Below are 261,768 nucleotides of genomic sequence, written 5' to 3' on the forward strand. Positions count from 1 at the left end.
AGATCATGCCCCAATTCTAAATAACGTCTGTGAATCTACTTCAGCCAGGAGGGTATCCCATTGGAGATTAAATGATCACCTTTTTCTAAGGCCCCCAAAAAATCAATCTAAGTTTCAGGACCGCCTGAAGGACTATTTCCAATTAAATGGGGGATCTATATCCTCGCAGTCAACCCTATGGGAGGCACATAAATCAGTTATGAGACGTAAAGAGCTTACCGACCAGCTTACGAAGCTGAAACAGGAAATGCTTGCACATCCCTCCATTCCAAGCTAAAATCTCTTGTAACTGTGAGGGGTAGGCTGAGGGACTTGGGAATTCAGAAAGTGGAGAAATTGTTGGTTTACACTAAACATAGGTATTATGAAAAAGGTAACAAAGCTCACTCTATTACAGCCGCAACTTAGAAACCGTACATCAGTCTACCCCCATGGCCATTAGAGATACACAAGGGCACTTGACATATTACCCTCAGAAACATGCAGACGCTTTTAAATACCATTATGCCAAATTCTATTCACTACCATCAGCCCTTCCGTCAGATGCAGAAACGAGGGATCGCCTAATCAATGAATACCTGACAGCTCGGTCATTGCCAAAATTAAATACAGAAGCCCTAAATACACTTAATAGTCCGATTACCGTTGAAGAATTGACCTCCACGATTAAAGAACTCCCGAATGGAAAAGCGCCAGGACCAGACGGTTTTTCATATCTGCATTATAAAGCATTCCAAAATACACTTATCCCTTATATGCAGATCGTATTTAAGTCTTTCTTAAACGGCGTGCCAATTCTCCCCTCAATATTACGATCTCGTATAATGGTGATCCCAAAACCTGGAAAAGACCCCACTGATTGCGCAAGCTATCGTCCAATATCACTACTTAATGCGGACTTACAAATATTTGCGAGAATATTGGCCACTAGATTGTCTGTGTTACTCCTCCAGCTAATACATGGAGAACAGGTAGGTTTTATATTAGGCAGGCAGGCGATAATACTAGACGGACGATAAACCTTATAGATGTATTGAATCGTCAGAAAGAGGAAGGCCTGCTTCTTAGCCTAGACGCACAGAAGGCATTCGATAGACTGGGTTGGCCTTTTCTGTTCACCACCCTTAAAATATTTGATATCTAAGGACCTTTTCTGCAGGCTGTTTGCGCTTTGTATAGGAACCCCAAAGCTTTGGTAAAACTCCCTCATGCTTTGTCCGTAGCCTTCCCCATACACAACGGATCCAGGCAGGGGTGTCCTCTCTCCCTCTTATTATTTGTTTCATGTATAGAACCTCTAGCTGCGCAAATTAGGGAGAATCCAGATGTGCAGGGGTTTCGGATAGGGGGACAAGAGTACAAGCTGTCACTTTTTGCTGACGACGTCCTCTTGACAGTGCGAAATCCTCTAATATCCCTTCCCAATAACCATGCCATCTTAACTGAATGTGGTAATCTATTGGGTTATAAAGTCAATTCTACAAAAACAGAGGCCCTACCGTTAAACTTAAAGCAACCTGCTCTCTCAGCCTTACAGTCGACTTATGCATATGCTTGGAAAAAATACCATTAAAATACTTGGTGATACATTTAACTGACTCCTATAAAACACTGTACATGTACAATTTCCCTTCTTTCTTTGAGGATCTTAGAAAGACATTAGCTAAATGGGACAGGCTCCACCTATCTTTCTTTGGGAGGATGGCCTCTGTCAAGATGACTATTTTGCCATGGTTTTTGTACTTAGTGGAGACACTTCCCATACCGATCCCTCGATTGGTGATCCGGAGATTCCAGAGATGGCTAAATGAATTTGTCTGCGCATATAAACGTCATCGAATCGCACAGTCAGTGCTGTTAGCCTCCAGAAAGATGGGTTGCCTGGCTTTTCCAGAAATGTGGAAGTACTATATAGCCGCACATTTAAGGCGTACCTAGTCCGGCTTTTTGTCGGTAGGTAAATGGATGGAAGTGGAGCGGACCTGGCTGGCCCCTGTTCATTCTGCAGCTTTGTTGTGGTCTCCTTGGGCACTCCTGTTGGGACCTATGGCATTGACCAGACATATTTGGCGAACGGCTACAAAATCCTTTCCGCGCATTTCAGCCAATTCCCCATTAATGCCCTTTTTATATACCCCAGCTTTGAAGCATAGTACTGAAAATAGGGTGGATGCTCCATGGGCCCAAGTACAGTTTGTTTTTTTTTGCTAAATAGATAAAACAGATCCTTTCACACATACGATCTTACCCTTCTCAGCATTGCGGGAGAGCTTTGGAATTCTAAGGAGGCTTTTTATACATACACACGACTGTGTCACCTGGCCATATCCATGATTAAATCCACGTTTTCCAAACCCACCCCGTTCGAGGGCATATGTAGGGTAGGGGCTTCAACGAAGGGGCTAATCTCATGCTTATATAATATGTTAAACTCGCACGTAGTGATACAACACTCATATGACAAAATGGGAGACATTTTTGGAAAGAGTAATACCGAGACTGATGTGGCAGGCCATCTGGAACCGAACAATAAAGACGTCTATTTGCACCACACGAAAGGAAAACCAATATAAGATTTTAATGCATTGGTACCATACCCCGGAGGTGCTTAGTAAGCTTTTCGCTAACACATCAGACCAATGTATGAGGTGTGCAAGGAATAAAGGATCTCACACTCATATCTTCTGGGATTGTGAGGTTCTTGCTCCCTTCTGTAGAGGGGTGGAGAAATTAATACATGAGGTTTTAGGGTTTGAGGTGGTTCTAGACCAGACCTGGGCAAGGGGCGGCCCGCGGGCCACATCCGGCCCGCCTACTCTTTGTGAGCGGCCCGCCTGGTTCAGGACAACCTTGCTGGCCGGTCACTGATGAGGGCAATCTGACCTGTTGTCCGGAGCACCAGACTCCAGAAGGCCTGTGGTCAGATTGCCCTCATCACACGCTGCGTGCTGGTCAGGGAAGAGAGGACAGATCCTGCAGCGCCGCACAGTGTAGGCAGCGCGTGTGTCATTTGAAAAGTTCACGCCCGGCAAGAGATGAAGCTGCAGCGGCGGGAGCCCGTACGGAGAGAAGCAGAGGCGGGGGCACGTACGGAGAGAAGCAGCAGTGGGGGCTCCTAAGAAAATAGCATCGGCGCAGCCTGGGCATGTAAAAGAGAAGCCGCTCAGCAGGGGGGCACGTACGGAGGTGCCTGAGGAGGGAACAATAAGAAGAGTGATGAGTGGTTACTAGTAACCTACGGGGACAATGGGGGGCGGACGGGGGGCAAGGGGGGTAACTTGACAAATATTTGGGGTGTAGTATATGGAAATGTAGTTTTACAGGTGTGGTATATGGGGGGGTGTAGTATATAGTGGTGTAGTTTTATAGGGGTGTAGTATAATACAGGTGTAGTTTTATAGGGGTGTAGTATAATACAGGTGTATATAGGGGTGTAGTATAATACAGGTGTATATAGGGGTGTAGTATAATACAGGTGTAGTATATAGGGGTGTAGTATAATACAGGTGTAGTATATAGGGGTGTAGTATAATACAAGTGTAGTATATAGGGGTGTAGTATAATACAAGTGTAGTATATAGGGGTGTAGTATAATAAAAGTGTAGTATATAGGGGTGTAGTGATGTAGGTTATCACAGGTGTAGTATATAGTAATGTAGTGCTGCAGTTTATTACAGGTGTAGTATATATTGATGTATTATATTACAGGTGTATACAGGGGTGTAGTGATGTAGTATATAGTGGTATAGTATATAGAGTTGTAGTTTATTACAGGTGTAGTGTATATGTAAGCAAGGATGGTTGACCTTAGGGAGATCAACATCCACCACTGCGGAGACACCATCACGTGTTTCTCAACGCAGTGATTCTAGAGCAATGCCCCCTGGGAAATATTCAAAGCAAGAAGGCCTGCGGAGACACCATCACATGTTTCTCAACGCTGGCAGGAAACTAGCCAGGTGTTTCACCGGGAAGGAACAACCACGGGAAGGGCAGTCTCCAGTCAAGGAGACCACCTATGCCAAACATGGTATCCATCCACAGACAGCCGTTTCGGGGTATTTGCCCCTCATCAGTGTGGAGTAGGAATCTGGCTAGTGGGACATTGCCTAGTAAAGAAGGGAATTTTGTTTACTTACCGTAAATTCCTTTTCTTCTAGCTCCAATTGGGAGACCCAGACAGTGGGTGTATAGCTACTGCCTCTGGAGGCCGCACAAAGAACTACACTTAAAAGTGTAAGGCCCCTCCCCTTCTGGCTATACACCCTCCCGTAGGAGTACGGATTCCTCAGTTTTAGTACCAAAGCAAGGAGGAGGAAAGCCAATAACAGTTTCAAAAACAAATTCAATCCGATAACAAGATCGGAGAACTTAAGAAACAACATGAACAACATGTGCACCCGAAAAAACGAAACCCTAAGAACAAATAGGGCGGGTGCTGGGTCTCCCAATTGGAGCTAGAAGAAAAGGAATTTACGGTAAGTAAACAAAATTCCCTTCTTCTTTTTCGCTCCTAATTGGGAGACCCAGACAGTGGGACGTCCAAAAGCAGTCCCTGGGTGGGTAAAAAGATACCACATGAACGGGCTGTCAGACAGCCCTTTCCTACAGGTGGGCCACCGCCGCCTGAAGGACCTGTCTACCTAGGCTGGCATCTGCCGAAGCGTAGGTATGCACTTGATAGTGTTTGGTAAACGTGTGCAGACTCGACCAGGTAGCCGCCTGGCACACCTGCTGAGCCGTAGCCTGATGCCGCAATGCCCAGGACGCACCAACGGCTCTGGTAGAATGGGCCTTCAGTCCAGATGGAATCGGAAGCCCAGCAGAACGGTATGTGTGAAGAATTGGTTCCTTGATCCACCGCGCCAGGGTGGATTTGGAAGCTTGCGATCCCTTATGCTGACCAGCGACTAGGACAAAGAGCGCATCAGAACGGCGTAGAGACGCCGTGCGAGAAATGTAAATCCTGAGTGCTCTCACCAGGTCCAACAGATGTAAACCTTTTTCAAATTGGTGAACTGGATGCGGACACAAAGATGGCAAAGTGATATCCTGATTGAGATGAAAGGAAGAAACCACCTTGGGAGAAAACTCTGGAATTGGACGCAGTACTACCTTGTCTTGGTGAAACACCAGGAAGGGAGATTTGCAAGATAACGCCGCTAGCTCGGACACTCTTCGAAGAGACGTGACCGCCACAAGAAAAACTACTTTTTGTGAAAGCCGAGAAAGGGAAACCTCTTTCAAAGGCTCGAAAGGCGGCTTCTGGAGAGCAATGAGAACCTTGTTCAGATCCCAGGGTTCCAATGGCCGTCTGTAAGGAGGAACGATATGACAAACTCCTTGGAGAAACGTGCGTACTTTAGAAAGTCGTGCCAAGCGCTTCTGAAAGAATACGGATAGCGCGGAGACTTGACCCTTAAGAGAGCTAAGCGACAAACCTTTTTCCAACCCAGACTGCAGGAAGGAAAGAAAAATTGGCAATGCAAATGGCCAGGGAGAAAACCCTTGAGCCAAGCACCAAGCTAAGAATATCTTCCACGTCCTGTGATAGATCTTAGCTGAGGATGGTTTTCTAGCCTGTCTCATTGTGGCAACAACTTCATGAGATAAACCGGAGGCCGCTAGGATCCAGGACTCAATGGCCACACAGTCAGGTTCAGGGCCGCAGAATTCAGATGGAAAAACGGCCCTTGAGACAGCAAATCTGGACGGTCTGGTAGTGCCCACGGTTGGCCTACCGTGAGATGCCACAGATCCGGGTACCACGACCTTCTTGGCCAGTCTGGAGCGACGAGAATGGCTCGATGGCAGTCGGACCTGATTTTCCGGAGAACTCTGGGTAACAATGCTAGAGGTGGGAACACATAGGGGAGTCGGAATTGCGACCAATCCTGAACCAAGGCGTCTGCCGCCAGCGCTCGGTGATCGTGAGACCGTGCCATGAAAACTGGGACCTTGTTGTTGTGCCGTGACGCCATCAGATCGACGTCCGGCGTCCCCCAGCGGCAACAGATCTGCTGAAACACGTCCGGGTGAAGGGACCATTCTCCTGCGTCCATGCCCTGGCGACTGAGAAAGTCTGCTTCCCAGTTTACCACGCCTGGGATGTGAACTGCGGATATGGTGGACGCTTTGCTTTCCACCCACGTCAAAATCCGCCGGACTTCCTGAAAGGCTTGGCGACTGCGTGTTCCCCCTTGGTGGTTGATGTACGCCACCGCCGTGGAATTGTCCGACTGAATCCGAATCTGCTTGCCTTCCAGCCATTGTTGGAAGGCTCGCAGAGCAAGGTAGATTGCTCTGATTTCCAGAACATTGATCTGCAGGGTGGACTCTTCCTGAGTCCACGTCCCCTGAGCCCTGTGGTGGAGAAACACCGCTCCCCACCCTGATAGGCTCGCATCCGTCGTGACCACTGCCCAGGACGGAGGAAGGAACGACTTTCCCTGTGACAATGAGGTGGGGAGAAGCCACCAACGCAGAGAGTCCTTGGCAGTCTGAGAGAGGGAGACAGTCCTGTCGAGGGACGTCGACTTCCCGTCCCATTGGCGGAGAATGTCCCATTGTAGAGGGCGCAGATGAAACTGCGCGAACGGGACCGCCTCCATTGCTGCTACCATCTTTCCTAGGAAATGCATGAGGCGCCTCAGTGAGTGCGACTGGCTCTGAAGGAGAGATTGCACTCCTGTCCTTAGCGAACACTGCTTGTCCAGTGGAAGCTTCACTATCGCTGAGAGAGTATGAAACTCCATGCCAAGATAAGTCAGAGATTGGGTCGGGATGAGATGCGACTTTGGAAAGTTGATAATCCACCCGAAACTCTGGAGAGTGTCTAGTGCCACCTTCAGACTGTGTTGGCATGCCTCTTGAGAGGGTGCCTTTATAAGCAGGTCGTCTAGATACGGGATGACCGAGTGACCCTGCAAGTGCAGAACAGCTACTACTGCCGCCATGACCTTGGTGAAGACCCGGGGGGCTGTTGCCAGACCGAAAGGTAACGCTACGAACTGCAGGTGTTCGTCGTGTATGACGAAGCGTAGGAAACGCTGATGCTCTGGCGCAATCGGCACGTGGAGATACGCATCTTTGATATCTATTGATGCTAGAAAATCTCCTTGAGACATTGAGGCTATGACGGAGCGTAGGGATTCCATCCGGAACCTCCTGACTTTTACGTGTCTGTTGAGCAACTTTAGATCCAGGACGGGTCGATACGATCCGTCCTTTTTTGGGACTACAAACAGATTGGAGTAAAAACCGTGACCTTGTTCCTGAAGAGGGACGGAGGTCACCACTCCTTCCGCCTTTAGAGCGGCCACCGCCTGCAACAGAGCATCGGCTCGGTCTGGTGGTGGAGAAGTTGTGAAGAAACGAGTTGGCGGACGAGAACTGAACTCTATCCTGTACCCGTGAGACAGAATATCCCTCACCCAACGGTCTTTGACGCGTGACAGCCAAATGTCGCCAAAGTGGGAAAGCCTCCCACCGACCGAGGGTGTGGGAATCGGAGACTGCAAGTCAGGAGGACGCCGTCTTGGCAACGGTTCCTCCGGCTGTCCTTTTTGGGCGTGACTGAGACCTCCAAGGATCTGAGCGTCTCTGGTCTTTTTGAGTCTTTTTTGACGAGGCGAATTGGGACCTGCCCGGTCCTCGAAAGGACCGATAACCAGACTGACCCTTCCTCTGTTGGGGTTTGTTTTGTCTGTGTTGCGGTAAGGATGAGTCCTTACCCTTGGAGTGTTTGATGATTTCATCCAAACGCTCTCCAAACAATCGGTCACGAGAAAAAGGCAAATTGGTTAAGCACTTCTTGGAATGAGAATCTGCCTTCCAAGTCTCAACCACAGGGCCCTACGCAAAACAACGGAGTTGGCTGACGCCACTGCCGTGCGGCTTGTAGCGTCAAGAACAGCATTAATCGCGTACGACGCGAATGCCGACATTTGCGAGGTCAATGGTGCTACCTGCGGGGCAAATGCACGTGTGACTGAGTCGACTTGCACAAGCCCGGCTGAGATAGCTTGGAGTGCCCATACGGCAGCAAAAGATGGCGCTAACGACGCTCCAATCGCTTCATAGATGGATTTCAGCCAGAGCTCCATCTGCCTGTCAGTGGCATCTTTAAGTGCCGCTCCATCTTCAACTGCAACCAAGGATCTAGCTGCAAGCCTGGAAATTGGAGGATCCACTTTTGGACACTGGGTCCAACCCTTGACCACCTCAGGGGGAAAAGGATAGCGTGTATCTTTAAGCCGTTTAGAAAAACGCCTTTCCGGATAAGCGTGGGGTTTCTGGATTGCGTCTCTAAAGTCAGCGTGGTCCAGAAAAGTGCTTAATGTACGCTTAGGATATCTGAAATGGATTTTCTCGTGCTGCGAAGCTGACTCCTCTACAGGAGGAGCTGGTGGGGAAATATTTAACATCTTATTGATGGACGCTATAAGATCATTAACTATGGCGTCACCATCTGGTGTATCTAGATTGAGAGCGGTCCCAGGATCAGAATCCTGATCAGTGACGTCCGCTTCATCACCCATAGATTCATCTCGCTGGGATCCTGACCATTGAGATGAATGTGAAGGCCCCTCATAGCGAGCCCGCTTAGGTTGCCTGGGGCCATCGTCCGAGTCAGAGTCTTCACCCTGAGGTGTATGTGCCCGTCCCGGAGCTTGGAGGTAATTCAGCTGAGGGGGACCAGGGGGCAATGATTGCACAGTGTCCGTGGCCTGAAGTACAGGCCTAGCTCGCAATGCGTCAAGAATTTGTGACATAGTGAGAGACATTCTGTCAGCAAAAGCTGTAAACTCAGTTCCTGTCACCTGGACAGCATTCACAGGTGGTACACCCTGGGTCACGTCCAGCAGAGGTCCCGACTGTGCAAGCGCCGCAGGGGCCGAGCACTGCACACAATGGGGGTCAGTGGAGCCTGCCGGTAGAAAAGTCCCACATGCGGTACAGGAAGCATATAATGTCTGTGCCTTGGCACCCTTGCGTTTTGCGGACGACATGCTGTTGGCTCTCTGCAATGTGAGAGAGTCTATAGCCAAAGGGCGACTAGCGCTATGCAGTACAAAGTATTTGCAGGAACAAAATACTAAGATTACTACTGGCACAAGAGGGGGTGAGCCCAAAGGGCTGCTTACCGCCCGCTGAATAGCGGGTAAGAGGCGCAGAATTCCTTGTCTGGGTCTCCCCGGCTCCCCTCTGCAGCTCAGCGTGTCAGCAGGAATGGCTGCCGGCGTCTGTGGAGAGGGGCGGTCCGTGGGAGTTCCCAAACAAAAGTGCGGGAAACAGTGTCCCCTCTGTGCCTATTGTGAGGGCTGGAGTATGTAAAAACGACTCCAGCCCTCAGCGCTGATGCACTGACCAGCGTCCCGCCCCTCTCCTGACTGGCAGGTCCGGGGGCGGGAACGAACGGAAATAGGCCGCAAAAGCCGGGGACTCGAGTTATCAGCGCGGCCGCCGTAAAAGCGCGGCCCGCGCTGAAGTCCCCGGCGCACCACAAGTGACAGCCGCGCCGCAGTCCCAGCGGCCGGCGCGACCTTTTCCCAAAAGTGTGCCTGCTTCAGCGAAGCTGAATGAGGCTATGGCACAAGCGCCGCAGCGCTGATGTCCCCGGCGCACTACAACACCCAGCATGCTGCGGTGTGAGCGCGAAATGCACGGGGACACAGAGTACCTTGAGGAAGCAGGGCCATGTCCCTGATGTACTCCGCTCCATCCAGCATCTTCTCCAGGGGCTGTAGATGGAGCACGGTCTCAGTGCCTGGAGACCAGTAAATCCCACTTCACCCAGAGCCCTGTAAAAAGGGATGGGGAAGGAATCAGCATGTGGGCTCCAGCCGCCGTACCCGCAATGGGTACCTCAACCTTACAAACACCTCCGACATACAGTGGGGTGAGAAGGGAGCATGCTGGGAGCCCTGTATGGGCCCTCTTTTCTTCCATCCGACATAGTCAGCAGCTGCTGCTGACTAAAAACAATGGAGCTATGCGTGCGTGTCTGACCTCCTTCGCACAAAGCTAAAACTGAGGAATCCGTACTCCTACGGGAGGGTGTATAGCCAGAAGGGGAGGGGCCTTACACTTTTAAGTGTAGTTCTTTGTGCGGCCTCCAGAGGCAGTAGCTATACACCCACTGTCTGGGTCTCCCAATTAGGAGCGAAAAAGAAAGACTATGTAAGCAAGGATGGTTGACCTTAGGGAGATCAACATCCACCACTGCGGAGACACCATCACGTGTTTCTCAACGCAGTGATTCTAGAGCAATGCCCCCTGGGAAATATTCAAAGCAAGAAGGCCTGCGGAGACACCATCACATGTTTCTCAACGCTGGCAGGTGTAGTGTATAGGGATAAATATTACAGGTGTAGTATGTGGCGGGTGTAGTGATGTAGTATATGGGGATTGTGTGTGTATGTATGTATACATTGTGTGTATGTGTATATATATTATATACACACACAGTATATATATATATATATATATATATATATATATATATATATATATATATATATATATATATATATATATAAATAATGCGTGTTTGTGTGTACATATACATATATATTTGTAGAACAGAGTTAATTATATTAGTCCGGCCCTCTAAAACCATCCCAATTTCTCATGCGGCCCCATGGGAAAATTGCCCACCCCTGCTCTAGATCCATTTAGCAACCTTCTCAAAGTCCCGCCTTTAGGGACCTCAAAAAACTCAGCCAGGTTGCTCCTCCACATACGGAATTCGGCAAAGTGTTTGATAGCCTTATTTTGGGGGAAAAAACTTCCTCCCACACCCAAGGATTTGGAGTTATGGATACAGGAAACAAAACGGATGGAATACCTTACTGTTTTTTTAAACAATCGGCTGGAAACGTTTCAACAAATATGGACGCCATGGGATCTTTTTATGGACAGTAGCAATTAGTCGTTATATCAAAAGATGCGCATACTTTAGTGATTCATACAGATACCTCATGCAGCGCAAATGCTGACAGTCTTCTCCTGCCTTTCCCGTTCCCTTCTTTCCCTGTCTTCCCCGAAATCGAAAATACTGTCTATCTATGCAATTTTTTTTTTATGTTTACCTGAAAATCCTGTTAATAAAGAGTTAAAAAACAAAACAAAAAAACACCAAACCACCAGCTCAAGAAGCAAAAAAGTAAGCCATCACTGAGTCCCAGATCCTGACAAATGAGAATGTTACAGGTCTCGGAAATGGAGACAGACAAAAGAACTAATTTTAACAAAGTTTTGATTTTTTTTTTCACCACTTAGATAAAAGCAAAACTATAATAATACCAAAGAAGAAGAATACGACCGCACCAACTGTGATTTTTCATCCGGTGAATCTTTATTCCATTTTAACGGTGTGCGATGCAGGCGGGTGGAGGAGACCTGGATGCAGCCCCTCGCTGCGAGGGGCTGCATCCAGGTCTCCTCCACCCGCCTGCGTCGCACACCGTTAAAATGGAATAAAGATTCACCGGATGAAAAATCACAGTTGGTGCGGTCGTATTCTTCTTCTTTGGTATTATTGGGACTGACTGTTCCTGTGCCGACCTGCACACTGAACCGGTTTCCTGACCTGACAGCTGGATCGTGTTATCCTAGTGAGGAATGAGCCTATGGTGCGGTATGAGTGCATGTGTAGTGCAGGACTTTGCTCTTTTCTGATGTTTAAAAGCAAAACTATACATGTTTGCTATGTACGAACTCGTACTGACCTGGGGAATCCTAGTGCCAGGTCAGTTTTAAAATACAGTGAACAGGGTAAAAAAAAAACAACGCAAATAGTGCAATTGCATTTTTTGTTGCAATTTCACCGCACTTGGAATTTTTTTCCCGTTTTCCTGTACAATGTAGGGTAGAATGAATGGTGTAATTCAAAAATACAACTAGCCGCGCAAAAAAACAAACCCTCATATGGCTATATTGACAGAAAAATAAAAAAAAGTTATGGCTCTTGGAAGAAGGGGAGGGAAAAAACGAAAAATAGAAAATCGCACGGGGAGAAGGGGTTAATTTCCTCCATATCCCACATACGCAGCGTGAGTGGTCCTCGTTTCTAACAAAAAAGCAATCCTTCCTAGCTTTCCAGTACCTTTCTTGATAAATCTGATTAAGTGCCACTTGCTTAAAAAGAAATTTAGTTAATTATAAAAAATGTCTTAGTTCCCCTAATTCTGTTGCTTTTTATCTGTTTTGTTCTGTATCACTCCATCACAGAGATATTCACCTTTGTGTCAGAGATCCCAAAGGAAATGGTGATATAGTGTACGGCAAACCAGCAACCAACCAAAGCTATAACTTATCCCTAACTGAAATGATTACTGCACAGGCCTAAAAAAAATCTTAGCCAAATATAAGAGTTTACAAATACACATTGTAGGGCCAAGTCTATCAGAAGCAATTGCTGAACTTGCATAATGCACCCTCGGCTGGCAAGAAGCAACTCGTAGCAGCTATTGCTGGCTCATATATGGCGTCTTTGGGATCTGCAGCTACTAACAGGTGGAGCTCATTGCGTTGTCTTCTGTCTGTATGTAATCTCATCTGCGGGGGGAGATGGTGCTGGATGTCCCTTATGTTCAGCACTGGGTGGAAGCATTGGGCTACCAAATGTAAGACAGAAATTCGCATTGTCAGAAACAAAGTTCTAATTACCATGGCAGACGGATGTGACCAGTTCTGTAAAGAGAGATCAGGTTCTGGCACCTCTGTGCGCCATATACATTAAGGCGTCATTGCTAATGGTCTCAGCAAACAATGTCTAAAAAGAAGTTCCGAATGCTCACTGTCCGGATGAATGTTACTTATATGTGTTGATCTTGTACCAATAAACAACTTAAATGTTATTCAGCAAGGCATTGTGAGGAAGTGTACATGTAGTTACCAAAAGTATCCACTCAGATTCCAGGTCTCATTTTTAAAGGCTTTTGGAAATTATATTGTTTATTAAGCATTTTAAACTCTATTAGCTGTCCTTAAAGGGAATCTGTCACCGGGTTTTTGCCACCTTATCTAAGTGCAGCATAATATTTTGTCATTTATTTTATTTCTTTGGCTTTCTATAACAATTGGCCTTTACCTGACTTAAAATCAATGTTTATGGCAGTATCTTTGCTTTGTATTTTTCTTAAAAGGGAATCTGTCACAAGGTATTTGTAACAATCTGAGAGCATCATCAAGTAGGGACATAGACACGAATTCCAGCGTTGTATCACTTACTGAGTGGTTTGCTGCAGATTCACTATTTTATCAGCAGGAGATTATCACTTTAGGACTAGTAATCCTGCTGCTATGTAGGTCTCCATATTCATGAGCAACTATGCATTTCCCTGATTGGCAGTTGGCACCCTTGAAATTGTGCCACAAATGAAGTATTTCTCCCAGAAAATTATTGCAATTATGCAGATTTTGTTATACACATGCTAAAACCCAAACAAAAACCTGAGATAAAAGGCAAATTGGACATATTTTCACATAAAACCCCCAACATGGGCAGGACAAAATTGCGGTCACCTTTCTAAAATTGGGGGTAAACAACTACAAGTGCATATCAATAAATTAGAATATCATCAACAAGTTAATTTAAGTAATTAAATACAAAAAGGGAAACACATAATATAGAGTCATTTCAAATAGAGTGATCTCAAGTGTTAATTTCTGTGAGTGTTGGTGATTATGGCTTATAGTCAATGAAAACCCAAAAGTCATTTTCTCAGAAAACTAGAATAATTACCACAAAACACCTGCAAAGGCTTCCTAAGTGTTTAAAATGGTCCTTTAGTCTGGTTCAGCAGGCTACACAATCATGAGGAAGACTGCTGACTTGAGAGATGTCCAGAAAGCAGTCACTGACACTCCACAAGGAGGGTAAGCCACAAAAGGTCATTAATAAAGAAGCTGGCTATTCACAGAGTGCTGTATCCATGCATATTAATGGAATGTTGAGTGGAAGGAGAAGTGTGGTAGACAAAGGTGCACAAGCAACTGGGAAAACTGCAACCTTGATAGGATTGTTAAGAAAAGGCCATTCAAACCTTTGTGGGAGATTCACAAGGAGTGGACTGCTGCTGGAGTCAGTACTTCAAGAGCCCCACACACAGACGTATCCAGGACATGGGCTACAACTGTCACATTACTTCTGTCAAGCCACTCATGACCTATAGACAATGCCAGAAGCGTCTTACCTGGGCCAAGAAGAAAAAAACTGGACAGTTGCTCAGTGGCCCAAGGTGTTGTTTTCAGATGAAATTAAATGTTGCATTTCATTTGGGAATCAAAGTCCCAGAGTCTGGAGGAAGAGAGGAGAGGCCGCAATCCAAGCTGCAAGAGGTCTAGTGTGAAGTTTCCACAATCAGTGATGCTTTGGGGGAGCCATGTCATCTGGTGGTGTAGGTCCACTGTGTTTTATCAAGACCAAAGTCAGCGCAGCCGTCTACCAGGAAATTTTAGAGCACTTCATGTTTTCCTATGCCGACAAGCATTTTTGAGATGGACATTTCATTTTCCAGCAGGACTTGGCACCTGTCCACACTGCCAAAAGAACCAATACCTAGTTTAATAACCACAGTATCACTGTGGTTGATTGGCTAGCAAACTCGCCTGACCTAAACACCATTGAGAATCTATGGGGTATTGTCAAGAGGAAGATGAGACACCAAAAAGTTGAAGGCTGCTATCAAAGCAACCTGGGCTTCCATAGCACCTCAGCAGTGCCACAGGCTGACCGCCTCCATGCCACATTGATGCGGTAGTTCATTCAAAAGGAGCCCTGACCAAGTATTGAGTGCATTTACTGTATAGACTTTTCAGCAGGACAACATTTCTGCGTTTAACATCATTTTTTTAGTTGGTGTCTAATATAATATTCTAATTTTCTGAGATAATGACATTTGTGTTTTCATTGGCTGTAAGCCATAATCATTAACATAAATAAACACTTGAAATGGATCACTCTGTAATGACTAATATATGCATTTCACTTTTTGTATTGAATTACTGAACTAAATTACCCTTTTGATGATATTCTAATTTATTGAGATGCACTTGTATATTTCAAGCAGGTGTGGACAATATGAAAATCACACCTGAAACCAGCTAAAAAGGGGAGAAGTTGATGCAATCTTTGCATTGTGTGTCTCTATGTGCCACACTAAGCATAGAGAACAGAAATACCGAAATAGAAGAGATGTGGCTGAGGACTTGAGAACCAAAATAGTTGCAAAATTTCAACAATCTCCAGATATCTTGATGTTCTTTTGTCTATGGTGTACAACATTAAGATTACAAGCCATGCCACTCTAGCTAATCTACCTGGATGTGGACCACAGAGAGAAAAAAAAAAAAGGATGGTTGCAACGCAGGATAGTCCGGATTGTGGATATGCAGCCCCAATCAAGTTCCAAATAAATTCAAGCTGTCCTGCAGGCTAAGGGTGCATCTGTGTCAGTGTAAACTATTAATCATTTGAATTACATGAAATTTTATGGCAAGGGACCCAAGAGGACCCCACTGTGGACACAGACACAAAGTTAGACTGCAGTTTGCCAAAATGTAAGTTAAAATCCTTCTGGGAAAGCGTCTTGTGACAGAGGAGACCAAGATAGAGCTTTTTTGGTAAAGCACATCATGCTAATGTTTACGAAATACAGAAATATATTTAAAAAAAACCCCCAAAAAACAAAACAAAAAAAAACCCCCACAACAGTACCTACAGTCAAATATGGTGGAGGTTCAAAGTTGTTTTGCTGACTCTGGCACTGGGTGCCTTGATTGTGTGCACGGCTTCATGAAATCTGAAGATTACCAAAGGATTTTGGGTCACAGTGTAATGCCCAGTGTCAGAAAGCTGGGTTTGCATCCTAGGTCATGGGTCTTCCAGCAGGGCAAGGACCTCAAACATACTTTAAAGAGTGCCCAGGAATGGTTGGAAGCAAAGCACTGCAGAGTTCTGAAGTAGCCACAATAACTCCCGATCGAAATCCCATTTAACACCCATCGGCCATGTTTGTAAGTAAATATTACAGCAAGAGAATCCAGGGGTTTATTTTTTTTCACTATACAATGACCTGTCTAGTATTTTTTGTGCCGATTTTATATACAGAGTACAAATAAATAGTTGTTTATTATTTCATTTTGGATTTGGTAACGCATTCCAAAAATATAACTTTAGATCAAACACTATTTAGAATTTACAATCTAGAGAGGCATATTATTTTAAATCCTTCATCTGTAGAATCCAGTGTCACTTTTTGCAGCTTGTCCCGTACTCTCTTTTCTGAACATTAATCCTTTCTTGGCACCTTGGTGAATTTTAGAGTCCAGTTTCCCTGGGGAAAAAGAAAAAAAAATTACAATGTAGTATGAAAATAAATCCATGGCAAATGGTATGACAACACTTTTCGTTCTCTCTTTTGATTCTTCCCAAATGTACTTTAAGAGCAATATTCAGACAGGTTTCAGGTCTTAAGGCATTTCTTTCTTTTCTTTAGTTCTTGAATGTTGCTGTAAAACATAAATCTAGGCAGCTTGAATATAGTAGTAGTTTCTCATCACTAACGCTAAGGGTGGGCTTGACAAAAACGTACAGGTTTGCCAGAATTACGTATGACCTATGGATGTTTGTGGTGATTGCTCAGAGAGATGCATCAAAGGAGTATCTGGATGTTCAACTGTGTCATAAACTAGATAAACTTTTAGAAATGTTATTTGGTAAGGAGAAAAAAAGTCCAGACAGCAATTGCAAGTAAATTAAGTACAAAGCTTGAGACAAAGGATACCAGGAGACGAGATATGGAATACTCTAGGCATGCATGGCACACATAGCCATTTACAAGTTAGCCTTACATAGGCGATAGCTAGAACGCCTATTTGTCTGTCAGTAATCTCTCCCAACTCCACAGCTTAGCTGAGCATTTATGTGCTTACAGTGTGGAGAAGAGAAAGTCTGGCAGCATCTTTTCTGCTGGAGAACAAAGGGGTCTGGGGTATAAATTAAAAACGCCTGACCCTCATCGTTCCCGCCATCTGCCCGTGGTGGGAGAGTTGGAATGCCCTTTTACATATGAAATTTTCAGATGTAACCTTTTGTCGTGAATGTGAATGCGTCTTCGATTTGGTGAAGTCCATTAAAGGGATTGTCCACCACCTTCTCATTCACCATGTTTGCCCCTGGTAATATGAAAAAACAAACAAACAAAAAAAAATATAAAAAAACGCTTATACTCACCTCTGCGGATGGTGCAATTCCAGTGGTGCTGGTGCTTGTGCCCCAGCCAGCCCCGCACCCAATCACCACTAGTAATCAAGAGAAGGTGAGAGCTGCAGCTCGCCTCCCACTTCATGCTGATTACTCATACCTCTGAAGGCAGGAAGTGGTTGGCGCGGGGCTTAAGTGATTGACAACCCCAGATGAGCCCCAGGACAGAGTGCTGGCACCGCTGGAACGATGGCAACAGTAGAGGTGAGCGTTAGCTTTTCTTATTTTATCGGGAAGCAAAGATGGGGAATGAGAGGGGGTTGACTAAGTAGAGGAAAACCCCTTTAAGCTATTCCATGGCTTTTCATCAGAAAGATCTGCATGAAAATGAAAATAATGACTGTGCCGCAAATGTTAAGTGCTGTGAATGGATCATAGAATACCCAACTGATATGGATTACTGATGGAAGTGCAATGAGTATAATGAGACTCCTAAACTGGTGACCTTCTAATGAAAATTCTTCATCTGGAAAAAATAATGGTAAGAAGGTTTTGCAAGTCTTGTGGAGCCTTACCTTGATTTTGTCTGGAATGCACCATTTAAATGGTATATATTAATTAATTCATAAATTGGTCATTTTATTTCCAATTTTCTGATTTTGTTCTACATCTATACTGTACTGTGTACAGTGGCCAGTATATTTATAGGACTATGGAAATAGACAGCTCAGCAGTGCATACAGAGACAAGCTTTTGGTCAGTGAGACTCTTCTCTGCCAGCTGAATCACTAAGGCTAGATTAATAAATCAGTTTGTCACAGTCTGAGCACGGATCGTGATGTATGGTGCAGCCTTGGGTTTTCTGACCTCAGCTCAGCAGTGTCATAAGCATATAGGAGGCTGCTCAGTTCGGGTCAGGAGACCTGCAGTCGGTCCAAGCATCACGGTTCGTGTTCCGCCTGAGACATACTGATGTGTGACTCTGACCTAAGGGAAATATCACAAGTCCGGTAATACCGCCTGAGCCCTGTATTGAGCACAAAGTTCTGTTCCTTCTAACATAACCGGCAGGTACCAGGCAATATCGGGGTACTTACAGATCTTGTGCTGTCCTTTAATTGGGAACTTTATGAGCAGCTCTTGAGGGTTTGTACAAATAAAAACAAATGGAGAAGCAGATTCCTGGCTGAGAGAGGAATACTGTGGAAAAAAAACAATATTGACATGAAACACAATATACATGATTAGTGCAACATCCAAAAAATAAAAGTCAGATAAAAAAACATTGGGTTGAATATATTATAAAAAGCAAATACATTTTGCAGTAAAGATTTGGGTCTCAAGGTCTAGCATTTCGGAATGGAATATTAATTTGTAGATCATATAAAATATTGGGTGATGCTTAACCCCCCGTCTGTCAAAGCGAGTTTTAGCCTTTATGATAAAACATTGTCTTTTCAGAAGCAATAACTTTTATATTTTTCCAGTGAAATAGTCATATCAAGACCTGTTTTTGCTTTTTTCGGGATGAGCTGTATGTGCCAAAGCGATCACTTTGGGGTTGCATACAGCTTAAACTTTTATTAACTCTTTAAATGAAGGAATATAAACAGAACAGAAATTCTTTCATTTTTTTTTACATGTGAAATCTTATGCTATTTGACGTGCAGCACAAATAAAGTGTCAATTTTATTCTTTGGGTCTGTAGGATTATGGCAATGCAAAATTTCTATGGTTGTATTTATTTTTTTATTGCTTTTGTACAGTAAATATTTGGTGGCAAAAAAAAAATTAAAATTATTGATTTTGGTTCACCATATTCTAAGCTGTATCAGGGCTTAGGTTTTTTTTTGTGGTGCCCATTTTGTCGTACATGTGACTTTCTACATGCTTTGAAAGCATAAAAAAACAAAACAAAAAAAATCCTATATTTTTAAAAAAAAAAAAAAAAGACTATTCATTGTTATGTGTAATTTACCGTATTTTTCGCTTTATAAGATGCACTTTTGTTTTGATGGGCTGGGGGAGCGGGGCATATTATATCTGCCTGTGCTCCCTTTGATCGCACATGACACCCCCCCCCCCCGTGTTAGATATGACCCCATACTGCTGCCCATAGTAAAATAAAAAAAGCTTTACTTACCTCCAGCGCTGATCTCCCGGTCTCCTGCTGCTGCTGTCTGTGATCAGGCACGCAGAGATGATATTACTCTGCCGTGCCGATCACATGACCAGCAGCAAGAACCAGGAAGTGGAGAAAGCCGGAGCTCAACTGCAAGGAGGGAGACACGAGGAGGGACAGCACTGAGAAGGTAAGGAAAGAGTGTTTTATTTTATTATGGGCAGCAGTATGGGGGGCATATCTAACACAGGGAAGATGTGCCATCTATAGTGACCATGGGCAGCTGTATGGGGGCCATATCAAACACAGGGAAGATGTGCCATCTATAGTGGCCATGGGCAGCTGTATGGGGGCCATATCAAACACAGGGGAGATGTGCCATCTATAGTGGCCATGGGCAGCAGTATGGGGGCCATATCAAACACAGGGGAGGTGTGCCATCTATAGGGGCCATGGGCAGCACAGGGGGGCTATATTCATTATAAGGGGGCCAAATCCAGATTACGGGGTCTAATTTTAGGATGGGGGGCTATGAGGGACATATACCCTATATGATTTGTTAGACGGACATTGGCATTATAAAGATGGACCCCATTTAACATTAAAAAAAATTTCTCTTTTCCTTCACCAAATTTGGGGGTGCGTCTTATAATCAGGTGTTTCTTATAAAGCGAAAAATACGGTAAATGTTTATTCTGCGGATCCATCACAACCATACAAAAATGTATAAAAGGTTGTTTTGTTACTTATACACAGAAAGAAAAATTCACTTTAAAAAAAAAAAACATCAAAAACTATTTTGGTCAGCTGTATAAGGCTTTATTTTCTTTGCGGAACAACTTGTACTTTACTACTGGTACCATTTTTGGGCACATATAGATTTTTGATCACTTGTTAATTTTTTGGGGTACTATACATGAACAAAATACAAAATTGTGTTTAAATTTACATTTTTTGAAAGAATAAATCATATGTTACCTTTCTTCTGTGGGTTCATACAGAAGTTATACCTTCTTGTATTACCATTTTTTGCATAAGAATAATCACTTAAAAAAAATAACATAATATGCATCTATATATTTAATTTTTGGTCAACATAGTATGAGAGCCATAACTATTTTCCATTTTTTTTTTGTTCCCCGCTTAACCCCTTCAGCCCCCGGGCACTTTCCGTTTTTGCGTTTTTGTTTTTTGCTCACCTTCTTCAAAGAGGCGTAACTTTTTTATTTTTCCATTAATCTTGCCATATGAGGGCTTGTTTTTTGCGGGACGAGTTGTACTTTTAAATGAAACCATAAGTTTTACCATATAGTGTACTGGAAAACGGCAAAAAAATTCCAAGTGCGGAAAAATTGCAAAAAAAGTGGGATTGTACAATAGTTTTTGGGATATTTTATTCACCGTGTTCACTATATGGTAAAACTGATGTGTGGGTATGATGCCTCAGGTCGGTGCGAGTTTGTAGACACCAAACATGTATAGGTTTACTTGTATCTAAGGGGTTAAAAAAAATTCACAAGCTTGTCCAAAAAACGTGGCGCACGTTTTGCGCCATTTTCCAAAACCCGTAGCGTTCTCATTTTTCAGGATCTGAGGCTCAGTGATGGCTTATTTTTTGCGTCTCAACCTGACGTTCTTATTGGTACCATTTTTGCGCAGATGCTACGTTTTGATCGCCTGTTATTGCATTTTGCGCAAAATTTGCGGCGACCAAAAAACGTAATTTTGGCGTTTGGAATTTTTTTGCCGCTACGCCGTTTACTGATCAGATTCATTGATTTTATATTTTGATAGATCGGGCATTTCTGAACGTGGCGATACCAAATATGTGTGTATTTTTCTAACCCTTTAATTTTCAATGGGGTGAAAGGGGGGTGATTTGAACTTTTAGGTTTTTTTATTTTTTTTTTATTTTTTAAAACTTTTTTTTTTACTTTTTTTTTTATTTTACTAGTCCCCCTAGGGGGCTATTGCGATCAGCAATCCGATCGCTCTGCACTATCTGCAGATCTCAGCTACAGAGCTGAGAACTGCAGATTTGCTGCTTCACTTTCAATGCCGGCTGTATTCCGGCATTGAGAGGAAGTGACTCATGTTAGCTACAGGCATCATCACATGACCCTGTGCTACCATGGCAACCACCGAAAGTCACGTGATCATGTCACGTGACTTCCTGTGGGGGCGGGGTAAGTCACTGTCATGGCGGCGCCCACATACATATCGCTGCCAAGACTTTGGCAGCGAAATGTAAGGGGTTAATGGCCGCGGGTGGAAGCGATTCCACCCGCGGCTAGCAGGCACACATATCAGCTGTTGATAACAGCTGATATGTGCGCCGATCGCCGCCGCCGGCAGGGGGCGGGGCTTACCGGCACACGATCCATGACGTATCTAGTACGTCATGGGTCGTTAAGGGGTTAATTAACTGTAGTTTGTATTGGTATCATTTTGGGATACATGTGATGTTTTGATCACTTTTTGGCTGGTTGGAAATAATGATTTTAACTTGAAATAATAATTTTCTCCTTCACACTTTGCTTTCGTCACAGAATGCTCCTTTGCTGCAATTCCAGCTTTGCAGTCCTTTGGCATTCTAGCTGTTAGTTTTCTCAGGTAATCTGGAAATATTTCACCCAATGCTTCCAGAAGCCCCTTCCACAAGTTGGATTGGCTTGATGGGCACTTTTTGCGTACCATACGGTCAAGCTGCTCCCACAACAGCTCAATAGGGTTGAGATCTTGTGAATGGGCTGGCCACTCCATTACAGATAGATTACCAGCTGCCTTCTTCTTCCCTAAATAATTCATGCATAATTTGGAGGTGTGCTTTGGGTCATTGTTCTGTTGTAGGATGAAATTGGCTCCAAAAAAGCGCTGTCCACAGGGTATGGAATGGCGTTGCAAGATGTGATAGCCTTCCTTATTCAAAATCCTTTTTACCTTGTACAAATCTCCCACTTTACCAGCACCAGAGCAACCCCAGACCATCACATTACCTCCACCATGCTTCACAGATGACGTCAGGCACTCTTCCAGCATCTTTTCAGTTGTTCTGCATCTCACAAATGTTCTTCTGTGTGATCCAAACACCTCAAACTTTGATTTGTCTGTCCATAACACTTTTTTTTCCAATCTTCCTCTGTCCAATGTCTGTTCTTTTCCCCATATTAATCTTTTCCTTTTATTAGCCAGTCTCAGATATGGCTTTTTCTTTGCCACTCTGCCCTGAAGGCCAGCATCCCGGAGTCGCCTCTTCACTGTAAACGTTGACACTGGGGTTTTGCGTGTACTATTTAATAAAGCTGCCAGTTAAGGACCTGTGAGGCGTCGATTTCTCAAACTAAAGATGCTAATGTACTTGTCTTGTTGCTCAGTTGTGTAGCGGGGCCTCCCACTTTTCTTTCTACTCTGGTTAGAGCCTGTTTGTGCTCTCCTCTGATGGGAGTAGTACACACCGTTGTAAGAAATCTTCAGATCCTTGGCAATTTCACGCATGGAATATCCTTCATTTCTAAGAACAAGAATAGACTGTCGAGTATCACATGAAAGTTCTCTTTTTTCTGGCCATTTTGAGAGTTTAAATGGAACCAACAAATGTAATGCTCCAGATTCTAAACTAGCTCAAAGGAAGGTCAGTTTTATAGCTTCTCTAATCAGCAAAACTGTTGTTAGTTGTGCTAACAATTTCTGCACATCCATTAGCGTTCTAACGCAGTTAGCAAACACAATGTACTATTAGAACACTGGAGTGGTGGTTGTTGGAAATGGGCCTCTACACACCGTTGTAGATATTGCATTAAAACCAGACGTTTGCAGCTAGAATAGTCATTTACCACATTAACAATGTATAGAGTGTATTTGTTTAATTTAATGTTAGCTTCATTGAAAAAAAAAAAAAAAAAAGAGAATTTTGTTACTTACCGTAAATTCTTTTTCTTATAGTTCCGTATTGGGAGACCCAGACCATGGGTGTTTAGCTTCTGCCTCCGGAGGACACACAAAGTACTATACTTAAAAGTGTAGCTCCTCCCTCTGAGCTTATACACCCCCTGGTAGCCAGTCCTTGCCAGTTTAGTGCAAAAGCTGAAGGAGAATAGCCACCCACAAGTAGAACAGAGCAAGAGCCGGAACAACCGGAGACTCTGTCCACGACAACAGCCGGTGATAAACACACGGAACAAGAAAATTGCCAACAGGCAACAGGGAGGGAGCTGGGTCTCCCAATACGGAACTATAAGAAAAAGAATTTACGGTAAGTAACAAAATTCTCTTTTTCTTTCTCGTTCCTTTGGGAGACCCAGACCATGGGACGTTTCAAAGCTGTCCCTGGGTGGGAATAAACAGAAAAAACTAAGAAGTAGGCGGAGCCTAACTTCACAAGTGGGCGACAGCCGCCTGAAGGATGCGTCTGCCCAAGCTCGCATCTGCCGAAGCATGAGCATGCACTTGGTAGTGCTTCGAAAAGGTATGTAGGCTAGTCCAAGTGGCAGCCTGACAGACTTGTTGAGCCGTAGCCTGGTGCCTAAAAGCCCAAGAGGCACCGACAGCTCTGGTCGAGTGTGCCTTGATCCCCGACGGGGAGGCACCTGAGTACTCTGGTAGGCGTCCGAAATGGTTGATCTAATCCAACGGGCCAAGGTCGGCTTAGAAGCAGAGAGACCCTTGCGCCGCCCTGTGGTTAGCACAAAAAGAGAGGTGCACCGCCTAAGCGCAGCGGTGCGAGACACATAGATCCGGAGAGCACGCACCAGATCTAGAGTATGCAGCGCTTTCTCAAAGCGATGAACAGGGGCCGGACAGAAGGAAGGCAAGGAAATATCCTGGTTAAGGTGGAAGGGAGAGACCACCTTAGGAAGAAAGTCCGGGGTCGGACGGGAGAACTACCTTGTCTTGGTGAAAAACCAAAAAAGGTGACTCCGAGGAGAGCGCAGCCAAATCAGAGACTCTCCTGAGAGAAGTTATGGCAACTAGAAAGGCCACCTTTTGGGAAAGACGATACAAAGAAACCTCCCTAAGGGGCTCGAAAGGGGGTTTCTGCAATACTGTGAGGACCAAGTTAAGGTCCCAGGGATCCAAGGGCCGCCGATAAGGCGGAATGATGTGAGACGCACCTTGCATGAAGGTGCGGACCTGAGCCAGCCGGGCGAGACGCCGCTGGAACAGCACTGATAGAGCTGAGACTTGTCCCTTGAGAGAGTTGAGGGACAGTCCTAGCTGCAGACAGGACTGTAAAAAAGACAGAAGCGTCGGCAACGAGAATGGCCAAGGAGAATGGCCGGAAGAGCGACACCAGGACAGGAAAATTTTCCAAGTCCTGTGATAGATCTTGACGGAGGAAGACTTATGGGCCCGAGTCATAGTGGAGATGACTTCAGGAGGAATACCAGAAGCCGTCAAAATCCAGGACTCAAGAGCCACGCCGTCAATTTGAGTGCCGCAGAATTCGGGCGGAAAAACGGACCTTGCGAGAGCAGGTCTGGACGGTCCGGAAGATGCCACGGCATCTCCACGGACAGTTGGAGCAGGTCCGGATACCAAGCTCGCTTGGGCCAGTCCGGTGCAATGAGAATGACTCGACGGCCCTCCATTCTGATCTTGCGCAGGACTCTGGGCAAGAGAGCTAGAGGGGGAAACACGTAGGACAGACGAAACTGGGACCAGTCTTGAACCAGAGCGTCCGCGGCGAAGGCCTGAGGATCGTGGGAGCGAGCCACGTAAACCGGAACCTTGTTGTTGTGACGGGATGCCATTAGGTCCACGTCCGGAGTGCCCCACTTGCGGCAGATTGACTGAAACACTGCCGGGTGCAGGGACCACTCGCCACCGTCCACGGATTGACGGCTGAGATAATCTGCCTCCCAGTTTTCTACGCCAGGGATGTGGACTGCGGATATGGTGGACTTGGAGTCCTCCGCCCATTGAAGAATGCGTTGGACCTCCAACATTGCCAGGCGGCTGCGTGTCCCACCTTGGTGATTGATGTAGGCAACCGCTGTCGCGTTGTCTGACTGGACTCGAATGTGCCTGCCCGCCAACAGGTGGTGAAAGGCTAGGAGAGCTAGAAGCACAGCTCTGGTTTCCAGCACATTGATTGAAAGGGCTGACTCGGACGGAGTCCAAGTGCCCTGTGCTCTGTGGTGGAGATGTACCGCTCCCCAGCCGGATAGGCTGGCATCCGTGGTGAGAATCACCCAGGACGGAGTCAGGAAGGAGCGCCCTTAGGACAGGGAGAGGGGTCGAAGCCACCACTGAAGAGAGCTCCTGGTCCGTGGTGACAGAGCCACTAACCTCTGTAAGGAGGAAGGCCGCTTGTCCCAACAGCGGAGAATGTCCAGCTGCAGAGGACGCAGATGGAACTGGGCAAAGGGACCCGCCTCCATGGAGGCCACCATTTGACCCAGCACCTGCATCAGGCGCCTGAGGGAATAACTGCGGGGCCTCAGGAGAGAGCGCACCGCTAGCCGGAGAGACTGCTGTTTGATTAAGGGCAACTTCACAAGTGCCGGCAAAGTCTTGAACTGCATCCCTAGGTACGTGAGACTCTGGGTCGGAGTCAGAGTGGATTTGGGAAGATTGACAATCCACCCGAATTGGGCTAGGGTGGCGAGAGTGAGCGAAACACTCCGCTGACAGTCTGCGCTGGATGTACCCTTGACCAGAAGGTCGTCCAGATAAGGAAGCACTGCTAACCCCTGGAGGTGCAGGATCGCAAACACTGCCGCCATGACCTTGGTGAATACCCGAGGGGCCGTGGCTGACCCGAAGTGGAGAGCCACGAATTGGAAATGATCCTCTCCTATTGCAAAACGTAACCAACGCTGATGTGACACTGCGATTGGCACATGCAGATAGGCATCTCTGATGTCGATGGACGCAAGGAACTCCTCTTGGGTCATAAAGGCAATGACTGATCGCAGACACTCCATGCGAAAATGCCGCACCCGGACATGCTTGTTGAGAAGCTTGAGATCCAGGATGGGCCGGAAGGTACCGTCCTTTTCTGGAACTAGGAAGAGATTTGAGTAAAAACCTCTGAACCGTTCCCGAGCCGGAACTGGGACAATCACTCCGTTTGCCTGCAAGGACGCCACGGCCTGCGAGAAGGCGGCGGCCTTGGAGCAGGGGGGAGTTGAGAGAAAAAATCTGTTTGGAGGGCTGGAAGAGAATTCTATCCTGTAGCCGTGAGATATGATGTCTCTCACCCACTGATCGGAGACTTGCTTTAACCAAGCGTCGCCAAAGTGGGAGAGCCTGCCACCGACTAAGGACGTGGCTGGAGCGGGCCGAGAGTCATGAGGAAGCTGCCTTAGTGGCAGAACCTCCTGCGGTCTTCTGCGGACGCGCTTTTGGGCGCCAGTTGGATTTCTGATCCTTGGCTGAGTTAGCGGACGAGGCGGAAGGCTTAGAGGATGACCAGTTGGAGGAACGAAAGGAACGAAACCTCGATTGATTCCTACCCTGGGCGGGTTTCCTGGTCTTGGTTTGTGGCATGGAAGTACTCTTCCCGCCAGTAGCTTCTTTAATGATTTCATCCAGCTGTTCACCAAACAGCCGTGAACCAGCAAAAGGGAGCCCAGCAAGAAACTTCTTGGAAGAAGCATCTGCCTTCCACTCTCGAAGCCACAAAATCCTGCGGATAACAAGAGAATTAGCTGAAGCTACCGCAGTGCGGTGAGCAGCCTCTAGCATGGCAGACATGGCATAAGATGAAAAAGCTGAAGCCTGAGCAGTTAAGGTAACCATCTCAGGCATAGATTCCTTGGTGAGGGAATGCATCTCCTCTAGAGAAGCAGAGATGGCTTTGAGAGCCCACACTGCTGCAAAAGTCGGGGAAAACGCGGCCCCCGCAGCTTCATACACAGATTTGGCCAGAAGGTCAATCTGACGGTCAGTGGAATCCTTAAGTGAGGTGCCGTCAGCCACCGACACAACGGTCCGGGCTGATAGCCTAGACACCGGAGGGTCTACCTTTGGGGAGTGAGACCACTCCTTGACCACCTCAGGTGGAAATGGAAACCGGTCATCAGAACCACGCTTTGGAAAGCGTTTGTCAGGGCAGGCCCTGGGTTTGGTCACAGCGGTCTGAAAACTGGAGTGGTTAAAGAACACACTCTTCACTCTCTTAGGCGAGGTAAACTGATGTTTTTCTGCCAAAGAGAGTTGCTCCTCTGACACTGGCGGATTGAGATCCAGCACAGAATTAATAGAAGCAATCAAATCACTAAGATCTGAGTCACCCTCAGAGAAATCGATGGGATACATAGCCTCCGAGCCCCCAGTGAGGGCATCCTCCTCATCTAGAGAGTCAGCTCTTGAGACAGAGTCGTGGGATGGGGAGGGGGAGGAAACCCTGCGCCTTCTCTTAGAAGGACGGGGTCTGGAATCAGATGATGAATCCTCCGTGAGCTCCGATGGACGGAGGTCAGAGGATAGGAGTCCTCTGTCAAGAGTATTAGAGGCACCCTGTGAGGGAAACTGATGCATATTCATCAAAGTCCTGGACAAAAGTCCCATGGACTCAGCAAATGCCTGGGATATGGACCTAGAAAAGGACTCTACCCAGGCCGGGGGTTCAGTCACAGGTGCAGCAGCAGCCTGAGAGACCACTGGGGGTGAGACTCCAGGCTGTGGCACCGCCAAGTTAGAGCAGACATCACAATGTGGATAGGTGCTCGGCTCAGGCAGCAGGAGCTTACATGCATTGCATGCAGAATAAATCCTTGGAACATTGCTCCTTGTGTGAGACATGCTGCTGGAGTGGAGGCTTTGCAGAGAATGAACCCCAGGGAGAATATACAGAGGTCCACAACCGGAGACCGGCTGTGGCTTACCAGACCGCTGAGTGCGGTGTTGTGTGCCCTCCAGATCCCGAAGCCCGGTCCCCCAGTCGCAGCACCTCAGCAGAGATGCAGAATGCAGGATGTCCCAGAGCAGAGTGAACTCTGCCTGAGAAGAGGGCGTTCCTATAAAAGAGCGGGAACTGGAGGGCTATAGAGACCTGCAGGGAAGGAGGGACGTCCCAGCAGTGGGGAGTGTCCCTCCCCTGTGTAGAACGGCCGCCGGAGGAGGAGGAGCCGAACCTGTCCCTCTGCATGAGTGACATGCGAGGGCAGGAAAATGAAACTAGGCCTCCGGCGAAGCCGGGGCCTAAATTTAAGCGGCGAGGCCGACAAGCAGGCACCATCGGCGCGGTTCTCAGGCAAAAGCTAGAGAACCCGCCGGAAAAGTTAAAACAATCACATACAGCATACTCTCCCCTTACAATAAAGAACCGGGACCCCCAACATAAACGTCTCAGGTACTTAGCTGCTGAGACGCAGGGCCATGTCCCTGGGGATGAGTGCTCCGGTCCAACAGAATCCTCAAGGGGCTGTGGATGGAGACCGGACTCCTGCCAGGCATGGAGACCGTGCTGGCTCCCACTTCAAGCCAGAGCCCAGAAGGGATGGTGAAGGAGCGCGGCATGTAAGGCTGCAGCCTTGTAAATCAACCTTAACAACACCGCCGACACAGTGGGGTGAGAAGGGACATGCCGGGAGTCCAGACATGGACCCGCTTTTCTTCAAACTCTTTCCAAAAGTCAAACAAATCAGATGAGAATGCATGTGTGGATGTATGCCTCCTGACACAAAGCGATAAACTGGCTAGGACAGGCTACCAGGGGGTGTATAAGCTCAGAGGGAGGAGCTACACTTTTTGTGTCCTCCGGAGGCAGAATCTAAACACCCATGGTCTGGGTCTCCCAAAGGAACGATAAAGAAATGTGCTTTTCTTTAAAAAAGAAGGAAATATCTAAGTGACCCTAAATCTTTGAACTGTAGTGTAAAAAAAAATATATATTATATACACATTCATACATATGCACACACACAAACTTTTTTTCTTTAAAAGCGGTCCCATTCTCATCCAAAAAAAAAAAAAAGTGAGGATTGTGTCGTATGGGCCAATTCCTTGTGTATTTTGTACAAAATCCTCATTTTTCTATTGTATATTTTTCCATTTTTATGCTGGATGCAGTCCAGCCTTAATTATTGGTTGGGTGTATGGGGGTGTTGGTCCTGTGGGGTGCGTTTATATAGTGCTGGCCAGCCCGCCTTATCTAATAGTACGGCATCATCAACAGACTGTAATCCAGACACTGCATCACACGTACCCTTGTGACTGGCGCCCTGTACAAGCCTTATCTGTATGCATGTCTAATACTACTCAGCCAACCCCTCCATGAATTGGTAGGTTGTGAGTAGAGATGAGCAAACCTGAGGTTTGGTTTTGAACCAAAGACCAAATTTAAAAATCAAGGTTCGGGTACTTTACGTGAGAACATAACTCATGCAAGCATCGCAGTACTCCGGTACGCTTCGTGCTCAACCCTGTACGAGCCGCTTGCAGTGTTTTAACGGCGCACACTGGGGGTAACAACAGAAAAATTGAAAAAGCCCACCCCCCCATTCTCCCCAGAAGTATTCTGCTTATGGCTGAATGTACGTGAGCGGAGACTCAAACTGCCAACTAGTGACTTGATCCAGGGTTCGGGTCAAGCTCGTTTGCTGCCAGCAAACAACCTCCAAAGGTTCGCTCATCATTAGTTGTGAGTGGTTGTTTCATTAGTATTTTGCACATGTGCTAGCCCCACCTTTACCATGGGGGACTGCTGCACCCTGCTACTGCATTAGTAATCTGTCCGGGTTGTTTCTTTTTCTGTGATTTTTTCCTCCTTTTGAAAGCAAGCTGTTTTGTTGTCATACAGTCCGATCCGTGGACGACATGGTATAACTGCCATTTTATTCATTAAAATTCCTGTTGTTTGCCTGCATATGAGTCCATTGGGTGGGTGGTCCTGGTTACGGACATCTATGTCTGAATGCATGTCCACACAGGGAAAGGTGTCAGGTCACTAAAATAGTTCCACCTGACTCACATACATACAAACACCCGGGATTTCAATCAATAAAATTGCAATAAACTTAATGAACCCTTTCTCACAAAAATGAACGAAATATATAGAGAGTAGAGATGCACTCAATAAAATACAGGGAATCAACACTTATAAAATTAAGTGGTTATTTCCATCTTGACAACATTTTTTTTTTGTGCCTCCGGTTTGGCCTTAAACATTATACACCACAGCATAAGAAGTAGTAAGTAGCTCACCTGTTCCTTAAATTGCTCATTTGGTAGGCAGTCAACCACCTCCACACAGCCCAGCAGGCAGGAGGTTGGGTAATCCTTTGGAAATTTAACATCTATGAATATAAATAATGTAACAGTAAACATAAAAATTAACTTATGGTACAAAATCAAAATGATTTTTACACATAAAAAAAGTGCAAATAAGAAGAAAATAGAAATAAAAACAGTTTGAAGCCAAATGTAATGTAGATGTATTTAAATCGCCCACGCTGAATACAATGAAGAGGAAAATCAATTATTTAAAGAGGAATTTCAAATAAAGCTTAAAAAAAGTTACATGGATGAAAAGAAGGATTTTTGTGTACTCACCGTAAAATCTCTCTTCATTGGGGGACACAGGACCATGAGTGTATGCTGCTGTGACTAGGAGGCTGACACTAAGTGAACATAAAAAGAGTTAGCTCCTCCCTGGCAGTGTACACCCCGAGCCGGAGGCGGTACTATGCCAGTTTTGTGCAAAAGCAGTAGTAGGAGAGACCTGAACAACCATAACTAAACAATGTAATACACGAGAAAAATGTGTGGTGAAAAACACACCGTGCCTTATGGCACGTATATATATAATAGCCGGATGGAAACAAAGGTGACCCGCAAACAACATCGGGAAACATCCGGTAAATGAAGACCTCACAATCCAAACAGGGTGGGTGCTCTGTCCCCCAATGAAGACTCAGAGAAAGAGATTTTACGGTGAGTACACAAAAATCCTTCTTTCTCTATCGCTTTCATTGGGGGACACAGGACCATGGGACGTCCAAAAGCAGTCCCTGGGTGGGTACACAAGCCGTCCTACAGATCCAAAACGAAGCACAAATTCCATTGGAACGCTCTGTACACATGTTTACTACCTTTTTAGAGGTGTGCGACAGCCGTCTGCAACACCTTTCTCCCAAGGCAGGCATCTGCTGATGCCTGGGTGTGGACCTTGTAAAACCTGGTGAAGGTATGAAGACTGGACCACGTTGCGGCTTTGCAGACTTGCTCGGCTGAAGCCTGGTGTCTGATTGCCCAAGACGCCCCAAGTGCACGGGTGGAATGGGCTCTTACTCCTCTCGGAGGGAACTTGTCCCTGATTCGGTAGGACTCCGAAATGGCTGACCTGATCCATCTGGCAATGGTAGCCTTGGATGCCGGCATGCCCTTCTTGGGACCAGAAGGCAGGACGAACAGGTTGTCTGATTTGCGGAAAGGCGCAGTTCTTGAGACGTAAATCCTGAGCGCTCGTACTAAGTCCAGAGTGTGTAGTGACCTTTCCAAGGAGCGAGTGGGTGCCGGACAAAAAGATGGAAGCACGATATCCTCATTCAGGTGAAAAGGAGACACTACCTTCGGCAGGAACTCCGGAGACGGACGCAGGACAACCTTGTCCTGGTGAAAAACAAGAAAAGGTGAACGGCACGAAAGAGCTGCCAGTTCAGACGTTCTCCTGATTGAAGTGACCGCCACCAAAAAAATCACTTTCCAGGATAAGTGTGAGACTGAAGATTCTTTGAGTGGTTCAAATGGAGCCAGTTGGAGGGATCCTAAAACCAGATTGAGATCCCATGGTTCTAGCGGAGCCCGATAGGGCGGATTCAGATGAGCGACTCCTTGGATGAACGTCTTGACCTGCGGACGTGATGCTAGATTTCGTTGGAAAAGAACAGACAAAGCCGAAACCTGCCCCTTGATGGTTGCCAGCGAGAGACCCACTTGCAACCCTGCCGGAAGGAACGCTAGAAGCGTCGGTAGCGACAGAACTAGCGGGGAGAGATTTCCGTTGACCTCGCACCACTGAAAAAGGCCTTCCAGGTGCAGTAGTAGATCTTCGAAGATGAAAGCTTTCGAGCCCTAATCATAGTCACTCCTGGAGCAAATCCTGACTGGGCTAACAGCCAGGATTCAAGAGCCATGCCGTCAAATTGAGAACCCCTGAATTCTGATGGAAGAGCGGACCTTGAGACAGCAGGTCCGGCCGATCCGGAAGCCGCCATGGGGTGTCCGCGACGAGCTGTGCGAGTTCTGAGAACCATGCTCGCCTGGGCCATTCTGGGGCGATGAGAATCACCGGAATGCACTCTGCCTTGATTTTCTTGAGGACTCTTGGGATCAGTGGCAGAAAGATGAACGGTAGTCTGAAGTGATTCCACGGAAGAATGAGGGCGTCGACTCCTAGCGCCTGCTTGTCGTGGGAGCAAGATATGAACTGTGGGACTTGATTGTTGAACCGCGAGGCCATCAGGTCCACATCCGGAGTCCCCCATCTGTGGCAGATCTGTCCGAAAACGTCTCTGTTGAGAGACCATTTGCCCGACGCCAGACCTTGTCTGTGGAGATAGTCAGCCGCCCAATTTTCCACGCCGGGGATATGTACCGCGGAGATCCTGGAGTTGTGCGACTCTGTCCACTGTATGATCATCTTCACCTCTCTCATTGCCATGACGCTCCTCGTGCCGCCCTGGTGATTGATGTATGCCACCGCCGTGGCGTTGTCCGACTGTATTCTGATAGGAGACCCCTGTATAAGGCGCTGAAAAGCTTGCAGGGCTCGAAGGACCGCTCTGATCTCCAAAACGTTGATCGGGAATCGGCTTTCCCGGGAGGACCACTGTCCGTGAGCCGTGTGATGATGGAACACCGCTCCCCAGCCCAGAAGGCTGGCATCGGTGGTGACTGTCTGCCAGTATACCGGTACGAATGACATTCCTTTGGAGAGATTTAGGCTGTTGGTCCACCAGAGCAGAGAGCGGCGGACTTCCGGGGACAACTTTATCTTGCGATACAGGGTGAATAGCGACTTGTCCCAATTGTGCAGCAGAGATAGCTGAAGGGGACGAAGATGAAAGCGGGCGAACGGGACTGCCTCTATTGCCGCCACCATCCGACCTAGGGCCCTCATACCGAATCGTATGGACACCGCTCTGGAGCGGTGGAGGGTCTGGACATCTCTCTGGAGGGAGGCAATCATTTCCTGTGGAAGGGACACACGTCCTTGGATGGTATCGAACTCCATGCCGAGGAATGTGATCCGACGGGCCGGGGTCAGAGAGGACTTCTTCCGATTGATGATCCAACCGAGCCGGGACAGAGTATCGATGGTAACCTGGACACTTAGACGGCAGTCGTTGAAAGAGGACCCCTTGATCAGCAAGTCGTCCAGGTATGGAATCACCAGAACTCCTCTGGAGTGCAGGATCGACATGGCAGCAGCCATGACTTTCGTGAATACTCGGGGCGCAGACGCAAGGCCGAAAGGTAGGGCAGTAAACTGATAATGATCGTCTGCCACGGCAAAGCGCAGGAATTTCTGGTGTTGATGTGCAATCGGGATGTGCAGCTATGCATCCTGTATGTCCAGAGAGGCGAGGAATTCGCCAACCTCCATGGAGGCAATGACCGATCGGAGGGACTCCATGCGAAATTTTCTGGGTCTGACGTACCTGTTGAGGACCTTGAGGTCGAGAACGGGACGCACAGTGCCGTCCTTTTTGGGGACAACGAAGAGGTTTGAGTAGACTCCCCTGAACCGGTCAGAGTCTGGGACCGGCACCACAACCCCTGAGCGGCGAAGAGTTTCGATGGCGTGAAGAAAAGGGCGAGCTTGCGCGTCTGACTCGGGAGGATGGGAAAGGAAAAACCGACTTGGGGGCATTGACGAGAACTCTATCTTGTATCCCGAGACTAAAATTTCTCTGACCCAAGCGTCTGTGATCAAGGGCAGCCAGACGTGTTGGAAAAGAGACAGGCGCCCCCCCACCTGGTCCGCGCTGACGCGCGAAGACCACGAGTCATTTGGAGGAGTATCGCTGAGATCTAGATGCTGGTTTGGCTGGCTGGCGTGATCTAGGACGCCAGGACGGATTTGCTTTGAAGGACGGGTTCTTCCTGTTTCTCTGTGGGGATCTGTTCCTCCTAGGCTGTGTAGTGGAACTGAAGCTGCGAAAAGGACGAAAACCTGAGGTCGACTGGCGGCGCGGGATACGTCTTGGTCTCAGCTGGGGAAGGGAAGTGCTCTTTCCTCCCGTAGCCTCGGCGATGATCTGATCGAGCCTGTCCCCGAACAGTTGGCCTCCTGCAAATGGGAGGCCGGTAAGAGATTTCTTTGAAGCTGCGTCTGCATTCCAGGCTCTGAGCCAGACCGCCCGGCGGATTGCCACCGTGTTGCTGGCCGCTTGTGCTGCGCAGTTGGCAGACGCCAGAGATGCGTTAATGATATACTCACCTGCTAGGACAATCTGTGCCGCCATGTTGACGAGCTCGGGATCGCCATCCTGTGAGCGAAGGCCTCTGCGGAGGGTGTCGGCCCATGTCACCATGGCCTTCGCTACCCAGACGGCGGCGAAAGCCGGCGACAAGGCAGCGCCTGCTGCCTCGAAAGCCGAACGGGCGAATCTCTCAATGTTTCGGTCCGTGGCGTCACGGAGCGATGTCCCCTGTGGCAGAGATAGAACCGTATGCGAGGACAGGCGGGAGACCGGGGGGGGTCGACCACCGGTGAGCCTGCCCATTCCTTCCCAAGATCCTCGGGGAAGGGATAGTGTAAGTCAATCGACTTACCGTTGTTGAACGTCTTGCCCGGTTGCTGTCTGTGCTTGCGTAGGATCTCAGCGAATTCCGGATGATCGCAGAAAGACCTGTGGACACGCTTAACACGTTTGAAAGATACCTGTGAGCTCTGGCAGAGTCCGGCTGGAGCTTCAGCGTCTTATTCACTGCGTCGACCAGGCTGTCCACCATACGCCTGACATCAGCTGCCTGGTCCGAGTCCAGCAGTGAGGCTGCATCCGACTCTTCTCCGGAGAGATCAGATGGTCCCGGAGAGAAGTGGCGCTCGGGTCTTGGAGGGGAGAGAGACCTCTGGGAGGAATTGGAAGACGAGACCATGCGGGTTCGCTTCCGCGCTCCAGCAGCCAGGTCAGGGTCAGCACAACTGTCGTCCTGCGGCGGCTGGACCTGTGTGGCATGGCTGAGCGTAGGGAGCGACTGCAAAGCTTGCGCGATGGTCAGGGACGCCCTTGACAGAGAATCCACCGACTGGGAGAGAGAAGTCAGCCACTCCGGGGGAGGGAGCGCATTGGGGCCCGATGCGTCCTGTACTGCTGCAGTAGCGGCGTGGACGGGGGGGCTGGCGGCGTCTGGGGCAATCTGCGTGGGCTGCGGATCGGGAGTGCAAGCTGCGCAGAGGGAGGTAGCCTGGCCTTGGGAGAATTTTTCGTTGCAGGACGAGCACGCAAAATGCATTATGAAGGGGGCCTGTTTGGATCGGGACGACTTAGAGTTAGGCATGGCTGCTCAGGGCTCCTACTAGGGACACTAGGGAGGAGACAGGAGAAAATTGGAAGAAAAAAAACAAAAAAGTACAAAGTGTCGCTGGTCCTAATGAGGAGCAGCACTCACCCTGGCCTGTGTCCTTCCCGGGTCAGCAGGGGCCTCAGAGTAGCTGGAGGTAGCCGCAGAGAAAAGTTGCTGTTGCTCACCGGCCTGCCTGTGCTGAGGTGAGCCGTTGGTAAGAGAAAAACGCGCGCGTTTGCCTCTTTTTTTTTTTTTTTACTGCTGGAGGGGGCGTGTGGCCGATGAGGTGGCTTTCTCTGGGCAGAATATGCAAAGGGCGGGCCAGAGGGGGCGCGCGCGCAAACGGGGGGCGGAGCGCTCCGGCCCAAGTTAGGCCCGAACCCGGGGACTAAATTAATGAGCGGCGGCCGCCGGGAGCGCAGCGCTGGGTGCGGAACAGCTCTCACCTGCGTCCACGCGCGTCGCTCGGATCCATAAGTCCCCTCCACAATTGCTGCGGCCCCTGGTAAGTGTTGAGGCATCCGAGGGGCCGCGATGGAGACTGCGCAGCGCTCCTGCGCTGCAGTGCCAGAACCTCAGCCTGGGCCCAGGGTATCAGGTGAACGCTGGGGGAGGCCTGGTGACAAAAGAACCCCTTGATGTGAGCGCTCCTGCGCTGCTGGCCGCTTGTGACAGTCTGACATCCTCAGGGAATCCTCTTCACCTCCACCAGAAACACCCCATGGGACGGTACCATGGGGGGGGTCGACGGAGAGTGTGTGCCCTTAAATCAAATAATAATCTCGGTCCCCAATCAACCCCTGGGGTGGTACCATGGGGCCGGAGGGGGATAGGGCCTGGCGTCTCGAGCCCTCAGGCAACCCTGGCGCGAGAGTTCTCTCTGAAGCAGGGTCTTTAACCCTGCAGAAGAGACAAAAAACGTAGAACGATGAGAATGCTGAGCGGTGCCGTATAGCCCGAAAAAAACGGAAAAAACCGCAATAGCCTAGGCTGAGGTTGGCCCACAGAGATATGGGCCCACTTCAGCCTCCTACGACACTAAGCAAAAAACTGGCATAGTACCGCCTCCGGCTCGGGGTGTACACTGCCAGGGAGGAGCTAACTCTTTTTATGTTCACTTAGTGTCAGCCTCCTAGTCACAGCAGCATACACCCATGGTCCTGTGTCCCCCAATGAAAGCGATAGAGAAATTAGGCAGGCTTTTGAATTTTACACTGATAAGTGTGAATAAGCATTCTTAAAATGGTTTATATGGGTGTATTTATGCCTTTAATGGGTTGGTACAATTAGAGCTAGTATCTTTTTCAATTAGCACAGGTGAAATCATTAGTCGCCAACGTATAAAGGGCTGAAAGGAAGATTCGGACACCAGGACAAATTTTTCAGGCTTGTGCCAAGTTAAATTCCAGAAATGAATATAACAATAGAAAGTTCTAATAAATAAAGTCAGGGACACAAATATAAAGAATGAAAGCAACTTGCCAAAATGCCACAGTTAGTTACAAGTGCTTGCTGCATATTATTACTGTACAGAAGGTTACAGAGGAAATCGCCCTCCTCCCTCCATCCTTGTGTCACAAATGTTTATCCTTCATATAAAATCCCAAAGTCCACAATCTGTGGCATCATCAAATAATCTCATCATACAATGCAAAGTTTTTCAATATCATTTTGATATACCGTATTGTAAAAGGAGGTCTAACATAACACTATTTCCCTTGTGACAATCACACATTATGTGAACACAACTTCCAGGACCGTTTTTCCAAGTTACATATTTTTTTAAACTAAACATAGTCCTCCAAACAACTTTAAGGCAAAAAAAAGAAATTGTCGAAATGCGAAATAGTACTCCAAGAATGTAAGAAGATGGCCCCATTCAGCCTGTCGCATATCAGGACGGGCTGCAGTCTGAAGAAACGCATCTCCCAAAACCTAGGTCTCAACTGACAGAGGAGCTGTATCATGAGTACACGTATCAGGGCTGCTGGAGACCCAGGAGAAAAAAATAAATAAATCTTCTCCTCGAGTGATTGAGTACAGGAAAAAGAGGCCGGATAAAAAAAAATCCTTTGTGCTCAGTCAGCTGAAAAGATGTATTTCTTTTGATGTTACAGCCCTTCTCCGGCAGCTCACCGGTATGTGTGCTTATGATACAGCTCCTGTCAGCTGAAACACCAGACTCCGGTGTTATGTTTCTTCAGACTGCAGCCCGTCCTTACATGTGACTAAGACATTCTGCCATTTGAATTAAGTGATAAGGCAATATTGTCACATTCTTAAAGAACCCCACATTGACTGAGCAGAGACATACTGTAGCCAGACAAACTCCCACATATACCCTCCACCTCAAAGGCATTAGATCACGGCTTCAAATAATGGATCTTAGGGTAGGTACACACTGCATTTTGCATCACATGTTCAGAAAATCTCACTCTGTCCCTAATAACTAAAGATCCCTGAAATAAATTTTTACTAGTGCTTTTTATCAAGTTTTTAAAATATTTGCCAGCTCAACCTTTATGAAGTAGCACTCGGTATGAGGTCTCTAGTTCTGAGATCTCCTGTGGGGAAGGATTTTTAGCTGCAGCTGCTATCCATAGACGGCCTCTATGAGCACTGTACCATGATCTGCCCTCCACTCTGAAAAAGAAAGCAGAGAAAAAAGAGAATTTTGTTACTTACCGTAAATTCTTTTTCTTATAGTTCCGTATTGGGAGACCCAGACCATGGGTGTTTAGCTTCTGCCTCCGGAGGACACACAAAGTACTATACTTAAAAGTGTAGCTCCTCCCTCTGAGCTTATACACCCCCTGGTAGCCAGTCCTAGCCAGTTTAGTGCAAAAGCTGAAGGAGAATAGCCACCCACAAGTAGAACCGAGTAGGAACCGGAACAACCGGAGACTCTGTCCACGACAACAGCCGGTGATAAACACACGGAACAAGAAAATTGCCAACAGGCAACAGGGAGGGAGCTGGGTCTCCCAATACGGAACTATAAGAAAAAGAATTTACGGTAAGTAACAAAATTCTCTTTTTCCTTATCGTTCCTTTGGGAGACCCAGACCATGGGACGTTCCAAAGCTGTCCCTGGGTGGGAATAAACAGAAAAAACTAAGAAGTAGGCAGAGCCTAACTTCACAAGTGGGCGACAGCCGCCTGAAGGATGCGTCTGCCCAAGCTCGCATCTGCCGAAGCATGAGCATGCACTTGGTAGTGCTTCGAAAAGGTATGCAGGCTAGCCCAAGTGGCAGCCTGACAGACTTGTTGAGCCGTAGCCTGGTGCCTAAAAGCCCAAGAGGCACCGACAGCTCTGGTCGAGTGTGCTTTGATCCCCGGCGGGGGAGGCACCTGAGCACTCTGGTAGGCGTCCGAAATGGTCGATCTAATCCAACGGGCCAAGGTCGGCTTAGAAGCAGAGAGACCCTTGCGCCGCCCTGTGGTTAGCACAAAAAGAGAGGTGCACCGCCTAAGCGCAGCGGTTCGAGACACATAGATCCGGAGAGCACGCACCAGATCTAGAGTATGCAGCGCTTTCTCAAAGCGATGAACAGGGGCCGGACAGAAGGAAGGCAAGGAAATATCCTGGTTAAGGTGGAAGGGAGAGACCACCTTAGGAAGAAAGTCCGGGGTCGGACGGGAGAACTACCTTGTCTTGGTGAAAAAACAAAAAAGGTGACTCCGAGGAGAGCGCAGCCAAATCAGAGACTCTCCTGAGAGAAGTTATGGCAACTAGAAAGGCCACCTTTTGAGAAAGACGATACAAACAAACCTCCCTAAGGGGCTCGAAAGGGGGTTTCTGCAATACCATGAGGACCAAGTTAAGGTCCCAGGGATCCAAGGGCCGCCGATAAGGCGGAATGATGTGAGACGCACCTTGCATGAAGGTGCGGACCTGAGCCAGCCGGACGAGACGCCGCTGGAACAGCACTGATAGAGCTGAGACTTGTCCCTTGAGAGAGTTGAGGGACAGTCCTAGCTGCAGACGGGACTGTAAAAAAGACAGAAGGGTCGGCAACGAGAATGGCCAAAGAGAATGGCCGGAACAGCGACACCAGGACAGGAAAATTTTCAAAGTCCTGTGATAGATCTTGACGGAGGAAGACTTACGGGCCCGAGTCATAGTGGAGATGACTTCAGGAGGAATACCAGAAGCCGTCAAAATCCAGGACTCAAGAGCCACGCCGTCAATTTGAGTGCCGCAGAATTCGGGCGGAAAAACGGACCTTGCGAGAGCAGGTCTGGACGGTCCGGAAGATGCCACGGCATCTCCACGGACAGTTGGAGCAGGTCCGGATACCAAGCTCGCTTGGGCCAGTCCGGTGCAGTGAGAATGACTCGACGGCCCTCCATTTTGATCTTGCGCAGGACTCTGGGCAAGAGAGCTAGAGGGGGAAACACGTAGGACAGACGAAACTGGGACCAGTCTTGAACCAGAGCGTCCGCGGCGAAGGCCTGAGGATCGTGGGAGCGAGCCACGTAAACCGGAACCTTGTTGTTGTGACGGGATGCCATTAGGTCCACGTCCGGAGTGCCCCACTTGCGGCAGATTGACTGAAACACTGCCGGGTGCAGGGACCACTCGCCACCGTCCACGGATTGACGGCTGAGATAATTGCCTCCCAGTTTTCTACGCCAGGGATGTGGACTGCGGATATGGTGGACTTGGAGTCCTCCGCCCATTGAAGAATGCGTTGGACCTCCAACATTGCCAGGCGGCTGCGTGTCCCGCCTTGGTGATTGATGTAGGCAACCGCTGTCGCGTTGTCTGATTGGACTCGAATATGCCTGCCCGCCAACAGGTGGTGAAAGGCTAGGAGAGCTAGAAGCACAGCTCTGGTTTCCAGCACATTGATTGAAAGGGCTGACTCGGACGGAGTCCAAGTGCCCTGTGCTCTGTGGTGGAGATGTACCGCTCCCCAGCCGGATAGGCTGGCATCCGTGGTGAGAATCACCCAGGATGAAGTCAGGAAGGAGTGCCCTTGGGACAGGGAGAGGGGTCGAAGCCACCACTGAAGAGAGCTCCTGGTCCGTGGCGACAGAGCCACTAACCTCTGTAAGGAGGAAGGCCGCTTGTCCCAACAGCGGAGAATGTCCAGCTGCAGAGGACGCAGATGGAACTGGGCAAAGGGAACCGCCTCCATGGAGGCCACCATTTGACCCAGCACCTGCATCAGACGCCTGAGAATATAACGGCGGGGCCTCAGGAGAGAGCGCACCGCCAACCGGAGTGACAGCTGTTTGTCTAAGGGCAACTTCACAAGTGCCGGCAAAGTCTCGAACTGCATCCCTAGGTACGCGAGACTCTGGGTCGGAGTCAGAGTGGATTTGGGAAGATTGACAATCCACCCGAATTGGGCTAGGGTGGCGAAAGTGAGAGAAACACTCCGCTGACAGTCTGCGCTGGATGTACCCTTGACCAGAAGGTCGTCCAGATAAGGAAGCACTGCTAAACCCTGGAGGTGCAGGACCGCAATCACTGCCGCCATGACCTTGGTGAATACCCGAGGGGCCGTGGCTAACCCGAAGGGGAGAGCCACGAATTGGAAATGATCCTCTCCTATCGCAAAACGTAACCAACGCTGATGTGACACTGCGATTGGCACATGTAGATAGGCATCTCTGATGTCGATTGACGCCAGGAACTCCCCTTGGGTCATAGATGCAATGACTGATCGCAGAGACTCCATGCGAAAATGCCGCACCCGGACATGCTTGTTGAGAAGCTTGAGATCCAGGATGGGCCGGAAGGTACCGTCCTTTTTCGGAACTAGGAAGAAATTTGAGTAAAAACCTCTGAACCGTTCCTGGGCGGGAACTGGGACAATCACTCCGTTTGCCTGCAAGGACGCCACGGCCTGCGAGAAGGTGGCGGCCTTGGAGCAGGGGGGAGTTGAGAGAAAAAATCTGTTTGGAGGGCTGGAAGAGAATTCTATCCTGTAGCCGTGAGATATGATGTCTCTCACCCACTGATCGGAGACTTGCTTTAACCAAGCGTCGCCAAAGTGGGAGAGCCTGCCACCGACTAAGGACGTGGCTGGAGCGGGCCAAGAGTCATGAGGAAGCTGCCTTAGTGGCAGAACCTCCTGCGGTCTTCTGCGGACGCGCTTTTGGGCGCCAGTTGGATTTCTGATCCTTGGCTGAGTTAGCGGACGAGGCGGAAGGCTTAGAGGATGACCAGTTGGAGGAACGAAAGGAACGAAACCTCGATTGATTCCTACCCTGGGCGGGTTTCCTGGTCTTGGTTTGTGGCATGGAAGTACTCTTCCCGCCAGTAGCTTCTTTAATGATTTCATCCAGCTGTTCACCAAACAGCCGTGAACCAGCAAAAGGGAGCCCAGCAAGAAACTTCTTGGAAGAAGCATCTGCCTTCCACTCTCGAAGCCACAAAATCCTGCGGATAACAAGAAAATTAGCTGAAGCCACCGCAGTGCGGTGAGCAGCCTCTAGCATGGCAGACATGGCATAGGATGAAAAAGCTGAAGCCTGAGCAGTTAAGGTAACCATCTCAGGCATAGATTCCTTGGTGAGGGAATGCATCTCCTCTAGAGAAGCAGAGATGGCTTTGAGAGCCCACACTGCTGCAAAAGTCGGGGAAAACGTGGCCCCCGCAGCTTCATACACAGATTTGGCCAGAAGGTCAATCTGACGGTCAGTGGAATCCTTAAGTGAGGTGCCGTCAGCCACCGACACAACGGTCCGGGCTGATAGCCTAGACACCGGAGGGTCTACCTTTGGGGAGTGGGACCACTCCTTGACCACCTCAGGTGGAAATGGAAACCGGTCAACAGAACCACGCTTTGGAAAGCGTTTGTCAGGGCAGGCCCTGGGTTTGGTCACAGCGGTCTGAAAACTGGAGTGGTTAAAGAACACACTCTTCACTCTCTTAGGCGAGGTAAACTGATGTTTTTCTGCCAAAGAGAGTTGCTCCTCTGACACTGGCGGATTGAGATCCAGCACAGAATTAATAGAAGCAATCAAATCACTAAGATCTGAGTCACCCTCAGAGAAATCGATGGGATACATAGCCTCCGAGCCCACAGTGCGGGCATCCTCCTCATCTAGAGAGTCAGCTCTTGAGACAGAGTCGTGGGATGGGGAGGGGGAGGAAACCCTGCGCCTTCTCTTAGAAGGACGGGGTCTGGGATCAGATGATGAATCCTCCGTGAGCTCCGATGGACGGAGGTCAGAGGATAGGAGTCCTCTGTCAAGTGTATTAGAGGCACCCTGTGAGGGGGGCTGATGCATATTCAAAGTCCTGGACAAAAGCCCCATGGACTCAGCAAATGACTGGGATATGGACCTAGAAAAGGACTCTACCCAGGCCGGGGGTTCAATCACAGGTGCAGTAGCAGCCTGAGAGACCATGCTGCTGGAGTGGGGGCTTTGCAGAGAATGAACCCCAGGGAGAATATACAGTGGTCCACAACCGGAGACCGGCTGTGGCTTACCAGACCGCTGAGCGCGGTGTTGTGTGCCCTCCAGATCCCGAAGCCCGGTTCCCCAGTCGCAGCACCTCAGCAGAGATGCAGAATGCAGGATGTCCCAGAGCAGAGTGAACTCTGCCTGAGAAGAGGGCGTTCCTATAAAAGAGCGGGAACTGGAGGGCTATAGAGACCTGCAGGGAAGGAGGGACGCCCCAGCAGCGGGGAGTGTCCCTCCCCTGTGTAGAACGGCCGCCGGGAGGAGCCGAACCTGTCCCTCTGCATGAGTGACATGCGAGGGCAGGAAAATGAAACTAGGCCTCCGGCGAAGCCGGGGCCTAAAATTAAGCGGCGAGGCCGACAAGCAGGCACCATCGGCACGGTTCTCAGGCAAAAGCTAGAGAACCCGCCTGAAAAGTTAAAACAATCACATACAGCATACTCTCCCCTTACAATAAAGAACCGGGACCCCCAACATAAACGTCTCAGGTACTTAGCTGCTGAGACGCAGGTCCATGTCCCTGGGGATGAGTGCTCCGGTCCAACAGAATCCTCAAGGGGCTGTGGATGGAGACCGGACTCCTGCCAGGCATGGAGACCGTGCTGGCTCCCACTTCAAGCCAGAGCCCAGAAGGGATGGTGAAGGAGCGCGGCATGTAAGGCTGCAGCCTTGTAAATCAACCTTAACAACACAGCCGACACAGTGGGGTGAGAAGGGACATGCCGGGAGTCCAGACATGGACCCGCTTTTCTTCAAACTCTTTCCAAAAGTCAAACAAATCAGATGAGAATGCATGTGTGGATGTATGCCTCCTGACACAAAGCAATAAACTGGCTAGGACTGGCTACCAGGGGGTGTATAAGCTCAGAGGGAGGAGCTACACTTTTAAGTGTAGTACTTTGTGTGTCCTCCGGAGGCAGAAGCTAAACACCCATGGTCTGGGTCTCCCAAAGGAACGATAAAGAAAATAAAACAAATAGTCTCCAAATATGAAACCAGTCACATATCAAATATAACAGGAGTCACCTTGAAACAAAAATCACCACTTATCAGCTGGGGAAGTTGTACAAATAAGCGCAGGTCCAGCCAAAGCATATGCTGTATCATGCGGACCTATATGGTATAAGCACAATGTTCCCTATGCAAGAACACAGCAATGTTAGATCCCAGACGGGAAAAAGAGAGGGAGAGGGGAGATATTTTGGAGAAGATCAGTGTAAGGGGGAGATATTATGGAGAGGGGCAATGTGTTGGCAGATATTACGGAGAGAGGTAGTGTGGAGACGAGCATTGTGCAGAAGGGCATTGTGTGGGGAATATTACGGAGAGGGGCAGTGTAGGGGGACATTATGGAGAGGGGCAGTGTGGGGGGATATTTTGTACAGGAAGCATAGTGAGGTGCAGCATGGGAGATATTTATGTACCGTCGATGGTTCTGGTGCCGTATACATGTGCAGACGGTGCTTCTGATCTTGTACACATGTAACAATCCATAACGTGCTACATAGCTATGTTAAAACTTAAAATAATCAAAATTAGCGCGTGTTCACACTGATTTTTTATGAAGTAGAAATTCTATAAAAACTTACTACTAGTGACCTATCAATGTACTGATTATGCACTGGTGATATATTCACGCAAGTACTCAAAAACATTTTGCGGCCCTTGGGATTGGTTCAGTATGGCGATGTGGCCCTTGGAATAAAAATATTTTGCACCCCTGGAGTATACTAGAGTAAAATGCTAGTGAAAAAATAGCAGATAAGTGGTTTCATAGAAGTATTAAATAAGGTACATTTACTGTTTGCCCATATTGTCTATAATGTAATGTCCACTAGAAACTCACTGACATGCGTTTCGCAGATTGTTCTTTAACAAGGGAAATAAATATTATATATACTAAAATATATATATATATATATATATATATATATATATATATATATATTACACACACACACACACACATAGTTGGTCTGTGGAATATATATATATGTTTGAAAAGTGGATTCTAGGAATATGACATTGATTATATATTCTTTCTAAAAGGGGTTGATCCTTATTAGATAATGTTCAGCACCAGCTGCACTTTGTTAAATGTAACACGTCATGCTGTACCCCCATTTCATGGGTCCAACGGCTAGTTTCCACCACTGCTCCCAGTGTCTAGCATTGGCTGCGGCACTGATAGCACAATGACAGCCAATCAGTGAGCTCAGCAGGCCTGCCAGTGTAGACAGAGCACCCTGTTCAGAGCTAATGACCGTCAGCACCGCAGCCAGTGACAGATACTAGGAGCTAGAGGACTTGGGGAAGGTAAGAACAGCACAATTTGTTATTTAACAAACTGCAGCCAAAGCAGAACGATACCTGGAAGGGAACAACCCCTTTAAGTTATGTGGTAGCTTAAAAAGGGGACCACATGTATCGAATATTTACTTCATATCTTGTTGATATGTGGTAAGTGTCTTGGATGGGAGTAATTGCACACAAAGTAAAAAGAGAGTTCAGACACCATCTTTACCTTTTAATGCCAGCAACAAGAAGTGAAGCCCATGGCTGGTGCATACTCAGACACATGCCTTGATCACTGATCTCCTGCAGTTCTTTGTCCTGTATCCGAAGTCTACTGCGCTCATCGGAGTCTTCTACACCAGTCCTTTTCCTATTTGAAGTGGCGCTCACCTGATCAACCCACTGGAAAAACAAAACACAAAAATTGTAGAAAAATAAAGATTAAATACAGTGATCAACGTATTGTTAGCCCTCTATAACTCATTTGTAAGGCCACATCTGGAATATGGGATCCAGTTTTGGGCTCCACATTTATAAAGGATATTCAAAAGTTAAAGTCAGTTCAAAGGCGGGCAACTAGATTATGGAAGGCCTCCCATACGATGAGAGTTTGGAAAAGATGGTCTTGTTAAGCTTAGAAGTAAAAAAAGACATCTCAGAGGAAATCTCATTTACATGTAGAAATACTTTTGTGGTCAATGGAAAGGACTGGCACATGACTTATTTCTTCCAAAGACAATACTAAAGGACCAGGGGGCACTTATTACGAGTGGAAGGATGGGGATTCCGGCAGCTAAACAGGAAAGAGTTCTTTACAGTTAGAGCGGTCAGACTGTGGAATGCCCTACCACAAGAGGTAGTAATGGCAGATACTATAACAGCTTTTAAAAAAGGGCTGCATGATTTCCTTAGTACTCAACATGTGGGTTATAAAAAAGTTGAACTTCATGAACCTACATCTTTTTTCAACCTATGTAACTATGCAATTAACGTACCATATATTTCGTATTACAAGATGAACCTTAACATAAAGGTCACCTAAGGTTTAGACAGGAGAAAATGGAAAATAAATTTTTTTTTTTCCTGTTAATTAAATATTCCCTGGTGCTGTAATATGGAGGGGTCATTATGACCAATTTTAACTTACTACGATAAAATAGGGAAATAATAAATCTATCGTTAGGGTTTCTATGCAGTGTGTATTATACAACACACAGCTCTGCTACATGTACATTTACAGACGTACAACTCTGAACAGCATTCACACCTGTGTATGTCTATTGTTGACCTGTCCTCTGCCTTACGCACAGTTCACCACTCCCTCCTACAAATCCTCTCTTCCCTTAGCTTCAAGGATCTCCTTATACCTTTCCAAATACACATTTAGCGTCTCCCACTCCCATACTATCTCCTATGTCAACTCTCTCTGTTGGTGTCCCTCAAGGCTCTGTCCTGGGACCCCTCCTCTTCTCCATCTATACTTAGGACAAAAAAAACACAACAAAAACACAAAATGAGCATATACCATATAATAAAGTAAAAAAGTAAATAGTACTAGTACATGTAAATAACATAGGGCACTTAGTTAGCAACGTTTGATCAAAAAGGGTAAAAGACATCCCACCGCAACAAGGTGTACTTAGTTGGGATGGTCTGACTCTAGCATTATAACATTACCTTACATCAGTGAGATCAGTGGAAATAAGGGCAGAGAAGCACAAAGCCCGAACTACAGTCACCTATCTAAGCTATACAGATATCATCCTTCTCAGCCCTTATTTCCACTGATGTCCCTGACGCAAGGTAGGGTTATAATTCTACAGGACCATGTTGACTAAGCACACTTTGTCGCGGTGGGATGGCTTTTACGTTTTTGATCATACAGTGTTATCCTTATGCCCTGTTATTTAAATGTAAAAGTACTATTTACTTATTAACTTTATTATAGGGTATATGCTCATTTTGGGGTTTTCTTTTGCGTTTTATCTTTGAAAATAGCTATATTGTGAACATGCTCCTATTTCATACATACCAACTTATCTCCGGCTCATTTTTTTTTGCTTTCCATCTATACCTTTGGCCTAGCACGACTCAAAGTCCTATGGCTTCCAGTACCATCTATATGCTCATGACACTCAGATTATTCTCTCTGGCCCAGACATCACCTCTCTGTTGTCCAGAATCCCAGAGGGTCCTCAGCCACGTCTTCCTTCTCATCACACTTTCTCAAACTCAATGTGGACAAAATAATAATAATAATAATAATAATAATATAATAATATTTATTCATTTATTTATATAGCGCTGTTAATTCCACAGCGCTTAACATACAATGGCAACACTGTCCTCATTAGGGCTCACAATCTAGGTTCCCTATGAGTACGTTTTTGGAGTGTGGGAGGAAACCAGAGAACCCGGAGAAAACCCACGCAAACACAAGAACATACAAACTCCTTGCAGATGTTGTCCTTGGTGGGATTTGAACCCAGCGCTGCAAGACTGCAACGCTAACCACTGAGCCACCGTGCCGTCCTCCTCATTTTTCCTCCATCTCACCTAACTCCCCTACCCAATCTAGCCATCACAATAAATCGAAATGCTCTCCCCTGTACCTGAAGTCTATTGCCGCGAAGTAACCCTCGATTCTGCATTATCCATCAAATCACACATTAAGCTCTTGCCACCTCCAACTCAAAAATATTTCCAGAATCATTCCTTTCCTGAACTCTGTATTGTACTAGAATGTTAGTGCATGCCCTGATCACCTCCCATCTTAACTACTGCAACATCCTCCTCTGTGGACTCCACTGCTAACACTCTCGCATCTCTTCAGTCCATCCTTTTTTTTTAAAATCAGGTTCATTTTTATTTAACAGCAAAATTATACAACACATAAAATAAATTCCCCCATAAAAACATCTCAGAAAGGGGAAAAATCTTTAGTCAGTAAGAAAAACTACACAAATTACATAATAAACAATGCACCCGTAGTCCACATCTCATTTCAATATGGGTCACAAAGTGCATATTATTTCCCAATATATTCTCCATAGTGTAGATTACCCAGCATCTTTACGACATATTATATATATATATATTCCAGCAATACGCATATCATCCTATTTGAGTAAATTTGTTAACCGGTTAGAAGGAGAAGGACCTGGTCGCCCGCACTGTCCTGCAGTAACGCCGAGGAGGGAAGGCCTGGGTATCCAACCATGCCCCCCAGATCTTATAGAACTTCTTCAATGCATTTCTTTTAAGGTATACTCCTCTCTCCAGTCCAAGTATAGCGTTTACTCTTTCCCTAAGATCCCTGATGACCGGAGGCGCTGGGTCCAACCAGTGGTAGGCCAACAGTTTCCTAGCCTGGTACAAGAGACATGTAAATACCGACCATTACCGGCGAACTCAAGTCCACCCCCCCTTCCAGTAGACCCAGGATACATATAATAGGTCTTGGCTGTAGACAGATATTAAAAACTTGTCTAACCAATTCTAGTACTGCCCTCCAGTAATCTTCAATATTCCCACAGGACCACATCATATGCATCAGATTAGCACCCTCCTGCCCGCCCCTAGTACACAGATCATCCATCCTAACTCCCATCTTATGCAATAGACTAGGTGTCCTATATACTCTATGTAACAGGAATAGCTGTGACAGTCGTTGGCCTTCAGATACAGCAAGGCTTGGAGACTGAGACAGGACCTCACCCCACTGTTCCTCTGTCATAGGGCCTAGGTCCCTCTCCCACTTCTCTCTAGCCTGCAAAGGGAATTTGTCGAGGTGTCTGGATAATATTACTGTATATAACCTAGAAATAATACCATAGGAGCAATTCAGATGTCAACAAATCAGTAAGAGTGTGATTCCGCTCTATCCTAATGTCCAAATGACGTGTCTGCGTCTCATAGGCGTGGCGGAGCTGCAGGTATTGATAAAAGGAACTGTGCGGTATCCCAAACTCAGCTTGAAAATGGTCAAATGTTTTAAGTATGTTATTCTGAAGAATCTGAGACACGTGATGCACCCCCCTGCTCACCCATATTCTCCAACCCGTGAGTCTCTGCAGTTCGCCCAGTCCACGATTATGCCATAAGGGCCAGTACTCTGTTCCTGATATTCCCAGCAACTCCTTCTCCCTATCCCACACCTTGTACATCAATGCTAATGTTGGATATAATGGTCCTCCTCTGGGAGAGTATCCTGCGTCCAAAAAAACCACTGGGTGTCCCCATTTTGCAAGACCCCTCACCAATTTGCCCCCAGCGTCATATGCCTCATCCTTTCCCCAACCCCTAAAGTGCTGCATCTGTGCCGCAACCCCCTCCTCCTTCCCTCTCTGCAATGTCTCAACACGGATTCTAGCCTGCTGCTTTTTCCACAAGAGTTCCTGAAACAAAGTGCTGATTTTACGGAAAAATTTCCAGTGGACCCATATTGGGGCGTTGTGGAGAAGATACAGAAGTTTAGGCATCAGTACCATTTTTAGTAGATTAGCACGGCCAATAAGGGACAGCGAGAGTCGACACCAGGCATCCATCTTGTTCCTAAACTGAGCCAACACAGGTTCCAGATTTTGAGAGTAGTAATCACGCGGTCGGGCACTAACCACAATCCCCAGGTATTTAAATTTATCCACCGTCGGAATTGGCAGCCCCAGAGTACTAAAATTAGATGGGAGTGGATCTATAGGGAGCAGTGCCGACTTCTCCCAGTTTATTAGGAGTCCCGAGCGCCTACCAAATTCTTTAATAATATTAATTGCTGGGCCCACCGATGTCCCCACCTCCCTGAGATACAGCAACAAATCGTCCGCATAGAGGGAAACCTTATGCTCCAGACCGCCTATCTCAAACCCTCTTACGGCAACGAACGCATGAAGCATAACCGCCAATGGTTCAATTGCCGCTGCAAATAGTAATTGAGAGGGAGGACAGCTCTGTCTCGTGCCCCTGGCCAGATTAAAAGATGAGGAGGTACAACGATTAACTCGAATCCTGGCCCGCGGAGAGGTATATAACAATTTGACCCAGCCAATAAACCTGGAGCCAAGACCCAATTTCTCCAAAACTACCCATAAGAAATTCCATTCAATACTGTCAAAGTCCATCCTTAAATGGGGTTTTCCTACGAACATAGTTCATTTTAATCAATAGATCTTGGAATAATGATAAGTTCCACAATTGGATGTGTTAATAAAAAAACAAAAAAAAAACAAAAACGTTGCTGTGCTGAAATAATTTTATAAATGTGCCCCAGCTATATACAGGCAGGGAAGAATGCAAATGATCATAAAGACATTACAGCACAGGATCATAGCTGATTCCTTCTGTGAGGTAAAACATTTTCCTGCTTATTTTCTAAAAGTTTTACCTCAAACACAGAATTATTTGCGATCATGCGCTGTAATATCTGTATACTTTATTTCTTCCCCGGCCCAAGAGATGTGGTATGATCAGAGCATGTCCCTGTATGGTCAGACACGGCCATGATATTGTACATAGCTGAGGCGCATATACAAGATTATCTCAGCAGAGGAGCGTTTGTTTAAATATATACACTGCTGGAAATTATTATTCCCCCCCCCCCCTCTTCTAATGCCTGTGGCTGGGCTTCATTTGGAAATCATTAGTTTCACTGTAGGCTGCAACACTTAAGAATTACAATATCTATATATATAATTGCCTTATTCTGTCTGTCTGTCTGTCTGTCATGCTCCAAAATTGTGTCCTTACGGTGACACAAAGCTGATTGGTCGCTGGGCTCGCCATGGCCCCGCCCCCCCCACGGATTGGCCGCTCGCCCAGGCTGCGCCCCCACACGGATTGGCCAGCCGCTCGCCCAGGCTCCGCCCCCCCACAGATTGGCCTCTCGCCCCGGCACCCTGCAGGCATTGGCAATTCGGCCACGCCACGCCCCGCCCCCCTCACGCAATGCACGCTAGCTCTGGCCCCGCCCCCCTCCCCCGCGCATTCCCCGAACTGACACGGCTGTCACGGAGGTGAGTACTGTACTCCCCCCCCCCCCCCCCCCCCCCCCGTCCCCCGCTCGCACGGGAGTGGTGTGGATACGTTGGTAACCATGCTAGCATAGTTACCAGTTGGTAACCATGCTAGCATGGTTACAAGCGCATCAAGGTCCTGCAGCGGCGGAAGATCCACACGCACACACATAACAGCACACACACACACATACACACACATCAGATCACACTCACTCTCACACACACTTCACACACACATCACATCGCATCCACACACTCACAGCATCCGGCGATATCGCTTGCTTCTCGGCCTCGATACTGTGCTGTTGTGACCTTCCAGGACCTGACGGAGGATCACATGGCCAGAAGCATGTGGTATCTCCGGATGTTGTGAGTGTGAGCGCGTATGTGCGATATCGTCAGTGTCTGTGTGTGTGAGTGTATGCGATCGGGTGTGTGTGAGTGTATGCGATCGGGTGTGTGTGAGTGTATGCGATCGGGTGTGTGTGAGTGTATGCGATCGGGTGTGTGTGAGTGTATGAGATCGGGTGTGTGTGAGTGTATGAGATCGGGTGTGTGTGAGTGTATGCGATCGGGTGTGTGAGTGTCGGCAGAGGAGCACGGCGTGCTGGAGGAGGCTGGGAGCAGAGAGGCTGATCTTGGGGAAGGCTGGGAGGGTGAGGCTGATGCTGGGGGAGACTGGGAGGGGAAGGCTGATGCTGAAGGAGGCTGGGAGGGGGAGGCTGGGAGGAAGGAGGCTGGGAGGAGAGAGGCTGATCCTGGGGAAGGCTGGGAAGGGGAGGCTGATGCTGAGGGAGGCTGGAAGGAGAGAGGCTGATGCTGCGGGAGGCTGGAAGGAGAGAGGCTGAGGCTGGGAGGAGAGAGGCTGATGCTGGGGGAAGGCTGATGCTGAGGGAGGCTGGGAGGGGAAAGCTGATACTGGGGAAGGCTGGGAGGACGGAGGCTGGGAGGAGAGAGGCTGATCCTGGGGAAGGCTGGGAGAGGGAGGCTGATGCTGGGGGAGGCTGGAAGGAGAGAGGCTGATGCTGGGGGAGGCTGGAAGAAGAGACGCTGATGCTGGGGGAGGCTGATGCTGGGGAAGGCTGGGAGGAGAGAGGCTGATGCTGGGGACAGAGAGGAGAGGCTGATGCTGGGAGGAGAGAGGCTGATGCTGGGAGGAGAGAGGCTGATGCTCGGAGGAGAGAGGCTGATGCTCGGAGGAGAGAGGCTGATGCTCGGAGGAGAGAGGCTGATGCTGGGGGAGGCTGGGAGGGGGAGGCTGACGCTGGGGGAGGCTGATGCTGGGGGAGGCTGGGACGAGGGAGGCTGATGCTGGTGGAGGCTGATGCTTGGGGAGGCTGATGCTGGGGGAGGCTGGAAGGAGAGAGGCTGATGCTGGTGGAGGCTGATGCTTGGGGAGGCTGATGCTGGGGGAGACTGGGAGGGGAAGGCTGATGCTGAGGGAGGCTGGGAGGGGGAGGCTGGGAGGAAGGAGGCTGGGAGGAGAGAGGCTGATCCTGGGGAAGGCTGGGAAGGGGAGGCTGATGCTGAGGGAGGCTCGAAGGAGAGAGGCTGAGGCTGGGAGGAGAGAGGCTGATGCTGAGGGAGGCTGGGAGGGGAAAGCTGATGCTGGGGAAGGCTGGGAGGATGGAGGCTGGGAGGAGAGAGGCTGATCCTGGGGAAGGCTGGAAGAGGGAGGCTGATGCTGGGGGAGGCTGAGGCTGGGAGGAGAGAGGCTGATGCTCGGGACAGAGAGGCTGATGCTGGGAGGAGAGAGGCTGATGCTGGGAGGAGAGAGGCTGATGCTGGGGGCAGAGAGGCTGATGCTGGGGGCAGAGAGGCTGATGCTGGGGGCAGAGAGGCTGATGCTGGGGGCAGAGAGGCTGATGCTGGGGGCAGAGAGGCTGATGCTGGTGCAGCATGGGGGATGGTGCACGATGGGGGGTGCGCAGCATGGGGGATGGAGCACGTTTGGGAGTGCGCAGCATGGGGGATGGAGCACGTTTGGGAGTGCGCAGCATGGCGGATGGAGCATGTTTGGGAGTGCGCAGCATGGCGGATGGAGCACGTTTGGGAGTGCGCAGCATGGCGGATGGAGCACGTTTGGGAGTGCGCAGCATGGCGGATGGAGCACGTTTGGGAGTGCGCAGCATGGCGGATGGAGCACGTTTGGGAGTGCGCAGCATGGTGGATGGAGCACGATGGGGGGATGCGCAGCATGGCGGATGGAGCACGATGGGAGGTGCACACCTCCCCCAACACACACAACACACCACACACACACTGGGAACCACAAACACCGCCCTACACAGACACCCACACACACAGACAACGCTGCACATACACAACACCCAACACACAAACACCGCGGCATACATAAATATACGCACATATCATGCAACACACACATTGCACAAAACATACCTCCCCCAAAACACACCACACAAACCGCGCAACACACACACACACACACAACGCTACAGACACACAGCGCTCCACAAACAACGCAACACACACACAACACCGCTCTCACCCCCCGCCACACCCAGACAACACCCAGAACATGTACAGCTCCTACACAAACACTTGGTAACTACACACAACAACATCTATATATATATATATATATATATATATATATATAACAAAAATCATACATTAACTACACAATACGTAAATTCTAGAATACCCGATGCGTAGAATCGGGCCACCTTCTAGTATAGTATAAGCACGTTCATATTCTTTAGGGAGCCAAAAATATATACCGTATTTTTCGGATTACAAGACGCACTTTTCCTCCCAAAAATTTGGGAGGAAAATGAGAGGTGCGTCTTAAAATAAGAATATAGCTTACGGGGGGGGGGGGGCTGTCTGTGCAGCAACCGGGAGCCTGTGGCTGCGTGCGTGCGGGCGGCCAGGTGCCTGTGGCTGCCTCTCTGTGCGGGTGGCCTGCTTGCTGCCACTTTGTGCGTGCGGGCAGGTGGCTGTGCGGCAGGTGTCCCAGTGTGTCCGCGGTCCCAGTTTCAAATGATGGCACCGTGAGTCAGCGCATGCGCAGATGAAGCCCTTGGATGAGAGCTCCAGCTGCGCATGCGCCATCATTTGAACCGGGACTACGGACAGACTGGGACACTCACCGCACTGCCACTACTGACTTGCCGCTGCTGATGCCACGGACCCGCCGCAACTGCTGCCACTGACCGCTGCTGCCAGCACAACCTCTACCTCCTGTGACCCCGCTTCACCACCACTGCTGCCCCCCTCCAGTAAGACAACACCAAAGTATAAGACGGACCCCATTTTTATTTCTTTTTAAAATGAAAAATATGGTATATGCGAGCCTATAAGCTCAGGCTCAACCATTTGTCTTGAACAGATGAACTCTCCGCCTCGCCATGTATTTCAGTGTTTAACTTATCCTAATTTATGGGTAGGGTGAAGAAAACGATATGGTGGTGATACATTAAAGGCCTCGGAATACTATGTACCAATCTCAAAATTGTAAGGAGGGGTTGAATATATATTTTTTCCACTGATGCACAAATCAGATTCTTTTGGATCGACATTTAAAATACACAGTAAAAATACTAGATATACGGGACAATATGTTACTCTACTAGAAACATTGCAAATCTATACAATTCTATTTTTACAAACATGTTTGCTCCATTTTCCTTACCACTGGTGGAGGACACATCAAGGCTGGATTCAAAAGCGGGGAATCACGGGTATTCTCTCCTGACCTTCTCGCTGGTTTTGCTATTGTGCCAGAGTTGACTGCATGCACAACATCATCAAATCTGTCGGGACAGGGAAACGTTATGAAAGAGAAAATCCTTTATAGGAGAAATGGTAAAAATAACATTAAAAAAAAAATAAAAAAAGGAAAAAAGGCATGAACAGAACTGAAGTACTTTTATAGGCCTAAACCATAATAAACCCTTCCTAACATTGCGATATTTCATTTCTTCCTCTCCTTCATAGAGCAATAACTTATGTTTCCATTCACAAAAGGTATATGAGAGCTTGTTTTCATGCGAGTTATACATTTTAAATGACACTTTATTTTACAATCCAATGAATTGAAAATAAAAAAAAAAAAATGGGAAAAAAAAATCAAGTGTGTTGAAATTACATAAAACACACAATTCCAAAATTTTGGGGTTTTTTGTTTTTCCAGTATTCATTGTATAGTAAACATTCTCCAGTTCACTTCAACTATGGCAATATCAAAACATATTATATACAGAACAGACCAAAAGTTTGGACATACCTTCTCATCTCTAGAACAACTATTAAGAGGAGGCAGGCCTTCATGGTAAAATAGCTGCTAGGAAACCACAGCTAAGGACAGGCAACAAGCAGAAGAGACTTGTTTGGGCTAAAGATCACAAGGAATGGACATTAGACCGGTGGGAATCTGTGCTTTGGTCTGATGAGTCCATATTTGGATCCAACCACCGTGTCTTTGTAGAAAAGGTGAACGGATGGACTCTACATGCCTGGTTCCCACCGTGAAGCATGGAGGAGGAGGTGTGATGGTGTGGGGGTGCTTTGCTGCTGACACTGTTGGGGATTTATTCAAAATTTAAGGCATACAGAAGCAGCATGGCTACCACAGCATCTTGCAGCGGCAGGCTATTCCATCCGGTGTTGTGTTTAGTTGGACCATAATTTATTTATGAGCAAAAGCTACAACTGGCACTAATTTGGAGGCAGGAAGCCAGCTAAAGAGCCAGGTAATCACTCGAAGCAGGAGACACATGGAAGAAACTCATCACCCTCCAGCCTCCGATTGGATGGCCAATCTGTCACTCACTGCATCCAGAAACACTGTTAGGAGAAATCGTGATAGCATGCAGCTAGTTTTTCTATAGAGGAGGAGTCTTTAAGCCATCATCACCAACAAAGGCTTTTGTACGAAGTATTAAATTATTTTCAGTAAGCGTGTTCAATACTTTTTCCCTGTGTCATTTCTCACTATTACACATTATTAGATTTATGGTTTGATTTCTTCGCTGGTGTTGATTGAATAAGTTGTAACCAACATCAGGCAAGAAATTCATGCCAATAGCAACTTTAGAAACATATTTATTTAGAAAATTGGTAACGTATTCAATAATTATTTCACCCACTGTATAGAAATTTACGATACTGGGAAAAAAAAAGAAGGGAATTTTGTTACTTACCGTAAATTCCTTTTCTTCTAGCTCTTATTGGGAGACCCAGACGATTGGGGTATAGCTACTGCCCTCCGGAGGCCACACAAAGCACTACACTAAAAAGTGCAAGGCCCCTCCCCCTCTGGCTATACCCCCCCGTGGTATCACGGGTACTCCAGTTTTAGTGCCAAAGCAAGAAGGAGGAAGCCAATAACTGGTTTAAACAAATTAACTCCGAGAAACATCGGAGAACTGAAAAAACCGTTCAACATGAACAACATGTGTACCCGCAAACAACAAAAAAATCCCGAAGGACAACAGGGCGGGTGCTGGGTCTCCCAATAAGAGCTAGAAGAAAAGGAATTTACGGTAAGTAACAAAATTCCCTTCTTCTTCAGCGCTCTATTGGGAGACCCAGACGATTGGGACGTCCAAAAGCTGTCCCTGGGTGGGTAAAGAAATACCTCATGTTAGAGCTGCCAAAAAACAGCCCTCCCCTACGGGGATGTCACTGCCGCCTGCAGGACTCTTCTACCTAAGCTGGCATCCGCCGAAGCATAGGTATGCACCTGATAATGCTTGGTGAAAGTGTGCAGACTGGACCAGGTTGCTGCCTGGCACACCTGTTGAGCCGAAGCCTGGTGACGTAATGCCCAGGACGCACCCACGGCTCTGGTTGAGTGGGCTTTTAGCCCTGAAGGAACCGGAAGCCCCGCAGAGCGGTAGGCCTCTAGAATTGGTTCTTTGATCCATCGAGCCAGGGTGGCTTTAGAAGCCTGCAATCCCTTGCGCGGACCAGCGACAAGGACAAAAAGTGCATCGGAACGGCGTATGGGCGCCGTTCGGGAGATGTAGATTCTGAGTGCTCTCACCAGATCTAGCAAACGTAAGTCCTTTTCATACCGGTGAACCGGATGAGGGTAAAAGGAAGGCAAGGATATATCCTGATTAAGATGAAACGAGGATACGACCTTAGGGAGAAACTCCGGAATGGGGCGCAGCACTACCTTGTCCTGGTGGAACACCAGGAAAGGAGCCTTGGATGACAAAGCTGCCAGCTCAGACACTCGCCGAAGCGATGTGATCGCGACAAGAAACGCCACTTTCTGTGACAGTCGAGAAAAGGAAACGTCCTTTAGAGGCTCGAAGGGCGGCTTTTGCAGAGCAACAAGTACTCTGTTCAGATCCCATGGATCTAACGGCCGCTTGTACGGGGGCACAATATGACAGACCCCCTGTAGGAACGTGCGCACCTTAGGAAGACGTGCTAGACGCTTCTGAAAAAACACAGACAGTGCCGAGACTTGCCCTTTAAGGGAACTGAGCGACAAGCCCTTTTCCAACCCCGATTGCAGGAAGGAAAGAAAGGTGGGCAATGCAAATGGCCAAGGGGATACTCTCTGTGCAGAGCACCAAGATAAGAAAATCTTCCACGTCCTGTGGTAGATCTTAGCAGACGTTGACTTCCTAGCCTGTCTCATTGTGGCTACGACTCCTTGAGATAATCCTGCAGACGCTAGGATCCAGGACTCAATGGCCACACAGTCAGGTTCAGGGCCGCAGAATTCTGATGGAAAAACGGCCCTTGGGACAGTAAGTCTGGTCGGTCTGGCAGTGACCACGGTCGACCGACCGTGAAATGCCACAGATCCGGATACCACGATCTCCTCGGCCAGTCTGGGGCGACGAGTATGACGCGGCTGCAATCGGATCTGATCTTGCGTAACACTCTGGGCAAGAGTGCCAGAGGTGGGAAGACGTATGGGAGCCGGAACTGCGACCAATCTTGAACTAATGCGTCTGCCGCCAGAGCTCTTTGATCGCGCGACCTCGCCATGAATGCCGGGACCTTGTTGTTGTGCCGGGACGCCATTAGGTCGACGTCCGGCACTCCCCATCGGCGACAGATTTCCTGAAACACGTCCGGGTGAAGGGACCATTCCCCTGCGTCCATGCCCTGGCGACTGAGGAAGTCTGCTTCCCAGTTTTCTACGCCGGGGATGTGAACTGCGGATATGGTGGAGGCCGTGGCTTCCACCCACATCAGAATCCGCCGGACTTCCTGGAAGGCTTGCCGACTGCGTGTCCCCCCTTGGTGGTTGATGTATGCCACCGCTGTGGAGTTGTCCGACTGAATTCGGATCTGCCTTCCTTCCAGCCACTGCTGGAAGGCTAGTAGGGCAAGATACACTGCTCTGATTTCCAGAACATTGATCTGAAGGGTGGACTCCTGCGGAGTCCACGTCCCCTGAGCCCTGTGGTGGAGAAACACTGCTCCCCACCCTGACAGACTCGCATCTGTCGTGACCACTGCCCAGGATGGGGGCAGGAAGGATCTTCCCTGAGACAATGAGGTGGGAAGGAGCCACCATTGTAGAGAGTCCTTGGCCGTCTGGGAAAGAGAGACTTTCCTGTCCAGGGACGTTGACTTCCCGTCCCATTGGCGGAGAATGTCCCATTGAAGTGGGCGCAGATGAAACTGCGCAAAGGGAACTGCTTCCATGGCTGCCACCATCTTCCCGAGGAAGTGCATGAGGCGCCGTAAGGGGTGCGACTGGCCCTGAAGGAGGGATTGCACCCCTGTCTGTAGTGACCGCTGCTTGTTCAGCGGAAGCTTCACTCTCGCTGCTCGAGTATGGAACTCCATGCCAAGATACGTTAGTGACTGTGTCGGTGACAGATTTGACTTTGGAAAGTTGATGATCCATCCGAACGTCTGTAGAGTCTCCAGCGTAGCATGTAGACTGAGTTGGCATGCCTCTTGAGAGGGTGCCTTGACAAGTAGATCGTCTAGGTAAGGGATCACCGAGTGTCCCTGAGAGTGCAAGACTGTTACCACTGCCGCCATGACCTTGGTGAAAACCCGTGGGGCTGTCGCCAGACCGAATGGCAGAGCTACGAACTGAAGATGTTCGTTTCCTATCACAAAACGTAGAAAACGTTGATGTTCTGTAGCAATTGGCACGTGGAGATAAGCATCTTTGATGTCTATTGAGGCAAGGAAGTCTCCTTGAGACATTGAGGCCACGACAGAGCGGAGGGTTTCCATCCGGAACCGCCTGGCGTGCACATGTTTGTTGAGCAGCTTTAGATCCAGAACAGGACGGAACGAGCCGTCCTTTTTTGGAACCACAAAGAGATTGGAGTAAAACCCTCGCCCTTGTTCCTGAGGCGGTACAGGAACCACTACTCCTTCCGCTCTTAGGGAGTCCACCGCCTGCAGCAGGGCATCTGCTCGGTCTGGATGTGGGGAGGTTCTGAAGAACCGAGCTGGAGGACGAGAACTGAACTCGATTCTGTACCCGCGCGACAAAATGTCTGTCACCCACCGGTCTTTGACCTGTGACATCCAAATGACGGAAAAGCGGGAGAGCCTGCCCCCGACCGGAGATGCGGAGGGGGGGAGCTGGAAGTCATGAGGTGGCCGCTTTGGAAGCGGTTCCTCCATTTGCTTTCTTGGGGCGCGCGTGAGCCCGCCAGGAATCTGAGCTTCTTTGCGTCCTCTGAGTCCCTTTGGACGAGGAGAATTGTGTCTTGCCCGAACCTCGAAAGGACTGAAACCTCTGCTGCCACTTTTTCTGCTGAGGTTTGCTTGTTCTGGGCTGGGGTAAAGAAGAGTCTTTACCCTTGGACTGTTTAATGATGTCAGCCAATGGTTCGCCAAACAGTCTATCTCTAGATAAAGGCAGGCTGGTTAAACATTTTTTGGAACCAGCATCTGCTTTCCATTCCTTTAACCACAAGGCTCTGCGCAAAACTACCGAATTGGCGGACGCCATTGAGGTGCGGCTGGTAGATTCTAGGACCGCATTGATAGCGTAAGACGCGAACGCGGACATCTGCGAGGTAAGGGACGCCACTTGCGGCACCGCTGGATGTAAGATAGCATCCACTTTTGCTAAACCAGCTGAAATAGCTTGGAGTGCCCATACGGCTGCGAATGCTGGAGCAAACGACGCGCCGATAGCTTCATAGACAGATTTTAACCAAAGGTCCATCTGTCTGTCATTGGCATCCTTAAGTGAAGCGCCATCCTCCACTGCAACTATGGATCTAGCTGCAAGTTTGGAAATCGGGGGGTCAACTTTTGGACACTGGGTCCAGCGCTTGACCACATCAGGGGGAAAAGGAAAACGTGTATCCTTAGAACGTTTAGAGAAACGCCTTTCTGGATGAGCGTCGTGTTTCTGGATTGACTCTCTGAAGTCAGAGTGATCCAAGAAAGCACTTAATTTACGCTTGGGATAGAGGAAACGAAACTTCTCCTGCTCTGCAGCTGCCTCCTCTGCTGAAGGGGCTGGGGGAGAAATATCTAACAGTCTATTGATGGCTGAGATAAGATCGTTTACCATGGCGTCCCCATCCGGGGTATCCAGATTGAGAGGGGTTCCAGGATAAGACTCCTGATCACTCTCATCAGACGCATCACAGGGAGACTGATTGCGCTGAGACCCTGAGCAGTGTGATGACGTTGAGGGTCTTTCCCAGCGAGCTCGCTTAGGGTGGCTGGGGCTATCATCTGAGTCATAATACTCAGCCTGTGAAGCCGGGGACCCCCTTGCAGTCTGGATTAAATCCAACTGAGGGGGATTAGAGGACAGAGACCTCGCCGTGTCCATAGACTGAGCCCCAGGCATGGATTGCAAAGTTTCAAGGATTTTTTCCATAGTCACAGACATCTTATCCGCAAAAACTGCAAAGTCTGTCCCTGACACCGGGGCAGGACTTACAGGCGTCTCAGCCTGGGTCACTATCTCTCCTGACTCCGGCTGGCGAAGCAGCACCGGATCTGAGCATTGCACACAATGGGGGTCTTTGGAGCCTGCTGGTAGAGCAGCCCCACATGCAGCACACGCAGTGTACACAGCCCTAGCCTTGGCAGCCTTGCGTTTTGCGGATGACATGTTGCTGCCTCCTCAGAGTGATCTGGGTATACAGCCAGGAAGCGACCTCACAGTGCAAGCAATAAGGAAATATATATATGTCCAGTGACACAGTACACTAATACACACTGAGGCACTAGAGGGGCCAGCTGAAAAGCCGCTTACCGCCCGCTTAAGAGCGGGTGTGTGATCTCCAAAGCCCCCTAGTCCAGGTCTCCCAGAGCCTTGCGTCCTTCCTCCAGCCAGACATGCATGTAATGGCTGCCGGCGTCCTGAGAGAGGAGGGGGGGCGGGCCCTGGGCGTTCCTGGCTAAGAGCGGGAAGCCTGCTTCCCTCTGTGCCTAGTGAGAGGGCTGGAGCATGTAAATCAGGCTCCAGCCCTCGTCGCTGCCGTGAAACAGCGTCTCTCCCCTACCCTGATTGACAGGGTGGGGGCGGGAACGAATCGGAGCTGCCGGCGTCCTAGGCCGCAAAAGCCGGGGACTAGATTTATAAACGCCACCGCCGTAAAAGCGCGGTCGGCGTGTCCCCGGCGAACTAAAAGTCGCAGCAGCGCCGCCGGTCCAGCGGGGGTCGGCGCTGCGTTCCCACATACAGAAAAAAGTCCCCCAGTAAACTGTAGAGACACTAGCTCTAGCGTTACGGTCCCCGGCGCACTACAACACCCAGCCAGCCCGGAGTGTGTCTGTGCCTGTCGGGGACACAGAGTACCTGTATGATGCAGGGCCATGTCCCTGATGGTACTCCTGCTCGGCATCCACCAGGTTCTATGGGTCTGTGGATGGAGCCCGGCGTCAGAGCTTTGAGGCCGGCAGGATCCCACTTCCACAGAGCCCTACAAGGGGATGTGGAAGGAAAACAGCATGTGGGGCTCCAGCCTCTGTACCAGCAATAGGTACCTCAACCTTACAACACCATCAACGGGTGAGAAGGGAGCATGCTGGGGGCCCTATATGGGCCCTCTTTTCTTCCATCCGAAATAGTCAGCAGCTACTGCTGACTAAAATCTGTGGAGCTATGCGTGGATGTCTGACCTCCTTCGCACAAAGCTTGAAAACTGGAGTACCCGTGATACCACGGGGGGGTATAGCCAGAGGGGGAGGGGCCTTGCACTTTTTAGTGTAGTGCTTTGTGTGGCCTCCGGAGGGCAGTAGCTATACCCCAATCGTCTGGGTCTCCCAATAGAGCGCTGAAGAAAATAAAAAAATCATAAGTTATTTTAAAAACAAAAAACAGACCAGCAACTTTATTTTTTGGTTGATGAAGCAGTACAGTATATTTCGTGTTGCAAGCTTATTATTTTTATTGCATTTTTTTGTGGCGGCAAGACTTTTACAGACTCGAAAATTCCACAGGTAATTTCTTTTTTTACTTGTTATTATTCCTTTTTTTTATTAATGTAAAAAGAGGAAAGTAGGGTGATTTTAATTTTTAGATTTTTTTTTTCTATATTTTTAAAAACTTCTTTATTTTTATTGTATTTTTTAGTCCCGTTAGGGAACTTGAACCTGTGATCATCTGATTGTTTATACTATACATTGAAATGGTATTGAAGCATATAGTGAACATTATAGCCTCCTATTAATGCCAGCCACAGGCTGGTCCTTAAAGGAGCACTGTAATGGCAGCACAGGGATCTTCAACAGTCTCCTGGCTGCCACAGCAGCCCATTGGGACCTTGCAAATGCGCAGTGAGTTAGAGGGAAGGACTCAATGGGTACAGGGAACAGTGCACCCACTGGTCTGCACACATTATATGCCGCTGTCAGAGATTGTTGTTAGAAGTAGATAATAGCTGAATAACAAGTGTTTGTTGGCAATAATACAAATTGATTTCTTGAGATTGAACTCTACATGTTAGGCCTCCTTCACAGGTCAGTAAAAGATACGTACGTGAGAAAAATAGCACCAATGTCAGTGTTCTGCTTCAGTATTTTTTCACTGATGGCTAAAGAAATTAACGCTTTTTCTATACTTTGCAATGTTAAAACATGTACAGTACATGGATGCCATTGTGTGCTGTACATGTTTTTCACGGACCCATAGATTTGAAATGGCCCTTATATCATTCTTTTTACAGCAGCACGGATATCTGTCTTTGTGTGTTACACACACACACACACACACACACACACACGTGTATAGCACCATAGGTTATAATAGGTATATGTTGTATCTGTGAAAAAACAAAAAAAACGGACACATGTTACATAGGTTGAAAAGAAGGGAATTTTGTTTACTTACCGTAAATTCCTTTTCTTCTAGCTCCTATTGGGAGACCCAGACAATTGGGTGTATAGCTTCTGCCTCCGGAGGCCACACAAAGTATTACAATAAAAAGTGTAACCCCTCCCCTCTGCCTATACACCCTCCCGTGGATCACGGGCTCCTCAGTTTTGGTGCAAAAGCAGGAAGGAGGAAACTTATAAATTGGTCTAAGGTAAATTCAATCCGAAGAATGTTTGGAGAACTGAAACCATAACCAAAAGAACAATTCAACATGAACAACATGTGTACACAAAAGAACAACCAGCCCGAAGGGAACAGGGGCGGGTGCTGGGTCTCCCAATAGGAGCTAGAAGAAAAGGAATTTACGGTAAGTAAACAAAATTCCCTTCTTCTTTGTCGCTCCATTGGGGGACCCAGACAATTGGGACGTCCAAAAGCAGTCCCTGGGTGGGTAAAAGAATACCTCAATAAAAGAGAGCCGAAAAACGACCCCTTCCTACAGGTGGACAACCGCCGCCTGAAGGACTCGCCTACCTAGACTGGCATCTGCCGAAGCATAGGTATGCACTTGATAGTGTTTTGTGAAGGTGTGCAGACTAGACCAGGTAGCTGCCTGACACACCTGCTGAGCCGTAGCCCGGTGTCGCAATGCCCAGGACGCACCCACGGCTCTGGTAGAATGGGCTTTCAGCCCCGAAGGAAGAGGAAGCCCCGAAGAACGGTAGGCTTCAAGAATTGGTTCCGTGATCCACCGAGCCAAAGTTGACTTGGAAGCCTGCGAACCTTTACGCTGGCCAGCGACCAGGACAAAGAGCGCATCTGAACGGCGCAGGGGCGCCGTGCGAGACACGTAGAGCCGGAGTGCTCTCACTAGATCTAATGAATGCAAATCCTTTTCACACTGGTGAATTGGATGAGGGCAAAATGACGGTAAGGAGATATCCTGATTGAGATGAAAAGGAGATACCACCTTAGGGAGAAACTCCGGGACAGGACGCAGAACCACCTTATCCTGGTGAAAAACCAGGAAAGGGGATTTGCATGACAGCGCTGCAAGCTCCGACACTCTTCGGAGTGAGGTAATTGCCACAAGAAATGCCACCTTCTGCGAAAGACGTGATAAAGAGACATCCCTCAGCGGCTCAAAAGGTGGTTTTTGAAGAGCCATTAACACCCTGTTAAGGTCCCAGGGTTCCAGCGGACGCTTGTAGGGTGGAACTATGTGGCCAACTCCCTGCAGGAACGTGCGGACCTGCGGAAGCCTTGCCAGGCGCTTTTGAAAAAATACTGAGAGCGCCGATACTTGTCCCTTGAGAGAGCCCAGTGACAAACCCTTGTCCATTCCGGATTGAAGGAATGAAAGAAAAATGGGTAAGGCAAAAGGCCAGGGAGTAAAACCCTTATCAGAGCACCAGGACAAGAAGATGCGCCACGACCTGTAATAGATCCTGGCGGACGTTGGTTTCCTGGCCTGTCTCATAGTGGCAATGACATCCTGAGATAAACCCGACGACGCTAGGAGCCAGGACTCAATGGCCACACAGTCAGGTTGAGGGCCGCAGAATTCAGATGGAAAAACGGCCCTTGTGACAGCAGGTCTGTGCGGTCTGGAAGCGCCCACGGCTGACCCACCGTGAGATGCCACAGATCCGGGTACCACGACCGCCTCGGCCAATCTGGAGCGACGAGAATTGAGCGACGACAGTCGGATCTGATCTTGCGTAACACTCTGGGCAACATCGCCAGAGGAGGAAACACATAAGGGAGTCGAAACTGCGACCAATCCTGAACTAACGCGTCCGCCGCCAGAGCTCTGTGATCTTGAGACCGTGCCATGAAGGCCGGGACCTTGTTGTTGTGCCGTGACGCCATGAGATCGACGTCCGGCGTTCCCCAGCGGCGACAAATCTCTCGAAACACGTCTGGGTGAAGAGACCATTCCCCCGCATCCATGCCCTGACGACTGAGAAAGTCTGCTTCCCAGTTTTCAACGCCCGGGATGTGAACTGCGGAGATGGTGGAGGCTGTGGCCTCCGCCCACAGCAGAATCCGCCGGACTTCCTGGAAGGCTTGACGGCTGCGCGTGCCGCCCTGGTGGTTGATGTACGCGACCGCCGTGGCGTTGTCCGACTGTATGCGGATCTGCCTGCCCTCCAGCCACCGATGGAACGCCTTTAGGGCTAGATACACTGCCCTTATCTCCAGAACATTGATCTGAAGGGAAGACTATCGGGGTCCAGGTTCCCTGAGCCCTGTGGTGGAGAAACACCGCTCCCCACCCTGACAGGCTCGCGTCCGTCGTGACCACAGCCCAGGATGGGGGCAGGAAGGATTTTCCCTGCGATAGAGAAGTGGGAAGAAGCCACCACTGAAGAGAGGTTTTGGCTGCAAGGGAAAGAGAGACGTTCCTGTCGAGGGACGTCGACCTCCTGTCCCATTTGCGGAGAATGTCCCATTGGAGTGGGCGCAGATGGAACTGCGCGAAGGGCACTGCCTCCATTGCTGCCACCATCTTCCCCAGGAAGTGCATGAGGCGCCTCAAGGGGTGTGACTGACCCCGAAGAAGAGATTGCACCCCTGTCTGCAGCGAAAGCTGTTTGTCCAGCGGTAGCTTGACTACCGCTGAGTGAGTATGAAACTCCATCCCGAGGTAAGTCAGTGATTGGGTCGGTGTCAACTTGGACTTTGGGAAGTTGATAAGCCACCCGAACTGCTGGAGAGTCTCCAGAGCGACGGTCAGGCTGTGTTGACACGCCACCCGGGAAGGTGCCCTGACTAGGAGATCGTCTAAGTAAGGGATCACCGAGTGGCCGTGAGAGTGTAGGACCGCCACAACGGATGCCATGACCTTGGTGAAGACCCGTGGGGCTGTCGCCAGGCCGAAAGGCAGTGCCACGAACTGAAGGTGTTCGTTTCCGATGGCGAACCGCAGGAAGCGTTGATGCTCGGGTGCGATCGGCACATGGAGATAAGCATCCTTGATGTCGATTGATGCTAGGAAGTCTCCTTGTGACATCGAAGCGATGACTGAGCGGAGAGATTCCATCCGAAACCTTCTGGTGCTCACATGCCTGTTGAGCAGTTTGAGGTCCAGAATGGGACGGAATGATCCGTCCTTCTTTGGCACCACGAACAAGTTGGAGTAGAAGCCGTGACCATGTTCCTGAGGGGGAACGGGAATCACCACTCCTTCTGACTTCAGAACGCCCACAGCCTGAAAAAGTGCGCCGGCCCGAGATGGGGGCGGAGATGTTCTGAAGAAACGAGTCGGAGGACGAGAGCTGAACTCTATCCTGTAACCGTGAGACAGAATGTCTCTCACCCATCGGTCTTGGACATGTGGCCAAAAGGCGTCGCAAAAACGGGAGAGCCTGCCACCGACCGAGGATGCGGCTAGGGGATGCCGAGAGTCATGAGGAGGCCGCCTTGGAGGCAGTGCCTCCGGCGGTTTTTTGGGGGCGTGACTTAGACCGCCACGCAAAAGAGTTCCTCTGGCCCTTCTCTGGCCTGTTGGACGAGGAGGATTGGGACTTGGCTGAGGGCCGAAAGGACCGAAACCTCGGTTGTATTTTCCGTTGCTGAGGTCTCTTCGGTTTGGACTGGGGTAAGGACGAGTCCTTTCCCTTGGATTCCTTAATAATTTCATCCAATCGTTCGCCAAACAATCGGTCGCCAGCAAACGGCAAACCGGTTAAGAACTTCTTGGAAGCAGAGTCTGCCTTCCATTCGCGTAGCCACATGGCTCTGCGGACTGCCACCGAATTAGCGGATGCTACCGCTGTACGGCTAGCAGAGTCCAGGACGGCGTTCATGGCGTAGGACGAAAAAGCCGACGCCTGAGAAGTCAAAGACGCAACTTGCGGAGCAGAGGTACGTGTCACCGCATTAATCTCAGACAGACAAGCTGAGATAGCTTGGAGTGCCCACACGGCTGCAAAGGCCGGGGCAAAAGACGCACCTGTGGCTTCATAGATGGATTTCACCAGGAGCTCTATCTGCCTGTCAGTGGCATCCTTGAGCGATGAGCCATCTGCAACTGATACTACAGATCTAGCCGCCAGTCTAGAGACTGGAGGATCCACCTTGGGACATTGAGCCCAACCCTTAACTACGTCAGAGGGGAAGGGGTAACGTGTGTCATTAAGGCGCTTAGTAAAGCGCTTGTCCGGAAAAGCTCTGTGCTTCTGGACAGCATCTCTGAAGTTGGAGTGATCGAAAAACGCACTCCGTGTACGTTTGGGAAACCTAAACTGGTGTTTCTCCTGCTGCGAAGCCGACTCCTCTATAGGTGGAGCTGGGGGAGAGAGATCTGCACCTGGTTGATGGACGATATAAGGTCATTTACTATGGCGTCCCCTTCAGGTGTATCAAGATTGAGAGCAACGTCAGGGTCAGAGCCCTGAGCTGCGACGTCCGCCTCATCCTCCAGAGAGTCCTCAAGCTGAGACCCCGAGCAGTGTGAGGAAGTCGGGGGAAGATTCCCAGCGAGCCCGCTTAGCCGGTCTGAGACTGTGGTCCGTGCAGGAGTCCTCCACGTGAGACCTAGGGGCACGCTGCGGCGCAGACCGAGAGGGGCCTGGAGGCGATGATCCAACAGTGCCCGGGGCCTGTGTAAGGACCGGTCTGGACTGCAAGGCTTCTAGTAGCTTGGCAGACCATTTGTCCATAGACTGAGCCATGGATTGTGAAAGCGACTCAGAGAGTTTCTCAGCAAAAACTGCAAACTCTGTCCCTGCCGCCTGGACAGGGGAAGCAGGAGGGTCTGCCTGAGCCGAGGGGCCCACTAGTGACCGAGGCTCCGGCTGGGCAAGTGCAACAGGGGTCGAGCATTGCTCACAGTGAGGGTAGGTGGAACCCGCAGGTAACATAGCCCTACAAGAGGTACAGGTTGCAAAAAAACCCTTTGCCTTAGCGCCCTTGCTCCTTGTGGACGACATGCTGTTGTCTCCTAGGAGAGTGATCACTGAGGGTATATAGCCAAAAGCAAACAACCCGGCCGAACAGAGAAAATATATACAAATATATATATATATATATATATATATATATATATATATATATATATATATATATATATATATATACATATATATATATATATATACTCCGGCACCCTAGGGGGACCAGCACCGGGTGACCGGTGTGGCTTACCGACCGCCCAAAGCGGAGTGTGTGTCCACCAGATTCCCTGCCTTAGGTCTCCCAGAGCTCGTTCCTGAAATCCTCCACTGGCAGAATGTTGTATAAAAATATGTGAGCAAGGATGGTTGACCTTAGGGATGTGTTTCTCAACGCAGTGATTCTAGAGCAATGCCCCCTGGGAAATATTCAAAGCAAGAAGGCCTGCGGAGACACCATCACATGTTTCTCAACGCTGGCAGGAAACTAGCCAGGTCTTTCACCGGGAAGGAACAACCACGGGAAGGGCAGTCTCCAGTCAAGGAGACCACCTATGCCAAACATGGTATCCATCCACAGACAGCCGTTTCGGGGTATTTGCCCCTCATCAGTGTGGAGTAGGAATCTGGCTAGTGGGACACTGCCTAGTAAAAGACTATGTGAGCAAGGATGGTTGACCTTAGGGAGATCAACATCCACCACTGTGGAGACACCATCATGTGTTTCTCAACGCAGTGATTCTAGAGCAATGCCCCCTGGGAAATATTCAAAGCAAGAAGGCCTGCGGAGACACCATCACATGTTTCTCAACGCTGGCAGGAAACTAGCCAGGTCTTTCACCGGGAAGGAACAACCACGGGAAGGGCAGTCTCCAGTCAAGGAGACCACCTATGCCAAACATGGTATCCATCCACAGACAGCCGTTTCGGGGTATTTGCCCCTCATCAGTGTGGAGTAGGAATCTGGCTAGTGGGACACTGCCTAGTAAAAGACTATGTGAGCAAGGATGGTTGACCTTAGGGAGATCAACATCCACCACTGTGGAGACACCATCATGTGTTTCTCAACGCAGTGATTCTAGAGCAATGCCCCCTGGGAAATATTCAAAGCAAGAAGGCCTGCGGAGACACCATCACATGTTTCTCAACGCTGGCAGGAAACTAGCCAGGTCTTTCACTGGGAAGGAACAACCACGGGAAGGGCAGTCTCCAGTCAAGGAGACCACCTATGCCAAACATGGTATCCATCCACAGACAGCCGTTTCGGGGTATTTGCCCCTCATCAGTGTGGAGTAGGAATCTGGCTAGTGGGACATTGCCTAGTAAAAGACTATGTGAGCAAGGATGGTTGACCTTAGGGAGATCAACATCCACCACTGTGGAGACACCATCATGTGTTTCTCAACGCAGTGATTCTAGAGCAATGCCCCCTGGGAAATATTCAAAGCAAGAAGGCCTGCGGAGACACCATCACATGTTTCTCAACGCTGGCAGGAAACTAGCCAGGTCTTTCACCGGGAAGGAACAACCACGGGAAGGGCAGTCTCCAGTCAAGGAGACCACCTATGCCAAACATGGTATCCATCCACAGACAGCCGTTTCGGGGTATTTGCCCCTCATCAGTGTGGAGTAGGAATCTGGCTAGTGGGACACTGCCTAGTAAAAGACTATGTGAGCAAGGATGGTTGACCTTAGGGAGATCAACATCCACCACTGTGGAGACACCATCATGTGTTTCTCAACGCAGTGATTCTAGAGCAATGCCCCCTGGGAAATATTCAAAGCAAGAAGGCCTGCGGAGACACCATCACATGTTTCTCAACGCTGGCAGGAAACTAGCCAGGTCTTTCACTGGGAAGGAACAACCACGGGAAGGGCAGTCTCCAGTCAAGGAGACCACCTATGCCAAACATGGTATCCATCCACAGACAGCCGTTTCGGGGTATTTGCCCCTCATCAGTGTGGAGTAGGAATCTGGCTAGTGGGACATTGCCTAGTAAAAGACTATGTGAGCAACTTGTGTTGTATAAAAATGGCTGCCGGAGCTCTCAGGGGAGGAGGGAGCCGTGGGCGGCGACTATTAAAGTGCGGGAATCTGGGGCCCTACAGTGATCAGTGAGGGGGGGAGGAAACCTAAAGTATGCTCCAGCCCTCACTGCCGACGTCAGGTCGACCGTCCCGCCCTTACCCCTGACTGGCAGGCCCGGGGGCGGGAGTTATGGTACTAGGCCGCAATGAACCCGGGGACTAGATTTAATACCGCGGCCGACAAACAGGCGCGGTCGGCGCGGAAGTCCCGGTCTTCACAAACCAGCAGCTGCTGCAGCGTCTGTGAAACAAGCGCTCCATGCACCGTCCCCATGGGGAACACAGAGTACCTTTAGATGCAGGGCCCTGTCCCTGAGGATACATAGACTCCTGTCCGGCAGATTCCCACAGGGGCTGCGGAGGGAGCCCGGTCCCAGTGAATGGATGACCGGTTAGGATCCCACTTCACCCAGAGCCTCTAAGGGATGGTGAAGGAAAACGGCATGTGGCTCCAGCCTCTGTACCCGCAATGGGTACCTCAACCTTAACAGCACCGCCGAATTAGTGGGGTGAGAAGGGAGCATGCCGGGGGCCCTGTGGGGGCCCTCTTTTCTTCCAACCGATAAAATCAGCAGCTGCTGCTGACTAAAATGGAGATGCATGAGTGGATGTGTGCCTCCTTCCACACAAAGCATAAAAACTGAGGAGCCCGTGATCCACGGGAGGGTGTATAGGCAGAGGGGAGGGGTTACACTTTTTAGTGTAATACTTTGTGTGGCCTCCGGAGGCAGAAGCTATACACCCAATTGTCTGGGTCTCCCAATGGAGCGACAAAGAAAAGACCTATGTCCATCTAGTTCAACCTTCTTCATGAACATGTGACCTTATTTCTATTAATGAATGACATTAATACATGGCTCTTCCTTACCTCTTGTGATACTCATCCAGATCTCCACCTTCTTCTACAACTTTCCGTCCTGCAAAATCTATAGTCACCTTGCGGGAAAGCCGAGAAGCATGACGGAGGTCTTGCAATTCCTGTTCCTTCTTGCGAAGAGCCTCACGTTCTGCCTGGGACAACCACTGGTTGGAATCAGTGGAGAAGTAATCAGACTCATCATCAATCACATGGGTGCGTCGCACACTGTGGATCCACGACAAGAGAAGAGAAAAACAAGAAGAGGTGAGAAATATGGAATGTAAGTTTACACGTGAAGCACTAAACCACAACAAATTCAAAATGAAGATTTAGAGCTAGACAATCAAAGATATCTATGATTATTAACAATGAAAACACAAGACGAACACTCGGCACCGCTATCAGTTCTGTCAGGTGTGTGGCTACAGTCTTAGGGGATACCAGCATAGGTAATAGCTACCATGATAAATGGAGATACTCTACCACATGCAGTAATTTCAAAGACTCCAATGCAGAAAAAGTGAAGCTGGCGGCACTCACCATGTAATAAAATCTTCTTTAATAACCTATTAATAGCAAGTAGAGTATAGAGGCAAGACACATAGCAGCCTACTGACACTTCTATGGGCCGGTAATAAGGATGACTATTACATAGTGCATGACGCCAGCTTCATTTCTTCCACACTGGATCCATATCTATTATGGTTTCACATCTGTTTCCAGTTACTTATATAGGTACTCTGGAAACAAATTCCACAGTGCTCACCCCTCAAGTCAGTCCCTGACCCCATAAAATATTACAGTATAACTAGAAGCGATACCTCGTCTTATCATATTCCAGGAGCTTGTCACGATGCTGCATGGCTCTTTCCAAACCTTCCTTACTTCGCATTTCTTGATGTGGTAGAAGATCACCTGTAACGGAAACATTTATGATCACCCACAAGAGGGAATAAAAAAAAACAAAAGACACATTGCGATAGATATTACACGGCAACTTAGTTACACAAGTCTTTTATTCTTCCCTATGGGGAAAATGATACAAGCAAGCAACCTTGCAATTATTGCGGAAACTCTAAGGGTATGTGCACAAGTTAAGTATTTGGTGCAGAGATTTCTGGATCACTTTACAGAAAAAAAAAAACACAGCGCAAAAGACGTCTATTTTTGCTGTTTTTTTTACTTGTGTTTTTGGTGCTGATTTTTACCCACTTATTAGTATGGGTGAAATCTGCAGCAAAAACGTTGAAAGAATTGACATAATGTAGATTTAAATCTGCACCAAAACTGCAAGGAAAAAATAAGCTTCATGTGCACAATACTTCAGGAATCTCACTCACTTTGTTGGCACCATAAAATTTACAGGATTTCTGACAAAACTGTGGAGAAAAAAGGGAATTTTGTTTACTTACCGTAAATTCATTTTCTTCTAGCTCCTATTGGGAGACCCAGACAATTGGGTGTATAGCTTCTGCCTCCGGAGGCCACACAAAGTATTACACTTTAAAAAGTGTAACCCCTCCCCTCTGCCTATACACCCCCCCGTGGACCACGGGCTCCTCAGTTTTGGTGCAAAAGCAGGAAGGAGAAAACTGATAAATTGGTCTAGGGTAAATTCAATCCGAAGGATGTTCGGAGAACTGAAGACCATGAACCAAAAGAACAATTCAACATGAACAACATGTGTACACAAAAGAACAACTAGCCCGAAGGGCACAGGGGCGGGTGCTGGGTCTCCCAATAGGAGCTAGAAGAAAAGGAATTTACGGTAAGTAAACAAAATTCCCTTTTTCTTTGTCGCTCCATTGGGAGACCCAGACAATTGGGACGTCCAAGAGCAGTCCCTGGGTGGGTAAAAGAATACCTCGATAAAAAAAGCCGAAAACGGCCCCCTCTTACAGGTGGGCAACCGCCGCCTGAAGGACTCGCCTACCGAGACTGGCGTCTGCCGAAGCATAGGTATGCACTTGATAGTGTTTTGTGAAAGTGTGCAGACTAGACCACGTAGCTGCCTGACACACCTGCTGAGCCGTAGCCCGGTGCCGCAATGCCCAGGACGCACCCACGGCTCTGGTAGAATGGGCTTTCAGCCCTGAAGGGAGCGGAAGCCCGGAAGAACGGTAGGCCTCGAGAATCGGTTCCTTGATCCACCGAGCCAAGGTTGACTTGGAGGCCTGAGAGCCCTTACGCTGGCCAGCGACAAGGACAAAGAGCGCATCTGAACGGCGCAGGGGCGCCGTGCGAGACACGTAGAACCGGAGTGCTCTCACTAGATCCAAAGAGTGCAAATCCTTTTCACACTGGTGAATTGGATTAGGGCAAAAGGAAGGCAAGGAGATATCCTGATTGAGATGAAAAGGGGATACCACCTTAGGGAGAAATTCCGGGACAGGACGCAGAACCACCTTATCCTGGTGAAAAACCAGGAAGGGGGCTTTGCATGACAGCGCTGCGAGCTCAGACACTCTCCGAAGTGATGTGACTGCCACTAGGAAGGCCACCTTCTGCGAAAGACGTGAGAGAGAGACATCCCTCAGCGGCTCGAAAGGTGGTTTTTGAAGAGCCGACAGAACCCTGTTAAGATCCCAGGGTTCCAGCGGACGTTTGTAAGGTGGGACCATTTGGCAAACCCCCTGCAGGAATGTGCGGACCTGCGGAAGCCTGGCTAGACGCTTTTGAAAAAACAAGGAGAGCGCCGATACTTGGCCCTTGAGAGAGCCGAGGGACAAACCATTGTCCATTCCAGATTGAAGGAATGAAAGAAAAGTGGGTAAGGCAAACGGCCATGGAGGAAAACCGTTAACAGCGCACCATGATAGGAAGATTTGCCAAGACCTGTAATAGATCTTGGCGGACGTTGGCTTCCTGGCTTGTCTCATGGTGGCAATGACATCCTGAGATAACCCTGAAGACGCTAGGAGCCAGGACTCAATGGCCACACAGTCAGGTTGAGGGCCACAGAATTCAGATGGAAAAACGGGCCTTGTGACAGCAAGTCTGGGCGGTCTGGAAGTGCCCACGGTTGACCCACCGTGAGATGCCACAGATCCGGATACCACGACCGCCTCGGCCAGTCTGGAGCGACGAGAATGGCGCGACGGCAGTCGGACCTGATCTTGCGTAGTACTCTGGGCAGCATCGCCAGAGGGGGAAACACATATGGCAGTCGAAACTGCGACCAATCCTGGACTAACGCGTCCGCCGCCAGAGCTCTGTGATCCTGAGACCGTGCCATGAAGGCCGGGACCTTGTTGTTGTGCCGTGACGCCATGAGATCGACGTCCGGCGTTCCCCAACGGCGACAGATCTCTCGAAACACGTCTGGGTGCAGAGACCATTCCCCCGCGTCCATGCCCTGACGACTGAGAAAATCTGCTTCCCAGTTTTCTACGCACGGGATGTGAACTGCGGAGATGGTGGAGCCTGTGGCTTCCACCCACTGCAGAATCCGTCGGACTTCCTGGAAGGCTTGACGACTGCGAGTGCCGCCTTGGTGGTTGATGTAGGCGACGGCAGTGGCGTTGTCCGACTGGATACGGATCTGCCTGCCCTCCAGCCACCGATGGAAAGCCAATAGGGCTAGATATACTGCCCTTATCTCCAGGATATTGATCTGAAGGGACGAATCTATCGGAGTCCAGGTTCCTTGAGCCCTGTGGTGGAGAAAAACCGCTCCCCAACCTGACAGGCTCGCGTCCGTGGTGACTACAGCCCAGGTTGGGGGTAGGAAGGATTTTCCCCGCGACAGAGATGTGGGTAGGAGCCACCACTGAAGTGATGTTTTGGTTGCAAGGGAAAGAGACGTTCTTGTCGAGGGAAGCCGCACTCTTATCCCATTTGCGGAGAATGTCCCATTGGAGTGGCCGTAGATGGAATTGCGCGAACGGCACTGCCTCTATAGCTGCCACCATCTTCCCCAGGAAGTGCATGAGGCGCCTTAAGGGATGTGACTGACTCCGAAGAAGTGATTGCACCCCTGCATGCAGAGAAAGCTGTTTGTCGCTCGGTAGCTTGACTAACGCTTGCTGGGTATGAAACTCCATCCCGAGGTAAGTCAGTGATTGGGTCGGTGTCAACTTGGATTTCGGGAAGTTGATGATCCACCCGAACTGCTGGAGAGTCGCCAGAGCGACAGTAAGGCTTTGTTGACACGCCACCCGAGAAGGGGCCCTGACTAGGAGATCGTCCAAGTAGGGGATCACCGAGTGGCCCTGAGAGTGTAGGACCGCCACAACGGATGCCATGACCTTGGTGAAGACCCGTGGGGCTGTTGCCAGGCCGAAAGGCAATGCCACGAACTGAAGGTGTTCGTCCCCGATGGCGAAACGCAGGAAACGTTGATGTTCGGGTGCGAACGGTATATGGAGATAAGCATCCTTGATATCGATCGATGCTAGGAAGTCTCCTTGTGACATCGAGGCGATGACCGAGCGGAGAGATTCCATCCGAAACCGTCTGGTTCTCACATGTCTGTTGAGTAGCTTGAGGTCCAGAACGGGACGGAATGACCCGTCCTTTTTTGGCACCACGAACAAGTTGGAGTAAAATCCGCGAACACGTTCCTGAAGGGGAACGGGGATCACAACTCCTATCTTTAGAGCGTCCACTGCCTGAAAAAGTGCGTCGGCCTGAGCGGAGGGCGGAGAGGTTCTGAAGAAACGAACCGCAGGACGAGAGCTGAACTCTATCCTGTAACCATGAGACAGAATGTCTCTCACCCGTCGGTCTTGAACATGTGGCCACCAGGCGTCGCCAAAGCGGGAGAGCCTGCCACCGACCGAGGATGCGGCTAGGGGAGGCCGAGAGTCATGAGGAGGCCGTCTTGGAGGCAGTGCCTCCTGCGGCCTTTTGGGGGCGTGACTTGGACCGCCACGCATAGGAGTTCCTCTGGCCTTTCTCCGGCCTGTTGGACGAAGAGAATTGGGGCTTGGCGGAGGGACGAAAGGACCGAAACCTCGATTGGATTTTTCTCTGCTGAGGTCTCTTAGGTTTGGACTGGGGTAAGGAGGAGTCCTTTCCCTTGGATTCCTTAATAATCTCATCCAATCGTTCGCCAAACAAACGGTCGCCAGAAAAAGGCAAACCAGTTAAGAACCTCTTGGAAGCAGAGTCTGCTTTCCATTCGCGCAGCCACATGGCCCTGCGGACTGCCACGGAGTTAGCAGATGCTACAGCCGTACGGCTAGTGGAGTCCAGGACGGCGTTCATCGCGTAGGACGAAAAGGCTGATGCCTGAGAGGTCAAGGACGAAACATGCGGAGCAGAATTCCGTGTGACAGCATTAATCTCAGTCAGACAAGCCGAGATTGCTTGGAGAGCCCACACGGCTGCAAAGGCTGGGGCGAAAGACGCGCCCGTGGCCTCATAGATGGACTTCACCAAGAGCTCTATCTGTCTGTCAGTGGCATCCTTCAGGGATGAGCCATCTGCAACAGACACAACGGACCTAGCAGCCAATCTGGAGACTGGAGGATCCACCTTGGGAGAGTGAGCCCAACCCTTAACGACTTCAGATAGAAAGGGGTAACGCGTGTCAATGTGACGTTTAGCAAAGCGCTTGTCCGGGACCGCTCTGGGCTTCTGGACAGCGTCCCTGAAGTTAGAGTGATCAAAAAACGTATTGCGCGTACGTTTGGGGAACCGAAACTGGTGTTTCTCCTGCTGCGACGCCGACTCCTCTACAGGAGGAGGCGGAGGTGAGAGATCCAACACCTGGTTGATGGACGAGATAAGATCATTTACTAAGGCGTCCCCCTCAGGTGTATCAAGGTTAAGGGCGAAGTCAGGGTCAGAGCCCTGAGCTCCCACGTCCGCCTCGTCTTCCTGAGAGTCCTCAAGCTGGGATCCCGAGCAGCGTGAGGAAGTCGGGGAAGAGTCCCAGCGAGACCGCTTAGCCGGTCTGGGACTGCGGTCTGGGCAGGAGTCCTCCGCCTGAGACCTAGGGGCCAACCTGGGAGCGCGCTGCGGCGCGGACCGAGAGGGGCCTGGAGGAGACAAGCTAACAGGGGCCGGGGCCTGTGGAAGGTCCGGTCTGGACTGCAATGCCTCAAGGAGTTTAGAAGACCATTTGTCCATAGACAGTGCAATGGATTGGGAAAGTGACAGAGTTTCTCAGCAAAAGAGGCCAACACCGGTGACTCTGTCCCTGCAGCCTGCTCAGGGGGAGCAGGGGGGTCTACATGAGCCGAGGGGCCCACCAGTGCCCGAGGCTCCGGCTGAGAAAGCGAGACAGGAGTCGAGCATTGCTCACAGTGAGGGTAGCTGGAACCCGCAGGTAACATAGCCCCACAAGAGGTACAGGCCGCGAAAAAAACCTGTGCCTTAGTAGCTTTGCTCCTTGTGGATGACATGCTGTTGTCTCCTAGGGGAGTGACCACTGAGGGTATATGGGAAAAGGGTATACAGCCTGACCGAACAGATATATATATCTATTATATATATATATATGTATCTATTCCGGCACCCTAGGGGGACCAGCACCAGGTGACCGGTGTGGCTTACCGACCGCTAACGAGTGGAGTGTGTCCTCCAGATTCCCTGTCGTGGATCCCCCGGAGCTGCAGAGCTGCTTCACTGAGAAGCATCCACCGGCAGAATGCCAGAAAATGGCCGCCGGAGCTCTCAGGGGAGGAGTGGGGCCGAGGGCGGCGCCAGCAAAGAGCGGGAATCTGGGGTCCCCCACAGTGGTCAGTGAGGGGGGAGGAAGACATGCAGGATGCTCCAGCCCTCACATCCGACGTCATGTCGGTAATCCCGCCCTTACCCCTGACAGGCAGGTCCGGGGGCGGAATTTTCGCGACTAGGCCGCGGTGAAGCCGGGGACTAAATTTGAGGCTGCGCCCGACAAGCAGGCACGGTCAGCGCGGAAGTCCACCGGCCTCCTCAATTTCACAACTACCGCGGCTTCCGGGAAGAAGGTGCGCTCCCTGCACAGTCCCCTATGGGGACACAGAGTACCTTTAAGTTGCAGGGCCCGGTCCCTGAGGTTGAAGAGGCTCCGGTCCGGCAGGTTCCACCAGGGGCTGCGGATGGAGCACGGTCCCAGCAAATGGATGACCGCTCTGGATCCCACTTCTCCCAGAGCCGCATAAGGGATGGTGAAGGAGACGGCATGTGGCTCCAGCCTCCGTACCCGCAATGGGTACCTCAACCTTAACAACACCGCCGACATAGTGGGGTGAGAAGGGAACATGCCGGGGGCCCCGTGGGGGCCCTCTTTTCTTCCAACCGACATAACTAAGTTGAGAATGCATGAGTGGATGTGTGCCTCCTTCCACACAAAGCATAAAACTGAGGAGCCCGTGGTCCACGGGAGGGTGTATAGGCAGAGGGGAGGGGTTACACTTTTTAAAGTGTAATACTTTGTGTGGCCTCCGGAGGCAGAAGCTATACACCCAATTGTCTGGGTCTCCCAATGGAGCGACAAAGAAAAAGGCGATAAAGAAGGGAATTTTGTTACTTACCGTAAATTCCTTTTCTTCTAGCTCTTATTGGGAGACCCAGACGATTGGTGTATAGCACTGCCTCCGGAGGCCACACAAAGCAATTACACTAAAAAGTGTAAGGCCCCTCCCCTTCTGGCTATACACCCCCAGTGGGATCACTGGCTCACCAGTTTTAGTGCAAAAGCAAGAAGGAGGAAAGCCAATAACTGGTTTAAACAAATTCACTCCGAGTAACATCGGAGAACTGAAAACCGTTCAACATGAACAACATGTGTACCCGCAAACAAACCAAAAATCCCGAAGGACAACAGGGCGGGTGCTGGGTCTCCCAATAAGAGCTAGAAGAAAAGGAATTTACGGTAAGTAACAAAATTCCCTTCTTCTTCGGCGCTCTATTGGGAGACCCAGACGATTGGGACGTCCAAAAGCTGTCCCTGGGTGGGTAAAGAAATACCTCATGTTAGAGCTGCAAGACAGCCCTCCCCTACGGGGAGGCAACTGCCGTCTGCAGGACTCTTCTACCTAGGCTGGCGTCCGCCGAAGCATAGGTATGCACCTGATAATGTTTGGTGAAAGTGTGCAGACTCGACCAGGTAGCTGCCTGGCACACCTGTTGAGCCGTAGCCTGGTGTCGTAATGCCCAGGATGCACCCACGGCTCTGGTAGAATGGGCCTTCAGCCCTGATGGACCCGGAAGCCCAGCAGAACGGTAGGCTTCAAGAATCGGTTCTTTGATCCATCGAGCCAGGGTGGCCTTAGAAGCCTGCGACCCTTTGCGCTTACCAGCGACAAGGACAAAGAGTGCATCCGAACGGCGCAAGGGCGCCGTGCGGGAAATGTAGATTCTGAGTGCTCTCACCAGATCTAACAAATGTAAATCCTTCTCATACCGATGAACTGCATGAGGACAAAACGAAGGCAAAGAGATATCCTGATTAAGATGAAAAGAGGATACCACCTTCGGGAGAAACTCCTGAATGGGGCGCAGCACTACCTTGTCCTGGTGGAAGACCAGGAAGGGAGCCTTGGATGATAGTGCTGCCAGCTCAGACACTCTCCGAAGAGACGTGATCGCTACCAGAAAAGCCACTTTCTGTGATAGTCTAGAAAGTGAAACCTCCCTCAGAGGCTCGAAGGGCGGCTTCTGGAGGGCAACTAGTACCCTGTTCAGATCCCATGGATCTAACGGTCGCTTGTACGGGGGTACGATATGGCAAACCCCCTGCAGGAACGTGCGCACCTTAGGAAGGCGTGCCAAACGCCTCTGAAAAAAGACGGATAGCGCCGAGACCTGACCTTTAAGGGAGCCGAGCGACAAACCTTTTTCTAACCCAGATTGCAGGAAAGAAAGAAAGGTAGGCAATGCAAATGGCCAGGGAGACACTCCCTGAGCAGAGCACCAGGATAAGAATATCCTCCACGTTCTGTGGTAGATCTTAGCGGACGTGGGCTTCCTAGCCTGTCTCATGGTGGCAACGACCCCTTGGGACAATCCTGAAGACGCTAGGATCCAGGACTCAATGGCCACACAGTCAGGTTCAGGGCCGCAGAATTCCGATGGAAAAACGGCCCTTGGGACAGTAAGTCTGGTCGGTCTGGTAGTGCCCACGGTTGGCCGACCGTGAGCTGCCACAGATCCGGGTACCACGCCCTCCTCGGCCAGTCTGGGGCGACAAGTATGACGCAGCTGCAATCGGATCTGATCTTGCGTAGCACTCTGGGCAAGAGTGCCAGAGGTGGAAACACATAAGGGAGCCGGAACTGCGACCAATCTTGTACTAGGGCGTCTGCCGCCAGCGCTCTTTGATCGCGAGATCGTGCCATGAAGGTTGGGACCTTGTTGTTGTGCCGTGACGCCATTAGGTCGACGTCCGGCACCCCCCAGCGGTGACAGATTTCCTGAAACACGTCTGGGTGCAGGGACCATTCCCCTGCGTCCATGCCCTGGCGACTGAGGAAGTCTGCTTCCCAGTTTTCTACGCCGGGGATGTGAACTGCGGATATGGTGGAGGCTGTGGCTTCCACCCACATCAGAATCCGCCGGACTTCCTGGAAGGCTTGCCGACTGCGTGTCCCCCCTTGGTGGTTGATGTATGCCACCGCTGTGGAGTTGTCCGACTGAATTCGGATCTGCCTTCCTTCCAGCCACTGCTGGAAGGCTAGTAGGGCAAGATACACTGCTCTGATTTCCAGAACATTGATCTGAAGGGTGGACTCCTGCTGGGTCCACGTACCCTGAGCCCTGTGGTGGAGAAAAACTGCTTCCCACCCTGACAGACTCGCGTCTGTCGTGACCACCGCCCAGGATGGGGGTAGGAAGGATTTTCCCTGTGATAATGAGGTGGGAAGAAGCCACCACTGCAGAGAGTCCTTGGCCGTCTGGGAAAGGGAGACTTTCCTGTCCAGGGATGTTGACTTCCCGTCCCATTGGCGGAGAATGTCCCATTGAAGTGGGCGCAGATGAAACTGCGCAAACGGAACCGCTTCCATTGCCGCCACCATCTTCCCGAGGAAGTGCATGAGGCGTCTTAAGGAGTGCGACTGACTTTGAAGGAGAGCCTGCACCCCAGTCTGTAGTGACCTCTGCTTGTCCAGCGGAAGCTTCACTATCGCTGAGAGAGTATGAAACTCCATGCCAAGATACGTTAGTGATTGGGTCGGTGACAGATTTGACTTTGAGAAGTTGATGATCCACCCGAACGTCTGGAGAGTCTCCAGTGCAACAGTCAGGCTGAGTTGGCATGCCTCTTGAGAGGGTGCCTTGACCAGTAGATCGTCCAAGTAAGGGATCACAGAGTGTCCCTGAGAGTGCAAGACTGCTACTACTGCCGCCATGACCTTGGTGAACACCCGTGGGGCTGTCGCCAGACCAAATGGCAGAGCTACGAACTGAAGATGGTCGTCTTCTATCACGAAGCGTAGAAAGCGTTGGTGCTCTGTAGCAATCGGCACGTGGAGATAAGCATCCTTGATGTCTATTGATGCTAGGAAATCTCCTTGAGACATTGAGGCAATGACTGAGCGTAGGGATTCCATCCGGAACCGCCTGGCGTTCACATGCTTGTTGAGCAGTTTTAGGTCCAGAACAGGACGGAATGAGCCGTCCTTTTTTGGCACCACAAAGAGATTGGAGTAAAAACCTTGACCTCGTTCCTGAAGAGGAACAGGGACCACCACTCCTTCTGCTCTTAGAGAATTCACCGCCTGCAGAAGGGCATCTGCTCGGTCGGGATGTGGGGAAGTTCTGAAGAACCGAGGCGGAGGACGAGAACTGAACTCTATCCTGTACCCGTGAGACAAAATGTCTGTTACCCACCGGTCTTTGACCTGTGGCAGCCAAATGTCGCAAAAGCGGGAGAGCCTGCCACCGACCGAGGATGCGGAGGGAGGCGGCCGAAAGTCATGAGGCAGCCGCCTTGGAAGCGGTACCTCCGGTTGCTTTCTTGGGGCGTGAGTGAGCCCGCCAGGAATCAGAGCTCCTTTGCTCTTTCTGAGTCCCTTTGGACGAGGAGAATTGGGGCTTGCCCGAGCCTCGAAAGGACCGAAACCTTGACTGCCACTTCCTCTGTGGAGGTTTGTTTGATCTGGGCTGGGGTAAGGAAGAGTCCTTACCTTTGGACTGTTTGATGATTTCCGCCAATTGCTCACCAAACAGTCTGTCTCCAGATAATGGCAAGCTGGTTAAACATTTTTTAGAAGCAGAATCTGCTTTCCATTCCTTTAACCACAAGGCTCTGCGCAAAACTACAGAGTTGGCAGATGCTACTGAGGTACGGCTCGTAGAGTCCAGTACCGCATTGATAGCGTAGGTCGCAAACGCAGACATTTGCGTAGTTAGGGACGCCACTTGCGGCACTGCTGGACGTATGAGAGAGTCCACCTGTGCCAGACCAGCTGAAATAGCTTGGAGCGCCCACACGGCCGCGAATGCTGGAGCAAACGACGCGCCAATAGCTTCATAGACAGATTTCAACCAAAGGTCCATCTGTCTGTCATTGGGATCTTTAAGTGAAGCCCCATCCTCCACTGCAACTATGGATCTAGCTGCAAGCCTGGATATTGGAGGGTCCACTTTTGGACACTGGGTCCAGCGTTTGACCACGTCAGGGGGAAAAGGATACCGTGTATCCTTAAGGCGTTTAGAAAAACGCTTGTCCGGATAAGTATTATGTTTCTGGATGGATTCTCTGAAGTCAGAGTGGTCCAGAAAAGTACTCAATTTACGCTTGGGATACAGGAAATGGAATTTCTCCTGCTGTGCAGCTGCCTCCTCTGCAGAAGGGGCTGGGGGAGAAATATCCAACAGCCTATTGATGGCCGCTATAAGGTCATTTACCATGGCGTCACCATCTGGCGTATCCAAATTGAGTGCGGCGTCAGGACAAGACTCCTGATCACCCACCTCTGAACCCTCATATAGGGACCCTTCTCGCTGAGACCCTGATCCACGTGAGGACGTGGAGGGTCTCTCCCAGCGAGCTCGCTTAGGCGGACTGGGACTATCATCGGAGTCAGAGCCCTCAGCCTGTGATGCCTGGGACCCCCTTGAAGTACGGATTAGTTCCAACTGAGGGGGACCGGGGAACATAGGCACAGCAGTGTCTATGGTCTGAGCAACTGGCCTGGACTGCAAGGTTTCCAGGATTTTTGTCATAGTCACAGACATTTTATCAGCAAAGACTGCAAATTCTGTCCCCGTCACCGGGGCAGGGTTCACAGGCGTCTCTGCCTGGGCTACCACCACAGTAGGCTCTGGCTGACGAAGTGCCACTGGGACTGAACATTGCACACAATGAGAGTCGTTGGAGCCTGCTGGTAGATTAGCCCCACATGCTGTACAAGTAGTGTATACAGCCCGTGCCTTGGCACCCTTGCGTTTTGCGGATGACATGCTGTTGTCTCCTCAAGCAATACAGGGTGTACAGCCAAGAAGCGACCTTACAGTGCAGTATTAAATATATCTAGACACAGCAGTGTCTATGTACAGCGAAAAATATAACACTGTGGCACCAGTGGGGCTGCACGTATGTGCTGCTTACCGCCCGCTGAGCGCGGGTGTGTGGTCGCCAGAAACCCCTCGCCTGGGTCCCCCAGAGCCTGCGTGCGTTCTCCAGCCAGACTGCATGTGTATAATGGCTGCCGGCGTCCTGGGTAGCTGCAAGCCTGGGGGCGGGCCTAGGGCGTGCACAGAGAAAAAGCGCGAAGCCTGTGTCCTACTGTGCTCAGTGAGAGGGCTGGAGCATGTAAATCGTGCCCCAGCCCTCGGCACTGCCGATTGAATAACGTCTCTCCCCTACCCTGATTGACAGGGTGGGGGGCGTTAACGAAGCGGAGCTAGGCCGCAGAAAGCCGGGGACTAAAGTTAGAAGCGCCGCCGCCGTAAAAGCGCGGTCGGCGCGTCCCCGGCGCACTACAAGTCGCAGCTGCGCCGCCGCTCCAGGGGCGGTCGGCGCGGCGATCCACACACATAAAGTCCCCCAGTAATCTGCGGGGACTAAAGCCCAGCGCACAGCGCTACAGTCCCCGGCGCACTAGCACACCCAGCAAGCCTGGGGTGCGCGTGGCCTGCCATACGGGGACACAGAGTACCTGAAAATTGCAGGGCCTTGTCCCTGAACGGCACTCCCGCTCCACATCCAGCAGGTTCTATGGGTCTGTGGATGGAGCCCGGCCTCAGGGCTTGGTGGCCGGTAAGATCCCACTTCCTCAGAGCCCCTCAGGGGGATGGGGAAGGAAAACAGCATGTGGGCTCCAGCCTCCGTACCCGCAATAGGTACCTCAACCTTACAAACCACAAGTGGGGTGAGAAGGGAGCATGCTGGGGGCCCCATATGGGCCCTCTTTTCTTCCATCCGATATAGTCAGCAGCTGCTGCTGACTAAACAGTGGAGCTATGCGTGGATGTCTGACCTCCTTCGCACAAAGCAGAAAAACTGGTGAGCCAGTGATCCCACTGGGGGTGTATAGCCAGAAGGGGAGGGGCCTTACACTTTTTAGTGTAATTGCTTTGTGTGGCCTCCGGAGGCAGTGCTATACACCAATCGTCTGGGTCTCCCAATAGAGCGCCGAAGAAAACACAATGTGTGCCCCTTCATAAATTGGCGCGGCAGGCATGGAGACAGGCTAAAAGGGTCATGCTCGTTTCCGGTCATATAGCCGAAATGAAGGGAATTTTGTTACTTACCGTAAATTCCTTTTCTTCTAGCTCCTATTGGGAGACCCAGACGATTGGGTGTATAGCACTGCCTCCGGAGGCCACACAAAGCATTACACTAAAAAGTGTAAGGCCCCTCCCCTTCTGGCTATACACCCCCAGTGGGATCACTGGCTCACCAGTTTTAGTGCAAAAGCAAGAAGGAGGAAAGCCAAGAACTGGTTTAAACAAATTCACTCCGAAGTAACATCGGAGAACTGAAAACCATTCAACATGAACAACATGTGTACCCGAAAAACAACCAAAAATCCCGAAGGACAACAGGGCGGGTGCTGGGTCTCCCAATAGGAGCTAGAAGAAAAGGAATTTACGGTAAGTAACAAAATTCCCTTCTTCTTCGGCGCTCCATTGGGAGACCCAGACGATTGGGACGTCCAAAAGCTGTCCCTGGGTGGGTAAAGAAATACCTCATGTTAGAGCTGCAAAGACAGCCCTCCCCTACGGGGAGGCAACTGCCGCCTGCAGGACTCTTCTACCTAGGCTGGCGTCCGCCGAAGCATAGGTATGCACCTGATAATGTTTGGTGAAAGTGTGCAGACTCGACCAGGTAGCTGCCTGGCACACCTGTTGAGCCGTAGCCTGGTGTCGTAATGCCCAGGACGCACCCACGGCTCTGGTAGAATGGGCTTTCAGCCCTGATGGAACCGGAAGCCCAGCAGAACGGTAGGCTTCAAGAATTGGTTCTTTGATCCATCGAGCCAGGGTGGCTTTGGAAGCCTGCGACCCTTTGCGCTTACCAGCGACAAGGACAAAGAGTGCATCCGAGCGGCGCAGGGGCGCCGTGCGGGAAATGTAGATTCTGAGTGCTCTCACCAGATCCAACAAATGTAAATCCTTTTCATACCGATGAACTGCATGCGGATAAAAGGAAGGCAAGGAGATATCCTGATTAAGATGAAAAGAGGATACCACCTTAGGGAGAAACTCCTGAATGGGGCGCAGCACTACCTTGTCCTGGTGGAACACCAGGAAAGGAGCTTTGGATGACAGCGCTGCTAGTTCAGACACTCTCCGAAGAGACGTGACCGCTACCAGAAAGGCCACTTTCTGTGAGAGTCGAGAAAGTGACACATCCCTCAGAGGCTCGAAGGGCGGCTTCTGGAGAGTAACAAGGACCTTGTTTAGATCCCACGGATCTAACGGCCGCCTGTACGGAGGTACGATATGACAAACCCCCTGCAGGAACGTGCGCACCTGAGAAAGTCGTGCTAGACGCTTCTGAAAAAACACGGATAGTGCCGAGACTTGCCCTTTAAGGGAGCCGAGCGACAAGCCCTTTTCCAACCCAGATTGCAGGAAGGAAAGAAAAACAGGTAACGCGAATGGCCAGGGAGATACTCCTTGTGCAGAGCACCAGGATAAGAAAATCTTCCACGTTCTGTGGTAGATCTTAGCAGAAGTGGACTTCCTAGCCTGTCTCATGGTGGCAACGACCCCTTGGGATAATCCTGAGGATGCTAGGATCCAGGACTCAATGGCCACACAGTCAGGTTCAGGGCCGCAGAATTCCGATGGAAAAACGGCCCTTGGGACAGTAAGTCTGGACGGTCTGGTAGTGCCCACGGTTGGCCGACCGTGAGATGCCACAGATCCGGGTACCACGACCTCCTCGGCCAGTCTGGGGCGACGAGTATGACGCGGCCGCAATCGGATCTGATCTTGCGTAACACTCTGGGCAAGAGTGCCAGAGGTGGAAACACATAAGGGAGCCGGAACTGCGACCAATCTTGCTCTAAGGCGTCTGCCGCCAGAGCTCTTTGATCGCGAGACCGCGCTATGAAGGTCGGGACCTTGTTGTTGTGCCGAGACGCCATTAGGTCGACGTCCGGCATCCCCCAGCGGCGGCAGATTTCCTGAAACACGTCCGGGTGAAGGGACCATTCCCCTGCGTCCATGCCCTGGCGACTGAGGAAGTCTGCTTCCCAGTTTTCTACGCCCGGGATGTGAACTGCTGATATGGTGGAAGCTCTTTCCTCTACCCACATGAGAATTCGCCTGACTTCCTGGAAGGCTTGCCGACTGAGTGTCCCTCCTTGGTGGTTGATGTATGCCACCGCTGTGGAGTTGTCCGACTGAATTCGGATCTGCTTTCCTTCCAGCCACTGCTGGAAGGCTAATAGGGCAAGATACACTGCCCTGATTTCCAGAACATTGATCTGAAGGGTGGACTCCTGCTGAGTCCACGTCCCTTGAGCCCTGTGGTGGAGAAAAACTGCTCCCCACCCTGACAGACTCGCGTCTGTCGTGACCACTGCCCAGGATGGGGGCAGGAATGATCTTCCCTGCGTTAATGAGGTGGGAAGGAGCCACCATAGCAGAGAATCCTTGGCCGTCTGAGAAAGGGAGACTTTCCTGTCTAGGGAAGTTGTCTTCCCGTCCCACTGGCGGAGAATGTCCCATTGAAGTGGACGCAGATGAAACTGCGCGAACGGGACTGCCTCCATTGCTGCCACCATCTTCCCTAGGAAGTGCATGAGGCGCCTTAAGGGGTGCGACTGACCCTGAAGGAGAGACTGCACCCCTGTCCGTAGAGACCGCTGCTTGTCCAGCGGAAGCTTCACTATCGCTGAGAGAGTATGAAACTCCATGCCAAGATACGTTAGTGATTGAGTCGGTGCCAGGTTTGACTTTGAAAAGTTGATGATCCACCCGAAAGTCTGGAGAGTCTCCAGCGCAACATTCAGGCTGTGTTGGCATGCCTCTTGAGAGGGTGCTTTGACAAGTAGATCGTCCAAGTAAGGGATCACCGAATGTCCCTGAGAATGCAAGACTGCTACCACTGCCGCCATGACCTTGGTGAAAACCCGTGGGGCTGTCGCCAGACCAAATGGCAGAGCTACGAACTGGAGATGGTCGTCTCCTATCACGAAACGTAGAAAACGTTGGTGCTCTGTAGCAATCGGCACGTGGAGATAAGCATCTTTGATGTCTATTGATGCAAGGAAATCTCCTTGAGACATTGAGGCAATGACAGAGCGGAGGGATTCCATCCGGAACCGCCTGGCGTTCACATGCTTGTTGAGCAGCTTTAGGTCCAGAACAGGACGGAACGAGCCGTCCTTTTTTGGAACCACGAAGAGATTGGAGTAAAAACCTTGCCCTTGTTCCTGCAGAGGAACAGGGATCACCACTCCTTCTGCTTTTAGTGAGCACACCGCCTGCAGAAGGGCATCTGCTCGGTCGGGATGTGGGGAGGTTCTGAAGAACCGAGGCGGAGGACGAGAACTGAATTCTATCCTGTACCCGTGAGACAAAATGTCTGCTACCCACCGGTCTTTGACCTGTGGCAGCCAAATGTCGCAAAAGCGGGAGAGCCTGCCACCGACCGAGGATGCGGAGGGCTGAGGCCGAAAGTCATGAGGCAGCCGCCTTGGAAGCGGTTCCTCCGGTTGCTTTCTTGGGGCGTGACTGAGCCCGCCAGGAATCTGAGCTCCTTTGCTCCTTCTGAGTCCCTTTGGACGAGGAGAATTGGGTCTTGCTGGAGCCTCGAAAGGACCGAAACCTCGACTGCCACTTCCTCTGTTGAGGTTTGCTTGATCTGGGCTGGGGTAAGGAGGAGTCCTTACCCTTGGATTGCTTAATGATTTCAGCCAATTGTTCACCAAACAGTCTATCTACAGATAGCGGCAAGCTGGTTAAACATTTTTTGGAAGCAGAATCCGCTTTCCATTCCTTTAACCACAAGGCTCTGCGCAAGACAACAGAGTTGGCAGACGCAATTGAGGTACGGCTTGTAGAGTCCAGGACAGCGTTGATAGCGTAAGTCGCAAACGCAGACATTTGCGAGGTTAGGGACGCTACTCGCGGCACTGCTGGACATATGATAGAGTCCACCTGTGCCAGGCCAGCTGAAATAGCTTGGAGTGCCCACACGGCCGCGAATGCTGGAGCAAACGACGCGCCGATAGCTTCATAGACAGACTTTAACCAAAGGTCCATCTGTCTGTCATTGGCATCTTTAAGTGAAGCCCCATCTTCCACTGCAACTATGGATCTAGCTGCAAGCCTGGAGATTGGGGGATCCACCTTTGGACACTGGGTCCAGCGTTTGACCACGTCAGGGGGAAAGGGATAACGTGTATCCTTAAGACGTTTGGAGAAACGCTTATCTGGGTAGGCATGGTGTTTCTGGACTGCTTCTCTGAAGTCAGCGTGGTCCAGAAAAGTACTCAGTTTAGGCTTGGGATACCTGAAATGGAACTTCTCCTGCTGTGCAGCTGCCTCCTCTGCAGAAGGGGCAGGGGGAGAAATTTCCAATAGACTATTGATGGCCCCTATAAGGTCATTTACCATGGCGTCACCATCAGGAGTATCCAGATTGAGAGCGGTTTCAGGATTAGACTCCTGATCCCCCTCCTCTGTCTCATCATGTAGAGACTCTTCTCGTTGAGACCCTGATCCGCGTGATGACGTGGAGGGTCTCTCCCAGCGAGCACGCTTAGGCTGCCTGGGACTGTCATCTGAATCAGAGCCGTCAGGCTGAGATGCCTGGGACCCCCTTGAAGCACGGATTAACTCCAACTGAGGGGGACCGGAGAACATTGCCGCAGCAGTGTCCATGGACTGAGTAACTGGCCTGGCCTGCAAGGTCTCTAGGATTTTTGTCATAGTGACAGACATCCTGTCAGCAAAAACCGCAAACTCTGTCCCCGTCACCGGGACAGGGTTCACCGGCGACTCTGCCTGGGCCACTACCACCATAGGCTCCAACTGACGAAGTGGCACAGGGACCGAACATTGCACACAATGGGGGTCATTGTAACCTGCCGGTAGATTAGCCCCACAAGCAGCACAAGCAGCGTTCACAGCCTGTGTCTTGGCACCCTTGCGTTTTGCAGATGACATGTTGTCGTCTCCTCAGAGCAATAGGGGTATACAGCCAAGAAGCGACCTTACAGTGCAAAATATATATATATATATATATATATATATGGTACAGTGAAAAAAGTACACAAATATCACACTGTGGCACTAGTGGGGCCAGCACTTAAGTGCTGCTTACCGCCCGCTAAACGCGGGTGTGTGGTCGCCAGAAATCCCTTGTCTGGGTCTCCCAGAGCCTGTGTCCGTTCTCCAGCCAGACTGCATGTAGGAATGGCTGCCGGCGTCCTGTGGAGAGGGGCGGGCCCTGGGCGTGTGCAGACAACGAGCGGGAAACCTGCGTCCCACTGTGCTCAGTGAGAGGGCTGGGGCATGTAAATAAGGCTCCAGCCCTCGGCGCTGAATAAACGTACAGCGTCTCTCCCTTGCCCTGAGTGACAGGGTGGGGGCGGGAACGAAGCGGAGCTAGGCCGCAAAAGCCGGGGACTAGATTTATAAGCGCCACCGTCGTAAAAGCACGGTCGGCGCTAAGTCCCCGGCGCACTACAAGTCGCAGCCGCGCCGCCGCTCCAGGGGCGGTCGGCGCGGCAGTCCCCAACACATAAAGGCACTCAGACAAACTGTAGTGACTGAAACCCCAGCGCGCAGCGCTACTGTCCCCGGCGCACTAGCACACCCAGCAAGCCTGGAGTGTGCGCGGCCTGTACAAGCGGGGACACAGAGTACCTTCATGTCGCAGGGCCTTGTCCCTGAACGGTACCCAGCTCCGTATCCAGCAGGTTCCATGGGTCTGTGGATGGAGCCCGGCCTCAGGGCTTGGGGGCCGGTAAGATCCCACTTCCTCAGAGCCCCTCAGGGGGATGGGGAAGGAAAACAGCATGTGGGCTCCAGCCTCCGTACCCGCAATGGGTACCTCAACCTTAACAAACACCGCCGACATAAAGTGGGGTGAGAAGGGAGCATGCTGGGGGCCCTAGTATGGGCCCTCTTTTCTTCCATCCGACATAGTCAGCAGCTGCTGCTGACTAAACAGTGGAGCTATGCGTGGATGTCTGACCTCCTTCGCACAAAGCAGAAAACTGGTGAGCCAGTGATCCCACTGGGGGTGTATAGCCAGAAGGGGAGGGGCCTTACACTTTTTAGTGTAATGCTTTGTGTGGCCTCCGGAGGCAGTGCTATACACCCAATCGTCTGGGTCTCCCAATGGAGCGCCGAAGAAATATATTTTTCCACCCTGATAGACCACCCATCCTCCGCATTCTGGAGTTCGCACGGTGTTTCCGCTTTGTGAGATATATGAATAAAATGTCCTGTTATCCTTTGGTCCAGTCCAGGTTTAATGTGGCTAGATGTCCCTTCTTTAGATATTTACAACTGAGAACGGCGATCCAGCATCACATGAGACGTACACATGGGACCGCTCTAATTTCCACTTTTCCTGTAATAGGAATACTTCAGTCTCAGGGCCGGAAAGGGTTGATCTCCTCTTTGTATACATACTTGCTGTCCGTCGTCGGTAATGAATCCCAACCTTTGGCTGTCAAAGGGAAGTGGGAGCTGCTGATTCCGAATTTGCAGGGGGAGGATTTTTTTGGAATCACCTACTAAGGACTCCCCCGTCAATGAATAATAATATGATCCAAATCTATGTAATACACCAGGCGTATCTTACCCCACTGAGATTATTCAAAATGCGGCACTGGGAAACATCAGAGTGCGCGTGGTATTACAGGGAAGATGCAGACTTTGTCTACATGATTTGGAGCTGCTCGGTAATTGCAGCCTCTTGGCATGAGGTTGTTGCACTTCTATCCTTCCTGGCCTCCTTCCCTATACCTCTCGATCCACTATTCTGTTTATTTTGAGTCTTGGATGAGGGAACCTGGTCTCATCCCCACCACATTTTTTTGCGGGAGTCACTCCTTATGGCCAGGAAGATTATTGCCCTGCGGTGGATGGGCATGCTCCACCTCAACCATACGTGCATGGATAGAACTTGTCAACGCAATGCTTCCCTATGAGCGGGCGGTGTATCAGAATACAGGATGCCCTGAGAAACAAAGTTTGGGAAATGTGGAATTCCTCTCCCTTGACATTATCAAAGTCCGGGTGATCACTGTATCAGCCATTTACTGTTGGTTGTGTGAAGTATATTAAGGAATGGTACTTTACTGAGTTAATCTCTTGCAGGTTGGTGCCTAGAATAGAAACGGTACAAAAAAAGACAGTTTGCGCGCTGATAATGCTAAAGTATGGAAACCATGAATGTGTGAACATGGACCTGCATTGCTGCTAAGGAAAATCTAAGAAAAATGAGATATTTAGCATATAGAAATGGCCATTTGTATATCTGCCCAGTTTCCCCTTCACGGCATATCTCGTAAGCGTAAGTAATATCGTAAGTAATATTTCAGAGCGCAAACTGTCTTTTTTTGTATTTTATGTCATGTTCAGTTATGCGCCTGTTCACACGTCAGGTCGATGAGGCTGAGTGCAGGCAGCCTTTTTTGTCTATAAAATAGAAACGGTCACAGCGATACGTATTTTATGTTTGTTCCTCTTGCTCTTGGTATTTTATTTAGGCGTCTTGACACCCCAGGTATCTGGATTATGCACTTCATTAGCATTGAGCTTTGCTACAACTCTGTAAGGCTACTTTCACACATCCGGTTTGAGCCCTGCGGCTCAATCCGGCTGTGAAAACTATGCAACGGATGCGGTGAAAACACCGCATCCTTTGCATCAGTTTTTACATGCGGCCGGTCCGGTTTTTTCCGGTTGCGGCATGCTACTGAGCATGCGCAGTGGAAAATACCGCATGCGGCGACCGGATGCGGTTTTTTCCGCATCGCGCCGCATCCGGCCTCCATAGGGATGCATTGAAAAATGCGCCGCAGTGGCCGGATGCGGCGCGATGCGGTGTTTTTTGCCGGAGCAAAAAACGTTGCAGGGTACGTTCGATCCGGCCGCCGCATCGGCTAAATCTGCCGCATGCGGCAAAAACCGGACCGAACGCAAGCCCCTACGGCACAATGCGGCACTAATGTAAGTCAATGCAAAAAAAACCGCAATCGGCGTTACAAAAGCCGGTTGCGGTTTTTCTGCAGAACGCCGTATTGTGCCGCAGAGCAAAAATCCGGATGTGTGAAAGTACCCTAAATGTGTATTATATCTGCCTTTATTCTGTATCTGGTGTACTTCTGTTATTCAATAAACTAATTAAAAAACAAAAAACAATAACAAAACACAATGTGTGCACACAGCCTAGGGCTGGTTATACACGAAACACAAGATAGCGGTCTGGTGAACGAGCGTTTGGCTGACAGCCATCTCTCCTCACTGCCAATACACATGAATGCTCTGTTTAGTTGAGTGTTCATATCTTTTCAATGGAGAGAAAAGAGAGAATCTACTACTATTGGAGTCTCTCTCTCCTCTAGATAAAAGGATTGAGCATTGAAATGCCAACAGTACCATTCTTTTCTTGGCACAGGCCCTCAAACATATCAGATGGTCGGCCAGTCTGGCCAAAGTCTGCAAGTTCAGACAACTTCACTATGGTGTATGGGAGCCTTAATACAATAATAGAGATGAGTGAACCCAAGGTTCGGTGTTCTAATTTTTATGGGAAAACAGAGTTCGTGCTCGGATGCTTTACATATGAACATCGCTCGCTTGAGCATCGCTGTGCTCGGGTACGCTCGGTGCTCAGCCCAATGCGTGCCACTTACAGTGGGGTCATTCCACATCAAGTGGACCAGTTTTAAAAATCGTCCCCACTCGACCTTCTCCGATTTTGCTGAAAATTTATAAGGATGTACATGTATGTTTGAAAAGAGGTTCTGTAAATTTTTAGGGCCAGATCTCAAATACATTGGGCTCTGTTGACCTTTCACTGGAGGTCCCACCAAGCCTGCGGCTTCAGCTAAGAGGATTTTGCAAACTTTGGCACATAGCCATTAGAGTTCTATAGTGGCTATGATGCTGAAATTTGGCATACTAGCTCAACTTTTGCTGCTAAACACGATAAAATTATTACCGGCTATGACAAAACAATATTTCGGCCGCAATTTTGTGTCAAAGTAGCTTGTAAAACGTGTCGCATAAAATTTATGCCTAACTTTGCCCATATATAACTCAAGACCAAAAACCAATAGTAACTGGTGCTTTGCCCTGTACACCAAACATCTACATGACTTTGCATTGCTGCAATATCACGGTCAAAGCATATGTATTTGTGGAAATATTCACACCCACATATGATGACAAACTTTAAAAAAACGAATTTTACCTATTTTTAGGTCAAATTTCTCAAATTTTCTCTCCGTACGGGCCCCCGTCGCTGCAGCTTCTTCTCCTGCCGGGCGGGAACTTTTTAAATGACACACGCGCGCCTTACTGACGATATCAGGGCGCGCGTGTGTGTCACAGAGAAAAGGTGCCGGACAGGGAACAGAGGAGAGATTCCTGCGTTCCGCAGCCTGCACTGACTGTGCGGAGCTGCAGGATCTGTCCTCTGTTTCCTACCCGGCACGCAGCGTGTGATGAGGGCAATCTGACCACGGGACTCCCGGAGCCTGGAGTTCCGGACAACAGGTCAGATTGCCGGCCATCACTGACCGGCCAGCAAGGATGCCCTGACCCAGGCGGGCCGGTCACAGAGAGTAGGCGGGCCGGATGTGGCCCGCGGGCCGCCCCTTGCCCAGGTCTGACTTAGACTGAACATTATGGCTTGGGAACCAACAAAAGATACCCAATATTAGGCTTGGGATCCTAGGCAAAGACACCCACCCTCAGGCTTCGGAACCTGCGATAAAGAGACCGCCCGCGGCTGGCCTTGCACGGCTATCAGCCATGGCTCCTAGGCGATGGGGCTGCCAATTCTCGAAAGACAGCATTATTACAATTCTTAATAGGATTATAAGACCAATTCTTAGGGAATTGGTTGTGGTATAACCACCATGGACCAACGCAAGGGTTTGAATAGTGCAGTTACCATTCATTGCGTATTAATAAATAACACCATGTTCAGTGGCATTTTTCTTTTCTTAAACTGAGAGACTCCAAAAAAAACCCCAATGATCCTTGTAGAGAAAAATGTGCTCTTTCTAATTATATCAGAATATATTTTAGGGGTAACCTTTTTGAGAAATTTGACCTAAAAATAGGTACAATTCGGTTTTTTAACGTTTGTCATCAGATGTGGGTGTGAATATTTCCACAAATACATATGCTTTGACTGTGATATTGCAGCAATGCAAAGTCATGTAGATGTTTGGTGTACAGGGCAAAGCACCAGTTACTATTGGTTTTTGGTCTTGAGTTATATAAGGGCAAAGTTAGGCATAAATTTTATGCGACATGTTTTACAAGCTACTTTGACACAAAATTGCGGCCGAAATATTGTTTTGTCATAGCCGGCAATAATTTTATTGTGTTTAGCAGCAAAGGTTGAGCAAGTATGCCAAATTTCAGCATCATAGCCAGTATAAAACTCTAATGGCTATGTGCCAAAGTTTGCAAAATCCTCTTAGCTGAAGCCGCAGGCTTGGTGGAACCTCCAGTGAAAGGTCAACAGTGCCCAATGTATTTGAGATCTGGCCCTAAAAATTTAGACCCTCTTTTCAAACATACATGTACATCCTTATACATTTTCAGCAAAATCGGAGGTCGAGTGGGGACCACTGGTCCACTTGACATGGAATGACCCAGTGTTTGATCGGCTGGCACTGGAGGTAACAGTGAGATCAGATGTAGAGTATACACAAATAAAATAAATATAATAAGATAATAATAATAATAATAATTGGAAATACCCTGCCCCGTAAGTGATCTATTTATGGTTGGCTGCATGTGATCGGAGACCTGAACTACTAAATTAGTGACTTCCATTGGGGATCAGGTCAAGTTCGGGTCCCGAACCAAACTTCCTTGAGTCCACTCATCTCTATACAATAGGCCACTTTGCAATATTTACAAGGTCATACATAGGCTTTCCTGAATATAGAATAATAAGCATTGCATTGGGACCACAAATGTAATAAGATTCTCATAGAAGGAAGAAATCATGCAATTTTAGCGTAGTAAAGTACTGTCCAGAGAAAATACAAATATAAAAAATATTATGTATCATACTGTAATAAAAAGGACAACTGTATATTTTGATAAATAATGTAAATGCTGATTTGTCTCTTAGTTCCATCTTGTCAGCCCAGAAATGGGGTTTAAAAAAAAAAAACAAACCAAAAACATTTAGCATATTTTTCCCCCACAAGAATTCATTGAAATATTACAATAGATCGCACTTACCGCCCAAGAGTTTCTTTCGTAATCTCTGACTTTTGTTGGATTCTCTCACTAGAATATCAGCTTCTTCTTTTGTACACACCTAAGAACCAACAATATTAAAACCAGAATACAAATGCTGAACATCTATTTTTCTAATTTTTTTTTTTTTAAAGAAGCAGAGTCTTACTAGGTTGCCGCAAAACAAACATGGACCGGATCCCTCTTGTTCACACACAATACGTCCACAAGTTATGCAGTTGTTGATAAGTTTATGCTTTTGTGCCAGACATTCACATGGGTAACGGCCTGGGATTAGCACAGCCAAGCGATCCTGGCCTTCTTTAGTGTACAGGTTCACAAACTTCTGCTTTTTCTTTGAGGAAGACAAAGCAGCCATTTCCTGGGCCTGGGCCTGCTGCTGGAGAATAAGACATCACATTAAGAAGACTTCACCATAGAACGCATGATTAATGGACTAAAAGTGTCATAAAGTAAATTAAATTGCAACAAGTTAAACACAACTAATTTAGATAAAAGGAATTTTAAATGTAAAGCAGTAAAGAGTATTAGAATTGTAAGTTTTTAATATAGACTGTGATAGGACAAAAAATTGTCCTATCGCAGATATATACAATATATATATATACATACACAGTGCCTACAAGTAGAATTCAACCCCCTGCAGATTTAGCAGGTTTACACATTCGGAATTAACTTGACATTGTGACATTTGGACTGTAGATCAGCCTGGAAGTGTGAAATGCACTGCAGCAAAAGAGAATGTTATTTCTTTTTTTATTTTTTTTTTTTTTAAATTGTGAAAAGTTTATTCATAGGGTCATTTATTATTCAACCCCTCAAATCACAAGAATTCTGTTTGGTTCCCCTAAAGTATTAAGAAGTATTTCAGGCACAAAGAACAATGAGCTTCACATGTTTGGATTAATTATCTCTTTTTCCAGCCTTTTCTGACTAATTAAGAGCATCCCCAAACTTGTGAACAGCACTCATACTTGGTCAACATGGGAAAGACAAAAGGAGCATTCCAAGGCCATCAGAGACAAGATCGTGGAGCGTCACAAGGCTGGCAAGGGGTACAAAACCCTTTCCAAGGAGTTGGGCCTACCTGTCTCCACTGTTGGGAGCATCATCCGGAAGTGGAAGGCTTATGGAACTACTGTTAGCCTTCCACGGCCTGGACAGCCTTTGAAAGTTTCCACCCGTGCCAAGGCCAGGCTTGTCCAAAGAGTCAAGGCTAACCCAAGGACAACAAGGAAGGAGCTCCGGGAAGATCTCATGGCAGTGGGGACATTGGTTTCAGTCAATACCATAAGTAACGTACTCCACCGCAATGGTCTCCGTTCCAGACGAGCCCGTAAGGTACCTTTACTTTCAAAGCGTCATGTCAAGGCTCGTCTACAGTTTGCTCATGATCACTTGGAGGACTCTGAGACAGACTGGTTCAAGGTTCTCTGGTCTGATGATTCATGATGATGATGGTCTGGTCTTGCAAATTTATTAAACAAGAAAAACTGAAATATCACATGATCATAAGTATTCAGACCCTTTGCTCGGACACTCATATTTAAGTCAAATGCTGTCCATTTCCTTGGGATCATCCTTGAAATGGTTCTACTCCTTCATTGGAGTCCAGCTGTGTTTAATTAAACTGATAGGACTCGATTTGGAAAGGTACACACCTGTCTATATAACACCTCAAAGCACATGTCAGACCAAATGAGAATCATGAGGTCAAAGGAACTGCGCAAAGAGCTCAGAGACAGAATTGTGGCAAAGCACAGATCTGGCCAAGGTTACAAAAGAATTTATCTGGAACTCAAAGTTCCTAGAGCACAGTGGCCTCCATAATCCTTAAATGGAAGAAATTTGAAACCACCAGAACTCTTCCTAGATCTGGCCGTCCAGCCAAACTGAGCAATCGTGGGAAAAGAGCCTTGGTAAGACAGGTAAAGAAGAACCCCAAGATCACTGTGGCTGAGCTCCAGAGGTGCAGTAGAGAGATGGGAGAAAGTTCCACAAAGTAAACTATCACTGCAGCCCTCCACCAGTCGGGCCTGTATAGCAGAGTGGCCCGACGGAAGCCTCTTCTCAGTGCAAGACATATGAAAGCCTGCATAGAGTTTGCGAAATAAAAAACAAAACAAAACACATGAAGGACTCCCAGACTATGAGAAATAAGTTTCTCTTGTCTGATGAGACGAAGATAGAATTTTTGGTGATAATTCTAAGCGGTATGTGTGGAGAAAATCAGGCACTGCTCATCACCTGCCCAATACAATCCCAACAGTGAAACATGATGGTGGCAGCATCATGCTATGGGGGTGTTTTACAGCTGCAGAGACAGGATGACTGGTTGCAATTGAAGGAAAGATGAATGTGGCCAAGTATAGAAATATCCAGGAAGAAAACCTCTTCCAGAGTGCTCTGGACCTCAGACCTCTCACCTTCCAACAAGATAATGACCCTAAGCACACAGCTAAAATAACAACGAAGTGGCTTCAGAACAACTCTGTGACCATTCTTGACTGGCCCAGCCAGAGCCATGACCTAAACCCAATTGAGCATCTCTGGAGAGGCCTGATAATGGCTGTGCACCAATGTTCACCATCCAACCTGATGGAACTGGAGAGGATTTGCAAGGAAGAACGGCAGAGGATCCCCAAATCCAGGTGTGAAAAACTTGGTGCATCATTCCCAAGAAGACGCATGGCTGCACTAGCTCAAAAGGGTGCTTCTAAATCAATACTGAGCAAAGGGTTTGAATACTTATGACCATGTGATATTTCAGTTTTTCTTGTTTAAAAAATTTGCAAAAATGTCTACATTTCTGGGTTTTTTCTGTCAAGATGGGGAGCAGAGTGTACATTACTTAGAAAATAAAAAGATTTTTTTTTTTTTAATTTACCAAATGGCTGCAATGAAACAGTGAAAAATGTAAAGGGGTCTGAATACTTCTGTACCCACTGTATGTATGTATGTAGCTCTTCAAGTTTTCAATTTTATTATTTAATTTTTGGCCTAACACACACTTTAGTGGAAAATGAAAGAAGTTATTTGGAAGTTAAATAAAGAAGGGAATTTTGTTTACTTACCGTAAATTCCTTTTCTTCTAGCTCTAATTGGGAGACCCAGACAATCGGGTGTATAGCTACTGCCTCCGGAGGCCACACAAAGTATTACACTTAAAAGTGTAAGGCCCCTCCCCTTCTGCCTATACACCCCCCGTGGGATCACGGCTGCTCAGTTTTAGTGCAAAAGCAAGAAGGAGGAAAGCCAATAAACTGGTTTAAGCAAATTCAATCCGAAGGAATATCGGAGAACTGAAACCATTCAACATGACTAACATGTATACCCCAAAAAAACAGGGGCGGGTGCTGGGTCTCCCAATTAGAGCTAGAAGAAAAGGAATTTACGGTAAGTAAACAAAATTCCCTTCTTCTTCGTCGCTCTATTGGGAGACCCAGACAATTGGGATGTCCAAAAGCAATCCCTGGGTGGGTAAAATAATACTTCGTGATAGGCCGTAAAATGGCCTTTTCCTACATGGGGGCAACCGCCGCCTGCAGGACTCTTCTACCTAGGCTGGCGTCCGCCGACGCATAGGTATGCACCTGATAATGCTTGGTAAAAGCGTGCAGACTCGACCAGGTAGCCGCCTGGCACACCTGCTGGGCCGAAGCCTGGTGCCGTAATGCCCGGGACGCACCCACGGCTCTGGCAAAATGGGCCTTCAGCCCTGAGGGAACCGGAAGCCCCGCAGAACGGTAGACTTCAAGAACTGGTTCGTTGATCCACCGAGTCAGGGTGGATTTGGAAGCTTGCAACCCCTTACGCTGACCAGCGACAAGGACAAGAGTGCCTCCGAGCGGCGCAGGAGCGCCGTGCGGGAAAAGTAGGTTCTGAGAGCTCTCACCAGATCCAACAAAAGCAAATCCCGATCACATTGATGAACTGGATGACAAGACGGTAAGGAGATATCCCGATTGAGATGACAGGGGGATACCACCTTAGGGAGAACTCCTGAATCGGGCGCAGAACCACCTTGTCCTGGTGAAAACACCAGGAAGGGAGATTTGCAAGACAGCGCTGCTAGCTTGGCCACTCTCCGAAGAGACGTGACCGCCACTAGAAAAGGCCACTGTCCGTGAAAGGCGAGAAAGGGAAACATCCCTCATAGGCTCGAAAAGCGGCTTCTGGAGAGCTATTAGAACCCTGTTCAGATCCCAGGGCTCTAACGGCTGCTTGTAAGGAGGGACGATCTGACAAACCCCTTGCAGGAACGTGCGTACCTGTTGGAGTCTGGCCAGGCGCTTCTGAAAAAAACACAGAGAGCGCAGAGACTTGTCCCTTAAGGGAGCCGAGCGACCAACCTTTTTCCAACCTGGATTGCAGGAAGGAAAGGAAAGTAGTCAATGCCAATGGCCAGGGAGAAACGTCCTGAGCCGAGCACCAAGCTAAGAATATCTGCCACGTCCTGTGGTAGATCTTGGTAGAGCTTGGTTTCCTAGCCTATCCCATGGAGGCAATGACCTCTTGAGATAATCCTGAAGACGCTAGGATCCAGGACTCAATGGCCACACAGTCAGGTTCAGGGCCGCAGAATTCAGATGGAAAAACGGCCCTTGAGACAGCAAGTCTGGCCGGTCTGGTAGTGCCCACGGTTGTCCTACCGTGAGATGCCACATATCCGGGAACCACGACCTCCTCGGCCAGTCTGGAGCGACGAGGATGGCGCGGCGGCAGTCGGACCTGATCTTGCGTAGCACTCTGGGCAACAGCGCCAGAGGTGGAAACACATAAGGGAGCCGGAACTGCGACCAATCTTGAACTAAGGCGTCCGCCGCCAGAGCTCTGTGATCGTGAGACCGTGCCGTGAAAGCTGGGACCTTGTTGTTGTGCCGGGACGCCATTAGGTCGACGTCCGGCATCCCCCAGCGGCGACAGATCTCCTGAAACGCGTCCGGGTGAAGAGACCATTCCCCTGCGTCCATACCCTGGCGACTGAGGAAGTCTGCTTCCCAGTTTTCTACGCCCGGGATGTGAACTGCGGATATGGTGGATGCCGTGTCTTCCACCCACGTCAGAAACCGCCGGACTTCCTGGAAGGCTTGCCGACTGCGTGTCCCCCCTTGGTGGTTGATGTATGCCACCGCTGTGGGGTTGTCCGCCTGAATTCGGATCTGCTTGCCTTCCAGCCACTGCTGGAAGGCTCGTAGGGCAAATTACACTGCTCTGATTTCCAGAACATTGATCTGAAGGGTGGACTCCTGCTGAGTCCACGTACCTTGAGCCCTGTGGAGGAGAAAAATTGCTCCCCACCCTGAAGACAATGAGGTGGGAAGAAGCCACCACCGAAGAGACTCCTTGGCCGCCTGAGAAAGAGAAACGTCCCTGTCGAGGGGACGTCGACTCCCCGTCCCATTGGCGGAGAATGTCCCCTTGTAGTGGACGCAGATGAAACTGCGCGAAAGGGACTGCCTCTAATGCTGCTACCATCTTCTCTAGGAAGTGCATGAGGCGTCTCAAGGGGTGCGACTGGCCTTGACGGAGAGATTGCACCCCTGTCTGAAGTGAACGCTGTGAACCAGCGGAAGTTTCACTATCGCTGATAGAGTATGAAACCCCATGCCAAGATATGTTAGCGATTGGGTCGGGGTCAGAATTGACTTTGAAAAGTTGATGATCTACCCGAAACTCTGGAGAGTCTCCAGCGCAACGATCAGGCTGTGTTGGCATGCCTCTTGAGAGGGTGCCTTGACGAGTAGATCGTCCAAGCAAGGGATCACAGAGTGACCCTGAGAGCGCAGGACTGCTACTACTGCAGCCATGACCTTGGTGAAGACCCGTGGGGCTGTCGCCAGACCGAAAGGCAGGGCTACGAACTAAAGGTGTTCGTTTCCTATAACGAAGCGTAGAAACGCTGGTGCTCTGGAGCATGTCCATTGATGCTAGGAACTCTTCTTGAGACATTGAGGCGATGACGGAGCGGAGGGATTCCATCCGGAACCGCCTGGTCTTCACATGCTTGTTGAGCAGTTTTTTTTAGGTCCAGAACAGGACGGAAAGACCCGTCCCTTTTGTGGCACCACAAACAAATTGGAGTAAAAACTGTGACCTTGGTCCTGGAGAGGAACAGAGATCACCACTCCTTCTGCCTTTAGAGAGCACCCGCCTGCAGACGAGCACCGGCTCGGTCGGGAGGTGGAGAAGTTCTGAAGAATCGGGTCGGAGGACGAGAACTGAACTCGATCCTGTACTCTTGAGACAGAATGTCTCTCACCCAACGGTCTTTGACCTGTGGCAGCTAAATGTCCCCAAAGCGGGCGAGCCTGCCACCGACCGAGGATGCGGAGAGAGGAGGCCGACAGTCATGAGGAAGCTGCCTTGGTAGCGGTTCCTCCGGCTGCCTTCTTTGGGCGTGACTGAGCCCGCCAAGAATCTGAGCTCCTCTGAACCTTTTGAGTCCTTTTAGACGAGGACAATTGGGCCCTGCCCGAGCCTCGAAAGGACCGAAACCTCGACTGTCCCCTCCTCTGTTGGGGTTTGTTAGGTTTGGGCTGGGGTAAGGAAGAATCCTTAGACTTGGACTGTTTAACGATTTCATCTAATCTCTCACGAAACAGTCTGTCACAGAAAATGGCAATTAAGCACTTTTTTGGAAGCAGCATCTGCCTCCATTCCCTTAACCCCAAGGCTCTGCGTACAACCACGGAGTTGGCGGACGCCCCTACCGTACTGCTCGTAGAGTCCAGGACAGCATTAATAGCGTAAGACGCAAATGCAGACATTTGAGAGGTTAAGGACGCTACTTGCGGAACAGATGTACGTGTGACGATGTCAATCTGCGCCAGACCAGCTGAACTAATTTGTAGTGCCCATACGGCTGCGAATGCTGGAGCAAACGACGCGCCGATAGTTTCATAGATGGATTTCAACCAGAGCGCCATCTGTGTCAGTGGCATCTTTAAGGGAAGCCCCATCTTCCACTGCAACTATGGATCTAGTCGCCAGCCTGGAGATTGGAGGATCCACCTTTGGACACTGGGTCCAGCTCTTGACCACGTCAGGTGGAAAGGGATAACTTGTATCCTTAATACGTTTGGAGAAACGCTTATCTGGATAAGCGTGGTGTTTCTGAACTGCCTCTCTGAAGTCAGAGTGGCCAGAAAAGTACTCAATTTACGCTTGAGATACTGAAATGGAATTTCTCCTGCTGTGAAGCTGACTCCTCCACTGGAGGAGCTGAGGGAGAAATATCCAACATTCCATTGATGGACGCTATAAGATCATTCACCATGGCGTCACCATCCGGTGTATCCGGCTTGAGAGCGGTCTCAGGATCAGAGTCCTGATCAGCTACGTCTGCCTCATCATTAGAGTCCTCCTGCTGGGACCCTGACCAGTGATGAAGCCGAGGCCGCTCCCAGCGAGCTCGCTTAGGCTGTCTGGGACTGTTGTCCGTGTCAGAGCCTTCACCCTGGGATGCATGGGACCTCCCCGGAGCACTGATTTGTTCCAAATGAGGGTGGCCCGGGAGCATTGAATCAACATTGCCCATGGTCTGTCTGGACTGCAAAGTCTCTAAGATGTTAGTCATAGTCACAGACAATCTATCAGCCGAAACTGCCACTCCGTCCCTTTCCCTGGACAGGGTTCACAGGTGGTTCCTTTGGCCACCTCTAGCAGAGACCCCGGCTGAGCGAGTGCTACAGGGGAGCATTGCACACAATGGGGGTCAGTGGAACCTGCCGGTGGAACGGTATCACATGCAGTACAAGCAGCATAGAAAGCCTGTGCCTTGGCACCCTTGCTTTTTTGCTGCTGTTGTCTAGCCATCTAGGATAGTATATAGCCAAGAATAGCGACCGTACAGTGCAATGTATAGCATACAAGCATAAAGTACAAATGAACACTTCAGCACATGCAATACACGCAGCATAGAAAGCTTGTGCCTTAGCACCCTTGCTTTTTGCTGCTCTTGTCTAGCCATCTAGGAGGGTATATATCCAAGAATAGCGACCGTACAGTGCAGTGTATAGCATACAAGCATAAAGTACAAATGACCACTTCGGCATTAGTGGGGTCAGCACTTCAGGTGCTCTTACCGCCCGCACAAAAGCGGGTGTGTGGTCGCCAGAATCCTGTGACTGGTTGCCCAGAGCTTGTCTCCCTTCTCCAGCTCGGACTGCATGCAGGAATGGCCGCCGGCGTCCTGTGAAGAGGGGCGGGCCGTGGGCGTGCCCCAGACAAGAGCGGGAAACTGGCGTCCCACTGTGTCCAGTGAGGGGGCTGGAGAATGCAAAGCAGACTCCAGCTCTCGGCGCTGACTTTCTGTACAGCGTCCCGCCCCTCCCCTGACTGGCAGGGCTGGGGGCGGGAACGAAACGAAAACTAGGCCGCAAAGCCGGGGACTCGAGTAATAAGCGCGGCCGTCCTATGCACGGCCAGCGCGGAAGTCCCCGGCGCACCACAAGTCCCAGCCGCGCCACAGTGTAAAACACCCAGCTGCGGCCGGCGCGGCAGTTCCTAATACATAAATTCACTCAGCTAAGCTGCAGTGAATAAAAGCACAAGCGCTCCGCGCTGTTGTCCCCGGCGCACTAACACTCCCAGCAATGCTGGTGTGTGTGTGCGCGATGTGTACGGAGACACAGAGTACCTTAATGTAGCAGGGCCCTGTCCCTGACGATACTCAGCTCCATATCCAGCAGGTTCTCTGGGTCTGTGGATGGAGCCCGGTCTCAGTGCCTGGAGACCTGTAAGATCCCACTTCACCCAGAGCCCTGAGGGGGATGGGGAAGGAAAGCAGCATGTGGGCTCCAGCCTCCGTACCCGCAATGGATACCTCAACCTTACAAACACCGCCGACAGAAAGTGGGGTGAGAAGGGAGCATGCTGGGGGCCCTAGTATGGGCCCTCTTTTCTTCCAACCGACATAGTCAGCAGCTGCTGCTGACTAAAAACAGTGGAGCTATGCGTGGATGTCTGACCTCCTTCGCACAAAGCATGAAAACTGAGCAGCCGTGATCCCACGGGGGGTGTATAGGCAGAAGGGGAGGGGCCTTACACTTTTAAGTGTAATACTTTGTGTGGCCTCCGGAGGCAGTAGCTATACACCCGATTGTCTGGGTCTCCCAATAGAGCGACGAAGAAATGTAGAATCAGAAAATGACATCTTATATATAATGCCAATTTCTGATTCTACATGTTATTTAACGTAAAACCAAGAGAAAAAAAGCCATCAGACTTCCTATATAAGTGAATAATTTATTGATGCAAAGTATAAAGTACAGTGATAGACATACAAAAAGGGGTGTCCAATCCGGTGCGGACCACAGGAATATGATAGATGGAAATCAATATGTGGATCCCAACAATAGCCATATCACTATATAAATGGCAATGTCATTATATAGAATGAGATCCATGAGAGCCCACCGCGGGAGACAGAATAATGAATCCATTAGGGCATGCATATATAACTTTACTAATGTTGCTTACCAGGTTGTCTCACCGCACACACAGGACGGCACCCCACCCGACGGACGTGCGTTTCGGCGGATGCCTACGTCAGGGGTCAGATTGCATGAATTACGCACACGTGCGCACATAGCCTAAGGGCGGCACTTGCAGGACGTAAAGAATAGAGCCTGCAAATGGCACACACTCCTTTTCTACATAACCTGTCATTCTGAAACTGCAATTCAAAGTCCCTTCACTTTTTAAAAAGAAAGTGTATTTTTAATAAGAGACACATTACAATAATGCTTGTATTTACAAGCACTTTGCAATTTTAACCATTAAAAAGACCTTGAGACAATCTCTTTTAGGCCTCACTCACATGCGCCTATAAAGTAGAATTGTTTATTATTTTTGTGTGTGTGGCATAACGGGACCCATATATACCAGGATGGGCCCATGATAGGGGATACACTGTATATACACCAGGATAACTCATATATAGCAGGATGGGGACATATGTATCATTATGGGCCCAGGAAGGGGATCAAATACACAAGGATGGGGGACATATATACTAGGATGAGGGACACATGCCAGGATAGGCCCAGAATGGGGACCATATATACTGAGATGGGGGTCACATATACCAGGATGGGTCCAGAATGGCCATCATATATACCAGGAAGTGGGACATATATACCTGGAAGGGGCTATTAGTACAAAATTAGGGGACATTACCCCCATAACAGTGTCTGTAGCAGATTTACCCCCCATAACAGTGGATCATGACCACATTTTTAGTCACCTTTTTTTCCTGATTTTCCACCTATGATCCGCTGTGTTTTATAGTCAGAAAAATACGGTATTAGTTCCATGGAAAAATATATGGTTGTCTACATTTGCACTGACCTTAGCCAAGTCCATTGGAGTCTTAACCTCTTCAGCGACCATAGTAGTCACAGCAGATGTTGGGAGAGGCTCCAATTTGTTCCTTCCTTTACGTCTGCCTTTTTTTGCATTGTCTATAAAGGACAGCCCCTGCACGCCTGGAGTATCTGACATGTGAAAACATTGGTTTTAATCTGTTAATTCCATGTTTTTAATCCTAAAAAAAAAACAAGCAATTCTTGACACCGCATATCACTAGCTGTATGTTTTCTGCACGACGAAGGTGTATTTTTATCACCACCATCTGAGCAAACATATAGCTTAATTAAAACTAAATTAATTCTCTATAGGACTGACAGAGATAGTCATGTACAACTCTTCGCTATCTACATCAGTCCCATAGAGAATGAATGGAATGATGATGAGCAAGCATAGCCTCCACTCCATTCAAACAGGACTCTTCCAGGAACCATACTTAGGGTGTGTGCCCACGATCAGTATTTGCAGCAGTTTGGACGCAGCCTTCCTCAGCTTCTTCCAAACCGCTGCGGTGTACAGTACAAGCATAGTGGATGGATTTCTAGAAATCCCGTGCCCACTGTGCTTCTTTTTTCCGCAGCAATCCCTGATCTGCGGAGCGTCTTTCCAGACCACAGCATGTCAATTGTTTGCTGCGGATTCACATGTGTACTCTGTAGGGAGAACACAAGCGAGAGACCGCAGCGGACCGAATCCTGATCGTGGGTACAAGCAGCTGCGGTCTCCTGGGTTCTCCTGCAGAGGAGACTCGCTGTGTTCTGAACGCTGCAAGTCCTGATTGTGGGCACATACCCTCAGGATCGACAGTGGTCCCAACAATAATTAAGTTATTTCCCATTTTACGAATAGGGGATAACTTAATACAGTCATATGAAAAAGTTTGGGCACTCCTATTAATGTTAACCTTTTTTCTTTATAACAATTTGGTGTTTTGCAACAGCTATTTCAGTTTCATATATCTAATAACTGATGGACTGAGTAATATTTCTGGATTGAAATGAGGTTTATTGTACTAATAGAAAATGTGCAATCCGCATTTAAACAAAATTTGACCGGTGCAAAATTATGAGCACCTCAACATAAAAGTGACATTAATATTTTGTAGATCCTCCTTTTGCAAAAATAACAGCCTCTAGTCGCTTCCTGTAGCTTTTAATGAGTTCCTGGATGAAGGTATACTTGAGCATTCCTGTTTACAAAACAATTCCAGTTCAGTTAAGTTTGATGGTCGCCGAGCATGAACAGCACGCTTCACATCATCCCACAGATTTTCAATGATATTCAGGTCTGGGGACTGGGATGGCCATTCCAGAACATTGTAATTGTTCCTCTGCATGAATGCCTGAGTAGATTTGGAGCGGTGTTTTGGATCATTGTCTTGCTGAAATATCCATCCCCTGCGTAACTTCAACTTCGTCACTGATTCTTGCACATTATTGTCAAGAATCTGCTGATACTGAGTTGAATCCATGCGACCCTCAACTTTAACAAGATTCCCGGTGCCGGCATTGGCCACACAGCCCCTAAGAATGATGGAACCTCCACCAAATTTTACTGTAGGTAGCAAGTGCTTTTCTTGGAATGCCGTGTTCTTTTGCCTCCATGCAGAACGCCTTTTTGTATGACCAAACAACTCAATCTTTGTTTCAACAGTCCACAGGACCTTCTTCCAAAATGTAACTGGCTTGTCCAAATGTGCTTTTGCATACCTCAGGCGACTCTGTTTGTGGCGTGCTTGCAATAACGGCTTCTTTCGGATCACTTTCCCATACAGCTTCTCCTTGTGCAACGTGCGCTGTATTGTTGACCGATGCACACTGACACCATCTGCAGCAAGATGATGCTGCAGGTCTTTGGAGGTGGTCTGTGGATTGTCCTTGACTGTTCTCACCATTCTTCTTCTCTGCCTTTCTGATATTTTTCTTGGCCTGCCACTTCTGGGCTTAACAAGAACTGTACCTGTGTTCTTCCATTTTCTTACTATGTTCCTCACAGTGGAAACTGACAGTTTAAATCTCTGAGACAACTTTTTGTATCCTTCCCCTGAACAACTATGTCGAATAATCTTTGTTTTCAGATCATTTGAGAGTTGTTTTGAGGAGCCCATGAGGCCACTCTTCATAGGAGATTCAAACAGGAGAACAACTTGCAAGTGGCCACCTTAAATACCTTTTCTCATGATTGGATACACCTGCTTATGAAGTGCAAAGCTCAATGAGGTTACACAACCAATTTAGTGCTTTAGGAAGTCAGTAAAAAGTAGTTAGGAGTGTTCAAATCAAGAAATTGATAAGGGAGCCCATAATTTTGCAGCGGTCAAATTTTGTTTAAATGCGGATTGCACATTTTCTGTTAGTACAATAAACCTCATTTCAATCCAGAAATATTACTGAGCCCATCAGTTATTAGATATATGAAACTGAAATAGCTGTTGCAAAAACCCAAATTGTTATAAAGAAAAAAGATTAACATTAATAGGGGTGCCCAAACTTTTTATTATGACTGTATCTTGGTAGAAACCCTTCAAGTTGTTTAGCTTTAAGACATAAAATGTAAGGGTCACATGAGCAAGAGAAACTAAGCAAGCAATATTCACATAGAATCATTAAAGACGGTCAAATAGTGGATAATTATATCAAAAGTAAATAAAATTGAATAAAAAAAATAAAATTATTAAAAGACTGATTACATTTAGAAAGAAGGTGTTATGCCAATTAACGCCAATCCTGACTCAAATCCTTACATATAATCTAAGAAAAGGATAAACACATATGCTAGGAGCAGACATACGTTGTATGTTATGACCATATGGGAGAATCATGAGAATAAAAAGTATACAAGGAATAACTAAATATCAAATCATACCAAGGACGCAGACCTGTGAAACAGAATTATACAGCAGAGTCAGAGAGCCCCAGAGGGCGCACCACACCAGCTGCTGGTTTCGCTCAAACACACAGCACTTCCTGCTTAAATAATGGCCATCACCAATTTACAGCTGCCCTATTTATTATATAGAAGAGTGGGCAGCTCCAAACTGAAAGTTATTAAGTATACAACACTGTCAAAAAACCCACTCATATGTGTCCCTAATGTTCTCCTCAAACTTACAGGTTGTAGGATCCAGGCATTTAGAGAGGGATCTCACGCCCCCTGCAGGTACTCTAGTGAGATCTCGCACTTTACACTAATCCAGTGCTATTGCGTATTTAACTAAACGGTTACTGAATGGTAACTGCTCTAATGATGTATCTGTTCGGTAACAGCTTAGTAATATACAGTGCTGGCCAAAAGTATTGGCACCCCTGCAATTCTGTCAGAGAATTCTCGGTTTCTTCCTGAAAATGATTGCAATCATAAATTCTTTGGTATTATTATCTTCATTTATTTTGCTTGCAATGGAAAAACACAAAAGAGAATGAAACAAAAATCAAATCATTGATCATTTCACACAAAACTCCAAAAATGGGCCAGACAAAAGTATTGGCACCCTTAGCCTAATACTTGGCTGCACAACCTTTAGCCAAAATAGCTGCTAACAACCGCTTCCGGTAACCATCAATGAGTTTCTTACAATGCTCTGCTGGAATTTTAGACCATTCTTCTTTGGCAAACTGCTCCAGGTCCCTGAGATTTGAAGGGGGGCCTTCTCCAAACTGCCATTTTGAGATCTCTCCACAGGTGTTCTATGGGATTCAGGTCTGGACTCATTGCTGGCAACTTTAGTAGTCTCCAGTGCTTTCTCTCTAACCATTTTCTAGTGCTTTTTGAAGTGTGTTTTGGGTCATTGTCCTGCTGGAAGACCCATGACCTCTGAGGAAGACCCAGCTTTCTCACACTGGGCCATACATTATGCTGCAAAATTTGTTGGTAGTCTTCAGACTTCATAATGCCATGCACACGGTCAAGCAGTCCAGTGCCAAGTGCAGCAAAGCAACCCCAAAACATCAGGGAACCTCCGCCATCTTTGACTGTAGGGACCGTGTTCTTTTCTTTGAATGCCTCTTTTTTTTCCTGTAAACTCTATGTTGATGCCTTTTCCCAAAAAGCTCTACTTTTGTCTCATCTGACCAGAGAACATTCTTCCAAAACGTTTTAGGCTTTTTCAGGTAAGTTTTGGCAAACTCCAGCCTGGCTTTCTTTATGTCTTGGGGTAAGAAGTGGGGTCTTCCTGGGTATCCTACCATACAGTCCCTTTTCATTCAGACGCCGACAGATAGTACGAGTTGACACTGTTGTACCCTCGGACTGCAGGGCAGCTTGAACTTGTTTGGATGTTAGTCGAGGTTCTTTATCCACCATCCGCACAATCTTGCGTTGAAATCTCTCGTCATTTTTTCTTTTCCTTCCACATCTAGGGAGGTTAGCCACAATGCCATGAGCTTTAAACTTCTTGATGACACTGCGCACCGTAGACACAGGAACTTTCAGGTCTTTGGAGATGGACTTGTAGCCTTGAGATTGCTCATGCTTCCTCACAATCTGGATTCTCAAGTTCTCAGACAGTTCTTTGGTCTTCTTTCTTTTCTCCATGCTCAATATGGTACACACAAGGACACAGGACAGAGGTTGAGTCAAATTTAATCCATGTCAACTGGCTGCAAGTGTGATTTAGTTATTGCCAACACCTGTTAGGTGCCACAGGTAAGTTACAGGTGCTGTTAATTACACAAATTACAGAAGCATCACATGATTTTTCAAACAGTGCCAATACTTTTGTCCACCCCCTTTTTTATGTTTGGTGTGGAATTATATCCAATTTGGCTTCATGACAATTTTTTTTTTCATTGAAGACAAATTAAATGAAGATAATAATACCAAAGAATTTGTGATTGCAATCATTTTCAAGAAGAAACTGAGTATTATCTGACAGAATTGCAGGGGTGCCAATACTTTTGGCCAGCACTGTACAAAGCAGTGCTACTGTGTTCCCTATAAAACAAGACATTGTCATATTTTTTTTTAAAAATATGCTAGGGCTTATTTTTGGGGTATGGCTTATTTTTGGGGAAAACAAGATGTTCAAACAGTTAGCTCTCACTCTTAAGGGTGCTTTACACGCTGCAACATCGCTAGCGATAGCTATGTCGTGCGCGATAGCACCCGCCCACGTCGCTGTTTCGTCATGGGGGTGATCGCTGCCGTAGCGAACAATATCGTTACGGCAACGTCACACGCACATACCTGCTTAGCGATGTCGCTGGAGACACCGAACAAGCTCTCCTTTAAGGGGGAGGTTCGTGCGGTGTCACAGCGGCGTCACTAGGCGGCCGCCCAATAGCAGAGGAGGGGCGGAGATGAGCGGCCGGAACATGCCGCCCACCTCCTTCCTTCCTCATTGCCGGTGGACGCAGGTAAGGAGATGTTCGTCGTTCCTGCAGTGTCATACATAGCGATGTGTGCTGCCGCAGGAACGACGAACAACCAGCGGCATGCACCACCAACGATATGATGATCAGGAGCGACGTGTCAACGATCAACGATTTTTGACGTTTTTGCGATCATTGATCGTCGCTCCTTTTAGTCACACACAACGATATCGCTAACGACGCCGGATGTGCGTCACGAACACCGTGACCCCGACTATATATCGTTAGCAATATTGTTATGTGTAAAACACCTTTTACTGTGAAGCAGCAGCCACATAGAGTTAAGGGATTGCACTCCACAAAGGTTCAGAGAGCATTAGGGACACTTATGAGGACACTAACTCACTGCCGGCAGTGATAGCAGCTGATCGATGGGGTGCTGTGTCTCGCCTGAGGATAGGCCATCAATGTAAAAGTAGTGGGCAACCTCTTTAAGGGTTGACTGTAAAAGGTGCTGGGTACAGTAATTGTGAAACCTACACTTTATTAATGCATCCAGATCAAGCTGGGAGGCAGGAGTCCTTAGGATTTACGAAAACCTGAATTGCCAGATGTCAATCAGCAATTTAAAAGCTCTATTATTCCGAGGGAGAAAGAATAAATGACTGTAGGGAACACTAAGGACTCGAGCCTGTGCAGATCATGAGAACTCCTGAACTCAAGAGCACTCAGACTAAAAATTACAGGACATACACCTATAACAGTAACTATGTCTCAACGCTGTTCTGCCCTCAGAGAGCGGCTCAAAGAGATGGGGACAGATTCCCTTTAAGATTCCCTTTAATCAGCCCTTCCAGGGGTTCTCCGAGGTTCTGATAAAAGTCTGCAGTCACTTTGTGTCTCCCGGCAACGTGCAGTGCTTTCTGTCAGAATTCACCGGTATTGTCAGTGACCACAATTGTCATTTCCATACATACAGCTATGGGCCAGCTAGGAGTGCTCAGTCAATTATGCTATTTCAAGGGCTATGTGGGGGCCAATTATACTTTGTTGGGAGCTATGTTAGTGCCAATTATACTATATGAAGGGCTATGAGAGGACCATTGTATTATTTGGAGGGGCTATGTGAGGACCATTGTATTATTTGGAGGAGCTATGTAGGCGATCATCATACTACTTGGAGGAGCTATGTAGGCGATCATCATACTGCTTGGAGGAGCTATGTAGGCAATCATCATACTGCTTGGAGGGGCTATGTAGGCGATCATCATACTACTTGGAGGGGCTATGTAGGCAATCATCATACTACCTGGAGGGGCTATGTAGGCGATCATCATACTACTTGGAGGGGCTATGTAGGCGATCATCATACTACTTGGAGGGGCTATGTAGGGGCCATCATACTACTTGGAGGGGCTATGTAGGGGCCATCATACTACTTGGAGGGGCTATGTAGGGGCCATCATACTGTGTGGTAGACATTATACTGTATGGAGGACAATGTGTGGGGGCCACCATATTGTGTGGATGGCTGTGGGGCATCATACTGTGAGGTAGGACTGTGTTGGGGCCATTCTACTGTGTGTGAGGGACATCATACTGTTTGGGGATTACTATGGGGGTATCATACTGTATGTAAGTAGGGTACTGTGGAGGAATTCTCTGTGGGGAGTAACATACGGTGTTTGAGGGACACGGTTATTTGCATCATACTCAATGGGGTCCATGAAAGGAGCCTTAGTGCGTGGGAACACCAAGGGGCTTCAATAGAAGCAAAATTACTTTGTAGGGGCTGTAAAGTTGTGAGATACAGTTAGGTCCAGAAATATTTGGACAGTGACACAAGTTTTGTTATTTTAGCTGTTTACAAAAACATGTTCAGAAATACAATTATATATATAATATGGGCTGAAAGTGCACACTCCCAGCTGCAATATGAGAGTTTTCACATCCAAATCGGAGAAAGGGTTTAGGAATCATAGCTCTGTAATGCATAGCCTCCTCTTTTTCAAGGGACCAAAAGTAATTGGACAAGGGACTCTAAGGGCTGCAATTAACTCTGAAGGTGTCTCCCTCGTTAACCTGTAATCAATGAAGTAGTTAAAAGGTCTGGGGTTGATTGCAGGTGTGTGGTTTTGCATTTGGCAGCTGTTGCTGTGACCAGACAACATGCGGTCTAAGGAACTCTCAATTGAGGTGAAGCAGAACATCCTGAGGCTGAAAAAAAAGAAAAAATCCATCAGAGAGATAGCAGACATGCTTGGAGTAGCAAAATCAACAGTCGGGTACATTCTGAGAAAAAAGGAATTTACTAATGAGCTTGGGAACTCAAAAAGGCCTGGGCGTCCATGGATGACAACAGTGGTGGATGATCGCCGCATACTTTCTTTGGTGAAGAAGAACCCATTCACAACATCAACTGAAGTCCAGAACACTCTCAGTGAAGTAGGTGTATCTGTCTCTAAGCCAACAGTAAAGAGAAGACTCCATGAAAGTAAATACAAAGGGTTCACATCTAGATGCAAACCATTCCTCAATTCCAAAAATAGACAGGCCAGAGTTAAATTTGCTGAAAGAAGGGAATTTTGTTTACTTACCATAAATTCCTTTTCTTCTAGCTCCTATTGGGAGACCCAGACAATAGGGTCTATAGCTTCTGCCTCCGGAGGCCACACAAAGTATTACACTTTAAAAAGTGTAACCCCTCCCCTCTGCCTATACACCCTCCCGTGCATCACGGGCTCTTCAGTTTTGGTGCAAAAGCAGGAAGGAGGAAACTTATAAATTGGTCTAAGGTAAATTCAATCCGAATGATGTTCGGAGAACTGAAAACCATGAACCAAAAGAACAATTCAACATGAACAACATGTGTACACAAAAGAACAAACAGCCCGAAGGGAACAGGGGCGGGTGCTGGGTCTCCCAATAGGAGCTAGAAGAAAAGGAATTTACGGTAAGTAAACAAAATTCCCTTCTTCTTTGTCGCTCCATTGGGAGACCCAGACAATTGGGACGTCCAAAAGCAGTCCCTGGGTGGGTAAAAGAATATCTCGATAAAAAGAGCCGAAAACGACCCCCTCTTACAGGTGGGCAACCGCCGCCTGAAGGACTCGCCTACCTAGACTGGCGTCTGCCGAAGCATAGGTATGCACCTGATAGTGTTTCGTGAAAGTGTGCAGACTAGACCAGGTAGCTGCCTGACACACCTGCTGAGCCGTAGCCCGATGCCGCAATGCCCAGGACGCACCCACGGCTCTGGTAGAATGGGCTTTCAGCCCCAAAGGAAGCGGAAGCCCAGAAGAACGGTAGGCTTCAAGAATCGGTTCCTTGATCCACCGAGCCAAGGTTGACTTGGAAGCCTGCGAACCCTTACGCTGGCCAGCGACAAGGACAAGAGCGCATCTGAACGGCGCAGGGGCGCCGTGCGAGACACGTAGAGCCGGAGTGCTCTCACCAGATCTAACGAGTGCAAATCCTTTTCACATTGGTGAACTGGATGAGGGCAAAATGAAGGTAAGGAGATATCCTGATTGAGATGAAAAGGGGATACCACCTTAGGGAGAAATTCCGGGACCGGACGCAGAACCACCTTATCCTGGTGAAAAACCAGGAAGGGGGCTTTGCATGACAGCGCTGCCAGCTCCGACACTCTACGGAGCGATGTAACTGCCACTAGAAATGCCACCTTCTGCGAAAGACGTGATAAAGAGACATCCCGCAGCGGCTCGAAAGGTGGTTTCTGAAGAGCCGTTAGCACCCTGTTAAGATCCCAGGGTTCCAGCGGACGCTTGTAAGGTGGGACTATGTGGAAAACTCCCTGCAGGAACGTGCGGACCTGCGGAAACCTGGCTAGACGCTTTTGAAAAAATACGGATAGCGCAGATACTTGTCCCTTGAGAGAGCCGAGAGACAAACCCTTGTCCATTCCGGATTGAAGGAATGAAAGAAAAGTGGGTAAGGCAAAGGGCGAGGGAGAAAAACCCTTATCAGAGCACCAGGATAAGAAGATCCTCCAAGACCTGTGATAGATCTTGGCGGACGTTGGTTTCCTGGCCTGTCTCATAGTGGCAATGACATCTTGAGATAACCCTGAGGACGCTAGGAGCCAGGACTCAATGGCCACACAGTCAGGTTGAGGGCTGCAGAATTCAGATGGAAAAACGGCCCTTGAGACAGCAAGTCTGGGCGGTCTGGGAGCGCCCACGGTTGACCCACCGTGAGATGCCACAGATCCGGGTACCACGACCGCCTCGGCCAATCTGGGGCGACGAGAATGGCGCGACGACACTCGGACCTGATTTTGCGCAGCACTCTGGGCAGCATCGCCAGAGGAGGAAATACATAGGGCAGTCGAAACTGCGACCAATCCTGAACTAATGCGTCCGCCGCCAGAGCTCTGTGATCTTGAGACCGGGCCATGAATGCCGGGACTTTGTTGTTGTGCCGTGACGCCATGAGATCGACGTCCGGCGTTCCCCAGCGGTGACAGATCTCTCGAAACACGTCTGGGTGAAGAGACCATTCCCCCGCGTCCATGCCCTGTCGGCTGAGAAAATCTGCTTCCCAGTTTTCTACGCCCGGGATGTGAACTGCGGAGATGGTGGAAGCTGTGGCTTCCACCCACTGCAGAATTCGTCGGACTTCCTGGAAGGCTTGACGACTGCGAGTGCCGCCTTGGTGGTTGATGTATGCAACGGCAGTGGCGTTGTCCGACTGGATCCGGATCTGCCTGCCCTCCAGCCACCGATGAAAGGCCAATAGGGCTAGATACACTGCCCTTATCTCCAGAATATTGATCTGAAGGGATGACTCTATCGGAGTCCAGGTTCCCTGAGCCCTGTGGTGGAGAAAAACCGCCCCCCACCCTGACAGGCTCGCGTCCGTCGTGACCACAGCCCAGGTGGGGGGTAGGAAGGATTTTCCCTGCGATAGAGAGTTGGGAAGGAGCCACCACTGAAGTGACGTCTTGGTTGCAAGGGAAAGAGACGTTCCTGTCGAGTGAAGTCGACCTCCTGTCCCATTTGCGGAGAATGTCCCACTGGAGTGGCCGCAGATGGAATTGCGCGAAGGGCACTGCCTCCATCGCTGCCACCATCTTCCCCAGGAAGTGCATGAGGCGCCTCAAGGGGTGTGACTGACCCCGAAGAAGAGATTGCACCCCTGCCTGCAGCGAAAGCTGCTTGTCCAGCGGTAGCATGACTACTGCTGACTGAGTATGAAACTCCATCCCAAGGTACGTCAGTGATTGGGTCGGTGTCAACTTGGATTTTGGGAAGTTCATGATCCACCCGAACTGCTGGAGAGTCGCCAGAGCGACGGAAAGGCTGTTTTGACACGCCATCTGAGAGGGTGCCCTGACCAGAAGATCGTCTAAGTAGGGAATCACCGAGTGACCCTGAGAGTGTAGGACCGCCACAACAGATGCCATGACCTTGGTGAACACCCGTGGGGCTGTCGCCAGGCCGAAAGGCAATGCCACGAACTGAAGGTGTTTGTCCCCGATGGCGAAACGCAAAAAGCGTTGATGTTCGGGTGCGATCGGCACATGGAGATAAGCATCCTTGATGTCGATCGATGCTAGGAAGTCTCCTTGTGACATCGAAGCGATGACAGAGCGGAGAGATTCCATCCGAAACCGTCTGGTGCTCACATGTCTGTTGAGCAGTTTGAGGTCCAGAACGGGACGGAACGAGCCGTCCTTCTTTGGCACCACAAACAAGTTGGAGTAAAAGCCGCGACCATGTTCCTGGAGGGGAACAGGGATCATAACTCCTTCTGTCTTCAGAGCGTTCACCGCCTGAAAAAGTGCATCGGCTCGCTCGGGGGGCGGAGATGTTCTGAAGAAACGAGTCGGGGGACGAGAGCTGAACTCTATCCTGTAACCATGAGACAGAATGTCTCTTACCCATCGGTCTTAAACATGTGGCCACCAGGCGTCGCAAAAGCGGGAGAGCCTGCCACCGACCGAGGATGCGGTTCGGGGATGCCGAGAGTCATGAGGAGGCCGCCTTGGAAGCAGTGCCTCCTGCGGCCTTTTGGGGGCGTGACTTGGACCGCCACGCATAGGAGTTCCTCTGGCCTTTCTCCGGCCTGCTGGACGAAGAGGATTGGGGCTTGGCGGAGGGACGAAAGGACCGAAACCTCGATTGTATTTTCCGTTGCTGAGGTCTCTTTGGTTTGGACTGGGGTAAGGAGGAGTCCTTTCCCTTGGATTCCTTAATAATCTCATCCAATCGTTCACCAAACAAGCGGTCGCCAGCAAACGGCAAACCGGTTAAGAACCTCTTGGAAGCCGAGTCTGCCTTCCATTCGCGCAGCCACATGGCCCTGCGGACTGCCACAGAGTTAGCGGATGCCACCGCTGTACGGCTAGCAGAGTCTAAAACTGCGTTCATGGCGTAGGAAGTAAAAGCTGACGCCTGAGAAGTCAAAGACGCAACCTGCGGAGCAGAATTCCGTGTGACCGCATTAATCTCAGCCAGACAAGCTGAGTTAGCTTGTAGTGCCCACACGGCTGCAAAGGCCGGGGCAAAAGACGCGCCCGTGGCTTCATAGATGGATTTTACCAGGAGCTCTATTTGCCTGTCAGTGGCATCCTTTAGCGATGATCCATCTGCAACCGATACCACAGATCTAGCCGCCAATCTAGAGACTGGGGGATCCACCTTGGGACATTGAGCCCAACCCTTAACAACGTCAGAGGGGAAGGGGTAACGTGTGTCAGTAAGGCGCTTAGTAAAGCGCTTGTCCGGAACCGCTCTGGGCTTCTGGACAGCATCTCTGAAGTTAGAGTGATCGAAAAACAAACTCCGTGTACGTTTGGGGAACCTAAACTGGTGTTTCTCCTGCTGAGAAGCCGACTCCTCTACAGGTGGAGGCGGGGGAGACAGATCTAACACCTGGTTGATGGACGAGATAAAATCATTCACTAAGGCGTCCCCTTCAGGTGTATCAAGATTGAGGGCAACGTCAGGTTCAGAGCACTGAGCTGCGACGTCCGCCTCGTCCTCCAGAGAGTCCTCGAGCTGGGAACCCGAGCAGCGTGAAGAAGTCAGGGAAGATTCCCAGCGAGCCCGCTTAGCCTGTCTAGGACTGTGGTCCGGGCAGGAGTCCTCCGCGTGGGACCTAGGGCCCAACCTGGGAGCGCGCTGCGGCGCGGACCGAGAGGGGCCTGGAGGCGACGAGCTAACGGGGACCGGGGCCTGTGTAAGGACCGGTCTGGACTGCAAAGCTTCTAGCAGCTTGGCAGACCATTTGTCCATAGACTGAGCCATGGATTGTGAAAGTGACTCAGAGAGTTTCTCAGCAAACGCAGCAAACTCTGTCCCTGCCGCCTGGACAGGGGGAGCAGGGGGGTCTACATGAGCCGAGGGGCCCACTAGTGACCGAGGCTCCGGCTGAGCAAGCGAAACAGGGGTCGAGCATTGCTCACAGTGAGGGTAGGTGGAACCCGCAGGTAACATAGCCGCACAAGAGGTACAGGTCGCAAAAAAACCCTGTGCCTTAGCACCTTTGCTCCTTGTGGACGACATGCTGTTGTCTCCTAGGAGAGTGATCACTGAGGGTATATGGGAAGGGGTATACAGCCCGACCGAACAGAAATATGTATATAAATACGTATCTATTCCGGCACCCTGGGGGGGACCAGCACCGGGTGACCGGTGTGGCTGACCGACCACTAAAAAGCGGAGTGTGTGTCCTCCAGATTCCCTGCCTTAGGTCTCCCAGAGCTGCAGAGCTCTTCTCTGATAATCCTCCACCGGCAGAATGCCAAAAACATGGCTGCCGGAGCTCTCAGGGGAGGAGTGGAGCCGTGGGTGATGCTAGAAAAGTGCGGGAATCTGGGGTCCCCACAGTGATCAGTGAGGGGGGAGGAAACATACAGGATGCTCCGGCCCTCACAGCCGACGTCAGGCCGGCCATCCCGCCCTTACCCCTGACAGGCAGGCCCGGGGGCGGGATTTTTGCTACTAGGCCGCGATGAAGCCGGGGACTAAATTTAAGACCGCGGCCGACAAGCAGGCGCGGTCGGCGCGGAAGTCCGCCGGTCTTCACAAATCAGCAGCTGCTGCAGCGTCCGGGAAGAAGGCGCTCCATGCACAATCCCCATGGGGGGACAGAGTAGGTTATAGATGCAGGGCCCGGTCCCTGAGGATGGATAGACTCCTGTCCAGCAGATTCCCACAGGGGCTGCGGAGGGAGTCCGGTCCCAGTGAATGGATGACCGGTCAGGATCCCACTTCTCCCAGAGCCACTAAGGGATGGTGAAGGAAAACGGCATGAGGCTCCGGCCTTTGTACCCGCAATGGGTACCTCAACCTTAACAGCACCGCCGACATAGTGGGGTGAGAAGGGAACATGCCGGGGGCCCCGTGGGGGCCCTCTTTTCTTCCAACCGACATAACTAAGTTGAGAATGCATGAGTGGATGTGTGCCTCCTTCCACACAAAGCATAAAACTGAGGAGCCCGTGATGCACGGGAGGGTGTATAGGCAGAGGGGAGGGGTTACACTTTTAAAGTGTAATACTTTGTGTGGCCTCCGGAGGCAGAAGCTATACACCCAATTGTCTGGGTCTCCCAATGGAGCGACAAAGAAAACACCTCATGAAGCCAGCTAAGTTCTGGAAAAGTATTCTATGGACAGATGAGACAAAGATCAACCTGTACCAGAATGATGGGAAGAAAAAAGTTTGGAGAAGAAAGGCAACGGCACATGATCCAAGGCACACCACATCCTCTGTAAAACATGGTGGAGGCAACGTGATGGCATGGGCATGCATGGCTTTCAATGGCACTGGGTCACTTGTGTTTATTGATGACATAACAGCAGACAAGAGTAGCCGGATGAATTCTGAAGTGTACCGAGATATACTTTCAGCCCAGATTCAGCCAAATGCCGCAAAGTTGATCGGACGGCGCTTCATAGTACAGATGGACAATGACCCCAAGCATACAGCCAAAGCTACCCAGGAGTTCATGAGTGCAAAAAAGTGGAACCTTCTGCAATGGCCAAGTCAATCACCAGATCTTAACCCAATTGAGCATGCATTTCACTTGCTCAAATCCAGACTTAAGACGGAAAGACCCACAAACAAGCAAGACCTGAAGGCTGCGGCTGTAAAGGCCTGGCAAAGCATTAAGAAGGAGGAAACCCAGCGTTTGGTGATGTCCATGGGTTCCAGACTTAAGGCAGTGATTGCCTCCAAAGGATTCGCAACAAAATATTGAAAATAAAAATATTTTGTTTGAGTTTGGTTTATTTGTCCAATTACTTTTGACCTCCTAAAATGTGGAGTGTTTGTAAAGAAATGTGTACAATTCCTACAATTTCTATCAGATATTTTTGTTCAAACCATCAAATTAAACGTTACAATCTGCACTTGAATTCTGTTGTAGAGATTTCATTTCAAATCCAATGTGGTGGCATGCAGAGCCCAACTCGCGAAAATTGTGTCACTGTCCAAATATTTCTGGACCTAACTGTATGCTCTTCTGTGACCTCATTGAATATAGTTTTTTGCTTTGCTAGGGGAGGGATCCAATTAGGACTTCTGCTATGGGGCATCACGATTTTACATATGCCCCTGTTGAAGACTTATGCTAAAGAGAGCAAAAACATTGCAAGGCCAGAAATACATCTTTAAACGCCTGTGGGAACACAAAAAAGCAATATTACTTATTTCTTAGTATACTAACTTATCCAAGCCCAACGCAGGACGAAGAGACATTCTTCCGGGAGCTGTGTAAGCTTTTCCTTGACATTAGAGCCAAATGTAAGGCTTATTGTGAAGTGAATAGAGCCACACAGTATAGGCTATACATAACATACACGTATGGCCGCAGTGCAGCGTTACATATCAGAAAGCTGCACATGACCGTTCTATAGTCACTGACCGTCTTTCCTATAGTTCGGTGCCGAGGAGGAGCTGTGAGGATTCCTTATTTTTTGCCAGCGGATTTTTAAGTCATTGATGAAAATTTGTTTCTGCTCATCAAAGCCCTGGATAAGGTCATTTATGTACTCATCAATTTCTTCTTCCGTGTCGATGGAAAGGATATACCTGTGGGTGACAGTTATTTCCAAAGTTACAAGTCAACTGCAATGTATTGATTTCCAAGGAAAGTAAAGTTCACACCATGGACAGCTACTTAATCTGAAAGCAGCATGTAGTAGGGGCAGACACCCTGATTCCAGAAATGTGTCACCTACTTTTCTGCTTAGTGTAATTTTTATTCAATTATTGTTTTATCAGCTGGAGATTATCACTAAAAGACTAGTAAATATGCTACCAGGTAGTCCAACCACACCATAACTACTGATTAGCAGCTTTCTGTGTACACTGTGCATAGGCAGAAATCTGCTAATCAGTGGTATGGGCAGGGTTATACAGAGCTCAACATTCGATATCTGGTAGATCTGCAGGAAATTAAACCGTTTTTAATCAAAATTTCTGCACCCAGTAAAGTAAGTGATACACTGCTGGAATCAGGGTCTCTGCCCACATGTGATGCTGCTCTCAGATGAGGCAGCAAACACCTGCTGATAGATTTCCTTGATTTGAGATTTATTGTAAAAGTGTATTCCTGAATCATTCTGCCGGATCAATTTCTTGTATGCCTTCATTCAAATAGTGAGTTGTTTATATTAGAAAGCTAATGCCAGCATGGTTATTACATATGGAGGCATCGGTACAGCTGTTTAGGAGCTTCTCCCCAATACTATATCTTTTTTGTAGAGATCCAATAGGCCAGGCATGAGAAATCTAGTGTATATATTAGAATATTATTTTTTATTCATTTATATAGCATTATTAATTCCACAGCGCTTTACATACATTGGCAACACTGTCCCCATCGGGGATCACAATCTAAATTCCCTATCTGTATGTCTTTACAGTGTAGGAGGAAACCAGAGAACTCAGAGGAAACCCACGCAAACACGGGGAGAAACTTTTGCAGATGTTGTCCTTGGTGGGATTTGAACCCAGGACCCCAGCACTGGAAGACTGTAGTGCTAACCACTGAGCCACCGTGCCGCTCTGTAGTGTAGAAGCCATATGCAAGTCTGGAAGTGAGCATCAATGCACATTGACTATTTCTGTCAAAGTCATTGCCACGCCCCACGTGCACTGCCAGCCTGATTTACATATGCCTTTATGCTAGTTTATTCATGATTGGTACACAAGTACTCTACAAAAAACAAAAAGGGGGGGTATGGTTTTTTGGGGGAACAAACTTCTGCACAGCCATACAAGTAGATTCTAACTACAGAAATAAATACATATTCTATCACGGCCCTCCTCCTCTGCCCTGCTCTACGGCAGTTATGCCCTCCTCCTCTGCCCTGCTCTACGGCAGTTACGCCCTCATCCTCTGCCCCGCGCTATGGCAGTTATGCACAAGTCCTTTCTTTTGCGCTATGGCAGTTATGCACAAGTCCTCTTCCCCGCGCTATGGCAGTTATGCCCTCGTCCTCGGTTTCACGCAATGGCAGCTATGCACAAGTCCTCTGCCCCGCGCTATGGCAGTTACGCCCTCATCCTCTGCCCCGCGCTATAACAGTTATGCCCTCATCCTCTGCCCCGCGCTATGGCAGTTATGCACAAGTCCTTTCTTTTGCGCTATGGCAGTTATCCACAAGTCCCCTGCCCCGCGCTATGGCAGTTATGCACAAGTCCTCTGCCCCGCGCCATGGCAGTTATGCCCTCGTCCTCGGTTTCACGCTATGGCAGTTATGCACAAGTCCTCTGCCCCGCGCTATGGCAGTTATGCACAAGTCCTCTGCCCCGCGCCATGGCAGTTATGCCCTCGTCCTCTGTTTCGCGCTATGGCAGTTATGCCCTCGTCCTGTTTTGCGCTATGGCAGTTATGCCCTCGTCCTCTGTTTTGCCCTCGTCCTGTTTCGCGCTATGGCAGTTACGCCCTCGTCCTCTGCCCCGCGCTATGGCAGTTACGCCCTCGTCCTCTGCCCCGCGCTATGGCAGTTACGCCCTCGTCCTCTGCCCCGCGCTATGGCAGTTACGCCCTCGTCCTCTGCCCCGCGCTATGGCAGTTACGCCTTCGTCCTCTGCCCCGCGCTATGGCAGTTACGCCCTCGTCCTCTGCCCCGCGCTATGGCAGTTACGCCCTCGTCCTCTGCCCCGCGCTATGGCAGTTACGCCCTCGTCCTCTGCCCCGCGCTATGGCAGTTACGCCCTCGTCCTCTGCCCCGCGCTATGGCAGTTACGCCCTCGTCCTCTGCCCCGCGCTATGGCAGTTACGCCCTCGTCCTCTGCCCCGCGCTATGGCAGTTACGCCCTCGTCCTCTGCCCCGCGCTATGGCAGTTACGCCCTCGTCCTCTGCCCCGCGCTATGGCAGTTACGCCCTCGTCCTCTGCCCCGCGCTATGGCAGTTATGCCCTCGTCCTTTGCCCCGCGCCATGGCAGTTATGCACAAGTCCTCTGCCCTGCGCTATGGCAGTTATGCCCTTGTCCTCTGTTTCGCCATATGGCAGTTATGCCCTCGTCCTCTGTTTTGCGCTATGGCAGTTAAGCACAAGTCCTCTGCCCCGGGCTATGGCAGCTATGCCCTCGTCCTCTGCCCCGCGCTATGGCAGCTATGCACAAGTCCCCTGCCCCGCGCTACGGCAGTTATGCACAAGTCCCCTGCCCCGCGCTACGGCAGTTATGCACAAGTCCTCTGCCCTGCGCTATGGCAGTTATGCCCTCCTCCTCTGCTCCGCGCTATGGCAGTTATGCCCTCCTCCTCTGCTCCGCGCTATGGCAGGTATGCCCTCCTCCTCTGCCCCGCGCTATGGCAACTATGCCCTCCTCCTCTGCCCCGCGCTATGGCAGGTATGCCCTCCTCCTCTGCCCCGCGCTATGGCAACTATGCCCTCCTCCTCTGCCCCGCGCTATGGCAACTATGCCCTCCTCCTCTGCCCCGCGCTATGGCAGGTATGCCCTCCTCCTCTGCCCCGCGCTATGGCAGGTATGCCCTCCTCCTCTGACCGCGCTATGGCAGGTATGCCCTCCTCCTCTGACCGCGCTATGGCAGGTATGCCCTCCTCCTCTGCCCTGCGCTACGGCAGGTATGCCCTCCTCCTCTGCCCCGCGCTATGGCAGGTATGCCCTCCTCCTCTGCCCCGCGCTATGGCAGCTATGCCCTCCTCCTCTGCCCCGCGCTATGGCAGGTATGACCTCCTCCTCTGCCCCGCGCTATGGCAGGTATGCCCTCCTCCTCTGCCCCGCGCTATGGCAGGTATGCCCTCCTCCTCTGCTCCGCGCTATGGCAGGTATGCCCTCCTCCTCTGACCGCGCTATGGCAGGTATGCCCTCCTCCTCTGCCCCGCGCTATGGCAGGTATGCCCTCCTCCTCTGCCCCGCGCTATGGCAGGTATGCCCTCCTCCTCTGCCCCGCGCTATGGCAGGTATGCCCTCCTCCTCTGCCCCGCGCTATGGCAGGTATGCCCTCCTCCTCTGCTCCGCGCTATGGCAGGTATGCCCTCCTCCTCTGACCGCGCTATGGCAGGTATGCCCTCCTCCTCTGCCCCGCGCTATGGCAGGTATGCCCTCCTCCTCTGCTCCGCGCTATGGCAGGCAGGTATGCCCTCCTCCTCTGACCGCGCTATGGCAGGTATGCCCTCCTCCTCTGCCCCGCGCTATGGCAGGTATGCCCTCCTCCTCTGCTCCGCGCTATGGCAGGCAGGTATGCCCTCCTCCTCTGACCGCGCTATGGCAGGTATGCCCTCCTCCTCTTCCCTGCACGCTGCCCTCTTACGTGGCGGCGGTGGCAGCTCCTCCCCGTGCACTTACTGGACGATGTCTTCGCTGACACTTAATCCGAAGCGGCGCTCCATCTCTCCCACACACCAGCCCAGCAGATCTGCGGCCATGGCTCGTGGCTTTAGACAGAAGTGACAAACACAGGACAGACAGGAACCGACAGAGGAACGCGGACGTGTCACGTGACAGGAAGTGGCTCCGTGCGTGCACCCGTGTGTGAGCTTCCCCGATGCTGCACTGACTGTGCACTGTGTGACGGTGGATGATGTGTCCCGTGCTGTCTCCGTCCGATAGTCCGACCTCGTTTCCATGGTTACATACACAGTTTTTCGCCACAGAGATCGCAATCTGTACATTTCTCCATTCCTCTTTACAGACAAGTTGGGCTTAATATCAGTGTTCCCATCACATTGGCATCCATATGCACATTAGCATAACCCCAGTGCTCCATGAGGCATTTATCAGGGCCTTCTTTTTGGGATGAGGAGTAGTGGTGTGATCTCCAGACAATAATTATGTATATGGGACTATAACCAATGGGTTCTAGATTGAATTAGAATATGTGCCGCCATATTGTGCCAGTCAGTAGTGCCCATTATACAGGGAGCCTCAGTTCACTCCTAACAGGGTCAGTCAGCCACACAACTCCTGGTCCAAAGCCCCATTGCAGATTTAGAAACCCCCCGGGAACCAATAGAACCCTCCTGCCTCCATTACTAGCCACAGCGCCATAGTTTCCTGCTCCATTTCCTCCTGTACCTGTCACCAGAGACATACAGTGGAAACTAGAAGTTTACCCCCGCTCTTTATAAAGACACATCTGCAGGTTTTTCCCTCCGCTCTCTTTAGAAAGACACATCTGCAGGTTTTTCCCTCCGTTCTCTTTATAAAGACACATCTGCAGGTTTTTCCCTCTGTTCTCTTTATAAAGTCACATCTACATTTTGTTCCCTCTGCTCTCTTTATAAAGATACATCTGCAGATTTTTCCCTTAGCTCTCTTTATAAAGATACATCTGCAGGTTTTTCCCTCCGTTCCCTTTATAAAGACACATCTACATTTTGTTCCCTCCACTCTCTTTATAAAGACACATCTCCAGGATTTTCCATCCGTTCTCTTTATAAAGACACATCTGCAGGTTTTTCCCTCCGTTCTCTTTATAAAGACACATCTACATTTTGTTCCCTGCACTCTCTTTATAAAGACACATCTGCAGATTTTTCCTCCGATCTCTTTATAAAGACACATCTGCAGGTTTTTCCCTCCACTCTCTTTATAAAGACACATCTGCAGATTTTTCCCTCCGTTCTCTTTATAAAGACACATATGTATGTTTTTCTCACTATCTGACATGAAATCGGAATAAGCCTTTTCAGTTTTAGGTAAATTAGGAACCAAAATTATTTATATTTGCCAAATGCCAGTATAATGAGAGAGAGAATGTTTTAAGGAATTTTATTACTTCCTTCAAAGTCAAGAGTTCACATACATTTCATTAGTATTTAGTACCATTGCCCTTAAAATGTATGACTTGTGTCAAACGTTTTGGATATTTTTCCACAAGCTTCTCATAGTAGTTGGTAGGAATTGGGCCCATTCCTCCTGACAGAACTGGTGTAAATAAGCCTTGTTTGTAAGTCGCCTTGCTTGCACCGGCCTTTTCAACTTTACCTCTAAATTTTCAATAGGATTTTGACTCCAAAACATTGACTTTGTTATCCTTAATCCACTTTGTAACCAGTTTGGCAGTATGCTGCAGATCATTGTCCATTTTGAAAGACCATTTCTGCCCAAGCTTTAAGATGTCTTGAGATGTTACTCCAATATTGCCACATAATTCTCTTTCCTAGTGATGCCATCTATTTTGTGATGTGTCAAAGATGGTTCCCAAGATGTTCAGGAAGTATCATAACGGTGGTCCCTCCTGAATGGAAGAGCGGATATTCCAACAATAATTGTTAACCCAGAGACCAGCAGTCCAGGCAATCCATAGGTGCTGACTGTCTGAAACAGCGTGCACAGCTGAAACAATGGCGGTGGGAACAATTTGTACAGTGTACAAGCACCACTCATTTAAAGCGTAACTGTTGTTTTCATTTTTATCTAATAATGTAGAGCCAGCGATCATAACTGGTTCAGGACCGCCAACTGTAAATATACTTCGGCGCTTGCTGGGCTCTGTGCAGCGCTGACGTAATTTTACTGTCGGCGGTCAGGAGGGGATCGCGCCCCCCTGCATACTGCCATCGCCGGATTTCTGGTACAGAACACTAGTTCTGCCTGGAGACATTACCAAGACCTGATTGGATCAGGTCCTGGTGATGTTATCCCTTTGCGATTGTCAATGTGCTGCGATCAATAGCAATCGCGGCACATAGGTATTTCAGAGGAGCTGTGAGCTGCTTCTCTTACTTCTCCCGGCTTTCCTGTGACACTATCATGGGGGAACCTAGGGTGGTCATGGCAGCCGGAGGTCACATGATGACCTCCTGGTCTGCCATGTACGGTGGCCTGACTCAGCGTCTGCTAGGCGATCTGCACCCTGATGCTGCCTGTATAATGCATTGCCATGCTGCTGCTACTTGGCAATGTGTAAGGCCCTGGTGGTGGAAACGCTGGGCCGTGCACCGGACTCCTCCAGCGGAGCAACTCGGAGCTAACCCCTATACAGGGACTGTCCAGTCACCCCGTCAGAGGGCCTTGATGCACGGTAACTGAAGCACTAGCTGTACAGGCACAGTCCGTTCCGGAAGGAGGAAGGAAGATGTCTCTGAGGTCACAAGGGTCCAGATGGTAGTCCCAATAACAAAGCTCTGGTTCCGGTGCCAGGTGGAGATGACAGGTGGAACCGGATTCAGCTGGACGAGAGAACGGAGGTCACCACGTGGCGTTGGGAATCGGAGCCGGGTCCGGACTGAAGAAGATGGTGGTCACCTCAGCCGACAGCCCCCGACAGGAATTATGCAGTAGTCGTGGTTAGGACCGGATGGCGTGGCAGGACGAGCTCTGCGAGACAGAAAAGGGTTAATACCGGGCAAGGCAAAGGGGGACCTGAACTCCTAGCTCACTAAACACGTAGAACAGGCCCCGCCCACCTGGAAGAAGAATCCTTTTATACCCTGTACCTGCAAGCCAATATCCTGTTTCTGGACGCTGGCCCTTTAAGAAAGGGTCATTGACCGCGCGCGGGCCCTAACGCGCATACGCGAGGCCTGAGTGCCTGAGACCAGGGAGGGAAGCGGTGCCGAGGAAGCAGGAGTGCCGGATAGGGTGTCCTGCAATGCGGAGGGACGCCTAGAGCGGGGACGCCTGGAAGATACCGGCGGGCGAGAGGGAGCGGGAGTGGTGAGCGGAGCGCGCCGTCGGGAACCGGGGAGCGTGCCACGGGGACCGGGGGGCGCAGCACAGGGACCGGGGATCGCAGCACGGGGATCGCAGCACAGGGACCGGGAAGCGTGACAGTACCCCCTCTCCCACGCCCCCCTCCCCGCAACCGGGATAGGAAGGCACGAATCAGGGGAGTGTCAACATTCTCCCGAGGTTCCCAGGACCGGTCCTCAGGGCCATAACCTGCCCAGTCCACCAGGAAGAACTGCCGACCCGCACGGTCTTCATGGCCACGATATCCCTTACCACATACACGTCATCGCCAGCAATAGGAGGAGGAGCCATAGAGGCGTCATCGGAGAGGGGACCAAGAACCACCGGCTTGAGTAAGGAGACATGGAAGGAGTTGGGTATCTGCATCGTGGCCGGGAGCTGCAGTTTGTAGGAGACCTCATTGATATTGCTGAGAATCTTGAACGGTTCGATGTATCGAGGACCCAACTTGTACGAAGGCAGCTTCAATCAGATGTATTTGGAAGCCAGCCAGACCAGATCGCCGGGAGAGAAGTTCGGTGGATCCAGGCGCCTTTTGTCGGCGTGTCTCTTCATCCGCAGGGAGGCGCGTTCAAGAGAGGCCTTAACAGTGTTCCATATGGCAGAGAAGTCCCGGGTCAGGGTGTCAGCAGCGGGGACATCAGAAGCCGCGGAAACTGGTAAAGGAACGGAAGGCTGAAGTCCGTAAACAACATGGAAAGGAGAGCTGGAGGTGGACTCGCTGACGTGATGATTGTAGGAGAATTCAGCCCAGGGAAGAAGCGTGGACCAATCGTCATGATGGGCGTTGACGTACTGGCGCAGGAATGAAGTCAGGATTTTGATTGACTCGTTTCACTTGGCCATTTGACTGAGGGTGGTAGGCGGAAGAAAAGTCCAGTGTCACTCCCAGATGCTTGCAGAGGACCCTCCAGAAACGTGAGGTAAACTGGGTCCCCCTGTCAGACACAATATGTGCGGGAAAGCCATGTAACCGGAAGACGTGTTGTATGAAGGCGTCAGCGAGCTCTGGAGCGGAGGGTAGTCCAACCATGGGAATGAAATGAGCCATTTTAGAGAAACGGTCCACCACGACCCATATGACCGTATGTCCGGAGGACAAGGGCAAGTCCGTTATGAAGTCCATGGCAATGTGTCGCCACGGTACGGAGGGAATTGGCAAAGGCAGAAGACGGCCATGTGGAAGGTGCTTGGGCGTTTTGTTCCGGGCACAGGATGGACAGGCTGAGACGAAGTAGACGACATCCTCGCGAAGAGATGGCCACCAATAGTGACGGGTAATCGTACTCCACGTCTTTTTCTGGCCAGCATGGCCGGCTGTTTTCGAGGCATGACCCCAGTGTAAGACTCTCTGCCTGTCGGTCTCCGAGACATAGGTCTTCCCAGGAGGTATCTGAGCCTGGGTGACAGGAGCCACCGGAATGACCTTGCTGGGACAAATGATGGGCTGCAACGCCTCCTCTTCCTGCTCAACTGGCACAAAGGACCTGGACAAGGCATCTGCTCGTACGTTGTTATCCGCAGGCCGGAAATGGAGTTGGAAATCGAACCGGGCAAAGAACAAGGACCATCGGGCTTGTCGTGGGTTCAGTCTTTGAGCCGACCGCAGGTATTCCAAGTTCTTGTGATCCGTGTAAATGATCACGGGGTATACTGCACCCTCCAGGAGGTAACGCCATTCCTCCAGTGCCAGTTTGACGGCCAGTAGTTCTCGATCACCGATGGTGTAGTTGCGCTCAGGTGCCGAGAAGCTCTTGGAGAAGAATCCGCAAGTGACCATTCTCCCGGTGGCAGTCTTCTGCATGAGTACTGCCCTGGCCCCTGAAGAGGAGGCATCCACCTCCAAGGTGAACTGTCGGTTCAACTCTGGACGATGGAGAACTGGAGAGGAAGCAAAGGCCTGCTTCAGGGAGCGGAATGCGGTGTCAGCCGCCGGTGGCCAGTCCCTCGGGTTAGCCCCCTTCTTGGTCAAGGCCGAGAGTGGCGCCGTCAGAGCAGAAAAGTGAGGGATAAACTGACGGTAGTAGTTGGCGAAACCGAGGAAGCGTTGTATAGCCTTCAGCCCAGAAGGAGGAGGCCAGTTGAGGATGGAAGAAATCTTCTCTGGGTCCATCTGCAGACCGATGTTGGAGATCACGTAACCCAGGAAGGGAAGAGATGACCGTTCGAACACGCATTTCTCGTACTTGGCGTACAGGCTGTTCTCTCTCAGTCTTTGTAGAACCAGCTGCACGTTTTCTCTGTGGGTCGGTAGGTCCGGAGAGAAGACCAGGATGTCGTCCAGATACACGACCACACAGACGTAGAGGAGATCCCTGAACACGTCATTCACCAGTTCTTAAGCAAGAAACCTGTGGAGAAAAAGCGCATAGGGTCTTACCCTGATAAACAGGGGGTATAGTAAGGAGTAATCCTACTCACCTATTAGAGTTGTGAAAGGCACAACTCCTGTAACCGCATATGTGGATCAACGGCAGCAGTACCCCGGTTGGCAGATAACAGAGAGAGATAGCGGAGATGGGTTTTAAAAACCGCGCCAGAGATCCCAGATGTAAGCTTGATCAATGTAACCTTTATTTCGGCATAGGTCTACGCGTTTCAGGGGTCTCAGCCCCCTTCCTCAGGACCAGCAAGCACAAGATACATCAAATCTCTATTTGATGTATCTTGTGCTTGCTGGTCCTGAGGAAGGGGGCTGAGACCCCTGAAACGCGTAGACCTATGTCGAAATAAAGGTTACATTGATCAAGCTTACATCTGGGATCTCTGGCGCGGTTTTTAAAACCCATCTCCGCTATCTCTCTCTGTTATTCACCAGTTCTTGGAAGACTGCCGGGGCGTTACACAGACCAAAGGGCATCACGCAATATTCGTAGTGCCCATCACGAGTATTGAACGCGGTCTTCCATTCGTCCCCGGAGTGGATGCGAACCAGGTTGTAGGCACCGCGGAGATCCAACTTGGTGAACACACGGGCTCCTCTAAGCCGATCGAACAATTCGGGAATGAGCGGCAGAGGGTATTTATTTTTTACGGTGATCTGGTTAAGTCCACGGTAGTCAATACAGGGACGCAGGTCACCTTCGTTCTTCTTAATGAAGAAAAAGCCTGCGCCAGCAGGAGACGAGGATCTCTGAATGAATCCCCTAGCCAGATTCTCAGTGATGTAGGTGGACATGGCCCATGTTTCAGCAGGTGACAAGGGATATATCCGTCCCCTAGGAGGCGTGGTCCCTGGCAGCAGGTCGATGGCACAGTCGTAGGGAAGATGTGGCGGAAGCACCTCCGACTCCTTTTTGTCAAACACGTCCGCGAAGGACTAATAAGCGGAAGGCAGTCCAGGTAGAGACTCCAGGGCCGGAGGTCGTCGGATGGGCTGTATGGACTTCAGACACTTCTCGTGACAGAACGGGCCCCATCGGGTGATTTCTCCAGTACACCAGCTGACAGAAGGTTCGTGTGCCCGCCACCAGGGAAGACCCAGCAGGATCTGATGGGACATGCGCAGAAGAACATAGAGAATGATTTTCTCGGTGTGCAGGGCACCGATGCGGAGTTCCACAGACTGGGTGCTGAACGAGATGGTGTCTGAGAGGGGTCTTCCATCCACCGAACCAATCACGAGGGGTTTCTCTAGTGGAGTAACTGGCACTTGGTATTTGTCCACCGTAGCCTGCTGGATGAAATTGCCTGCGGCCCCAGAGTCGAGATATGCTTCTGCCGTGAACTGGGACTCCTCCGTTGTCACCTGAACAGTCCATGTAATAGGATCTGAGAGAGTCCCAGTACCTAGGGTGGCCTCTCCTACCAACCCTAGGCTTTGGAGTTTCCCGGCCTCTCTGGACAGGACCGTAGCAGGTGGGTGCCATCTCCGCAGTAGAGGCAGAGGCCCTTGGCGAGCCGTTCTGCTTGGCGTTGCTCAGACTGCCTCAGACGGTCGATTTGCATAGGCTCGTGGACGAGAAGACCAGATGACGCTGCCTGGGGAGCGGCAGGTTTCAACGGAGGGGAGGAGTGCCGTACTGGACGTCTCTCACGGGACAGTTCTTTGGATCGTTCCTGAAAGCGGAGGTCCACTTGGGTTGCTAGAGCAATCAGGGCATCCAAGGTGGAGGGCACATCGCGGCCAGCCAGCTCATTCTTGATACGACCCGATAGTCCTTCCCAGAAAGCGGCCGTTAAAGCCTCATTATTCCATCCTAATTCTGAGGCCAAGGTGCGGAAGCGGATGGCATACTGGCCCACCGTCAAGGTCCCCTGACGTAACCTGAGGAGGGATGAGGCGGATGCGGCGGCGCGTCCGGGTTCATCAAATGTGGTCCGAAAAGCTTGCAGGAAGTCCTGGATGTTGGTGGTCACCGGGTCCTCCTGTTCCCACAAGGGATTCATTCAGGCCAGTGCTTCACCCTCTAGATGGGACATCACAAACGCAACCTTGGCTTGGTCCGAGGCAAAAAGATGCGGAAGAAGCTTGAAATGTAGGGAGCACTGATTCACAAATCCCCTGCAAGCCTTAGGATCCCCAGCATACCGGGGCGGAGATGCCAACCGGAGTTTAGAGGTCTCCGAGGAAGCCGCCACAGGAGCTGCGGACGTGGACTGAGAAGCCAGGGATGTGGCTGTCGCTTGTAGCGTATTCAGGCGGGTGTCCACCGACATCATAAAAGCCAGCATGCGGGATTGGGTTTCGCGTTGATGTCCCAGTTCCTGCTGTAATCCGGCCAGCTGGGACGCCAGTGCTTCGGGGGGATCCATGGCCTGTTCTAGCTGTAAGGTCATGGTGGTGGAAACGCTGGGCCGTGCACCGGACTCCTCCAGCGGAGCAACTCGGAGCTAACCCCTATACAGGGACTGTCCGGTCACCCCGTCAGAGGGCCTTGATGCACGGTAGCCGAAGCACTAGCTGTACAGGCACAGTCCGTTCCGGAAGGAGGAAGGAAGATGTCCCTGAGGTCACAAGGGTCCAGATGGTAGTCCCAATAACAAAGCTCCGGTTCCGGTGCCTGGTGGAGATGACAGGTGGAACCGGATTCAGCTGGATGAGAGAACGGAGGTCACCACGTGGCGTTGGGGATCGGAGCCGGGTCCGAACTGAAGAAGATGGTGGTCACCTCAGCCGACAGCCCCAGACAGGAATTACGCAGAAGTCATGGTTAGGACCGGATGGCGTGGCAGGACGAGCTCTGCGAGACAGAAAAGGGTTAATACCGGGCAAGGCAAAGGGGGACCTGAACTCCTAGCTCACTAAACACGTAGAACAGGCCCCGCCCACCTGGAAGAAGAATCCTTTTATACCCTGTACCTGCAAGCCAATATCCTGTTTCTGGACGCTGGCCCTTTAAGAAAGGGTCAATGACCGCACGCGCCCTAACACGCATGCGCGAGGCCTGAGTGCCTGAGACCAGGGAAGGAAGCGGTGCCGAGGAAGCAGGAGTGCCGGACAGGGTGTCCTGCGATGCGGAGGGACGCCTAGAGCGGGGACGCCTGGAAGATACCGCCGGGAGAGAGGGATCAGGAAGACCGGGAGCGGGAGTGGTGAGAGGAGCGCGCCGTCGGGAACCGGGGAGCGTGCCACGGGGACCGGGGGGGCGCAGCACAGGGACCGGGGATCGCAGCACGGGGACCGGGGATCGCAGCACGGGGACCGGGGATCACAGCACGGGGACCGGGGAGCGTGACACAATGCATTATACCAGCGATCAGACTAGGAAAAGTGAAAGTACCATATAGGGATTAGGTAAAAAAGGTAATAAAAGTAAAAAAAAATAAAATTTATACCCAAAATACATTTATTTATATAAGAACAAAAATAAACAAAAAAGTGCACATATTTGGTATTGCCGCATCCGGCCCGACCTAGTCAATAAAACTGTCACATTATTTAACCCTTTCAGTGAACATTATAAGAAAAATGAGTAAAAAAAATGCTTTTTCATCATAGTGCAGAAAAGAAGTGGAATAAAACACAATCAAAAAGTTGAACATAAATAAAAATGGTATTACTGAAAACTACATCTTGTCCCATAAAAAAACAAGCCACCACACAGCTCCATCAGCAGTAAAAATAAAAAAAGTTATCGCTCTGAGAATACAGCAATGCCCCAAAATTATTTTTTTCTAAAAAACTGGGGGCTTTTTTGTGCAAAAATCTGCAAAACATAAAAAATATATAAATGTGGTATCGCTGTAACCGTGCTGGCCTTAAGTATAAACCTGTGTTGTTACTTTTACTAAACAGTGAACGACGTAAAAAAAAGCAAAAAACAATTCCTGAATTGCAGTTTTATGTTAATTCTACCTATCAAAAATGAGAATAAAAAATTATCTAAAAATGTTATGTGTCCTAAAATGGTTCCAACAAAAATGTCAACTCGTCCCGCAAAAAACAAGACCCCATATGGATGGCTCTCCAAATGCGACATGGCGTCTGCTATCTATTGCAGACAATTGAGCTCTGTAAAATTCAAATAGCGCTCCTTCCCTTCCAAGCCCTGCCGTGCGCCCAAATAGTAGAATTCCACCCCATGTGAGGTATCTGCATACTTAGGAGAAATTGCACATTAAATTTTATGATTTTCCTGATACCCGTGTGGAAAAAAAGCTACCTGATTGAAATAACAATTTTGTGATAAAAATGTATTTTTTCACTTTTACAGCTGAACGTTATAAAATTCTGTGAAGCCCTGTCACGCTCCCGGTCCGACCGCACCGCCCACCACCCGTCGCTCCAACCCCTGGGATCCCCGATGAGTCCGCTCTCCTGCTACCCCATCCATACCTTTTCCCCGTCGATCCTGGCTCCGCACTGCTCACTCACTGCAGCCACCTGTTCTCCAGCGTCCTGCCTCTCCTCCTGTGGTCTCGGCTCTGACTTCCGGGTTGCGGTCCTCACAAATGCTCACTAGGTCGTGCGCGCGTGCACTCACCTAAACTTAAAGGGCCAGCACAGCTGTCTGGAATATCACTAATAAGTAACCTTGGGTATTTAAGACTTCCTATTTATAAATTTGCATACAAAGGGGCAGAGCATGTAAATTAGCCATGTGCTGGACTGGAGGCAGGAGAAGAGGGTAGTGGTAGCTGCCTTGCTTCAGCTGAATATGGGTCGGAATGCGCACCCTTTGAGCAGATGCACAGAGCATGGAAACACTGGAAGGTCGGGCCCCTCCTCTTTCATTCTTCTGCTCACCGGGCATCAGGGGCAAGGGACGGGGACCAGAGCTGTATGTAGGAGCAGGTGGGCGCAGCAGGTAGGGGGGTGCCGTCGGGCTGCATTATGCGGGGGTCCGCGGTGTGTCCCCAGCGATTGTATGGGACTAGGACGTTCTCTGAGCCGCTGTCACAGAATCTGCAGCACCGGCTTCCAGGGATCAACTCTACTGTACTTGCGTCTATTAGACACCAGTACAACTGAAGCCTTGAGTGTTGTGAATGTTAGTTATGTTTTGGCTGCTGGGAGGCTCCCTCTGGTGGCCAGGAATGGTTTGGACAGAGACCAGGTGTGTTGTGCAGTGGGTGTTTCCTTTGCTAACTCTCTGCTTATTTAAGTCCTGGTCTGATTGCAGGCTGTTGCCGGATGTCAGTTGTTCTTTGTATTTTCAGCCTGCTTAATCCTGCTCTACACCACATCTACTCCAGATAAGTGCTTGCTCTTTATTTATTGTCTGGTTCTTTTGCTTATCTGGGTTTGTCATTTGTTGTGGTTGGTTTCAGTTTATTTCCTTCCAGGGATTTTCCCCCTCAGTGGATTGTTGAGGAACTCCCTGCAGTTCTGTGTGGAGTATAGCTCCTTTGGGTTCATGTGTTTGTGGCTTGTTGAATTTGTTATAATTCTTGTTTTCTGTTCATTGGTATGACAAGGGCACCTGGTATAGGACGGAGTTCAGATCGAGCGATCTGAGGGCCTTTTTGTACTATCAGGAAGTTGGTATTTTGCAGGGTTTTTCTCTGGCCACCATCAGTCCCTTTCCTGTCCTTTCCTATTTTAATCAGCGGGGGCCTCACCTTTTGCTAATCCTGTCATCTACCTGTGTATTGTGTTTTTCCTATATCACCGCAGTCTTTGAATGTGGGGGGCTTGCTATTCTTGTCTATTTTCTGAGGCAGAGAGTTATTCATCTTTCCTACCTTTAGGATAGTTAGTTCTCCGGCTGGGTTCGCGGTGCACAGGATGTTAGTTCACCCCTCGGCTACTTCTAGTTGTGATGGTTAGTAAGGGGATGGCGGCCAGATTAGTTACCAATGCTCTTGTCACCTTTTTGCCAATGATTTGTGGTGGTCTTCCATGGTTCCGGATCATAACACTTGAGCCAGCAACATCAGCAATGTGATACAGTCAGCTGATCACGCTGCTGACCTCACTCCTCAGCGCCGCAAAGGTTTACACAGAGCTGGTGGAAAGTGCTACAAGGGAGCTGAAGACACCAAAGATTGTAATTAGGGGACAGGGGGAGGGTGTGTGTATGTGGAGCAAACAGGGGCCCTTTGAGAACCCCTTTACCCCAGAGCAAAGTTTTCACTTTAATGACAAGGCCATTTTTTGCAATTCTGACCAGTGTCACTTTGACAGGTTATAACTCTAGAACGCTTTAACGGATCCCAATGATTCTGACATTGTTTTTTCATGATATATTGTACTTCATGACAGTGATAAATTTAGGCTAATATTTTGTGTGTTTATTTGTGAAAATATCGGAAATTTGGTGAAACTTTTGAAAATTTAACAATTTTCAAATTTTGAAATGTTATGCCCATAAATCTGAAAGATATGTCACATGAAATAGTTACTAAATAACATTTACCACATATTAAATCAGCGCAATTTTTGAAACATAATTTTTTTAGGTTAGGAAGTTAGAAGGGGTCAAAGTTCATCAGCAATTTCTCAGTTTTCCAAAAAAAATTATAAAACCATTTTTTTAGGGACCACATCACATTTGAAGTGACCTTGAGAGGCCTAGGTGACAGAAAATACCCAAAGGTTACACCATTCTAAAAACTGCACCCCTCAAAGTATTAAAAACCACATGCAAAAAGTTTATTAACCCTTCAGGTGCTTCACAGGAACTAAAACGTTGTGGAATGAAAAAAAAAAATATTTTACCTAAAAATGTTGCTCTAGACCCAATTCATTCACTTTTAGAAGAAATAACACAACAAAATGGACTCTATGTGTTGCCCAGTGTATTCTGAGAGAAATAGATTGCGGGCACCATGTTGCATTTGCCGGGCCATAAGGTACTTAAACAGCAGAAACCTCCCACAAATGACACCATTTTGAAAACTAGACACCTCAAGGAATTCATCTAGATGTTTGGTGAGCACATTGAACCCACGGGTGCTTCACAGAAGTTTATAATGTTAAGGTGTGAAAATAAAAAATAATAGCCTTTTTTTACATGAAAGTAAAGGAAGGAACTCCAGCAGCAAAGTCCAAGGATAATAAAACCAAATTCTTTATTGATTCATATTAAAAATTGGATAAAAATATCCAGACAGGGTCCTATGCAAACAGAAATGCTCTGTTTGCATAGGACCCTGTCTGGATATTTTTATCCAATTTTTAATATGAATCAATAAAGAATTTGGTTTTATTATCCTTGGACTTTGCTGCTGGAGTTCCTTCCTTTACTTACTTGGATTGCCGGTTTCCCATTCCGTGCACAAGTCCTGGATGCGGTGGTTCCCCCTTCGGCTATAGGTGAGCGGACATCTATTTTCTTCTTGTTCCTTTTTTTACATGAGTAACAGGAAAAAATGCACCAAAAATGTATTGTGCAATTTTTCCTGAGTACGTTGATACCACATATGTGATGGAAATCAACTGTTTGGGCACACGGCAGGACTCGGAAGGGTAGGAGTGCCATTTGACTGCAAAATTGGCTGGAATCATTAGCGAACACCATGTTAAGTTTGGAGAGCCCCTAAGGTGCCTAAACAGTGGAGCTCCCCCACAAGTGACCCTATTCTGGAAACAAGACACCTCAAGACTTTTATTCAGGCGTTTAAATCCATGCGTACTTCACAGAATTTGATAACTTTAGGTTGCCATATTGAAAATGTTCTCTTTTTTCACAAAAATTTTGCTTTATTATTTTAAAAATAATTTAAAAAAATAAAAACGTGGGGTCCCCCCAAATTGGATTGACAGCCTCCTTTTCCCGCCTCAAGAAAGCAATTAATAAGTTTATCTGGGCATCCAAGCGGCCCAAGCTATCCTTCCAGTTACTTAGTAGTCCTAGGAAGATTGGGGGATTGGGAGTCCCAGACTTTCGCCTCTACAGTATGGCTTCCCTAGGTACATGCATACTCGACCTATATTACCACAGGGGTGGGAAGAGATGGGTAGACATTGAACATGACACGCCTAGTTGTAGCCCTCTGGTTTTCATCTGGTCTAACCATACCCCTTCGGCCTTAAGTATCATGCCCTCTTTCCTTATAAGAAACCTAGCTTGCTTTGTCAGACAAGGATCAAGGCTCTTGCGCCTCTTCTTAACCCCTAATCCCCTCACACCTATCTATGACAACCCACTCTTTTCAGCGGGGATTAATAGAACTAAATTCCTACACAAACATAGAGCAGATCATCCGACGATATCAGATTTTAGTTCTCCAACTACTATTATACCTGTCAGTGACCTATTTCAGAACTCCCAGCCACCCCCCCGACGCATTTTTTTTTTCACAGACAACTAGCTATATTAGCTCTCTCCATCTACAGGGAAACATTTTTAGATCATTGTTGCCCTTCGAGTTGCTCTGCAAGGTGAGGGACCCTCCAGAACATACTGTATCGCTGCTCTACAAAACTTTTATGTAAAGTAGAATTGCGTCAGTAGACCCACCCACCTTCTTCTCTAGATGGGAGGTCGATTTGGGCAGATCCCTGACTACAGAAGATAGAGCAAAAATTGTGCTCTTTACACAGAAATCTTCACTCAGCGCGTTGACACAGGAGAGGGGGTACAAGATACTATATAGATGGTACCGTTGTCCCACTGCTGTCCATGCGATGTTCCCAACGACTCCGGACACCTGTTGGAGATGCCTTCGAGACAGAGGCTCATACATGCATATATGGTGGTCATGTGAATCCATTAGAGGCTTCTGGTTGGCAGCATTTGATCTCATTAACCGGCTTTCAATGCGCAGAGTCACTCCCTCCCCAGAGCTTGCGCTTTCATCGCTTTGCAACTTTTCGATCTCTAGATTCAAAAAAAGTCTCCTTCGACACGTCCTAGCGGCGGCGAGAAGACTCATACCTAGATTCTGGAAACAGACACATACCCCTTCTAGGTTGGACTTGATCACAGAATTGAATGACATGTTTAAATTGGAGGAACTGATCGGACAGACCACGAAAACATCAGTGAGAGTCCTAGACCTATTGACTCCATGGATCTTGTTCAGGGATTCGCCTGATAGAGACTCATGGCTAGCCGAGGGGGACTAAGATGAGCAGGAACTGGTCCATCCCTGTTTGGGAGGGGGGGGGGCCCGCGCAGGCTGGATGACATTTTTTTCCCTCGGACTTCCCTTATGTTTGTTCCCTTGCTTAATCTGTGATCCTTCTTGTTCCTTCCTCTCAAGTCCTTGTTTAATTTTCCTCTTCCCTTTCTTACTCAGATCTTTCTAACCTACTCACCATCTTAAAACCTCCTGAGCTTCCATGGAGGAGATGTTTATTTTATGTTAACTGTTGGGATATAAATTAGTCTTATCTTTTTGTAATTACATGTCTTCTCAATGTGATTACTCCATATACTGATAAATTGATTTGCAATGTTGATGTTACTTTTTGTGCAAAATTATAATAAAACTTAATTTAAACTAAAAATGCGTTTGTTTTGCCAGGAGGTGTAGATTGGGTTCAGGAGTATGGTGTAAAAATGTAATCGCCAAATTTGCATCCCTTGGCCAGGAGGTGAAACTTTGGTGCTGAAATCTGGTGCAGACGATTTCGGCACCAAATGTGCACCTTCTGGCAGAAAAGCACGGCCAAAATCACGGCAAAAACTGAGTAACAAAAAACAAAGGTTTTTTTTGCCAGGAAGTGTAGATTGGGTGCAGGAATATGGTGTAAAAATTTCTTCACCAAATTTGCATCCCTTGGCCCAAAAAAACTATTTTTTTTCTGCCATGAGGTGAAAATTTGGTGCTGAAATCTGGTGCAAACGATTTCAGCACCAAATGTGCACCTCTTAGCAGAAAACCGCGACAACAATCGTGGCAAAAAGCCGCGGCAAAAAAATTAGTCAAAAACCAACGGGTTTTTTTGCCAGAGGTGTAGATTGGGTGCAGGAATATGGTGTTTAAAACTGCGGTTTTCTGCTAGGAGATGTAGGTCTGTGAACTCACTGACCTCCACCTGAGGTCAGGTTACCTGCGATCACAGGCGAAGGACAGTGGGAACCTCCAGCTGTGGCCGCAAATGACCTGAGTGACGTCACCACTCATTGCGGAGCTCATTAATTCTCTGGAGCTCACAGCGAGCAGTCGTGCTCTATGGCCGCTCGCTGTGATATTCAGATGTAGCAGAGGTGAATAGCCGTGGGATCTTGTGTGGATTACGTCAGACCTGCAGATGTGTGTTGGGGTTAATAAAGTGGTGAAAGAGGGTGTTTTTTTGTATTTTATTCCAAATAAAGGATTTTTTCTGTGTCTGTTTATTTACTTTCACTTATAGATTAATGATGGGAGTGTCATAGACGCCTGTGCCATCATTAAAGGGAACCAAACATCAGCATTTTCCTATATAAGGTGCAGCCAGTGCAGTACTGGCACTATCAGGCACATTGTGTACATACCATTAGTGGGCAGCTCGGGTGTTTAGGCTGTGAAATTCAAATATAAAGTTTGAAAATTCATGCACTTTTTGATTGACGTGTGCACCTCGCTGCTAATGTCCGGGCGGGTTATGCACGTGTATCCCCGCCTCCCCCGTCGCCTGTTCCTCCCTCTCACTGACCGTATGTAAATTTCTAATCTTCAGTCACACGGCGTCGGAGTTAGCGCTTGCGCATAGCGCTCATCTCCGGCACCATGTTTCTCAAGCCCACAGTATTATGGTGCATGAGAGGGCGGTGCATGAGAGCGCGGCGCATGCGCCCTCGCTTCTTCAGATCTGTTGTGACCGTGGGAGCGCGCACGGTCACAACAGGACTGGAGAACAGCTGATCTTACCAATCTGCTGCAGCAGACGATATCGTCTTTTATTTAAATAAAAAAAAATGCTGCATGCGGTTCCTCTTAGGCCGGAGTCAAATCACACTTGTGAGGGACTTGCACGAGTCTCAGATCGCATCACCCAGCACGGCCACACACTCTCCTGACAAGAGCGGGTCAGCTGTATGTAGTTCTATGCAGCTGCGCGCTTGTGTCTGAAGAGCGTCAGGCCGTGGCGGATGATGCGATGCGAGACTCGGGCAAGTGTGACTCTGGCCTTACCATGTGCTCTCACGAGTCTCGCATTGCATCACCCAGCACGGCTTGGAGCTATCCGGACATGAGCGTGCAGCTTCATGGAAATACATGCAGATGCACGCTCCTGTCAGGAGAGTGTGCAGCTGTGCTGGGTGATGCGATGAGAGACTCGTACAAGTGTGTGACTCCAGCCTTATTTTGATACACAGCCATGGTAATGCCCGACAGCTGGGGGCTGCAGCCGTGGGCTTTATCTGTGCTGGTATCAGAATACGGGGACCCTGCGCCCAGGGCTGTGGAGTCGGTAAGCCTGCGACTCCAACTCCTCAATTTCCTGTGCACCGACTCCGACTCCCACATATATTGCTTATATTTAAGTGAAACGTTTATTGTAGTACAATGTGAACATCAGACATTTAATCATTTTTATGATACAATAAGTCCTCATCAATCCTGTTGCTGTATTTTCCCTGTATATTGTATAGAAGCTATCCTTCCAAAAGTACATGAGCTCAAAGAAAAAACAAACAAGCATCCAGCATACAGAGAGAACATAGAGTATACTGGACTATTGATTCATGCACAGTTTATTGAAAGTTTAAATACACTTTGTGCAGAATTATTAGGCAAGTTGTATTTTAAAGGATTTTTTTTTTTTAATTATTGATCAACAACTATGTTCTCAATGAACCCAAAAGACTCATAAATATCAATGCTTAATATTTTTTGAAGTTGGAGTGGTTTTTTTTTTTTTAGATTTGTCTATCTTAGGAGGATATCTGTTTGTGCAGGTAACTATTACTGTGCAGAATTATTAGGCAACTTAATGAAAACCAAATATATTCCCATCTCACTTGTTTATCTTCACCATGTAAACCAATATAACTGCACAAAATTTAGAAATAAACATCTTACATGCAAAAACAAAACCCAAAAAATTAAAAATTAGTGACCAATATAGCCACCTTTCTTTATGATGACACTCAACAGTCTGCCATCCATAGATTCTGTCAGTTGCTTGATCTGTTTATGATTAACATAGCGTGCAGCAGCCACCACAGCCTCCCAGACACTGTTCCAAGAGGTGTACTGTTTTCCTTCCCTGTAGATCTTACATTTTATGAGGGACCACAGGTTCTCTATGGGGTTCAGATCAGGTGAACAAGGGGGCCATGTAATTAGTTTTTCATCTCTTAGACCTTTACTGGCCAGCCACGCTGTGGAGTAGTTGGATGCATGTGATGGAGCATTGTCCTGCATGAAAACCATGTTTTTCTTGAACAATACCGACTTCTTCCTGTACCACTGCTTGAAGAAGTTGACTTCCAGAAACTAGCAGTAGGGCTGGGAGATGAGCTTCACTCCATCCTCAACCCGAAAAGGTCCAACAAGTTGATCTTTGATGATACCAGCCCATACCAGTACCCCACCTCGCTGGCGTCTGAGTCGGAGTTGAGGTCTCTGCCCTTTACTGATCCAGCCTCTGTCCCATCCATCTGGCCCATCAAGAGTCACTCTCATTTCATCAGTCCATAAAACCTTTGAAAAAGCAGTCTTAAGATATTTCTTGGCCCAGTCCTGACGTCTTATCTTATGTTTCTTGTTCAAAGGTGGTTGTTTTTCAGCCTTCCTTACCTTGGCCATGTCCCTGAGTATGGCACACCTTGTGCTTTTTGATACTCCAGTAACGTTGCAGTTCTGAAATATGGCCAAACTGGTGACAAATGGCATCTTGGCAGCGTCACGCTTGATTTTCCTCAATTCATGGACAGTTATTTTGCGCCTTTTTTGACCAACACGCTTCTTGCGTCTAACTGCAACCAATTACACGCCAGGAAAAGCAGTGACTATTCAATGATGGTTATTTGTGGCTCCGGAAGGGAAAGCGTAACCCGGAAGGAGTGTGCCGCCATGACGGAGGTTCGGGGAGTACCCGCTCCTGCCCTCATATCCCTTCTACCAACATTTTTAATCTCCGGATTCTGGTTCCTATAGACTTATATGGGTCTGGATATATGGATTCCGGACAGGTTCTGTTTTTTTTTTAAATTTCAGCAGGTCCCGGTTTTCTGTGAGTTCGACCAGTTCTAATAACGACTACTCAGACCGCTTTGGGGAGGGAGCGGAGTGCTGAAGTGGAGTTTTTCCAGAGTGGACAGTGGGACTATGGAAAGTGTGAGTGCAGGCGGGGCTGGGCAGGGGTGGAGCCTGGACGGAGTCTCAAGGGGGCATGAAAATTTTACCTATATAGGGCCCTGAAATTCCTGGTGGCGGCCCTGTGGCTGCAGAAAGAATGAAATTACAAGCCTTCTCCCATACTTTACAATGTTAAACATGCACAGCACACGGATGACACACTGATGCCATTCCTGTTCTGTACGTGTTTTTCACGGACCAATAGACTTGTATTGGCCCTTGTCATCTGTGCTGTCAGAAAAAAAACAGAACATGTGAAGATCACCATAAATTAATATGAACACGTGTGGTAGCTATAATAAAATGGTTGGTAGAAACACAGGTCTAGGATGTATCCGTATGGCTCTGACTAAAGTACAGTGGAACCTCTGTTTACGAGTAACTCGATGTGCGAGTATTTCGCTATACGAGCAAAGCTTGCTGTAAATTTGTAACTCAGTTTACGAGCAATCTTTGCTGTACGAGCAAATACTCACCGCACACACGTTCGGTTCCGTACTTTCACCTCGCTCTGACCCGCTCTTGGAGTCCACATAAACACACACATATTATGCTCCTTACCTTCCGTTCCCTCGCCAGCCTCCTGGTTCTTGTAGTCCGCAGGTACAATATATGTATTGGGTAACCATCGTGACGATGGAGGAACTTCCGCTGTCAGCGCTTCTCAAAGGCAGCGCGCTGACCAATCAGAGGCAAGCGGCTCCTGCTTATGATGTCTGCTGCTGAAGCGCTGACAGCGGAAGCTCTGGCATCGGTCGCAAGGATTACCAGATACACATACCTGCGGACTACAAGAACCAGGAGGCCGGCGAGGGAACAGAGGGTAAGGTGAGCATAATATGTGTCTGTGTGGAATGGCACAAGTCGTGGAACGAATTGTCTGAGCTTGCATTATTTCCTATGGGAAATTTTGCTTTGCTAGACAAGTAACTTGGTTTACAAGCACAGTCCCAGAACGGATTGTTCTTGCAACCCAAGGTTCCACTGTATTAGATTTATGTGATAATACTCCAGATCCAACCCTGCTTCCACAACACAGCATAGCAGGTTCCTGTGTGTACATGAGCCAGTAGTGTACTGTCTATGTGATAGCGCCATGTCCTCCAGGACACTGAAGATCGCTCTCATAAATCGCTGCAGAGCCCTGGACTCTTTCAGCTTCTCAGTGAATCTATATAGGTTCTAATGAGAAAAAGCATGACATGATATGTAACACAATGCTGCACAGCAGTACGTGCACAGGATGCCGCCTGCCAGTCACACAACTGAGCGGGAAACTCCAGACCAGCATCAGCCTCTCCTCAGATTCAGCGCCCAAAAAATGGCGGGAAGGCACAGAGGCACGGTGACGGACAACTTCCTCTCTACTATCATTGGCTGATTACTAAAGAGTGGGCGGGGCATAGATAATTGCGTGCAATGGGAACACTTGGGGGCGTACTGGAACTTCGAGCGCCAAAGTGTGAGCTTTAAATTGTTCCGCCATAGCTTGTGTGCTGTAGTGTGTGAGTTCGCGGGCGACAGCAGCATGGTGCGCACTAAGGCTGACAGCGCAGGCTCCTCCACCGGCAGCTACAGGAAAGGTGAGCCCAGGGTGTGCGCGCGCGGCGGGCGCTACTGCCGGGGATTCTCCCGGAACACCCGCTGCGCTGTCCTCGGCACGGCTCCGTGTCCTCTCTGTAGAAGGCACCGGGATGGGGAGGAAGGGTATTGCTGTAGTGCACTCGTTAGCCGGGCGGGATGTACGGGGTTAGCTGTTGAGGCGCCAAGGCAGCTGCGCGCCAAAATGTCCGAGCACTTGTGTCCTTGTGAGGTAATGTCCTGTGTGCACGGCCCTACCGTGCTGCAGACCGTGCTCGCCCATGTACGCCGCTCATGTCTGCTCTGTCTTTCAGCTGTTGCTGCCCGAGCTCCGAGGAAATCGTTTGGCGCCACACCGAGCTCCTCGAGTAACTCCACCTCTCCTACCGGGAAGAAATGTAAGTACTCTCATGGATCGGTGTCTCTTTTGGTCCCAAGTCTGGAATATGATTTGTGATATACGTGTCCCTGTTTCTTAAACGTTTTTTCATCTTCTGAACTTTGCCATGAAATCCTCAATTTTGGCGCTTTTTTTTTTCTTCTGTCATTAGTCTGCGACCCCCTTTTTTAAAATGTAGTTTAACTGCTGTTATAATGGACTTAGCCCTTCTATAGCTCCTACTGGTACTGTACCTGCCACACTTCCTGACATCCTGCCTAATGTGTGAGTGCAGTTATACCCCTCACTTGTATATTGGGGGCTGCACTGGCTGCAGTGCCATTATGCCTCCCATATCTGTATATTGGGGGCTGTCTCTGCCCAATGAGTGAGGTGCTGCAGTGCCATTATGCCCCCATATTGTTGGCTGCTTATGACTGGTGGTATTCGCTCCCCAGAGTCAGCACTACCTGATCACTTTTTTGAGAAAAAAACCCCAATAGATGAGCCATACGGTAAACATGCCGCCAGCATGTGTATACAGGCGGCATGTATGCACTATTCGCAATCAATGCATAGACAGAGAACAAACGAGTATCTGTGCAATAGAATAAATTTTATTTGATGACAAACAGGCAAGACAGCAATACATGCAAATTTAAAAACTACCATATGATCAGAAGGGCATGGAGTATGAGTACAGAGTGTAAATCGAAATAACAATAGCCGGGGGAGAGGCGAAAAGTTCACACTATGTACTGAAGACGTTCAAGTGAGTAATGAACACTGACCCCCTCAGTAGCCGTGGGAGAGGTAGGTAAGGGTATCCAAACGGGCCAGAAAAAGTGTAATTCACACAATGAAGCATAATGAGCGATATATAGCCGTGCAGGAGGTGACCGCTATATAGTGTTGTGGGTATATAGATTCAAATACAGAATAGCCGTGTGAGAGGTAAACAGTAATCAGACGACTACAATATATAATCGGTCACAGATGGAGTATAAGATATCAACAGCAAGGTGCCTCAAAGTATGATCACCAAGACTGACCCGAGATGTACACCATGGTAACCAGGAATATCTAAAAAGGTTTGACATAATTCAATATAAAGTGCAAATGCATTTGAATATAAAAGCAGGATACCATGGAACAAGAAAGTCCCACAGATACACACAGCTAGAGGTAAAAAGATATTCAAGACATAATGCACATACCCAGAGAGGAGGGACCACCACCAACGCGCGTTTCGCAACAGTATTATTGCTTTCTCAAGGGGGAGAATCTCAATTGAGGATTCTCCCCCTTGAGAAAGCAATAATACTGATGCGAAACGCGCGTTGGTGGTGGTCCCTCCTCTCTGGGTATGTGCATTATGTCTTGAATATCTTTTTACCTCTAGCTGTGTATCTGTGGGACTTTCTTGTCGTTCCATGGTATCCTTGGGATCCTGCTTTTATATTCAAATGCATTTGCACTTTATATTGAATTATGTCAAACGTTTTTAGGGATTCCTGGTTACCATGGTGTACATCTCGGGTCAGTCTTGGTGATCATACTTTGAGGCACCTTGCTGTTGATATCTTATACTCCATCTGTGACCGATTATATATTGTAGTCGTCTGATTACTGTTTACCTCTCACATGGCTATTCTGTATTTGAATCTATATACCCACAACACTATATAGCGGTCACCTCCTCCACGGCTATATATAGCTCATTATGCTTCATTATGTGAATTACTTTTTCTGGCCCCTGTTTGTATACCCTTACCTACCTCTCCCACGGCTACTGAGGGGGTCAGTGTTCATTACTCACTTGAACGTCTTCAGTACATAGTGTGAACTTTTCGCCTCTCCCTCGGCTATTGTTATTTCGATTTACACTCTACTCATACTCCATGTCCTTCTGATCATATGGTAGTTGTTTTTAAATTTGCATGTATTGCTGTCTTGCCTGTTTGTCATCAAATAAAATGTATTCTATTGCACAGATACTTGTCTGATCACTTTTCTGTCTGCCCAACACAATGAGTGCATTTTCCATCTTCTTTGACTTTGCTCACTACACTGAGATGGTGAGTGGCAAATATTTTTTTTTTTGGGATGAATGAATTCAAGTGGAATTATACTTCTACAAAAACCTGTATTGCTACAATTCTGTGAATTCAGCAACCTGGTGGACTCTAACTTCCAAACCATAGAGGGATGTCTAAGGGTATGTGCACACGTTGCTTTTTACCTGCTTTTTTGCTGCTTTTTCTTCTGCGCTGTTTAATGCCAAAATGGATGTGTTCTTCTATTCAAGCAAAGTCTATGGGAATTTGGGTTTCTTGTTCACACTATGTTGTTCAAAATGCTGCCTTTTTGTGGCAGAACTTTGGTCAAAAACTCAGCTTTGCAGTGCAAAACCCAAATGGCAAAAACAATTGACATGTTGCTTCTTTGAAAAGCTGAGTTTTTGACCAAAGTTCTGCCACAAAAAGGCAGCATTTTGAACAACATAGTGTGAACAAGAAACCCAAATTCCCATAGACTTTGCTTGAATAGAAGAACACATCCATTTTGGCATTAAACAGCGCAGAAGAAAAAGCAGGTAAAAAGCAACGTGCGCACATACCCTGAAAGGGGAAAAAACCCAAAACCCTGACGTGACCCGTTACTGCCACCCGGCTGGTCCTTGCCATATCCCGAGATCTGTGCCGCTTCCAGGGCAATCTTCCTCCTCTAATGTTAGATCTGGGTGTCAATGGAGCCCAGGAGGGTTATGCGGGCAGGAGATCGGCGTCATGACATATGTAAATTCTTCGATTGAGAAAATGACAAGGGAATAAAAACAAAATTTCTGTAATGACTGAGGTCCAATACTGCTTAGTAATTCGGGAGGGGGGGAGGCAGTTGTGGCTCTTAAAGCAAGTAGAAAAATGTTAAAAAATCACAGGACAAAAATGTAAATTTTCCTGATCAAAGAGCTTAATGGCAACCAGTCACCACAAAAATGCAGAGCAGATATACTGCATCTTCTCACAAAACTATGTAACTTTTAGTTACTCATTTAGACCTCATAGGAATGCCCACTGGATGGAAAATCCCAATCAGTGACTGACTGCTGTCTCTAGGCACACTTCTGCAAAGAAAGCCATCAATCACTGATGCCCACTGAACCGAAAATGTCACAATATAGACTAGACAGTTTAAGGTTATGTGCGCACACTGGATTTGTTTCTCCAGCAAAAAAACGCACCTACCTTGAGAGAGAACGCATGCTGTTTTACTGCATTATGCTATGTTTTTGGTGCTATTTAAGGCTACATGCGCACGCTGCATCTTTTTGTGTTCACAAAATTTAGCCAAAACTGCACCTTGTCAGAGAGAGCCTGGAAATGTCACAAAAAATGCTTGTAATTATAGGTGCGTTTTTCACAACCTGCGTTTTTGTGACAAATGTTGACAAAAACGCAGGAAGAATGAACATGCTGCATTTTCCTTTGTCACAAACTTTTGCCAAAACACTGACAAACTGCAATGTGCGCATAGAAAATCTGACTTCTCATAGACTTTGCTGGGAAGTCAGAGGTCAAAGTTCTGACAAACTGCAGCAAAAAAAGCAGTGTGCGCATGTAGCCTTACTGCGTTTTTGCCTGCAGTTTTTTTTTTAACATTGTCAATGCCAAAACACAGGGAAAAATGCATAAGAGTGACATGCTACTACTTTTTGCTGCAGAAATTCTGCAGCAAAACCTGTAAGGAAAAAAGACACAATGTGCGCACAGCAGTTTGGATTTCTCATGGCCTTTGCTGGGGAATGACTGCATGAAGCTTGTGAACAAACTGCAGCAAATCCGCTGCAACAAAACTGTGTGCACAGGGCCTAAATGGGTAAATACAAGTTAGTCTGGAGGCACACTGCATATGACTTGGATTGCTCCTGATTAGACTGAGCTACATGTGTTTAGGGAGCTGACCCACTTGGGTCAGGAGAGCTTGCCAGCCAGTGCAATGTGATACTCACATGAGTCATACAGTAGTGTCACTTTTGCCTTTAGATGACAGTTTTGTGAGAAAAAAATTGCAATCTGCTTGGCTCCCCTGCTATATCTGCAGCAAAAAAAGCATAATTTACTTGCATTTCTGTTTTTGCCAAGAAATAAGCACTTGCTGCAAATCTTGAATGTCACACACCCTACCTTCCGTTGCATCGCCGGTCTCCTGGGATTTGCTGTTCTCTGGTACGGGGCCGGGCTGTGTATCGGGTTACCATAACGACGAGGGAGGAACTTCCGCGGCCATGGCGCTGACGTCAAAGGCAGAGCCGCTAGCCTCTGATTGGCCAGCGCGCTGCCTTTGAGTAGCGTCTGACAGGAAGTTCCTGCTACGTTGCTATGGATGCCGATGCACAGCCTGGAGCGGCGGACTACAGGACCCAAAGGCCGGCGATGAAATGGAAGGTACATTATATTATATGCTCACCTTATCTTCCGTTCCATCACGGGCCTTCTGGGTCTTGTAGTTCGCCACGAGAACGTCGCAATGTACCTGGGAACTACAAGAACCATGAGTCCGGCGGTGGAACGTAAGGTGAGCATAATATTGTGTTTGTGCGTGCTTGTGTGTTTGTGTGGACTGCAAGTGTGGGTTAGAGCGCGGTGGATGTACGGAACCAGAAGTGTGTGAGGTGAGGATTTCGCTCGTACAGCAAAGCTTTCTCGTAAAGCTTTGCTTGTTAAGCGAAATTCTCGTTAAGTGAGGTTCCACTGTATGGGTTTTTATAATATGAGAATGATACTGCATTAAGAGTATTGAACGAGACTGCACGCACTGGCAGAGTTCTGACTGGGATATGCTTTTCGCATACCTGGCTGTGACACAGGTGAATCCTTGCAGTGTGTGCAGGGAGGATTCAGAAGTCTGCAGACACACAGTAACTGAATAGGATAACGGAAGTGAGCACTAATATATATATATATATATATATATATATATATATATATATATATATATATATATATATATATATATATATATATATATATATATATATTCTGAGTGCAAGCCAAAAAAATACATACTATACAAGGATAAGGCTGCACATCAAACTTAGATAATGGTATAATGCCTCAAGCATATGGACAAATATTGGAAAATACAATGAAAAATGCTACTTGCTAACTTGAACATGTGAATAATGAATTGCATACCTGCCATGAATATTAGGAAAAAAGAGATATTTAGCAATCGCATTGATCAATGTAACTGAGCCCCAAAACCTCGTCAAGGTATATCTCTATACTGGGGTCCCTAGCTCTGCTAAATATCTCCTTTTTCCTAATATTCATGGCAGATATGCAATTCATTATTCATGTGTTCAAGTTAGCAAGTAGCATTTTTCATTGTATTTTCCAATATTTTTCCATATGCTTGAGGCATTATACTATTATCTAAGTTTGATGTGCAGCCTTATCCTTGTATTGCAGACACACAGTGACTACAAATTTGTCAATATAGACTGGTCACATCCTTTAATATTAGTAGCTATGGAGAAATGCTGTTGGACTCTTTGGGTTGCTTAGGATAAATGAACATTTTGCTTTGTACTTGTTTTGATAGCTGTTCACCCAATATTAAGCTTTTTACAATTGTGGCACACTAACTTACGTTAATAAAATCTTTCTTTCTGATCTTAAACATGCAAAGCTGAAAGTAAATATGCAGGGGGCAATCCTGTATGCGTCAGACCAACACCAAAATGGCAGAAAGGTATCGGAGAGTTCTTTGGCGGACCGTCTATAATCCTCTCTGAAAAAGAAAACCGTGAACCATCTGATGATGAGGAAGCTGGTGGCAGTGGCGTTAAAAAAGCACCGAGGAAGTGAGTAGCAAAGGTTTTGTAATCATGCACCAAAGAGTTCTGGCTTTTATGCTACTTATAGTTGGCTTAGCTGACTGTTCCTTTTATACATATCTAAACTAAAAAAGAAAACTTGTTAAAACTTTAACTTTTAAACTGAGATTCTTTTTAAAGCTACCCAGTCTCAGCTTAAAAGTATGTTTAAGTTGCTTAGACAGACCAGACAGTCTAAATGCTTGTATACACTGGCCAACCCTCGGCAGATTTTTCTGTGGCCGTAGGCTCATTGTTCTTAACAGCAAATGTCCTGCCAAGAACTGACTTTTATGCTAGTTTAAAGACCATTTCTTATGAATAGTGTGTTTGGCCAATTAGCTTACACTGGCCAATTTATTGGACAATGAGTAATGCTCACTTTTAGGCTACATCTTTTTGTGTTCACAAACTGCAGCCAAAACTGCACGTTGTCAGAGAGGGCCTGGAAATGTTGTAATTGTAGGTGTGTTTTTCACAGCATGCGTTTTTACTGTGTTTTTGTGACAAATGCAGGAAGAATGAACATGCTGTTTTTTTTGTTTTTTTTTTGTCACAAACTTTTGACACTGCAATGTGCGCATAGCAAATCTGACTTCTCATAGACTTTTCTGGGAAGTCAAATGTCAAAGTTCTGGCAGCAAAAAAACGCAGTGTGCCCATGTAGCCTTAAGCAATGTACATGCACCCAAAGACTTCACCAGCTATCAGTTTGCGTCCTTGTGTAAAGATGCACCAAATGGTTTTGTAATTTTAGTGCACTAGATGGTTCATTTAGACCACAGCTGCTGAGTGTCATGTTAAACATGGCCCTCATTTATGCGTTCTATTTAAAAAAAAAAAAAAAAAAATATTCATGAGCCATAGTCAGAATGTGTTGTTATCCTCAACACTATGTGAAATCTCTATGTAATGACTGAAGTAATTTCATGTTTACCTTAACCATACATTTATAAAAAAAAAAACTTACTGTGCTATGAAATGCTTTTGTGCTGTGAAAAAAAACTCCCAACATTCAGTGGGTATGGAAAGTATTCAGACCCCTTTAAATCTTTCACTGTTTCATTGCAGCTGTTTGTACATTAATGAGAAATGAATTTTTTGTTTTTAATGTACCAGTCTGCACCCCATCTTAAGAGGGGGAAAAAAAGCAAATGTAGAAATTTTTGTAAATTTATTAACCCCCTTCACGACCATGGACGGATCTATCCGTCATGGATTGTGTGCTGTTAAGCCCCGCCCCCTCCCGCGGGCAGGGTGCGCCGATCGCCCCACCCATCAGCTGTTTTTAACAGCTGACGTGTGCCTGCATGCTGCCGAAGTCTGGCAGCCAGATGTATATACGCGCAGTGAAGATTTTCACTTAACGCCGTCCCCACCGGAACTCATGTGAGTGATCATGTGACTTTCGGTGGTTGCCATGGTAGCACAGGGTTGTGTGATGACTCCTGCAGCTATGACGTTTCACTTTCGTTTTCACTCAGCCTGGAGGCCAGTGAAGCAGGAAGTGACCGTATCTGCTGTTTACAGCTGTATAGCTGTGATCTGCAGATAGATCAGAGCGATCGGATTGCTGATCGCTATAGCCCCCTAGGGGACTAGTAAAATAAAAAAAAAAGTTTTAAATTTAAAAAAAACCTTAGCTCAAATCACCCCCCTTTCACCCCATTGAAAATTAAAGGGTTAAAAAATATACACATTTGGTATCGCCACGTTCAGAAATGCCCGATCTATCAAAATATAAAATCAAACTGATCAGTAAATGGTGTAGTGGCAAAAAATTCCAAACGCCAAAATTATGTTTTGTTTTTTTTTTTTTGGTCGCCGCAAGTTTTAGGCAAAATGCAATAACAGGCAATCAAAATGTAGCATCTGCGCAAAAATGGTACCATTAGAAACGTCAATTAGAGACGCAAAAAATAAGCAGCCGCTGAGCCATAGATCCCAAAAAATGAGAACGCTACGTGTTTCGGAAAATGGCGCAAAACGTACGCCACTTTTATTGGACAAGCTTGTGAATTTTTTTTTAACCCTTTAGATACAACTAAACCTATTCATGTTTTGCTGTCTACAAACTCGCACCGACCTCAGGCATCATACCCACACATTGGTTTTATCATATAGTGAACACAGTGAATAAAACATTCCAAAAACTATTGTGCCATCACACTTTTTTTGCAGTTTTTCCACACTTGGAATTTTTTTTATTTTCCAGTGCACCATATGGTAAAACTTTTATGGTTTCATTTAAAAGTACAACTTGTCCCGCAAAAAACAAGCCCTCATATGGCAAGATTGACGGAAAAATAAAAAAATTACGGCGCTCGGAAGAAGGGGAGCAAAAAAAAATCTAAAGTGCCCTGGGGCTGAAGGGGTTAAACAGGAAAAACTGAAATATCACATGGTCATAAGTGTTCATTTGTTCAGACACTCTTATTTAAATCACATGCTGTCCATTTCCTTGTGATCCTCCTTAAAATAGTTCTACTCCATTAGTAGTCCAGTTTTGTTTAATTGAACTAACAGGACTTGATTTGGAAAGGCGCACACCTGTCTATATAAAACCTCAAAGTTCATATCAGACCAAATGAGAATGAGGTCAAAGGAAATGCCTAAGGAGCTCAGACACAATTGTGGCAAAGCACAGATCTGGCCAAGGTTACAAAAGAATTTCTGTAGTACTCAAGGTTCCTAAGAGCACAGTGGCCTCCATAGTCCTTAAATGGAACACGTTTGGGACCACCAGAACTCTTCCTAGACCTGGCCGTCCTGTCAAACTGAGCGATTGTGGGAGAGTCTTAGTGAGAGAGGTAAAGAACCCCAAGATCACTGTGGCTGAGCTCCAGAGATGCAGTAGGGAAATAGGAGAAAGTTCCTAAAAAGCCAACTATCACTGCAATTCTCCACCAATCAGGCCTTTATAGCAGTGTGGCCAACGGAAGCCTCTCAGTGCAAGACATATGAAAGCCCACAGTTTGCAAAAAATACATGAAGGATTCCCAGACTGAGAAATAAGATTCTCTGGTCTAATTAGACAAAGGTAGAACTGTTTGGAGATGATTCTAAGCGGTATGTGTGGAGAAAACCAGGCACTGCTGATCACCTGCCCAATACAATCCCAACAGTGAAACATGGTGGCAGCATCATGCTATGGGGGTGTTTTTTCAGCTGCAGGGACAGGATGACTGGTTGCAATTGAAGGAAAGATGAATGTGGCAAAGTACAGAGATCCTGGAAGAAAACCTCTTTCAGAGTGCTCAGGACCTCAGACCCTAAGCACACGGCTAAAATAACATAGGAGTGGCTTCAGAACAACTGACCATTCTTGACTGGCCCAGCCAGAGCCATGACCTAAACCCAATTGAGCATCTCTGGAGAGACTTGAAAATTGCTGTTCACCAATGTTCACCATCCAACCTGATGGAACTGGAGAGGATCCCAAAATCCAGGTGTGAAAAACTTGTTGCATCATTCCCAAGAAGACTCATGGCTGCACTAGCTCAAAAGGGTGCTTCTACTCAATACTGAGCAAAGGGTCTGAATACTTATGACCATGTGATATTGCAGTTTTTCTTGTTTAATTTCCAACAATTTCTACTTTGTTTTTTTTTTTATATATAATAGATAGATAGATATAGATGGGGTGCAGTGTACATTAATGTGAAAAAAATCAATTCTTTTGAATTAACCAAATGGCTGTAATGAAACAAATTTAAAGGGGTCTGAATACTTTCCATAACCACTGTCAATTTATGGTCAGTGGATTTGAAGCTTGAAGCAATCACTGCAAAGGTCGTGTCATAATGACTTTTATCTACAGCAGAATTATTTGCACAATCAAATTTCACAAATGGCAAGCTGCAAAATCTGTCATAAATGTCAGATCTGCTCCTTACATATACTGGCCACCTGCATATGGATATGATGTAATCTTTTTCTCAATACTACATCATGCAGACTCTTTTCAGACTAAGTTTTGCTTATCAACCTCTGAACATACTCTTTGGGCTGTGTTTTTATATAGAGGTGGGGAGGCAGTTAAAACTTGTGTACTAAACTAAGTTCTAAAGCTTTGTTGAATGCAAGTCAACTAATTGATATCACCAACTACGCTTTAGAATAATCTGCTATATACTTCCTTAAATTCCAGATCTCGTCCTTTGCCTGAAGATGATGCCTCAGAAGAAGAATGACTCAAGATTTGATGCATAATGTAAATTTGTAAATAAAATGTTGCCTTTTTGTACAGATGGTTCTTCTGTTCTACTTTCAACTCTTGTCAGCTCATTATATGCGTTTACTGTTTTAGCTTATTAAATTTTTTAAGCTCTTCAGTTGGTTGTAAGACTGAACATGTTTATGTCTTATTAAAAATTACATCAGTTACACTTACTGTGTTCAGATTGATAACATGTAGTGTCTTGTGTATTAAGTTGTGGCATGTTAAACTTTGAAACAGTCTAATTAAACAATTACAAAGCATGTTTAACCTTTTGCGATTATGTACCCTTTAACATTTAGTACATTGCCTATCCTTGAGCTGTTAAATGCTTGGTCGTTGAACAATGGTATGCTCACATTGAAAGGAACTTTATACTGCACCTTGATGTACAAAATTCATAAAGCATTTTCATACAGTCTAGGGCCGGTTGGACTGTGATCTCCAAATTTGACACTCATTGGTAGAGGATGCTATTTTGATTTCAGGTCCGGAGGCCCCCTCGGCCCATGATGTGCCTATTTTCAGTCTTTATATGTCTGGATTTGGTGTAGAGATGGGGTGTAATCATGCCTTTTGGCAGGAATGTATTTTATATCAAACTTCAACAATGAAGGCTGAAATTAAAACCTACATTATCTAATTTTAGCAGTGAGCTGCCATTGCCACATACGAGGGGTGATCCAAAAGTAATGATGATCAATAATAAACACAATGAATATATATAAAAAAATAATTTTTTTACATGGTTTCCTAACAAGTCTAGACATTTAGTCAATCTCTTTTCTAAACTAAAAAAAAATCCCCAACAGCGGTTATCACATCGCTATTGTCAAATTTCTTGCCCCGGAGGTGTTCCTTGAGGCGAGGATAGAGAAGTCACTGGGGGCTAGATCTGGCAACTAGGGTGGGGTGTTCCACCAGTTCAAAACCCGCTTCTTGAATGGTTGCCATGGCAACCATTTTGTGATGAACTTAAAATTGAACTGATTAGCCATAATGAGTATTATGTTTGGAGGAGAAAGGAAGAAGTTTTGAAGTTTAAGAACACCATTCCAACTGTGAAACACAGGAGTGGCAGCATCATGTTGTGGGGTTGTTATACTGCAGGAGGGACTGGTGCACTTCACAAAATGATGGCATCATGAGGGAAGATTATGTGCCAATAAGGCGACATCTCAAGACATAAGGCAGGAACTTAAAGCTTGGGTGGAAATGGGTCTTCCAAATGGACAATGACCAGAAGCATGGTCCCAAACTGGTTTCAAAGTGATTTAAGGATAACAAAGCCAATATTTTGGAGTGGCTCAATCTGAATCCTATTCAAAATTTATGGGCAAAGCTAAAAAGGCCGCTGCGAGCAAGGTGACCTACAAACAAGGCTCAGTTACACCAGTTCTGTCAGGAGGAATGGGCCTAAATTTCTACCAACTATTGAGAAGCTTGTGGAAAAATATCCAAAACGTTTTACCCAAGTCACAGTTTAAGGGCAATGGTTACATATACTAATGAAATGTATGTAAATTTTTGACTTTGCAGAAAGTAATAAAAATGCCTTAAAACGTTCTCTCATTATTCTGGCATTTGGCAAATATAAAATTGGATCCTAATTGAACTAAAACGTAAAAAGGTTTATTCTGATTTCATGTAAGTGAGAAAAACCTGCAGATGTGTATTTAGATAGTAGATCGAAACTTCTGGTTCCAACTGTATCTGCACGGAGATGTGACGGCTGTAAGCTTGTTTTCTTATGCAGCTAGGACCCTGCTGTATGGTGCTGGCTCTATTGAATTCTAGAGGGGAATTTAATATTCTCCTGTACTTTGCAAAGAGTTACTAGCAGAGGCTAATGGATATCTTCAGGTCCCAAACTAGCGTTTCTGTGCTGCGGGTCAGAGCACAAATATAAGAAATAGCTTTATTTTGGAAACAGATTACTTTCAAATCTTGAGACCATTGTAGTTGCCACCAGGCACTATGGGAAGATTGGATGTATAGGATGAGTAGATCTTTTTAAATTCACCAGTTCACGTGTTTTTCCTGGGAAATTCAATGAGTAGTTATTTGTCACTAATTGAATGATCCTTATTTTGCTCTGGGGTCTCTCTAGACTCCAGGGCATAAATGTAAAAAAAAAACAAAACAAAATACATAATACCTCACCACTCACCCTGCCTGCTGCCCGCAGTCTGGATCTCGGGGTACTTTCTGTCGGCCATTGTACACGTCACTGGCTTGCTCTTCACTCTAAGCCGGGCTTCTGGCTGTAAGCAGTCCTTGGGGTCATGTGTTATAAGGACATGGCGCATGTTGCAACGTCATGATTTTGCAATCTTACTTTAATAACACAGACCCAAAAGGCTTGGTTGTTGTGGCCTATAATGAACAGGCAAATTAGGTGTGCGATGGAAGAGGGAAAAAAAGGTGGCCAAAGAGGTGAGCCGTGAAGTATTAGTTCTCTAGTTGTTTATTTACCACTAGAAGGTGGCCCGATTCTAACGCATCGGGTATTCTAGAATTTATTGTGTAGTTAATGTATGTTTTTTGTTATATATATATCGATGTTGTGTGTAGTTGCCAGTGTTTGTGTAGGGTGCTGTAAATGTACTGGGTGTGTGAGAGCGGTGTTGTGTTGTTTGTGGAGCGCTGTGTCTGCAGCAGTGTGTGTGTGGTGCTGTGTTGCGCGGTTTGTGTGGAGTGCATGTGTGTGTTTTGGGGAAGGTATGTTTTGTGCAGTGTGTGTGTTGCGCGGTATGTGCGTATATTTATGTATGCCGCGGTGTTTGTTGGGTCTTGTGTGTGGCGACTGTGTGTGGGTGTCTGTGTAGGGCGGTGTTTGTGGTTCCCATTGTGTGTTGTGTGGTGCGCGTGTGGCGCTGTGTTTTGGGGGGGGGAAGTGTGCACCCCCATCGTGCTCCTTCCCCCTATGCTGTTCACCCCCCATCGTGCTCCATCCCCCATGCTGCGCACCCCCCATCGTGCTCCATTCCCCATGCTGCGCATCCCTCCCCATCGTGCTCCATCCCCCATGCTGCGCACTCCCCATCGTGCGCCACAGTCACATCAGACAGTATACACGCACACCCCACTTCTCCCTGTGCCCTCCGGTGGGCGGTCCCAGTAGCTGTGCTGCATGCCGTGCTCATCTGCCTTCTGCCGACACGCATACATCCGATCGCGCACACACACACACGATATTGCACATACGCGCTCACACACTCACAACATCCGGAGATACCACATGCTTCTGGCCATGTGATCCTCTGGCAGGTCCTGGAAGGTCACTGCACGCACAGTATCACCGCCGAGAAGTAAGCGATATCACTGGATGTTGTGAGTGTGGATGCGATCTGAGGTGTGTGTATGTTCTTATATATATATGTGTGTGTGTGTGTGTGTGTGTGTGTGTTCCGCTACTGCAGGACCTTGATGCGTTCACCTGCTCCCAGTCGGCGTCTGGTGAGTGACTGCGGGGTCTTCTTTCTTCTCTCTTCTGGGGGTGCCCGCTGCCTATAATGAAGTGTCTTGCAGTGTCTTTAACTTTCACCGCTGCAAGACACTTCATTATTGACCGCAGCGTATGCCGGCTCCCTGCACATGTGTACCGGGAGCCTTTGTACGCTGGTAACCATGATACACATCGAGTAACTAAGGGAATCGCTTCTTATAGTTACGCGATGTTTATCATGGTTACCAGTGTACACCGGCTCCGTCACGATCCCAGCATCGCAAGGTTATGTCCGCCGGGGGTGGGGCTGAGTGGGCCAACGTGTGGTGGGGGTGAGGCGTCAGCGTATGCCGGATCCCTGCACATGTGTACTGGGAGCCGGTGTACGCTGGAGCGGGCGATGTGTGTGGAGGGCTGGGGCGAGTGCCTAATCCATGTGGGGGGCGGGGCCAGGCTGAGGCGAGCGGCCAATCCGTGGGGGGGTGGGGCCAGGTTGAGTCCAGCGGCCAATCCGACAGTTGTCACTTTCATGACATTGTCACGGTGACACAATTTTGGAGCGAGACAGACAGAATAAGGCAATTATATATATAGATTTGACAGCTCTTTATGGTTCATGAACATGGCAGCCGGGCATTTTATTTTAACGAGTCTCATGAATCAAGAAGTCTTTAAATTGATCTGGAAATAAGGAGTTGAAGACATCTGACTCAAACGGAATCCTCTGGTGATGGATCTGATCATCTCTAACTTGTGCATGTTAGTTACTGTGGAAATGCCCAACTCCAGTGTGGGGGGCGTGAAATCTCCATCCCAGGCTGCGGTCCTGAGGCTGAAACGTGAGGACTCAGGCCATCCTATGGTTGCGCCCCCCCAGTCCTACTGAGCAGAAAGCTCATCATTACCCGGGTAGTAGTAATGTCAGAAATGAGGCATAATGGGTGTAATGCTGCCTTCCCGCCCTCAGGGTTTCTTCAGTTTTTGACACTGCTGCATTTCTGCACCTTTAAGTTTTTTTCATTGCTTTTTTTGGGTGCATTTTTTTAACATTTTGTAATCGCAGCTTTAAATAAAGCTGATTTATTCTTTACACTTCCTGGTATTGACATTCTTAGGTGCAGATTACGTGTCTTTCATAACTTTCTGCAGCAGAAATGCATGTGTGCTTTTTACCTGTGGATTTTCCACATCCAATGCAAGTCAATGGGGAAATTCTGCACAGAATAGTCTGCATACCCACAAGAGAGATTGACATGTTGTGGACTGGAAAACGCTCCGTAGGTCAGTTTACACACGGTAAAATAGAAGCACAGTGGACATGAGATTTCTATTAATCCAATCCGCTTTGCCTGTACTTTAAAGCCCTGTGTTTTTGACACTGAAAATTTGCAGCTTTAACACCGCACATAAACCTCACGGTGCGCACGTACCCTAATAGGCAGCGTTTAGGAAACAGCAGCTAACTTGTAGTACGCTAGCAGGTACACTAGGTGGCACTGCACTACTGGAGAAAACGTAAGTTCTGTTTCCGCATAGCAACTATAGAAGCGGTTACTATGGAAAGGGTAGGACGTTTACGTGGTTCTGACGCGGAAATACGCAATGCGTCCAATAAGCTGCTTCGCCATCTTTAGTGTGGGCAGCCCACTCAGCAGCTAAAGCTAATGCCCATCTATAAGAGCATGTTGTCAGAGCTGCCATCTGTCCGGGGCTGTGAGTACCGCACGTCACCGAGAAGCCGTATTCCGTGGACGAGCACAAAGGTAACGGGCGCAGACAGGCTCCTCACACAACATGCGTAACACACGGCAGCGCCTCTTAGACACTGACCAGCGGAGCGGATCGCGTGACGTCACCCCGTCTCCCCATGTGGTCACGCCCCTTTCCTTGTTGTGCGGGCGGCAGGGCGGAGCTGGCAGCGGTGTTTCCGGTTTGGCCCCGTTGTGTGTGAGGAAAGAAACCGGGACACCTGGGCGGAGCGAGTAACCGGAAACAACGGAGTTTGGGATTGTGTTTCAGACACCTGTCTAGTTAGCAGCTTCCGGGACCATTGGCTGCCGTAGGATGCTGTAGTCCGGGCACTCGCCACCGCCCTGTGTGCTGGAGACGGACAGAGCCAGGAAGTGCGGGGCCAGCGCCGGTGTGGGAGGCCCGGGCTCCGCTGCGGTACTGATCCCAGGCGGGCATCTATGAGATCTGCACGGGAGCCTGCGGCCGGCCGGACATAGCAGGGAGCGGAGCCATTGTCCCCGGGACACTCCCCATCCAGTGCCTGTACTGACACCGCAGGAGAGAGGTGAGGGCACTGCCAGCCGGGGCCAGCACCCTCTGTGCCATGTGTGGGCGGGCAGCGGCTGCCGTAATACTGTCACAGCCTGGATAACGGGGCCCCCACATGTGACCCCAATTGTTATACTGGTCAGCGGCTGTCATCTCTGGGCACACAGGGGTGTAATACTGTCACAGCCTGGGTAACGGGGCACCCACATGTGACCCCAATTGTTATACTGGTCAGCGTCTGTCATCTCTGGGCACACGGGCGTAATACGGTCACAGCCTGGGTAACGGGGCACCCACATGTGACCCCAATTGTTATACTGGTCAGCGGCTGTCATCTCTGGGCACACAGGGGTGTAATACTGTCACAGCCTGGGTAACGGGGCCCCCACATGTGACCCCAATTGTTATACTGGTCAGTGGCTGTCATCTCTGGGCACACAGGGGTGTTGTCACAGCCTGGATAATGGGGCCCCCACATGTGACCCCAATTGTTATACTGGTCAGCGGCTGTCATCTCTGGGCACACAGGGGTGTAATACTGTCACAGCCTGGGTAACTGGGCCCCCACATGTGACCCCAATTGTTATACTGGTCAGCGTCTGTCATCTCTGGGCACACAGGGTTGTTGTCACAGCCTGGATAATGGGGCCCCCACATGTGACCCCAATTGTTATACTGGTCAGCGGCTGTCATCTCTGGGCACACAGGGGTGTAATACTGTCACAGCCTGGGTAACTGGGCCCCCACATGTGACCCCAATTGTTATACTGGTCAGCGTCTGTCATCTCTGGGCACACAGGGTTGTTGTCACAGCCTGGATAATGGGGCCCCCACATGTGACCCCAATTGTTATACTGTTCAGCGGCTGTCATCTCTGGGCACACAGGGGCATAATACTGTCACAGCCTGGATAACTGGGCACCCACATGTGACCCCAATTGTTATACTGGTCAGTGGCTGTCATCTCTGGGCACACAGGGGCATAATACTGTCACAGCCTGGTTAACTGGGCCCCCACATGTGACCCCAATTGTTATACTGGTCAGCGTCTGTCATCTCTGGACAAACGGGTGTAATACTGTCACAGCCTGGGTAACGGGGCACCCACATGTGACCCCAATTGTTATACTGGTCAGCGTCTGTCATCTCTGGACAAACGGGTGTAATACTGTCACAGCCTGGGTAACGGGGCACCCACATGTGACCCCAATTGTTATACTGGTCAGCGTCTGTCATCTCTGGACAAACGGGTGTAATACTGTCACAGCCTGGGTAACGGGGCACCCACATGTGACCCCAATTGTTATACTGGTCAGCGTCTGTCATCTCTGGGCACACAGGTGTGTTGTCACAGCCTGGATAATGGGGCCCCCACATGTGACCCCAATTGTTATACTGGTCAGTGGCTGTCATCTCTGGGCACACAGGGGCATAATACTGTCACAGCCTGGTTAACTGGGCCCCCACATGTGACCCCAATTGTTATACTGGTCAGCGTCTGTCATCTCTGGACAAACGGGTGTAATACTGTCACAGCCTGGGTAACGGGGCACCCACATGTGACCCCAATTGTTATACTGGTCAGCGTCTGTCATCTCTGGACAAACGGGTGTAATACTGTCACAGCCTGGGTAACGGGGCACCCACATGTGACCCCAATTGTTATACTGGTCAGCGGCTGTCATCTCTGGGCACACAGGTGTGTTGTCACAGCCTGGATAATGGGGCCCCCACATGTGACCCCAATTGTTATACTGGTCAGTGGCTGTCATCTCTGGACAAACGGGTGTAATACTGTCACAGCCTGGGTAACTGGGCACCCACATGTGACCCCAATTGTTATACTGGTCAGCGTCTGTCATCTCTGGGCACACAGGGGCATAATACTGTCCCAGCCTGGATAACTGGGCACCCACATGTGACCCCAAATGTTATACTGGTCAGCGGTATCATCTCTGGGCACACAGAGGCGTAAGTAATACTGTCACAGCCTGGATAGCTGCTGTAGAAAAACAAGAAGTGCAAAGATGGGGTCCCGGGGGGGGGGGGGGGGTGTAACCAACTAAGGGACCTCGCCTTGTATAGTTGTGGAAGTCACAACTGACTGTAGTGCATTTGTATTTAATGGCTGCCGCGGCCCCACATAAAGTAGTTGATGACCATTGAATAGATAGGGATGAATGCCGCGCTGGAGAGACAGTCTATCATTTCATCAAAGTAATTTTATTTCAATGTGTTTTTGGAGAGACACCCTCTCCTTTTTCAGGAATAATCACAAGTTGTATCTCTCAGAAACGCGTTGAAATAGCAACACTTTGAAGTAATAGACGGTCTCTCACCCACGGCATTCATCCCTATCTATTAAACGGTCATCTTCAGCCTGGATAACAGGGCACCCACATATGACCCCAATTGTTGTACTGGTCAGCGGCTGTCATCTTCGGGCAGACGGGATGTAATATAGTCACAGCCTGGATAACGAGGCACCCACATGTGACCCCAATTGTTATACTGGTCAGTGGCTGTCATCTCTGGACAAACGGGTGTAATACTGTCACAGTCTGGGTAACAGGGCACCCACATGTGACCCCAATTGTTATACTGGTCAGCGTCTGTCATCTCTGGACAAACGGGTGTAATACTGTCACAGCCTGGGTAACGGGGCACCCACATGTGACCCCAATTGTTATACTGGTCAGCGTCTGTCATCTCTGGACAAACGGGTGTAATACTGTCACAGCCTGGGTAACGGGGCACCCACATGTGACCCCAATTGTTATACTGGTCAGCGTCTGTCATCTCTGGGCACACAGGTGTGTTGTCACAGCCTGGATAATGGGGCCCCCACATGTGACCCCAATTGTTATACTGGTCAGTGGCTGTCATCTCTGGGCACACAGGGGCATAATACTGTCACAGCCTGGTTAACTGGGCCCCCACATGTGACCCCAATTGTTATACTGGTCAGCGTCTGTCATCTCTGGACAAACGGGTGTAATACTGTCACAGCCTGGGTAACGGGGCACCCACATGTGACCCCAATTGTTATACTGGTCAGCGTCTGTCATCTCTGGACAAACGGGTGTAATACTGTCACAGCCTGGGTAACGGGGCACCCACATGTGACCCCAATTGTTATACTGGTCAGCGGCTGTCATCTCTGGGCACACAGGTGTGTTGTCACAGCCTGGATAATGGGGCCCCCACATGTGACCCCAATTGTTATACTGGTCAGTGGCTGTCATCTCTGGACAAACGGGTGTAATACTGTCACAGCCTGGGTAACTGGGCACCCACATGTGACCCCAATTGTTATACTGGTCAGCGTCTGTCATCTCTGGGCACACAGGGGCATAATACTGTCCCAGCCTGGATAACTGGGCACCCACATGTGACCCCAAATGTTATACTGGTCAGCGGTATCATCTCTGGGCACACAGAGGCGTAAGTAATACTGTCACAGCCTGGATAGCTGCTGTAGAAAAACAAGAAGTGCAAAGATGGGGTCCCGGGGGGGGGGGGGGGGGTGTAACCAACTAAGGGACCTCGCCTTGTATAGTTGTGGAAGTCACAACTGACTGTAGTGCATTTGTATTTAATGGCTGCCGCGGCCCCACATAAAGTAGTTGATGACCATTGAATAGATAGGGATGAATGCCGCGCTGGAGAGACAGTCTATCATTTCATCAAAGTAATTTTATTTCAATGTGTTTTTGGAGAGACACCCTCTCCTTTTTCAGGAATAATCACAAGTTGTATCTCTCAGAAACGCGTTGAAATAGCAACACTTTGAAGTAATAGACGGTCTCTCACCCACGGCATTCATCCCTATCTATTAAACGGTCATCTTCAGCCTGGATAACAGGGCACCCACATATGACCCCAATTGTTGTACTGGTCAGCGGCTGTCATCTTCGGGCAGACGGGATGTAATATAGTCACAGCCTGGATAACGAGGCACCCACATGTGACCCCAATTGTTATACTGGTCAGTGGCTGTCATCTCTGGACAAACGGGTGTAATACTGTCACAGTCTGGGTAACAGGGCACCCACATGTGACCCCAATTGTTATACTGGTCAGCGTCTGTCATCTCTGGACAAACGGGTGTAATACTGTCACAGCCTGGGTAACGGGGCACCCACATGTGACCCCAATTGTTATACTGGTCAGCGTCTGTCATCTCTGGACAAACGGGTGTAATACTGTCACAGCCTGGGTAACGGGGCACCCACATGTGACCCCAATTGTTATACTGGTCAGCGTCTGTCATCTCTGGGCACACAGGTGTGTTGTCACAGCCTGGATAATGGGGCCCCCACATGTGACCCCAATTGTTATACTGGTCAGTGGCTGTCATCTCTGGGCACACAGGGGCATAATACTGTCACAGCCTGGTTAACTGGGCCCCCACATGTGACCCCAATTGTTATACTGGTCAGCGTCTGTCATCTCTGGACAAACGGGTGTAATACTGTCACAGCCTGGGTAACGGGGCACCCACATGTGACCCCAATTGTTATACTGGTCAGCGTCTGTCATCTCTGGACAAACGGGTGTAATACTGTCACAGCCTGGGTAACGGGGCACCCACATGTGACCCCAATTGTTATACTGGTCAGCGGCTGTCATCTCTGGGCACACAGGTGTGTTGTCACAGCCTGGATAATGGGGCCCCCACATGTGACCCCAATTGTTATACTGGTCAGTGGCTGTCATCTCTGGACAAACGGGTGTAATACTGTCACAGCCTGGGTAACTGGGCACCCACATGTGACCCCAATTGTTATACTGGTCAGCGTCTGTCATCTCTGGGCACACAGGGGCATAATACTGTCCCAGCCTGGATAACTGGGCACCCACATGTGACCCCAAATGTTATACTGGTCAGCGGTATCATCTCTGGGCACACAGAGGCGTAAGTAATACTGTCACAGCCTGGATAGCTGCTGTAGAAAAACAAGAAGTGCAAAGATGGGGTCCCGGGGGGGGGGGGGGGGTGTAACCAACTAAGGGACCTCGCCTTGTATAGTTGTGGAAGTCACAACTGACTGTAGTGCATTTGTATTTAATGGCTGCCGCGGCCCCACATAAAGTAGTTGATGACCATTGAATAGATAGGGATGAATGCCGCGCTGGAGAGACAGTCTATCATTTCATCAAAGTAATTTTATTTCAATGTGTTTTTGGAGAGACACCCTCTCCTTTTTCAGGAATAATCACAAGTTGTATCTCTCAGAAACGCGTTGAAATAGCAACACTTTGAAGTAATAGACGGTCTCTCACCCACGGCATTCATCCCTATCTATTAAACGGTCATCTTCAGCCTGGATAACAGGGCACCCACATATGACCCCAATTGTTGTACTGGTCAGCGGCTGTCATCTTCGGGCAGACGGGATGTAATATAGTCACAGCCTGGATAACGAGGCACCCACATGTGACCCCAATTGTTATACTGGTCAGTGGCTGTCATCTCTGGACAAACGGGTGTAATACTGTCACAGTCTGGGTAACAGGGCACCCACATGTGACCCCAATTGTTGTACTGGTCAGTGGCTGTCATCTCTGGGCATACAAGGGCATAATACTGTCACAGCCTGGATAACGGGGCACCCACATGTGACCCCAATTGTTATACTGGTCAGCGTCTGTCATCTCTGGACAAATGGGTGTAATACTGTCACAGTCTGGGTAACGGGGCACCCACATGTGACCCCAATTGTTGTACTGGTCAGCGGCTGTCATCTCTGGGCACACAGGGGTGTTGTCACAGCCTGGATAATGGGGCCCCCACATGTGACCCCAATTGTTATACTAGTCAGCGTCTGTCATCTCTGGACAAACGGGTGTAATACTGTCACAGCCTGGATAACTGGGCACCCACATGTGGCCCCAATTGTTATACTGGTCAGCGGCTGTCATCTCCGGGCACACACGGGTGTAATACTGTCACAGCCTGGATAACGGGGCCCCCACATGTGACCCCAATTGTTATACTGGTCAGTGGCTGTCATCTCTGGGCATACAGGGGCATAATGCAGTCACATCCATGATAACTGGGCACTCACATATGACCCCAAATGTTATACCGGTCAGCAGCTGTTCTCTCTAGGCCTACAGTGTAATATTGTGTCACAGCCTAGATAACCCGGGTACCCCACATATGATGGGTCATCCTGACTGCATCAGTTATGTAATATCTAATAATATACTTGCGAAATACTCCTACCACTACCGGGACTCTGGTACGGGGGGGGGGGGGGTGCTACTTTGGGGTTTGTTTTCTAGCTTCGTGGTCTTCTATGGTTTGCAGTGTAAGGCTATGTGCCCACGGGACTCTGTATCTGCGGATTTTTCTGCATCAAAATCCGCAGCTTTCCCCCGGAATCCGCACCTTTTCATAGGTGCGGATTTTGCGTTTTTTTTTTTCTTTTTCAATTGAATAGGCTAAATCCGCACGAAAATCCGCAACAATAATTGACATGCTGCAGATTTTTCCGCATGAAAATCCGCACGATTTCTGCTGCGGAAAAATCCGCAGCGTGGGCACAGCATTTCCCAAATGCCATAGAAATGGCTGGGGAGTAGCTGTGCTGCAGGTTTCTGGAAAATCCGCTGCTTTTCCGGGAGAAATCCGCCGCAAAATCCGCGCATTTTCCACAGCGTGGGCACATAGCCTTAGATCAGTCCATCATATCCTGTTTCGTTACAGTAGGATCATCAGTTTGGTACTCGGGACTGGCTGCAGCTATAGAGGCACTGGTTCCTAGATATTGGGGTTTCCCAGCACCATCAACACATGTCAATTTTACAATAGGAAGGATTAAAGATAAACTGCAAAACAGACGAGCAATGTGATGTGAACGAGGACAAGAATACAGAGCGCTTTACCTGCCTACACAACGACCTTCCTTGGCAGTGATATCATTAGGGATCTAGTGGGGTGCGGACCTTTTTATGTTTTGTTGTAATATCAGGGTTGAGTCTAGGACACAGAAACTACTTAAGAATTTGCGTTTATTATAAATTTACATGGTGGGGGCTGATATAGATGTCCCATGGGGGCGAAGGATCTTCAGGTTCTGGCTTGGGATGATCAGTCATGTATGTCCCGCCAGATACTAAGGTGTGTGACATCGAGCTGCACTACATGAATTGTCACACGCTTTCTACATTTTCTTTTTTCACAAAATTAATGAACAAGTTTTCCAAGTTTTTGGTTGAGTTTATAATTTTTTGCTGTAATGTCCTTGGGCCGTTACATAGCAGTGGTGTGGATGACCTCAGCGATCCTCGATCATGTATCCCCTGGCACTGGGTCCCCCAGATCGTGTAGATGAGCCATGTTTGCTGTAGTTGTACAGCTGTACAGGAGGCTGCCACTCTTTAGTCTGGTTGTGCCCTGCTCTCCTCATTCACAGCTTAAGATTTAAAGAGCCATCGCCTTATGAGCTCTGGGACCCTCATGATGCTGAGTGCAGAATCATAGTGATATCCTATTAATGTCATCCCTTTATGAAATGGGGATACCCATCTGTGTGCTTCCTGTAGGCAGTGTTTAGATAGGAGTGATTGCAGCTCTATGGTACAGAATCCCTGCCCTCTCCTAAGGCTATGTTCCCACGATCTGGATTAGTTGGGTTTTTGACGCCGCAGGATTTCTTCACCATCCCCACACATTAGTTTACTTGCTTTTTTTTTTCATTGCGCTGTTGTATGTTTTTTGTCTGTTTTAGGCTACTTTCACACATCGTTTGAGCCGTGCGGCTCAATCCGGCTGTGAAACCTATGTAACGGATGCGGCGAAAACACCGCATCCTTTGCATAAGTTTTTACATGCGGCCGGTCCGTTTTTTTCCGGTTGCGGCACGCTACTGAGCATGCGCAGTGGAAAAAAACGCATGCGGCGGCCGGATGCGTTTTTTTCCGCATCGCGCCGCATCCGGCATCCATAGGCATGCATTGAAAATGCGCCGCAGCGGCCGGATGCGGCGCAATGCGTTTTTTTTGCCTGAGCAAAAAACGTTGCAGGGAACGTTCTATCTGGCCGCCGCATCGGCTAAATCTGCCGCATGCGGCAAAAACCGGACTGAACGCAAGCCCCTGCGGCACAATACGGCACTAATGTAAGTCTATGCAAAAAAAAAACGCAACCGGCGTTACAAAAGCCGGTTGCGGTTTTTCTGCAGAACGCCATATTGTGCCGCAGAGCAAAAATCCGGATGTGTGAAAGTAGCCTTAGATTTGGCTTTAGTAGGGCACCATTGGCTTCTACACAGTGCAGGAATGGACTTTGTCACTATGTAGCATCTGCAGATACACTTTATTTTAGGGTTATGCTAGCAGTATGCGTTCTTGTAGTACACTAGGGCCACTTTTGCATGGCAGTATTCTGGTTAGTGTTTGTAAGCTCAATACAGCAATGTCTCCAAAGCATGCAGTGCCTGTGTTTCCATTACAGTTTTTCTAGGTCCACTCCCAGTTTTGGCTTACTGAAGAATATTGCTGATCAAATCACAAAAGTGGCCGAACGTGTTTTCCCATTAAGTAGTTGTATTGTGTATGCATATGATAAGACCTAAGTGAGGGATCGCTTGTGGCCAGACAGTCAGTACATCAGCAGATACAGCAGAACCACATCTGAATGTGGTATAGTCAGAGCGGACTTATCTGCCCACCTCCTTACTGTACAGAATATATACTCCAACATCAAACTCTGCTGGAAATTCATGGCGGGGACCAATGGGGGGAGGGGGGGGGTCTTCTGCTCCTTTTGTGAGTCTGACAAATTTATTTAAAGCGTCATTTAGAACATGAATATTAGTGGCTTATCCTTGAGGGGATCTACTCTGTAGCAATTGTACCTGCTATTACAGCTCAGTCTCCTTCACTAATGGATGAAGCTGTAATACCAGGCACACACCGTGCTAAAAGTATGAATCTGTGGCTCGTAAGAGTTAAAGTGAACAAATCGCTCTCTGGACAAGTGGGGGTGCCCAGAGTCAGACCCCCCACTGATGTAATAATGATGACCCACCCTATGGATAAGTCCTAGGTAACCCCTGTAATGTGTTTGCACGTAGTAGACATATCAATGAAGGAAATGGCTTGTCTGGATTAGCCCTAAGGGCTAGTTCGGATGAAAACTTAAGCTGTCTTGAGCAGCAGCATGCTTACGCAGGGAAACTGAAGGAACATAATATTAGCTCACACTTATGAGCAGATGACAAGCATAGGTTCATGGTCCCCCACTGTTCTCCATATTAATATGTTTACCAAAAGTGCCATTGTCAGCATGTCCTCCTATATATAGCTAATGGACAGAGGCCACAATATCTTTATATTGTCATATTTAGCTTAGTGCAGGATGGTGGGGTGGATTCTGTTTAACAGTTGTATTGCTTTTTATTTTAGATCTCTGCTTGCTGTAATTTAATAGGAATCTTAATGACTTACTCTCAATGAATCTGTCCTGGCCATGTTATTGGTCCCGCATCTGGGTCTCCAAGTATTTTTAAGGCATTTTACAATGTTTCCTAATACTAAAAGGCATATACATTTTCTGGGTATCGGATATTCGTTTAAAGTGGACCTCATCAGTTTCAGCATCTTAAACTGACCACATCATGGATTAGTGACTAGAAGAGGAATGGAGTTTTTATTTTGTAATTTCTCTCTTCTATTTTAGCTTTTAAAGTTTAGGTTATAATTTATTTGAAGATTAGTGAGGATTATCAGAGATTTGTCTCTTGGGGGCGTGTCTTTTTTTTTTCCCCCCCCCCTGCATGAGAAGGACCAATTATAAGCAGGCAGCAGCACACAGGAGAAAAGAGCACGCCCTCCTCTCTGATCTCTGCAGCTACTTGGCAGAGATGCATAACTCAGGCCTGCTGTATCATTACAATCTCTTGCAAATCTCTTCTCATGGCTGGCAGTGTGGGGGGAAGGTGAGAGCTGACGGCACTGTGATGGCTGGCTAACATGAGCGTATAAAACAATGGAGTGCTATCCAGCGTTTTCTCAGTCCTCAAGCCAGTGTTCTAGCATGGGGCAGTGAATATCTGCTTTAGTGTTCTCATGACGATTGGGTAGGAGAAAACTATTGTAGCATGCTGCAAGTTGCTCTTATAATCGGCTCACACACACCCATACAAGTGTCTGGGTGCGTGTGAAACATGGAACTACTCTCAAATGTCTTCTGATTACTACAGACAGATGCAAGGGAGAAATTAATTTCTCCATCTTCTCTGCACCTATGCTCTAATTCTTACATGCAAGATCATCAGATTAGCGAGAACGGACACTCAGCTCATGCTCACTTGCAGCTCACGCTTGAGCCAAGTGTCATTCCATTAGCATCCGAATGTCTTGCATGAGTGAATCATCAGATGCTATACGCCAGTGTGTCCCCGGCCGCAGATGAGATCTGGAAGGGTTTGTAATGATGCATAATTGACCTACTGTGTAGTGAAAGAACAACGCTGGTTGTTACAGCTAGAGTATGGATGTGGTAGCATTGCCTGTGGTCTTGTCTGCTGGCATATAATGGGCAGACTGAGCCCCATACTGTGGATCTTTGTAGATAGTAATGCGTTTCACCTTGCCATAATACAACAGGATTTTAGAGGTTGTCCACTACTTTTACATTGATGGCTTATCCCTAGAATAGGCCATCAATGTCTGAACGGCAGAGGTCCGACACCCTTGCCGATCAGCTGTTTTTGGTGGCAGCAGGCGGCGATATATGCTTCGTTCCAGAGCTGTCACTTCTGCTGATAGTGGACACGTCCGGGTACTGTACATCCGCTTCCTGATCAGATCAATAGGAATGTATCGGTATGCTTCTAATCAGCATTGCTGTTAATATGATTAGTCTTTAATGAGGAACAAGTAAGGTAATATGTAGAGTTGAGCTAAACAGCGTCTACTGGGTCAGAGGTGTGTGAGCCTCCTGCAGCATTCCCAGCGCCTCTTCCGATTTGTCGGCCCTTACAACATCAATGTGATGCAGCTCAATAAACACATAACATTGCAGGGCGTACAAATCGGAAAAGGCTGCATGGATGACATGAAGGGTGAGGTTGACAATACTCTGGTCCAATGACCATGGATTGCTATTGTGGCTGCTGGACAACAATCCCGAGAATCTTTTTGCCCTACTACAGTAATATAGACAAGTCAATACCATATGCACAGGCCTTATATTTGGGGACACATCATGTGCCCCACTTGTTACCTCTGTAACTACCTTATTCTCGCCTTGAAATAATGTGTAGGTAAGATTAATAATCTTACGACATGAGACTTTAATGCTTAGATATGCCATCAGTTTATAATAGGTGAGAATCTGACCTCTTGGACCTCTTCCCCCATGACCTTCTTTGTACATCTGTTAGGCTGCATTCACACATCCGTTTTTTTGCTCAGCAGCACAATACAGCGCTGTGCAGAAAAAACGCAAGTTGTTTTTTTTTTTTGCCACCGGTTGCGTTTTCTCCGCATAGACTTGCATTAGCGCCGTATTGTGCCGTATGGCCTTGCGTTGCGTCCGGTTTTTGCCGGATGCGGCATATTTAGGCCATGCGGCGGCCAGATGGAACGTTGCCTGGCTCGTTTTTTTGTGTGGCAAAAAAAACGCATCGCTCCGGATCCGGCGCGATTCACAATGCAAGCCTATGAATGCAGGATGCGGCGTCCTGTGTCCCCTCTCCCCAAAAAAATAAAATAAAATGACAAATGCTGAAAGACTGACATTTTTACTGCTAAGCAAGATGGTTTTCGCTCTTTAAGGCTATGTGCCCACGCTAGAATGTCCCTGCGGATTTTTCTGCCTGAAAATCCGCGACTTTCGCGGCAAATCCGCACCCGCGGATTTGCCGCGAATTTACCGCGGATTTTGATGCGGATTTCATTTTTTTTCCCCCCCCCCCCATTCAAAACCAAAAATCCGCACCAAATCTGCACCAAACAATTGACATGCTGCAGATTTTTCCGGATCAAAATCCGCGGCAAATCCGCCGCGGAAAAATCCGCAGCATGGGCACAGCATTTCCAAAATGCCATTGAAATGGCTTGGAAGTGCTGCTGCTGCAGATTTTCGGTAAATCCGCGGCAAATCCGCGGTAAATCCTGTAGCGTGGGCACATAGCCTAAAAGGAACCAATCATCAGGATTTTGGTATATAAGCTAAAGCCAGTGCTATCAGGCTGCTTATCTACATACCTGTAGTGGTGAGCTCGGATTTTTAGGCTTTCAAATCCAACAAAGTAAAGTTTAAAAAGTGGTAGCTGCAATGGAACAGATAATATATGGGTGGGTATTCACATGGATTCCCGCCCCCCCACCTGTTGTTCCTCTCTCTCTCTGTTCTTTATGCTAATTTTACTATTCACTAATTTCTTCAGTAAGATGGCATCGGAGTTGGCGCCTGCGCATAGCGCTCATTTCCGGCGCCATGTTTGTGAAGATCGTGTTACACCCTGTATTTTATTCTTACGGCTGAGAAGGCGGCACATGCTCCCTCGCTTCTTCTGGTCTTATGACCGCGGGAGCGCGCACGGGCACAACAGAAGTGGAGACCTCTCCCTGAAAAAGCTGATCGGAGGAACAAGCGGACAGCAGCATGCCAGCAACATCGGCACCGGATCGCATGCCACGGGGTCAGGCGAGGTAAGTTTACAATGGACACCCTACCCCCGTGACGTCAGTGCCGCTGTGCTGGCAGGCTGCTGTGCTGGCACGGTGTCCTCTTCTGCAGCTAATCGCGTCCTCTGATCATCTGTTCTCCATTTCTGTTGTGACCACGGGCGCTCCCACAGTCACAATGAGAGCAGAAGATGTGAGGGCGCATGCGCCGCTCTCTCAGCTGCAAGAATAAAATAGCAGGGGATAACGCGATCTTCACAAAGATGGCGCCGGAGATAAGCGCTATGCGCAGGCGCCAACTCCAACGCTGTCTTAGTGAAGAAATTAGTGAATAGTAAAATTAGCATAGAGAACAGAGAGAGGGAGGAACAGGCAGTGGGGCGGGAATCCTTATGAATACCCACCCATACGTTATCCACTCCATTGCAGCTGCCACTCAAGCAGTTTTTTTTAAACTTTACTTTGTTGGATTTGAAACGCTGCGTGTGATCATACCTGAGGACTGGAGCTCTAGACACTGAAAGATGGGCAGTTTGTTTCTCCTAAAGAGAAATGTCTGCTTTCTATGGTATGAACCTGCTCGGTATGAGGTGACAATACAGCACTGGAGGGTTTGTTAGAGCATCGCTCCGCGCTGTAGGTGTGAGAGGAGTGTTAATGGTGTTCAGACGTCAGCAGTCTTGCATGAGTTAAGATTGTCGTTACATTTCAGAACAGGAGAAGGTGACTCACAAAGGGGAGCTTTTTGTTTCCTTCAGTCTGTGCCCACACCCATGTGTTTAATGTAAAACAAACCCATTATGTCAAAGATGAGATTGTTGATTTATTAGTAGACCACAAATGACATTGGAAAAGCATATGCTCCTTGGCCCCCTTTTATAGTTTATCCTGTAAAGATAAGTTGTCATTTATCCTGTGAGGTTCTGATCGCTGGGAACCGCACTGATCAGCAGAATGCGCACCTTTATCCAACTTCATAGAGACTGAATGTAGAAGCAGTTGGCATACGCACTGCGCTCCATTCCATATAGGCTACCTTCTGCGAGACCCAGCAGTCGGACCCCCAGCAATCTATAAGTGTCACCAATCTGCACTATGTAACACCAGTGAGGCCAATTTCACACAGCTGTGAACTATGGACCGTGCTCACATCGGAATGCCTGGCCTGACTGGTCTTTTGACCTGAGCACTTTCTTTTAGCCTCATGAGGTCAGGAGGTCTAGCTGGAAACTCACAAGCATGGTCTGCGTTTTATGGAAGTGTGAAATCTGCTTAAAGGGATCCTGACAGATGACATATGCTCCCCAAACCGCCAATGGCTGCATTATCACAGCCAGGTACCGTATGTATGACCCTGGAACACTGCGGCTGTTCAAAGAAAAACATACTTTAATAGCCGCTGGGACCGAGCTATGCAGATTGAGAAGGGGTTTGTTGGAGTAGTGGGTAATCCCTTTATTAAGGTCTCTTTCACACATCCGTGTCTCCGGTACGTGTTTGGTCCTTTTCCTCACGTACCGGAGACATGGGCACACGTACACCCATTAAAATCAATAGGTCTGCGCTCACATGCGTGTTCTGCCATGGACCGTGTGGAGCATACGTGTGTCCGTGTGCTCCACATGTCAACATGTCCGTTTTTCTCCGTCATCACTGGTGTCACATGGAATGCAAACGGACCACATGGAGGTGTTCCTTGTGACACGCGCCGGAGAAAACACGTGTCTGAGAAAAAAATAAACTTTACTCACCTTCTCCAGCCCTCCTGTCTCTGCCGCTGCTGTCACTTGCTTCCGACCGCTGCTCATAGTATATTCACTTCACTGCGGCCATTAGCTGCAGCAGTGGGAAGTCAGCAGGACCGGAGACCGAAAGTCAGCACCACGAACAGCGACGCCAGGGACAGGTGAGCAGAAAGTTCCCGTTCTCTGTGTGTTATCATGGAGAACACACGGAGAACACACGTAGGCCATAAACACGACTCATGGAGGGGAAAACGCACCTCTGACACATCCGTTAAAAACGTGCATGGTTTCTCACGAACGTGTGAAAGAGCCTTAAAGGGGTATTCCCATCTCCAAGATCCTATCCCAATATGTAGTAGGCATAATAATAATAATAGCACATACCTCCAATCAGAAATATAGTAAAGATCTCCTGATATAGCCATGTCTCTTACCTCATGTGCAGGGCATTGCAGCTTGGGTATCCATGGCTACAACAACTCATATAGTGACAGTTACTGTGTTTCCCTGAAAATAAGCTCTAGCATGATTTTACAGAATTTTTGGATGATGGTTGAAAAATAGTCCCTACTACATAAATAAGCCCTAGTTAGTCAGCCAGCGTTGGAGTCCAACTTCACTATTTCTCAGGGCCCCACTTAGGGACCCCAGCAGTTGTATTCTGAGGTTCAGATTCTTTAAGGACCTTTGATAACTTCATCATCATGTGACCAAATGTCTCTTAATTGCAGCAGTCTAAAAGAAGTGAACAGGAGACAGGCTGGTATGCAGGACTGGCATTAGGGGGACGGGAGAGCAAACTGGGAAATTTCACAGGGCCCCCATTTTTCAAGGGGCATCAGTGTTTATATACTGATGTCACAAAGGTCCTGAAGCAATGTTCTCACATCATGTGACCACAGGTCATTGCAGGAACCTAAAGCTGAAGAGGAGACATGTTGGTGTGTGTGTGTAGATAAGAGACGGGCAGATAATACATAGATATTAAGATACTCATGTTGATGTTCCAGATTGTGATATGACTATATTTGAATAATGTATATTTTTGTTCAAGGTAAAAAAAAAAATGACATCCCCTGAAAAAAGGCCCTAGCCCATTTTTCAGAGCAAAAATATAAGACCCCTGTCTCATTTTCGGAGAAACACAGTAGTTGCTCGTGGTTGTAACCATGGATACCCAAGCTGCAATGCCCTGCACATGAGGTAAGAAACATGGCTACATCAGGAGAACTATACTACATTTCTAATCAGAGGTATTTGCTAATATTCTTAGTATTATGCCTACTACATATTGGGATAGGATCCTGGAGATGGGAAGGCCCCTTTAAGGCCTCATTAGCACATGAATGGAAATGTTAATTTCTCGGAAATGCAGGAACAGAAGTTATAAAGGTGTTAATGGCTTCACATACATATAGCACGCGTGTGTAGGGGGGAGGAGGGGTGTTGATCTTAGTGACAGATTCCCTTTTAAAGTAATTCCGGATGATTTATCTATATAACTTTGCCTGTATCATACTCTATAATGCCTTTATATATTTATATATTAGGAATTAATCGTGTGTGTGTGTGTGTGTGTGTGTGTGTGTATATATATATTTTTAGTTTTTTCTTTATTTTCTAGGCTTCCATAGCTTTCTCCTTGTCTTTGTGTATGTTATGCGGATTACAAGATTGGAAAAAAACTTATTACTACCACGTTATCATTTTGAGGAAAGTCAGTCCTTCTTCTTAGAAAATGTATGTTTTTCCAGGATTCTGGAAATGCAGTATTGTTAGCAGATATAAAAATGATCTGACACGTCCAGTTTTACATTTTATAAAAGGCAGCTGCTAATTTGCGAGGGCGGAAACGTATATAGTAATAATATTGAGGCTGTATTGAACGCTTCTGCCTTGACATATATATATATATATATATATATATATATATATATATATATATATATATATATATATATATATATATATATATATATATATATATGTCAAGGCAGAAGCGTTCAATACAGCCTCAATATTATTACTATATATATATATAGATAGATAGAGAGATAGATAGAGAGATAGAGAGATAGATAGAGAGATAGATTTCTGGCTAGGCTGGAGCTTTAGGCCATGTACCCATGGGAGAAAGTAACTGTGGATTTTGCTGCGGAAACCTGTGGATTTTATAGATTTTCCAGATAACTCCGCAAGTTTACGCAAGTACAGACACTCACCGATGTTATCCTATGGGATTTGGGGAGTGCTGTATTAATGCTGCGGTATGTGCAGCTGTGGAAAATGCTGCGGATTTCCCACAGCCGCACGGAACTGTATGTCAATTATTCATGCGGAATTATCTGCTGAATTCCTGCCTTTCCACTAAGGAGATACAGGGCGGGAATTCTGTAGGAAATCTGCACTGTTTCCGCAGGTTAGGCCCGGGGCCACACGGGGCACTACTGCGATGTTCGCATGACACTCGGCTCGCGCTGGCAGCACAGCAGGAGCCGAGTGTTGTGCTAGTATCCCTGCGACTGCGGTCCGACTGTGCGAGTGGACCTCAGCTGCGGGGGGCGGCCCGGCTCTCAGGAGGGGCGGGCCAATGCTGCGGAGGGGCGGGCCGGCATGGGGGAGGGAGGGATTTATTTCCCTCTCTCCTCAGTAGTCGGCTATTGCGATTCTCGCTCTGCACTCGTGGTACACCGATTTTTCTCTCGCCCCATTCACTTGAATGGGTGCGAGAGTAAAGAGTCTCGCATTGCAGTCGGAGCATGCTGCGATTTATTTTTTCAGCCCTAATCGGACCGAGAAAATAATCGCTCATGTGCGCTGGCACACAGGCTATAATTTGTCCGAGTGGAATGCGATGTTTTATCGCACTCCACTCGCACCGATTTTCTCGCCGTGTGGTTTAGGTTTTACTGCAACAATTCCGCAGAAATACCGCAGCAATGGATAGCTGCGGATTCCGGGGAGTTGCTAAGTGAACCTGCAGAAAGGTCCGCAGGTACGTTCTCCTGTGTGCACATGGCCTTAGGGTACACATCCACACGATCAGGATACCATGTATTCTAGACGCAGGGTCGATCCTCTTCCGGAGACGCCAGTGTTGTCCGTGGGAGAACGCAGCATCCATGCCACGATCAGGATTCTGTGCGCAGTGTAGTTTTGCTTTGTTCTCCCGCTGTGAACACTCGCATCCCCACAGCATACTCTCCATGCTGTGGCTCGGAAATCCGCACCACATGTCAGTATACGCTGCGTAGAAAGGAAGCACAGGGGGCAGGAGATTTGTATACATCCCATCCACTGTGCTTGTAGCTTTTACTGTACAACACAGTGAAAACATGCTGCGTGCAAAATGCTCCTAACAATGATCGTGTGCACGTTCCCTAAGGGTATTTGTGTTTATAGAAATGCTCCTGACCTGCTTAAAAGGAAATAAATCTCTTTAAAATTGGTTTAAAAAAATGATTTTCATGGGTGTCACCAACACAAATTACAAAGGTTTCAGAGCCACAGGATCAGTCATGTGAAAGATGAAACGTTAGAAAGTGCTGTGCAATGAAGTGGGGGTGGAATGGAGAATGTGCTATACCTCCATGTCATGCTGATCTTCTTTTTGTCAGTTTTCGCTGCCTTGTTTTATTTTAAGCACTCTTATGGCACCAGGCTGGCATTCTGGAAATGGAGCAGGTGCAGTGTGGGCATGGTGTGGTATCAGCTGGCAGCAGGATGGGTGAGTGCTGCATACCTGGAAGGCGTGCTGCTTCTGATCTTTCTTACATACTTTAATCTTTGGGCCAGGCAATGTAAATGTATAGTAATAGTCCCTAATTGTTACTTGCCATGACTCAGTGGGTTGTGAATCATCACATATTTTTAATGATCTAGAAAAGCTTAGCAGTGTGCACTTTTCTATATAGAGGGCAAATGCACAAAAATGTATTATACCTGAAGCATACTGCAGATGACTGGTTCAGCTCAGTGACGGGACTTATGGGAGAGTTATCAAATAGTGTGCCAAGGTGAGAATGAAGCTGGGGCTAATAGTAGACCGGGTACAAGCACACGATCAGGAATGCCACCGTTCTGGACGCAGTATGTTTTCGTTTCCGGAGTGTGCGTAAGAACGCAGCGTCCGTGCCCACCATCAGAATTACTGATGCAGCGGACTTACCCTGTTCTTCCGCTGGGAACAATTTGCCTCTCTGCAAGAATAAATTGACATGCGGCGGCTTGGGAAGCCACGCTGAAGGCCCATTTACTGAGCGTCTAAAAGAAGCACAGTGTGCATGGTATTTCCATAAATCCCATCCACTGTGCTTGTACTGTACAACGCAACGTTTTGGACACAGCAAAAAAACTCTGCGTCCAAAGCGCTGCCATTACTGATCGTGGGCGCACAGCCTTATTTGGCGTTTTCCAAAAAAATACAGTGCTACAGTACAATTTCTTTATATAACTACTTCTAATTATTTCTTCATTCTTCTAAGACTTACATGACTGACACCTTTTTGTACGCAACTGAAATTTTTTAAAGCGGTTGTACACTTTACCTTTCAAAATCAGTTAAAATGTATAGAGGGCATGATTCTGAGGCACTTCGAGGTTCTCGCCCTTTGTGAAGCACCGCCTGCTTGTTAGTGCAGGTTTCCTCACACACCGACCATCACTTCTGTCCAAACAATGGCTCCTGACGGAGGAGCATGTGACCAGATCTGTCAATCGGTCTCCTCCAATAGAAAACCGGTTTCCCCCTGTGAGGTTTTTTTTTTTTTTTCTTCAATTTTGAGGTTGTTGGTGGACCGGTCCGGCCACTGCTCCTCCACCAGCAGACATTGTATGGTCAGGTCCGGTCACTGCTCCTCCACCAGCAGACATTGTATGGACAGGTCCGGTCACTGCTCCTCCACCAGCAGACATTGTATGGTCAGGTCCGGTCACTGCTCCTCCACCAGCAGACATTGTATGGACAGGTCCGGTCACTGCTCCTCCACCAGCAGATATTGTATGGATAGGTCCGGTCACTGCTCCTCCACCAGCAGACATTGTATGGACAGGTCCGGTCACTGCTCATCCACCAGCAGACATTGTATGGACCGGTCCGGCCACTGCTCCTCCACCAGCAGACATTGTATGGTCAGGTCCGGTCACTGCTCCTCCACCAGCAGACATTCTATGGATAGGTCCGGTCACTGCTCGTCCACCAGCAGACATTGTATGGATAGGTCCGGTCACTGCTCGTCCACCAGCAGACATTGTATGGATAGGTCCGGTCACTGCTCGTCCACCAGCAGACATTGTATGGACAGGTCCGGTCACTGCTCCTCCACCAGCAGACATTGTATGGACAGGTCCGGTCACTGCTCATCCACCAGCAGACATTATATGGACAGGTCCGGTCACTGCTCCTCCACCAGCAGACATTGTATGGACAGGTCCAGTCACTGCTCATCCACCAGCAGACATTGTATGGACAGGTCCGGTCACTGCTCCTCCACCAGCAGACATTGTATGGACAGGTCCGGTGACTGCTCCTCCACCAGTAGACATTGTATGGACAGGTCCAGTCACTGCTCATCCACCAGCAGATATTGTATGGACAGGTCCGGTGACTGCTCCTCCACCAGCAGACATTATATGGACAGGTCCGGTGACTGCTCCTCCACCAGCAGACATTGTATGGACAGGTCCAGTCACTGCTCATCCACCAGCAGACATTGTATGGACAGGTCCGGTCACTGCTCCTCCACCAGCAGACATTGTATGGACAGGTCCGGTGACTGCTCCTCCACCAGTAGACATTGTATGGACAGGTCCAGTCACTGCTCATCCACCAGCAGACATTGTATGGACAGGTCCGGTCACTGCTCATCCACCAGCAGATATTGTATGGACAGGTCCGGTGACTGCTCCTCCACCAGCAGACATTGTATGGACAGGTCCAGTCACTGCTCATCCACCAGCAGACATTGTATGGACAGGTCCGGTCACTGCTCCTCCACCAGCAGACATTGTATGGACAGGTCCGGTGACTGCTCCTCCACCAGTAGACATTGTATGGACAGGTCCGGTCACTGCTCATCCACCAGCAGATATTGTATGGACAGGTCCGGTGACTGCTCCTCCACCAGCAGACATTGTATGGACAGGTCCGGTGACTGCTCCTCCACCAGCAGCCATTGTATGGACAGGTCCGGTCACTGCTCATCCACCAGCAGATATTGTATGGACAGGTCCGGTGACTGCTCCTCCACCAGTAGACATTGTATGGACAGGTCCAGTGACTGCTCCTCCACCATCAGATATTGTATGGCCAGGTCTACCAGCTGCCTAGTTTTATTTTCGTTTCTTTTCTTTTAGGCTGCTTTCACACATCCGGCTTGAGCTGTGCGACTCAATCCGGCTGTGCAAGCTATGCAACGGATGTGGTGAAAACACCGCATCCTTTGCATAAGTTTTTTCCCATGCGGCCCATGCTGCCCGTCCGGTTTTTGCCGCTTACGGCATGCTACTGAGCATGCGCAGTGTCAAAAACCGCATGCGGTTTTTGCCGCATCAGGCCGCCATAGGCATGCATTGAAAAATGCGCCACATCGGCCGGATGCGGCGCAATACGTTTTTTTTTGCCGCACGAAAAAACGTGCCAGGCAATGTTCCATCCGGCCGCCGCATCGGCTAAATCTGCCGCATGCGGCAAAAAACGGATGGAACGCAAGGCCATGCGGCACAATGCGGCACTAATTAAAGTCTATGCAGGAAAAACGCAACCGGCAGTGATTTTCCTGCAAATTGCCGATTGTGCCGCATTGCAGAAACCGGAGGTGTGAAAGCAGCCTTAGGCTGTGTTTCCACAATCAAGGTTCACAGCGTTTTAGACCCAGTGTATTTACCCTGTGTCCAAAATGCTGCGTTGTACAGTAGAAGCTCAGCGGGTGAGATTTCTAGAAATCCCATGCCCACTGTGCTTATTTTTTTCGCAGCGGAACCTGACCTGCGGTGCAACTTCCTGAACCGCATCATTGCAATTATTTGCAGAGGAGACGCAAGCATTCTCTGCAGTGACAACAGAAGAGAGGCCGCAACTGCTTGAACCCGGATCATGGGCACGAGCAGCTGCAGCCTCTCGACCCCGCAGGTCAGGACCTGCTGCATCCAGGACTTAGCGGGTCCTGATCATGTGCACATTCCCTTAGTGACCATTTTACTGAAATCAACATCAGGATGTGCTGCCATCTTGGTTGTCACCTGGAACTTGTATATCTAAGGCTAGGTTCACATTTTCGTTGTTTTGCATCAGTCACATGCGTTGCTTGACGCATGTGACTGATGCGTTGTACAACGGATGACAAAGAACAGACTTCATTGTTGGACTCCGTTGTGTGCGGGGGGGGAGCGTGAGGGGGCGGAGCCGAGCGGGGCCGTGGCGCTGAGGACGTCAGTGCCGCGGGGACTGCAGGGCTGGGGACAGGTGAGTGTCTGTCTGTACACATGCGGAGTGCGGGAGGGGGCGGAGCCGAGCGTGGAAGTGTCGGCCTCCCTGCGCACGTATCCAGGGTAAATATCGGGTAACTAAAAGCAAAGCACTTTTTGCTTGGTTATCCGATATTTACCTTGGTTACCAACATACACCGCATAGCGCTGGCTCCTTGCACACGTAACCAGTGTAAATATCGGGTAACTAACCAAAGCGCATTGCTTAGTAACCCGATGTGTATCCTGGTTACGTGTGCAGGGAGCCAGAGAGCGCATGCGCAGCAAAATCCTACGGTTTGTGCTGCTCAAAAAACGTTACAGGCTGCGTTCCTTCCGCCCCGCGGTCAGTCGTTCCACGACTGATCAGTCGGGCGGTGGGTGCAACGCAGCATCATCAGTCACAATCCGACGCTCATACAAGTCTATGGGAACAACGGAATCCGCCAAACTGATTCGGTTGTTTACCAGAGCAGCGGATTGTGACTGATAAAATTTAACGGAAGTGTGAACCTAGCCTAAATTGTCTTGTATGTATAGCTTGAACATGCTGACAAATTGACGGCTATTCTTCAGCTTCTGAGAAGTAAGCTCAGATGTGATAACCAGTATGTACTTCCTCCTTTTATTCATGTTTACATTAATGCAAATATCCCCACTTATGGCCTCAAAAATCATAAGCGTGTAGTGTACTACCTGTGAGTTACACGAATATCAGGCTTTATTTTTTTTTAATTTTCCTAGGTGTCTTTTGTCTGCTTCCTATCTTTGCTCCATTATAGGGAACCTGTCATGTCCCCATACTATTAAGCTGCAGATATAATCAGAAAGTTAAAGGGAATCTGTCACCAGTTTTTTGCCACCTAATCTGAGAGCAGCATAATGTAGGGGCAAAGCTCCTGATTCCAGTGGTGTTTCACTTGGGCTGCTTAGTGTTGTTTTGACATCATAGTTTAATCAGCAGTAGATTATCATTAGAGGACTAGTTGGCCTGTTACCAGGTAGTCCAGCATATTCATGAACTCTGTATAACTACTAGATCTGCAGCAGAGAAAACATTGAGTTTATAAAAATGACCGCAAACAGCTCAGTAAGTGACACATCACTGGAATCAGGGTCTCTGCCACTACATTATGCTGCTTTCAGATGGGGGAGCAAAAACCTTGTGACAGAGTCCCTTTTATATGGTGTTCTAAAGCTGCCTGGCTACAGGGAAGAAATCAACGTTATTCCTCCTGGCAGCTTCCATTTTTCAGTCACCGCTCAGTACATAGTGACCTGTGTCTGGGACCATGACTTGGTACATTGACAACTGTCTCGGCAACTGCTGCACCAATACGTTGCAATCAGTCAATGTGCCATGGCATGGTTATAACCGCTGCTCACTATGTACTGAGCGGTGACTGAAGGCACGCCTCTATGACTGAAAGCCAGAGGTTTTCAGGAGGGATTAAGTTCATCTCCTTTTAGTGTGGCGATCGTGTCACTTTAGAAGGCTATGAACCTGCAGATTAACCCCATATCTGCAGTTTAGTAGCTTCTAGTAATGCTACTTTACATTATTTGCAATCATTCATATACGATCTGCTTACTTAGTCATATGCCGACGAGCTTCTGTTCCTAATTCTCTGAATCTTAAGTGAAAAAAGCAGGAAGAAGAGATAGTTGTCACATGACTGTAAGTATGAAAATCGTACATGAGTGATGACTGCTGGAACCAGCAAGCAGAGCTGAATCCTGACAGGGAGGATGTTACATGCTGTTAGTATTGGGCATGCTACAGGGCTTAATTTTATAATTAAAGTGCTTGTTAATGTTTGAGATGAAAGTCTGCCGTCAGTCTAGGTAACTGCAGGCTTCTGAATTCTCATATCTCATGCACTGAACGCTTTTAGGATTCTCCCATGCAAGTGGCAAGAGTGGGCAGTCATGCGAGTGCAAGTATGCGTTTTATATACTTCTGGCCACATTCCGACTAGACCTGTCCAGTCTCGCTCAATTCATTTTCATTGAGCGCGGCCATACGTCTTGTCGGAATGTGACTGTATGTATTTAAATTACATACTTGCAGTTTTGCGACCGCCGTCACCAGAGAATCCTGAGCGTGTAGTCTGTACATTGAGAACTCAGAAGTCTGCAGTCACTGAGAGGTGCAACTGACTCATCACAAACTTGACTAACCCTTTTAATGCTCCTAACATAAAAACGTAGCAACCCTTAACTTGTAAGATGTCACAATACTTTGTGATATGTGGTCATGTTAATAATCTTACAAGTTATGAATTGTTAGGCTATGTGCCCATGTTGCTTTTTTTGTGTGCTTCTTTTCTGGACAAAAAAAAGCATGTTTGTGTGAGACAAAGTGCTGCTCTATAATTCACTGTAGTGATAAATCATTGCAGGGGATTATAGAAACGCAGAAACAATTGACATGCTGCTTCATTTTTCAGCAATAAAATCTGCAAGGAAAAATGAAGCAGCGTGTGCACAGCAAGTCAGGATTCTCATAGACTTTGCTGGAATGCCTTTTTTTCTTGCTTTTATTGATTTTAAAATAAGCAGGGAAAAACAAAAAAAAAAATAAAAACACCACGTGGGCACATAGCCTAAGATGTGTATAGGATCAGAACCAGTAACTGCACAAGAATACATCACCAGAACCACCAGCAGTACAGAAACATTTCATCACAACTGCTCATCAGTACAGGAATACATCGCAAGAACTGCCATCAGTACATGGTACATCAATTGTAATGTCAGGTGAGACCCATATAAATTTGTATCACATGAACCTACAACTTCCAGTATGTCCCTAACAATGGTAAGGAGATACTAGGAGTTGTTGCTATCAATCATCATCAGACTGCCAACCATACATGAAGCACAATACTGATGAGAATTAGTCATTATCGCAAATAATCATCCACAGCTTGTTTCAGCAGACTTCCATCTTCTCCGGTCTTCTGCAGTACTTTATGACGCTATACCTTTAACAATAGCCGAATGATGATAATGTGCCTGTATAAAAATATTTGCACCAAAGTAAGTAATTTCCCCTCTCTGTGATCCCGCCATAAAATATGACCCAACACTTTCCCTCTTATGGTACATGCCCTCTACACTGCTCTCTCTTCATACTGGGCCCCTTTTTTTACACTGTGTTCTCACACAGTGTCGTCCCTTCCCCCATACTATCCAGTCTCTAAACTGTCCTCTCATCACAACCCCCCCATCTTCCAACCTGACATACTGACCACACCTCACACAAACCACCACACACACACACACACCCCTCACACTCACTCTCTCCCCTGACTGGCAGTTTTCTGCCTATGCACAGTGTACGTCACTCAGAAAACTGGCAGATTTGCAGAAGATAAGGTAATTTTATGAAAACTGCAGCTAGCAGCCCGGTAAGTGATATATCGCTGGAGTCGGGGTTTGTGCCCTTACATCTATCTGCTCTCATATGGCAAAAACCTGGTGACAGGTTGCCTTTTAAAGAAAGAAATAAAAAAATGCCTTCCCACCTAAGTCACAGACTTAACTGAGCTGCTCTTTAGCCCCCAGTGTTTGCCAAAAGGCTTTCCCTGTTTATTTATTCGTTGTAAAAAAAAAAAAAAAAATCATTAATTGAGTAATAAGTTGTACAACATTAGTATGGACTTTAATGTCCTGACGAGTTTCAGTATCTTTGTTTGCCGTCAGTGAATCTTGCCTTCCTTTAGAGACCCTTGCAGGCCTCTCACCTGCCCAGGGTCCCGGATGCCTCCGCAGCACAGTGCGCTCTTCTATACTGATAGACTGCAGCAATGTAGGTAAGTGAAACGCGTCAGTCCGGTGTCCAAACTGTTCAACTGGCAGGTTTTTCTTTGATCAACCTTTTTATTTGCTTGTTAGCTGGGCGAGTTACTAAAATGGTTTTGTGATTCTATGAATATAGCCCATTGTGCTTGAAGTCTGTAAACTGTGATATTCTCACTCACTGACTGCAAGGAAGAGCTTGATAATGGTGTTCTGTAAAATATTAATAATTTAACAGCTCAGTTAATGGATTCAGAAACCCTCGGTCCAGCCCTCCTCTCTTCTGTTGGTGGGGGGTAGTATGGTGCAACTTCTGCAAATAGTTTGGTTATAAAACCCAACACATTTTGCATAAATATCTGATGATGACTTTTCAGCGAATCCTGTGTCTTGCCTCTCGGCTGGTTAGTGCACTGTCATGTTATACAGTCTTGTAATATTAATGAGAGCCAGTCCTAGCGAGTTAAAAATGGTTGTATTGATTGTGTGATGTGTGCACACTAGGCCTTTTCTCCTCCGCTTTGCTTTCTGCAGGGTGGGGGTGCTTTGTTCCAGGCAGAGCGCTCGTGCTGAGCTTTCTGCTCTCCTCACAATGTTCCTCCTCTCCTGAATTCATGTGGGTAAGATAATTACTTGACACCCACTCATGTAAGCTTTTTTTTCCTTGCTTTCCTCTGTGCGATAACGAGCATAGGAGGTAATTTCACTGTCTTCCAGATGTATAGACGCAGGCGCAGGTAGCAGTGTTACAAATAACCCCCGACTCGCCAGCATACCTGCGTTATACTGGATCCCACTAGTTTCCTTTCATATATATTGATTACACAATGCATTAGTGTTTGTCAACAAAATGACATCACCAGTTTTGTATCACGTGATCGGTGGGTTGCGGCAAGGGCACAGCTTTATTTCCAAAGTGATCATCAAAGCTATAATAGTCATCATTGCAGTTTATATAGCACCAGCATGTTCTGCAGCCACTGCCCTTTAAACCTTTTCATCTGTGATCAGCTGTCGTTTTAATGGCCTGGCATCCCGAATGATCATTAATGCAATCATTCTGTGCACACAAAATATTATCGGTATCGGCAGCACATTTTCAGAATGATGTGCTGTCGATAATTATTAATTTAATGTGGGTGATTGCCAGCATATTTACCCACACTCCTAATTAGTGAGCATTCTAAAGAGGGCCCGTAATTTGGAACGAGCATTCATTTAAATGCTTATTTGACAGTTACCAGCTTGTGTAAAGAGGGTGCGGTCGCCCCGGGCCCGGGTTTTGAGGGGCCTACTTAAAGCTACACTTCATTTACATGTATCGGCGTGTGCATTGCAACAATACAGTTACACTCTGGGGCAGGGCCTCAGCCAACAAAGCTAATACCACAAAGCAACCTTTTTCTTTTGGCTGAGGCCCCGCCCCTTCTGGTCACATGGGTATGACCTCACATAGGTCCTGCAAGGGAAAAAATGAATAGTTAGAATTAGCATAAGTATTATACAAACAGGCGGAGGTGATAACTATGAATACCCCAGATATTATCGGATTCTCAGCTGCTGTCACTCAAGAAGCTGCCGATTTTATAAACTTTATTTTCTTGGGTTTCAAAACCTAAACATCCGAGCTGACCACTACAGGTATCTATAGAATCAGCCTGATAGTGCCAGTATAGCACTGGCTTTAGGTTATTTACGAAAATCCTGGTGATTGGTTCCCTTTCATGACAACGGTTTAAATGGGAACTTTTCCTTGATTCCCTCCACACCCCCCCCCCCCCATCCCAGCACCACTACCATTAGAGTCCTGCATTTCACTGGATGCCTCAGATTCTGAACATAAACTGCATTTTTGTATTGTTTAGAGAACACATGTACAACATGCTAATTACCCCTCGAGTCATCTGGGTGGTGCTTTTCAGTGATAAGTCATAAAAAATATCAAACAGGCTATTTCTGTATTATTAATTCCATGTCACACTTTGCATTATTGTAAGTTTAGCTGCATTTCTCTCTTTTCTTCATGTGTCTGCATCAAGTAAACCCTTTTTGGTATTGTTCTAGTGCAGTGAAATGTGTGTCCGTCTGCTTGGTGATGTCCAGTCTCCTTGGTGCATTACTTAATCACTCATCTGTCCTTTTAGGCTGTTCAATAATAAATGGGCCGACTACTGTATGAGCTCATTTCTACACAACAGACTGTGGCGCTGGATGAAAGGGTCTTCTCGCCATCATCTGGTACAATTGATTTTAAAACCCAAGATTTGACTTGGAAATCTGCCCTGCGCTATTTACTGATGATGCCTTACTGATCTACAAATATAAGCGGATTAACCATTTCCATAGGAAAATGTTGTGCAATTTAGTATTATTTTTTTTTCGGTGTTAACGTAGCAGAACAGTTCAGATTTTGTTAATGCTGCCCATACGTTGTAATAGAGAATATGCCTTGTACCTTGCTTTGTTCCATCACTGAAAATGACTGTAAAAGCCCCCTGTAGTCACGGAGAATAGCCAGACCTGCCCCACCCTGTTTAAGGATCAGACTGATTTTTTTTTTCTTACTCCAACATAGCCGTATGAGGGGTTATATTTTGTGGGACATGTTGTAGTTTTGAATGAAATCATTCATTATATCATACGATGCACTGAAAATCAGTAAAAAAAAAAATTCAAGTGTGATGAAATTGCAAGAAAAAACTGCAATTTCTCAACTTTTTGAGTGATTTTTTTTTTTTTTCTGGTCTTCATTATGATTTCTAATTGTACTCCCCTATAGAAACATACTGTCAAGTCATTTACGCTGATTATCATTTATACAGATTTCAAACTTGCATAGGATTTTTTTTTTTTTAAATTAAATGATAGGAAAGAAAATCAGACATTTGTTAAAGGAAAAAAATTATTGGTGCATGTTTGCATTTTGAGACCCATAACCTTTTTTTATTATTTTTACATTTGCTTGTTTTTGATGTCATGAGTAGGCTGTTTTATTGATAGCAATTCGGGGGGCATATGATTTTTGATCACTTTTTATTTAAGGAAGTGATAATGACGGGAAAACTAATTCAGGCGTTTTTTTTTGTTGGTTTTTTTTTTCCTCTCTATGGTGTTAACTATATGGATTCTTCGATATTGTATAAAAAAAAAAAAAATTTTTACTTGATTTTTTTTTTAAACCTGAGAGATTTGAACCTGCAATTGTTGGATTGCTTGTTTCACATACTGCAAAACTACAGTGTGTAGGGAGCTCACAGGAGTACAAAGATGGTAGCGGTGGGGACCTTCAGCAAACCCCCCCCCTCCACCCCCCCACCCCTGCTGCCATTGGAACCCATTAGTACATCAAGATTGGTTAACTGATGGGAGCCAACTCACGTGAGTACTTGCAGCCACACTATTTAAACCCTAGAGATTTTTTAAAAAAAAAGCAGTATCTAAATGGTAAACAGCAGCAATCAGAGCTCAGCTCCAGCCTCTGCTTTTAGACACTGATGTCGGCTATGTAACATAATCCGCCATCAGCTGCATGTGGAGGGAGCTCACTGTACTGTATTAGCTTAGCTGGAGATGTTTGGCACTGAACACTGCGGCATTTCAAGGAAAAACCTAGTTTGTCTGCCTGAGCCTGAGACAGCACTGTAGACTAGTCAGGCAGCCGGCAGCCCTGGATTAGTAGGTCTTTGCTTATGTGTGCATGTAGGCATTTACTGGTCACCTACTGTCAGGGAGTGGGTTGAAGCAGACCTGCCTGTAGTCTGCAGCGCTGTCTGCTCCTGGCCAGTTATCAAAGTATCTTCTCTGAAATGCTGCAGCGTTTCAAACATGAGAAACAAAATGGTATAACTCCAATATAATTCAAAATATTTTATTTTTATTTCAAATTTAAAAATCAAGACATAAACAAAGACAAAAACAACATTCACAGCAGTAAATCCTCAATAGAAGGTGGGCTGGTATCGTACATGAAAAGTACCGTATTTTTCGGACTATAAGACGCACCAGACTATAAGACGCACCCTGGTTTTAGAGGAGGAAAATAGGAAAATAAAATTTTAGGCAAAAAATGTGGTCATGGCACACTGTCATGGGGCGAGGATCTGCTGCTGACACTGTTATGGGGGTAATGTCCTCAAATTCTCTACTAAGGTGCCGCATCCTGGTAATGATCCTCCCTGCCTGGTATATACAGTATATGTCCCTCATCCGCTATACACCGTAATCCTGCCATATGGCCGCATCCTGCTATATACTGGCATGTGGCCGCATCCTGCTATATAACCCATCATGGCATATGGCCCCATCCGGCTCATAATATGCCCCCATCCTGCTCATAATATGCCCCCATCCGGCTCATAATATGCCCCCATCCGGCTCATAATATGCCCCCATCTGGCTCATCATATGCCCCCATCTGGCTCATCATATGCCCCCATCTGGCTCATCATATGCCCCCATCTGGCTCATCATATGCCCCCATCTGGCTCATCATATGCCCCCATCTGGCTCATCATATGCCCCCATCTGGCTCATCATATGCCCCCATCCTGCTCATAATATGCCCCCATCCGGCTCATAATATGCCCCCATCCGGCTCATAATATGCCCCCATCCGGCTCATAATATGCCCCCATCCGGCTCATAATATGCCCCCCATCCGGCTCATCATATGCCCCCCATCCGGCTCATCATATGCCCCCCATCCGGCTCATCATATGCCCCCATCCGGCTCATCATATGCCCCCATCCGGCTCATCATATGCCCCCATCCGGCTCATCATATGCCCCCATCCGGCTCATCATATGCCCCCATCCGGCTCATCATATGCCCCCATCCGGCTCATCATATGCCCCCATCCGGCTCATCATATGCCCCCATCCGGCTCATCATATGCCCCCATCCGGCTCATCATATGCCCCCATCCGGCTCATCATATGCCCCCATCCGGCTCATCATATGCCCCCATCCGGCTCATCATATGCCCCCATCCGGCTCATCATATGCCCCCATCCGGCTCATCATATGCCCCCATCCGGCTCATCATATGCCCCCATCCGGCTCATCATATGCCCCCATCCTGCTCATCATATGCCCCCATCCGGCTCATCATATGCCCCCATCCGGCTCATCATATGCCCCCATCCGGCTCATCATATGCCCCCATCCGGCTCATCATATGCCCCCATCCGGCTCATCATATGCCCCCATCCGGCTCATCATATGCCCCCATCCGGCTCATCATATGCCCCCATCCGGCTCATCATATGCCCCCATCCGGCTCATCATATGCCCCCATCCGGCTCATCATATGCCCCCATCCGGCTCATCATATGCCCCCATCCGGCTCATCATATGCCCCCATCCGGCTCATCATATGCCCCCATCCGGCTCATCATATGCCCCCATCCGGCTCATCATATGCCCCCATCCGGCTCATCATATGCCCCCATCCGGCTCATCATATGCCCCCATCCGGCTCATCATATGCCCCCATCCGGCTCATCATATGCCCCCATCCGGCTCATAATATGCCCCCATCCGGCTCATAATATGCCCCCATCCGGCTCATAATATGCCCCCATCCGGCTCATAATATGCCCCCATCCGGCTCATAATATGCCCCCATCCGGCTCATCATATGCCCCCATCCGGCTCATCATATGCCCCCATCCGGCTCATCATATGCCCCCATCCGGCTCATCATATGCCCCCATCCTGGTGTATGGCCGCATCCTGTGGCACATAAAAAAAATAAATGTTCATACTCCCCTCACTTTACCTCACTCCCTGCAGCATCGCTCGTCCTTCCGTCTGTGTCAGCGGCAGCGCCGCTGATTGGAGCCGTCCCCATTACCCTGCTGGATCGCGATCATCTCCTGTGTCTGTGCCAGTGTCCCGGCCGCTGCGTGTGGACACGTGCGCACAGCGATGACGTCATCGCTGTGCGGCCGCTAGTCTCCACTCAGCTGCCGGCACAAACACAGGAGATGATCGCGATCCAGCAGGGTAATGGGGACGGCTCCAATCAGCGGCGCTGCCGCTGACACAGACGGAAGGACGAGCGATGCAGAAAAATACGGGGAACAGTGAGTACTGTACACTCACTGATTCACTGCTCCCCGCGCTGATGACGCGCGGGGAGCAGTGAATACAGCCGCACATGATCACTCCAGGCCGTAGTTATTATTATTATTATTATTATTATTATTTATTATTATAGCGCCATTTATTCCATGGCGCTTTACAAGTGAAAGAGGGTATACGTACAACAATCATTAACAGTACAAGACAGACTGGTATAGGAGGAGAGAGGACCCTGCCCGCGAGGGCTCACAGTCTACAGGGAATGGGTGATGGTACAATAGGTGAGGACAGAGCTGGTTGCGCAGTGGTCTACTGGGCTGAGGGCTATTGTAGGTTGTAGGCTTGTTGGAAGAGGTGGGTCTTGAGGTTCCTCTTGAAGCTATCCACGGTAGGGGAGAGTCTGATGTGCTGAGGTAGAGCGTTCCAGAGTATGGGGGATGCACGGGAGAAATCTTGTACACGATTGTGGGAAGAGGAAATAAGAGAGGAGCAGAGAAGGAGATCTTGTGAGGATCTAAGGTTGCGTGCAGGTAGGTACCGGGAGACTAGGTCACAGATGTAGGGAGGAGACAGGTTGTGCATGGCTTTGTATGTCATGGTTAATGTTTTGAACTGGAGTCGTTGGGCGATGGGAAGCCAGTGAAGGGATTGGCAGAGTGGCGAGGCTGGGGAGTAGCGAGGGGAGAGGTGGATTAAGCGGGCTGCAGAGTTTAGGATAGATTGGAGGGGTGCAAGAGTGTTGGAAGGGAGGCCAGAGAGCAGGAGGTTGCAGTAGTCGAGGCGGGAGATGATGAGGGCATGCACTAATGTTTTTGAAGATTCTTGGTTAAGAAAAGCACGGATCCGGGAGATATTTTTGAGTTGTAATCGGCATGAGTTGAAGAGGGCTTGGATGTGTGGCTTGAAGGATAGAGCAGAGTCGAGGGTTACTCCAAGGCAACGAGCTTGTGAGACTGGGGTGAGTGAGCAACCATCAAGTTTGATGGAAAGGCTTGTTGGAGGAGGTGAGTGAGGAGGAGGAAAGACAATAAACTCTGTTTTGTCCATGTTAAGTTTTAGGAATCGTGCAGAGAAGAAGGATGAAATAGCAGACAAACATTGTGGTATTTTGGTTAGTAGAGAGGTAATGTCAGGTCCAGAGAGGTAGATCTGTGTGTCATCGGCATAGAGATGATACTGGAAGCCGTGGGACTCTATGAGCTGTCCCAAGCCGAAGGTATAGATGGAGAACAGCAGGGGTCCAAGAACTGAGCCTTGAGGGACACCGGCAGATAGGGGGCGAGCTGAGGAAGTGGTGTGAGAATGGGAGACGCTGAAAGTTCGGTCGGTTAGGTATGAGGAGATCCAAGATAGGGCCAAGTCTGTGATGCCCAGAGATGAGAGAATCTGTAGTAGGAGGGAATGGTCTACTGTGTCGAAGGCAGAGGACAGGTCCAGGAGGAGGAGGATAGAGTAGTGTCGCTTGGCTTTGGCGGTTAGTAGATCATTGGTGACTTTGGTTAGGGCAGTTTCGGTAGAATGATGTGGTCGGAAGCCAGATTGAAGCCGGTCAAAGAGGGAGCAGGAGGAGAGGTATGAGGACAATTCAAGATGGACATGCTGTTCCAGTAGTTTTGAGGCATAGGGGAGAAGGGATATGGGGCGATAGTTTGACACAGAGGATGGGTCAAGGGAGGGCTTTTTGAGGATGGGTGTAATAGAGGCATGTTTAAAGCATGAAGGGAATACACCACTTGCTAGTGATAGGTTGAAGAGATGGGTTAGGGCTGGGATGAGGACTGCGGTGATGTTGGGGATGAGGTGCGATGGGAGCGGGTCCAGTGCACAGGTGGTTAGATGTGATCTTGAGAGTAGAGTGGAGAGATTGTTTTCTGTCATGGTGGAGAAGGTGGATTTGGAGGAAGAGGGATGAGTAGCTATGATGAGGGGCTGTGGTGATTGTGGGCCAAAGCTTGCTCTGATGTTGTCAATCTTCCGCTTGAAGAAAGAGGCAAAGTCTTCAGCTGAGATGAGAGGAGAGGGAGGTGGTGCCGGAGGACGGAGGAGAGAATTGAAAGTGTTGAATAGCTGTTTAGGGTTGTGAGAGAGAGAAGATATGAGGGATGAGAAGTAGGTTTGTTTTGCAGCAGTGAGTGTGGACTTGAAAGTGGTGAGGGACTCTTTATATGCAATGAAGTGCTCAGTGGAATGAGACCTCTTCCATCTGCGCTCAGCAATTCTGGAAGCCCGTCTAAGTTCTTTAGTCTGCCTTGTGTGCCAGGGTTGCCTGTTGATTGTGCGGGTTTTGGTGTGTGTGAGGGGGGCAGCTGATTCGAGAGCTGCAGAGACTGTAGTGTTGTATAAAGTTGCAGCGGCATCTGCATCATGTAGAAATGCAATGTCTGTGAGGGGGAGAAGGGACTGAGAAAGGGCGTGTAAATCAATGTGTTTGATATTTCTGCGAGGGTATGAAAATTTGTGGAGGGGGGGTTGCATACTTGGAGAAGAGAGGGAAGAGAATGTGAGTAGGTTGTGGTCAGACAGGGGGAGAGGTGAGTTAGAGAGGTTAGATAGGGAACAGAGGCGAGTGAAGATGAGGTCCAGCGTGTGGCCATCTTTGTGAGTAGCTGCAGAAGACCATTGGGTGAGGCTGAAGGAGGAAGCGAGTGTTAGAAGTTTGGAGACAGATGAGTGGGAAGTGTCAATGGGGATATTGAAATCACCCATAATGATGGTGGGGATGTCGGTGGAAAGGAAGTGTAGTAGCCAGGTGGTGAAATGGTCAAAAAAGGCAGTGGCTGGCCCTGGAGGGCGGTAAATGACAGCCAGCTGAAGGTTGGAGGGGGCGTAGATGCGTAAGGAGTGCACCTCAAAAGAGGGGAGCGTGACAGAGGGTGGTAGAGGAATTGGTGTAAAGGAGCATTGGTCGGACAGGAGCAAACCAACTCCTCCACCATGCTTGTTACTGGGGCGGGGGGTGTGAGAGAGTTGGAGACCACCATAAGAAAGTGCAGCAGGAGAGGCAGAGGTAGTTGCCAGGGGTGATCATGCGAGCCGGCTGTTTATCCCCCGCCCATCATCCCGCCCACATGTCAGCGCCGGCTTCAGCGCTGAGGGATGATGGGCGGGGGATGGGCGTGCATATTAAATGAGCGGGTCCACGTGGTCACGGCAGGCTGCTACAGCCTGCTCGTGCCCCCGATGACCCGCTCCACCGCAGCACCCACATTCCCTGCAGCCACATTCAGACCATAAGACGCACCCCCCACTTTCCCCCAACATTTGGGGGAAAAAAAGTGCGTCTTATGGTCCGAAAAATACGGTATATGAAAAATTTACAAGCACATGTCAGCAACAGTTGGTAATAATATTTCATCCATAGTATAGAGGGAAAAATGCACCCAAACATCTACCAGGGTTTTAACAGTTAATCACCCTCCATAAAGGATGGTATAATCCCTAAAAAAGTATTGACATCAAAAACCAACCATATACTGACCGGTAAGATAGATACCGCAACACCTGCCTGTCCCAAGGGATGTCAATACTTTTTTAGGGATTATACCATCCTCTATGGAGGGTGATTAACTATTAAAACCCTGGTAGATGTTTGGGTGCATTTTTCCCTCTATACTATGGATGAAATATTATTACCAACTGTTGCTGACATGTGCTTGTAAATTTTTCATATACTTTTCATGTACGATACCAGCCCACCTTCTATTGAGGATTTACTGCTGTGAATGTTGTTTTTGTCTTTGTTTATGTCTTGATTTTTAAATTTGAAATAAAAATAAAATATTTTGAATTATATTGGAGTTATACCATTTTGTTTCTCTGGTTTAAATTGATGCAATGGTTATCCAACATATGTCGCTTTGTTTGATCTAGCGTTTCAAACATGTCTGGATGAAATAATGCAGCCAGTGCCTGATACATGCTGCCCTAATCATGTGCAGCATGTATCCGCTGTCAGGTTTCCTGTAACCTGTATTATTATAAATAGAATATATTGTGAAACATTGCAGTTATATTGTGCAACCAAGCCCAATAATAAGCAGAGCCAAAGTCCAACTCGCGCACCACCTATAGGTGTTCGGGCAGTGGATTCAACAGGCAAAGGGAAAATCCAGCGCCAATAGTCGTAAAATCTTGTTTAGGCTTTAATGAATATTGATAAACACATTCCAGACAAAGACACATTTAGTCGATCATCTGCCTTGATTCAGATCACTAATGATCCTTAGTTGTAGCATGCTACAGGTACTAACGAGCCAAAATGTGTGTGGCCACAGTATATAAGGGGGTCAGTGAGGTTGCAGTTTTTTGTAGAAAAATGTAGTGTATATGCCATGTATCGTGAGAGACAGGGTAGAGATTATATTTTGTTCAGGGAGTTCGATGAAAGGCCATTATTTTAGGGGCACGATATGGAGCTTATTTAGGGAACAGCATCGGAGAACACTTATACAGGAGTCAATATAATGTCATTATTTTTCATGGCATTGTGTGGGGATGTTCTGCAGAAGAGGAAAGTCTGCAGGAACGAGCTATGGCAGGTCACCCTGATAACTGAACCAGATGAACAAAGGAGAGAAAGAACTCCAATCAGAGAAGATATCACCTATAAGGCTACATTCACACTGTACTCTCATTCATGGCTGTTAACCGACCACCGATCGACATTGTAGTAGCCTATAAAGACAGGATAATTGCACTTTCATGTGCACTGAACCATCTTTAATATGATTGTTCTGTGTGCATAGAATAGCCTTGTTCTCAGGAGCCCCAGTCCTGTATACACAGAACCATGTACTGCTAAAAACGATGAGAATTAAAGGGAACCTGTCAGCAGAAATTTCCCCTAAAACCTCACAGATTCCCCCTCTGCAGCTCGTGGGCTGCATTCTAGAAAGGTCCCTGTTATTATTGGGCCCCCTTTCTGACCAAAAAAAAGAGTTTATAAAGAGGTACCTTTTTGGCTTCGGATTCTATAAATCAGACACGGGGGCGGGCAGCCTGATGGCCGTTATTCTGCCCCCTGGTCCTGTATGCCGCCCCCATCGCTGATTTCCATACTTTTGGACGCCGCCCACTGCTCCAGCCATCCCCGCGCATGCCCAGTGCCAGTCTCACGGGACTGAGCACTGTGACTGCTGGTGACGTGTGCGCAGGCAAGTGATTATGGGCGGGACTGTGATTGTTATCAGCAAGTACCCGCCCATAATCTCGTGAGCGCGCAAACCTCTCCAGCGTCACACTGTGCTCAGTGTAGATGCTAGACTGTATGGGCTGCTTCCAGGTATGACGTCCCTTTGTCACGTGATAGGGGCGTGTTCAAAATACTATCACGTGACAAAGGGATGTCATACCTGGAAGCAGCCCATACAGTCTAGCATCTACACTGAGCACAGTGTGACGCTGGAGAGGTTTGCGCGCTCACGAGATTATGGGCGGGTACTTGCTGATAACAGTCACAGTCCCGCCCATAATCACTTGCCTGCGCACACGTCACCAGCAGTCACAGTGCTCAGTCCCGTGAGACTGGCACTGGGCATGCGCGGGGATGGCTGGAGCAGTGGGCGGCGTCCAAAAGTATGGAAATCAGCGATGGGGGCGGCATACAGGACCAGGGGGCAGAATAACGGCCATCAGGCTGCCCGCCCCCGTGTCTGATTTATAGAATCCGAAGCCAAAAAGGTACCTCTTTATAAACTCTTTTTTTTGGTCAGAAAGGGGGCCCAATAATAACAGGGACCTTTCTAGAATGCAGCCCACGAGCTGCAGAGGGGGAATCTGTGAGGTTTTAGGGGAAATTTCTGCTGACAGGTTCCCTTTAAGCAAACTGAACAATAATTGGGTAATACCTGCACCCACGATGTGTATGTGCCGTGCGGACAGTGTTGATCGCACTGGGCTCTGTACCGTGAATTGAGTTCCAGTCGCTATGCGAAAGTGAGCGCTGTCAATCTGGGTCAGAGAGAGTCCTCAGATAGCAAATGGAGGGGGGGCGTAATGGTGTATGGAGTCTATGGGCACCCCAAAAGTGCAACAAAACTCCCTAATTTATAGATGTACTAAAAGCAGTTTATCAGGCACTAAACTCTATACTGTTGGAATGGTTTTTATAGAGGCGAAGTCCCCAAAACTATTTAAGAAGTTAAATTTGGGTTTTGGCTAAAGACAGAAAAATGTGAGTCCTATCTCTGTGTGCTGTGTAATCTTGTGAAATACTTATAGAACACATACTTCGTTATCGTTACTCAAGGAGGAACCCTCAGCAATTGCTCGAAGCTGCTCAGCAGTGCGCTGGTCAACAGGGAGAGGTGCAGAGCTTCTAGTGTGCACCCAGAGCAGTCTACGGGCTTAATGGAAGGCATCAATATATACGACGCTCACAGAACAGTACTCTCATGACTCTCCAAACACTGAACACTAAAGCTGGGGTCACACTAAATGACAGCGACAACGACGTCGCTGTTACGTCACCATTTTCTGTGACGTAGCAGCGACCTTGTAAGTCGCTGTTATGATCGCTGCTTAGCTGTTAAACACAGCAGCCGAAGCAGCGATCATAACGACACGCGTCGCTGTTCTGCAACATGTGCAGAGAGCACGAGCCGGCGCTGGCAGCGTGAGAGCGGCGGAGGCTGGTAACGAAGGTAAATATCGGGTAACCACCTTGGTTACCCGATGTTTACCTTGGTTACAGCTTACCGCAGCTGCCGGCTCCTGCTCCCTGCTCGCTTCATTTCGTCGCTCTCTCGCTGTCACACACAGCGATCTGTGCGTCACAGCGGGAGAGCGACGACCAAAAAAATGAAGCTGGACATTCAGCAACGAGCGGCGACCTCACAGCAGGGGCCAGCTCGTTGCTGGATGTCACACACAGCGACGGGACGTCGCTGCAACGTCACAGAAAATGGTGACGTAGCAGCGACGTCGTTGTCGCTGTGTGTGACACCACCTCACTTTAGCGATGCAGCAGCGATCCGATCAGCGATCTGACCTGGTCAGGATCGCTGCTGCATCGCTACATGGTCGCTGGTGAGCTATCAGACAGGCAGATCTCACCAGCGACCAGTGACCAGCCCCCAGCCAGCAGCGACGTGCAAGCGACGCTGCGCTTGCACGGAGCCGGCGTCTGGAAGCTGCGGACACTGGTAACTAAGGTAAACATCGGGTATGGTTACCCGATGTTTACCTTAGTTACCAGCTCACACCGCTTAACTTAGCGTGTGCAGGGAGCAGGAGCCGGCACTGGCAGTGTGAGAGCTGCGGAGGCTGGTAACGAAGGTAAATATCGGGTAACCACCTTGGTTACCCGATGTTTACCTTGGTTACAGCTTACCGCAGGCTGTCAGACGCCAGCTCCTGCTCCCTTCACATTCAGGATTGTTGCTCTCTCGCTGTCACACACAGCGATGTGTGCTTATCAGCGGGAGAGCAACAATAAAAAAACGAACCAGGGCTGTGTGTAACGAGCAGTGATCTCACAGCAGGGGCCAGATCGCTGCTCAGTGTCACACACAGCGAGATCGCTAATGAGGTCACAAAAAACGTGACTCAGCAGCGATCTCAGTAGCGATCTCGCTGTGTGTGAAGTACCCCTTAGACTGTGCTCACACATTATGGCCACCTTGGGGTTTTTTTCTTTCTTTCATGCCAAAAGCGCAACACTTTAGCTGCAGTTTACAAAAATAAATTTTGTTGTAGCTAAAAATATGCAACACAGCGTAAAAGTGTCAAGGGCATCATTAAGTTTCTATTGCCCTGAACAGAACCTTCCAGAATGTATCCCCTTATTTCAGCTGTGGATGTTGTCGTCTGTGTTTTTAGACATTACAGTTACCAATAAGTAAATCCTTTGACCATTGGGAAAGTGAAGGCATAAAAACATGAAAAAGGTGACCCAGTTGCAGGATGTAAAGTGTCCGATTACGTTCCAGAGGAATAGAAACATACAGGAAAATCCACCCCATCTGATTCATGGTTCCTGTTGACCCCCACTAATGACTTCTTGATTTGTGAGTGTTCCTGGTCTGAATCCTTGGAAGCGTTTTACTTATTGTATCACTTGTCTTTTTTTACTTTACAATTGAACAGAATAGTTATTTTAAATATAAAACAATGTTGTTAGTTCCTACCAATGTTTGTTTTTTATAGTTTACTTGGAATTGCTCTTCCTTGATGTGTATGTTAAATCTGATCATTTTCGAGTTTGGCCATCTTGATGTTTAGTATCCCTCACCCTTCCCTACTGGTCTTTTGTGGAGACTGGTTTGTGGCTGGTTAATGTATAAAGTAGAACAGGATTTTCAAGAACTCCATGACGTATTCCGCATGTCTGATTTCATGTTAATGTGAACTTGGAGAACTTTTGGCTCTACAATTGTCTTATTTGCTGTACGACATTTAGACTTTGCTCCATAATTTCGTGCCACCATGTACCTCAGTTTGTTTGAGTGGAGTGAAAAGTCATTATAGCTTGGTCAGTGTTTATATACAGAAATTAGATTCTCTATATAGCTATAAATCAGGAAAGTGTCACAGGTGCCCGGTGAAGGTAATGGGCCAATTCATCAAGACTGATGGTTGGTATACAGTTCTTGTTGAAGAAGCTGAGAAGGGAACACTGCACTCCAGTCCCAATACAAGGTGCTTAAGGAAGGGTCCTTGTGCCGTAGAAAAAGAATTCTGCACTCATTCTGCAAAGGGCAATGGTACTGTTACACTTTCTTTAAAAAAAAAAAAAAAAAAGCCTAACTTTGGAGGTCAGACCGCTCGGTGTAACAGTGCCATTCCCAGAGCGGTTATACCACTCCTCACTGTGATTCTCTTGCATTCTGATGTTGTAGTAAGAAAATGTAATCTGTCTGAGACGACTTGTTCACAAAATGTTCAACATTTTTCAGACACTGAATTGGTCTCAGTGTTACAGCATTTTTTCCTTTTATAACACTGAATAGTGACCGTTATGGCTGCACGATCATGTGATAAATGTATCATGGATATATAGGAGTATGTTGACAAATTAACTTATGTTTATTTTACCAGGTAGGAATTTTAACCTGTTATTTTCCTCGGTGCATTTTTATTTAAAGTAGTTCTACACTACTGGCGTCGGCACTGGCTATCCTGGGGATCACATCACATTACATGTCAAGTGATGCTTGCAGCCAATTGGCGCTGGCTTCACACTCCCCTCTTAATTAACATCCGGCAAGAGCAGAGGTTGCTCTCACTTTTTCTAAATGTCTGATATGTCTGTAGGAAGGGAAAGTGAAACTGGCACTGATTGGTTGCAGAGATCATGTGACAATAATGTCAGGCAATTCCCAGGAGACCCAGTGCTGAACTTTGGTAAGTTTAAATGCAGTTATCTTACTTTCGGGGAACATAGAGATATAGAGGGGGGTTTCCGAGTAATGGACAATGCCTTTTAAGCTCCTCTTTTTAACCGTGATCCATGGTTGCTTAATTCAGTGTGTACAGGGAGTCAGAGATGCCTTTTGTCTCCATCGGTTGATGATTCTGCTGGCACACTGCTCTGCACCTTTGTCTTCTGATTGGCTGCTGTGTATTAAAAGGTACCTGTCATCCGATTCGTGCTGCTTGATCCACAGGCCGCTTTCCGAGTCTAGCTGCGTTATTTCAGCGGTGTCTGTTTTGACACTCCATGGGTGGCTCTTAATATTTACTCAAATACCACATATATATACTTTAAGAAAAAAATAAGGGAAGCATGAGAACTTACTTTGTAGATAAATAGCATTTATCACTTCTTCACAGCTTCCTCCCAAGTGTAGGGGTATGTGACCTAACTCAAATGTTTTAAAAGAGGATTTTCACATTTCAGGTTCTCAGTGATGTAAAAGATAATGTAGTAAATTGAGTTCTTACAGGCAGTGTCTGGACGTCTTGGGAAAAGCTGCAGTCACTGACTGCTGACTTCTCCATCCTTTAATAAAGCTTGTGCACTGCACACTGTCCGGATTCTCCAGCATTGCCAACGAGAGCTGTCAGTCATGTGACCAAAATTGTAATTTGTATACATGCTATCAGGTGCCCGGGAATTGAGCGAGGCAGAGCAAGTCTAGTCGTAATGTGGCCGGAAGTGTAAAAAAAATCACATACTTGTGGTCGTGATACCGCCCATTTTCACCTGGAGAATCCTGACTGCGAGCAGTGTGCGAGCTGTAAGGCTATGTGCCCACGGGACAATGTACCCGCGAATATTTCCACAGGTTTGTCCACAGGTTTACCGCAGCTGCTCCCCGGAATCCGCAGCTATCCATTGCTGCTGTATATCTGTGGAGTTGTTGCAGTAAACCTGCGGAAACCGTGCCGATTTCGTGCAGAATTCCTGCGGAATTCCCGCCCTGTATCTCCATAGTGGAGGAGCGGAAATTCCGCAGATATTTCTGCATGAATAAGTGACGTGCAGTTACATGCGGCTGCGGGAAATCCACAGCCGCACATACTGCAGCATTGATGCAGCACTCCCCAAATCCCATAGGGTAACATTGGGAGTGTCTGTACTTGCTAGTACCTGTGGATTTATCTAGAAAATCAAGATAAATCCATGGGTTTTCTGCGGCAAAATCCGCGTGTACATTGTCCCGTGGGCACATAGCCTAAGGATTCAGAAGACTGCAGTTACGTAGTGACTACAGACTTTCACCACAAGTCCGGACAGCCCCTTTTAATTTGTAAGTTGATTAACCAGACTGCGAAATCTGCTCTTGCAGAAATCCATATCCAAGCATAAAGCTGAGACCCAAGAAACTTAAAATGAACAGAACAATGTTAGGATGCTTATACACATCCATTTTTTGCAGTGCGGCACAATACGGCGCTCTGCAAAAAAAACGCAACCGTTTTTTTTTGCTGCCAGTTGCGTTTTTCCCGCATAGACTTGCATTAGCGCTGTATTGTGCCGCATGGCCTTGCGTCCGGTTTTTGCCGGATGCGGCATATTTAGCCCATGCGGCGGCCAGATGGAACGTTGCCTGGCACGTTGTTTTGTGCGGCGAAAAAAACGCAGAAAACGCATCCGGCCGCTGGATGCGTTTTTTTGCACTGCGCATGCTCAGTATCAAGCCGCATCCGTCAAAAATGGATGGGCCGCATGAGAAAAACTTATGCAACGGATCCGTTTTTTTCGCCGCATCCGTTGCATAGGTTTTTCAGTCGGATTGAGCCGCACTGCAAAAACTGCATCTGTGAAAGCAGCCTTACAGATTGCACAATTCTTGCCTTCAGAAATACCAACACACTTGGTGAAAATCTCCTTTAACCCCAGTGTTGCCCTATTATTAGTAATCTGAAGTGCGGTCTATCCCCATGGGTGGTCACACGGTTACTGCGCTGTTCTTTCTGTGCTCACCTCCGCAGCCTTTTCGCTGCACTCTGTATTCTCGGCTGGCATCTTCTCATAAAGAGGGTTCATCTTGTACATTTTTTTTGTGTTGTCAGCAGTGAATGCCGGCTGTGAGTCGGTACAGGGTTGAGACATTCATCAAGGAAATGGATAGATCGGGGAAACCACCACCCAGGTTAATAAGTGCTTTGATGTGTGGAGTCGGCCAGCAGCGGGCAGGGGTAGGATGCAGGAGATATTTATAGCAGCACAAAGGGGAGGAATCTCTCTGGGGAAAAAAGGCATTGATATATGAAAGTGAAAGCTGCAATGTGTCCGCTCGCCAGGCAAATTCATTCTATGCTTCAAGATGTTATTGTTTCAGATTTTAAGATTTCAGTATAAATAAGGATCAAAGGCAATGAAACAATTGATTTTACTTGGTAACCGTTTTAAATAGGACCTACCGGTAAATTTAGTGTACGGTTGAGTCGAAAACATCCATGAGACACTCCACCCGGGGAGGTCGGGAAGTGTCGCACTCCTGAAGGAAGAGAATACAACCACTTTAAGTATCCAATCAATATGACGCCCATCAACTCTTAAGCATATGCTTGGGGGTTTATGAAATTTCATGAAGCGCAATCTTTTTATGTGAATTGATGTGATTGAAAATGGATCGGTTTACTAACTGTTTTCTTTGATTTTTTTTTTAATTTCTTTTGTTCCCAAAGGACACAATGGGAAGCCTCCATCATGACGTTGCTATGTGGATGTGAGATGGTACCTTGGCAAATCTGTGCGGTGATGTGATCGGCTTCTTTGGCCCTGGGGATACTCTGCGGGGTCATTTTTGGCCCACCACTGATTTTCTGCCTCTGTGGATTGGGAGTCTCCTAGCATCAGCTGGGATTTAGAGGAATAGCTCTTATGGTATATTAACATGGACCATAGCAACAGGGAGAAGGATGACCGACCACGAGCAACTAAAGCTTTGCCAGTACGGACTGGTCATAGCTCCCGGCCGTCCAGCTCGACCACCTCCTCAGGAGTTCTTATGGTGGGACCCAACTTTAGGGTGGGAAAGAAGATTGGCTGTGGAAACTTCGGGGAACTACGGTTAGGTAAGGTGATATGAATCCTAGACACAATTTGTTCTACTGTACCTCATTAAACTACCAGGTAACTTACGAATTTTGCTGAACTTTTGGGTAGGTGTGGGGAAAAAAATGCCTGAGATTGTGCATGTGTTCAGATATAGAGGTGCTAAGTCTACTATTATTTAACAAAATATAAAGCGAATTAATAAAAGAGAAATCTAAATCAAATCAATGTTACCAGCCTTTGCCTTCAAAACCGCATTAGTTCTAAGTATACTTGCACAGGGTTTTTAGGGACTCTGCAGGGAGGTTGTGCCAAACATCTTGGAGAACTAACCACAGATCTTCTGTAGATTTAGGCTTCCACAAATCGATGTCTCTCCATGTACTCCCATGCAGACTTGATGAGATCAGCGAATTGTAAGGGCCATATCATCACTTCCGCCCCTCAAATAATGAAATTGACAATTAGAATCTCCTAAACTGGTGTCTTGAAGTGGGTAGCAGAATGCATGCCAACTTTTTGTATTTTTGAAGTCTGCCAACAGAGACTTTTAAAAACAAAAAAAATAAATTCAAGATCATACTTCAGTCACTTACAAATGAGCTAGTCAGAAGCTGATATGTTTGATTGACCCATTAAGGATTAGCTGCTTGTTTGGACCCCAAAATATGTATATTACTTCTATTGTGACAATAAGCTGCGTTGTATTTTTCATTCTATTTAAAGGGAACCTGTCACCAGTTTTGGGGCCTATACGTTGCGGCGACCACCACCAGGCTCTTATATACAGCATTCTAACATACTGTATATAAGAGCCCAGGCTGCTGTGTAGAACATTAAAAACACTTTATAATACTCACCTAGGAGGGCGCTCCGTTGCACAACAGTCAGAGGGGTGGCGCCGATCCCGGAGAACAGCGCCACCCATCTGACTATTGTGCATCGGAGCGACCTCCTAGGTGAGTATTATAAAATGTTTATGCTCTATACAGTGGCCAGGGCTCTTATATACAGTATGTTAGAATACTGTATATAAGAGCCCACTGGTGGAAGCTGCTGCTTATAGGCCCCAAAACTGGTGACATGTTCCCTTTTAATCTTTCACTTTTGCAAGCATGTTTTAAGGCAATCAAAAAAAACTAATATGAAAACTGTTAAACAAAACATACATTTTATTTTCATTTTTTTTTTTTAGTGGCGCTGGCTATCCTTCCATCTGGATACACATTTTAATACAAAGTTATTTGTCTTTTTCATGTCATCTTGTTTTTCTCTGTTAGGCCTCTTTCACACGTCCGTGCAAAACACACGTTTTGCACGGTGCGTGGTGTGGTTGCATATGTGTGTCTGTGTTAAGCGTGTGCTGTCATTGTGCTATACGTGTGTGACATCAGCATAGCACACGGACAGCATAAACGTCTATACTCGCCTGTCTCCGGCGCTGCTGCTTCCATGTCTGCGGTGCAGTGAACATTCATGAGCATAATCAGCTGGACCGGAAGCAAGTGACAGCAGCGCGGAAGACAGCAGCTCTGGAGACTGGTGAGGATAGAAAATAATTTTATTTCAAAGATGTTTTTTCCGGTACTTGTCACACAGAGCACATCAGTGTGTGATCCATATGTCACCCTTGTTGCTGCTAGAGAACAACTGACTTGTCTGGGTGTGAAGCACAGGGACATGAGTTGCTCTACACGGACACACGTCTGTGTGAAAATACGGAAATGTGCGCAGACCCATTGATTTTAATGGGTCTACGTGTGTCTGTGTCTCCATTACCAGTGAAAATGGACATCACACGTACTGGAAATACGGACGTGTGAAAGAGGCCTTAAGATTTTGTGACATTTAAAAATATTTGCAGGTATTTTTTCTGCCTTAACATTTTTTTTAAACCCTTAATCACCAGACCTCAAAAGGCCTTAAAGGGGTTTAAATTTTGAGTTTCCCTGTTCCCCTGCAAAGTTGTGCTTTACTCACCCTCCCCAGGTCTGGCGGTGAGTCTCAACCACTGGTCCCAGCGTCTATTATTGTTTCTCCTGCTGATATCACTTCGACAACAATGTAGCCAATAAGTCAGCTCCGTTTTGTCTCTCCATTTCAGCAGCCAGAACTTATTTATCTGTTTTATGGTGGAGAAACTTTTTTTTATTTTTAGCTAATTTTAGACGTTTATATAAATTTACTTTGTAATTTTATTTATTTAAATACAAATACTCAAGGCACACTATATAACCATTTGAAGGTTTATCAGGTTATTATGGTCGTGTTATTATCCAATATACATAGGTTTTTGTTTTAGGAATCCAATAAAAAAAATTTGGCTTAGGTTCATATTTTGTTATATGTATATTTACATTTATTCCCCAAGGGGTGAGAACAAACTTCTGGAGAATATTTTGATATATTTTTTTTTTTTTTGCTTAGCTTTTCACTAACTGTTAGAGGTTCCCCAGTTACAGGAAGAACTGCACCTCGATGTGTCATACATGACTAGCTAAGCTTATCTGAAGCTGCGAAGTAAAAACTGTTGTGTTTTGCCCAAAAGAGACCCAGTAATTTGTCCTCTGTGAGGGGCTGCTAAGTGTTTGGCTTTGTGATCTTTTTTTTGTTTCTATGTAATGAATGTTACATCACATGAAAGCCTAAGGGGTGCTTCACACATAGCGAGATCGCTACCGAAATCGCTGCTACGTCACGTTTTTTGTGACGCAGCAGTGACCTCATTAGCGATCTCGCTGTGTGTGACACTGAGCAGCGATCTGGCCCCTGCTGTGAGATCGCTGCTCGTTACACACAGCCCTGGTTTGTTTTTTTTATTGTTGCTCTCCCGCTGTGACTAACAGATTGCGGTGTGTGACAGCGAGAGAGCGTCGAAATGAAGCGAGCAGAGAGCAGGAGCCGGCATCTGGCAGCTGCGGTAAGCTGTAACCAGGGTAAACATCGGGTAACCAAGGTGGTTACCCGATATTTACCTTCGTTACCAGCCTCCGCCGCGCTCATGCTGCCACTGCCGGCTCCCTGCTCTCTGCACATGTAGCTGCAGTACACATCGGGTTAATTAACCCGATGTGTACTGTAGCTAGGAGAGCAGGGAGCCAGCGCTAAGCAGTGTGCGCTGCTCTCTGCACATGTAGCTGCAGTACACATCGGGTTAATTAACCCGATGTGTACTGTAGCTAGGAGAGCAGGGAGCCAGCGCTAAGCGGTGTGCGCGGCTCCCTGCTCCCTGCACATGTAGCGACGTTATGATCGCTGCTGCGTCGCTGTTTGACAGCTAAGCAGCGATCATAGCGATGTTACGTCACAGAAAATGGTGACGTAACAGCGACGTCGTTATCGCTGTCGCTATGTGTGAACCCAGCCTAAAGCTGCTTTCACACATCAGTTTTTGGCATCAGGCACGATTCGGAGGAAAAACTGATGCGACGGAACTGGCGAAAAAACGGATCAGTTGCATCAGTTTTTTGCCGGATTGGTTGTGATACGGAGTATGCTCAGTTCAAAAAACCGGATCCAGCGGCCATATCCGTTCTGTTTGTTTTTTGCCGGCGTCCATAGGCTTCCATTATAAAACACGCCGTACGGTGCCGGATCCGGCGCGATATACGGTTTTTCGACGGAGACAAAAAAACGTCCGTCCCCCCCCTCAGCGTTCCATTCGGGCGCCGGCCAAGCAAATTTTGCCGGATCTGGCAAAAGCCGGATGGAATGCAAGGCCTTCCAGCACTATCCGGCGCTAATAGAAGTCTATGGGGGAAAAACTGATCCGGCGGCAAGGCGCCGGATCAGTTTATGCCGGATTGTGCCTGATGTAAAAAAACTGATGTTCGAAAGCAGCCTTATCTGTCTAATATGTTTTCAAAATGTTGTGTTTGTTGCTTATGGCAACAGTGTTCTACACATGCTGGAAAACAAAATGGCGAGTCTAATGCGATATTCACAGCAACTGAGAGCAGAGGAGTGATAAAATTATTTTTTCTGCAAGGAAAGTCCGCGAAGGATATTCATGGTGATATGTCACTGACATTGGGGGATCCATGCTCTTCATAATCCACGGTTAAAAAACTGGATTGCCAAATTTAAAACGGGCCACTTCAGCACCAATGATGAGGAACATCCTGGACGACCGAGAGTGGTGGTGGTTTTTGGAGATCGTCGATGCTGTCACAACCTCATACTGGAGAATCAACAAATTTCAGCTAAAGCAATAGCAGACATCATGGGGGTTCCCGTGAGTGTTTGTGTCATTATCCATGAACATTTGGACATGAGGAAGCGATCTGCAAAGTGGGTCCCTAAATGTTTGACAACAGATCAGAGAAGCGTGCGAGTGAAATCCTCCCGGTCCTTTTGTCAGCGTTTCTGGACTGATAAGAACATCCTGGATCGACCGGTCACTATAGATGAGACCTAGATTTATTTGTATGACCCTGAAAACAAGAGCAGTCAAAAGAGTGGAGGCACAGTGGTTCTCCTCATCCAAAGAAGTTCAGGGTGCAAAATTCCGCCACTAAGGTGATGGCGTCTGTGTTCTTGGATAAGGAGGGCATGCTGCTAGTGGACTACCTTCATAAGGATTCCACCATCAATGCAAGGTATTATATTGATCTTTTGGACCAATTGAAGGCAGCTGTGAAGGCCAAAAGGTGCGGCAAGCTGTCCAAAGGAATCTTGTTCCTGCAAGACAACATTTCTGCTCACACTGCACAAGCGACCACAGCAAAACTGGCAGAGCTGGGCTTCCAGCTGGTTGATCACCCACCTTATTCACCAGATCTAGCTCCCTCCGACTATCATCTGTTTCCAAACCTGAAGAAACACCTCAAGGGTACCAAATTTCACACCATTTCGGATGCCTGGTTTGAGGCACAACCAAAATCCTTCTTTATACTAGGCTTACAGAACTTGAAATACCGATTGTAAGAAGTGTGTTGACATCCGTGGAGAGTATGTGGAATAAATGTAATGTTTCATTATCCTATCTCATTTTTTTCTGGGTAAAGCCAAAGACTTATCAGCAGCCCCTCGTACATACTTTTTTTTTTTTTTTTTCCTCTTCCCCCAGAAAACTATACATAGATTTGCTCAGCTCCTGCCACTCTATGACATTCTATAGATTAAAAACAAAACAAATAAACCCTCTACTCTTTTCAAATGCCTAAATATAGTTGTACTGTTTTCCCTTTAGGGTGCAGTCACAGGGTTGTATAACTCGTCCGAGGATCGCATCGCAATGCTTGGACTGGCCGGAGCGTGACAGAAGGTATTTTTATGCATTAATCACGCTCAGGTCAGGAGAGCCGGCGGCCAGTCCAAGCATTGCGATGCGATCCTCGACGAGTTATAAGGCCGTGTGACTGAACCCTTGAAGGGATAGTAAAGCTAAAGACTTGGCTCTTCCTTTATTCCATGCTGTGATTCCTATAAAAGTGATATTTAAAGGGGCACAAAACCCGAACATTATCACACACACTCTAAAATAAGAATATGTATGTATATGTGTGTATGTATGTTGTTGTTTTTTTTTTTTATTGTGCGTGTGTGTTAATGTTCAGGTTTAGTGTCCATTTAATGTTATTTATGGTGCAGTCCTTGGCCATATACTGGTTTATTATGTTATTCTATTTTCTGTACTGGTATACTTTGAAAGCTGCAGGAGAATTTCCAGTGAACTTCCAGCGCCTGTGTCCGTCAGTGAAGAACATAGCACGTGTTATATTATTTGTAGCTTGTGTAGTGTATGTGTTTTCTGTTTTGTGTATTCCATCGTTAAATACTTTTTCTGGACTTCATTAAAACCTCCTTGTACCTTTTTTATACATGCGTTTGGTAAGAGCCCGAGATGGCAGACTGTATATTGGATGAGTTTCTAAACCTTTGTAATTCTTGTTATATTCTCCCTCCTTCAGGCAAGAATCTCTACACAAACGAATATGTGGCGATCAAACTGGTGAGTACCGTATTTTTCGCTTTATAAGACGCACCTGATTATAAGACGCACCCCCAAATTTGGTGAAGGAAAAGAGAATTTTTTTTTTTAATGGTAAATGGGGTCCATCTTATAATGCCAGTGTCCCTCTAACAAATCATATAGGGTATATGTCCCTCATAGCCCCCCATCCTAAAATTAGCCCCCTTAATCTGGATATGGCCCCCTTATATTGAATATAGCCCCCTTGTGATGGCACACGTTCCCCTGTGCTGCCTATGGTCCCCTATGGATTGCACACGTTCCCGTGTTAGATAACGCCCCCATGCTGCTGCCCATGGCCCCTATAGATCGCACAAGTCCCCCTGTGTTAGATATTGCCCCCATAGTGCTGCCCATGGCCCCTATAGATCGCACAAGTCCCCCTGTGTCAGATATCGCCCCCATAGTGCTGCCCATGGCCCCTATAGATCGCACAAGTCCCCCTGTGTCAGATATCGCCCCCATAGTGCTGCCCATGGCCCCTATATAGATCGCACAAGTCCCCCTGTGTCAGATATCGCCCCCATAGTGCTGCCCATGGCCCCTATATAGATCGCACAAGTCCCCCTGTGTCAGATATCGCCCCCATAGTGCTGCCCATGGCCCCTATAGATCGCACAAGTCCCCCTGTGTCAGATATCGCCCCCATAGTGCTGCCCATGGCCCCTATATAGATCGCACAAGTCCCCCTGTGTCAGATATCGCCCCCATAGTGCTGCCCATGGCCCCTATAGATCGCACAAGTCCCCCTGTGTCAGATATCGCCCCCATAGTGCTGCCCATGGCCCCTATATAGATCGCACAAGTCCCCCTGTGTCAGATATCTCCCCCATAGTGCTGCCCATGGGCCCCTATAGATCGCACAAGTCCCCCTGTGTCAGATATCGCCCCCATAGTGCTGCCCATGGGCCCCTATAGATCGCACAAGTCCCCCTGTGTCAGATATGGCCCCTAGGCTGCTGCCCAAAGTAAAATAAACCCCTCTTTCCTTATCTCCTGCAGTGCTGAGCTCCCTCCTGTCTGCTCCGTGCTTCTGTTCTTCCTTACTTCCTGGTTGTCAGTGCGGTCATGTGATCGGCACAGCAGGCTGAGATCTCTGCTTGCCTGATCACACTGGAAGCAGGGGCACGAGGAGAAACGCTGCAGGGTGAGTAAAGATTTTTTATTTTAGAATGAGCAGCAGCCTGGGGGCCAAATCTAACACAGGGGTGGGCATGTGCGATCACACTGGGACGCAGGCTCATATAATATGCACCGCTCACCAGCCCCTCACTGCGTGCGATTTCAGCACCATTGGAGATGGACAGCGGCTGTGCATATTATATGAGCGGGTGCAGGAGATCAAAGGCAGCAGCCCGCAGCGTTCCACTGTGCTCCAGAGCTGCTGCCCCCACCTCCCCTGGACGCTGCAGGGTACATATATATATACCACCCCCCCTCCCCCCCCCGTATATTCGGCTTATAAGACGCACCCCCTACTTTCCCCCAAAATTTGGGGGAACAAAAGTGCGTCTTATAAAGCGAAAAATACGGTATATAGCCGTCTTGTATATGCGTGTGCTCTGGTAGGGCTTAGGTTTTGTCTTTCCAGTTTCCTGCCTCGGCTTCCTTCCCTTTCCTGCTGCTCGGCGTATGTATAAACTATGGCTGGCTTCCTGGTTCAGCATGTCAGAGTTCACAGGTTACTTAGATGGTGTGAAATGCACGAGATGTTACACATGAGCTATTATCAATCTATCACTTAGTGCAAAGTATCTCGTAACATCCGGGGAGTTGTCGGTAAGGCTGCTTTCACACATCCGTGTTTTGCGGAGCGGCACAATACGGCGCTCTGCAGAAAAAAACGCAACAGTTTTGTTTTTTTTTACCGCAGGTTGCGTTTTTTTTCCCGCATAGACTTGCATTAGCGCCGTATTGTGCTGTATGGCCTTGCGTTGCGTGCGGCATATTTGGCCCATGCGGCGGCTGGATGGAACGTTGCCTGGCACGTTTTTTGGTGCGGCAAAAAAAACGCATTGCACCGGATCCGGCGCGATTTACAATGCAAGCCTATGGACGCCGGATGCGTTTTTTTGCATTGCGCATGCTCAGTATCAAGCCGCATCCGTCAAAAAAACGGACGGGCCGCATGGAAAAACTTATGCAACGGATCCGTTTTTTTGCCGCATCCGTTGCATAGGTTTTTGAGCCGGATTGAGCCGCACTGCAAAAACCGGATGTGTGAAAGCAGCCTAAAATTCCACTTAATTCCAAAATCATTAACAATAGTGCAAGTAATCCAGCGCATGCCTTTGGGGCCTTATATCAGGCTTTGGTCGTTCCATAAGATCTGAAATGCATCAGCTGAGTTATTTGGGCTCTGGATGTGGATGACAATTTTTCTTTTTTGGACTATTGTGCATCTACATATTGGCCTGATTCAGGGCTACACTAGCAATGAGTGACAACCCTTTTGCTACTCTTACAATTTTTTTTTTAACTTTTGTCTTTTATTTTGTTTTTTGTCGGTTTATTTAAAGCTTTATGATCCAGCAATTGCAATGTAATATGCTGCCTCCTTATGGCACAATATTAAAATGTGCCTTCCTTTTAAAATATAGATTAAGAAGGCTTTCCAGTCAATCAATATTAATTCTCTATCCGCATGCTGAGCCCTAAATTTGAGATCAGTGGCGGTCCAACATCCAGGGCCTCCACCTTACCAGCTCACATCTGCCCATGTAAACCCAGGAATCGGAGCCGCTGATGGCAGCGCCATTCAGTGTGTAGTGGCTGGTTTTGGATACTGCAGAACAGCTCCTTTTCCAAAGAATAGAATAGCAGCTGGGTTACAGAGCGAGGACCGCCCCACACACTGAATGGAGCTGCTCTGAGAAGCTCATTTCTCCAGTTTGTTTACATCCGGCGATCACCAAAGTGGGTCCATCTGATCAGTGCAGTGCTGGGTATTGGACCAGCACCAGTCTCCAATTGATCACCTATTCTGTGGATCAGTGTTTTCTGACCAGACCACTACTTTTAGGCTTTACTGTTGCGTACGGTCATTAAATCATGCCTTATTTTAGATATTGCTATCTGACCTCGTATGCCTGTGCTACGCAGTCTTCACAAGGAAACCATGTAAAAGTCAGTGAATGAGAATGGACAAGTATATTGCTCAGTTAGGCCTGGACTGGAGCAAACACTTTCCTCTTCCCTTTTTTTATTTTTCTGTTTTTACATTTTTTTTTTTTTAATTTTTTTTTTTAATCGTTAGAAAAAGACAAAGTTACTCAACCTAAACAATGTAATGTAGAAACCTTGGAATAATTGTGATGGAGGAAACTCCACCCTTGTCTATAATGCTGGCCACCAGATTTGCTACTAAGAAGCTAAAAGGAAGTCGTTAACGTTGTGCTTTGTGTACCTGACCTTGATTCCTCAGTTCCATTTAGTAGTAGAAGAGTATTCATGTGTTACCCCACAGCGGGGGATCTGCTTCATGGCACATGTTAACCATGCCCTGGTCTATCCCAGACAAAACAGCAATTGAGGGTTTTTTTCTTTTTTTTTTTTTTTTTTTCATTTTTACATTTAATGTGGCTAATATTGGTTTGTGTCTTTGTTCAAAAGCTGAAAGGGAATCTGTCAGCAGGTTTTTGCTAATCCCATCTGAGAGGAGCATGATGTGTGGGCAGATGACCTGATTCCAGTGATGTCAATTTACTGGATGCAGTAAATCATTGTCTCTGTGCAGAGCTCGGAATATTGCCTTGTGTAACCTCACCCACTTTACTGATTAATAATAATAATTAATAATATTTATTCACTTATATAGCGCTATTGATTGGGGCGGCACAGTGGCTTAGTGGTTAGCACTGCAGTCTTGCAGCGCTGGGGTCCTGGGTTCAAATCCCACCAAGGACAATATCTGCAAGGAGTTTGTATGTTCTCCCTGTGTTTGCGTGGGTTTCCTCTGGGTTCTCCGGTTTCCTCCCACACTCCAAAGACATACAGATAGGGACTTTAGATTGGCAACACTGTCCCCATTGGGGCTCACAATGTATGTAAAGCGCTGTGGAATCAATAGCGCTATATAAATGAATAAAATTATTGATTCCACAGCACTTTACATAGAATGGGAACTCTGTCCCCATTGGGGCTCACAATTAGCAGCTTCCTGTGCATTTAGAGAAAGCTGCTAATCGGTGCTGGAGGAGGAGGCAGCTTGTCCTGTAGTTATAAAAAAATGTAGAGACTTGGCACTCAAAATAGGTGGTATGCAGCGATTTAATATTGGAGACAAATTTTAGGACCAGCATAACCAGACATTTCGGGCATATGCGACCTTCATCAGTGTGCTGTAATAGTGTTAAAAATGAACAAATTAGTTTTAAATAAAAGAAATTATCACAATAAGGGTCAGTGTATAGGATGCTGGGAAGCATAGGAAAGGATAAGGTAGGGGACTGAGGACCAGGTAGGATGTGAGTATACAATATCCGGAGACTATTGATGAGGAGGTGCCTGGAATGGGAAACATGTAAATATCTGCTAGCAATTAAGGCTAGACATCAAAGAGGATCACATCTGCTAACAAGCAGGTTTTCTTGACTGTTTTGGAACCTACTTGGGTACCATCTCCAGAAGTGCCATGTGTATCTATTCTACTGTCCTTTAGTTAGAAATACCTGCTGATAAAATCCTGATTGTATTGAACATACAGCAAACAGCTTATTAAGTGACCCATGGTTAGCATCAGGGTGTCAGTCCCTACATCATGCTGCTCTCCTATTACATACAAAAAACCTGCTGACTGATACCTTTGACTTTATTATTGTTCTTGCTTTCTTTTCTATTCCTTTTTAGTTAGAGATTGGTGAAGATACATCACATGTCCAACAAGGTGACAACTTGTTGATCAGTGCTGGGATTTACTAATTGGCAGAATGGAGAGCTTTTATTCTCATTAGAATGGAGTGGCAGTGCACATGCTCAACTTCTGCTCCATTAATGCCCTATGCGGCTCCTGAGTGCTGCACTTGGCTTTTTCCAACAGCTGTATAAAGAATGAATGGAGCGCTGGTCGGGTATCTAAAATGCACCATTTTGTGATTGAGCTAAAAACTCCTCGATTTGCCAATTGGTGTGTGACAGCCATTGATCAGTAAGTTATCACCTGTTCAATGGAAATTGTATAGCTCAATGTTCAGCAGGATTTCTGGTATCGCGCTCGATCTCTGAATTGATGGTCAAGTCTTGTGTGTGTATATATCCTGTATGTAGGAGCTCTCACTAATATTATCCTGTAATAACGGGCCCAGGCAGAAGCTAGTTGGCTCCCTGGATGCCATCCAAAGTATCATTAAAGGGAACCTGTCTTCAGAAATTTTGCACTAAACATAAAAGATTCCCCCTCTGCAGCTCCCGGGCTGCATTCTAGCAAGGTTCCTGTTGTTCTTGTGCCCCCTTTCTGACCAAAATAAAGACTTTATAAAGTGGTACCTTTTTGTATGCAGATACTGTAAATGGTACACGGGGGCGGGCTGCCTGGTGTCCGTTATTCTGCCTCCTGACGCTTTAGGCCGTCCCCCATCGCTCATTTCCATAGCTGTGGACGCCGCTCAGTGCTCCAGAGGTCCCCGCGCATGCCCAGTGCCTATCTCTCGTGGATGAGCACTGTGCCCAGTGTCACCGCTGGTGCCGTGTGCGCAGGCTTTAGATTATGGGCGGCGCTTTGATTTTCATTACCAAGTAACTGCCCATAATCGCGTGACCGCGCTTTCCCCCTCTGCCTCCTTCGTTCTGCGCAAGCGCGGGCCTGCTGACCCCACGTTACCTCTTTCCCATCTTGCCCTGAGGCAGGAAATTAGATGGGAGGAGCGCGGAGCAGGACAATCCTGCGTCTAATCCTGATCGTAGGTGTCCTGCTCCGCGCTCCTCCCATCTATTTCCTGCCTCAGGGCAAGATGGGAAGGAGGTGACGTGGGGTCAGCAGGCCCGCGCTTGCGCAGAACGAAGGAGGCAGAGGGGGAAAGCGCGGTCACGCGATTATGGGCAGTTACTTGGTAATGAAAAACAAAGCGCCGCCCATAATCTAAAGCCTGCGCGCACGTCACCAGCGGTGACACTGGGCACAGTGCTCATCCACGAGAGATAGGCACTGGGCATGCGCGGGGACCTCTGGAGCACTGGGCGGCGTCCACAGCTATGGAAATGAGCGATGGGGGACGGCCTAAAGCGGCAGGAGGCAGAATAACGGACACCAGGCAGCCCGCCCCCGTGTACCATTTACAGTATCTGCATACAAAAAGGTACCACTTTATAAAGTCTTTATTTTGATCAGAAAGGGGGCACAATAATAACAGGAACATTGCTAGAATGCAGCCCGGGAGCTGCAGAGGGGGAATCTTTTATGTTTAGTGCAAAATTTCTGATGACAGGTTCCTTTAATTGAGTTACCCCCTTGCTCCACAGTTCATGAGTTCTTGCTGTGTTGCCTATTATGAAATCAAATGAACTAGTGTCCATATTCATGTTTCTAGACAAGCCCCCTGTCTTATCCAAAGCGTCTTGTGGCACAGTTTGTATCTGGTGCCGGTTGTGACGCCTCTATGGTGTACGTTGCCGGGTCATGGCACTGCGTGTCCTCTCATATATGCACACTATAACATATTGATTTGTTGTATCAGATTTGGGCCTGGTGGATTTCTAATTCATTCAGTTGTGGTTGGGTACACGCATGATTTTCAGCATCCCAAAATCTAAATGCACTTCTTTTTATTCTTTCTTTTTTTTTTTTTTTTTTTTTTTTTAGGAACCAATTAAGTCCCGTGCGCCTCAGCTTCACCTGGAATATCGGTTTTACAAGCAACTTGGAAGTACAGGTAAAAAAAAATCTATATATTCCAGTCTGGGGTCCACAGTAGTTATAAGCATAGTTAGAAAAAACTTTAAGGCTCCATACACACAATATTAACGTAGGCTGAACCTGCTGATATTGCCGGGTTCAGCTAACAGTCGAGGAGGTATAGGGGCTCCAACTCTTCCCACAGATTATGTCAGCGGAGATGAGGATTCGTCATTTTAGATTTTGGACTGGCAATACTTTTGCTCTCTTAAGAGATAAGCCAACATCATAGAAAACACAGGAGCGCTCGGCACAGCGATTTGCTGCTTTTGTATGGCTCAGTCAAATAAAGTATCTGCTGGACAAACCATTGTTCAGCAAGCAACTACCGTATTTTCCCGATTTATAAGACGCATTTTTTTCCCCCAAAAAGTGTGGGTGCATTATATAATCCAGATATGAATTACTGGAGTGGCGGTGGTGGAGCGGGGTTACAGGAGGCATGGTCTTCAATACTCTGGGCTCGGAGGAGGGGGTGGCACTGCATTGGAGAGGCTCAGTAGGGTCACAGGACGGAGGGTCAGCAATACAGTGGACGCCATTAATCTGACAGCGGGTGGCAGGTGCCTTTTTAAATAGTCTGCGGTTCATGCAATGGACTTCAAGAAAATGGCCGCACAGGCGACGCGTACGCAGATTGGCACGATGGACTTCAAGAAAATACTTGCAGAGTTCTATCTGCGCACGCGCTGCCTCTGTGGAAATGTTCTTGAAGTCAATCTCTTCAACCACAGGCAATTCAATGGAGCCCTCAGTCCGCGTGCAGATCAGTGGCGCCTGCCGCTGCAACACCACCGAGCCTCTAGTGTAGCCAACCCTCCCTCCACTGAACTGTGACACCCCCTCCGAGCTCGCAGCATCTCTGACCATGCCTCCTGTGACCCTCCCGAGCCGCTCCCCCTTTGTGAGATGTTATAAGACGCACTAGGATTGTAAGACAAACCCTCATTTTAACATTAAAAACTATATTTTTCCTATTTTCCTCCTCTAAATTTGGAGTGCGTCTTAAAATCCGGTGCGTTCTATTAAACGAAAAATACAGTATATAAAGGGTAGCTGTTGGCCAAACCATTGTTCAAAAAAAACAGTTGTGTAGGAAAATATTTTGAAAATGCTGGAAAAAAATAAAAACTATGGAAATGCCCGGTGCTCAATGTTGCTGTGACGGATTTTGATGACGTACTTATCCTTTGGGACGTCAATCTAGCCATGAGGGTAACTGGGGATGGTTGGGGTTACTGTTCAGGAGAGCAGCCCAAAACCCATAAAACAGCAGAAGAACATCACTGTGAACCTGTCACTGACCTGGAGAACAGGCTGTTGGTGGCCTAGGGGCGGAAATCCTGCCAGGTTCCTTTTTTCTTTTTTAATTTATTTATAAAGGCTGTTGATGACCATCACAAACATTGAGGGTGCTGAAATACCATTAGACTACCAAAAATGTCATTTCAGCCAAATAAGTCCAGTATCTTATTTTAGAAAGTGTCTACAAAGAATGAAATTAATTATTAATAATGATCTAAACACAATAGTCATTTACTCCTTGTGTTTCCTCAGCTGTTCATGAACAATATTGGGAAATGATGGCTCTCTGGTGGTATATCGCTGTATGGTGGTTCTGTATTTTTGTGTGTATACTCTAGCATAGCTAGTGCATGTACATCGGTGATCCCAGTTCTTCCTTTTGTACTAGTTTATTTGCTGTTGATTAGGTATTACATATTTTTTTTAGTAAATTGAATGTTTTCGGACTGTACTATGTTTTTGTGGTGCTAGTTGCTGCCTTTTGTTACATGAATATTCAGTATTGCATATTCATATGATAACCAGACTTTTTGGGCATTTATTTTATTACGTTTGACCTGCAGCTAAGCTCATTAATTATAGTGTTGAAAATAAAGTTCCCATAGAGTAGATTTGTAACCAGGTTTTACCGAATAAACTGTATATCTTATTAAATAGATGTAGACCTGGTGAGGCTGGTGTACTTGTTCGCTCATAAAATGCCCATCTTGGTATTAGAATGGCCGTATAATCCTTTGGGAAAGTTTTTCCTTCTTTATATGGACTTTTAGTGTCACTAACGCCATCCTCACAGGGTCTAAAGAATGATTGGGGATTGACTTTATAGCCAAAAACAGATTTCCTGATTTATTCTGCACTTGTGAAGGTATACTTGTTTTATGCTTGATAAAAAATAAAAATAATGCAAGCTTCTACTTTAAGCGTTATTCCACTTTCTAATAGCAAAATGATCATAGTGCAGGACCTGGCAGTATAATCCTTCTAACTTTCTCTTAGAGGTTTTTGCTGTTAACCAACAGTAGGGATCGCCCGAAGCCTGCAATAAACTGTGCATCCTTCTATTGCTAGGCTATATTCTTCAATGTGGGAGCGATTGCCATAGGATTTTACAGTAGCAAATGCTGGGTAATAAAATGGTGCGCATAGGTACTTATCCAGTCGTAAAGAAGAGGTAAAAATAATAGTAATAATAATAATATTAGATGTGTTCACCTGGTGAAAATGATATAGGGCATCTAAGTACAGCTGCTGCAGACTCAAAAGCAGGAGGATGATGAGTATTCATCAGGGTACACAGCTTTAGGATGCAGAATGCGGTGTAGTACAGTGGATGAGATTTGTACTAATCCCGTGCCCACTGTGCTTGTTTTTCCCGCTGCGAGAACTGACCTGCAGTGGCTTCCTGAGCCGCAGCATGTCCATTCTTTGCTACAGAGTCGCCAGCGTTGTCCGCAGGGAGAACACAGCGAGAGGCCGCAACTGCCAGAGTCTGGATCGTGGGTATCAGCAGCTTTGGTTTCCTGCGGAGGAGACTCGCGACCGCGCAGGTCAGGACCCGCCGCATCCAGGAAGCAGCGGGTCCTGATCGTGTGCACATACCCTTATACAGACCTTCTGACTTGATGAAGAAAAATCCTTGATCAGGAGAGTTAAAACCAACTGCAGTTTATTTCAATGCATTTCAAAGCCTATCCTAGCTGCTGCTTCAGGAAAACCACAATCGTCTCCAGCACTAAACATAATGGCTACAAGCAACAGGCTGAATGTTGTTGCATTGTTTAGTTTAGTCCACAGCACAGACTGGGCGGTTCATGCTGCAGTTATTTGTCCATAGGATCAACTCTCCTAAGCCTTCAACATGAGCATGCGGGTCATAGAAAGTTGGATAAAATTATACTTTGATATCTGAAATCCAATCTAGTATTCCACATTTTTCTTATGTATGAGCTTTTATGAATTTTGGGCCGGACACAAATCTGCATGAGGATCTGCCTCCAGTGCACATTTTAAATGTATGGGGGGTGTTACGTGTGTGAGACATGTAATGACTGACGTTTTGCACTCATAATTACACACAGAGTGCGATCTGAGCAAACACTGCACAGCAGAGCCAACATAGTACAGGAGAAGTGACCTCTGTCTCATTACACATTTCCACTACATTTGTCTTCTAAGTGCTGTCGCTGTGCTTTGCCTGATCTTAACCAGCACAGCAGAGTTGATCCTTGTCTCATTGCTAATAACTTGCAGCTCTGCTGTACTGCTCCTTACCCCACACTGGCTGCCTGTGAGGTGGAAGCTGAAACACTAGGAGGAAACCTGCAGTGCAAATGTTAGTACAACAGAAGTATTGCCTTATTACAGTGTTAGCTCTGCTGTACTGTGTTCTCTGCTATGCTGTGTTCTGATCTCACTTAAGAGCTGTGTTTGATTATGAGAGCAGACTGTCAGTCGTCATATGTCTCACACCGATGCCTCCTTTCATTTACAATAAGCTCTGAAGACAGAATGTCAGAGAGATCTCTGTCCAGCCTGTAGATCTTAACAGCTCATTTACATTTTAAGGAAAACATGGATTTTTCAGAAATAAGACCTTAGATGGCAGATATCAAGGTATCGTTGTATTCAGCTTCCTATGACCTACATGCCCATATAGACCGTTTCGGAACGTTCATCCTACTAGCAGACCCTCTTTAAGGGTATGTGCGCACGTTGCTTTTTACCTGCTTTTTACCTGCTTTTTTGCTGCTTTTTGTTCTGCGCTGTTTAATGCCAAAATGGATGTGTTCTTCTATTCAAGCAAAGTCTATGGGAATTTGGGTTTCTTGTTCACACTATGTTGTTCAAAATGCTGCCTTTTTGTGGCAGAACTTTGGTCAAAAACTCAGCTTTGCAGTGCAAAACCCAAATGGCAAAAACAATTGACATGTTGCTTCTTTGAAAAGCTGAGTTTTTGACCAAAGTTCTGCCACAAAAAGGCAGCATTTTGAACAACATAGTGTGAACAAGAAACCCAAATTCCCATAGACTTTGCTTGAATAGAAGAACACATCCATTTTGGCATTAAACAGCGCAGAAGAAAAAGCAGCAAAAAAGCAGGTAAAAAGCAGGTAAAAAGCAACGTGCGCACATACCCTAACACAAAAAACCTCTAATAGTGATTGAGTCCTGCACTATAATTAGTGTTCTTTATTTTTTGAAGTGGTGTACAGTTTAATCCTGTTTTCTCATAACGTGCAACAAATAGCTAGGTTGATTTCACAGATGACATATAGATGGTAATTTCACTGTTGTTTGCATATATTTGCCTGAATTGCATATATTTGTGTTCCAGCTGATGGACTTCCCCAGGTTTTCTACTTTGGCCCATGTGGAAAGTACAACGCCATGGTACTGGAGCTTCTAGGTCCAAGCTTAGAAGACTTGTTTGATCTGTGTGACAGGACGTTTACCTTGAAGACTGTGCTTATGATAGCAATTCAGCTGGTGAGCAGACTTTTTTTGTCCCCCCCCCCCCCCTTTTAAAAATGTCATTACACAAGACAGCTTTCCATAGGCATCTTTTAGTCTTGGAAGACTGCTGAAGTATTGTAATATATAGTATTAGCGATCAAAATTCAGGCCCCCATAAGAGGACTAAAAAAAACCCCCAAACCACCACACTATAAACAAGCCCTTACTCGTCACCATCGGCAATTTTATAATATTTATATTATTACTCTTGGAAAATTCGTGACCTAAAAAAGGGGTTTTTTTGTTTTGTTTTTTTTTCCTTTTAAGTCGCCATAGTTGCACAACGTGCACTGACCTAAAAAAACATTCCTTCTTTGTCGCTCCATTGGGAGACCCAGACAATTGGGGTGTATAGCTTCTGCCTCCGGAGGCCACACAAAGCATTACACTTAAAAGTGTAAACCCCTCCCCTCTGCCTATACACCCCCCCCGTGCATCACGGGCTCCTCAGTTTTATTGCTTTGTGTTGAAGGAGGCACACATCCACGCAAGCTCCACATTTTAGTCAGCAGCAGCTGCTGACTATATCGGATGGAAGAAAAGTGGGCCCATAACAGGGCCCCCGGCATGCTCCCTTCTCACCCCACTCTGGTCGGCGGTGCTGTTAAGGTTGAGGTGCCCATTGCGGGTACAGAGGCTGGAGCCCACATGCTGTTTTCCTTCCCCATCCCTTAGGGGCTCTGGGTGAAGTGGGATCCTAACCGGTCACCAGGCACTGGGACCGTGCTCCCTCCGCAGCCCCTGGGGGAATCTGCTGGACAGGAGACCGGGTATCGTCAGGGACAGGCCCTGCTCCTATGAGGTACTCTGTGTCCCCTTGGGGACGGCGCATAGAGCGCCTGTGTAATGGACACTGCAGCAGCTGCTGGGTGTGTTTGTGCGCCGGGACTAACGCGCTGACCGCTCTTGTTTGCCGGCCGCGCTTATAACTTTAGTCCCCGGCTTTTGCGACCTAGTACCGCATTCTCCCGCCCCCGGACCTGCTAGTCAGGGGTAAGGGCGGGACGCTGCACTAGACGTCAGCGCTAAGGGCTGGAGCATACTTTGTATCCTCCTCCCCCCTCACTGAACACCGTGGGGCACCAGATTCCCGCACTTTCTGAGGCACGCCCACGGCTCCCTCCTCCTCTCAGAACGCTGGCAGCCATTCCTATCAGCACGTCTGACGCTGGAGAACTTCAAAGGGGAGACAACACCGAGCTCCACAGCTCTGGGAGGCCCAGGCAGGGAATCTGGTGGTCACACAACCGCTGAGGGCGGTCGGTAAGCCGCACCTGTTACTAGGTGCTGGCCCCCCTGGGTGCCGAAGTGTATATTTATATGCTTATATTGTATACATTTACTCTGTACGGCCGCACTATTAGCTTTTGGCTATATACCCTCACTGATTGCTCTAAGAGGAGACAACAGCATGTCGTCCGCAAAAAGCAAGGGTGCCAAGGCACAGGCTTACTTTGCAACCTCTACCTCATGTGCGGCAATGCTACCTGCAGGTTCCACCTACCCTCATTGTGTGCAATGCTCGGCCCCTGTGACACTCACTCAGCCGGAGTCTCAGCCACTGGTGGGACCCCCGGCCCAGGTGGAACCACCGGCCCCCACTGTCCAAGTGACAGGGACAGAGTTTGCAGTATTCGCTGACAAACTTTCTGAGTCTATGGATAGATGGTCTGCTAAGATACTAGAAGCTTTGCAGTCCAGACCTGTAACACAGGCCCCGGGCACTGTTGATTCATTGCCCCCAGGCCCCCCTCGGTCGGAGCCGCAAAGTGCTCATGGGTCGACTCATAGGTCCCACGGGGAGGACTCCGACACGGACCGCAGTCCCAGACCGACTAAGCGGGCTCGCTGGGAGCTTCCCTCGACTTCATCACACTGTTCAGGGTCTCAGCATGAGGACTCTCTGGAGGATGAAGCGGATGTGGCAGATCAGGGCTCTGATCCTGACGCCGCGCTCAACCTTGATACGCCTGAAGGGGACGCCATAGTAAACGACCTTATAGCGTCCATCAATCAGGTGTTAGATCTTTCTCCTCCAGCCCTTCCGAGTGAGGAGTCAGCTTCTCAGCAGGAGAAATTTCATTTTAGGTTTCCCAAACGTACACGGAGTGCGTTTCTTGATCACTCCGACTTCAAAGATGCAGTCCAGAAACACCGAGCTTTTCCGGATAAGCGCTTTACTAAGCGCCTTAATGACACACGTTATCCCTTCCCCCCTGGCGTAGTCAAGGGTTGGGCTCAGTGTCCCAAGGTGGATCCTCCAGTCTCTAGACTGGCGGCCAGATCCATAGTTGCAGTGGCAGATGGTGCATCACTCAAGGATGCCACTGACAGGCAGATAGAGCTCCTGATGAAATCCATCTATGAGGCTATCGGCGCGTCCTTTGCTCCGGCATTTGCAGCCGTATGGGCACTCCAAGCTATCTCAGCTTGTCAGTCTGAGATTAATGCTGTCACACGGGCCGCTACTCCGCAGGTTGTGTCCTTAACCTCTCAGGCGTCTGCGTTTGCGTCCTACGCCATGAATGCTGTACTGGACTCTGCGAGCCGTACAGCGGTAGCATCCGCCAATTCAGTGGCAGTCCGCATGGCCATGTGGCTACGTGAATGGAAGGCAGACTCTGCTTCCAAAAAGTTTTTAACCGGTTTGCCGTTTTCTGGCGACCGCCTGTTTGGCGAGCAATTGGATGAAATCATTAAACAATCCAAGGGTAAGGACTCGTCCTTACCCCAGTCCAAACTTAACAGACCTCAACAACGGAAGGTACAATCGAGGTTTCGGTCCTTTCAGCCCTCAGGCAGGTCTCAATTCTCCTCGTCCAACAGGCCTCAAAAGGGTCAGAGGAACTCTGATTCATGGCGGTCTAAGGCACGTCCTAAAAAGACCGCCGGAGGAACCGCTCCCAAAGCGGCCTCCTCATGACTTGCGGACTCCCCAAACCGCATCCTCGGTCGGTGTCAGGCTCTCCCGCTTTTGCGACGCCTGGTTCCCACATGTCCAAGACCGATGGGTGAGAGACATTCTGTCTCACGGTTACAGAATAGAGTTCAGTTCTCGTCCTCCGATTCGTTTCTTCAGAACATCTCCGCCCCCCGAGCGAGCCGATGCTCTTCTTCAGGCGGTGAACACTCTGAAGGCAGAAGGAGTGGTTATCCCTGTTCCCATTCAGCAATGGGGTCACGGTTTTTACTCCAACTTGTTTGTGGTACCAAAAAAGGACGGATCTTTCCGTCCCGTTCTGGACCTCAAACTGCTCAACAGACACGTGAAAACCAGGCGGGTCCGGATGGAATCTCTCCGCTCCGTCATCGCCTCGATGTCCCAAGGAGACTTCCTAGCCTCAATCGACATCAGGGATGCTTATCTCCACGTGCCGATTGCACCAGAGCATCAGCGCTTCCTGCGTTTCGCCATCGGGGACGAACACCTTCAGTTCGTGGCACTGCCTTTCGGCCTGGCAACAGCTCCACGGGTCTTCACCAAGGTCATGGCAACAGTGGTAGCAGTCCTACACTCTCAGGGACACTCGGTGATCCCTTACTTGGACGATCTTCTTGTCAAGGCCCCCTCTCGGGTGGCATGCCAACACAGCCTGAACATTGCTCTGTAGACTCTCCAGAGGTTCGGGTGGATCATCAATTTCTCAAAGTCAAAACTGACACCGACCCAATCGCTGACATATCTCGGGATGGAGTTTCATACTCTCCCAGCGATCGTGAAACTTCCGCTGGACAAACAGCGTTCACTACAGACAGGGGTGCAATCTCTCCTCCGAGCCCAGTCGCACCCCTTGAGACGCCTCATGCACTTCCTAGGGAAGATGGTGGCAGCAATGGAGGCAGTTCCATTTGCGCAGTTTCATCTGCGTCCACTTCAATGGGACATTCTCCGCAAATGGGACAGGAAATCGACGTCCCTAGACAGGAACGTCTCCCTTTCTCGGGCAGCCAAGGCCTCCCTTCAGTGGTGGCTTCTTCCCACTTCCTTGTCGAAGGGGAAATCGTTTCTGCCCCCATCCTGGGCTGTGGTCACGACGGACGCGAGTCTGTCAGGGTGGGGAGCGGTCTTCCTCCACCACAGGGCTCAGGGAACCTGGACTCCGACAGAGTCCTCCCTTCAGATCAATGTTCTGGAGATAAGGGCAGTGTATCTAGCCCTAAAGGCGTTCCATCTGTGGCTGGAAGGCAGGCAGATCCGAATTCAGTCGGACAACGCCACGGCGGTGGCATACATCAACCACCAAGGCGGCACACGCAGTCGCCAAGCCTTCCAGGAAGTTCGGCGGATTCTGCTGTGGGTGGAAGCCACAGCATCCACCATCTCCGCAGTTCACATCCCGGGCGTAGAAAACTGGGAAGCAGACTTTCTCAGTCGCCAGGGCATGGACGCAGGGGAATGGTCTCTTCACCCGGACGTGTTTCAAGAGATTTGTTGCCGCTGGGGGAAGCCGGACGTCGACCTAATGTCGTCCCGGCACAACAACAAGGTCTCGGCATTCATGGCACGGTCTCAAGATCACAGAGCGCTGGCGGCAGACGCATTAGTTCAGGATTGGTCGCAGTTTCGACTGCCTTATGTATTTCCTCCTCTGGCACTGCTGCCCAGAGTGTTACGCAAGATCAGGTCCGACTGCCGCCGCGCTATCCTCATCGCCCCAGACTGGCCGAGGAGGTCGTGGTACCCGGATCTGTGGCATCTCACTGTGGGTCAACCGTGGGCACTACCAGACCGACCAGACTTGCTGTCTCAAGGGTCATTTTTCCACCTGAATTTTGCGGCCCTCAACCTGACTGTGTGGCCATTGAGTCCTGGATCCTAGCGTCTTCAGGGTTATCTCAAGAGGTCATTGCCACTATGAGACAGGCCAGGAAACCAACGTCAGCCAAGATCTACCACAGGACGTGGAGGATCTTCTTATCCTGGTGCTCTGATCAGGGTTTTATTCCCTGGCCATTTGCCTTGCCCACTTTTTTGTCCTTCCTTCAATCCGGAATGGAAAAGGGGTTGTCTCTCGGCTCTCTTAAGGGACAAGTCTCGGCGCTCTGTGTTTTTTCAAAAGCGTCTAGCAAGGCTTCCGCAGGTACGCACGTTCCTGCAGGGGGTTTGCCACATAGTCCCCCCTTACAAGCGCCCGCTAGAACCCTGGGATCTGAACAGGGTGCTAACGGCTCTTCAGAAACCACCTTTCGAGCCAATGAGAGATATTTCTCTTTCTCGCCTCTCGCAGAAGGTGGTCTTCCTAGTGGCAGTCACATCACTTCGCAGAGTGTCTGAGCTAGCTGCACTGTCATGCAAAGCCCCCTTCCTGGTGTTTCACCAGGACAAGGTGGTTCTGCGTCCGGTTCCGGAATTTCTCCCTAAGGTGGTATCCCCTTTTCATCTCAATCAGGATATCTCCTTACCTTCTTTTTGCCCTCATCCAGTTCACCAATGTGAAAAGGATTTGCACTTGTTAGATCTTGTGAGAGCACTCCGGCTCTACATTTCTCGTACGGCGCCCCTGCGCCGCTCGGATGCGCTCTTTGTCCTTGTCGCTGGCCAGCGTAAAGGGTCGCAGGCTTCCAAGTCAACCTTGGCTCGGTGGATCAAGGAACCAATTCTTGAAGCCTACCGGGCTTCTGGGCTTCCGGTTCCTTCAGGACTGAAAGCCCATTCTACCAGAGCCGTGGGTGTGTCCTGGGCATTGCGGCACCAGGCTACGGCTCAGCAGGTGTGTCAGGCGGCTACCTGGTCGAGTCTGCACACTTTCACGAAACACTATCAGGTGCATACCTACGCTTCGGCAGATGCCAGCCTAGGTAGGCGAGTCCTTCAGGCGGCGGTTGCCCACCTGTAGGAAGGGGCCGTGTTTCGGCTCTATTACCGGGGTATTCTTTTACCCACCCAGGGACTGCTTTTGGACGTCCCAATTGTCTGGGTCTCCCAATGGAGCGACAAAGAAGAAGGGAATTTTGTTTACTTACCGTAAATTCCTTTTCTTCTAGCTCCTATTGGGAGACCCAGCACCCGCCCCTGTTCCCTTCGGGCTGTTGTTCTTTTGTGTACACATGTTGTTCATGTTGAATTGTTCTTTGGTTCATGGTTTAAGTTCTCCGAACATCCTTCGGATTGAATTTACCTTAGACCAATTTATAAGTTTCCTCCTTCCTGCTTTTGCACCAAAACTGAGGAGCCCGTGATGCACGGGGGGGTGTATAGGCAGAGGGGAGGGGTTTACACTTTTAAGTGTAAAGCTTTGTGTGGCCTCCGGAGGCAGAAGCTATACACCCCAATTGTCTGGGTCTCCCAATAGGAGCTAGAAGAAAAGGAATTTACGGTAAGTAAACAAAATTCCCTTCATTGCACTACTACATACTCTCTTGGGTAGTATTTGGAAGATAGTACTCATTTCACTTATGTGACAGTTAGGTAAGTTTTAAGGGTAATCTGTCACCAGGTTTTTTGTTGCCCCATCTGAGAGCAGCATATTGTAGGGACAGAGACCCTTATTCCAGTTATGTGTCACTTACTGAGCTGTCTGTCATTTTGATAAACTCATTGTTTTCTCTGTGTCAGATCTAGCAGTTATACAGAACTCAGGGGGTATGCTGGACTACCTGGCAGTACGCCAACTAGTCATCTAATGATAATCTACTGCTGATTAACAGTGATCTTATCAAAACTACATTAAACAGCTCATGAAGTGACACATCGCTGGATTCAGGATCTCTGACCGTATGTTATGCTGCTCTCAGATTAGGTGGCAAAAACCTACTAGTGACAGATTCCCTTTTAAGGGAACACATCGGCAAGATAGCAAAAACCTTGTGACAGATTCCCTTTAACACTAGAACTACTGAGGTAGTCATTTTGACTACTTTGCACCATGTATTTCTATATAGGTGTCACGAGTCCAGTAGTTCTAGTGTTAAAGGGAACACATCGGCCAGATCACTTTGCTCTAACTACTGGGTAGCAAGGTTTTGTATCATTTGCAGGCCTTTTATGGTTCCTTGGCTTTATTGGATGGCTCAGTCGCTTTTTTTTTTTTATAATTTAATTTAGTTTTTTTACTATTCTATCATTTTGTTTTTAATTGCATTATTTTCCAGATCTCAAGAATGGAATATGTTCATTCTAAGAACCTCATTTACAGAGATGTTAAGCCGGAGAACTTCTTAATTGGTCGCCAAGGAAATAAGAAAGAACACGTCATCCACATCATTGACTTTGGACTGGCCAAGGAATATATAGACCCAGAAACCAAAAAGCACATACCGTATCGGGAACACAAGAGTTTAACTGGAACGGCCAGATACATGTCCATAAACACCCACTTGGGAAAAGGTGGGCCTGCTTGTCTTCTATACACCTCTTAACAGTAGAAGTCCCAGGAATTTCGAGCTCCATAGGGTTCCAATGGTAGAAATGTTAAATGACCCCTCTCTGGGATTTCTAGTGTTAAGGATAGAAAACCACACATGCATAGTTAATGCAGAGATTTTTGCTACTGTCTCATTAATCTAAATAACATTTGCTGAAAACTATTTTTTTTTTCATTTTTTTTTTTTTTTTTTTTTTTTTTTTTTTTATTCAGAAGCAGCCCCATACAGATTTATTAAAAAGATTTCTAGCCACTGAAATTTCTTATCTTCCGCATGTGAATGTGCAAGAATAACTTCTCATTAGATGAAGTGCCGACCCAGGATTGAGCTAACCTGTGGACTTATGTCTGGGGTTTATTTACATAAAGCCTGGCTACTATATGGATGTAAAGCCGCCATGGCAGGCAGTATGACTGTGGTCGTCAAAATATGACATATTATTTAAATCAGGTTTTTGTGTTTAACCTTTCTTTTTTTTTTTACATACAGTTGTATGTACATACATGTTTGCCATATTCTTTTTATACCAGTAACTTTTAAAAACAAAATGAGTAATCTTACAATTTTCACATTCGCCAAATGAGGCTATTGTAAACTCATACCTCCTGTTCTTTCAAGAGTTTTCAGCAGTTTCCTCATCATTGGAGGCAGAATTACAATGATTGGTAACATTGCATTTATACTGTCGACAACACAGGACCCATCCATAGCAGTAGGCGATGTCACAGCTGCCCCTCTTTTCAGTGACTTTTGCACATGCTCATTAGACGCATCAGTACAAAAAAAATGGTGCCGTTTTATAAGTTTTAATGATAGTTCTTTCAGAAGGCCCTTGACTGCCTTGGCAAGTGATCGGCACCTCGTGATTGCATGGTGGGTATCAGAAGTGACGGGTGGCATCTTAAAGACACTTAGATGCTGCTGTCATGCTGGACAGCGGCATTTAGAGGGTTAAACTGATGCACTCAGAACTATCTCCGACTGCATCAGTTACTGTTGAGTGCTTGCTCATGTTGAGTATTTGGTCAGTATTTTACCTCAGTATTTGCAGCCAAAACCAGGTATGGGTGATAAATGCAGAAGTGGGGACGTGTTTCCATTATACTTTTCCTCTGATCCACTCCTGACTCACAAATACTGAGGTTATAGATTTACCAAATACTTAGTCTGGGAATGTAGCCTAATACGTTCGGTAGCCACGCTGCTTGGAGTGGGCTTAAGGGGTTGTTCACGGCTTGGACAACACCTCATTCCACATCTTTGGCCCCATTAAAATAAGTTTATACCTTCCTCTGGTGCTTACATTCCTGGGGCTCCTGTAATGGTGTGACGTCAAAACCGGCAATGATTGGGCGCAGGGCTAACGTGATATCACAGGAGCCCCGGAAATGTGAACATCAGCATGGGAGGCGAGTATAAACCTATTTATTTTATTTTGCCCAACATGGAATGAGAAGTAGTGGTCTAAGTCATGGACAACCCCTTTAACTCCTGAGCCCATTACATACAGTGATAACGCATTTCCACCTTACATGTAAGGTGCTAAAAGATGTTACCACTTGATTTAGGATGAGAAGCCAAACCAGAAACTCCATTTGCAGACCTGTGTGGTTTGTTTTTATTTCTCTGCTTCGTGCTGTGCATAATGAGAAACTTTACCCCTTAGTCCACTGTCAAGATAATTCTCCTGCTTTGCACTGATGAGTTGCAAAAACACCAAGACACTTGTGCGCATGTACTTTTATAGGGGCTTTTTGATATCGCTAAATGTCCATTTTTGCAAGAAAATGTCAAACTATAATGCTCCCTCTTTGTTTAGTTTTCAGTCTAATGCTCCTGAATAGAGCATTGTACTTGGAACGGATTGTTCCGCTGCATTTGAGAACAAGCTTTGGCTTCTTAGATCTTCAGCCTGCCTATTGGGCTGCATTCACACATGCGTGTGTTCATTTTTTTTAATATATATATATAATATATATATTTATTTTATTTTTTTTAAATGGACAGCACATGGACTTATAAAGTTTCATAGATCCATACTTCTATCCGTTTTAAAAATTGATCCATGTATCTGATCGGAGACCAGGAGCATATCCTATCCTCATCCATTTTGTGACTCTGTATTAAAGTCTATGGAGATCCCTATACCAGGTGAAACGCACAATATATCTTTCATACTTCAGAGATACATCAGTTTTTAGCTGCTCCATTACATGACATCTAGTGGAAGATGCTTCAGAAAAACAGCAACAGTATTTTGACTTAAGCCTTTTTTTGGGGTCTTTTTGTGGCACATTTGACACCAGCATTTGGGGTTTTTTTGGGTATGTATAATGGTGAGCGGTTTCCATCCTCTTTGTGGCTAAGAAACCTAAGGCTGTTAAAAGAAGCTAATAAAAGGTGACATATGTTAGGCAAGTCGTTTTACATTGCTGCGCATACGTTCACCTTCAGCACGGTTTCAGGCGGGTTATGACGCTTACCCACCTGGAAAAAGACGTGGTGTCAATGGATAAATAAAAGTTCAGACATTTTTCCTGCTTAAAGGAAACCAGTCACCAGAATTTTTGTATATAAGCTGAAACCAGTGCTATACTGGCACTATCTCGCTGATTCCATACATACCTGTAGTGCTCACCTTGAATGTTTAGGTTTTGAAATCCAAAATAGTAAAGTTTATAAAATTAGCTGCTTGTTGTGTTAGCAGCAAAGGAGCGGATAATATATTCAGAATTATCCCCTCCCTCTGCTAGAATTAGCATAAGTATTATACAAACAATTCACTTTGTCTCTTGCAGGACGTGTGAGATCATACCCATGTGACCAAGTTTCCAGCTTTGTTGTCTGAGACCCCTCCCCTTCTGGTCACATGGGTATGACCTTACACAGGTCCTGCTTAAGACAAAATGAATCATTTGTATAATACTTATGCTAATTCTAGCAGAGGGAGGGGATAACTATGAATATATTATCTGATCCTCAGCTGCTGTCACTCAACAAGCAGCTAATTTTATAAACTTTTTTTGGATTTCAAAACCTAAACATCCGAGCTGACCACTACAGGTACTGTATTTTTCGGACTATAAGACACACTTTTTTTTCCTCCAAATGTTGGGGGAAAGTGGGGGGTGCGTCTTATAGTATGAATGTGGCTGTGGGAAATGAGGGTGCTGTGGTGGAGCGGGTCATCGAGGGGCATGAGCAGGCTGTAGCAGCCTGCCGTGACCACGTGGGCCCGCTCATTTCATATGCACGCCCATCCTCCCGCCCATCATCCCTCAGCGCTGAAGCCGGCGCTGACAGGTGGGCGGGATGATGAGAGGAGGGTGCGCGCGTAATTAGCAGCTGGCCTGTGTGATCACCCCTGGCAACTACAGCCTGGAGTGATCATGTGTGGCTGCATTCACTGCCCCCCCCGTGCATAATCATCAGCGTGGGGTGCAGTGAATCGATATACTCACCCGTCACCGTTCCCCTGCAGCATCGCGATCTCCTCCCGTCTGCCGGCCAGCTGATCTGTGTAGAGAAGGTGAGCAGAGCGATGACGTCATTCCTGTGCGCACCGCTAGTCTCCACACAGGTCAGCTGACAGGCAATGCAGGAGGAGATAGCAATGCTGTAGGGGAACAGAGACTGCTCCACACTACAGCGGCGCTGCTGCCGGCACAGACAGGAGGAGTGATGCTGCATGGAGCGAGGAAAAGTGAGTATAAATGGTTGGTTTTTTTGTGTGCCACATGTAGCCGGTCATACAGCAGGATGGATGGGGGGTATGTAGCAGGATGGATGGGGGTATATAGCAGGATAAGGGCATATACAAGGATGGCGCTATGTAGCAGGATGGGGGCTATACCATGATGACGGTATATAGCAGGATGGAAATACAGGTAGTCCTCGACTTACGACGTTGATCTGTTCTTACGCGGCGTCGTAAACCGAATTTCGATGTAAGTCGGATCATACGTTCATACAGTACTGTACCATAATAACAGTACAGTACTGCCAACACTTAGCTTGGGAGGCAGCTGCAGAAGGTGCTGGAGATACTGGGGCCGGTATCAGATGAGTCTGGCTTACGTTTGGGAGCCATAATGAAGGGTGTTATGGCGTGCAGAAGACTCGTTTTCCTCTGTTCAGCACTGGACTAGAGCGTCGTATAAAGCATCGTAACCACGAAACGATGTAACTCGAGACCGTTGTAACCCGAGGACTACCTGTGTATATACCAGGATGGGGTACATATATACAAGGATGGGGATCATATACAAGGCAGGAGGATCATTACCAGGATGGGGTACCTTTTTAGTAGAGCATTTGGAGACATTACCAACAATCAGTGTCAGCAGCAGATCCTCGCCCCATAAGTGTGTCATGACCACATTTTTTGCTTAAAATTTTATTTTCCTATTTTCATCCTCTAAAACCAGGGTGCGTCTTATGGCCCGGTGCGTCTTATAGTCCGAAAAATACGGTATGTAGAGAATCAGCCTGATAGTGCTAGTATAGCACTGGCTTTAGCTTATATACAAATATCCTGGTAATTGGTTCCCTTGAAGTTTTTATAAATGATAACTTAATGGAGGCACAAAGGATGAGATGGGGTAAAAAAATGCTCTTTTTTTTTTACACAGAAGTGTGAATGTAGCCTTATTGTGTGAATTGTGGCAGATTTGCACTGCTGTTTTCAGTGAAGTGACTGTCTAAAATCTGGTGTGGACTTAAAGCATTTTTTGCCTCAAATCTGAAGAAAATGCTGTATAAAATGCTTAGTCATTACCTAGGAGCATGTACGTGGGCACAAACTCGCCTCCATAATGTGTCAAGTCTTCTCTGACACCAGAGTGAGAACGCATTACTAAGTGTTTGCCCTCATTTTGATTACGCAAATCAAATTCAACCCGTGCCATCTTTCCTGGTTACTGCCAATTTTCATCAAACCAAAATGCATAATGTTCTAGAACTTATTCCAATGCCATAGTCAAGTTTCCTGAATATACCGTAACTGTTGGAAACCAGTGGGAGACAAACTTTCTATACTGTGTGCTGTTAGCCGCATGGTTTTTGAGTATGGAAAAGTGTTTGCCTGGACCCTCACAGATGGTGGTGTACTTACAGTTATGCATTAAACAGATGAAGCATTCAGTCATCCACTACCCAAAACTGAGACACGGGGTCTTCTGGGTTTGGATGGGGGTATTTGGCATCTTCCACATCGGAAGGAGAATGTTGAGACGTCACTTCACCACATACCTGCTGGGACAGGAGGACGATTCTTCTAAACCTGTAACGCAATCGGCATCGCTCTCCTATCATGCAGAAGTGAGTTGCTCCAGACAACCTCATCAAATCCCAGAAGACCTCTGTCAGTTTTTGGGCAGTGGTTACCCGTTCACTTGTCATGTTTAAAAAGGTAAACTGGCAAGTATGAAAGCTAAAACAGTTTTTCCGTATTCTGCTATATCAGATATTACTGGAACCCAGAAGTGATACCTTGTTGTGTATTACAGCTACACTGTAGATTGGAAGGCTGAATCTCCCGATAGGGCCTCATTGTTTTCAGTGGGTGTCTGTTCCCAGGGGTCAGAGTGAAGGGGCCATAGTGCTTTATAGACCCTTTTAATCAACTTGCCAGGGCTTGTATCCCAATGATCAGACATTAATGGCCTAGCCTAATGTTAGACCATCAATCTTCAAGTTTTGGGATAAACAAGTTTGGGGTTTTTTGCCATTTAAGGGGCAACCTGTCAACTTGAGTGAACGGCCAGAGGCAAGTGATGGAGTCTGAGGAGCTGTGTTTTTTTTTTTTTCTTTTGGTAAAAATGAGTGAGTAACTTTTATATTCTATTTAAGCCTCTGTTCAGTCTGGGGTTAGTAGTCCAGGGGGCGGTCCTATTCAGTGATTTACTGCTGCCCACTTATACTCAGACTGTTAATCAGTAGTAGATACCACCCGCTGAACTATTAAGTTTAAAAACCTCAAAGTGGCCAACTTATACTTAATCGTTCCCGACAATACTATATTTGTGTTTGTGACTTGCTTTGTGACATACAGCATCTTCACATTGACTCCTTCACTATTAGGATATAATGATAGTTGTTTTTTTCCTTTTGGTGCAGTGAAGTATAAACAAGCTGTATATTGCTGTGCTGCTGGAGTAGAAAGATCAATTGCTGGATTTAATAATGATCCCTGCACACAAGGACATCCACTCTCCTCATATATTATTCATCACTGGACATTATTAGCTTGACAAGTGCTGTGTTATGGACATTTTCTATTCCACGACTAGATAAAGTGATGCCTGAAGGAAGCTTCCAGATCAGCTTTATGATCAAGCAAAATGTTTGGTGTATTTTGGGCTTGTTCCACTGCCCAGTGAGGAGTGCCGTCCTCTTTTATTTAATGCCCATAAGCTCACGATCTAGGAAAGGAGCTGATCGGCCCTCTTCATGGGAACAATATGCTGTACTAATCTTATACTTAACAAATAAAGGTTATTTACTAATGAAAAGTTATACATTCCCAACATACTTTTATATCGACTCCACTTTTTAAAATTGACATCCCTGCTTTGTCGTCTGTCTGATAGATAAATTGGGCACCTATGTGGTCATCAGATGAGCAGTACTGGAAGTGATAGGAGTTATACGATTTCTTTAAACCCATTTTCCCACTTTTGGAAACTGCAATTTCTACTTTCCATGTTTTCAACAGAAGTCTTGAACAAAGTGCATTATTTTTAAATGTCTGCCTTTTTTTAAAAAAAACTTTTTTTGGTGCGGATTTAACACCGCAATTTTTAATGAATTTTATTTGTGGATAAACGGTATATTCAGCTTTACATGTATTTTTTTTTTTCTGGTTCTCCATAGAAGTCTATGGAGAAGAACACAATTTATGTCTTTAAACTCACATTGTGCATACGTTTTCTTAAAACCACATCCAATCTGCTTTTAACTGTTGGGGCATATTCCTAAGTGGGCTAAACAATTTTTTTTCCCACTAAACCAAACACAATAGCAATCTGCCCAGTTTTTTTTTTTAATTTTTATTTTATTTTTTTTCACATTCGGATTGTTTTTTATGCAGCGTTTTAACTCAACGTTTACTTTACAATCTTCATGATTCAGCACAAGACACATGAATTTCACATGCCTTTTTTTTTTTTTCTTTTCAGATTTTTCCATAAACGTTTTTAAGGGAAAAAACTGTCCAGCAGCTTCTTTTGAATGTATTCTCACAAAATAACATTAACTTTGACTGAACTGTTAAACAGCAGATTTTTCACAGAACAACGCAGCATTTGTTAGTCTGGATTATGGTCTCCAAGTCCTGAATAGTGTTCTCCTTAGATTTATTGTTTTTGTCATTCTATGTAAAAATACATCATTAAAGAGGTTGGCCACTACTTTTAGTTTGATGGCCTAGCCTTAGGATAGGTCATCAATGTCTGATCGGCCGGGGTCTGACACCCTCACCGGTCAGTGGATCTCGGTGCCAGTGGCGGCAGCTGGAAATGCTCCGTTTCGGGTCTGCCCTGTCTTTTGATAGTGATTGCAGCCGGGTACTGCACATCTACCTCCCATTCAAGTCAATATTAGGCGGATTAAGGCTGATCAAGACATGTTTATGTCTACTGTGGATCATATAAGCATCCTGTATATTATTCATGTCTACCTGCCTTGTTATTGTTTGGTTATAATGCCTGTTAAATTTCAATAAAAACTTTATGAATAATAGGAGGCGGATGTGCAGTACTCGGCCGCTGTCAGTTGACTGGGCAGCTCCAGAACAGGGCATCACCAGCTACTGGCACAGAGAACAGCTCATCAGTAGGGGTGCTGGGTGTCGGGGCCCAGCTAATCAGACATTGGTGGCCTATCCTATGGATAGGCCACTAGTGTTAAATTAGTGGCCAGCCTTTTGGGGAAATTTTAAAAAAATTGATTACTCAGACACAAATATTAACGAAACTGCTGGTAATGATCCTTTACCTGTCACTGAGAAAAGTAAAGGAGCTCTCTGCTGCGAGGACAGCGCCCTGTATCTCAGCTGCCCGGTTCCTGGTGAGTATGCTTGGTCAGGGAGACGGGTTCCTGACATACACACTGTCCCATATAGGTGCTCGGAGTCGGAGTAGCGGCAGTCACGTGCTTTCTTGTTTCTCTTTGAAGTCCTATGACAGCTGTTAATAAGCATGTGATTGCCATTGATTACAGTGTGAGGCTTTGATTGGCTGTTGGCTATAGAGATTGCATTGTTAAACTTATTATTCTCTGTTGCTAGCTGTTTGACAGTCTCTGTAGAGGAACATTGCATAAAAGCAGGATTTCTATGGCAACTCCCGTGTAAAATGTTATTATATCAATGCTATTCCAGCGCTTTGCTTTATTCTCACCTCCACTCCTTCACCACCTCAATGGAAACATTTGCATTTACATGGATTCCTCTGTAAAGTGGGCTTCTCTTGCATATATCGGCCATATATTCATGAATGCATTAAAAGAGAGAGCCTACAGAACCGTCCTACCGGGTCATGTAATCACCCAGCCCAGTCCACTGGCAGGATAGATTGCACTCTCCACATACTGGTCAGTAGGAAGGAAGTGTATATCTGCTTTGTAGAAATCCCATCATCTGTGTAACTTAAGACCGTAACTTATGGCTTTTTTATGGTTATTGATCTTGTGTACTAAAACAGGAGGACGGCCTAGATGTTCTGATAAGATGTTGAATAGTTTATGAATACGATCTAATAGCCCGGCTTTATATTTTATGTACATTGCCGTTAACGTTGATATTTTTTTTTTCTCTTGCGAACTTCATTTTCTTTTATTTACTTAGAGCAAAGTCGAAGAGATGACCTGGAGGCATTGGGACATATGTTTATGTATTTTTTACGAGGAAGCCTTCCATGGCAAGGCCTCAAGGTAAGATCTTTTTGAAGCCCCTATATTTTATTAAATGCTTTTGAGAAATTGTTTAAAAAAATCCACAGCAGATACATCCAGTGTAGATACTTGCTAAATAGAAATTCTGCAGTTGCGTGAGTTTTGCTGCAGAATTAGGCTATGTGCCCAAATTTGCGGAACTTATCGTAATTTGTTTTGCGGAAATTCTGCGGATTTTTCAAAAATTCGCAGTACAGCGAGTCCCCAGCTATTTCTATGGCATTTTGGAACTTCTGTGCTCATGCTGCGCTTTTTTCCGCAGCAAAAAATAATGCGGATTTCCCTGCAGAAAAATCTGCAGCATGTGAATTATTCCTGCGGATTTCTCCGCAAGGTCCCATACTTACCTTCCTTGATAGAAGACACCGGAGTCACTTCCTCCACTGCAGAGGAGCACAGTGGAGCCAAGAGCAGGAAGGAGGAGGTGGGAGGGGCCTGCACGAACTCCGGTCATGTGACAGCCAGAGCTAGTTCAGGCCCGCCCACCTTCTCCTGCACAGTGCAGACTGACAGCCGGAAAGTGAAGTGCTGCGTGATGGAGGCAAGTATGAACTCCCCCATCACTCCAGCCTTGTTCTGCATTGAGAATGCAGTGCCGAAGCCATGGTACTGTATCCTCAATACAGGACACCACAGCATATCTGCAGGACATTCCGCAATACATCCGCAGCATGTAAACAAAGTTGTGCTGCGGATTTCTGGGAGCTCCTGTGGATATATCCGCAGGACACTTTCCCTGTGGGCACATAGCCTTACTGTGGTCAGATATAGACCGACTGCAGGCTTCAGATCTGCAGAGGATGAAATTTAATAGTCTCCTCGCAATGGTGATCTGGAAAATCTACTGCGTATTTTACCCATGTGAACATACTCTGAGGAAAAGTGCACAAATCTTATCGAATAAGGTGACGTATTTACTACAATAAATTGCCTACAAATCTGTTACATATTGGGTTTTTGTTTCCATACACAGAGAAAAGGTTATGCATAAACTCACAAGGCTGACATAATAAAGTTAAAAAAAAAAATATATACCATACATATAATGTGTGTATATATGTATGTATGTGTGTGTCCGTCCGTCCAGTAGCCGCATCCAGGGCCATGTAGAGAAATTATACATTACACAATGGTTTCCACCCGTGTAATGTTTTGGCCTTGAAATTTGTCTGGTGGTTGCCTCCATTTTTTTTTTTTTTATTTTTTTTTTTTTTTTTTTTGTGGCTGGCAGATTTCTTCTTAATGTCAAGTACCCTTTTAAAGGGAACCTGTCACATCCATGAACTCTAATCCCATGTGTCCGGGAGTGAATGAATAGAGGTGGTGTGTGTGTGTGTGTGTGATGTAATCGTTCTCTGCCCCCCCTTGATGATTTTAGCAAGCAGCTACTGGGAGGAAGCAAGTTAATTTTCTACCTGTAGCTGCTCCAGTACGACAGGCAAGCATGATTTTAACACTAATCTATTTGCTATATACTCTGTGCAGGTAAATGGGTTTTTATGGACAAGACAGCTTTGTGGTCAGATCTATTACAATAAATAACACCACGCTCTCGCCAGTACCCAAAGTTCGCTGCCTCGGAGTGACCTTTGACTCTGCCTTATCCTTCATACCACACATCCAATCCCTCACCACCTCCTGCCGTCTTCAACTCAAAAATATTTCCAGAATCCGCCCTTTCCTCAATTTGCAATCTACTAAAATGCTAGTGCATGCCCTCATAATCTCCCGCCTCGACTACTGTAACATCCTCCTCTGTGGCCTCCCTGCCAACACGCTCGCCCCTCTCCAGTCCATCCTTAACTCTGCTGCCCGACTTATCCACCTCTCTTCTCAATACCACCCCGCTTCTCCCCTCTGCATGTCCCTCCACTGGCTTCCAATCCTCCACCGTATCCAATTCAAACTTCTAACACTGACCTACAAAGCTGTGCATAATCTTTCCCCTCTGTACATCTCCGAACTACTCTCCCACTACACTCCAACACGTCACCTCCGGTCCTCCCAAGATCTCCTCCTCTCCTCCTCTCTCATTCGCTCCTCACGCAACCGACTCCAAGACTTCTCCCGAGCATCCCCAGTCTCCTGGAACTCGCTGCCTCAACACGTCAGACTATCCCCTACCCTTGCAAACTTCAAACGCAACCTGAAAACGCACCTGTTCAGAAATGCCTACAATCTACAATGAACTCGCTGCCGCCCAACCACCGTGCGGAGCTGCCGCCCGACCACCGTGTGGAGCTGCCGCCCGACCACCGTGCGGAGCTGCCGCCCGACCACCGTGCGGAGCTGCCGCCCGACCACCGTGCGGAGCTGCCGCCCGACCACCGTGCGGAGCTGCCGCCCGACCACCGTGCGGAGCTGCCGCCCGACCACCGTGCGGAGCTGCCGCCCGACCACCGTGCGGAGCTGCCGCCCGACCACCGTGCGGAGCTGCCGCCCGACCACCGTGCGGAGCTGCCGCCCGACCACCGTGCGGAGCTGCCGCCCGACCACCGTGCGGAGCTGCCGCCCGACCACCGTGCGGAGCTGCCGCCCGACCACCGTGCGGAGCTGCCGCCCGACCACCGTGCGGAGCTGCCGCCCGACCACCGTGCGGAGCTGCCGCCCGACCACCGTGCGGAGCTGCCGCCCGACCACCGTGCGGAGCTGCCGCCCGACCACCGTGCGGAGCTGCCGCCCGACTACCGTGCGGAGCCGCTGCCTGACCTACACCCCACCTATTGTCTCCTCCCCATAATCCTATAGAATGTAAGCCCGCAAGGGTAGGGCCCTCTTCCCTCTGTACTAGTCTGTCTACTGTAACTTGTATACGTATTTTGTATGTAACCCCCCTTCTCATGTACAGCACCATGGAATTAATGGTGCTCTATAAATAAATAATAATAATAATAATAATATTGTCACACCTCATAATTGTCATTTCTTTTGCTAGAAAGTTCATGGGGTTTTTTTTGTTTTTTTTTTTTTAATAAAGAGAATCAGTCACCAGGTTTATCCTATCCCATTTGAGGCCACTATAATATATGGACAGGAACCCTGGTTCTAGTGCTGGGTCACTTAATAGGCTTCTTTCTGTAATTTTGATAAAACGTTTTATCTGTTGCGGCTTTGCTAGTTCTCTCATTGATGAGCTGTTACTATGTAGTGTTCGTTCTTCATGAATTTCAGCTATCTCACCTTCCACCAACCACTCCTGGGCAATTTTATGCCTTCAGAGTGTAGGAAGAAAACTGTCAATCATTGTTGCACTCACCCAGCCACATTAAGGAGAGGACTAGCCGAGATGCAGAAAATACATAAGTTTATCAGAACTTCAGCAGAAGGGACCAAGTGCTGAATTCAGGGTCTCTGCCACCAGAATTATGCTTCCCAATCTGGAGACCGCATTAAATAGGATCAGATTCCCTTTAATTTATCTGTGATTGATTATTGAGAATCTAGAAACCACTCTCTGCATTCTTCAGTCCTCAGTGACCTCTAACGTATTTTCACTTGACAGGTGCTATAGCATGATAACATTATGAATGTGGCAGGTTCTACATGTTTAAATGTCAGCTTATGGCAACACTCCAGAGTCTATTCATGTAGTCAAAGGAGACCGGAATTGTTCCCCGTGTTCTTAGAAATGTAGAGTCACAGACTAAAATAAAGTGGCCCTGCAGTCATCTGATCAATATTTTTGTTGTATTTTTATTTATTTTAATTTTAGGATTTTTTTTTAATAAATAATAATAATATAGATCCTATTATATATTTGTACTCAGCAGTTTTTTACAGGAAACTTCTTGACCTGTTCTTTACATAGGGAAATAGTGCTAGGACTGTATAGGTACTTCTACAATAATTAAAAAAAATATACATTTTTTTTTTTATTAATTTTTTAATTTATTTATTTTTTTTTAGATTCATTATGTTGCTCGTTTTAAAATCTGTCGTAAAAGCCATTTGTAAATTCTGCTGGGAGTGCTCTTGGGGGGTGCTGTGTCAATGCAATTGAAAGAAACAGCACTTGTATGTAGCTTTTACACCAGGAATCTCATGGCTGGCATATTGTATCTCCACAAAAAAATTTATTTGGAGGACAAGCGCCTACTTATGTAAATGTGTGCTGACAGGTTCCCTTTAATGTGTCTTATTAGACTACCTGACATCATATTTAAAAATTGTATTTTATTTTTTTAAAGGTAATCTTTTAGCAGGTTTTTTTGTTTTTATAATCTGAGAGCAGCATAATATAGGGTAAGAAAGCCTGATTCCAGTCCTGTGTCACTTACTGGACAACTTGGTGCAGTTCTCATAAAATCACTGTTTTGTGTGATGTAGATGTAGCAGAGCTAGACTTCTGGCCTGTGTATAACCCCACCCACACCCCTGATTGGCAGCTTCCGGTGTACACTGTGCATTGTCAGCAAGATGCTAATCAGTGGTGGGGGCAGAGTTACACAGATTAGCTGGACTGCTTTGCACTTGGAATGCAATCCTGCAGTGATAATGTATTGAAACTACTGCACACAGCCTAATAAGTGATAAATCCCTGCAGCCAGGCACTTGCGTCCTCTCCATACTGGTGTTCTTCTTCCAGATTAAGAAGCAAAAACTGTGTGTGTGTGTGTGTGTGTGTGTGTGTGTTGCCTATGCATCTGAGCTTTTCTTTTGTCATTGTAAATAAGCACTTGAACCTTGCCTCTCCCCCCATCTCATTGTAGATTGTAAGCTCTCACGAGCAGGGTTGTATTTTTTTGTATTTTGTATACACTGTATTTTGTATACACTATTTTTTTTTCCCCTCTAAATATTGTATTTCTATAACTGTTACTTGTTTGTATATGATCCTCCTGAATTGTAAAGCGCTACGGAATATGTTGGCGCTATAGAAATAAAGATTATTATTATTATTATTATTATTTGTGTGTAATACTTTTTTGCATTGCTTTACTATATGCAGGCGGATACGCTTAAGGAGCGCTACCAGAAGATTGGAGACACAAAACGTAACACTCCGGTAGAAGTCCTCTGTGAGAATTTCCCAGGTAGGGGCATGTGATAATGATAAAGCATGGCGTCTGAAATACAACTTTTCTGAGCAGGTTAAAGAAATGACCTCAAATTAGAGGATTCATTGTGCCCAGAAAGGGTTTGTTTTTTGTTTTTTTGTTTTTTTTTTTTTTTGCTGTAAGAAAAATGGTACAAAGCTAACAAGTGTTTTCTACCTAAACTATACACTCAAACATCAATGTAAAGCTATTTTCACATGTTTTTCATCTGATTGTTTTTTCCCACCCATGTTTTGTATATAAATTTGCAAATGTTTTTGATCGACTTTCTGCATGTTCATGCTCCCCTTTCATTAGCGTGCTTTTTTTTTTTCTAAATAAATATTTAAAAATTTGAAAGACCATTTACAGTTTCAGATGTTAAAGAATTGCAATGGATTTGTAACATAGATGCCAAGCTGATTGCCTGCATGAGATCCATTTTTTTTTTCTTTACTGCACACCCATAGACTAAAATGGGCGAGTATGACCGGAGACAGGGAAGAAACTAGTGCATGTTTCAATTTTATTTTATTTTTTTTATTAATTTTATATCTACAGAATCGGTCAGAGAAAAGAAAAAAAAATCCCCATTTATCTTAATAGCCCAATTGAATAGTATTGATCCCTGGGCTGTCCTTTTTTCCATTGACACCACTAGGACCAAAAGTATGCTTGGGTGAACCTACCATCAAAATGAATTCTGCCTACAAATATTGCCTATGATCAAGGCTATAGGTTCAGCATAAAGCTTTAACATATTTCCCAGTGTATAGTTGAGCTTAGGAAAAAAATATGTGAACGGAGCTCACGAATTATCTCTTTTTAGGCCCGTTTGACACATGCGACTTTTGCTGGATCCGGCACACTCCAGTACAGTGTAATACAGTACAATGGCATCGTGGCAACCTCCGGTCACATGCTATCATGTGATTGGAGCTTGCCGCGATGCCATTGTACAGTATAACACTGTACTTGAGTGTGCCGGATCCGGCAAAATGCCGGATCTGTGAAAGGGGCCTTACAATGTAAGGCTTTTGAACCTTGTTTTGACGGACTGTAGACTTACATTGTAAAAGCCACTTCCTTGGTCATGAGGAGCAGTGTGTCACCTGGAGAGTTTAAAGAACAATGACGTAACTGAGAAGAGGAGCAGAACAGCGCTGGATTCAGGAGACTGCGGTTAGTATATTCACACGATGAGAGTACACTACATACACGCATACACAGATTTAGTATAAGAAATAATGGGAGGGCTTTTTAATGGCTGTGTTAGCTTTGAAGACTGCATTTTTTTTGTTTTTTGGATAGCGCACCTTGTAATTGATATTTTTTCTCCCTTCAGAGGAGATGGCGACTTACTTAAGATACGTAAGAAGATTGGATTTCTTTGAGAAGCCAGATTATGATTACTTGCGGACACTATTTTCTGAACTATTCGAACGGAAAGGATACACTTTTGATTATGTTTACGACTGGGTTGGCAGGCCAATTGTGAGTAACTTCTCCTGTTATGACTTCACTAGTATTTGTAACTGAGAAGACTCTCAAAAACCGGCCTCATTCTTGACACAGAAAAAGACTTTTCTAAAGTTGCCCATACAACTTAAAAAAAAAAAACAAAACACAACACTACATCAATATCTCTTTTCTTAGTTCATGATTTTTTTTTTTCTTCTAAATTTGTAAATTAAAAATTTCTACAATCCAACAATAGCGATCACTTCACACCACAGTGCAGGATCAATAAGCAGAAACGTTTCCGTATTGATCCTGCACTGGTGTGAGGTGACCGTTAATGTTGGATTCAAGACATTTTGAAAAAATAAATATATATACTGTGTATGTATGTATGTATATATGTATGTGTGTGTGTGTGTGTATATATGTATGTGTGTGTGTGTGTGTGTATATGTGTGTGTATGTGTGTGTGTATATATATATATATATATATATATATATATATATATATATATATATATATATATATATATATATATATATATATTGTGTGTATATATTGTGAGGTAGCAGCGTTGCTTGGGCAAAAACGTGAGGCAGCAGCGTGTTCACACCAACAGTCTATTTATTGTTGCAGCATAAATAGATCCAATTTCCCACTGTCAAAGTCTCTTCCGGATCACAGCCGGTGCATATAGATAAATTCTTTGCATCAAAAAGTCTTGTTACCTTAGGACCCCGTTAACCGCAGGGATCTGTGTAAGGTTCTCCTAGGCTCACACTCTTGGCCTGTGTTCACTCCACACAGAGCCAGCCCAGCTCACACAGCATGTGTTAGCTTCACCAAGCCTGGCTCTCAACTGAGACACACCCTGCTGTGCTCTGCATGATTTAAACGAAAATGCCGGACATGAGGATTGCTACAAAACCTGGACTGGGAGGAGGGATCTGTCTCCCTGTTACCCTTTGTGCTATACTCCCAGTAATAGCCATAGCAAACTCAGAGGGTTTCCAGACACATTCTTGGGGACACATAGCGGTCTTTAAATATTACCCCTGTCACTGCCTCACATATCCCCCCCCTCAGTTCAAACGGGCGGGGTTGAACTTTTGCCAACATACAGGGACCTCTGGACAGGGCATCCGCATTGCCCTGCAACCTACCAGCCCGGTGTTCCACAGAAAAGTGAAAGTTCTGCAAGGAGAGAAACCACCTGGTGACTCTAGCATTTCTCTCCTTAGCATTCCTCATCCAGACCAAAGGGGAGTGGTCTGTCACCAGGCGAAAGTGTCGCCCCAGCAGGTAGTAGCGGAGGGATTCCAGAGCCCATTTTATGGCCAGGCACTCCTTCTCCACTATGCTATAGTTCTTCTCTGCCGGGGTGAGTTTTCTACTCAAATAGGTGACCGGGTGCTCCTCTCCATCTACCTCCTGGGACAGAACTGCACCCAGACCCACCTCAGAGGCATCTGCCTGTACTATAAACTCCTTTTGAAAGTCAGGGTTGACAAGGACAAGCTGACCACATAGGACTACCTTTAGCACCTGAAAGGCTTCCTCTGCTTGTGTATTCCAGTGGACCATGACCGACTTCTTCCCTTTTAAAAGATCGGACAAAGGCGCCGACCTTCCAGCAAAATTGGGTATGAATCGTCGGTAATACCCCATTATACCCAGAAAGGCTCTTACCTGTTTTGTGGTAAGGGGACGAGGCCAGTTTTGAATGGCTTCGATTTTGTTTACTTGTGGCTTGATAACCCCTTGGCCTATCACATACCCCAAGTAACGGGCTTCTTTGAGACCCATAGCACATTTGCTTGGATTCGCCGTCAGACCAGCAGCTCTGAGCGAATCCACTACCGCTTGTACCTGAGATAAGTGGGTGCTCCAGTCACTGCTATATATGATGATGTCATCCAAATATGCGGAGGCATATGGTTGATGGGGTTCTAACACTATGTCCATTAATCTCTGAAACGTGGCCGGAGCCCCATGTAAACCAAATGGCAAGACGACATAGTGATAGAGCCCCCCTGGCGTGACAAAAGCGGTCTTTTCTTTTGCCGCCTCTGTCAGCGGCACCTGCCAGTAACCTTTAGTGAGATCGAGAGTCGTGAAGTACTGGGCCCGTCCCAGTCTCTCTATCAGCTCGTCGACCCTGGGCATGGGATACATATCAAATTTCGAAACCTCGTTTAACTTTCGGAAGTCATTACAGAATCTTAAAGAACCGTCTGGTTTCGGGATCAGTACAATGGGACTGGCCCATTCGCTCGTGGATTTTTCAATAACCCCTAGTTGGAGCATCTTTTTTTTTCCTCCTCCGCAATGGCTTGCCTACGAGCCTCTGGTACCCGGTATGGCCTCAGGCGTACCCTTACTTGAGGCTCGGTGACAATATCATGGTGGATTACGGTTGTTCGGCCTGGTAGGCTTGAGAACACATCCGTTTCTTTGTCGCTCCATTGGGAGACCCAGACAATTGGGTGTATAGTTTATGCCTCCGGAGGTCACACAAAGCATTACACTTAAAAGTGTAAACCCCTCCCCTCTGCCTATACACCCCCCGTGCATCACGGGCTCCTCAGTTTTATTGCTTTGTGGAAGGAGGCACACATCCACGCAAGCTCCACATTTTAGTCAGCAGCAGCTGCTGACTATATTGGATGGAAGAAAAGTGGGCCCATACAGGGCCCCCAGCATGCTCCCTTCTCACCCCACTCGGGTCGGCGGTGCTGTTAAGGTTGAGGTACCCATTGCGGGTACATAGGCAGGAGCCACATGCTGTTTTCCTTCCCCATCCCTTAGGGGCTCTGGGTGAAGTGGGATCCTGACCGGTCACCAGGCACTGGGACCGCGCTCCCTCCGCAGCCCCTGGGGGAATCTGCTGGACAGGAGACCGGGTATCATCAGGGACAAGGCCCTGCTACTCTGAGGTACTCTGTGTCCCCTTGGGGACGGCGCATAGAGCGCCTGTGTAATGGACACTGCAGCAGCTGCTGGGTGTGTTGGTGCGCCGGGACTACCGCGCTGGCCGCGCTTGTTTGCCGGCCGCGCTTATAACTTTAGTCCCCGGCTTTTGCGGCCTAGTGCCGCATATTCCCGCCCCCGGGCCTGCCAGTCAGGGGTAAGGGCGGGACGCTGCACTGGACGTCAGCGCTGAGGGCAGGAGCATACTTTGTATCCTCCTCCCCCCTCACTGAGCACCGTGGGGCACCAGATTCCCGCACTTTGACAGGCACGCCCACGGCTCCCTCCTCCTCTCTGAACGCCGGCAGCCATTGCTATCAGCACTTCAGACGCTGGAGAACTTCAGAGGGGAGACAACTGAGCTCCACAGCTCTGGGAGGCCCAGGCAGGGATCTGGTGGTCACACAACCGCTGACAGCGGTCGGTAAGCCGCACCTGTTACTAGGTGCTGGTCCCCCTGGGTGCCGAATTGTATATTTATATGCTTATAGTGTATACATTTACTCTGTACGGCCACACTGTTAGCGTTTGGCTATATACCCTCACTGATTATTCTAAGAGGAGAAACAGCATGTCGTCCGCAAAAAGCAAGGGTACCAGAGCACAGGCTTACTTTGCAACCTGTACCTCATGTGCGGCAATGCTTCCTGCAGGTTCCACCTACCCTCATTGTGTGCAATGCTCGGCCCCTGTGACACTCACTCAGCCGGAGTCTCAGCCACTGGTGGGACCCCCGGCCCAGGTGGAACCTCCGGCCCCCACTGTCCAGGTGACAGGGACAGAGTTTGCAGTATTTGCTGACAAACTTTCTGAGTCTATGGATAGATGGTCTGCTAAGATACTGGAAGCTTTGCAGTCCAGACCTGTAACACAGGCCCCGGGCACTGTTGATTCATTGCCCCCATGCCCCCCTCGGTCGGAGCAGCAAAGTGCTCCTGGGTCGACTCATAGGTCCCTTGGGGAGGACTCCGACACGGACCGCAGTCCCAGACCGACGAAGCGGGCTCGCTGGGAGATTCCCTCGACTTCATATCACTGTTCAGGTTCTCAGCATGAGGACTCTCTGGAAGATGAAGCAGATGCGGCAGATCAGGACTCTGATCCTGACGCCGCGCTCAACCTTGATACGCCTGAAGGGGACGCCATAGTAAACGACCTTATAGTGTCCATCAATCAGGTGTTAGATCTTTCTCCTCCACCCCTTCCGATTGAGGAGTCAGCTTCTCAGCAGGAGAAATTTCATTTTAGGTTTCCCAAACGTACACGGAATGCGTTTCTTGATCACTCCGACTTCAAAGACGCAGTCCAGAAGCACCGAGCTTTTCCGGATAAGCGCTTTACTAAGCGCCTTCATGACACACGTTATCCCTTCCCCCCTGACATAGTCAAGGGTTGGGCTCAGTGTCCCAAGGTGGATCCTCCAGTCTCTAGACTGGCGGCCAGATCCATAGTTGCAGTGGCAGATGGTGCATCACTCAAGGATGCCACTGACAGGCAGATAGAGCTCCTGATGAAATCCATCTATGAGGCTATCGGCGCGTCCTTTGCTCCGGCATTTGCAGCCGTATGGGCACTACAAGCTATCTCAGCTTGTCAGTCTGAGATTAATGCACTCACACGAGGCGCTACTCCGCAGGTTGTGTCATTAACCTCTCAGGCGTCGGCGTTTGCGTCCTACGCCATGAATGCTGTACTGGACTCTGCGAGCCGTACAGCGGTAGCATCCGCCAATTCAGTGGCAGTCCGCAGGGCCATGTGGCTACGTGAATGGAAGGCAGACTCTGCTTCCAAGAAGTTTTTAACCGGTTTGCCGTTTTCTGGCGACCGCCTGTTTGGCGAGCAATTGGATGAAATCATTAAACAATCCAAGGGTAAGGACTCGTCCTTACCCCAGTCCAAACCTAACAGACCTCAACAACGGAAGGTACAATCGAGGTTTCGGTCCTTTCGGCCCTCAGGCAGGTCTCAATTCTCCTCGTCCAACAGGCCTCAAAAGGGTCAGAGGAACGTCCTAAAAAGACCGCCGGAGGAACCGCTCCCAAAGCGGCCTCCTCATGACTTGCGGACTCCCCAAACCGCATCCTCGGTCGGTGGCAGGCTCTCCCGCTTTTGCGACGCCTGGTGCCCACATGTCCAAGACCGATGGGTGAGAGACATTCTGTCTCACGGTTACAGGATAGAGTTCAATTCTCGTCCTCCAATTCGTTTCTTCAGAACATCTCCGCCCCCCGAGCGAGCCGAGGCTCTCCTTCAGGCGGTGAACACTCGGAAGGCAGAAGGAGTAGTTATCCCCGTTCCCCTTCAGCAATGGGGTCACGGTTTTTACTCCAACTTGTTTGTCGTACCAAAAAAGGACGGATCTTTCCGTCCCGTCCTGGACCTCAAACTGCTCAACAAACACGTGAAAACCAGACGATTCCGGATGGAATCTCTCCGCTCCGTCATCGCCTCGATGTCCCAAGGAGACTTCCTAGCCTCAATCGACATCAGGGATGCTTATCTCCACGTGCCGATTGCACCAGAGCATCAGCGCTTCCTGCGTTTCGCCATCGGGGACGAACACCTTCAGTTCGTGGCACTGCCTTTCGGCCTGGCAACAGCCCCACGGGTCTTCACCAAGGTCATGGCAACAGTGGTTGCAGTCCTACACTCTCAGGGACACTCGGTGATCCCTTACTTGGACGATCTTCTTGTCAAGGCCCCCTCTCGGGTGGCATGCCAACACAGCCTGAACATTGCTCTGGAGACACTCCAGAGGTTCGGGTGGATCATCAGTTTCCCAAAGTCAAAACTGACACCAACACAATCGCTGACATATCTCGGGATGGAGTTTCATACTCTCCCAGCGATAGTGAAACTTCCGCTGGACAAACAGCGATCACTACAGACAGGGGTGCAATCTCTCCTCCGAGCCCAGTCGCACCCCTTGAGACGCCTCATGCACTTCCTAGGGAAGATGGTGGCAGCAATGGAGGCAGTTCCATTTGCACAGTTTCATCTGCGTCCTCTTCAATGGGACATTCTCCGCAAATGGGACAGGAAATCGACGTCCCTCGACAGGAACGTCTCCCTTTCTCGGGCAGCCAAGGCCTCCCTTCAGTGGTGGCTTCTTCCCACTTCTCTGTCGAAGGGGAAATCCTTCCTGCCCCCATCCTGGGCTGTGGTCACGACGGACGCGAGTCTGTCAGGGTGGGGAGCGGTCTTCCTCCACCACAGGGCTCAGGGTACCTGGACTCAGCCAGAGTCCTCCCTTCAGATCAATGTTCTGGAGATAAGGGCAGTGTATCTAGCCCTGAAGGCGTTCCAGCCGTGGCTGGAAGGCAGGCAGATCCGAATTCAGTCGGACAACGCCACGGCGGTGGCATACATCAACCACCAAGGCGGCACACGCAGTCGGCAAGCCTTCCAGGAAGTTCGGCGGTTTCTGCTGTGGGCGGAAGCCACAGCCTCCACCATATCCGCAGTTCACATCCCGGGCGTGGAAAACTGGGAAGCGGACTTTCTCAGTCGCCAGGGCATGGACGCAGGGGAATGGTCTCTTCACCCGGACGTGTTTCAAGAGATCTGTTGCCGCTGGGGGAAGCCGGACGTCGACCTAATGTCGTCCCGGCACAACAACAAGGTCCCGGCATTCATGGCACGGTCTCAAGATCACAGAGCTCTGGCGGCAGACGCCTTAGTTCAGGATTGGTCGCAGTTTCGACTGCCTTATGTCTTTCCTCCTCTGGCACTGCTGCCCAGAGTGTTACGCAAGATCAGGTCCGACTGCCGCCGCGCCATCCTCGTCGCCCCAGACTGGCCGAGGAGGTCGTGGTACCCGGATCTGTGGCATCTCACGGTGGGTCAACCATGGGCACTACCAGACCGACCAGACTTGCTGTCTCAAGGGCCATTTTTCCATCTGAATTCTGCGGCCCTCAACCTGACTGTGTGGCCATTGAGTCCTGGATCCTAGCGTCTTCAGGGTTATCTCAAGAGGTCATTGCCACTATGAGACAGGCCAGGAAACCAACGTCAGCCAAGATCTACCACAGGACGTGGAGGATCTTCTTATCCTGGTGCTCTGATCAGGGTTTTATTCCCTGGCCATTTGCCTTGCCCACTTTTCTGTCTTTCCTTCAATCCGGAATGGAAAAGGGGCTCTCTCTCGGCTCTCTTAAGGGACAAGTCTCGGCGCTCTCTGTATTTTTTCAGAAGCGTCTAGCAAGGCTTCCGCAAGTACGCACGTTCCTGCAGGGGGTTTGCCACATAGTCCCCCCTTACAAGCGCCCGCTAGAACCCTGGGATCTGAACAGGGTGCTAATGGTTCTTCAGAAACCACCTTTCGAGCCAATGAGAGATATTTCTCTTTCTCGCCTCTCGCAGAAGGTGGTCTTCCTAGTGGCAGTCACATCACTTCGCAGAGTGTCTGAGCTAGCTGCACTGTCATGCAAAGCCCCCTTCCTGGTGTTTCACCAGGACAAGGTGGTTCTGCGTCCGGTTCCGGAATTTCTCCCTAAGGTGGTATCCCCTTTTCATTTCAATCAGGATATCTCCTTACCTTCTTTTTGTCCTCATCCAGTTCACCAATGTGAAAAGGATTTGCACTTGTTAGATCTTGTGAGAGCACTCCGGCTCTACATTTCTCGTACGGCGCCCCTGCGCCGCTCGGATGCGCTCTTTGTCCTTGTCGCTGGCCAGCGTAAAGGGTCGCAGGCTTCCAAGTCAACCTTGGCTCGGTGGATCAAGGAACCAATTCTTGAAGCCTACCGTTCTTCTGGCCTTCCGGTTCCTTCAGGACTGAAAGCCCATTCTTCCAGAGCCGTGGGTGCGTCCTGGGCATTGCGGCACCAGGCTACGGCTCAGCAGATGTGTCAGGTGGCTACCTGGTCGAGTCTGCACACTTTCACGAAACACTATCAGGTGCATACCTACGCTTCGGCAGATGCCAGCTTAGGTAGGCGAGTCCTCCAGGCGGCGGTTGCCCACCTGTAGGAAGGGGCCGTCTTTCGGCTCTATTACCGGGGTATTCTTTTACCCACCCAGGGACTGCTTTTGGACGTCCCAATTGTCTGGGTCTCCCAATGGAGCGACAAAGAAGGGAATTTTGTTTACTTACCGTAAATTCCTTTTCTTCTAGCTCCTATTGGGAGACCCAGCACCCGCCCCTGTTCCCTTCGGGCTGTTGTTCTTTTGTGTACACATGTTGTTCATGTTGAATTGTTCTTTGGTTCATGGTTTAAGTTCTCCGAACATCCTTCGGATTGAATTTACCTTAGACCAATTTATAAGTTTCCTCCTTCCTGCTTTTGCACCAAAACTAAGGAGCCCGTGATGCACGGGGGGGTGTATAGGCAGAGGGGAGTGGTTTACACTTTTAAGTGTAATGCTTTGTGTGACCTCCGGAGGCATAAGCTATACACCCAATTGTCTGGGTCTCCCAATAGGAGCTAGAAGAAAAGGAATTTACGGTAAGTAAACAAAATTCCCTTCATTCCGCTGCACTAACCTCCGAGACTCCCGTCTCTGCTGTTTTGAGAGAGAATCCCCTATCCTCACTTCCAATTCATCATCAGGGGACTCCTCCTTTTGTTGTTGTCAAGGCACCTGAAAAGGTTAGGTCCAACGTTACGTCAGCCACCATACATTCCCTGTCTTTCCATGCCTTCAGCAGGTTTACATGGTAGATTTGCTCTGGTTTTCTTCTACCTGGCTGATACACCTTATAGTTTACTTCCCCCACTTTCTCCCGGATCTCATAGGGACCTTGCCATTTGGCTAAGAACTTACTTTCTGCAGTAGGTATCAGGACTAAGACACGATCTCCCGGTTTAAAAGACCTGATGGAGGCCTTTCTATTATACTGAGTACTTTGGGCTGCCTGAGCATCCAGCAAATGCTCTTTAACAATGGGCATTATTGCCGTGATACGATCCTGCATACCCATAACGTATTCCACTGTGCTTTTGTGAGGGGTGGGCTCCTGTTCCCAAGTTTCCTTAACTATATCCAGCAGTCCCCGCGGATGTCTGCCATACAGTAACTCAAATGGCGAGAACCCGGTGGAAGATTGTGGGACCTCGCGGATAGCGAACATTAAATAAGGCAATAACATGTCCCAATCTTTCCCCTCTTTGGAGACCACCTTTTTCCACATAGCCTTCAGAGTTTTATTAAAACGTTCCACTAGACAATCAGTCTGGGGATGGTACACTGACGTGCGTAGCTGCTTGATCTGGAGGAGTTTGCACAGTTCCTTTGTAATTTTAGACATAAAGGGAGTGCCCTGATCGGTCAGGATTTCTTTGGGTAACCCCACGCGACAGAACATAGCAAACAACTCCCGAGCAATAAGCCTCGCCGAGGTGTGACGTAGTGGAATGGCGTCCGGATAACGTGTCGCGTAATCCATCACTACCAGGATGTGCTGGTGACCACGGGCTGATTTTACAGTGGGTCCGATCAGATCCATAGCAATCCGCTCAAAAGGCACCTCTATAATGGGTAAAGGTATCAGAGGACTACGGAAACGGTGCATTGGTGCGGTCAACTGACAAACTGGGCAGGACTCACAGAACCTCTTAATTTCTGCGCCGACCCCTGGCCAGTAAAACCGCTGAAACATGCGTTCCCGCGTTTTTTCTTCACCTAGGTGCCCACTCATTAGGTGGTTATGAGCCAATTCCAAGGTCTGACGGCGATACGGCTGAGGGACCACCAACTGTTCCACTATTTCCCCCCGGATTGTATCAACCCAATAGAGCAACTCTCGCTTTAGAGCCATGTAGGGAGTTTCCAGCCTGGCACCAGGCCGCTGGGGTACCCCATCAATTACCTGTACATTTCCACGTCCAGGAGCCAATGTGGGGTCCCGGAGCTGCGCTGTTCCGAAATTATCTGGAGACACGTTCAACTCCGGGATTGCCTCGGGTGGCTCAACCTCTCCTGCCATTACCTCTAGGGGAAACCTGGCAGGGTTACACTCTGTCCCTATACTGGTGACCCCTACGGCAGGTATCCCTGAGTCGGGATCGTCCGGCTCAGGGCCTGGTTCAATCATACACCTCGGAGGGCTAGGTCGCCTCCCACATAATGTCCAGAACAGGGGCAAGTTTCTTCCCAAAATAACAGCATATGGAAGTCTTTTCATCACCCCCACTTCATGTTGAACCTCTCCACACGAGGTAGCAATGGTGACCCTTTCCATAGGGTATTCACATAGGTCTCCATGAATACAAAGTACCCCTACTTTATGTCCCGTAGGGTTTTCCCCCGGAGACCAAGGAGGCATGTACAAGAGTCACTACACTTCCTGAGTCCAACAAAGCCTCTGCTGTATAGCCATTAACACGTACTTTGCAGAGATGGGGCTCCTCCCCCATAGTAACAGTGCTTGCGGTACAAACAGTATGGGCATACATTGATACCCGTCGAGCGTACCGGCAGTCCATGGGTTCTGATGTGAGTGGGCACTCTGCCATCACATGCCCGAGCTGATGGCACCGCCAGCACATAACAGAAGAGGTTTCCCTGTTTCGGGTGTCTGACTTTGGGGAACCGGGACTCCGGCTGACCTTAGTCTGGGGTTTACTCTCTGCCAGGGCTGAAGACGGGGCAGCACCCGAGGAGGGACGGGAGTCTTTTACCAACTGTGAAGGGGGCGTATCCCTACGGAGTGCCCGCCGTGAAGCAGAGTCCCGGACCAACTCCTGGGTAGCTGTGTAGCGTTCCACCAAATTCACTAGCTGGTCTAGGGTACCGGGGTCCCCCTGTCCCACCCACCGTTGAATGGGGGCTGGCAAAGTCCGCACAAACCGTTCAATCACCACCCGCTCAATCATCTGTCCGGGGTTCAAGGTCTCCGGCTGCAGCCATTTTTTTACAAGGTCCAGTAAGACATGGGCCTGTGAGCGTGAAGGTTTTCCCTCCTCAAAGGACCACTGATTCACTCGTTGGGCCCGGAGATAAGTGTTAACCCCCATTCGTGCAAGGATCTCACCTTTCAGTGTGCCATAGTCCTTGGCATCCTCCGTGCTGAGATCGAGGTAGGCTTTTCTTCATCGTTCCTTATGGGAGACCCAGACCATGGGGTGTATAGCTTCTGCCTCCGGAGGACACACAAAGTACTACACTAAAAAGTGTAGCTCCTCCCTCCGAGCATATACACCCCCTGGATGACCAAATCTAGCCAGTTCAATGCTTTGTGTTCAGGAGGTCACAAACTCAGGTGCCTCCCCCGCCGGGGATCAAGGCACACTCGACCAGAGCTGTCGGTGCCTCTTGGGCTTTCAGGCACCAGGCTACGGCTCAGCAGGTCTGTCAGGCTGCCACTTGGTCTAGTCTGCATACCTTTTCGAAGCACTACCAAGTGCATGCTCATGCTTCGGCAGATGCGAGCTTGGGCAGACGCATCCTTCAGGCGGCTGTCGCCCATTTGTGAAGTTAGGTTTTGCCTACTTCTCAGTTTCTATTTATTTCCCACCCATGGACTGCTTTGAGACGTCCCATGGTCTGGGTCTCCCATAAGGAACGATGAAGAAAAAGAGAATTTTGTTTACTTACCGTAAATTCTTTTTCTTATAGTTCCGACATGGGAGACCCAGCACCCTCCCTGTTGCCTGTTGGCAGTTTTCTTGTTCCGTGTGTTTTCACCGGCTGTTGTTGTAGTCAGAGGTTCCGGTTGTTCCGGGTTTTGCTCTAAACTGGCTAGATTTGGTCATCCAGGAGGTGTATATGCTCGGAGGGAGGAGCTACACTTTTTAGTGTAGTACTTTGTGTGTCCTCCGGAGGCAGAAGCTATACACCCCATGGTCTGGGTCTCCCATGTCGGAACTATAAGAAAAATAATTTACGGTAAGTAAACAAAATTCTCTTTTTTGGGGTTCACCTACCAAGAACGGGGCCACGACATCAGTCCAACGGTCGGTAGACAATTTCTTTCGCTCAGCGGTCCTCTCAAACACGGAGAGAAAGGCTTCTGGGTCATCCTCTGCACTCATCTTCGTAAGTGCCGCCCTTACTCTGTCCTGGGCCGCAGGAAGGACTGGATGACCTGGAGTTACCGCTGGGAGCGCTTCTCGCAGAGCAGAAAGCTGCTTAGTCAACAAGCTGTTTGTCTCCTGTTGCTGAGCTAACGCCCGCTGGTGCTGAGCATTAGCTTGTTGCTGCTGTGCACTGGTTTGTGCAAAAACCTGCTGTAGTTGAGCAGTAGACTGGGCCAGCTGCTTTACAAGATCCTCCATAGTGGCTGCTGAGTTAAACTGTAACTTTGCAGGCTTGATCATAAACATGTGAAAACTGGGTTGTTGCCCCTAGCAACCAGGCTGCAACGCCTGTAGGCTTCGTGGACCCGCCGATCCACCGCAAACACAGTAAAAAAAAATTTATTTTTTTTTTCCGGGTAAGTACCTCTTAGGCCATTGCCCTTAGCAACCAGGCTGCCATGCCCGCATTCTCCACCATAATGTGAGGTAGCAGCGTTGCTTGGGCAAAAACGTGAGGCAGCAGCGTGTTCACACCAACAGTCTATTTATTGTTGCAGCATAAATAGATCCAATTTCCCACTGTCAAAGTCTCTTCCGGATCACAGCCGGTGCATATAGACAAATTCTTTGCATCAAAAAGTCTTGTTACCTTAGGACCCCGTTAACCGCAGGGATCTGTGTAAGGTTCTCCTAGGCTCACACTCTTGGCCTGTGTTCACTCCACACAGAGCCAGCCCAGCTCACACAGCATGTGTTAGCTTCACCAAGCCTGGCTCTCAACTGAGACACACCCTGCTGTGCTCTGCATGATTTAAACGAAAATGCCGGACATGAGGATTGCTACAAAACCTGGACTGGGAGGAGGGATCTGTCTCCCTGTTACCCTTTGTGCTATACTCCCAGTAATAGCCATAGCAAACTCAGAGGGTTTCCAGACACATTCTGGGGGACACATAGCGGTCTTCAAATATTACCCCTGTCACTGCCTCACAATATGTATATATATGTGTGTGTGTATATATATATATATATATATATATATATATATATATATATATATATATAATATATATATATATATATATATATATATATATAATATGTGTGTATATTATACACAAAAATGAATTCATGTGATATTGTTGTGCTGTTGTGTTTTGTTTTGTTTTTTTTCATTTGACTGAGCAGCGTTACTGGAACAACTGCTAATATGGCAAATGCGGGAGAAGTTGAATTTATAGTTTTAAGCCACTATTAATGTTATATGGCCCATACATTTTAGCCATTGTTCATTCAAGCTATCGATCACTCCTGGCTCCCCCATACACACAAATACGAGGCTTTACCAGCCATTCTTGTGTCTTCATTGGGGAGCATGGCTTAAGCTGATACAATATTGATGGCAGATGTTTTTCCTAAAACGATTAGGGGAGTCATTGGCTCTGTTGAAATCCACACATGTCAGAATTTAATCTGTGTACATGGCCTTAAATGTTTATGGTGTCCTTCACATAAATAAAGAATTGTGCCTCCTGCAGTTTAACAAAAAATTGCAGGACCCTGGTCCTACGTTGGTAGTCTGTGGATGCTGGACCATAACCCTGCGTACTTTCTCACCTGCCAGCATCCCCATACTAATCAATATGGCTCGAACGTGGCACAAGGGTGACATCACACCAGACCTAGGTCAGGATCTGCCCTGGGGATACTGGCAGGTAGGCTGAGGTTATCAGGGCTTCTGTTGAGCAGGCTCGGACTACTGACATGGCTACTGGGACCAGGATCCTGCAAATTTTATTGCTGAATGCTTATGACTATACAGTGGTACCTCGCTTAACGAGTAACCCTCTTAACGAGAATTTCGCTTAACAAGCAAAGCTTTCTGTAAATTTGTAACCCGCTTTACGAGAAAGCTTTGCTGTACGAGCGAAATTCTCACCTCACACACTTCCGGTTTCGTCCATCCACCACACTCTGACCCGCATTTGCAGTCCACACAAACACACACATGTACGCACAAACACACACATGTACGCACATACAGTATTATGATCACCTTACCTTCCGTTCCACCGCCGGTCTCGTGGTTCTTGTAGTTCCCGGGTACATCGTGACGTCCTCGCGGCGAACTACAAGACCCAGGAGGCCTGCGATGGAACGGAAAGTAAGGTGAGCATATAATATAACATATGTTTACCTTTCGTTTCATCGGCGTCCTCCTGGGTGCTGTAGTGCGCTGCTGCGCTCCAGTCCACGCTGTGTATCTGCATCCATAGCGACGAGGGAGGAACTTCCTGTCACCGCTAATGAAAGGCAGTGCGCTGGCCAATCAGAGGCAAGCGGCTCTGCCTTTGACGTCAGCGCTCTGGCCGGGAAGTTCCTGCCTCGTCGTTATGGTAACGAGTTACACAGCCCGGCCCGTACCAGAGAACAGCAAGTCCCAGCAGACCAGCGATGGAACGGAAGGTAAGGTGAGCATATA

At 47.9% G+C, this 261,768-nt stretch overlaps 3 protein-coding genes across 7 annotated transcripts in view; 2 read left to right on the forward strand and 1 right to left on the reverse strand.

Annotated features, from left to right (window-relative positions):
• Positions 1–16,043: 16,043 nt before the first annotated feature.
• On the reverse strand, positions 16,044–126,074 carry LOC142303843 (activating signal cointegrator 1-like). The gene is made up of 13 exons (XM_075345632.1): positions 125,907–126,074; positions 122,007–122,173; positions 106,785–106,930; positions 96,580–96,807; positions 96,414–96,492; positions 72,446–72,539; positions 71,634–71,849; positions 55,185–55,305; positions 45,745–45,917; positions 38,314–38,438; positions 30,486–30,577; positions 18,310–18,412; positions 16,044–16,343 (listed from the first exon to the last, which is right to left on the reverse strand). Exons 1-13 carry the CDS (start codon positions 125,984–125,986, stop codon positions 16,240–16,242), a joined length of 1,728 nt encoding a protein of 575 aa, XP_075201747.1. The 5' UTR covers positions 125,987–126,074; the 3' UTR covers positions 16,044–16,239.
• Positions 126,075–146,314: 20,240 nt separating this feature from the next.
• LOC142301666 (PCNA-associated factor-like) lies at positions 146,315–158,425 on the forward strand. The gene is made up of 4 exons (XM_075342683.1): positions 146,315–146,461; positions 146,774–146,857; positions 152,533–152,707; positions 156,870–158,425. The coding sequence occupies exons 1-4, from the start codon at positions 146,407–146,409 to the stop codon at positions 156,910–156,912; spliced, it is 357 nt and encodes a 118-aa protein (XP_075198798.1). The 5' UTR covers positions 146,315–146,406; the 3' UTR covers positions 156,913–158,425.
• A 3,621-nt stretch (positions 158,426–162,046) lies between these two features.
• The window catches only part of LOC142303845 (casein kinase I), a 121,774-nt gene continuing 22,052 nt past the window's right edge, over positions 162,047–261,768 (forward strand). For 4 of the 5 annotated variants that reach the window (XM_075345633.1, XM_075345635.1, XM_075345636.1 and 1 more), the window contains exons 1-9: positions 162,289–162,682; positions 206,488–206,877; positions 212,770–212,810; positions 219,628–219,697; positions 224,360–224,511; positions 231,631–231,865; positions 240,749–240,834; positions 245,804–245,888; positions 247,237–247,385. In XM_075345633.1, coding sequence (XP_075201748.1) covers positions 206,697–206,877; positions 212,770–212,810; positions 219,628–219,697; positions 224,360–224,511; positions 231,631–231,865; positions 240,749–240,834; positions 245,804–245,888; positions 247,237–247,385 — 999 coding nt within the window. In that variant the 5' untranslated portion in view covers positions 162,289–162,682; positions 206,488–206,696. Of the gene's footprint in view, positions 162,150–162,288; positions 162,683–206,487; positions 206,878–212,769; positions 212,811–219,627; positions 219,698–224,359; positions 224,512–231,630; positions 231,866–240,748; positions 240,835–245,803; positions 245,889–247,236; positions 247,386–261,768 lie in introns of those variants that run through there. The other variant, XM_075345634.1, reaches the window with a different exon arrangement.

The sequence above is a fragment of the Anomaloglossus baeobatrachus genome, chromosome 4 (assembly GCF_048569485.1).
Source record: "Anomaloglossus baeobatrachus isolate aAnoBae1 chromosome 4, aAnoBae1.hap1, whole genome shotgun sequence".
In the NCBI taxonomy this organism is placed as follows: Eukaryota; Metazoa; Chordata; class Amphibia; order Anura; family Aromobatidae; genus Anomaloglossus; species Anomaloglossus baeobatrachus.

Bases quoted from the DNA above. Each gene is read 5' to 3' on its own strand.
- LOC142303843 (XM_075345632.1), bottom strand. From the start codon at position 125,986: ATGGCCGCAGATCTGCTGGGCTGGTGTGTGGGAGAGATGGAGCGCCGC. The intron at 30,578-38,313 runs GTTGAGCTGGCA...TTATATTCATAG, and splicing joins CCGAGTGCTACTTCATAAAG to ATGTTAAATTTCCAAAGGAT. The intron at 18,413-30,485 runs GTGAGCTACTTA...TTTTTTCCACAG, and splicing joins ATGAGCAATTTAAGGAACAG to TATTCCTCTCTCAGCCAGGA.
- LOC142301666 (XM_075342683.1), top strand. From the start codon at position 146,407: ATGGTGCGCACTAAGGCTGACAGCGCAGGCTCCTCCACCGGCAGCTAC. The intron at 146,858-152,532 runs GTAAGTACTCTC...AAACATGCAAAG, and splicing joins CTCTCCTACCGGGAAGAAAT to CTGAAAGTAAATATGCAGGG. The intron at 152,708-156,869 runs GTGAGTAGCAAA...CTTAAATTCCAG, and splicing joins GTTAAAAAAGCACCGAGGAA to ATCTCGTCCTTTGCCTGAAG.